Source organism: Acipenser ruthenus, chromosome 6 (assembly GCF_902713425.1).
Source record: "Acipenser ruthenus chromosome 6, fAciRut3.2 maternal haplotype, whole genome shotgun sequence".
In the NCBI taxonomy this organism is placed as follows: Eukaryota; Metazoa; Chordata; class Actinopteri; order Acipenseriformes; family Acipenseridae; genus Acipenser; species Acipenser ruthenus.
This window is the reverse complement of record NC_081194.1, coordinates 71,094,988-71,338,675: the sequence shown is the minus strand read 5'-3', so window position 1 is coordinate 71,338,675 and position 243,688 is coordinate 71,094,988. Positions and strand designations below refer to the sequence as shown.

Below are 243,688 nucleotides of genomic sequence, written 5' to 3'. Positions count from 1 at the left end.
ATTAGGTAAGGTTAAGTCATGAGCAATGTCACCTTCTCTTCACCTTTCAACAAGACCTCCACCACATATTTGCTTGTGTTTAATCTTTTAGGGACCACTATTATATTTATGTGATATTAATGGAGTGTATTTGTTCTCGTTGAGGTGATTATAAGTGCACTTCATTATCCTGGGGGAAATTTAAAAACCCTTGGTCCTGAAGGGGTTAAAAGAACAATATTTGCTTGGGTGTTTAAAGGTATTTAAATCCAGGTGCATATCATTAAACCTATATCTTGCCGTGTGACCAATTTGCTCAATTAATGTCAAGTTGACAGGGTTAAACACACTCGGAAATGCCACCTAGCACAGAAATATGTGAGCAACTTTAAAATAAAATATTATGTGTAAAAAGAAGGCCTTCAGAAAAGCTATTCAATTCCTATCTGGAATGATTAATTATTTGGCTTAAATCATGGGTAAAAAAACTAAAAAGTAAACAGCTGAACTACTGCATGTTAATAAAGAGATAATTATCATCAACTGCAGTTAATTTCCCCCCCCTTTTTTCTTTTTTTAAACCTTTTTAAATAAGGGGGGGACTGGGGGGATGGGGACGGGACGGGGGACTAATTACGCAACACCTTCTGCTGTCAATCTCCCTCTTTCAGTACGGATCACTTACCAAACATGGCCATCTGCAGTCCCTCAGGGAACGGCTCCACAGTCCTGTTTCCATTAATGTGATGCTTCACTAGAAAAAAGCAGAAACAATAGGAAAAAATATATACAAGCTACACTATATTGTCAGATTGACCCAATTATAATTGGGTCAATCTGACAATATTTAAATCCATATGAAACCAACACATCTTGTTTTCTCTTTGGTAAGAAAGAACAAAAATAAGTAAGTACGCTACATGTTTATAGGTTTGCATACCTGCAATTTGAATACATAAAACAGTAAGTTCTGTAAAGGTGGAACAGCAATGAACGATGTTGTATTACAATATGCACCTGATTCAATTACCTGGTGATTCTGTTAAGCAGTTTCTCACTATTTAACCTTAAAAACACAACATAGAAATAATCATTTTTACAATATACTTTGCTATATATGTATTAATATGCAGGATTTTACCCTTTTGGAAATCAGTGGATCCTACCTCCAGAATCAAATCCCCTGTTAGTAATAACTTCCACATATGACTGTGCAGTGGTTCTTTTCATACAGTGTTATCAGTGATCTAGTCAATATTGTGGCATTATATTTGGGTAGAAAGGATTTCCTTTTGCAGGTCCAGTAAGCAAGTGCTTATTCTTTCATTATCAAGCACTTCTTATTGTTTGTTAAAATGCAGACTGTGCATTTGTTTCAAAAGACAGTATACAGATTAGAATAAATGGAGCAGTTCTGGTTTAAACATCTGGGCTCTGCCAAGCCTATCACAGTCATTATGGATGAGTTGCTTCTCTGGAGAACTAGGTGCAAGTCTTCAGTTTGATTTATTTTTCTATTTATTTAGAAACAGGCTTTTGCTGAGATGTCTAGTACAGCATGTGCTGCATAGTCTCTTTAAAACTGGGTCATGTTTGTTTTATTTGCAAATTTTACTCAACTTTACATTAATTATGCTACATTTTTTGGTTTTATTGTTTTATACAGAAAGGGGGAAGAATCAAACGTATGCAAAGCTGCTAGGGTGAATGTCTGAATATTATGGATTCAAACGAACTGGTGATCATTGTAGGAGAATGATTGGTTTACCATTTTGGATTACTGTAATGCAACACTAACCTACTCCCTACTTTACCCTAGACTTAATAAATACCATAAATCTAAAAAAAAATTTTAAAAATAAAAATTATTGCCAGCAGTTTACAATTACTTAGGCAAGTTGGGCATGATACCCACACACACATAATCCTCTATGCAATTTTCTATTTTATTTATTAAAACATGGAAACTCCTGCAAAATTGAAAACTCACTTAAAATCGTACTTAGAACCATGCACATGTTTCTCAGGTCTGTTTCCTAAAGTACTGTTATGCCAGATACTATCTATGAGCTTCTCGCCAATACATATTCTGCTGTATTTTACCAGTTGGATTGGGCTCAGTGCACACCAAGGGGGATCAAAGGGACAGAATATAAAGCAGCAGAGGCTTCTGTATTGTTGTGTGGTGGAAGTGATGGAAAAGTCAAGGGTGAGTCCTGTATTGTCACTGCCTATGTGGTGGCTGAAAGCTCTCAATTATCAGTCCACCGACATCCTTCACTGTAATGAGCACCACACACATGGACACATACCATACGTGCACACACAGATAAGTAATAAAATAAAAACTGATGATCACATTGTATCAAAGAAAAATACTAAGTATGTCACACTTAATAACTTAGCTAGAGAAGGTCCTCAGAAAGTTTTATCACAATCTCTATATGTAAACCTCCAAAATTATGATGTGCACATTGGAAGATGAGAGTAAAAGAGCAGTCACCACAACAAATACAGCTACTGTCATAGTTCTAGATCTTTTATAAATATATGAATTGAATTGAAAAAAAAAATAGATTGGATGTATTTTTGCTGTAATGTTTTAAAAAGTATATATATATATATACAGACGTGCTCAAATTTGTTGGTACCCCTCCACAAAAAATGAAGAATGCACAATTTTCTCTAAAATAACTTGAAACTGACAAAAGTAATTGGCATCCACCATTGTTTATTCCATATTTAATAGAAATCAGACTTTGCTTTTGATTTTTTATTCAACATAATATTGTAAATAAGAAAACAAATGAAAATGGCATGGACAAAAATGATGGGACCGCTAACCTAATATTTTGTTGCACAACCTTTAGAGGCAATCACTGCAATCAAACATTTTCTGTAGCTCTCAATGAGACTTCTGCACCTGTTAACAGGTAGTTTGGCCCACTCTTCCTGAGCAAACTGCTCCAGCTGTCTCAGGTTTGATGGGTGCCTTCTCCAGACTGCAAGTTTCAACTCCATAGATGTTTGATAGGATTCAGATCAGGACTCATAGAAGGCCACTTCAGAATAGTCCAATGTTTTGTTCTTATCCATTCTTGGGTGCTTTTAGCTGTGTGTTTTTGGTCATTATCCTGATGGAGGACCCATGACCTGCGACTGAGACAGAGCTTTCTGACACTGGGCAGTACGTTTCGCTCCAGAATGCCTTGATAGTCTTGAGATTTCATTGTGCCCTGCACAGATTCAAGGCACCCTGTGCCAGGCGCAGCAAAGCAGCCCCAAAACATAACCAAGCCTCCTCCATGTTTCACTGTAGGTATGGTGTTCTTTTCTTTGAAAGCTTCATTTTTTCGTCTGTGAACATAGAGCTGATGTGACTTGCCAAAAAGCTCCAGTTTTGACTCATCTGTCCAAAGGACATTCTCCCAGAAGGATTGTGGCTTGTCAATATGCATTTTAGCAAATTCCAGTCTGGCTTTTTTATGTTTTTCTTTCAAAAGTGGAGTCCTCCTGGGTCTTCTTTCATGGAGCCCACTTTTGCTCAAAAAGCGACGGATGGTGCGATCAGAAACTGACGTACCTTCACCTTGGAGTTCAGCTTGTATCTCTTTGGCAGTTATCCTTGGTTCTTTTTCGACCATTCGCACTATCCTTCTGTTCAATCTGGGGTCGATTTTCCTCTTGCGGACGTGCCCAGGGAGGTTGGCTACAGTTCCATGGACCTTAAACTTCTTAATAATATTTGCAACTGTTGTCACAGGAACATCAAGCTGCTTGGAGATGGTCTTGTAGCCTTTATCTTTACCATGCTTGTCTATTATTTTCTTTCTGATTTCTTCAGACAACTCTCTCCTTTGCTTTCTCTGGTCCATGTTCAGTGTGGTGCACACAATGATACCAAACAGCACAGTGACTACTTTTCTCCATTTAAATAGGCTGAATGACTGATTACAAGATTGGAGACATCTGTGATACTAATTAAAGAAACTAATTAGTTTGAAATATCACTATAATCCAATTATTTATTATCTTTTCTAAGGGGTACCAACAAATGTGTCCAGGCCATTTTAGAATATCTTTGTAGAATAAGCAATAATTCATCTCTTTTCACAGCTTCTTTGCTTTATTCTATGACATACCAAAGGCATGCAAGTATACATGATAAAATAGCTTTTAATTTCATCACTTTTCAGGAGGAATGAAGCATTATTTCAATGAGCTGTAAGGGTACCAACAAATTTGAGCATGTCTGTGTATATATATATATATATATATATATATATATATATATATATATATATATTTCATATGATTTACAGTATAGTACAATTATGAATATAGCATCTGTTCATTAGAGAGAAACTTTCATCCATCACAGCCATACATACCTCTGTTCTACTAACTCTGAAGCACCATCCTTTCATTACACATTTTAAACATTAAGGTAGCATGACATACCTTGCCCAAATAAATGTCTAACAATTATTAAGGGAATGTTAAGTAAAAAGTTTGCAATGTCACATCAATAACCACACACATAGCCATTAAGACACAATGTTTTTTGGAATCACAGTTATAAAGGTTTACCATATTAAAAGTATAGCAAAATTTAATAAAGCATAGTGAAAGCATAGTAAAACATTAGTAAGCATAGAGTAGCTAGGTATGGTAAAGCATATTAATAAACATGGTAAGCTTGGGTAAATGCATAGTACAACCATGGGGAAAATACTGTAGTAAACTCCTATGTTTTTGGAATCAATTTAATGATATGGCCAAAAAGTCACCAAGTATTCCATGACTGAACTGGTTCTGTGCCTGACCTCAGAGTAAAGGCAAAAGATGCTATGCAAAGGACCTGTACTACTGTGAGTGACATGCCATGTGAACAACTGTTCAACACATTAAGACCTAGAGAAGTTAGCTGTTAGATGGTGGGCCTTAAAGAGTTACAGTAAAAATGTCTTTTTTCAAGGGGCATGATTGTACAGTAGGTGCATGACTAGTCAAAGCTTCTTTGTATGGCACTGCAGTTGCCAATACTAAAAACCCATCATCAAGGAATTGCAAACATTACATGCAACTACTGACAAGACGGAGAAGACGATGGCTGCAGGAGCGTGTGACATCTTAAACATGTCAGCCAATGCACACAATAACCCAAATGCCATATTTCTAATAACTGGCTAATACAGATACAGGCTGACATTATCTCGGTGTACATTTCTGGCACCAATTTGCAAAACAAACATATTTTTCCTCTTCAAATGATTTGCCAGTGTGACACCTTGCTACCAGTAAGTTTTAAAGTGAGAAGACAAAAGTGTATACAGGTCACACAGCGGGTCAGTGACTGTACTGGGATTAAAACAGAACCAGGTCCTCTTTCTCTTTTAAGATTAGTTTTAATCATCACACCACGTTGCCTTTTGGAGACTTGAGCAGCAGGATGGACTTCTGATTCTAGCAAGAATGGAATAAAAAAAGATAAATAAACAGAAGGGCACAGGATCCCATGGGTAACATTTTGTTAATAAAACCAAAGAGAACATAATCCAATTGCTTCGTGTAGCAGGTATCTGAAGATTAGGGATATATACAAAAGTGCATACAGGTGGCAAATTAACTTTTTATTTCATCATGACAGAAGACCATGTGCGACATGAAAGAGTGGCCGGATGCTAAAAAAACCCGCACAGAGACCAAGGAGAAAAGGCCATGAAAGGGATTGCTAAATCTAACCCCCTTTGATTACGATCACTAAAGCCCACCAACCAAATCGTTCAACTTTGATTATTTCCTTGCAAGCATAGAAATTACCACCTATCAGAAAACATAAGCATATTCATTAATGCAGTTGCATCAACCGCTGTCAGATAATCAATTTAAATGTAAATGTCAGTGGAGAGAGGCAATGAGAAAAAAGCAGAATATTAAAAGGTAAAATTAGAACAGGCTGCCATCTCTTTGTGCAGGCCTACTGAGGCAGTGGCACGTGACAATAAAGGGAAAATTATGCTATAACAATACACTGTGAGAATAACTAGATGGAAAGAAAAGAAAGGGTGATCTGCATGTCTGTGCTGTAGGAAAGCCTAGACCAACTTGTGATGAGCAGAGCTTAAAATTGTCATGGGACCACAATGAAAATAATTCCCTGCATTACAGATTGCTTTTCTGCCTTTTTAAATGGCACAGTCCTTGGCTTCTGTAGCAGTACTCTATCTACTTCCCATCATTTTATTCTCATCCCAGTATGATTTCCATTACACGAGAGTAGATGTTAAAACTTCATGCTGATTTGAACTCGGCTCTCGCCAAGATAAGCACCAACTAAGACGTAGCTTTACAGTAAACTAATGTGATCCATGTGTGTCTCCATCCATTTACGTTTCCTTCCATATGATGATGTAGATATCCTTCTGTCTGGTGTTAATGGCTGAAGTGTAATGCTGGCTCCAGGGATCAGCTTATTTTGCCTCCCTGGCGCATCAGCACACACAACGGCTGCGATGCTGGCTCCGGGGATCAACCAAAGTGCGGCCTCCCCAGCGCATCAGCATGACAACCGTCTGGATTGAGCTAAGTAGGGTACATCTCTGGGGTTTTCAAGTGGGCACCTTCCATCCTCAGTGTTTCGTCGACTAGCCCACGACACCTCAAGAGGGCTCGACGGTGATTCTGGCGTCCCAGCATCACCCCCCTCCGTCCCCCACTCAACTCAGCCCAGCTTACTTACCTGTCCCCAGCCAGAATCTTTCCGTCTCAACCACAGCCAGTTGCTGCTCCTCTCTGCTGCTTCAGATAAGTTCTTCACTGTGCGACGCAACTCTTGGCCACTGAATCCGACGTCTCTGAGAAACCGGGTTGTAGAGTGTGCCACAAATCCTCGACAACCCACTTCCACTGGGTAAACCCGAACTCTCCATCCTCGCTGTTCCGCTTCAGTGGCTAGTTGAGCATACCGCAGTTTCTTCCTCTCATACGCCTCATCTACATCTTGCGTTGTTCCACACTCTCCCATCTCATCCATTCTCCCTGTTTGGCCTGGGAAATGGCCTTTATACACCTCATCCTCTCCTCCTGCTTTTGCACCTCGTTGACTACCAGCTTCCTCCTTTGAGCTGGGGCCGCCTTGTGCCATGTAGGAGGAGTTGAACTGAAACCAAGACCCCCTCTTCCATGCTGAACTTGTCCCATGATATCACCAATTCGAAGGGCAGCCTTTGCATCTTCCACAGCTTTCTTTGCCGCCCACTTTCTTCCAGTTTTCAACACAGGTGCTGCCTCCCTTACGCATTTATCGCGTGACTCTACTAATGTCATTTCCAGTCTGACCTTGGCGCACTTAAACTCCTCGGTTAGAGCAGAGACTGGTAGCTGCAGTATTCCTTTACCATAAAGTCCCACTCTGCTGAGGCAGCGTGGAACTCCCAACCATTTCCTGATGTATGAACTGATTAAAGCTTCCAGCTTCTCTACTGTTGTCAAAGAAACCTCGTACACAGTCAGTGGCCACAGCAACCTCGGCAGTAGACCAAACTGAAAGCACCAGAGTTTTAGTTTACCTGGTAGAGCGCAGCTGTCTATGCTCTTCAACCCTTCCACTGCTTGTTGTCTAACTTCTCCCACACGAACTGTGTCCTTTAGATCCCCGTCGTACCATCTCCCAAGACTCTTCACTGGCTTCTCAGACACTGTTGGTATTGCCTCACCATTAATGAAGAATGTTTTATCTACTACTTTGCCTTTAATTATAGAGATGCTCCTTGATTTAGTGGGCTTGAATTGCATTCGTGCCCATTCAATGTTATTGGTTAATTTGCCCAATAATACACCAACATTATTTTTAGCAAAACCATCCTGTATTAAGGCACATGCCTTGGGAAACATACAGTGGGTATAGAGTATACTATATATACTGCTAGATATCAGGGGATTTTGAACTGGTGTAGGACAGGATCATGAAATTGTATCTCAGTGGTTGTATTGTATCTCATGATCTGCATTGTGTATTCAGGGTGTTCCTGAAACAACATTTGCAAAAAACTCCACCGGAAACTCAGGGGGTCATGACGGATGAAGCCCGCAGACGTGTGCAATATTAGACAAGACACACCATTCTTCACTCAAACTATGCGTTACACATTGTGAGCTTCGGCAGGAGGTCAGCTCTGATTTTTTGGCCAGTCAGTGAATATCCACAAAAACATCTTTTTTTTTTTTTTTTTTTTACAAAACTACAAAGATTCAATACCCTACAATAAGTTGCAATAGTAAGAAACATAAACCTTCTCTTATTTATCAGTAGGGCCAGTGTTTACCTGGAACTCCTGAAATTGCTGCGGTTTTCTCTGAAATTACCCTACACTTCCGAAAACACTTATCTATTAATGTATTAAATTAAATATGACACTTAAAAAGAAAAAATCAATAAAAAAAAAAAAATAAAGCAAAACAAGACCCCAACACATAAATCGCTATAAACTAAGATTAAAGCTGTAGGTGTGTTTCGGACTATAGCAAGGCTTTCCTGTCCCGACGTGTGTGCTGTGTGACTAAGTGCCGATCAGATTCCACAACTTATGTGGCAAACATGGGTAAGCCTGAAGATCTGCGGTTTGTAGGTACATGATTGATTAAATAAAGCTGAATGAGCCAGACTGACAAAGCTATTTGGAAATCCGAAATAATTATATTTTCATTTCCGGAAAACACTGGGCCTGTTTAATTTATCAATGTTAAATTATGTTATTTAAGGTAAAATCTGGGTCATTCCTGTATCCATTTGTCTTGGGTGTGATACGAATTAGTATTGAATTATACGTCATTGCGGCATCTGCCCTGGCTGGTCACCTGGATGAAGAAAGATCAACAAAATGAGAATACATTAATATATATATATATATATATATATATATATATATATATATATATATATATATATATATATATATATATAAAGCTGGTACAGGAACGAGAGGAACGTGAAATTAAAACAAGGTAAAGGCAAACATCCAAATAAAGCTGAAGCACTAACGGATAACGACATAGAACGTCTGTACAGCACTGAAACATTACGTTTTAAAAAAAAACAACTGTGCTGCTGAACCTTGTCTTCTTTAATATTAGCATCACAAGTGTACCCATGTATTATAAAAAACAATAGATGGGCCTTGTCACAAAGACGACCGGAGTGGGTGGCGTCAGACCAGAAGCAGGAAATAAACAGACAGAGAGGTGTGGTTTGGTGGAGCTGAGCGAATGGTTTCGCTCAGCATTTAATAAACAAAACAGAAAATAAAAAGGTTGTAAACATACAAAAACACAGGACAAAACAGGACACGGCACTATACGCCAAAATAAAGAGACAAACATAACAAACACGGGGGGTGAAACACTTATATTTACGTTCTTACTTTCTTTTACTATTTAGTTTCTCCTTCTCCACACTCGTTCTCCACTCACCGAACACCCAACCCCGAGTGAAAGAAATGTGCATCTATATATACTGTTGTGCTGGGATTCAATTACTAATTAATTATTCACTTGAATCCCAGCACGTGAATGAATTACGTGCAACCCCGTGCTCACATATTATACTTTAAATGCACGTGAAGTGATAGTGCAATCCCGTGCCTAAATATAATTATACAATTTAAATACTTGTGCTGCACACACCCATTTATATCCCGTGTACCAATGACTATACACCAACATTAACACACGCACGCAACATACAACACATAACACACAAAATACACACGGGCGGGCACTTCGTCACAGGCCTCTACAGTGAGTTACAGGAAAACAATTCCATCTTGGGTTTCTGTGACTGTTTATAAATTACTTGACCACACACACACAATATATATAGTGCTACTTTCCCTTGCATAGTACTGACATACTCTTTTATATATGAGTATTTAGGATGGTGCTCATTTTGGCTAGCATTGTATCTAAAACAAAACAAAAAAAAAAAAACAGAGATAGTGATTAATTTGAATTCCTTGTCCATTGTGCTTCTTTGTATAGCTTTTTTAATAAAATATTTCAGATTAAAACTTCAAACACACGCCGAGGTATATTCAATGAATCTATATGGTAGTGAGTCAAAATACTGACATCGATTAACATCCTCTTACCTTCCTGGCTTTAACCCATATTTACAGATAGCAATGCCCTACAGAGACTCACATGCACTATCAGATGCTTGATTTTCATAACCTTGCCATGCAAATGTTGTTGGTGGTATGAAGATCTGCTGTTGTTTAGATGAATTGAATAAACATCATTGTCTAGAGAAATGCTGTTTTTTAAGAGCAATGAAACTAGATATTTTCTGGTCTCATTTTTATGAGTTTGGTAAAAAAAAAAGTTAGCCTGTTACAGTAGCTCTTCTATTGGAGAGGGGATGGTTGCTGGCAGCTGCCTACGGCCATTGGAAACTCAGCATGCAGTATAGCCCAGAGCTGCAAATCCTGCTGGGCCTGTATGTTGCAGAACAGCAGAGGAAACACAATACCCTGGGCAGCATAGCAGGAAAGGAGGAATGCAGCCAAATCACCATGTTCCACATATCACACAATCAAACCGCAGGGCCTTTTGTGTTCTGATCATGCTGTTGGGGTGAGCCCTGCACGAGGAAGGCAACTAAAGGAACAAAGACCATTTGAATGAAATCTCTGACAGACAAAGACTTTCAGGCCCTGCTCCAGCTTCTGTGCATGTAGGTGTGTTGTTCTTAGTCCCTTTTGACCACAGTATCAACCCCTTTCTCAAGGTGTGTTGCATGCTACCTATTGTGGTATGTTTCCTTTCTTTGAGTTGAACAATGAGCATCCTCACCACTTTTTTTGTGTTAGTCTCTTCACTGCCTAAGGGGACAGATCCTGCTGTTGAATGAACTGAATTCAACATGTAAAGGTGCATCTTAAAAACAGTTTTTATTGACTGATCCACTTTGTTCTGTTCTCCTTAAGTTTCTACAGCAGCAGTTTTTTGAAAATAATTACATTTTTTAAAGAGGTGTGTATGTGGTGGGGGGGGGGGGGGGGGTTTGCCATTTTTTTTAAAAAAAGTGACTAAATTATGCTGTAAAAATATTTTGCTCTTATTTGTTTGAAAAACATGTTGGCAGAGAGCTGCATATTTTGATTGTGAAAGCATCCCAATCTGGAGGCATGAAGCAGTGCAGAGGGTGATACAGTATCTCTGGCTCGCACCTCCCCCCTGCACATGATCTTGCCTTCAGGCCATGTGAGTCGCAACAAGCAGACAAGCAGCAGATGAGCAGAGATACTCTGGCGCTTCTCCCTGTCTCTCTCTTTCTTTCACTCTCCCCATCTCTGACAGTGATAAATGAGATGGTCCCATTAATGCTCAGCTCAGCCCAGTCATCTCGTGCAATCTGTTTTAAAATAACAGCTTTGTTTTATAATAAATGCACTACCTCATCACAAAACCAATACTGGAATCTCAAAACTGAACCCATTTTTTTTCTACTTCATTTTCTGTTACGCTACAAAGATATGGTATTTGCAAAGCCAAAGAGTTTACCTTATTTAGAGGATTCAAATTTTATCCAGACCTGCGTTTTGAGGATTGTTGTGATATATGATGCAGTTACAGAGTTACAGTTATAAATAATGTATCACACATCAATGTGGTTGTTTTGAAGGTCTACAAGGAAATCATTATCTCTGATTTCACCCATTTAAAGCAACCAAAACCACATGCCTATTAAGGTAACTTGGCATAAGAGGGGAACGGGAGCTGGTCATCTGGCACAGTCAAATGACATAGTATTCCTCGCCTAAAACATCATATACGTTGGGATCTGTCCTCTGGTTAAAATAGCCAATTATCAATAATCTCGGGCTTGAAACTGCTTTGGAGGAAGATGAACAAGTTGTTATTGATCCTTCCATGGAATATCTCCAGAATCAAAGATGTGATGATGGGAGCAGTAAATGGGGCTTCAGGGAAAAGAAAAAAGTAACCGGGCAGGATCTGACTTATTTATTTGTTTTAATCCATTAGTACTGGCACTGGGACTAAGACCTGCAATTGCTAATGGATGGTGCACAAATGATGGTTGATTGATATGGAAAGTTAAAATCGCCTTTCAAATAAAAAGGGAATATAATTCTATGCGACAACAATGCAATATTAATTATGCCATCCAGACAATGGCTACAATGTGCAATCATATATTTTTATTAAACATATCTGCTAATTAATCCATGTCGATTTCTATGGTTCTTTACATTGCACACATTTCTGTTGCAATATTTTACTTGTGTATGTATGTACATATGTATATATGTACAGCATGCAATTGATTATAGATTGGCCAAAGAGAAGAGCTTTACAGCTGTGAGTGGCCTTTTGTAGTAAGCAGCTCCACCAATGAGGGCAACTTCATTATACTCCCTTATCAAGGGAGCTAAAAAAAACAAAAAACCTCTCTTAACAAGAAGCAGCTAAATATTGCAAACAAAATGTGAGAGAATAATACCGACACACATTGGAGAGGTTCGTTGTTTTGGACGATAAATCATTTTATACACAACATGCATCCTGTAGTATATAAAAGCTGCATTTTCCTGTTGCTAGTCAGTGTCAACCATGCAACCTGGCAGAGGACTGGTAGTAGACACTTGGTTGTTAGGTTTTCTTATCCTGCAAACAAGTGATGGCTCTATTGACCATTTTTAAGAACAGATAGGTGAACTAATAGTTACATATACCTCCAGAACCATTTACTGTAAATAGCATCCTGCTAGGTCACACTGAATCAGTGCAGGATTCCCACTGCATAGCGGTTTGATCCATTCCTGGTTTTACTATGAGTTTAATAAGACACACCGGTGGGCAGGATTTTCAGAAGCCAGTGTTATTGTATTGAACTCATGGGATAGTAACGAGAGCTTTAGTAGCAAGTGATTTTCAAACAAAATGTTTCAATTAAATCAATCCATTAATGCTTGGAAATTGAGGTTGTTAATGAACGCATTTCTCGTTAAAAAGCTTAATTGTTGCAGGTCACCTACATCACTTCCTGTCTCAATGACTAGATAAGGGGAACTTGTTAATCAAAATGCATGTTAACGAGATCAAGAAAAATGAATGAAAGCATAATTCGCTGTTATGGAAACTACTAGCGTACAGGGAGACGGCTCTCCCACCAGCGAGCAGCAGCCAAATGGAAATAAAAAATAAATAAACTCAACATGATTTGAAGTAGCCACCAAACACTTACAGTATTATAAGAACATTTTATATGCATACAAACGTGTGAAGGTGAAAGTGTACATTGCACATAAAGTGTGCGGGAGTCTGACAACATTAAATACGTTTAGGCAAATTCCATGTCGATGATCTCGATCACACTCCTAGTGGATCTTGTATGCCTGTTCTTCGTTCTTGTGTGGATAAGACACAGGTGTTAAAAGCCAAAGACACATTGCAAATCTGCAATCACCTAAGGAAAAGTTATTGTAATATCTAATACGCCGTTTTCTATACCAAGATTTCAGTTGTATAATTCAAATAAAATCTACAGTAGAGGTCCGCTGTCATATAATGTATGTTTGGCTTTCTGAGCTATAGTAGGGAGGCTGTGTGGTCCAGTGGTTAAAGACAAGGGCTTGAAACCATGAGGTCCCCCGTTCAAATCCCACCTCAGCCACTGACTCATTGTGTGACACTGAGCAAGTCACTTAACCTCCTTGTGCTACAGTTGCATTGATAATTTCTTGGTAGTAACATTACACTTCGTGCAAATAACGGTTATATCATTTTAGCAATACAACAAAAGTTTTGTAAGGTTACAAAAACAAGTGAATAAATCTCCTTCATAACCACAAGTATAGAAAAGGCTAAAATATTTTCATAACTACAAATATTGAATTATCTAGGTTGTCTGTAAGAAATTAACTCTGGTCCTGTACACTATCTCTCTCGTATCGTCTGCCGCTGTCTGTTAAATTTCTGTTTCAAGATGCGTTCCTTAAAACCCTCCTTTTCCATGTGCAAATTAACTCGTGATAAATGATGACAATTAACACAGATTTGCTTTTAAATTCCCAAGCAAACAAAAGATGCAAGAAGCACTGGTAGTTTAGATTAACATTATTTCATAAATCAACATAATTTCGAAAATCACATTAGGACGATTATTTAATAACGAAATAGGCATAACGACCGCTTGAAAATGCCCAAATCAATGCTACATACCGATTTCTTGATTAACACTGGAGTTATCATTTACAATCTTTTGAAAAGCCTGCCCACCTGAGCTTGTTACCTACAGTATACACTGTGGCTAATCAAGCACGTGTTAAAACCTGGAATGGGTGAAACTGCTATACAATAGTAGTCTTATTGCCATCCCTGCAGTGCCATCCCGGCTGCCCACAGTGGCACCCTGTTGACAGACCTTTATGTATTGTTGTACATCCACTGTAAACAGTTAAAAAAGAAGAATAATTCTGCGTAGCTGCCGATTTCCAAATTATGCAAAATGACCCAACAAAAATCTAATACTTTTAATAATGAACAGCTACCAGTATCTAGAAATGCCAACAAAGGCAATTGATGTTTCTTGGTTTACATTAACACTAAGCCCTCAGACACAGAAACAGATGCCTCCCCACACTAATAAACTAATTAATTGTTCAGGCTTAAAAACACTACCGATTTGAAGCCCCTACCCTCATCCCAACACGTCCCTTCGGAAACTCAAATCCTGGTGGAGGATGTTGTAGGACGATTACCCTAATCACCCTACCATGACATTTCAGCGAAGGGGAGAATGGATGGAAATTGGAGGCCATGTCTTTAACAGCCAAGCTGATTACTGTTATTACCAGGCGCATACATCATAATCAAGCACAGCTACAAGACCCATGTGCAAGTTATCAGCACTGACATTTCAACACCACCTTGTAGTCTGATTTATTACTGCAGACTGAAGGAAGAGAGTAAAGTAAGAAGAATGAAACCTTTAGTTCCTTTTTAAACGGGAGATGGGAAAAAAATTGATAAAAAAGACACTGAGAGTGATCTATCATTATAAAATGCGATGCAGCACATCTTCCCATTTAAAATGTTCTTTGCAAGTCTCCTTTAAATTGTCACAGAACTTCAATGTACTATATTGTTACAGTTACTGTTATTCACAGAAAAGGGAGACACTGCAGGTTTGTGTTGAGATTTGCAGAATCACTAAATAGTTACCATGAAGTAGTCATGATGACATAAAAGGAAGTATGTCTTCTAATATCACTTCCAGATGTCTGCAATAGATGTATGCACAACATGTACTCTAGTGCTGGCTCAATTCTACACCCAGCATGGCCCATTTTTCAGCAATAGGCTTACTGAAACATCTAGTGTTAGCTTGCTGTCTGGCCTCAACCTTGTATTTCAGATTGTATTAGAGCTGCTCAATAGCAAACCTTCACCTCTGTTTCTAAGCCAACCACCTGACTCCAAAATGTCGCCGTGCATGTTGTTCCACATGAAAGTATAGCTCAGGAAGCCAATCTAAGTGGCACTAATCCTTTAAGGTATTTCTTGTTTTCTGCCAAACGTGCATTTTCCTGTCACCTTCAGAATGGTCTACTGCGTGTCTTATTTTTAGTTGTCAGCTTAGTTCAGGTTGGAACTATTGTATACAAAAGATCAAAAGAGAGGACAGTTGGTAGTAAAAATCCTCGTGTTTTACAACTTATTTATCAGGCGATATGCCTGAGCTGCTCACACTTTTCACTTGTTTTTTTTTCGTATTCGTATCAAACTTCGAAAAACATCCAGTTTGTTGGATTTGTTAAAACTCTGCATAAGCAATACAACATTTTGATCCCATCACATAAAACAGGGAGTAAATGACCTCAGCATAGAGCAATCTGAGTGTGACTGGGTGGCAGGGTTGCCAACCGTCCGTAAATTTACGGACAGTCAGTAAAAAAAAAGTAACAGATACTATTATTATTATTATATTTCTTAGCAGACGCCCTTATCCAGGGCGACTTACAATTGTTACAAGATATCACATTATTTTTTACATACAATTACCCAATTATACAGTTGGGTTTTTACTGGAGCAATCTAGGTAAAGTACCTTGCTCAAGGGTACAACAGCAGTGTTCCCCCACCTGGGATTGAACCCACGACCCTCCAGTCAGGAGTCCAGAGCTATAACCACTACTCCACACTGCTGCCCTGTACTACTATGTACTCTTTGTATTCTTTCCAATATTGTGAAAGACCTGTTCTAACTTAATGCAAATGTGAACCAAAAAGCCCAAACAGACCTCACTTTTATTCTGAATATTCACCCCCTTTGCACACCTCTACTCTATACAATATTCATCCCCTTTGCACACCCTACTCCACACAAATCACAATAATATTATAAACACAGTTCCAAGACTGATCCACAGCTTTTAGGTAGTGTGTAGTGATTCGACAGTTTGGCCCACGATCTCATTCTACAGTGATGGTAGTCAGCCTCACTCGAGATCAGTCCATCAAGGCTGGGTGATGGAGGACCATAGATTGGGAAACGTGGGCACTGTCTTTATAAGATTGGTTAGCCAGTAGTATTTAGTGAGAGGAACTGAGCCTCGCCCCATCAAATACAAAAAATGGACAAAGGAAATACAGATCAACCCATTTTATATCACCTCTCTAATATCACACCCTGTTTATTATCACGATTTTTCACTCGCCATGCACCATAGGTTCTTTGAGAAATGATGTAACTCTCTTAATATCACCTCACACACCCGTTTATTGTCACGATTTGTGCAGCCTATCAAATGCTGTGTAGCCGGGCTTTAAGTAACCATAGGACATAATTAATTTCCAACACAACTAACAACCAATTAGTAAACTATATGCATTTGTTTAAATGTAAAGAACGACTAAATGCACAGTATTAAAACACTGCTCTTTAATTCACTGTTAGTTTTCTTTCTTTTTCTCTCACACTCGTAATGTGCTGTCATAGGCAAACGTGAAACTCGGTTTATGTCATTTTATGTCAGCTGATATAAAGCGGGATCATCTGTATTTAGCTGTATAAAAGCAATTTTTCTGTTTAAACCTATCTGGTACTGTATATAATAATAATAATAATAATAATAATAATAATAATAATAATAATAATAATAATACAGTAGTATCCGCGTATAGGAACACCTCTTAACAGAACACTTCGCCTAAGGGAACACCCTTGTGTGAAACAGCTTTTTCCCATTGTAAATGCTCCAGCGAAAGGAACAGGAACTTTGCTTATAAGAACACCTTCTTGACACCAATAGCAATTCATTCACAATGGATACAGTACCGTTTTGTAACCTGATAACCTATCATCATCAAACTTAAATTTAAATGATTCAGTCTTTTCAAAGCGACTTGTCATTGTGAGAGTGTCTTGAGGCACATTGATTAGCGTATTACATTTTTCCCAGAACCGTCGTCATATCATTGACTTGTTTTCACAAAATGGCATGTAAACAAACGGCAAAATTTATTAACCTGGTTTGTCTATTACTTTATTATTATAGTTTATTAACATACACTTGCCTATTGCTTTTCTCTTATTCTGTTCATTTTATATGTTGATGCACGTGCGTCATGACAAGTAATACATATTTATTTATTGATTGATTCATATTGTGTCTGGTGCCTAACTCCATCTTAGAGTACACTTCGACTATAAGAACACTTCGCTTGCTTCCCGAGGGGTGTTCTCTTAGCCCGAGACTGTACTACTACTACAACTACGACTACTGCGACTACTACTACTACTACGAATAATAATAATATGTAAAAATACAACACACTGCAGGTATCGGCCCATAATGAACAACACGACTTACTCAAGCAACCACTTCAGCAGCAAGACCTTGTGAGGCTGAAGAATAATGATTAATTCACACTTATGTCAGTGCTATGCAGAAATAGGAGACCCCAGAAGATCTCCATCCCCCAGCATCAGGGTGGAACCTCCTGGGGAGCACAAATTTGAATTGACCAAATTATTTCATGAACCTCCATTCAAAATCCAATTTGAAACACAGCAGGAGGTTAATAATCTCTATTTTAACGACACATTATTTTGTTTTAATTCAGAGAAGAAATTAGAGACAAAAATATGTTAAAAAAATTGTGTAGGCATTTGTTTTTTTGACAGATATATTGTTCATTCTCTCTCGCCCAGTCGTTTTGTTTATTAAGCAGCTGCGGACTGCTGGAGTTGGTATGTGAAAAATAAAGGTAATTGCTTTATCTAGAAAACCACCCACAGGCTACCAGAACCCATTTTCTTATTTTGCTCCATGTAGTTATTATTGCCTGGGCTTGATTAGAACCAGGGATTTGTAAAATAGCTGGCTGTTCATCTTCTGATAAGGGAACTTGCAGTTTACCTGTCAGGCTCATGTTTGAAATGTAGCCCACGCTGCAAAGACTAACTTTTTCCATCAATAGTCCCACAAAGAATCCCGAGTGGGCTTTTTTTCGTTTTTTCGTTTTAATACAAAGTTACAATTTTTTCCAGAAAGGGGAAAATCACCTTTAATTTCCAACATATATGATTAATGGCAAGCTCTTAAAAAACAAGGCACAGCGACAGAGACAACTACCAGTTTGTGTGTGTGACGTTGTCGGTGCACCTGGGTTAGCCACTGACCGCTGTACCTGTCTGTGTTTGTTGTAAAACCCGCACAAATTCAACCAGAAACGAAATGAGAAATGAATAACTTAAGAAACAACACAAAAAAAGTGTTTGGAGTTACATAAAGAGATTTCTAATTACTGAAAGAGCAACACTTTATTAAAAAAAATTTAAATCTGTTATTCTACAGTAAAATCTGAAGCCTACCATCACCCACACTACCTTATTGACCAGTACATGGCTGCATACCCAACAAGGAAGCATGGCTCCTTCTCCGAGGGGAGAAACTGAGAGGTGAGAACTAAGAAGATGAAGGTGAGATGCTTCTCTAGGAGAGGTGGGGAAGTGGAGGGAGCAGCATGAGGAATGGTAATGACACATATCAACACATGTATGTTTAAATAATGAAGGACAATACCATTAGTAACTAGGAGAGGTTATCTCTGAGTTATACATATTGCTTACAAAGCCTTATTTGCAACACACAGACCCAACACAGCTATTAGGATCTACATGGCTATCTGAACAGAAATAAATACCCACTAAGAAGCGAAAGTCTTTTAACTTTGTGTTTACTATGCCGGGTTGGACAATGAATACATTTTGCTACAAAACATTACTGTGTTCATAGAGACTTGGTTTTCTCAAGGCGTCCTACTGAGTTTAATTAGAGTCTGTGTTTCTTCATCTGCCTAGATTTTTGTTTCAATCTGAGGGGATTTTCCTGGCCTCTGTTTTTTATTTTTTAACATATCAGATGTTTCAGCTCAAGACACCAATGCTAGTTGTAAAAGCTGCTTGAATGTTAAAAACTGCAATTTGGTTTTGTATTATCTGTTGAAAATGTACAGTACTGTTTCTTTGTTTTCTATAAACTAAGAAACTCCATAAAAAAAAAGTGTTTGATACCTGACAGAGGAATTTATATTTGCCAGGTTAAGGGGGGGGGGGGGAGTCATTTACTAAGATGATAGAAAGAAAGAAAGAAAGAAAGAAAGAAAGAAAGAAAGAAAGAAAGAAAGAGAATATAATTGATTGGTATAGTTCTCAGAATATATATATACAGTAAAGGGAGTCATTCTGTTCAGTATAGTAGACTATTGGCTACAGATACAGAGATTCCGTGGGGATCATATTGAGGAAGGGGGCAATGCAGTTTCCTTGTTTTTGTAAATTAAACCTGTTTCCCTATATTATAGCAATGGCAGAACGGGTAAAACTCCTGGAGAAGAAATTAAGCAAATGGGCAATGTATTACTTTTATTGTATCTTATTTATTATTAGAAAACATTGATCTGGTGCATCTTTTAATGCCAGCTCACAAATACAGACAGCATGCACCTCATTTACTACATATGGTCTTTTTGCATAAAATAACAAAAACTTAATCTGAGTAAAAAGACAGTTATGACAGAGAAGGGTAGTGAGTATTTAACACATTTAAAGATAAAGCATTTGTCAGTCTGGGCATTTTATAAATGGATCCATTGGTTTTGATGGTCTGTTAAGAATATGGCTGCAACTAATATGAGCACTGAATGAAAGAATGATAAATGAAGAATGAGCTGAGTTGTAGAGATCGCTTGAAATGGATTTTGATCCAAGTGTCTTATTGCTCAGCTGGGAATTTCATTTTAATCCCATGTTAGGTCCCTGCGGTCCCACATGAGTCAGCCAGAGTCAGAAGGTCAACAGCAGCTGGAGGATCTGGAAAGCCAGTCTAATTGGAAATCAGGACCTGCATTTGTTATGTAGTAAGAAGGAGCTTTGTGTGTGTTTGGTTTTTTTCTTTAAAGAAAGAAAATAAGAAAGAAGTCCAGTGGAAGCCAAATAACCCTCTGTTAGTCTTCCAGACTTCAATTATAAAAAACTACACTTCGGAAGCCAAGCATTTCAACTGATACAGAGAACATGTATTGTATAAGGACTGAAAGATGTAGGGCAAATAGGAACATACGCAGACACAGGCAGCATATCCTTCAACAAATCATTGTCATAAACCACTAAATTACATTAAAAAACATGAGCCGTTATATTCAATTTAGTTAACTGTTTTGTTTCCGGTTGTATAAAATACAGAGGAAAGGCTTAGACAATCAGAAAGATGTTGTAAATCTTCAAATACCTACATTTCCTGAGAATTGTACTAGTTTACTTACCCGCAACATTTTGGTTGGCCATTTATTTATTCATTTATTTTAAAATTTTATTTCATTGGAAGGATCTTGAAGACGGATCCGTTTTTTTTTTTTTTCCTAAAATTGATTTTTCATGTGGCAAACTTTTATCAGAGGTCATAATTAAATATTTAGAAGGTGCACAGTCTACCATTACAGTACTGTACAAGATCACTTTTTTCAAGGTGTGGCACACCTCTGGCCACCAGGTTTGAAAAGACCACTGACAAACACATAGATAACTTATCACATTTCTGGAGAGGCATAAGGTGGGGTAAGAAATGTATGCACAATACATTTTGCTGAGCTGCTATTTCTTAATATGTATATAAGTATTGTAACCCATGCAAGATGCTCTAGCAGGTTTTCAGAGGCACCATGCCATGCAACTATTTCAAATACAACACTACATTAGCTCTATTTTTGTATTTATTCATTTTTTTATGTTACGGTAATGTTGAAACATTAAAATATAAATCAACTCTGAAAAACTTTATTAAAATATCTTTAAGTATATTGTGGCAGCAATAAAACCGAAAAGCATTTCACATTTTTTTTTTTATATATGTATTGTTATAATTATTATTAGAGTGGTACAGTGGTTAGCGCTGCTGCCTCACAGTTCCAGGGTCCTGGGTTCGATTCCGGCCTAGGGTACTGTCTGTGTGGAGTTTGCATGTTCTCCCCGTGTTCGTGTGGGTTTTCTCCGGGCACTCCAGTTTCCTCCCACAGTCCAAAAACATGCCGGTTAGGTGGATTGGCCTCTCTAAATTGCCCCTTAGTTGCCCTGCGATGGACTGGTGTCCCATCCAGGTTGTCGTCCTGCCTTGCACTCTATGTTTGCCGGGTTAGGCTCTGGTTCACTGCAACCCTCTATAGGATTAAGTGGTTAAAGATAATGGATGGATAATTATTATTATTAGGGCTGCCATATTATAATACAGTAATTGTAGTTTTGATTAGCAAATGAGTAGACTAGACATTATCTTTTATATTTTATTTTGCCTGTATGTATACTTTTATTCTCGACTGTGGTCAGGACCATGGGTCTTGAAAACACATCTTTTAATAAATAATTAACAAACGTGTATAACAAATATTATTCTGAACTTGGATTGTTACTAATCATTTTAGAAAAAAGCTTGTTCTCCTCCACTGATGAGGTGGCAGTATTTCTAAGACAGGTTACTTCTATCACGGTCAGCAGGTACATCTTGATTCTTGCACTCTTTGATGGCTGGAATTTTATTTCTGGGACCGAAATAATAAATACACAAAAGATTCGTTCAGGAAACCCAGCAGGAGGTGGGTCTCTCCTAAAAGAGAAAACAAGAGAACAGCAAAACACAGCTATTTAAATTGTTAATAATTGAAAAAGAATGTATGTACAATGCCATGAAGGTTAAACTATGGTGCTGGACCTATACATAAGTAAAACCAGAAACATGTTTTTAATAATATCATTACTATTATTACTATTACAGTCCTGCTGTCCATTTACATTAAAGTAGCTTTAAGATCCTGAAACAGGGTCCCTGCAGCTTTAAAATCCTCAATAAAGTTTAAAACAAAATTAGAAATGACAAGCAGCCTCTTGATTCTACCCCTTTAATAGGCGACTGGAAATGCCTCTAATCCAGCCTTCCCCCGATGCAATAAATTAGTTCTATTCTCAACCAAGCAATCAGAAACTCAATAAGTAATTACCATTCACCTTCGCTTGTTCCACGCCATTAGACCAATACTGATGACTCAGGAGACAAAGCAGCTGCAATCAGTGACAGATTGCTGGGAGTGTGTGAGAGTAGAATATAATGAAAGACTTGCCTTTTTTTCTCTGTAACAAAAAATGCACTGTGTGTTGTGCAAATAAAAGTCAAAATACAGTAGCCTCCAGCTAAGAGAACACCACTCGGGAAGCAAGAGAAGTGTTCTCTTAGCCGAAGTGTTCTTTAAGACAGAGTTGACCACCAAGCACAATAAATAAATAAAAATGTATTACTTGTCATGACACATGTGCATCAACATATGAAATTAAATGAAAAGAATAAGAGAAAAGCAATAGACAAGTGTATGTTAATAAACTATAACTGTCAAACTAAATAAACACAGCACCCCTACACACGTTAGAAAAAATGTAGTATTAATTATGAATAGCTGTACAGGAGCAATATTCAAAACATGTACAGAATTATTTAACACAATAGTAAAGCAACTCACCAGAACGGAAGACACCAAATCGCTCTGCGACTTGTGTCTGATACAGGTTTTTTTCAGGAGTTCGAACAATTTCGAACTTTTTGGAGCAAGAGAAACAGCGGCGCATTTTGCCGTTTGTTTACATGCCATTTTCTGGCGATGAGGTGCCCTCGTGGAAATCAGAATACAAAACGAGTTAATGATATGACGGCAGTTCTGGAAAGATCGAATAAACCAATCAGTGTGCCTCAAGACATTCTCGCAATGACAAGTCGCTTTTGAAAAGACTAAATAAACCATTTTAATTTAAGTTTGATGGTGATGAGTTATCAGGTTATAAAACAGTAGGGTATCCATTGTGAAAGAATCGCTAGCGGTGCCAAAAAGGTGTTCTTTTAAGCGAAGTTCCTGTTCCTTTAGGCAGAGCATTTACAATGGGAAAAATCAGTTTCACCACAAGGGTGTTCTCTTAGGTGAAGTGTTCTCTTAGGAGGTGTTCCTATATGCGGAGACTACTGTGTTAGTCACCTTAAGAATAGGAATGATGATTAGGTGGAGGCGGTGAGCTGGCTCAGTTCTCCAGCTACTTGGATGTCAGCAGTCTATACCCTGTCATCAGGGGCTGGGTGCCACACTTCTAAATCCAACATAATTAAAGCTTTTAGTGTAGTGGTTGCTCTTTTTGTGGAAGGCTGTATCAGAGTAATCATGGAGTCTATTTTGATCATCTCAACATTAGCATATATAAATACTGTCACCCTTTATCTCTACATTATTTCTGCTGGTGGTTTTACAAACCATTGTGTTAACATCACTGAATCAAAAAGACAGAATTCAGGGAAGACAGGTTTGACACCCAATCCTCTCATATCGGCAGAGTGGTATATTATTCTCTCAGGTTGCAACCTAATATGGCAACACTAATGCTCCCTAATTTGCTTTTTTAATATATATATATTGAGCTTAAATAAAACTATAGGGTGAAACCTTTCAATATATAGTGTTGTATTTTAAATAAGGGGAATGCTTAACAGAATTATATAACTCAAACCCTTCAGGTCCCATTGTACGTTAATGGACACATGGTAGGTCCCAGGACTGCTTTGTAGTGAAAAAGTCATTACAGTGGGTTGACTGCAATATGGGAATCTATTCAGGAGGAATAGTTACAAAATAAATACATTACATTTCTATTTTTTTTTTTAAACAGTAGCTTAAAGAGTATGTAACAGGGTTCCGAAAAATATAGTGTGTTGCTAAAACTGTTTAAATAGCGTACCTGTCATTTTTCTTTGCATTGCTAACATACTGACAATCTTTTAGACTTACAACTTTAAAGTCTGTTTCAAAGCTCTTTTCAAAATGGCCACTCTAGTGCACTGATAGTGTGAGGATTATTGCCCACATTGTCAAACAGGTAACACAGCAATAACGATCCATGATGTGGAAATTCTTGTTATGTTTTTTTGTTTTTGTTTTTTTTTAACTGCTCTTCCTGCAGTGATTTAGAGGACAGATCTCAAACCCCAGTGCACTAGGGCAGCCATTTTGAAGAGCTTTGAAATAGGCAAAACTGACCTGGACCACTAAAAAACAGCTCAAGCAACACTACAAATAAACTTGTCAGTCTTCAATGATATAGGATAGTTATTATTTTTTCTTGTTCACCTTATTTTGTTCCTGACAAATACAGAGGAAATTAATGTGGTGGGGTTATTCAGGTAGTCTCCATTCAGTATTTCCAGGCAACCAGGAATATGCAAAACTATGGAAACAGAGAACACAAACTAAGTTAAGCAATAGAAAAAGTCTGCCCAGTTGAATGGAAAAAAGCAGGATATACTTGAACAATGCATACAAAGCACAAAAAAGTCAGACTTGCTTGCAAAAGTGTTCCCCAACGCAATGTGTACTGCAAATACTGATTTACCACCTCTGCAAACTGTTACAACAAAAAACAACTCCAAACATTTCATATATATATATATATATATATATATATATATATATATATATATATATAAAAATATAAAACTAAAAGACCACGGTTTGATTGGTAGATTAGGGTTGATACGTTTGGCCGAACTCCTCACATCGCACCTTTCAAAACACAAGTGTATTAGTTCTCAGACAAGGAACACAGCACTTCAGTCATCCCAGAGGGGTAAAAAGCACCGGGTTTGTTAATAACGCAGCTTTGTAGTGCAATAAAAACTGCTCTGCGAAGAATCATTAGAAAATAGCCCTACTCTTTAATTGTAAATCAGATTTAAGAACTGCCTAGGGGCTCATTATTCAGAGCATCTAATGAATAAAAATCCATTAGCTAGCAACAATTTTAATAGAAAAAGACATTCGACAGCAAAATAATGGTGGAGAGCAAGGCTGAAGAGATCAGGAATGAATGACATAAGGATGATATTAAATTAAAGGCGACTTGTGCTGTTTTCAGTGTTTTTGTATTTCTCTCTCTCTCACTCACAAAGCAAGAACGATTTCCACAAAATTACGCAGTGGTCAAAGACGCAAAAGGATTTACAATGCAGCACTAAGGATGCAGTTCATTTTGTTGCATTAAATGTATGAATAGGAGCCTTTAATTCCTATCCCTGCCAAATGCATGTGCAGAATGTGGCCAGGTGTTGATTGAATTATAATTGTCAATCAACCCTGGCCACATGGTATTTAAGAGAAGCAGGAGCACCATTTTTTGGAACTGCCTGGGAGAGACACATCCCTGTGATTGTTTGTTTGCAACTTCACCATGATAGCACTGCTTGGGTGAGGGTTATTTTTGTTTGTTCATTTTGTGGTACGTGATTGTTTTGTTCCAACCTTTATTTTGCTCTGCGAGCCATGTTTTGTTTTATTGTTTATGTTTAATAAACATGTTCCCCAGCGCTTAAAACCTGCGTTACTGTCTCTCAGTTTCTACCCACCCAGGGATCCTGTCACAGTCACAAACAACTTTATCAGTCTATTATCCAGCTATTGTATGGACCTACCATTACTTCTGTTAGCAATCTATCTACATACCTGTTCGTTTAGTCTGGCCTGAATGTTTCTATCAATAAATATATTTGTTACTTGTAATCATTCATTTATACATATATTTTATTGTCCCCTTTTTCTTTTTTGCACTGTATTGTCAATGTTGCCTCTAGGATGCAGCTGAGCACATTCACAAATATGGTATCTTCCCCACTTGCACGTGGGGAAAGGAACTTGAAGAGCAATGTAGAAAAAGACAATGAGGGAGATCTTTATTAAAACATGAAGGTGCCCTGAGAAAAAGTTCAAGCAGCTTATGTTTGGTTTTTGTCATCATGACAGGTCTTGTAGGAGTAATAGGCGACATAAGCAGCAGGTGGAGTGAGAAAAAACAGAATTGTTAAAATGGCTAACGCTAGTTAAGCCCTGACTGTTAAATAAATGCAGATGTTTTGCTTGTTCTGTAATGTGGAGCTGAAATCTGTGAATTAATGTAATCAGCGTCTTTATTTTCAGACGTGATGGGCAGTATAAGACTGAGAAAATTCTACCTGCAATTAAAGCAGCAAAAAGGATAATTGTGTGGAATTCTTCAGACAGCCATATCGTCACAGTGTGTTTTTTGTTGCTTATTGGGATTTGTTATGTTCTTGGGTCTTTCCAACATCTACTGGTAAAAGCACAGAAAAGTGGTTTTTAAAACATAAAGTAAAAGCATGGTAAAGCATACAAAAGTATAAATCAGATAATTGGCAAGTCATCGTAATAACATGCAGGAAGTGTCTAATGCAAGGGAAAACTAAAATGGACAAGAAAGTGTACTTTTGAATAGCGGGTATTCATTTTTGTTTAGGTAACTGATGTTTTTATTCCATTTATGGATAAGCTCTTTTGCAAAAATAAAGTCCAGCATAAAAGATTAATTCTCAAACTGAACGCAGTAGGGATTCAAGGAAATGCATGCACGTGGATTAGGGAGTGGTTAACATGTAGAAAACAGAAAGTACTGATTAGAGGAGAAACCTCAAAATGGAGCGAGGTAACCACAGGGATCAGTATTAGGTCCTCTGCTTTTCCTAATCTAAATTAATGACTTAGATTCTGGTATAGTAAGCAAACTTGTTAAATTTGCAGACAACACAAAAATAGGAGGAGTGAAAACAGTGTTGCAGCAGCAAAGGTCATTCAAAATGATGTAGACAGCATCCAGAACTGGGCAGACACATGGCATTTTATATAGAAAAGTGTAAGGTACTGCATGCTGGCAATAAAAATGTCCATTATAAATACCATATGTGAGATACTGAACTTGAAGGAGTCCATGAAAACGATCTAGGAGTTTATGTTGACTCAGAAATGTCTTCATCTAGACAATGTGGGGAAGCTATATAAAATGCTTGGATATATTGTGAAAAGTGTTTAAGAGCGACCAGAATTATTCCAGGTTTAAAAAGGTATGTCATATGCAGACAGGATAAAAGAATTGAATCTGTTCAGTCTTGAACAAAGAAGACTATGCGGCGATCTGTTTCAAGAATTCAAAATTCTAAAAGGTATTGACAATGTCTATCCAAGGGACTTTTTCGACCCGAATGGCCTCCTCTCGTTTGTAAACTTTCTTATGTTCTAATATCATGTTCTACTCTATATTGGAATCAAGGTAATAGAAGCATGTACACAAATTTAAAAATGTTTTACTGATAGCACTTTACATTGAGTGTATCTTACTGCACTGTAATTACACTGTAACTGTACAAGTGGTAATTCCATTGTAAATATACAAACTAAAATGTTACATTTTGTACTTAAATATGTAGTTTCAATGTAACTCCATAACCACTTATAATGACTATATTATTACAATGTAATTTAGATACCACAGGTCTTGTGGTGGGACAAAGAGGACTTGTCTAAGATCACAGATCAAGTTCTGATAATAAGACAACATAGTGTTATATTGCTAATAGATATTGTCCATAAATGTGCATTACAAAAAACACTTTTCAGTTGACAAAAATAATTTATTATATGCCTGATAGAATGATGTCCATATATCACAGCTGCCTGTAATCTGTTCTCCAAGTACTGTATACTGCCCTTCATGATAGAAGTGGATAATTACGAGCTTTGTTTAGCAAAAATAAATTCATTTTAAACTGTCTTCCACTATAATATCCTTAAACAGGGCACACATCATGCAGCTGCACTTTATTTAAAAGAATGCTGTACAAATATATTTACCATTACAAATACCTTTATAAGCCCTTCCACAAAATAATAAAAACCTTTTTTATTTTGCTGAATCTAATAACTGAGCTCTCCACAACACAATTATTGTTATTACTGTATTGTTCTTCCATATAAATGATCTGCTGCTGTTCACAAAACCAGAAAATGCATCCCTATTGGTTAATGGATAATGGACAGTGTGGTATCCGACCTGTCGTTTATTATCCAACCAGAAGTAGCCTTTTTATATAGGGTCATCAGTATACACATTGGAAGTCTCTATGCCTTCATAGAAATCTCAGTATAAACAAGTTTTCTTGTTATAGTTTGGTCTAGCCCTGTGTGATGGGGTACACCCCACCCCTGTGTGCATTTTGTTTATTTTGTATTATCCATTGTTGTTTTATGATTTGTATGTATCTATGTATTGGTGCAAGGGATGTGGTTTTATTAGTATTTAAAATGTATGTGTAGCGATCTCGGTTCCCGCAGGCAGGCTCATCACAAAGGGCGAAACAATCCATACACAGGCAGAGGGCAGGCGCAAACCAGGGACCTCTCGCACTAAAGCATAGCGCCGATACCGCTGTACAAAAGAGCCAGCTCCTTTGCAAGGAGCGTATATCGGGCGTATGTCTTTGTGTGTGATTACGTCACCTACCAGCCCTGCTGCTGCCTTCCCCCGTGCACGCTACACTCTCCACTGCCAGCCTCAAGTCCGCCCCGGACTTGCTAACCAGGCTACAGTCCGACGAGTGCGTACCGGGGTACCTGCGTCCACTTCTGTAGCGATCTCTGTTCCCGCAGGCAGGCGCATCACACAGGGCGAGGCAATCCACACACAGGCGGTGGGCGGGCGCAAACCCGGGACCTCTCGCACTAAAGCATAGCGCCGATACCGCTGTCCAAAAGAGCCGGCTCCTTTTTAAAGGAGCGTATAATGTATGTATGTATTTGTGCACAGGTGTTTTAGGTCGGCAGGGAAGGATAAATTGCATTTCCTGCCAAAGCAGTTCGCGTGCAGACTGTACCTGGGCCTGATTTAATGATTTAACAAGCAATCAATCCCAGGCACAGATGCATAAAAGAGGCATGGATCGCTCACTCGGGGTGGGGTGTTCAGAGATGGAATGTGAGTTACAGAGAACTAAAAGAATAGAACAATTGCTACTTGTGCTGGCTTTACACCAGCACGATACTTGTTTCATTTAGGGTTTGTTCACTGTTTGTTTTTGTCTGTTTTGGCCACCGTACGGTTTTGTTTTGGTGAAAGTCTTTTGTTTGTTTAAATATTTATTTTGTAATAAACCCAAGCAACACTGCTTCATAACCCGTAGTACTGAGTCTGTCTCTACGTGGTCTGACGTCACCCCCAAGCCTGTTTACTTATAGCGTTAGACGTGGGATTGGAACAGACGACTGGAAAATTGACCTACGGATCATAACAGCAATGCTGGACGCTCAGGACCAGTAAAGGATTCAGGAGGAAAGGAGGAGGGAAGACAGGGAGGCCCAATGACAGACGGAGACCAGGCAGGACTTCACCAACATGGTGGACAGGATGATCGCCCTGTAACGGACCAGACCTGGGAGAGACCCGATGCCGGAACCGGAGGTGGTACTGCCAAAACCAAAACCCCCCAAAATGACGATGGAGGATGACCCAGAGGCATATTTGGTCTCGTTTGAATGCCAAGCAATGGCAGCCAGATGGCCTTGGGAGTGGTGGGCCACTCAACTGGGCCCCTGCTTGATTGGGGAATCCCAGCCGGCCTATTGGGTGATGACGCAGGAGGATCATGATGTCGTCAAGTAGGCCATTCTCCAGCCTGGATATCATGGAGGAGACCTACCACCACCGGTTCAGAGAATAGCAGCGGCCCTCAGGAGTCAGGCCCCGCGTGGTGGCCCAACAACTGGTGGACCAGCTGACCCGGTGGCTCTGCCCCAAAACACGGACCATCGCACAGGTGGTGGAACAGGTGGCATTTGAGCAGTTCAGCCATGTTTTGGGGCCAGAGAAGCAAGTCTGGGTAAGCCGGCATTGGCCCACCACACTGGAGGCAACAGTCCACCTGGCCGAGGTGTTTGAGGACTCCCAGCCAGTATACCAGCTCACCCCTCCTGGCCCTCGACCTCGGGCTCCTCCGGTCCTGAAGACCACAACCAACCCCCCCCCCCCCCCCACACCCAATGGGCGGCCTCGCTCCACAACCATGGATACCGAGGTCGATCTCAAGCTGAGTGAGATCAGGGGTCCCCTCCCCACTGCCAGGCCGGCAGCGAGACACACAGGGGCGTATTGTAAATTAGTTTTATATTATTTGATTGTTTTTATGTTTATCTTAATGTTCAGTCGTGTTTGGTATTGTGTTTAGAAGACAACTGAAAACAAAACCTCAACCTCAGTGTTTATTTACCAGTAAATATTTTCATTTAAAAACTTTTTTTTTACCTCATTGTATTCGGAGGAATGAAGCATGGTAAACAATGTAACTAGAATCATATAGACCCTGTTTGGTAAAGGCAAATTGTCTAAAAGGAATAAACCATGTTCATGTCTTAATAGGGTCCTATGTTTTTATGTTGTTATGTTTATGTTACCGTATTCCTTCAAATTTAAGATGCAGCCCAAATTTCCCACCCTCAAATTGAAGAAAAAATAAAATATCAAATAAATATGCATTTACAAAGATACAACCTCAATTACGCATATGGAGGCAGTTTGCGGCCATCTGCTATCACACAGAGCATTACAGTTATGTGCTGCTTCTCATTTCCAGTCATGATTACTCACACCTGTTTTTCTCCCAGTTTGTGAACTGTGGTATTGCTTAACACGTCGCAAAATACGGGGGTCTGATCAGCATTTCCGATCTGTCCAAGCTGGTACTGTTTGTTAGAAACACTAAAATTATGAAAGCTGCTCTTTGAATTCCTCATGAAGCTAATGACGCTTCTTTGAAAATGGCTGCCTGTATGTCATGGATGATTCAAGATCAGGCAGTAATGTTTTGGTTCGTCTTTTCCTGGCAGTAAGTCACGTTGCTGCTTGTGTATGCGGGCAGTGACGTCTTTGTTAGTCTTTTCTCGGCAGTCAGTCATGTTGCTGTTTGTGTACTCGAGTAGTCACGTCTTTTGTTGGCGATTTTAATACATGCATCACTACACTGTACTGAATTTAAGACACAGGCTATTGGTTTAAAAAAGGAATATGGTATTTTATTAATACCATTATAATAAGTATTTGGTCTATACTGCCTGTTACAGAGATTAAAAACCTATACTGGGCAGTAATGTGCCCTAGCTAAAGGGTATTATTATTATTGATGTCAATGAAGATATAGAATATGCATTTCTTCAGTTTTAATTTTTTCCTCTGGGGGAAAGTAGTTCCTTAACCAAGTGAAAATTCATACAGAAGTTCATATTCATCACAGACTACGTTCATCTTTAACAATCTGAAAGGACGGTATTGAATGATGACCCTACAAAGATTTTTTTCTTTTCTTTTGTAGGGATACTATTACTGGCTTCTAGTGATTAGCTCTCAGGCAGGTTAATCGAATTACAGACCTGTTTCTAGTCAATAAGAAACAACCATGTATCATTCACAAACCAATATTATACACAAGTAGCACATACAAAATAAATCAATACAATTAATTAATAAACTATTTTTAGCTTGGCTCCGAGTCCTCATCTCACATAACCTAACTAGAAATCTGGAAAAGCTTCACTCTACTGAATATAGAAGGGTTTCTCAGGCAGATGTAAAACCTAAAAAAACTAGCACCCTTTTCAAATTAAGGTTATATGTTAGGGCCATGGTATGACTATATTTGACAAATCAGTCGTGCTGTACAAGGACAGAACACGCTTGCAGTCTAGTAAGGATCTGCATAAAACATAAAACATTACAAGATTCCTGCATGATGGCTCCATCCATTCAAATTATCAAAAAAAAACATAAAAAGTAAATTGCAGCATTATTGCTTAAGCTTTCAATTTTCTTTTGTGACATCAGTCTAAAAATTATTCATTATCTTTTAAGGAATTGAACAATGTTCTCTATCACTTGCCCCCCCCCCCCCCCCCCCCCCCCCCCCACCTCTCGCTGCACGCACACTCTCACATTTGCACACCCCCAGCTCTTGAAAGAACTAAGAGCTATACGTCTATGAAATTCATGAAATGAGTGATAATCATAGGTTTACATATGTCCTGTCTATAGCAATCAAGGCAGCACAGTTAACAGTGTGGCACGTTCAGCTGTGCTAATTCCCAAATAGCCCGCCTCTGTGCTGATGAGCCAGCTGCGAACAAAAATCCCTGCATTTTAATAAAGACCACATTACAAAATAAAGAGGTGGGGGTGAGAGAGAGGGAGAAAGACAGCCGAATCCGCATTGGATCAAAAGTAATTATTCACAGCAGGATGCTGCAGAGCTAATTCAACCAATCAGAGTGTAGGAAGGGGGATGGGGAGGTGAAAAAAATGAGAGAAAGAGAATTGCTGTAAAACACTGAACCCATTTCAAAGTCAAATTAACACTCCCTCCACATGTTCCGCAAAGCATCAAAATCGGTAGAGGGTTACACTAGGCTTAAATTCCCTGAAAGTCCCATTTCGTAATATTGTATTTCGACCTCCAGAACTCTGTTAGAGGCTGTTGTCATGGCAGGACACTTACTGTGTTTAGCTATTCATAAATATGATTAACCTTGCTAAAGTAAATGAGTTTGAACAGCATAATGAAATTAATTAAAATTAAACAGTTGAAATCCATTTAAATGTCTTCAAAATAACTGTTTCCTCAGCTTCAGTGAGCACAAAAATCCTGAACAAGATTCATCATTTCAATGACAGACCCTTTTCTCTGTACCACAGAATAGCCACTGGGGATACAACCACTTTAAAGAACAATGGCCTTAGCATTATTAATATATCTCAACCTTCTGCACTGGGAAGGACATACACCTGGAACTATACAGGCCAGGGACTGGTGTGCTCCTCATAGGAAGAAACAAAAAACATAGCTTATTAGACTAAGTCAGACGATTTGGAATAATGCCAGTATGAGCAGCAACTGTGTTTTCAGAGAGTGTTTTCAGAGAGTAGTAATGTTTTTGTAACATCTCCCTTTGGTAAGGTTTAAAAAAACAGGTCACAGGCAGGTTGAATTTAAAATATCTATTGGTGCTTTACAAAGACGACCAGCCACTTTTGTCATTGAAGTCCTGGTCAGATTTTCTTGAAATCCTCAATGAAGGACAGAAAACACATACAGCTAAGGCCAAAAATGTTGCATCACTTAGAATTTTAGGATTGACACATATTTTTTTTTTTAAATTAACATAATTTAGATATTTTATTTAACATCGTGTAATCAAAGAAACTACAACATGATACTGCAAAAGTCTACCGGAAGCCATGTTAGTTGTACAGTATTTCATGTTAGATTTCAAAATGTCACATTTTTAAATTTGACAGTTTTTCATTATGTGTATGGAAAACTACAAAGCAGGATGTAATTTAATATGTTAACATAACATTAGTCAGCAGTTTCATTCGACTTTATGAAACAAATTTAGTTAATTTTATAGGGTGATGCAAAACTTTTGGCCATAGCTCTAGACCCCTGTCCCTGTCTTGGGCTTCCAGGGCAATCATACCATGGAGCTGTCCAAGGTCCTAATTTTCACTTTAGAAGGCCGCCACACAAAAACTTGAAGCGACAAGCAATCTGTGCAAAGCGATGCAATGACAGAACTATATTTCAAATAAGAACATTTCACATCCCAGGAGACGAGCATTAGCATTAGTTACACTACTGAAGACTTACCTTGGGCTTTTGAATGCTACTGTATAAACTTATAAACGCAGATCAGACTTTTGAACTCTACTGACAACGAATTGACGGAGGTACGGAAGCCTTTTCATGGACATGAAGTGACAGTAAGGTATTCCAAGATTTGTGGTGCCCTGCAAAGATGTGTATTGCTTTTTTCACTCTCTGAACAGCATAATTTACCTCAGCATGGGTGAAACTGTTTATGACACATAAAAACTGTCACTGAAACATAATTCTTTTTGATAGCAGTTATTTTCCTTTTATGTGGTATGCCATGTAACTTTTAAAGAGCAACTAATGCTGATTTAAATGGACATCGTCACCTCACAGGTGTTCTAGAGTTAAAGTTTTAGGGAGATTTTCTACACTTGTGATGCTGAATCCCACATACACTCCCACAATTGTTACATCGTTATTTCAGTTTATCAAACGTTCTAATTTTGAAAATGAATTATAAAAAACATAACATTGAAACAAACCATGAAAACATAGGGAAAGCTGCTTGCATTTGCTGTTAACATTTTGAAATGTGGGATTACCAGCCCCTCTGTTTCTATTACACTATTAATGAGCACAATCCAATCCAAGCCACATGGCTGAAAATGAATTTTATCTTGAAACCTTCCAAACATCAAAAGAGCATGAGGTTATAACATTACAAATAAGAAGAAAGTGATTTTAACCCAAATACAGGTCCAAAGTTGCATGTTTTAGACATTAACTCTCAAATGTATATGTTGATATTAAAAACAATAAGCAAGAGTTTGGTGCTGCCTCTGCATTCAGATTGGTCCATGAAGATATTTTTTTGTCCCTGTTGAAGCTGGTGAACTTTTCTCTCTTTCTCCAGTGGTCAGTAAAGTAGGCCACAACATCTTTAATTCCTTTAGTTCATCATTCAGCAGTCTATAGGGGAGTCATGCACACTTGTTTGTTTTTTATATTCGGACAGTGGCTACTTCAAACAGTTACCAAATGTGCAGGCATTCTAAACTTACAAACACACACTATATATACAAATACATACTTATGCAGTCTTTGCAGTCAACACTGCAAAAAATATTGTTTGTAGTTCTGTTCTGCAGTTCTGGATTGGTAATGACTAGATGTGACAGAACCGCTGCGTTTGTGGGACAGATTGTTCACCAAAATCATTTGCATGTAAGGTGGATGATGATCAAATTCAAGAGTATTAAGGTTTAAAATCGATTACATAAAGCATGGTAAAGTTATCAGTCAGCCTTATCTGCATATGGGTTATATTAACTATTCCAATGCATCAACCATCTCAACTGGTACACTTCTGCTCTGGATGATATTAAGTTACACGCAGAACCACCTGAAAACAAAAACTGTAAGGGATGATCAACAGACTGAAAAACTCAAGTTGCACAGGATTCATTTAGTAATCGCTGGACAAGCAAGCCACACATTGATTAATTAGGGACTAGCAAGCCACATCCAAAACAATTATGAATCTTATTTTTAAACAGCATTCAAATTCACATGAACACCACCATGCAAAATCTGACATGTGTGTACTGGAAAGTGTACAATCAGAGTCCCATCTGTTTCGGCAACACTGACATTGACATGCCCGTGGGCTTGAGGGTAGTATTTCGACCAAATACAAAGAAAGGATATTTGCTTTAATTCCACATTGCATACAGACACTGGAGAACACACACTGGCCCCACATTCATTCTTGCAGTCTTGATGGGACTGATCACATAATAGGCAGGGTCTGCAAATTTGTTCTAACTCTACTTTAGGGCAATTACACTTTGAACATATGTTGATTGCACATGATTTATGTAGGGTTAGAATTGTATAATTAATATCTTGCACATCAACCATGTTCTGTTTTAGGCATTTGCTCTTTAAGCTCAAGAGAACCCCATTTGAAGACTGTGGATGTAAAACTTTCATTTCACAGACTGCTCTTCAAAGGCCTGAACTGATTGGTGATTTTCAACCACCTACACAGGACTCAACCTGAGAGCTCTCACTTCTCATTTTCTCAGGAGTCCCCTCTTCCTCCTAACACCCTAATAATCCAGACAATAAAATATACTTGGGAATAGAGTAGACACACAACAGATACGCTATCAATTAACCAGATTTTTTTTGTGAACAGAAACATTATTCTTATTCTTCTTATTATTATTATTATGAAACTAGAAACTTTCTTGCAAGTCAATTGAGTGTTTAAACAAAAAGGAAAAAGCAGTTTTTTTGGTTTTTCACCTACTGTATCAAATCATCACCTACCTGTAGCCTGTACAATATCGAAAGCTCTTTAATGACATTCGTGTTGCAGTCTGAAGAGTTCAAAGTAGAAAGCAAGAACCTGGCTAATAGTGAATCTACAGTATGGTACCTCTTTCATTTTTCTGCACCCCCTTCCCAATTATTTTGCCACACTGTTAAAACTGATTTGTCTTTTTCCCTCTGGGCTGAAAAATAAACGTGGATAAACAGATTGCCAACACAAGTAATTAGCCAGTATGCCCATTATATGCAGGAGATTCCTTTGAAATGGCAGTACTAAAAGATATGGATGATTAGTTTTCATTGTATTTTGTGCAAGAAAAACAGCGGCAAGCAAAGGGAGGTGATGGGGGGGGAGAAAGAAAAGCAACTATTAAGGTGAGTGACAGCTAAAATTCTATGATATTCAACTTAAATACATCTTCAATTAATTCAACACTCTTTTTATACTGCATCACTTTTCACATCATTGCTGTAATCAGTTTTGCATCTTGATCTTTTAAATTTCTCCCCCCAAAAATGCTTGCGACAGCAGTACCTGTAAGTAGTGACACCCTGTGGTTTCAGACCCTCAGTTGCTTATTTTGCTATCTTATGTACAGTATTGTTAGTTAACAGAGTATGTAACTGATTTTCACGGTAAGTATTTTTTGATATTAGTCCAAAAATGATAAATAATACAACAGTCCTGATCATAATTATTGACACCCGTTTAACATCTCCATGTAATTTTGGCCTGACATCCTTTGGATCCTCACAGCTTGTAGTCCACTTTTAAAGCAGGTATTGTACAAGCTTTGATAGTATGGGCGATATATTTTTCCACCCTTTTCAACAGATCAGTTTCAACTGCTGAATACTTGAAGACTCAGGGTTCTATTTAGAAATGTTCACAAATTATTATTATTATTATTATTTATTTCTTAGCAGACGCCCTTATCCAGGGCGACTTACAATCGTAAACAAATACACAAACCCCTAAGACAACCGCAAAACACTTTTGCAGAAAGTTAGCACACCAGAATCAGGTGCACGTGTGGGCAAACAGACTTTGCCCACCAATGTGATTTAGCAACCTTGTTTTAGTGCCCACTTGAAAAGCCAGCATTAGCGCTGGACATGGGCTGAACTAGCAACAGCGTTTGCGTTTCAATTGACATGGGAAAACCAGGTCTAAACTGTGCGCACATTACACGGTTGACTATAAATACCGGTGAAACTACCAGGGAAGCAGGCAAAGCAAAGAAAGAGAGAAAAGAGAAATACAAGAAATATGGAGTGTGCACTGGAGTAATGTGATATTTTATAATGCGATACTTTGTACTGTGATATTTTGTAACAATTGTAAATCACCCTAGATAAAGATGTCTGCTAATAAATAAATAAATAAATAAATAAATAAATAAATAAATAATTTCTACATGGCCAGACAAAAAGAGGGGAGGAGGAGATGACCCCAAATATTTAGAAATCATCTGTCTTTTCAGAGCCTGTCTGACACACAATGTATGCAGCAATTTCACCTCAACAGACAAACAATCACTGACATCTGCCAATGACTTCAGGCTGACCTGGAAGGAGACGTGCGGAGAGCTCACTGTTTGCCTGTAGCACTACAGTACACGCACCAACACAGAATAGCCACTTCTACGTAAATCGTAAGGGGACCTATTCTGTCAACGTGCAAGTAGTGTGTGATCTGTGATGCAAACAACTACATCACAAATGTGTATGCAAACTATCGTTGCTCTGCTCATGACTTGTTTATCCTCGTTAATTCGCAGGTGGCAGCTGCGTTTAAGAGATATGACAGTCTGACAGGCTGGTTGATAGGGGACAACAGTTGGCTATTGAAACCGGTGCCACGCTGCGTCTGTCTGTCCCAGGCTTAACGCTGTCATTCTTGCCAGAGCAATATTTGCTAAATAGGGCCCTTGTTCACCAACCTGTTAAACTTGTATTACATGCTACTATTACAGCAGGGTGTCCATAACTGTGGTCATCACTGTATTTATCCTCTTCAAATGCAATCACATTTTTTACTGTTTTAAGGTTAAAACAATTTAACAATTTAACACAACCAGATTACTTTAATCTGTCTACTTCTCCATCTGCCTATTTTCTGTATCATTTGCGGGTCTGTGATGAATTAAGAGTGATCTGAACACAGCTGTGGTGGATAAGCTTTAAATTAATTCAACACGCAAACTTGATCAACCTCAATGTTTCTTGTAAACATTGTAAACATTCAGTGCCAGGATTGGGCATTAAATGTGTCTTTTATAAGGGAAACAATTATGACATGTTTCCATGTTCACTTACCAGTGACTGACAGCAGCCATTCCAGGGGTGTACTCCAAACACCTGTGTGGTACAAGGTGAAATTACTTTATTGGTGTGGTAAATCCCCATATTCTGAAACTGTCTAAAATAATCTTTCCAAGTTTCATCACAACTGAATAAGGGGTTCTCAATATGTATGGCAGGTGTTTATGATGTAATTGTCCATACACTGTATTTAAGTAGCCAACTAAAGAAATGCCGCACACTCATACAAATGCTCCCTCCAAACCAAAACTAAAACTTTTCAGGCACCGTCTATAGTATCTGTTTTTAAAATTGCAGTAAAATCTGCAAACTTCATATAAAAAAGATAACAGTGCATTTCTACCCTTTGTGAACAAACAATAATATATTAGGCTTAAGTTGTTGCAGCCTAAGTCCGTGATTTTCCTCTCCATTAATAATCAATGAATGGGACAGGTTAAGCTCCCCGCTCCCTCCCAGCCAGGGAACACTGAGACTCTGGTAGTACAATGATCATATCAAATCATCTGGGTTTTTTTCTGGTTTTGCAACTCCCCTCACCTGCAAAGCTCTATAAGCACAACTTCTCAACCTTTGCTAGCTTAAAATAAAGTTGAAATATGTTCTATAGAGCTTATAATATGTTAACTATAGAGGTTAACTATATACTTTTTTTCTATCCCTTTATTGTCTTGTGTTTTCATTTTGTGTAAACATATGTAAATCCTAAAGAGTCCTGGTTCCTTTCATGAATAAAAACTGATTGCTTCTTCTTTTCAGAATCCTAACAGAAAAATTAACCAGGATTGAGCATCAGCTGAATTTGAGAGATCAGTACTAAACCTGATGAAACAAGTCAATGACTACTGGATGTCCTCAGTCATTGCAAAAGCATTGCAAAATTTGATATGGGGCTTGACTAAATTCATAAGGAAAAATTAACTTGATGAAACAAGTCGGTTTGGTCCCAATTCAAGCATCCACACAAGTTTTAGAACTGAAATGCTACCGTATGCAGTCCCTCCTGGTTTCTACCGGACTGCAACATATTTTTTGCGTGTGACCCGTAAGCTCATGGGCACAAGATGCCACTTACCTTCAGTGTACGTGCGAAGACGAGTACAGACAAGAACAGATTTCTAAAATGGCACTTCCTTTTAAGTTCCCACCACCTGCTATGAATCAGTATTACTGTATTTGCTGCATCTGCTTAACTCATAAACAAACTACTGCCGTTCTTCTTTACTCTTTACTTCACAGCCCTTTACTGTGGAACACTATGGTCAAAACATAGCAAAGTACAGTCAAACGCAGTACAAATGCATGGTAAAGCACCGTCATCGCAGATAAGCATTATTAATCTGGGAAAAAACAACATGGTATACACGGAAAAGTGTGATAAATTCACAGGACTGCAAATTTATGGGAGCCACAGATGTTAAAACTATGGTAGACAGTGTCTAGAAGAAAAAAAAAACAACACTACATTACTGTTTACTACACCTTGTTCAGGATACTACGCTATTTAATGTTTCTACACACACATACAGTAGCTTTATGCAAACACGCAGGCCAGGTGTATATGCACAGTGGACCAGGGAAGGAAATGACGGCAGGCCTGAAGGACTTCAAAGGTGAAATGAAAGGCACAGCCCACCTGGTTGGCGCTTTGATTAACCAGACCATTGTCATGACACATTTTTCATGGTCACCCACTCCCCCAGTATCAATCACAAGAAACATTTATTCAAGGAGCTGGAATGTTGTCAGCACACAACCTTGCCGTCATCCCTAGCCAACTGACTACTATTCAATATTAATGAAACACACTCATACAATTGTATAGAACAATTTTATGAATGTTATTCATAAAAACAGAATTTAAAAAACCTTTCGGCTTTGCTAAAAGGGTAAAGTATTGTATTTGTTAAAACCTTGTCCCCCCCAAGGGACTTCCAGTTTTCTCTGAAGGGCACTGTTTCTTTAAACATTTTCTTTACCACCACTAGTTGCTAAGCAACCTGAAGTCTGTTGATGTCCCACAATTTAATATATGCAGGCCTTGTAGTACTACATCCTGGTTACATATTACAACTACATTTCAGGCTAATCCAGCAAGCAGCAACTTTCTAAGACCTATAAAAGTAAACTCTGAAGTGTGTTTTTTGTGATCTTTTCTTGTGCTAAGTCTTCTAACCCCAATTTATATCCTTTCCATGAATTTTCCTTGACGTTCAATAATAACTTTTATTTTATTCTTCTTTTTTTCATATTCAGTGGCCCACTTGACTACATTCACAGCCAGACTGGCAGAGCTTGGCAAATTTCCACCTGTCTTTATGTAGATAAATTAACTTGTTCTTCTACCATACAGGGTAGTCTAGAATCAGCTGTGAAGGTATGACCTTAACAATGTCATCTCCATTGACGCCAGACCAGAGACCTCAGATACTTGTGACAGCCATTTACTGTAAATGCAGGATTAGTTTACTGATTTACTGATGCCGCCTTCCTGATTACCACACCAATCACATGATTACTCGCTTAACGATGATGTAGATCTTGTGAGTTGCTCATTGTGTCCTACAATACAAACTTACAGTATGCACCACTGCAAAATCAGCAAGTCCTTCCACCATTGTTAACTTTTGTTGAACCTTAATACCATTGCCCCTCCGACACATGCAATTCACAGCTCAGGGTAGAATATAACCATCTTTTTAACCTATAAAAAGATCTTTAAAAAAACTGTAAAAAGGATCCAAGCCCACATTAAAGAATGGTTTCCATGGTAATTATATCAAGGGTTTGTCTAAAAAACTCCAGCATAATGTGTGAGGGCTTTCCAGAAAAAAAATGAAGGTGATGAAGGTAAAGTTTATTTTGAAAAGTTTCAAAACTCACTTAGAAATAGTTCAAAACTCTCTATGTAAAAAATAAAATAATTGTATTAAAGCAAGATCATTATCCTCTTTGAAATATAAGTATCAACAAACAATTCTGCCGAACAAACTCATCCGGCACAAACCAGAGTTATTAGTCATCAGCAAAGGGACTTTAAAATTAGGAACTTGTAATATTTGCTGGGGACTAAGACTTAAAACTAAAAGCTACTGTAATCACACATCTGTATAGAAGATCATAAATTACAATAACTCAGAATGCAGGAAAGACTGGAGCCGAAGATACTGCCAGACTGAGGGTGACTGGCAAGTGAGATATACTTACACAAAGTAAGGTACACACTTACAGGTTGCCTTCTGAGGATGCTTCCAAGCAGAAGCTGTCTCACGCACATCCACATACGTTCACAGCAGGAACATTGTTTTTCCTCAGTGATTAACAGCTCATTTAGGTGTGTCCCCCCCACACACACACACTTACCCATGTGGCCACAGATGCATTGCCGAAAGGGGTCACAGTACCAGCAGAACACTCTTTACATCAGTGGAAAGACTTGGTCCAGGGATGGCTGCTGGTCAATGATGCACCACTCATGGTATTCAAAGATTAATCTCTCCTGTTAAGATGCACAGTTTCTAATATGCACTTGGTGATTGGAACTTACCAGAAAATTGTAAAACATGAAAGTCTGATTCCTTTTATGAACCAACAAGCGTAGTAAAAAAGTAGAGATGATAAAAATGACATGTATATAGATCCATGATTTTTTGGGGATTTTCCAATAACACAAAAAGTTCAGGTGAAGCAGACACCAATAGCACAGCCATGGTACACAGCAGTAAACTGTAATCCATTAAATGGAGCACAAAATGTACATGCTTTTTTTTCTTAGGATTTTTGTGTCTCGTCGTCTTGTTTTTAAACCGAAGGATTTTGAGGAATCCAAGCGTAAAGCAAACATGGCTATAATCCAATGTAAAGTAGTAGTTTGCTTTGCTGTCCCAGTCTTGCTGTTAATTCTTTAGGTGCTGCAGCTTTAAGATAAGTCGCTTAACTTCTTCTGTGGTTCGAAACCTCACAGTGGCCCCATTCGAAGTGGTCATCTCGGTCCAGACCTCAGAAGTTATAAGAGGTAAAAAGAAAAAAGAAAAAAAAACACATACATCTAGAAAATATTTATATAAAACCACAAACTTTTTTTTCTTTCTCATCCATTTGGCTACATTCTGTGTGCCTGTCTGACCCATAAAGACATCCCCTTTGTATTCTAAATAAACAGAAATAGACATTCCACATGTTTGAAATGCAAAAGAAATAAAAAAACAAAATGGTCACACCTTGGATAATTAACTTGAACGAAATAGGTATGCTCATATCATTTGTGTAAAACAGCATACTTCAGCTAAACAGATCGTGCCACCTGCCCCCTCCCATTCCAAAATATTTCAAAGTTTTTTAGCCTTGAAGCGGAGATCCTACCCCCTTGCTATTTTGATTTCCTTAGCGCAAAGCTGAGCAAGCAGACAAAAGGAGCTGTGATAGAACCGTGCCAAGTCCTGCTTGCATTTTTCCATGCTTCTCTCCCTCTCTGCTCTCCCTCACAACATGGCAACCTTCCCAAGCAGCCTTGGCGGTGCTCCAGCCTGAACCAGCTTGTCTGTGTCTTGGGTCTCAAAAGGAGTCAAATCGGGGTAATCACAAAATAATAACTAAATCCTCTTCTGTTCATAACCACACCCTTGCCCAACAATACTGCCTTCACTCCATCCCATATATAGATATATATATATATACACACACACACTACTGCCACCGCTGTCTCTACCACCTCCCCTCCACTTCCCCTCTCGATCCTACCAAATGCACAGTGGTTCATATAGCAGATAATGTGCATGTTTTTTTTTATTTTGCTAGCATTGTAGACATGCACCAGTCATTGCTTTGAAATCTATTCACAGCATGCCAAACACAACACCTCCGGTAGTTCTGGGGTATCTCCGACAGTGCCCATATTCTTGTGCCAACTACTGAAACACTCACTGTTTACCCACCAGATCTACAGCACATCATTATGCAATTCAGTTAAGTGTGGCAGGTGTTTATTTATATATAAAAAAAAAAACAAAGAAAAAACTGTGTATGCATGCATCTGTTACCTGGGCCACTTGATTTCTTTTGGTTAATATATTAAAATCAATAGTAGCTATATAACTATGCACGTAACTGTCCAGTTCAACACTGGAAAAAAGGAGGAAAAACTAAGTTTGGTACGTGCTCCTCCTGCTCAAATGATTGGCTGAAAGGCTAGCAGCAATATCTGTAAGGGGCTGAGCTTTTTATCACTGGCATCAATGTGTGACAGAGACCAGCCTGCTATTGACTATATTAATGAGGTCTTCTTCATAGCCAGTCAAAACAGACCAAAATGTTAACATACCACACTCCACCTTTCTTTCTTCTTAAAACAGCAGCAATGGCTTTTACTTAATCTCTACACTGTCCCTTTAAATGGAACCATCTAGTTATGAATCCTTTCCTACTATGAACAAGATGTGTTGCATTTATTTTCATATCCTGGATTATTTCCATTACTATTATTGCATTAGAAAACTAAGTACAATGTCATTTATTTAGGGGGTCTCTATAAAGCCATAGCAGAAACTACCACACCTTGGTGGCTAGATAGTAGACACACTCAGCAGTTTTAAAGCTTGGTCAATTGACCAAGCTTTAAAATAAATGAAAAGCAATTATCTCCTGCATCTTAGTCCTTTGTTCTTGCCATTAGACCACTTTCCATCAAAGGTATCAGCTATGGGACTCTTGTGGGATTGTATCTGTATTTAAAGGTGCTACCCAAGTGCTTAACCAAAATACATTTTTGACTCTTATTTTCACAAGCAGCATGGTTCTTTTCTTGTTTAAAAGTTGCTTTTGCTTCCTGCTTCTTAACCACTTTTTGCATTGTAGTCCAGATTTACTCCAGTGCTCTAACTGCATTCAATGTGACCTAGAGCACAGGAAGTAATTCAGCCCCAGGATTCCACCCATAGCAGTGTATTGGAAAATTCTACATATCATGAAAAAAGAAGAAGTTCATCAGCACAACAGCTATTGTTTATGATACTAATAAGAGGCATGAAAACAGATTGTAAAGCCTTGGTTATCACTGTTTTAACTGACAAACTGCTCATGGTTCGTTGCTCTACCCCTGAGCAAAAGAGGCTGACTCCACAGGCAAGGCCAGACATTCACATTTCCATGTTTATAACAAACACATTTACTTCACATTGTCAGACAGTGTAGTTTGCTGAACACCAAATGTTTGTAAATAGGACACTGTGGCCTTATGAAATCATTATATCAGCCCTTAACTAACAAACTATAATACTGTATAACAAATGTATGTAGCCATCTCATTTACTCAAATATTTACAAACTGTAAAACAATCACACATCCTGTTCTTGCAAACATACAACAGTTCAAAGACTGTCAATGTTTTTGTTAATGGATTTGAAAAAGGGCTGTTTCCTCAGGAGAGGGTTAAAAACTGGCCTAAAGCTCACAACTTAATAAGTTAAAGTTCAAAGAGCAATAATGCAAGAGACTAGAAAAATGCAGCAAACTAGGGACATGCTCATTGAAATGCAGTACAAACATCTACTGACAACAAAATGAAGCCTGAAGTAATACTTTCACAAGGAGCCTCCAGACTCAACCCTGACTGCACTTTAGCAAACCAGGAGCCGTGCAGTATTAAGACACGATGTACTGCAGTTGTGGATCCAGGGGTTATGGTTGTGGTTTTCTTAATTTTTGTTCTTCATATATTTGGGGCCGTCCACAATTATTAATATTTTCTGAAAGCGTACAAAGGGGGGCGAGGACAGTGTACACTTTTTGATTAAAAAAAAAAAAAAGAATACATTTTTACATAGCTTGACATATTCAAATGCCTTGCTGCCAAAGTACTGTTGCCACCAGATATGTCATTTTTCATACACTTCATTATATTTTACTTTTAGTTGAGAAAAAAGATCCTCTTATGTTAGCACATTTCCTTTCCAGTGCACGAAAGAGTACAGAACAGGTGCCCTTGTGGCTTGGATGGGGCAGTCGAAAAGAGGTCAAACACTCTCTTGAGGGTCCTCCTCACTTTCCATGCAATCTCTTAAACTTCTAATACAAAGACGTTTCCTAACAGTGGTATGATCAATTCTCAATAAGCAGGTGGCACAGATGTACACTACGTACTTACAGGCTTCTTCACTATATCCTCATTGCCAGGGTGTACAAATAGTTTCTATAATTAAGCCAATACAGCCACAAAGCTATCAACAGTGCTTTTAAGTGTAGCTATAACCATGGAATCCCCACTGAAGCAATTCACACAAAAACAAATATACTGAATTTTAGTTTATATGGATGCATTGTATAATTTGATGACAAACAGTGCACAAGCGTACCTATTGCTAAGAAAGCGCTCATTATACTTCCCTTTAATAGATGGTCTTCTGAGAGCCCAGCAGTTCAAAGGAGAGTTGATGCAATGGATTGCAGGGCTACCTACACAAGCTTAACAAAACAATGCTGCTAACAAAATCAGAAAGAGCCCAAGAGGAATCGGATCATTCTAAGACATGAAAGCTGCTTTAAAGGTGAAAAAGGCGCTAGGTGACATCCGGAGACCTGTCACAAATGTGTATTTCAAAGACAGACATTTTTGCAGGTCTTATCTGCAGTAACTCTACTTGCATGCAATACATTCTGCAGCCTGAATCGCATTTTTAAAAGGGGAGTAGCTCAAGGGTCAGATATACAGTAGATCTGGCAAAATAAATGAATACATTAATCTATACCTAATTACATGTTCTTTAATGGTACACTAGGCACAGTTTTTATTACAGTAGCTGAAAACTACCCATTTCTGATAGGTTACATAATATCCATGTAAACAATTCCTCTGTGAAAAGAACATATTTTATATAACACACATAGGAGTGCATTACCATATGTAACTTCAAGAAAATAATACTGTACAAAAAAGTCACAAAAACCATGCCTTCCAGTATGAAATGTGCTAGTGCTAATCTCAGAACCACGTTCTGATTACCCTGATAGATTTATCTTGATTGTTATCAAAATCTGTTTTTAAACAACTGACCGGTAGCTACTGAAATTGCAACAACCTATATTTAGCTGAGGCTGGGTCTTTAAATAAATAAGTAAATAAGTAAATAAATAAATAAATAAATAAATAAATAAATAAATAAATGTGACGCACATCCACTTGTGTAAAAAATGTCACATATTCCACTAATGTATGCTATTTTTGAATGATAGTTTTACAATAAGTACTGAAACTCTTGTATAGAGAACCTGAATTCTAATTGCTATAATTACATTTGTTTATGTTTCCACACAGAACATTTTATTTCTGCAATATTTTCATTATTTTAAACATAATTTATTTTTCAAACAAATACAGAACATACTATAGTAAAAAAAAAAAAAAATAGCTCTGTCTTTGTGTACAGTAGATACGGTTCTTGGATTTAACTAGATACCTTTTTTATATAATCTATAATGCTATAGGTTTGTTAGGGTTTTCTATTCTGTGTTTATTCATATAGAAAAAAACTGCAGCACCTTGACAGAAACTGTTTCCTGATATTGACTTTGAATGTTTTCACTCCACACAACAAGGTGACCTCCAATGCAGTCCTTAAGCATTTCTTTGAGACAACAGGACCACCCTCTGTGTATCCAGCCCTTTCAGCAATGCTGTAGCCCCTCCATTCTGTTACCAAGGGAACCCCTTTAGAGACTGGTGGCTATAATCAGCCCACCGCAGCCCTGAGGGGCGTATCTCTGTGTGCCTGTGCTTCATGCCATTGCACAGAGCTAGGATGTGAGGTGCATCTTAAACAGGCTGAAACAGCTCTGGGGAGCTCAATACTTCAGTTTGAGAGGGAGGGCAGAGCAGGAGACAGAAATGACATACTAACCGCCCTTTATGGAAGAATGAATAAAAGCAACATTCAGCCAGACCAGCTTGACCACCTTATACAGTAAATATATCACTTTTTACTTGTGACTTTAAAGGCCTCTAGAACATTTTAAAGGTAGTGTAGATTTACAAAGCAGATGCTGGTGTTAAGACACAGATACCCCAGTCCTTGTTAAAGTCTCAATATAAAGTGGAATTTTATCAGAGATAAAATTCTTGACTTGACTTTGATATTCCTGCTGTTACAAGGACCCCAAAGCAAAACTGTTGTACTTTACCCTGCTTTTTCTGTATAATAATTCTTAATAAACAGTCAGCAGGTAGTCAGGACTACTGTTCTCTTTCTTTGATATGTCAGTGGGATCATGACAGACAAAACTGCAGTCTTAACGGAGACCTGTCAGGTTTACTGCAATATATGACACTACAAGCTTATTTAAACCACAATAAACCAGGGTAAAGCACTGGAAATGAATCCAGGCTATGCCTTTTTGCACTGTACCGGCAGTAATACTGGTATGAAAACAGGTTGGACAGATTTAAATCAATCTCTTAAAATGTAGAAGCAGGTCTGTATTCAGGGTATATCATAAATGAACAATTCAAATAAAATAAAACAATGACTCGTTTTACTTTTTTTTAAATTAGGGACAAAATAATCAGCAGTTATCCATTTAAAGTGTGGGTCCCAAACCCTGTATTATTATTATTATTATTATTATTATTATTATTATTATTATTATTATTATTATTAATGTTAGCTTGCGTGGTTCAGGGGGCGTGGAGCTGGGTGCTTCCAATCTTTCAATCTCCCAATTTTCTAATTTCCTGTTAATTAGCATCTATTTTCTATTTAAGCTCTGATCACCTGCACCTTTTCTGTCTAGTGTTTCGTTTTCCTCCTCCTCCCCTCCTCCTCCTTCTTACATGCCTTCGCATCGGTCGTCTCTGGGGGGCAAGTGAGTCTCACTTCCCCGACCTCAGGGTTAGGCATCCGCCTCCCTTACCTTCAGGGGGGTTCTCACCATGTGAGTCAGAGCGGACCCCCGGCCAAAATCTGTTCTATCGCAGCTCCTGCGCCTATCTTACCTGTCGAGGCTCTGCTCTGTACTGCCTCTCTTTCGGGACGTGGCCTCTCGTGCTGAGTCCTATACTAACTTCAATGCTTTGTCCTTATTTCAGGTCCCAGGCAGCGTGACATCTCGGCCTATCAGGGGTTTTACGAGCGCCTCTTACAGAAGTCTCAGATGCTGGGTACCTCTCCAATCTCCTCTTGAGGGGCGGCTCTTCGAGTCTTCACCCTCATTAGTGTTTTCGGTTGCTGGGTCCTCTGCCCCTGGGATGTGTCGGCATCGTCGCCCTCAGTCAGCGACCTCTTGTCTATCCTGCCCTCGATTGCTGGGTCCTTCGCCCCTGAGATGTGTCGGCATCGTCGCCCTCAGTCAGCGATCACCTTGTCTATCTCATTTCGGTTGCTGGGTCCTCTACCCCTGGGATGTGTCGGCATCGTCGCCCTCAGTCAGTGACCACCTTCTGTCCTACTAACAGCCCTTGTTGCTTCTTCTGCCTTACTCTTCAACCCAGCTCACGCCCCGTGAATTATTATTTAGCAGACTCCCTTATCCAGGGTGACTTACAGTTTTTACAAAATATCACAATACAATGAATATACAGAAGGCAGTCACTGTAGTCTCTGGTTATTATGTCTTTAGTTGTTTTACTGAATTACTTTCGTGAAGCACAAGAAAAATAATGATAAAGAACGGAGTAGAAAACGAACACCGCACCACTATACGGTTAAATAAAATGACCAAATCCAGAAGCAGATGGAGGACAACAACAAAGCGCATGCGCAGCAGATTGACCTTTCAGGAGTCAGGACTAAATATAGAGGCAAATAGTTCCCAGTCAGACGGGCGCAAGAAAGCAAATGTTGTATGTTAATTGATCTAATATATGAAGAAGCTGAATAATACTTAAAACGGTTTTATAAGTACGCGTTTGACTATAGTTTGTGCAGACTGTGGCCTACTCGTCTTATGTCAGGGTAACACACGTTATTGACGTATATATAAAGAAGCTACTTTTCTTACCTGAAATTTTTGTTACTTCCGGGGAGAGCAGTTTTTTGGGAAGGTAGACTTAGTTTGGAAGCCAGCATGTCTCCCATTCTACAATTGGTGAAGTGCGGTTCCGCGCAGTGTGGACTTGGGTAACTACTGCAGTAGACCTCGGGTATAGTTTACACAAACGCAACACTGGTTCATAAATGCGGTAATGTTCATTTTGCAGGAATTACACAGACTCCATATATGCGTTGATAATATAGGCCTACTGTACAGTACTTATTTTGTAACTTAGAATGATCGGCCTACCAAATGTAGGTAGATTTTAATTGAAACAGTATTTGTTTTAGCTACAAATAACAACAAAAAAAGTGTTACTGTTACTAACCCGCATAGAAACCAAGGCAGTTTTACCAAGTTTCCCTGCTATCTTTGCCTTTGGGACAGCAGGGACACCAAGGCGCACTACCACAGGCGGGACTGGCCACAGCGGACCGAGTTCTCTGTGGGGAGGAACAACGTCAAGTGGGAGCCACTGGTGGACCCCCGGAAGGTGCTAATGCCACCACTGCACATCAAATTGGGCCTTTTGAAACAATTTGTCAGAGCTCTAGATAAGGAGTCGGCAGCCTTCAAGTGCCTTCAAGACTTCTTCCCTAAGCTGTCTGAGGCAAAGGTCAAAGCCGGTGTCTTCGTCGGACCACAGATAAAGAAGATCCTGGAGTGCAATGAATTCCCCAAGAAGCTCACTAGTAAGGAGAAAGCGGTTTGGAACAGCTTTGTCGCAGTGGTTCGGGGCTTCCTGGGCAATCACAAGGCCGAAAACTATGTGGAGCTAGTTGAGACTCTGGTGAAGAACTACGGCACAATGGGCTGTAGGATGTCCCTCAAAGTCCATATCCTTGATGCTCATCTTGATAAATTCAAGGAGAACATGGGAGCGTACTCGGAGGAGCAAGGCGAGCGCTTCCACCAGGACATACTGGACTTTGTACGCCACTACCAAGGACAGTATAACGAGAACATGATGGGAGACTACATTTGGGGGCTGATTCGTGAAAGTGATTTACAGTATAATCATAAATCTCGAAAAACTACTCACTTCTAAATCTTTTGTAGTCATTTTTGTATTACTTTAGTATAAATACATGTTAATTTGGATTCATATGTTGTTTTTTTCTGACTTTATGTGAACGAAAAGACACAAATTCGCCCGTTTTCTCATTGGAAATATGTAAATTTCAAAATATCACTGTCCTGGTCACAAAAGCAAAGTTTGTGGGGAATAATAGCCATTTTCTGTACTTTTGAAGCATAAGCAATTAGGAAATAACACTTACTACCCAGGAACAAAAATTGTGTTACATAGTGTATTTAGCCTAAGTTTCGGTTTAATTTTCTTGATTATTTGAGCCCTGCGCCGGGAAGCTGAGCAGAGTTGTGAACAGCAACTCAACTGTGATCAGCGCTAGTATGAGTGTGTTGTTAAATTCACCGCTGCATGCACCGATGTAAAGTGGATTCACCAAACCGCTGTTAAATTCACCAGGAGTTGCTCAATGAACTCTTGTTAAATTCACCGGTGCATCGCCGCTGAAGCAGTGGATTCACTTGGTTGAGAGTCGGTGTACTGCAGCACAACCAAAATGGCCGCTCCCACTGTGGAAGTTTGTCTTGTACGGAGATACTATGTATCAATGTAATTGTAGATTCAGAGAAGCCAAATCTTTTGAAAATAGGTATGGAGTGTGTTTTTAATAAATATATAATAGCGCTAATAAACATATTGCTAAACAATCACATTTGCCAACTTATCCAGAGTAGCAAGTCGACTGAGCTGGTGATGTACAGGAATTCGATATGAGAGAGAACAGATTATTATTTTTCATAGGCTAGCTGCTTTCTACATTTAAATATAACAACAAGCTGGCTCCCAATTAGTCGGTTAAAGATAACTAAAGCTTCGTCCCAATGCGCTTTCAGCTCGCACAGGTCAGCCACAGCCTTGCATGCCACAGCAGCAACCTTTCTATTATTATTATCATCTATGTTGATTCACCAAACTGTTATTAAATTCCCCGCACCGAGGAGCACCAAGTGATGTCACTTCCCACTCAGCGATGCAGAGCGCCGATGAATTTAACAACGCACCCACTTTCATTATTGGGAGAGGGGAAACGTCACCCAGATCAGGGGCACAGACAGACAGGTTTTCAGCTTGGAGAGCCTTTCGCATTGAAGTTTGTTTTTTTTAGCGCGAGAAATACTTATAAAACGTGAAATATACCTAGAACTTGGATAATTAAAGAATGTAAACATGAACGCTTTAAAAGGCGATAATCTTAATCACACCGCCTCAAAAAAAAATGAAACAAGGCAACATATTCAATTATTATTGCAGGAGCCACGCTCTAAAGCAAAGCAAAAAACACTAACAACTTTAAACGCAGTGGCTTTGATAAGCATACACAAAGACAGAACTGACACCGTGGATACTGGGGAAAAAAATACAGCGAAGAATGAGCGCAGAGAAGCCGACTCTGGGTGTGATAGCAAATGTTTCTACATTCGTCATCTTGTAACCCTATAGAAGACTATTGAAACATGTTGAAACATTTGTTACTACCTCGCGCAATTTGTGTCCGAAGCAGTTAATAACTATACAACTTAAAAAAATAAAAAATAACTAGCCTTAGGTAGGCAATTAAAACTAAACAAATACTTTGTAGATTTTGTAGACGTTTATTATTCTTTATCAATACATTCTTTATCAATGTAAATGCTGTAAATGGAACATTTAATTTGTTTTGAAGTTAAATTATGTTTGTGGGATACGACTCATCCAACATTCAGATAACAAGCTAATTATTATTATTATTATTATTATTATTATTATTATTATTATTATTATTATTATTGTTAGTCGTAGTAGTAGTAGTCTTTAGTAGTAGTGGGCCTATTGTTGTTATTGCAAACTTTGAATAACCAGTAGACTATAAATATATAACCTGCGTCAATATTTGAAGTCGTTTATATTTGGTAGTTTTTCCATGATAATAATGTTAGCTGTTGTATTATTCGTCCTCACTACAGGATCTTGCCCCCCCCCCCCCCCCCCCCCACACTTTTAGAAAGGCTCTGGCGCCGTTGATTTGAAGCCTTCGGTGCAAATACTGATGTTATCGTCCGTTATGGCCTTCAACATGATAAGCATATAATTGTAGTTTCATATATTAAAGTATCATATGGTATTAATGGACCCTATTGCATTAACAAAACACCAAATACAATGATTTTATAAAATGGGATTTATCAAGTACTTTCGCTGATAGTTTGGTTAACTTTAATTTTCCTAAATGCTGTATTTTTAAGAGGGTGCCATGGACTGCTTCTATTTTTTTGACTGCTTCAATATAATAAATATCGTATATTTATGGCACTTTGTTTTACAAAAATTACATCCTTGAAGAATGTATTGGGTGCCCTTGTCTTTAACATCCTATACAAATTGATTATGGGATTGATTTGATGTCTTTACGGTTAATCGTTTGTTTAAACTGGATTACAATGTATGTAATGTTTTATATATTGCTGTTAATGTTGATAGTCTGTATTCAGAAAAAAATACAGGTTTTAAATATGTGACCAATAGCTTCAAATCCCAATGATATGCAGCAGTAAAAATATACCTATTATTTTTGTAAAATCAGCACCCGTGATGGTGGATAGCAGTGTATGTCTCTATGGTAAAATGGGGCTACATCGAGCTCATATATTTAGATAATAATAATAATAATAATAATAATAATAATAATAATAATAATAATAATAATAATAATAATAATAATAATGCAGTCCAAAGTTAGTAATACAGTTTAGACTGTAATCCTTTGTCAGTTTTTTTTAATGTGTTCTTTTTTTCAGTTTTAGTAATATTGTCCCAGATAAACTCATATAATCAGTTATAAATAGAATATAATTTACGTTGTGTATGTAATATCATCAATTGCATGAATGGCACGTACCGGTAACGATATATAATCTTTTATAGTTTACAGCCACGTTTGTTTTGTTTGTGGACTACTAGTATACGTGATATAGCTATACAATACACAGCTATACAATGGGCAACAAAATGAATGTACTGTTGACAGTGATATAAGGGCATAGGAGAAAATGGTTAGACCGTGGTGTTCCAAGATTGCGCGTAGACATGTAAATCGTAACCAGGGAAAAGTGGGGCCTACTGGCAGGTGGTATTTAAACTGAGATGGCCATTAAGTAGGATTTGAATGTCTGGCGTTTGTCATTTTTATATCACACCAATAGTTTTATATCATTATCCCTACCATGTGAGGTGACGAATATATTACATTGGTGAATAGGTATTTACTTGTGCCGGTTAAGATGTATTGAGCACTAATGGTATTAATAACGGTCATAGACTACGTCTTTTACGTTGTTTATGACGTTGCCATTTGTTTAAAGGGAAGAAAAGTGGTTATACAAAAACTGGGCCAACGTCGAGCTCATATATTTGGATAATAATAATATTATAAATAATTGATTATGAATAATAATAATAATAATAATAATAATAATAATAATAATAATAATAATAATAATAATAATAATAATAATATTATTACGAGTACTGGTATTATTGTTTTGTGGTAAATATTCAGAGAATGGATCATTCTAAATCAATTATTAAATCAAATTAATAATTCTTATTTGTGTGTTTAACAATGTCTGTTATGCAATCCTCCATTCACTAAAGCTTCGTTTTTATTTCTTTAAACATATATATATATATATAAACTATATATAATTTCTTTATAATTGTCACATATCGCTAGATTTGCAGGTCAGTACAGCCCCCCCCCCCCTTATTTTTGAGAAGGTCATTTTATGACCTTTGTGAAGACTAAGCATTTCGAGTGTTGGGTAAATAGTCATCTGTCCCTAAAAGGCTCCTTTGCAAACACACCAGATGGTTTTGTCTTTTGTTAAATTATATGGATTGTGTAGATTGATTCCCAGTTCCAGCATCTGCATGACTTACCAATGTTTAGAACTCAGAGAAAACTGCACATAATGCATACACGTATCACCATTAACTTTAATACCCATATACCACCACTCCGCATGTTGGATTTCATTGTCATTTATTTAATGTCATTGAAAAACTGGTTTATTTATCCCCACAGTGTGGTGAAGGAAGGAATGTAAATGTATACACTGCTTTTCACAACGTGCTTTGCAATCCCAAGAAAGCAGCTGACTGGCACACAACACACCAGCTTCCATGTTTAGTCCCATATATTATCAGTGGCAGTTTTTGGAATATGGAAGTGGGGCGGTATTTAGAATGCACTGACCATCCCTGTTCTTTGGAAAGTTATTTTTTTATTATCTGTTTTATTAGTGGGGTTTGGTTTAATCACCATTATTTGTCACATAAATTGTAAAACTTAATCTCTGAGCTGTGCTCTGTCACTCATAAGGGAATAGTCCAATATAGCCTACCAGGACATTTACATTATTGAGTTAAAGAAAAAAAAAATGCAGGGTGTTATTGAACAAGTATTGTTGAAATAACCCTTGATATAAGATTGTATTTTGAAGGTTTGATTACATTCACCAAAAAAGGTGTGTGTGTGTGAGAGTGTGTGAGTGTGAGTGAGTGTGTGTGAGTGTGTGTCTGAGTGTGAGTGTGTGTGTCTGAGTGTGTGTGTGAGTGTGTGTGAGTGTGAGTGAGTGTGTGTGTGATCGTGTGTGTCTGAGTGTGTGTGTGAGTGTGTCTGAGTGTGTGTGAGTGTGAGTATGTGTGTGTGATCGCGTGTGTGTGTGTGTGTGTGTGTGTGTGTGTGTGTGTGTGTGTGTGTGTGTGTGTGTGTGTGTGTGTGAGTGTATGTGAGTATCCTTTGTAAATTCCTAACCCATATGCCTGCGATGTCTTACGCTGTTAGACAGAAGAGTAGTCGAGATGCCACTTTTTCACTGCTAGGGCCCTGCATCATATAGGCTTTATCTTTTCCTATATAATGTAGGTTAGCACAAAGGGGTAGATTGCAGGCTTTCTTTACCATAAAAGACTGGCCATCTGGTGAGCACTGCGTGTCGAATCTGTTTATAGAAGACACGCGTTCGGCAGACGACACTCATTAGAACTGCAGCACAAGAGGATAAGGAGACCTCTACTGACCCTACACTAAAGAAACGAGAGACTAAATAAAAACCCCTCCAATACATACAACACAATAGGTGACCCAGACAAAACACCGAGCGCTCAACGTCCTAACCGTCGCTATTATGCCTTAAAAACTAAAAGCACACCCTCATTGAAGAGGTGTTCACTAATTGATGCAATCAACAGTAAGGATGTTACTTCACCCTGCTGATTACACAGAAACAATTTTTTTTTTTAAAAAAACATGGTACATATCGTATATACGCTGATTTTGCCTGTCAGTCATTTATTTGTGTAGCAGTCGATATACATTAAAATAGTCCTTTATAAAATCAATTCTAAGACTAATAGATCTAACTATACAAAAATGCGCAAATGGGCCTTTGATATAAAACCTTTGAAAAATCGTTTGGAAAATTCTGTGTTAATTTTGTTTATTTTTTCTTTAGGCCTACGTTAACATAAACAGTTTAAAAAAATCTGTATTAGGTATTCTCAAAGATATATTATAATCCAACATGTATATATTAAAAAGAGGATCTCAATTTCTAGGATTAAGGAAGGGGTCGCACAGATGCCACGCCATATGGAATTGTGTTCTACTCAGTCCGAGTTCTAAGAGTTTTTAAATTAAATTTCTTAATGTGTTAATACAATATGGGCCTAATCGTTAACACTTTAGAATAGAGATATTATTGAAAGTTCTGCAGATTCATAATGTCAAGAATAATCTGACACGTGTCTGCAATCCTCTAATAAATACTATTAATGACGAATTTACCGATTTAAATGTCTATTGGTTGTCATCACAACAGTACCATATTTCTAAAATAACATGTCAAGGAATCAGATTTTATAAGGCCTTGTGATTTAACTTGTTCTGTTATTTTTAAATTACATTTAATACGTGTTCTGCGTTTTATGATTAATGTGGACGAATACAGACAGCAAGTCAGTGAATGATGATAAGTAAATAGTTTCAAATAATTATTTATATATACACAGTTATCAAAAGAGGAGTATTCAAACTTAATGCAGCCACTTTTTAAGATTTTGGGGTTCGAAAGATAATTTAATTCGTGTCAATCCTGGTCATTAATGTCCTATAATTTTCTTTTTTTTTTTTTCCAAGGGCACCAAATAAACTATATTGGATACGGCCGGCGGATGAGGTGTTGGAATGGGAGGAGGTGAGACGAAGCAGCGGTAACTGATACTATTTTATTATGATAATAATCCGCTTGTTTAGTAAACCCACAAAAATCAGCAGATGTGAAGATATATTTTTTTTCTGATTAGTCCTGTAAAGACAAAAAGTGGATCAACCGCACAGGAGAACAGTGACCAAGAATTAGGCTGGGTTTATGATAAATTGGGATGCTCCCCTCCTCTTTTTCAGAACACTGTGCAACAGACCTTTTTGCATGACAGTTGCTGCTCTCAGTAGGTTTTTTGATTGTAAAATACAGCTCTGCTTTTTTTTTCCTTTTCGTTTTTGTTATTTGTAGGCTCACGTTAGTATATGCTTTTGATCAAGGCTTTTTTTCATCTGCATTTCCTTTAAGAGGGACTGGTCTTTTGTACGCTTGTAGTTGGAACTGAATTAGTTTTCCTTTTCTGTAAACGGTATCTGCATCAAGATATCACTTATTCGACTACAGGATTTTTTTTGCTCTTCAACAACAATGGATCAAACCTTCCTGCTTAAAATTATTGGATGTAGATGGACTGTAAAAAAAAAAAAAAGATAGTTGATTTCAGAGGTCTCCAGGAAGGGCAATTCTGTAAGTTGATGTGTGCTGCATTGTGTCTGTTAGTTGTGCATTGCATTATATAAATCAAATTATTTTCTCATTAAACATTTTTTTTTTCTTAATGGTTATACTGAACACATATACATCGTGCGTTTTAAATATTAATTTTATCTATATAGTGCATTTAATTTGGGATTACACTGGTCGATTAGAATATCAGATGTGTCCGTTCTTGATGTCCTTGCCTAAGATGATGTAATCGGGTATTTATACTGTAGCTGTTGTTTACATGCAGAGACATTACATTAATGTATAATGTTCTGCAATGCACTAGATAAATTGCTCTTTGTGATACACTAGGACGTCAGATATCTTCTATTGATTCACATAGCGTGTAAGAACTATCCAGATGCCTATTATTATTATTTTTTAAAGGGAGACCATTTTATTTGAATGGCATAGAGTGTTTCTCTTCGTTTGGTAATTGTTTTGCTTCCAGACGTTTGTCATCTTTGCTGTAGCCAATATCTGGTAACTGAGAGCCTTTTCCTTTCTTTATATGTCTAGCGTACCTTCTCCATATGCAGGTGTTTACATCAGACCCCCCGCCCCCACAAAAAAATTGGGGTTGTCTCTGCTACAAACGCGGATTTTTTTTCCCCCTTCCTCTCCCTCTGCTGCATTTTGTATGAGCTATCTAGGTCATTAGCATTTTAGCGTATGCAAGACTTGACAAAGCTGATGAGAAGCCAGATGGGCCCTCTCCTATTTTTTTTGCACCACTTGGGAGTTGAGCAAAAGGACTGACTGCAGCAAGCCAGTTTGTTTTAATACCATCACCCAGGCCCTTCGATGCACCGCCACCAGACCGGTGTTTCCAGAACCTCGAAAGGAAATAAAACAAACAAGTCGTGCAAGCGGTTTCCAGGATAGGTAATGTAGAATAAAATAATGCCGTCTGTCTTTTTTCACATATTCGATGAGGATTTTTTGTGAAGCATTTACAACGCAATTACAGTATCACGTTGTTATGTATTAATGCAACGCCAAGCGGAGGAGGTAGACATTTTTGGTGCAGAATCGCTTCAAAAGAAGGCAGCAACTACCCATATCTCGACAACACTGCTGCACGGCAGTTAGTCGCTTTTGTGATTTTCTGTAAAACTCCTCAGTGTGGGCAAAGACAAACAGGGGCCTGTCTCTCTGCGTGTTCACAGCGGACCTTGATTTAAATGTCCATACAATTAAGGCACGCGGTGAATGCCAAGAGGGTGGCCAACTAGCACCGATATAACAACACTGCAATTGAAAAGTGTGTGCGGTCAGTAAGACTTGCGCATCCTATGTGTTTTATATTATTACAACAAAACATAGTCCGCCTGTTGTCTAGTTTGATATTTCTTTTAAACAACAGATTTTAAAGTCGTACAGAGAACGCTTCTATATGTGCATGTTGAAAAGACTGGTGTATATACGGACGAGGCTATTACAATCAAAATTGTGTTCGTCTTATCATAATTATGTAAACAGGAGAAGATAGCATATCGGATTGAAGCAAGTAGGTTTTAAATGTAGTGTGAAAAAATGTATTTTGTGAAAAAAAAACATGTTTATATTCAATCCATATGCAATGCAATTACATATAATAGAATATTACCAAGAAATACAGTATGTACAAATTGTGTCGTTGGAATGGATTTAAGCAAATTAGAAACAAGAACATGCAATGATTATAACGCATATACTATATGTGCTATATGTTTGTGCTGATTGCTCTTGAGGTTAAAATAAATAGCAAGACAGTTAAAATGTTTAAGCTTAAAATTGTTAACAACAGAGAAAAAGACTGGCATGGACACATAGGCAATATAAGTGAAAAATACCTACTGCAAAACATTTGTTACCAGTGCAAAAGAATCTTTAAAAATGTACAGCACATCTTTTTTTTTTAAATAAACTTAACAAAACAACAATGATAGAAATAATTATACATTTTTTTTTAATTTAACACTCTTCAAGGTTATTGGATCCTTGAATGACATTTGGTCGAGCTGTGGCATTTTGGGTGCACTATTCTTTAAAAATATGACCTTTTTAAAAACTGTAGATATATGCATTAAATAAACAAATGGTCAGTAAAAAGATCATATATGCTATTATTAATGTAATGATTTATATTCAGCGTGCAATACTGGATTGTTAGTGGAAGATACACAGCATGGGCCTACCATTTATAAGAACCCTTTAATCAGAGTGACGTCTCCTTGATACCCTAAACAAATACATAATACATGCTTTATTGATTAAAGTATATCAGTAGCATTCACTATCACGGCTTTATCATCGGTACCACAGTAACTAAAGTCATGTTTATAAAGCTGTTGATTCTCAATATAATTTGAATGGAATGCTAAATAGAATGCACGGGTCTTGCTTGAAAAACATTTTCAATGTAATATCTCCCAATTTGCTGTATGTATTTGCTTGGTTGCGGCAGGATTATTATTATCTTATTTCCTTAAACCTTGATATGTGATATATTTGGTATTGCGTTCACTTAGCTATATGTTTAACTTGGGGGGATTGTGAAATGTCGGGTGAATGTCATTTGGAATAGAGTACAATAATTATTTTAAAAAGCAAATCAACGCATGTTGGTGTATTGTTAGTGGTAGTTTTATACTGTATATATATATATATATATATATATATATATATATATATATATATATATATATATATATATATATATAATTTCAAAGTAAATATGTCCGTGTATTGTAATAATGATTCTAATGACTACAGAAACAGTGTATGAACTGTAATTTAAGTATGGCTTCCAGTTCACATTTAGTAGCTTAGTAAAACTTCATGATCATAAATAAACACGTTGTCTTAAAAAAAAATGTTTATGTTTATTATTGAATCTGTCCCATAGCTACCTATTGAGACAATACATGTCTTTGCAAGTCTGATAGAATTTGTTAATACACTTTTTGTTGATAGATTAACAGAATAGCTGGACATTGTGGGGCAAGCTTTCTTTTTGACTAGCCCTAGATGCTGTCATTGGATTTCAATGCCATAATGTTTAATCTCTTAACATGCATATTCCACTTTTCCATTTCATCTACTTACTGTGACCTCATAACAATTAAATAACAGAATAACACATATTATTTAAGCCATTTAAGAAAAAGCACTTTGTAAAACATATTATGTCTGTTAGCAAAGACGTTTTTTCTGCATTTTTTCGGTACACAATATTTCTGTATTAAATGAACTTGAACGACATTTAAAATCAAATGCGGCATGCAATGTTCCGTTTATTTCGCATTTTATCAGCGATATACATTGTGCTATGTATTTGTTCACTTTATAGAAACAGTATTACCACAATTTCAACAAATCCACAAAACATGAAATCCAGTGTCATAATAATAATAATAATAATAATAATAATAATATAAACGTTTTTATGACATAAGTATAATCGAATTCCTGTTGTGTACATAGATTGATGACCAGACGTTTTGTAGGCTAATATTACAAGGTCGTACAGAGGACATTTTATAGACTTCTAGCTATAAAGCACGGACAGATTTATTTTCAACTTGCATCTACCTCTTTAGTCTATATCAATTTGAATATACATTAAAATAAAACAAAAGAGATCAGGTTGATTACATGTTACCATCTAACACAAAAACCACAATTGCTGTTTATTTTTGGTACAAAATTGTGCACACTAATGTTGCCTTTTTAAATTGCAATTATTTTAACTTGCAAAACCTTATATATTCTGTAGTATAGCCAAAACACATATGCTAATGCTGTACTATAAATTACGTTATGGAAAAAAACCTCAAACAAGACACATTTTACATAAACATTTTATAATCCAGTGACTTAAAGAGAAGAAGAAAGCCTATGTTCGAATGATGATATGCATATCTACAAATGTTAGGAGGTCAGAGCATCATATGCTGACTAGACGTTTCATGCTTATGTCATTCCTGTTCTTTTATGACTTGTCGTAAGAAGTGGAGAAGTCTTAAGATAAGCTTAGCATTTTTTTCGTTTATTCACCAAAATAAAATGCTATATCCCAAATGCCCAATACATTACTAACATTATTTCAGAAGTCAACATTATTCGGTACATTTTAATAATAACTGCATTTTCTTCAGGGGCATCATCACAATTATGAACTAAATATTGTAAATTACCTCAGTAGGTATTTGTTGTGACAACATAAGGCCTTTTTTCCAGCAATATGTTTACGTTATTGGAATAATAAACACAACAAAACACAGACGTTTATGGGTGCGTAATAGGCTGTGACACATTGGCTAAAGCGGTAATTCGTGTAATTTTCTTTTCATTCATATGTATCATTATACTTTACATATTCAAATGAGGAAATGTTATTGGTTGTAAGCAAAAAACGAATACTTCATTTCCTAAAAACAAAATATTTCAACTGTTTCCAATATGTTAAACTTTAACGGTCTCACGTGATAGAATATGTTTGTTTTTTTAATTTGTTTTACTTGTGAGGGTAGTATTGAACATCTCTTAGATTTGTTTTAAAATGGACACGAATAGCTTACGAGCTTATCTGGGTATATTATTTGGCCATGACCTTAACGCACCTTACCGTATCAAAAGAAATGGACTATAACTACTAGCTTTGCATATCAAGGTTTTGCTGATCAATATCAACTCAGTAGTGTAAATGAACAATATTGGACAATTTCCAGAATTGTTCTCAACACAGGCTAGTACGAACATAGCTCACAAAACTAAATTAGGTTTATGTCCGTTATACATTTAAACCAACTAGCTCTATAAAAACAGATCCTCAAAACATAACGTAAGTGAAATGCTTTTGGAATGAATCTTTCTCCCAGACTTCATACGAAAGCGAATATTGTTATTATAAAGAAAGAGATATTACATTTTATTTAGAGAAAATACCGTCACATGAATTGTATTAGTTCCAATCGTTATCGTCCTATAATAATAATAATAATAATAATAATAATAATAATAATAATAATACATACATACATACATACATACATACATACATACATACATACATACATACTTAACACTTACTCAATTTAGAGATTCTACTAACAGAGCCCAAGAAACCATAGACCACGCATACAAATAATTTACAAAATGTCCTAATTAAAATGTTTGTTTTAAAAATATTTTTTTAGGGTATGGAGTCTTACAAGGGAAGAAGAGGTTACAAATGAAAAGAATGATGATGAATCCTATTCATCCTTTCTATCACGATCGTCATTCCTTAAATGTGTTTATTAAACATCTGAAAAATGAAGAGCGATTATTGTTTGTCATTCTTTAGACTACATAATTGCATCACTAATTACCCAAATACATACTGTAACATAGATATTTAAAACGAATGCAGTTAAAGTATCTTAAGGAACTTAAAAAGAAAATGCCGAGGGGATTCTTAAAAGCTAGGGGGGTTCTGATAATCTCGCAGGTAGTAACATGTATGACTCGCCCTGCGCACCATGCGGCTGCGCTTCTACCAGGTGAGCCACTCAGGGATGCCCCATTTCCACTGACTATAAAACTCCATTTTAATTTTCAAATACAGAAGAGAACAATATTCACTCCAAAAATTAACCTTCAGAGAAAACACTAGTGGGATTATTTTATTTGATCAGTTATTTAGATTTAATGCTGTAGAGCAAATTTCACAAGCAATAAAGTACTATTAATACTCCCTCATCCAAATATTATCAATGTTTACCAACAGTAGGTGGTTATTAAAATCTGGGCGTGGATCATCAGCACTGCAGGTTAAAGAGTAAGTAGCGGGGTTCCGAAAAATGGAGCGTTATACATCCCCATGTGTTGATACAACTGTTTAAATAACGTACATGTAATTTCTCTTTTCATTGTTAAGTTCCTGACAACTTTTTTACACTTATAACTTTAAAGTTTGTTTCAAAGCTCTTTTCAAAATGACTGCTTAGTGCACTAGGGTTTGAGATTTTAAAACTAAAAATAAAATAAACATAGCAACAAGTTCTGCTCTGGCTTTTCTGTTCCATATCACATCATGGATCGTTATTGCTGTGTTACCTTGTGGCAAAGTAATTAACAGTGTGCAGGTGCAGAAATGCAGCAGTGATCAATGAACAGACACCGATAACCCAGGTGCAATGATATTTTATTTGTAAATCCAATGGTCTGATGACACAAATACAGCAACCAATAACAATGCTAACAGGCAATACAGCAGTGTGTATTGCTCTGTTTTAATCCATTCCTAAACATCCACACGTAACACAAAACACAAACACAAGTCCACAGTGAGTGCTATAGTCCTCGTGGTGTAAATACAATTATTTGTGAACAAGGTGCAGTGTTGTCTGGGTTTAGTGCTGACCACTAGCGACAGCTCCGGATCGTGTTAGCCATCTAATAACAAACAAACAGTTTTTAGACACAACAAACAAACAAAACACTCATGTTTAGCGTTTAACCATAACAAGGAACAGATCACTTCGCTACGCCCCCTTTTGTACCGTCAATCATGCCCCCTTGGTTAACTAGTGAAACCGCTTCTCCAATCCACGGCTGCCATGTCGTTTCCCTTCCGGGTCGATGATTTAGTGTATCATAGCTCCGCCCCCTTTCTAGATGACCGACTTCCATCTAACCCTGGGAATGAATTGTCTGGCCATCCAGTCCAGTGCACTCTGTTCCCTTCACACTGTGCCCTCACAGGTCGGGAGGGAGATTTATCACCAAGAATCATTCTGTCTCTGTCACATATCCCACTGCTCAGAGTGGAGCTGAATTGTATTAATACTTGTACTGTGGTTCTTGAAATGTATTTTTTGTATACGACTGTAAGTCGCTCTGGATAAGGGCGTCTGCTAAGAAATAAATAATAATAATAACACTAAGCTGAATCTACCTTTCCCATTACCCCCCCCCCCCCCCCCCAGGAAAAATAATCAGCATTTTGGTGTTCTTTCCCTGCATGGTGAATCATATGATACATGAAGGGCTGCAATGCTGTAAAGAGTGAGTAGCCCATTTAATGGCCAAACACTTCTTTTCGACCACGGAGTAGTTGCGCTCCCAGGGGAGCATCTTTTTGCTGAGGTACAGTATCAGGTGTTCTATTCCGTCTACCTTTTGGGACAAGACCGCACCCAAACCAACATCCAACGCATCGGTGTGGAGGATAAGTCTCTTAGCGAAATCTGGTGTGATGAGAGTGGGGGCCTGGCAGAGTCTCTGCTTAACAGTATCAAACGCCCCCTGACATTCTACTGACCACTTAATTGAATTTGGTTCGCTTTTTTTTGGTGAGGTCAACTAAGGGATTGACCACGGTAATAACCGGCTAACCCCAGTAGAGACCTCACCTGAGACTTGGTTTTGGGGATTGCTGCATCCACCAAAGCCTGGACCTTGGTGACAACGGGTTTCACCCTTCCATTCCCCATTACAAAAAACAAATCCAATCTGTTTTGGCAAACGCACATTTTCTCAAGTTGGCTGTCAGCCGTGCTACTCTTAGAGACTGAAGGATAGCTGTGATCCGAGCTAAATGCTCTCGCCAAGTGGAGCTGTAAATCACCACATCATCAATATACGCTGCCGCATATTCACGATCTGGGTGTAAGACCTGGTCCATCAGTCTCTGAAAGGCAGCGGGCGGACCATGTAGCCCAAACGGCATGGTTGTGAAATGGAACAGCCCTTCAGGAGTTGAAAATGCAGTTTTCTCTCTAGAACTGTGGGTTAAGGGGATCTGCTAGTATCCCTTTGTCAGGTCCAGTTATACAGACACCATAATACCAAGTGAGACAGAAGAGAAAAATGTGAAGCATTTTCTAAATTAAAGATAAGAAGCAGTATTAATTGCTAGTAAATTTGAATACAGAAAAGGTAAGCCATAAGCTGTATTTTGTTTTCTAATTTTTCATGAATTCCATTTTTTCCCTTTGCATTTTAGACAAAAAAAGACACATTAAGTTTCTAAAAATATTCATGGAACCAACCAGTCCTTACATTTATTTTTAGTCTTCCAAGATTCTGAGTCTACATACTTTCCCATGTTGCCGTTTCTCATCAACTACCGAGTCAGTGAATGCACAAATGCATAAATAAATAAATAATTTTGTTAAAATGCGCTCGTGAGAACTTCGATTTCAAACACTGTTGATTTTACAGTTTTCAGAAGTTTTGCATTTTTTTTCTTTCGTTTAATATATATTTTTAAATTCTGTTAACTGTTGCTTGATTAAAATAAGTACAAATAACAATAAATAATGTATTGGCATTTACTTGAACAACGTAGCTTGAAAGTAAAAGCCCAGTACATAAATACAGTTATAGGTGTATGAAATGGAAAAACTTGGAAACTACTTCAAATGGAAAAAGAGTAATGTTGAAACGGAAAGTCACTTTGGTGTACAAATTACACATACAAATGGTTTATTAACGTAGATTGCATACACTCTATTTAAGATTTTCAATGTAATACTGTTGTAGCTCAATTTTACCAGAACGTGTTGCCGATACGAGAGGCACTCAGATCGATGAGCCAACTATACAGCTGGTGAGTGCTTAGGAGTAAAAGGTTTAAAAGTGAAAGCAAACGCAGAGTTAACCCATTCATTAATGCCTACATGTTTATACTGTGTATCTATGTTTACACCATGCCTTTTAGGTACCTGGACACACCAGCGCTTTGCGTCGCGTCGCTTTTTTTTTTTTTGACGTGCAGTAGACAGTGCCACACCAGTACTTTATACTAAGCATTACATTTAGTGCACAAATACCCTCACTCACTCAAAATATGGCTGTGTTTTGGGAAGACATTAACATGAGGAGGAAGAGAATTGTACTGTACATACTTTTGCACATGGTGTAGCGTGCACGGGGGAAGGCAGCAGCAGGGCTGGTAGATGATGTAGACAATGTGAGAGGTCCTGGGTTCGCGCCCGCCCTCCGCCTGTGTGTGGATTGCCTCGCCCTGTGTGATGCGCCTGCCTGCGGGAACCGAGATCCCTACATTTCCATTTGACTTGACTTCTTAAAAATTGAATTTAGATAATCTTCTAAAAAGAACGAACTCTTTAAACATAGATAATTATGTAACACAATTTTTATATGTTTATTAGCGCTATTATATATTTATTAAAACACACACTCCATACCTATTTTCAAAAGATTTGGCTTCTCTGAATCTACAATTACATTGATACATAGTATCTCCGTACAAGACAAACTTCCACAGTGAGAGCGGCCATTTTGGTTGTGCTGCAGTACACCGACTCTCAACCAAGTGAATCCACTGCTTCAGCGGCGATGCACCGGTGAATTTAACAAGAGTTCATTGAGCAACTCCTGGTGAATTTAACAGCGGTTTGGTGAATCCGCTTTACATCGGTGCATGCAGCGGTGAATTTAACAACACACTCATACTAGTGCTGATCACAGTTGAGTTGCTGTTAAGTTCCTGTTCACAACTCTGCTCAGCTTCCCGGCGCAGGGCTCAAATAATCAAGAAAATTAAACCGAAACTTAGGCTAAATACGCTATGTAACACAATTTTTGTTCCTGGGTAGTAAGTGTTATTTCCTAATTGCTTATGACTCAAAAGTATAGAAAATGGCTATTATTCCCCACAAACTTTGCTTTTGTGACCAGGACAGTGATATTTTGAAATTTACATATTTCCAATGAGAAAACGGACGAATTTGTGTCTTTTCGTTCACATAAAGTCAGAAAAAAACAACATATGAATCCAAATTAACGTGTATTTATACTAAAGTAATACAAAAATGACTACAAAAGATTTAGAAGTGAGTATTTTTTCGAGATTTACGATTATACTGTAAATCACTTTCACGAATCAGCCCCCAAATGTAGTCTTCCGTCATGTTCTCGTTATACTGTCCTTGGTAGCGGCGTTCAAAGTCCAGTATATCCTGGTGGAAGCGCTCGCCTTGCTCCTCCGAGTACGCTCCCATGTTCTCCTTGAATTTATCAAGATGAGCATCTAGGATATGGACTTTGAGGGACATCCTACAGCCCATTGTGCCGTAGTTCTTCACCAGAGTCTCAACCAGCTCCACATAGTTTTCGGCCTTGTGATTGCCCAGGAAGCCCCGAACCACTGCGACAAAGCTGTTCCAAACCGCTTTCTCCTTACTAGTGAGCTTCTTGGAGAATTCATTGCACTCCAGGATCTTCTTTATCTATGGTCCGACGAAGACACCGGCTTTGACCTTTGCCTCAGACAGCTTAGGGAAGAAGTCTTGAAGGTACTTGAAGGCTGCCGACTCCTTATCTAGAGCTCTGACAAATGGTTTCATAAGGCCCAGTTTGATGTGCAGTGGTGGCATCAGCACCTTCCGGGGGTCCACCAGTGGCTCCCACTTGACGTTGTTCCTCCCCACAGAGAACTCGGTCCGTTGTGGCCAGTCCCGCCTGTGGTAGTGCGCCTTGGTGTCCCTGCTGTCCCAAAGGCAAAGATAGCAGGGAAACTTGGTAAAACCGCCTTGGAGACCCATCAGGAATGCCACCATTTTGAAGTCTCCTATGACCTTGATGCCATCTCAGAAAAATGCAGATATGTATCCACTTAGGCAGCTGGAACTAAACTGAACTGGTGGGCTTGCCCCTGTATTTATACTACTATTTATATCACTGGAAAGTTCTAGAAAGTTCTAGAAGTTACTCCAAGTTTACTCAGCACTGAATCTATCTGGAATGTTCTGGAAAATAGGTAAATTTCAAAATGTCCTGGTCACAAAAGCAAAGTTTGTGGGGAATAATAGCCATTTTCTATACTTTTGAGGCATAAGCAATTAGGAAATAACACTTACTACCCAGGAACCAAAAAAAAAATAAAAAATTTGTTACACGGTGATGTGCTTTTGCGCATTTGTACATGGGTGTGCTTTTTGTCTGCATTTTGTGACTAAACTGTCAATAATATTATTTAACGACAGTTTTACAACAACTGATTATGCAGAAGAAGATCTGACCAGTACATCGTGTTGCTCATATGGTGATATTTTTCGTTTAATAAAGACTGAATCAGCAAAACAAAGGACTTAAATAAAATAATCAGTCATATTAATTATTGCGCAATGCGAATATCGTTTTCTGAATTAATTGTATATGCTAGGTTTCAGATCGATCTTCTAAGTCAATGCATAAGACATTTTACAATGCTATAACATATACTCACTGTATTTCGTACACTTTGAGTGAAAAAGACGATCTTACAGAGAAAACGTAGGTTGTTTGTTTTTTAAAAAATGTTATGCAATGTCATATCTCTGCTCTACGCTTATATGATTGTACAGTTCGGCCTTCATCACCAACATCGCTTGTAAGCTCGAAACTGATTGGTCCATGCACGATGTCCATGGAAACATAAGCCCAAAAACAAAATGCCCTTACAGAAGGAATGTTTTACTCGACTTACATACGTAACTTTGTCAGTTTCCTTTTGGTTTCACCAGATCCTAGTTCTTCATTAATAAATAAATACATAAATAAATAAATCACACCATTCACCCAAACATCAAAAAACGAATTACAAATAAAAATTACATTTAATATGTGAACTTGTTTTAAAATATACAAAGCATTCTGCATATATAATACATACTTTAAAAAAGGTAACATACATGCGTACTGCATAAACAAATGACACGAAAAACTAGGCACGTATTGAGCCCACCTGCATCTACCTGACTTCAACTTCATACTGTGTACTGCCTAATGGGATGGCTTATCTGATTTCCAAATACCAAGTGGTGGTGAGGGAGTAAAGCTTTTCTTGTGATGTTCTTTGATAACAGCTCGGTGTCACGTACAATCACAATTATTCTGTACGGATAATGGCACCTCATACAGAACCCCTTTTCACACACTCAATAAGGGCTGTTGGTAGGTATAATGTCTAGGTTGTCATTACAATAACATTAAGTGATCATCACAATAAAATTATTTCAATCTTTTTTTTTTGTTCTGTTCAGAACAATCAAGAATTTAGGGTTAAAGGTTGTGAAGCTGAAGATAAGCAGAGAGGAGACTTGTAGTGTTCTTGACTTGTCAGCTACTCTGTATTATTGAAATGAAAAGCCAGCACTAGGGAGCCCTCCACACCAATGGCTAATAAACTTCAGAACATCCTGGCACTCTGGACTGTGAGTTGTCTGTAAATAATAATAAAAAAAGCAATTACATTTCACAATTTTAAACGCAGTTCAATGCAGTCGACTGAACTCTCCATTCTAGTGCCATTAAGCACAAACGTATGCAACAGGTAGTTGACTAACAGGGGCCCACTAATGTTATTTTTAAACCATTTTGTTGTGCAATTTGCTGAGATTTAGTTTAATCCGAGTAAAGCATCCATTAGCTAGAGCAGGGTTTTGGAAAAACTGGCTATTTTCCGAGCAAGTCTTTGTTCTAAATTAATTTAATTAAACCAATTACTGTAACATGTGATCCAAACCCTAAAGGAGTTAATTAAATAATTGTATCTATTTAACCTGGAGTGCAACGACCCTCCAGGAATATAATAGGACATCACTGGGATACAGCAAGCAGAGCCAATATATAAAACACAGCCCACAAAAGTGATATTCCATGGCATGTTATAGGGTTAGAATTTTAAAAAGGAAGGAGATGCAACCAGTGGGTTAACATTAATATACCGCAAAAGAGAAGCTTCCACCCAGGCACTGTTATGTTTAAGAACTGAAAATAATGCAGTAAGAGCCCAAATACATATTTTTATACATTTCCTGCACTTAATGCTTGAATTGATATTTTCCCCAGGTACAAAGTTAATTGAATGGCACTCCCATTGTGTGCTAATTAAACACTTCCTGCAGGTCAGCACCAACTTACCTTCACTGCCATCAGGAATTTATTACAATCATCTTTATTTACTGCCTTCTTTTAAAGTCTATTCTGTTTCTGAGAACTGGGTATCACGCGCACATTTAGAATTTAAACTAGATACACACATTTTGTTCCCCATATTTCTCAACATTCTATCACTGCACAGGGCTGCACCTTCAACTTCACACTAGTCTCTAGCCTCTATAACCAGAGAACAGGGGGATTGGATGCCAAGAAGAATAGAACCACAAACTTTAGCTACAAGAAAGCTTCTATCCTGAGATAAAACACCCCCAGATGGCTTAGTAGCAAATATATGGCTCCTGTTGGTTCAGGTGTCACTCGGGTGATACCAATGCTAGATTACTAACTGAGGAAGGTACACCACACACCATTTGTCCACCACCTGCCAGTGGTCCCGTCTTTGCACTTCTGAGTTGGGCAGGCTTTTTGTCTGTCCTAATACCGAGACATTGAATTTTCCTTAGGGGACACGGAGATGCCCAACATGTTTGCTACAGGTCACAAGCTCATCCCTAGTCCCCGAAGTGCAGTATAAAGTAACCATAGCAACAGATAAGTGAACTGTACCTGTAATGAGACAGGGAAGACAGCGGATGCCAGTATTCACAGCCATGAGAGCTGCTTCATAAGTGTCCCGTTCATCTTTCGGTAGAACCTGTTCCACTCTCTGATCCATGGACACGGTCAGTACCCTGTCCCTGATTTCCTCTCGCTTGTCGTCCTGAAAGAACCAAGATGACGGTGGTGAAGACAGAAATGTATCCTGCCATATTGAAATGCATTAACTATTTCTCATTTAAATCCCGCCCAATAGCCGTCAGTTAAACCAGCATCTCATATTGTGCATACCATATACTCATGCCTTTAAAAGCAGACAGACATCAGTAGACCCATTATGGTTTCTATTAACACTTTTTTCACTTAGCACCAATATAACAAAATGTTTCAGAGCAGGCAATGACTGTATATAATACTAAAACTAATACTAATTAAAACAAACAAAAAAAAAGCTTGATAAACTTGTGATAACACTCTCTACGTTATCTGGTGGATGCCATGTTGCTCCACTAGCAGAGTTGGTAGTGTTCATATACTATACAGCGAATGACTATTTTTCCCTTCAAATCTTGTAACTGAAACCCTTTCTGTGCTCTCCTGTAAAGTGAATTTCCAAACTGATACAACAGAGTGTGTGTGAGTAGCTTGAAGCATGCCCTCCACAGCACGTAGAATAGTTTAGAATAACAATCTCATTCTTACAGTCAATAGCACATAAAAGATCTACCAGTCAGGTGTCAGTATATGGAATAAGCTTTTATAAGAAATGCTCAAAGTTGTTAAATTCGAGCAAATGGTTTGTGCCAAGACTATTTAATTGAAAATGGTACATTACACTCTATGGGGTAACAGGCTGTAATCCAATGTAAACATGTCTTGTGATCAACCTTCAAGCCAATCTTAATTATATGTAGGGATGTGATTTTGTCACGGTAATATGTAAAAATCACGACAGTCACAGCTAAAAATAGACAATTTCATGGAATGGTCAGGACTACAAATATTTGAACTTAAATATATTTATTCATGTATATACTGTAATACTTTAGTATTTGTACAAAGTAAACATACAGGTAGTGGACAAAAAAATGGAAACACCTGTGTAAATGAGGGACACCAAGTATATTGAAAGCAAGGGCTTCCACACAGACGTGGCTCATGCGTTAATTAAGCAAATAACATCCCAGCATGCTTTGGGTCATGTATAAAAATGCTGGACAGGCCTGGTTGCCTATAATTATGGCTAGCATGGCTGCAAGAGGAGACCTCTTTGAAAGAGGGGTGATTGTTGGGGCGCGTTTGGCAGGAGCTTCAGTGACCAAGACAGCTCAACTTGCTGATGTTTCACAAGCAATGGTGTCTAAGGTGATGTCGGCATGGAACTCTGAGGGAAATACATCATCAGCAAAGGGCAACAGTGGGCAGAAGCTCATACTCCAGGATCTTGATATCCGTGCATTAATTCAAAACAGGCGAGCAACTGCTGATCAATTGACTGCAAATTTCAACCTGGAGCACGAGCAGCTAGTTTCATCAAAAACGATCCGCCGAGAGTGGGATACCAATGTATTTAAAGTGTTTTCTTTTAACACATGCTTCTACTGCTGTAACAGGAATATGCTTACCTTTTAATTTTAACATGTATATAACTTGTCCGATGCAAACAAAATATATATATATATATTTTAAATAAATGTTGTGGTTCTGCATTTACACTGTTGACAGGTTAAGCACCTCAGTGGAATGACTGCGAGAGCTTCAAACCGGGGTTCATGCTTCTCCAGAACTGTAAACCGCCCTCTATTTAGGTTTTGCATTATCAAGTGTATGCAGAGGCATACTTTCTGTTTGTTTCTCCTTAAAGCTGCTCCCTCCGCGTTCATGAAATTGTTTGGGATACTGCTCTGCTAGTTGCTTAGAACTTAATTTTGCCACTTTTTTTATAGTCCTGTGTCAGTATTCACCTTTATTTGACGTTTGCTAACCGCTTTAACTTTGCACTGAAATTGCTCCTTTCCTATTTCCACGCTGAGTGGAAACAAATGTCAAAATATACAGGTTCAGTGACCGCATGCCAGTGCACGTGTGTATGTGTTGGTGTGGGGGAATAATGGGTTGGCAGGGAGGGGGTTAAATTTCTCCCTGTCAAAACATGTGGGAATGTGGCTGGAGCTGGTGAATTGAATAAATGATTCATTAGGGCTCCAGCCACAGGTGTATTAATAGGGTGATCATGGGTGTTAGTAAGGAGGTAATGGTTAGAGTTAATGTTGGTGTTGGAGAGGGGATGTTTCTTTGTGTTCCGTGCTGCCCTGTCTGTTTGTTTACGTTTTGTGTAGACCTTTTGTTTTGGCCCTTGTGCCATTTTATTTTGTTAATATGTTTTGTTCGGTTTAGAGTTTGTTATTTGTATTTATTATTAAACATGTGCATTAGAGCTTGAAACTGCAACTTCTGTGTCTGAGTCTCCCTTCCTGGTCGAAACAGCATTGCCAGTGACGCTGTCCTGTCACAAACACTCACAGTCGCATGTTGCTTTGCAGGAAGAGGCACTTCAAATGGAACATCAACGTTGTGGAAATCTGAATGATCAAGAATCCCCTAGAAATAAACACAGGCAACAAACAATTACTTAGACTGAAAACACACACACATCTAAATCTCTTCAAGCACCTTTTATGTTCTGCTTAATTCATAAAGAAATCCATAATTAAATGTTAATACTGTATTATCTATTACATGTTTTCTACAATTTCCTATAATTAAATTTCACATTTTTTTTTACCCAAACATGCTCTTGTTACATGAAATAAGGAGTGCAACTGGAATTTAAGCAGGTTTTGACAGACTCTTTAGGTAGCTGCAATACAAATCCTAACCATAAAGAACAGAGGACATTTTACTGTCAAAAAAAAATCACCTGATCTGCAAGCAACTGCTGGAATTACAATATCCACAGGGACTACTGAGGATAAAGTGCTGTGCATTATGTCCATCAAGTCCATCAGACAAGCTTGCTCAAACAGTTTTAAAGAATGCTGAAAACTTGTTATTTGACCAGGCTTTAATTGTTAATCAATGTACTCTGGTTCTTCATTGAGAAGTGCCTGGAGATGCTGATGAAATATAAATAGCTGCTATAAAAAGTGGCTTCTGCTGTTGTAATTGTAAAGGCTGTGGATGAAAATGTAACCCATTAGCTGTATCAGTAGCCTGAATTTGAATGTAATTGTATTTACCATTTACTAATAGAGAAAGATACTATACTATACTAATGGATTTCAATATGAAATAGGTCTAGCTGGATTGCTTTGATTGTGTACATTTGTTTGGTGGTAATGTAATTTATGTATGGTGTACACAACATTCATGCTAACGAAACAACTAAATGACTTGTTTTAAAAAGTTTAAATGATTTATCGCTATGCTTGCGCGTTTCACATGCCCGTGGTCTTGGATTACTACAGTATTTTTTTAAAGCAAGACAAGAAATTTTTCCAAAGCAAGTTATTTTTCTATTTTTAATTGTAACAAAACAATGAAAAGTGGTTAAACCTGCGGTAAAATCTGCAAACACACACACACTTATTTATCTCTAATGTTGAGTTTATTAACATGGACACGAATAAAAAGACAAATCTGTATAAAATAAGAAAAAGCTATGAGCAGACTTATGCCTCACCAGACACACAGTGAGACACGTGTCAGGATTTAGTAACAATAGCTATTCGTAACAGCCATAACTGAAAGGATAATACACCATATTACCAATGGCCAGCCATCTGCCATTTTCTATAAGTGACCTGCAATTATCAATTGGAGTAGTTTGAGGTCCTTAGCACCAATACTGTATTTGTTGCAAATTAATATAAGCAGTATCCATGTTCATGTAAAAGTAGTTCAATAGATTCATTCTTTGCCTGTGAAGACTTGCCTGCTTTAGTATGAATGTATCCATTACTGTTACAGTTGAGATTTTCTTCAGATATGGCATATACATTTTTGGCATATACAAAAACTGCATTATGAATATGAATTTTGAACCACGGTAGGTGATGCTGAACAAAAATTATGTATCCATTTACCTGCTAATTAACTAAAACAATGTATACTTACAATACTTTACATTGGTAACAAGTATAATATGTGGAAACCAGCCCTCTGTTGGGCTAATACAACATTGCTCAGCATTCTTGTGGAAAAACAAAAATCAATATTAATAGATAGTTCCACTCATCATATGGTGAAGAGAAAGGTTACTGTTGGCGATGCTTTTAAAGTTCTACATTTTCAGTTGGCTCAAGTGAACCTCTTCTTACTATCAGGGGGAGGCAATACTTTTTTTTTTTTTTCAGTGCAAGCTTGGCTGCAACCTCCAGTGAAATCATCACAAACCATAATACTGAATTAATAAACAAAGACTTCATCATATTCTCACACTGAAAAATTTACACAAAACAAACATTTATCTCAATACCGCTTCATCTTCCTCGTCACACAAACATAATTGCATCCTATAATGTAATTACGGCTTCTGATTTTCGGTTTTAAAGGATATAAAAACGATAAAACTCCCCTGATACAACAAAAATGAAATCGGTGTACAGCCAATAAACGTTCAGAATACTTTAAACCCACTCCAACTACTGAGTGACAGCAAATTCCTACATTTCTATTGCAGGATTGTAACACCTTGCGAGATTTAAAACGAGATGTTCTTGCTCACGAGAAGACAAATATTTTAAGAAATGTTCAAAACATTTAGGATTCTTAACTCAAAACCAACGTAATTTTTAAAGAAAGGCTATCACGACTATAATTACGGGCAGCAGTGTGGAGTAGTGGTTAGGGCTCTGGACTCTTGACCGGAGGGTCGTGGGTTCAAATCCAGGCAAGGGACACTGCTGTTGTACTCTTGAGCAAGGTACTTTACCTAGATTGCTCCAGTAAAAACCCAACTGTATAAATGGGTAATTGTATGTAAAAATAATATGATATCTTGTAACAATTGTAAGTTGCCCTGGATAAGGGTGCCTGCTAAGAAATAAATAATAATAATTATTAGAAAAGCAGCGCTTATGTATTAAAATACTTTCTAACAGTGTGATTCTAAGCAACGATGTTAGAAACTGCAAGTAAAGACTTTATTGATTGAGCTACACTGAGATTTCAGTGTTTTTATCAGCAACAGTCTGGAGTCTAGATTACTCAGGGAAGCCTGTTGTAAAAATGCCTGAGAATGTAGAAAAAGAACATTCACATCCACATTCTTAGACACCAACACATTCTTAACTGTAGCATGTGGGTTGGCTGGTCAATGGAAATTGCAGCATGGAAAAAGAGTGCAAAAGAAGGTCACTAGTTTATGCTATAAAAAAATACAATTAAAATGTGCGTATCTTTCATAAAAGGAGAAGATGGTGGTATTTTAGATTAGATGTACTGGAATTATTTTGTTAGCTATGGGTAATTAAAGCTCATTAGGAGGACGGTACCTGTGAGTTGGCTGGAGCTCCATGCTGCACATACAGGTTCATAACCTCTTTGATCAGGTGTGTTGCATAGAGGGCAAAATATCTGTGAAGGACCTTGTAGTTCTGGAGAAAGTCAAATATATTTACAGATGTGCCCAATTTGAGAGGTGTTTATTCTCCTTTAAATCAAAAATTAGTACCTCTGATTAAAATGTCAAGGATATCTAATAATTGGAAAGTCATCTGGGACAAAAATGCGTTCTGCTGCTTTAGAGAGCCAGAATCTCATGGGACAGAAAAAAGGCAAGCACATCATTCTGTTAATCATGTAGATTAACACACTACAGTATAAACCAAACTGATGTGAAAAAGAAAAATAATATACGAACATCAATATTAACCATGCTTTAAATGAAACGTATATATCAACGAATGAATAAATTACAAACATACCTACTTTAACGTAGCCTAAAGTACAAAAATAAGCTTCTTTGCTTGGATGCCATATTTTAAAACAATAACAGCGGAATATGACTACATGTCGCATAGACTCCCGCAGCATGACGCGCATTTTTAACATTAACAACTATTCGAACTGAGATGTTTATTATTATTATTATTTCAATGCTTCTAGTACTTAAAAAGGCTACATAAGTCTACATATCCAAAGGGACTAAATGTATGTGTACTATATAGTATTTAAATATGTATCATGCACGTAAAATATTAATATTTGTGATTTTTTTCACAGCGGGTACCTGGTTCCAGATTTTATACCCGTGCGGCCTGAGTGGGAAAAGCCAGGTGATCAGAGTCCCACCCATAGCTGTTCTACAGTACATTCCTAACAATGGGTAACATTTTGGGATCCCACTGAACTGGTGATATGGCTTGATTATGCATATTTTAAAACAGAAGATGACCAGCTATTTGGAGATACCAATATATTTAGTAACTAAAGGGGTCTGAGTAGGATAATAAATGTCTCACCATCAGTAATTCTATTTCAAGGCTGGTGACACGATAATTTTGACCACCAGTTTATATTTATGTGTTACTATATATTATAAAGCATATCATAAAGAAAGAAATACAAGGCGCCATATCCTTACTGGCAATGGCAGTGAACCAACCAAATTCCAAACTCTCCTGCGTCCACATGGATATGAAATGACCCAGAGCACAGAGAGAGGCTTCATCCCTCTCCACTAACACCACCACCGCCCTCTTTCCACTACATCCAAGCATTAGACGGCAATCACATTTTTAGCAACTGTTTAGCAACCTTAACGTCACTATTGAAATGAAATCCAATATTCTCTAGTAAAATTTGTATCTATTAAATACACAAGGACTTAATAGTTTTTATTACTATTTGTAAACTAATCAATATAAATGTATTATTTTATTCTTTCTCGCCTACTTCTTCAGTTGATTACTCGTACACACACAGCACTACTCACCTGTACATCACAACACCATCCTACCATAATTCTTAATCATACGTGTTGGCAATTTTTCTATACCACACTTGGAAATACATGTTCAGTACATTAAAAACAGAGATTCCCTGTGTGCAGGATTATGGTTGTGGATTGCCATTCAGGTACATACAAGACCTACCTGTTTTGATACGGTTTCAATGCATTTCTCCCATTGACCTCTTTCAGTGTACATGTCAAGTGAGAAAGGGAACAAAACAAACAAAGAGAGAGTAGAATAATAAATCATCCTTTTAACCCTGACACATTCAGCACATAAGTAGGAACATGACAAAGTGTACAAGGTTAATTTAGAGGAATCATTAATTTAAAACTGCAACACAAGCACGCACTATGGTACTTAGAACTAATGTACTATTTTAAAAGACACCCATGATTCTCAAACTATTATGAATTAGTTGAAGAAAAGAGGCAGGTATTTCACATCAGTTTTTCTTCTTTTGTCCAAAACTGCATTAAAATATATATATATATATATATATATATATATATATATATATATATATATATATATATATATATATATATATATATATATATATAGTACCAGTCAAAAGTTTGAGTACACCTGCTTGAAACCAGGTTTTTCATGATTATCTATGCTTTTAACTGTATAAACTTGTCTATAAACAGTTAATATTTCATTATATGATACGTGTACTTATATAAGCTGATAATCATAAGTGAATTGCATTCAAAAATTTTATTTTTAAATGAAAATGTAAATCTTGTCAATTTCAATGAAATGGTCACCCAAAGCAAAGGGATTTCAGTCTGAAGCCCAAGTCAGTTAAAAGTCTGAAATGTGTATAACACCGTGTTAGAACACTGGCCTAAGTATAAAAGTGTCTTTGTTAGATGTTCTCCGAGTTAACTAGCATGTTACCTAATTAACCTTTTGTCACCAATTATTGTTAACAGGTGAGGGTCCATGATTACTATAACTATAGGTAGCATAGGCACAAGTTTGTCATTCCTGAATGTAAGGGAGCAGAAAATGGCAAAACACGCTCAGTTAAGCAAATAAAAAATTGTAATTACTTTAAGAAATGAAGGTCAATCTTTAAGACAAATCGCAAGAACTTTGCAAGTGTCTGTAACTGCTGTGGCCAAGACCATCAAACGATTTGAAGAAACTGGCACTCATGAGGACCGAACAAGGTCAGGCAGGCCAAGGGTGACCTCAGAATCAGAGAACAAGTTCATTCGAGTCACAAGTCTGCGAAACCGGCAATTAACTGCCCCTGAAATACAAGCTCAGCTAAATGCTACTAGAAGTACAGATGTTTCAGCATCAACTGTTCAGAGATTGTGTGAAGCTGGCCTAACTGGAAGAATTGCTGCAAAGAAACCATTGTTAAGAGTGCAGAATAAGAGAAAGAGACTTGCCTGGGCCAAAAAACACAGAAACTGGACGTTTGAGGAGTGGAAGTCGGTCTTATGGACCGATGAGTCAAAATTTGAAATATTTGGGTCCAACCGCCGAGTATTTGTAAGATGCAGAGAGGGTGAGCGCATCAGTTCTGCATGTGTGGTTCCTACTGTCAAGCATGGAGGAGGCAGTGTCGAGGTCTGGGGTTGCTTTGCTGGTGACAGAGTTGGTGATCTTTACCAAGTCCATGGCAAGCTCAACCAGCATGGCTATCATAGCATACTTCAGAGGCATGCCATTCCATCAGGATTACAGCTAGTTGGGCAGTCCTTCATTCTTCATCAAGATAATGACCCGAAACACACCTCAAAGTTGTGCAAGAACTGTCTGGCGAAGAAGGAAAGTGAAGGACAACTCAGTCTAATGACCTGGCCTGCCCAGTCTCCAGACCTCAATCCCATAGAACTTGTATGGGACGAACTGGACAGAAGAGTCAAAGCAAAGCTACCCACAAGTGCCCTACATCTCTGGGAATTGCTGCAGAAGAGCTGTGAAGACATGTCGGGTGATTTCCTACTAAAACTTGTTAACAGAATGCCTTGTGTTTGTGAGGCTGTTATTAAGGCAAAGGGTGGTATTTTGAGGAATCCAAGATTTAGAGACAATTTTCAATTTTCTTGAACATTGCTTTGATACTCCTTATGTTTTGTTTTGTATATTGTAACATGTGTTTTCATTTTCAAGTATTTACAGAAACGTATACGACATAAAACATTGTCAATTATGAAAAAAAACTAGTTTCCAGCAAGTGTACTCAAACTTTAGACGGGTACTTGTATATACAGTATATATATATATATATATTTTTAGCTCAAAGATATATATATATATATATATTTATTTCACGGGGCGTGAGTTGGGGTGAAGGAAAAGGCAGAAGAGGCAGGAGGAGCAGTTAGTAGGATAGAAAGATGGTCGCTGACTGAGGGCGGCGATGCCGACACATCCCAGGGGCTGAGGACCCAGCACACCGAAAACACATACCAGGGTTATGACTCGGAGAGCCGCCCCTCGAGAGGAAGTCGGTCCCAGATGACGGGGACAAGAAAGGAGATGAGAGAGAGGGGTACCCAGCGCCTGAGACTTCTGTAAGGGGCGCTCGTTAAACCCCTGATTGACCGACACGTCACGCTGCCTGGGACCTGAAATAAGGACAGAGCATAGAGGTTAATATGGGACTCGAGCACGAGGGCCATGTCCCGAAAGAAAGGCAGAATTGAACAGAGTGAGGCAAGATAAGCGCAGGAGCTGCGACAGGACAGGGTATGGCCGGGGGTCCGCTCTGACTCACATGGTGAGAACCCCCCTGAAGATAAGGGAGGCGGATGCCTAACCCTGAGGTCGGGGAAGTGAGACTCACTTGCCCCCTAGAGACGACCGATGCAAAGGCATGTATGAAGGTGGAGGAGGGGAGGAGGAGGAAAACGAAACACTAGACAGAAAGGGTGCCGGTGATCAGGGCTTAAATAGAAAATAGATACTAATTGACAGGGAATTAGAAAATTAGAAGATTAGAAGATTATGAACCCCCGCTCCACGCCCCCTGAACCACGCAGGCCAACATATATATATATATATATAGTTACCTGGCATATGTAGATATGCAGTAATTGATTAGAATAAGAACAATATAAAAACAAATGAGGTTGATATTTTGCAATCTGCCCTTGAAATGTGTAATTCGTGAACAGATTTTGTTCATTTATATGAGTTAGGTTTATAGAAGAAAATCCATTCCATGCAGTGTACAGAAAAAAAAAATATTAAAACAGTTGCTAAACTAAGCAGGCACAGCATATTCACATTTACTTTGAAGAACATAAGAAAGTTTACAAACCGGCAGATCTTCAGAATAAGGAAAATATTAGTAGAACTTTTCCAGCCCAGAAAGACAAATGGACAGAATTCTTATTTAATATTTCATCAACCCGTTACATTTTTTTTCCTAAAGCTATACAATTTCTTGTTTTCAATATCACGAATACCTTAACTGCATGATTTGTTTTTCATAGTAAGATACAAAACCGAAAAATGAGTCACGTACTGAGTCAACTTTGGCTTGGTTCTTTAAATTTTCTTTGTAGCGCTGATCCACATAAATCTTCATTCCTGCAAAAAAAACAAAAAAAAAGCGGCTTATCAATACTAGTTTTCGATGTTCTTGTTCTCATCTCCCCGAATAGCATACTGTTTTAAAATAAAAATATATATATATGAACAAAACTCAAGAGCGATTGAATGGGTAAAAATGGGTGTTTGCATTGTGCCCTAACACCCATGAGATTCTGAACAGAGCAAATGTTGGACGCTTGCGCGGTTTGATTAGCACTTCCAATCCATGGAAAGTGGGAGGCATGTGTTTCTGTGATTTCTTGAGAATAACAAAATAAGCATTTGTTAATTCCATTATAGTAAACATCCCACCGTGGGAGCTTATATCGGCTGCAGTGCAGAAACTGTACAACATGGAACACAGCAATGAACATTATTGTAAATACATGTTATACTTCAATGGAGGTTGCCTGACTGCTGGCTGCCAAGAGAGGACGAATTGCTGGTTCGGTTCTGAGGTCTGTGCAGAGGATATGAAATAATACAACTTTTGACCATAGCTATTCCTAGCAGCAACATTTCCAGAAAAACACCAGAGGCATGAGTGTGAAATAATTTTAATGCTACAAGTAGAAAGGACACATTCATTTTCATATCTCACTTTCATTCACTTTTCTGATGATTTGGGATATTTCAAGGTATGTAAAACCTCTCAAAATCAATATGCAACATATCTGTATGCACCTGTGTTAAATATTTTCATGTATGTATGTTTGTACACAACATTCACAGTATAAATACCTGTAAACTGAGATCTGTAATTCTGAAGGGTACAAAAACGGACGCTGTACTGCAAATCTGTGTCTGTTGTATCATTATATTGCAGCATAATACTATATTATTTTACACAGTCACGCTACATTCAACTATTTAACAAAGAGGATAACTTTCATCATATAATATTATGACAAATAATCATACAATATTATTTATTTTTAATTAAAATAGATTTTTATATATCTTCATCTGCAAGTTTTTTTTTTTTTACTTAAGTTACTCGTTAGTTTTCTCTGCATTGTCTCCTTGGTTGTATTTTATTGATTCCATATACATTTCTAGGGAGAAATAAAATACTGGCATAATGTGTGTGAATGGTTGTTGATGCCTTGATGTCTGGAGGAAATTATTTGTTATGAGAGACTGAAGATCCTCTGTAATTTAAGGCACAAGGCCAGCAAACATGCAAGGGAAAGTAGTCAGTCTGCAAATACATTATAATATATATTTTTTTAAAGTTTTGTATTCATATATATTGCCAATAGAAGTAAAAATAAATATATAATTACATACTGTACACTAACAAGCATTTTTAGAATACATGGACAGCTTGCAGGTTGTTTTTTTTTTGTTTTTTTTCTTAAAGAGATTCAAGGTTGCACGATTTTCTAGAAATGAATAGAGATGGGTTCACCTTGGTTCAAGTTCCTTGGCCACTTGCTTGGCTTTGTTCCATTCTTCTTCTATAAAGGCATCTATAGCTTCTTAATGAGGTCCAGGTTAATTTACAGCTCAGCAGCCTGAAAATAATATATTATTTATAATTTAAACAGAACCATCACAGGTTGAAGGACAGCAAAAAAGGGGGCAAAAATGTGTCCACATTTATGTTTTTTGTTCTTTTTTTTTTTTACAAATCTCAGATAAACGTAATGGTTTGAACAAATCACATTAAGAGAACCAAGAAATATATTTTGCAACAGTCAAGCAGGCTATTGTCAGTTTAAGAAAAGTTCATCATTTTACCCTTGTAATAATAATAATAATAATAATAATAATAATAATAATAATAATAATAATAATAATAATAATAATAACCTGTTTAATTCACATATGAAAATGACAAGTTGCTTTTCATGCAAGCTTCACATTCTGTTTGTCTGCAAAGGCTTTAGCTGCACTGATTTATAATAGCAGCCACTAACAACCATTACTGGAACCCTCAAACGTTAACTCTCTCAAGTGCAGACGGGAAGACAAGAAGAAATCAAAAATCAAATAAACAGTTAATTCGCACTAACTGTGTGTGCGAATTACAACCACACTAACACAACCGCAGTTGGTGGTCAGTGGATTTCTGCGCAACTAATTATGTCATTGTTTATCAGACATTTCTGTGTGATAAACATGCCTAAATATCTACCTATCTATCTATCTATCTATCTATCTATCGAGATATTATATATATATATATATATATATATATATATATATATATATATATATATATATATATATATATAGGTGCCTGATGAGCCAAGTTGATTTGTTAATATTGATGAATAGTAAATTCATACCAATGGTAAATAGTGCATATACATATAATTTACGTTGTTTTTTTTTTAAATCAAAGTACTTGTATAATATTTTGTGGTAAAAAAATATTTTTGGTTTTGCAACTTAAATAAAAGTATTTGGGACAACTCGTATCCCCAAACGCCACAGTGCGACCGCAACATTTTTTTTCCACCGATACCAACCGTCTCATCTCCGTGTGTTTTCGCCTAAATGTTTCGATCATGCTACTGCAGATCGTCGCCACTGCATTTAGCAGTGCAGAAAAAGCAAAACGGCGTCTCCACTGGTTTTGCAGAAAAGAGCATAACTGTGCTTGACGAGCTCTCGTTCGATTACGTACAGTACTTTCAGCATCCTCTAAAAAAGTAAAGCACCACGTGCTTTTCATATGTAAATATCTGTTAACATCTAAATATGTATATATTGTAGAGATCCTGGTTCCCACAGACAGGCACATCACACAGGGCGAGGTAATCCACACAGGCGGAGGGCGGGCGCAAACCCGGGACCTCTCGCACTATAGCACAGTGCCACTGTACGTCACCTACAAGCCCTAATGCTACCTTCCCCTTTGCACGCTACAATATGTTTCATATTGCAATTGTGTTGTATTTTTCTGTGTTTTGGAAGACTTCTATATTATCGAAATACGTACACAATATCGATATACAATTTTCATATCGTTGCCCACCCCTATAAATTACTGAAGTGAGTGCACTTCCTGTTTAAACAAACCCTTGAACTCGGGCCATCATTACATGCGGATCGTGAGGTTTTGTTTGACAACATGGAGGCTGTGTTTTTGATTATGCTTTTTATGATTTCAAGGCGAATAAACCTGGCCTGTTTTGTGCCAATGTAACATTCATACAATGTAGATACTATTTCCGCCAGCACAGCGATTGCTCAAACGTTTGCAGGGTACCAGCTAACTCGGGAAAATGTGGCTTAGAGATTCTGCTTCATAGATGCCATCATTATTAATCAGAAACCATGCTGTGCATCATATTCCACATGTAAAGGGTGTATACTGAGATCCCCCCCACCCCGATTTTTACTTATTTTTCAATTTAAAACATTTTTTTTACCGATTTTATCCCTATTGTAATATATGTAAAATAAACTCCGAAAAATTCACAGAATTTTTTTTAAAGATAAAAACCTTAAACGCGGAACACTAATTATACTGCATTTGCATTTTTAGCAGTATTAGCAATAAAAAGTACTTCTCTGCGAGTGTACGTGAATTTTTTTTAAATCCCATGATACAGAAATTATTAGCAATATCATATCAAAATATCGATATTGGTGCCCACCCCTAATTATATATATATTTTGGGCTTGGGGCAAAAAATTATTATTATTATTATTTTATTATTAAATACCCTTACGCCAATAAAGTAGTCCCATTTATAATTTTGAACCACACACTAAGTTAAGATGAGTAAATTAATTTTATTGAAAAATGCAAAAGAAAGTACATCTGTATTTATGATATTGTGGACATTGCCATTGAAAAGATACACCAGGGGGCAGAGTTGAGATGTCACTGACAGTGCAGACCTGTTTCAGCAGAACAGACGAGAGGAATAAAAATAAATACAATGATGTCTTGGATTTCAGTAGTTTTTCATGGTATGTGTCTCAGAGGGGTGGATAATGTGCAGAAGTGTCTTTTTGTGTTTTTCTGTAGCGTTTACAAACCTCCTGTGGTGACACTGCCCAGCACTACACCGAGGTGTAGATGGGCAGGCTGTTTCCACCCAGAGAGCTCCTTTAGACAGTGGAGATGAAAGTGATGAGAAGTTAAAAAAAAAAGCTGAAAACTGGCAGGAATTTTGGAATTTTTGCTCAGGAACTCAAATTAAATTAATTTAAGATTCAGTTTACACCTGAAATTAGCATGCATACCACATAAGTGAACTTTAACTGCTCCTTTCACAAACCCAGAGATGCCAATACTTGAGAGTGAACAAAACAGCAAAATTAGATAAAAGTCAGGAAAATAGGAAACTTGATGCAAGTCTGTGAAACTTGATGCAAGTATTCAGTCAAATAAAGTTGAGGTAAAATATATATTTAGTTTCAAGTGAAATCTATTTTTTCTTAAATAAATGCTGTACAACATGTATTTTCTTTTAATGTTCTTGTTCGTTTGGATCTCAAATGCAACTTGTTTACATCAGAAAGTCACTCCCTTTTAATTGTTAAAGGTCAAAAAAGAACACTGTTTAATCTTAAAATGGGTCAGTTTACAATTAAAAAAAAAAATCTTAACGTCCTGTTAATAAAAATGTTTTTTAAATGACCTCTTGATTTTTCACTCTATCTTCTATGGGAATCAAATGTCCGGTGACTTCTTGTCACCATGCTTGTCTCCATCAACATCAGGTCACAAAGAAGCAGCAGACGACAGGCTGCAGTTACTGCGATGAGTATTTATTATGTCTATATGTTTTCTGCAGAGAATATGGCTTTCCATTGACATGTTTGCTGTGCCAGAATTATCCAAGTAAATAATAATGTCAATTTATGCTGTCTCCTGCAAAGTTAGAATGAGAGGATTTCAACTGAAAGAAAGAAATCACTTTTGCATTCTCTTTGTTAGCTTCTACATTTTGAACAGGTCAGATTATTACTTTTTGCAATTCATGCCAGTTATATTAGTTGTATTTTTTTTCTAAACACAATTTCTTGACATGACTTGTTTTCTTGTATTACCTCACACCAATTAACTTACCAATTGCAATACTCTTGATATCAATAAGATAAGACAGCTTTTTATTGTCTTCCACTCCTCTGTTTTCTCTCATTCAACTGAACACTGCATAAAAAAGGATACAAATTGAAATACAAATAAATCAGTTGCTCTAAATCCTTAAAATAGGAACATTTAATTATCTAGAATCTAAAAACTGATCAGTCAGGGTTCTACAAATACCAGAACCAAATAAAGGAACTCCAACGTCATTAAGTCCTAGTTAGTCTTTTCATTACAAAATATAAATCTGAACATTGAAGAACCAATACCACACAAACAGCTGACTTTACAGACCCAGGTTAACAATATGAAATAGTAGTCCCAATTAATGTTAACAATAAGGTAGTCCAAGATATGTATTATTACAAAATGGTCTTATTCAGCTGGGGATAATAATAAAAGAGGCACTTATCTCCATCCATGTGTTTTTATTAATTTTACAGAAGTGGTCCAAACTTTGCATTTTGAATCATAAACAGAGTAAAGCTGACCCTTTAAATCCTACAAATCGCAGCACTACACAAGGAACCAAAGCCCAACAGTGCCACCTGCTGGAACACTCAATGTGTGTCTTTACCTGCTTTGAAATTAAGGAAAAAGTAGCTAGTGATTTAAAGCAGCAATATAAAGACAGGAGCTTGCAAAGCACTTTCAATCTTGCAACTTATCTTGACCCACATTTTAAGGACATTTTTGTTTCAAATCAAGAAGAGGCCAAGGAAGAGCTTTTGCAGCAGATTAAAAATCAAACTAATGACTCAAATCAACCTATGGAGACAGACAAGCCTGATGAAAGTACAGACAAGCCAGTCAACAAGAAAAAAACTTGACTTGAAAGAGCTGCTATCCACCATCAAGATGCAGAAAAAAGGTGAGACAACTGCATCAGCTGGCACACCTGCTACACCCTCTTCTTCAGAGGAAAGACTGAAAAGTGAGCTCATGCTTTATGGTGGAATGGAAGAAATAGATGCTGAAGATGATCCTTTCTCTATCTTGGTGGAAGAAAAATTCAGGAACTTTACCCTTGCTCTGCGAGTTTGCCAGAAAATACCTGTGCATTGCAGCTTCGAGTTGTGCTTCAGAACGTGTGTTTAGCACATCAGGAATCATCTGCAGTCCCAGACGCAGCAAGCTTAAACAAGAAAATGTGGATATGCTTGTGTTTCTTGCAAAAAACGACCACTAGTGAAACAACTGGAGCCTATTTGATAACTTTTTGATAAATGTATTATTTCGGTATTCTATAATGTGCTGACAATTATTTTGCACTTGAAATGATTTCATAGTTCACCTAAAGTTAAATTGTGCAGTTTACTTTCTCAATTGTTGTTATGTTATTGTCAATTTCAATGTTGAGTATCATGCTACTAAAATTAGCTGATGTTCTAGTTCTTTTTTTTTCTTTTCAAAAAAGTGTCATTTTTCACTGAATATTTTTGTTTTGGCTATGATGTCAAATGTGTAGGTATGTAGGATATATAAAAAATGAAAAGGTTTGTATTTCTATTACAACTATGCGCATGCAGCAATATTAAGAACACCTTATAAGCAAATTCTGCGTTAGATAGAATTGAACATATCTCAGCTTCATCTGGTAGGGGCCTATAATAAACTGCACATTGTGTACAGTTCACCACTGATGGGTGGCATTTACAGATATTTACAAAACACACAGGTGCTTCATTCGTTTTGCATAATTTAGCAGATCTATGATTTACTGACTTGGATGGATGATCTGCAAACCGCAAATCTACAAACTGCTAACTATTGGTGTGGTGATATATTGCAACTGCAATAGCATTTTAGATTAAACTTGCCCCAAAGATTATTTGGCAATGAGTATTAACTGTGCACAGTCTTGTTCCATCTTTCTTCCAGGATAAAGCTCTGATTGTGTAAAGATTGGCTATTTCCTTGCTTCCTCCCAGGCACTTCTATGGGTACTCCAGTTTAAAACCCCTTAGTCTGAAAAAAAAAAAAAAAAAAACGAAACTCCTGGGGCAAAACCAATCCCCCCTGGGGTGGTATATGCTCTCAGATGCAGTCTCAGCCATTTTGGACCACTTTCAGAAGCAAATTTGAACTTGACGTTGTAGAAAAAGAAATTCAGAAATTACTTCACTTACAACTTGTCATTTTACAGATGGATCAACCTGATAAATCTCACATGAGGCTAGTTAAAAAAAATATATAGTTTTTTAAATGTTACTGATCAAACCTTTTACATGTAATTCACATATTAACATATTCAATCTCTGCTTAACTCAATAATCAGAGATCGTAAATACAGGGTTGTGGCAATGCGCCCCGCCCCTGTGTGCATTTGTGTGTTATGTGTTGTCTGTTGCGTGTGTTAATGTTGGTGTATAGTCATTGGTACACAGGATATAAACGGGTCTGTGTTTCACGTGTATTTAAAAGGTGTAGATTTGTATTTAGGCACGAGGAGAGCACAAATCACTTCACGTGCTGGATAAATGTAATATGTGAGCACGGGGTTGCACAGAATTAATTCACGTGCTGGGATTCAAGTGAATAATTAATTAGTAATTGAATCCCAGCACAATAGTATATATAGACGCACATTTCTTGCACTCAGGGTTGGGTGTTCGAGAGTGGAGAACGGGTGAGAGAGAAGGAGAACGTAAAGTAGTAAAGTAAAAATAATATCTAGAAGTGTTTGTACTCACCGTGTTTGTTTGTCTCTCCGTGCACCGTTTGTTAAGTGTTTAGTACGTTTTGTTTGTCTTTTTATTTTGGCGTGTAGTGCCGTGTCCCGTGTTTTTGTCTGTTCAAACCTGGAACCCGAGTGTCCACAGCCCAAAAGGGAGGAGTCGGGGCGTCCACAGCCCAAAAGGGAGGAGGTCGGGGATGATGGCTGGGAGGTTTTTTTAAAGAACCTCGCAGCAGAGTTATGCCCTGGCTGTGGGGCTTATGGGCACACGTTAGCCATATGCCCCACCCAGTATGAAGAGGAGGAACTAGCGCCCAGACGGGGGGACCGCGAGCGTCCAGCGCCCAGACGGGGGGACCGCGAGCGTCCAGCGCCCAGACGGGGGAACCGCGGGAATCCGAAGCCTGAGAGGCAGCTGTTCCCACCTTCACCAGCAGAGCAAGAATGCCTGCTGGTTTCCCCATCACAACCAGCAGAGGAAGAATGCCTGCTGGTTTCCCCAGCACAACCAGCAGAGGAAGAATGCCTGCTGGTTTCCCCAGCACAACCAGCAGAGGAAGAATGCCTGCTGGTTTCCCCAGCACAACCAGCAGAGGAAGAATGCCTGCTGGTTTCCCCTTCAGAGGCAGAGCCGCACCAGTCCCCTGCAAGAGAGGCAGAGCCGCACCAATCCGCTGCAAGAGAGGCAGAGCAGCACCAGTCCCCTGAAAAAGGGGGAGACTACACGCTGCTCCCACCTCAGTCGCCAGGAGACTACACGCTGCTCCCACCTCAGTCGCCAGGAGACTACACGCTGCTCCCACCTTCACCGGCAGGAGCAGAGCAGCCGGAGCTGCCTCTGCCTCCGCCACCTACACCGAAAGGAGCAGAGCAGCAGGAGCTGCCTCTGCCTTCGCCACCACCACCGCCAGGAGCAGAGGAGCAGGAGCTGCCTCTGCCACTTCCAGGAGCAGAGGAGCAGGAGCTGCCTCCGCCACTGCCAGAAGCAGAACAGCAGGAGCTGTCTCTGCTTCCCATACCTCCACCACGGGGAGTACGGTGGCCGGAGCCCCAGAAAGGGGAGCTGTCGGCCACGAAGAAGGGGGAGGAGGTCTGGAGACCTGCTCCCACTGCAGCAGTTTCGCTGCCGGAGATCGTTGGGGAGGTCCGGCGACCTGCTCCCACTGCAGCAGTTTCGCTGCCGGAGATCGTGGGGGAGGTCCGGAGACCTGCTCCCACTGCAGCTTCTTCGCTGCCGGCAGTGCTGTGGTCGGAGCCCCACCAAAGGGAGCTACCGGCTACAAAGACAGGGGGAGAGGTCAGGAGACCACTTTCCCCAGCAGCAGTTTCGCTGCAGAAGTGGACCAACAGGCTGTCAGCCGTGCCACTACCGGCAGGGGTGCTGACAGCATTGCCAGCCATGGGCCCACTGAAGCCTCCCTTCCCAGCCCGAGACTTTGTCCTGGACTGCTGGATTTTTAAGGGGGGAGGTGGCCGTTGAGGCCATGTGTGCTGCGCACAAGGGGGGGTATATGTGGCAATGCGCCCCGCCCCTGTGTGCATTTGTGTGTTATGTGTTGTCTGTTGCGTGTGTTAATGTTGGTGTATAGTCATTGGTACACAGGATATAAACGGGTCTGTGTTTCACGTGTATTTAAAAGGTGTAGATTTGTATTTAGGCACGAGGAGAGCACAAATCACTTCACGTGCTGGTTAAATGTAATATGTGAGCACGGGGTTGCACAGAATTAATTCACGTGCTGGGATTCAAGTGAATAATTAATTAGTAATTGAATCCCAGCACAATAGTATATATAGACGCACATTTCTTGCACTCAGGATTGGGTGTTCGAGAGTGGAGAATGGGTGAGAGAGAAGGAGAACGTAAAGTAGTAAAGTAAAAATAATATCTAGAAGTGTTTGTACTCACCGTGTTTGTTTGTCTCTCCGTGCACCGTTTGTTAAGTGTTTAGTACGTTTTGTTTGTCTTTTTATTTTGGCGTGTAGTGCCGTGTCCCGTGTTTTTGTCTGTTCAAACCTTTTATTTTCTGTTCTGTTTATTAAATGGTGAGCGCGATCACGCGCTCAGCATAACCAAAACCCCAAATCTCTGTGTGTTACTTCCTGATTCTGGTCTGACGCCACCCACTCCGGCCGTCTTTGTGACACGGGTTCATACAGTTTTTCTGATTGTCTCCCCCGTGCTCTATGGGTTAGGTGCCAGGTGTTCTCAATCAAGTTACAGTTCAACAAGAGACAAATATACTAAAAGACCACAAGTCATCAAGTACGTGCGAAAATATTACAGTCGTCCCCCGTCCCGTCCCCCCCCCCCCCCCCCCCAGATTCTTTTGGCATTTTACACGAATTATAGAAATGGACCTGGGAGAGGCCATTTTGACAAAGCACTTTCACCCACGAACCTTTAAACAAAAACAAACATACACCACAATCTTCCTATCACATCCAGCAACTACGATGCTGTTGGCAGCCCATGCCAATGAATAAGGTGGACAAGAGTGAGTGAACAGTTTACCTTACAATAAAGATAGTAAACAAATAAATGTGTTAAGTGATTGTAACACTGAATAGAAAATGTTTATATATCATTTAAATTAATTAGTGCTTCTGATTAAGATTCATCATGTTACAGACTTTCAATCCTAGACTGAGAAATGCAAAAATATCCTCATTAGTTACTAAACAGAACTAATAGTTTGTGCAAACTATAATAATACCTGTTTCTTTAAAGTTCCTGTTCTATTTTAAAGTGTCGCAATGCACTCAGTGATGTGACCATTTCTAGAAATCTCTGTTTTAAGTTTTCTTTCCTATCACGATTTGTGATGAAGATAAGACCCCAGACATTCCTGTTGTACATTTAAAAAGAAATTGACATACTTGAGATTTCCCAGATCCTTCATTAAAGAAACAGCGCACAACAGTGCCATCGTCATGACCAGAGAGGATTCCCTTTCCAGATACACTAAAAGGGAGAAATTTAAATAATAATAATAATGATAATAATAATTAGTACTGGGACAAATATCCGAATATTCAAACGAATATTTGACATGTATTCGGATACAATATTCGGATGTTCGTATTCGCTAGAAATGACAAAAATACCTTGCAATTATTTACCACCTCACTTTCAAAACTGGCAAATGAAAATGAGCTCTGTGTGATACGGGAGATTAATATATAAAAAACAAAAAATAAAAAAAACACAGGATCAACACAGCAGCTCTGGAGCCTCTATTTAAAAGTTTTTGACAGAAAAAAGTAAACAAACCAGATTATCCTCGCGCACGCATAGTGATCTCTATGGCGGCCATCTGAGTCAAAAACGTGTTGTGCTGCTTTAGCGAGTCAGAATCTTATGGGACAGAAGAAAGGCAAGCACGTCATTCTGAAGTGCCTCGCTTAAACAGTGCCCAACTCGCTGGAAATACTGTGTAGTGATTTCTATATAGATTTGTGACAGAGGCGAATGAATCTTAGTCAACAATCTCCCTCCCGATCTGTGAGGGCGCTGTATAACAGGAACAGAGTGCCTCGTACTGGTTGGTCTGGCAGTTCATTCCAGGGTCAGTCGGAAGCCAGCCAACCAGGAAGGGGGCAGAGTCACAATGCCTGAAGTCATCGCCCTAAAGCGGTACGCGATGTGTCAGTCGTGGATTGGAGGATACGTGACTGAACTAGCTATCGCAGGGGGCGTGACTAAGGGTATAATTGGGGATGTGATGATGTAATCTGTTCCTTTGATGTTGTTATGAGAATAACCAAGAAAGGAAACAGACTGTGATAAGCGTATCATGAGTGTTAAGTGTTTTGTTTGTTTCTAACTGTCTGTGCTTGTCATTATAGAACGCTAACCTCCAGCAATTAAACCCGGACTACACTTCACCATTGTACATGAATAAACCTGTAATTCACCACTTTCATTAAGAGCACTCACTCTGGGCTTGTGACCGTCTTGTGTAGTGTATTATTATTTTGGGACTGAACCCCTGCCTGAGCGATACACATTGTTGTGTAGAGTCAGGTATTATTATTTGTCAGCAAATAAAGAGCTGCTTTTTCACCGTGAATTGCCTTGTGTCTATCATTCCTGAGCACCGCATCACCACTGCACCTGTGCACTACGAACCACTTTGCCACAAGATTGTACATATTATATATTTTTGTTGGGACCTTCTGTTATGTGGAATGTAAAGAGAACCAAAATAGTGAGCTTTTTTCCCCCCCTTCATTTTACAACGCCATTTCCACGTTTGTTTTCTCTGAAGTGTTTAAAGTTAAATTTCAGTTTTTGTTTGCTTGTTCAGCTACAAAACTACACAAGGAAACCTCATGTTATTACTTTATGAAAACGTGCCTATGGCCGCTGTTTACTGAGAAGAAACAGCAATAGCAAGGAATGAAAAAAAAAGTAAAAAAAATTAAATAAAATGCGTTGTCAACTTCACACACTATTTATTTTGGTAATAAACAAAACAATGTTTAACTGCTATTTGTCATCCTTCGTTTTGTAGTTTATTCACTTGGGTGAAGTCCTACACAACTTTATTCCTGGGATATTTTTACATATTGTAAAGACTTGCTGTAAAATAAAGGCACACACACAGGGGCCACGCCCCCCTGCCCCTGCCTGCGCTCTGAGCAATATAATGGCTTGTATTACGTTTTGAAAACAAACTAATATCTGAACGAATATTTAAATTATGAGCAAATATCCGACCATGACAATCCCATGTTTGTCCCAGCACTAATAACAATGTACTGTGTAGAAACTGTAGAACCAGCAGTGTTTATTTTTAACAATTGAAGATGTGCTGACAATAACATTGAAAAACAGACCTAATCACCACTCTGCCTCGCTTCGCCCACGCTACTCCACTACTCCGCTCGCTCCACTGGCTCCCGATCACCGCTCGCATCCAGTTCAAGACTCTTGTACTAGCCTACAGATGCCTTGACCAGTCTGCACCCAGCTACCTCCAGACCCTCATCTCTCCCTACACCCCCACTCGACCTCTCCGCTCTGCCTGCACTAGAAGACTAGCTCTACCACCGCTACGCTCCCCTGCCTCCAAAGCCCGCTCCTTCTCCACCCTTGCTCCGCAGTGGTGGAATGACCTTCCTACAGATGTCAGGACTGCCCAGTCCCTGACCACATTCCGGCGCCTCCTTAAGACTCACCTCTTCAAAGAGCACCTGTAGAACTCCTCTGTTTGTATCCTGGGACACTATCACCCTTCATGTAAATGTGCTTTATTTTGCTCTTATCTGCCCCCTATTTTACTGCATTTAATCCTGTACTTCAGAATACTGTAATCTGCCAAGTTTTTAACCTGTAGTACTTTGTATTTAATCACATCCTGATGTAACTATCACTATTTAATCATATCCTGATGTAACTATCACTATTATCTGCTGTATTATTGAATTGTGGTTTGTCAAACTTGTACTTTACTTGATCAAAAGTTATTGTATTTCTTGCTCTTATTGTATTACTTGTATTGTAACGCTTGAAATGTTTTTGCTTACGATTGTAAGTCGCCCTGGATAAGGGCGTCTGCTAAGAAATAAATAATAATAATAATAATAATAATAATCTTATTATAAAAGGGTGTCACGTCACGACCATGTATAATAAGACTGTAAAACATTGAAGTATACAAGAAAATATCGTTCACCATGTGTTATAATAACACCGTGTAACAATTTTTTTTTTTTTTTTTTTGTTCCTGGGTAGTAAGTGTTATTTCCTAATTGCTTATGCCTCAAAAGTATAGAAAATGGCTATTATTCCCCACAAACTTTGCTTTTGTGAACAGGACAATGATATTTTGAAATTTATCTATTTTCCAGAACATTCCAGATAGATTCAGTACTGAGTAAACTTGGAGTAACTTCTAGAACTTTCTAGAACTTTCCAGTAATATAAATAGCTGCTCCATAATGGTAACAAGTACCCGTTTCTTCCCCTGGCTCACTCGGTGCACCTCAGAGAGGATTACAACAGCATCAGGACCTTGCTGGACGCCTTGAAGTATGAGGAGTACGGCTGGAAGGTCATAGGAGACTTCAAAATGGTGGCATTCCTGATGGGTCTCCAAGGCGGTTTTACCAAGTTTCCCTGCTATCTTTGCCTTTGGGACAGCAGGGACACCAAGGCGCACTACCACAGGCGGGACTGGCCACAGCGGACCGAGTTCTCTGTGGGGAGGAACAACATCAAGCGGAAGCCACTGGTGGACCCCCGGAAGGTGCTGATGCCACCACTGCACATCAAATTGGGCCTTATGAAACAATTTGTCAGAGCTCTAGATAAGGAGTCAGAAGCCTTCAAGTACCTTCAAGACTTCTTCCCTAAGCTGTCTGAGGCAAAGGTCAAAGTCGGTGTCTGCTCACTAGTAAGGAGAAAGTGGCTTGGAACAGCTTTGTCGCAGTGGTTCGGGGCTTCCTGGGCAATCACAAGGCCGAAAACTATGTGGAGCTGGTTGAGACTCTGGTGAAGAACTACGGCACAATGGGCTGTAGGATGTCCCTCAAAGTCCATATCCTTGATGCTCATCTTGATAAATTCAAGGAGAACATGGGAGCGTACTCGGAGGAGCAAGGCGAGCGCTTCCACCAGGATATACTGGACTTTGAACGCCGCTACCAAGGACAGTATAACGAGAACATGATGGGAGACTACATTTGGGGGCTGATTCGTGAAAGTGATTTACAGTATAATCGTAAATCTCGAAAAACTACTCACTTCTAAATCTTTTGTAGTCATTTTTGTATTACTTTAGTATAAATACATGTTAATTTGGATTCATATGTTGTTTTTTTCTGACTTTATGTGAACGAAAAGACACAAATTTGCCCGTTTACTCATTGGAAATAGGTAAATTTCAAAATATCACTGTCCTGGTCACAAAAGCAAAGTTTGTGGGGAATAACAGCCATTTTGTATACTTTTGAGGCATAAGCAATTAGGAAATAACAGTTTCTACCCAGGAACAAAAATTGTGTTACATAGTGTAATTAACATATTATGAAACGATCATAAAACTAGCCTGAGCCAGGACTAGCACAACATTTCTGCCTTTTAATATTGTATAAAGTGTAACCAAGTTACTTACTTTGATGTCAGAGAAACCACATAGGACTCTGTTCCATATATCGTGGGCTTATTGGATATAATATCCGCAAGACGAACCTGGAAAAGTCAGATATAAGTTATGTGCAATATTTACAAAAAAAAAGTGTATCTGGTGCATAATGGAGAATATTGTTGTTGTGGTAAATGGGACGACAGGCATTTAATAAAGAGGAGTATAGTTCAATGTTTTCTTTAATTAATTTTCTCTACCTTTTTACAAAATGGATGGCAAGTTTCATTATAAAACCACTAGGTGGCTCCCAATGACCAAGTGCTGAGATTCTTAAAGGTGAGAGCTAACACTTTTCTGTTTCTTTGTAAATGATCAAATAGATGGGAAAGCAATGTAATCTTGAGTTTGTTTTGATTGTTTTTGATCATTGTATGTCAAACGCGCTGTTTAAATTCTGCGGTCTATCAAACTATCTGCCATTGCTGGAGAACCCCTCCTGTGACGTTACTACAATATAATTACAACAAAGTAATTTACACACGATTTACATTTAGCTTTTAGATGAGTTGTCCAGTTTCCAAATGTCCATAATACTTAGTAGTAAAGTAAACACACTTGGTGTCAGTGATCTGGGGCCAGTTGTACTAATGGTATAAAAAAACACAATTGGATCCTGGCTCTTTTAGCTGAATCATGAAAAGATGTTTGTGTACAAAGCATATTTTTTGATCAGATCTTTGAACAGCACTTGCGGTAACTAGGGAGAATGAGTATGCACGCATATGTACGGTTCTTGTAATGTTAGGCTTCTGCATACAGAGTGACAATAAATATTCAAAGGTGGACAAGAGGTGGCTTTAGCTGTGCCGTTTTGTGAGAAAGAAACTATACCCATAGGGATAAAATGATAAACTTAATAATATTAATAATAATAATATAAAATTTGTCATGCATTTTTAATACTTATGAAGGGGGGTTATTATTATATTAGTAATAATATAATAATAATAATGTAATGAGTACAAGAATTATGAAACACATAAATACAAACACAGGCTACCTGCTGGTAGGTCGTATAACAGAGTCAGCTCGGATGGGTCTTCTTCAGGTAACAATAGTGATAAATGGTTGTCAAAGTTTTGTCGTAGTCTCTGTTTTGGTATTGGTGTTGAAGAGAGTCACAGAACCACCTTCTGCAAGAAGACCAGCATTAAAAAGCAGAGAAATGCTACAGTAACACAAGTACTGTAGAACAAGTACCACACAAGTACTATAGAAAAAGTACCGCAGAAGTACTATAGAACAAGCACCACAGAAATACTATAGAACAAGCACCACAGAAATACTATAGAATAAGTACCACAGAAGTACTATAGAACGAGTACCACAGAAATACTATAGAACAAGTACCACCGAAATACTATAGAACAAGTACCACACAAGTACTATAGAACAAGCACCACAGAAATACTATAGAACAAGCACCACAGAAATACTATAGAACAAGCACCACAGAAATACTATAGAATAAGTACTACAGAAGTACTATAGAACAAGTACCACAGAAATACTATAGAACAAGTACCACAGAAGTACTATAGAACAAGTACCACCGAAATACTATAGAACAAGTACCACCGAAATACTATAGAACAAGTACCACCGAAATACTATAGAACAAGTACCACAGAAATACTATAGAACAAGCACCACAGAAATACTATAGAACAAGCACCACAGAAATACTATAGAACAAGTACCACCGAAATACTATAGAACAAGCACCACAGAAATACTATAGAACAAGCACCACAGAAATACTATAGAACAAGTACCACAGAAATACTATAGAACAAGCACCACAGAAATACTATAGAATTTTCAAAGTAGTATTTTGCGTGATGCAGGGTGGACCTTGGCCTGACAGTTTTTCAGGAATTCTGTGCTGTATGCGAGAAATTTTAAAACAACAAACACATTCCTCACGAGTCGGCATTTGTGCAGTTACAGCACCTGTGCCAGAAATTGTGTGCTGTTCTGTCAGAATAAGGAGCTCTCTCACTATCTGGATCAGATTCCTGGGACAGTACGACATACCTTTCCTTCGGCCAATCCAAAAACAATAGCATTTTCTGCAGGCCACAGCAGACAGGTCACTGCACTCTACAAGATAAAGTTAATATTGATTATTTTCATGGTGAAAAAAAAAATGAAATCAGAAATCAGAAATAAGGTGAAAGGTATAGTGGCTGGAGTGTCAGACTGTCACTGCCTCGCTCAAGCAGAGATTACAACAGAAATAAAATAAATAAATAAATAAATAAGGACATCAATGAGAATGTAATTATTAAAGTCGAAAATATGTTCTTTATGATGCCAGTGTCAGTGGTTATAAAACAATAAAAAGAAGGACGCCATATGGCAAGAAATAGCAGAACATTTGAAAATTGATGGTATGTCTATCTCTTTATTTCACCTTAATTTTTTTAGTCAAAGTGACGGGGAGCGCCACACACTGGTTTCCTATTTCTGTAAAATTACGCTTCTAATATCTAAACTAATATCCAAACGAATAGAATTCGCTCGCTCCCTCGCGTCCGGTGTCCATAGTCCTTAGGGTACATACTGTGTTATTTATAAGGGACGTTACTACGACGGCTACTTTGTCAATGCATTTGACATGTTTGACATAATCAAAGGTAAACATGAAATTAGTTTTACTAATAATACCCCAAACGCTTTATTGCGAGACTTGAGGCATACAGTTAAAACACAAAGTTACTTATAAGTGTCTTCAGATGTTTGAGTTGCATTGCTGTTTTTAGTGCATTAAAAATTCACATCATAACTCTCCCCTAGTACCATATATACAGAGACTGATGATGGCACCGCGAAGCAAGAACGTCGCAGTTGTGGTGTTGTGTGATGACGTAAACAGCAGAACTCGTTTTCGTTTTTAACTGCTTTAGAAACAAATGGATATTGTTAATTTTAATAAGTATGTTTAATGTTTGTCTAGATTTACAGAACATATTGCTCTTAAATAAAAAGTGAACTGGAGATGCCGGGGATTGAACCCGGGGCCTCATACATGCAAAGCATGCGCTCTACCACTGAGCTACATCCCCTACTTCCAAACAGCCAACCTTTTTGTGTATGAGAACAATCTCAAAGTGCTGTACAAGGATACAAACGACTACAACCACACAGAACATCAACCAAGCAACTACAATTATACATTAAAAGCCATAATAAATAAAAAATAAAAAAAGTTTAAAAGATTTTTTGATAGTAATACCCGAGCCGCTGCGTTCTGGACATACTGGTGCTTATTTAGTACCTTAACAGATACCCCAGTAAATAAGGCATTACAGTAGTCTAATCTTGATGAAATAAAAGCGCGTATCAGTTTTTCAGCATCAGACAAAGACAATAAAGATCTTACAGGGCAATGTTACGTAGGTGGTAAAATGACACCCTAGTGACGTTAACATGTCCTTCAAATGACAACATGGGCTCAAAAACAACACCACGATTTCTAACTTTAAGCATGGAGTTAATTTCAGTGCCATCAATAACGACACTGAAATCACCAGCTTTGCGCAGCTGTTGAGAGCCAACCTCAGTCTTATCACCATTTAACTTGAGAACATTATGTTGCATCCATATCTTGATATCCGACAGGCAACTATAAAGTGCAGTAACAGCAACACGAGTATCTGATTTCGTGTGTAAATAGATCTTAGTGTCACCAGCGTAACAATGAAACCCAAGTCCATGTTGGCAAATAATCTGGCCAGTAGGCAGCATATATAGTATACATAATAAAGGTCCCAGTACAGAGCCATGAGGAACGCCTTGCATAACAATGACAGCATCAGATTTACAACAGCCAAGGTTTACAAATTGTCTCATGTTAGCCAAATAGGAGCCAAACTAACAAAGGGGAATAACAGTGATCACTAAATATTTATCCATATGATCCAGTAAGATATCATGTTTGACAGTAAGAAAAGTTGCACTCAAGTCCAAGAGAAGAAGGATGTTAAGTGACCCAGAGTCAGCAATCATCAACAAATCATTAACTACCTTAACAAGGGCTGTTTCAGTGTTTCAAATCTAGAGCAAGGGGTCTGCAAAGACTCAATCATAAACACACAATTTATGTACCTTGAAGTGCAAAAAAAGAAGAGAGAATTGTAATTGATTATTGTACTTACAGTGCGCTTCTGTTGCTGCATCGTTTTGTTCATTTCTTGGAAGTCTGCTTCATAGCTGGTCAAGTTTAGCTTCATGCAAACATTCAGGCTTTCTTCTGTTAATCTTGAACGCAAATTGTTTTCGATGTGATTCAAGCGGGAGAATGCCGATTCGCACATACAGCAAAACTGACATTGTGCATTGTGCCATATGTAGTGGAAGTTCATTCCAAGTTTCCAGAATGAGGTTATGTTCCCGCTCAAATTTCTTCAAATCAATTTTGCTAATTCTGCGCGTTGCTGAGCAAGGCTTTCCAGATTTGAATTTAGAGTGCGAAACTAATCAACCCAAATGTCTGACTCCTTGAAGTCGGCAACTTCCAGCTCCAAATCTCCGATTGAGAAGCCCGGAATCACACAACTTCCAGCTCCAAATCTCCGATTGAGAAGCCCGGAATCACACAACTTCCAGCTCCAAATCTCCGATTGAGAAGCCCGGAATCACACAACTTCCAGCTCCAAATCTCCGATTGAGAAGCCCGGAATCACACAACTTCCAGCTCCAAATCTCCGATTGAGAAGCCCGGAATCACACAACTTCCAGCTCCAAATCTCCGATTGAGAAGCCCGGAATCACACAACTTTCAGCTCCAAATCTCCGATTGAGAAGCCCGGAATCACACAACTTCCAGCTCCAAATCTCCGATTGAGAAGCCCGGAATCACACAACTTCCAGCTCCAAATCTCCGATTGAGAAGCCCGGAATCACACAACTTTCGTGGGGACGAAACATAAACTTGAACAAAGTGCTGTGAAATGACGTGTAACGTCCACGAGATCATATAAAAGCTTCATGGTGCGTACAGTGAAATCTTAAAATGAGACCTGTTCTGAAAATAGCAACAAATCCCTTGTTTTTTACCCATCATACTGGGAGCACCAAGTACACACTGAAACAGCTCCCCTAACTGGATCTGCTTCATGCTAACAAAATCCAGCAGTTTAAGTTTGTCTTCACCTCTTGTTTGATTTTTCATTGGCAGAATTGCAAGCATTTCTTCTTGTACTAAGTTGCCACACACACACACACACACACACACACACACACACACACACAGGTGTTGTTGTCCTCCATTAACAGTCCAAAGCACCTTTGACCATTGTTCCATAGTCCAATTTCTGTGTTCTTGTGCATATTTTAGCCTCTTAGTCTTGTTCCCCCTTCTTAACAGGTATTCTTACTGCAACACATCCTTTAAGTCCTGATTTCAAGAGTGACCTTCATACCATTAATTTGATGGACAATGATGTTTCTCTGTACTGGTTGATTATGCTTCGGATACTAGTTTCATTTGGCCACCCTGCTCTCATAAGCAAGGCTCAAGCCCTCATTGACATGTGCAACATGAACATTCTCTTCCACAGTTGATGTCATATGATGCCACATTTAATTTAGGTTATTTCTACTTATCACTCTTTGTGATTCGTAGTGTGACTGTGATTGGAGAGCCAGTGTTTCCTGTTGCACTCTTTTTGCATGAAAGAAAGTTCAAAAGTTTTCATCGAGACATTCAGAGGCATATTTTCCAGCAGCTGAATGGTGACAAAATACATGCCTTTCTTTTGTTACTGACAGAGAAAGAGGAATTGTGGAAACAATTCAGCAAGATTATCCTAAACTCCTGCATGTCTTCCGCTCCAATCACATAATTTAAAATGTAGATAATTGGATCAAACAGCTCGGGGGTTTAAAGGATGACACAACTGTTTTAAAAGATCATGTAAAGCAACTCATCAATAGCTCTTCATTGGCCTTTTTTCAAGAGCTGCATGACAATTTTTGACTAGAATGGAGCATTCCATTCGAACAGTATTTTGACTGACAGATCAAGGATCCCATAGCACAGCATGCTGCCAAATTTGTTACTGAGAAGTTTGCTGCCTTCCAGGACAACATAGCCGCTCCAAACAATATCAGTGAAAACATGTACAAAGTCATAAAGCAGCAAACTGATTGGAAAACCATGCCTGGTAATGTTCTAAATGCAGACTTACTACATCCATGAGTTCAGACGTGCACACTGTGGGCTTGGAAACTATCATTACCTGGTCAAAAGTCCTGTTCACATGTCACTTCCACTGTGTTATCCTCTGGAAACAATCATTGAACAGATTAAAAGTGGTACATCAACACTCATCAAAGAGGTCTCATCAAAGATATTATTGTCTAGATCCCGGACAGGTGTCCAAGATGTCTGAACTATTTGTGTGATACTGTATGCTTAGTGGCATGTCAAATTTTAAATACTTCATTTACCAAATATATTCATCCACTTATATATAAAACAAGAGTAGCCTGCTTAAAACATTGATTTAGGAAATAATCAGTCATATTGACTAAAATGAACTCATACTAGTATTCAGTAGTTTAACAGGCATTTTACATCTAAAATTTGCACAGTTATGTTCAATATAACACAATTATAGGCAGGTCTTAAGATAACAGTGTCTTTTGAGGATTGAGTCCAGTATAGTTGCATTAACAGAATATTGTTGCAACCTTGTCCTACTGTTCTTACAGTTCTGCAGTTCCACCTTGCAGAAGAGAAGTCTTTTGGTTGTCGCATATAACTTCTGATGTTGGGTGCTTCTGGTCAAAATGAAGGAAGTGCAGGCCTAAAGGCTGGTGTTGATCCACAGGGCCTCTCTTCCCTTCCTAATAACTGTGATATTGATTATCATATGAAAACCAGCCAGTTATTACATAAAGGTTACCAAGAGGACACATTCTCTAGGCCTCAAGGTCTGTAGCATGTCACAAGTGACACTTATTGGTTAAATAGGAAACTCCAGAGCCCGCTCCTTCTCCACCCTTGCTCCGCAGTGGTGGAATGACCTTCCTACAGATGTCAGGACTGCCCAGTCCCTGACCACATTCCGGCGCCTCCTTAAGACTCACCTCTTCAAACAGCACCTGTAGAACTCCTCTGTTTGTATCCTGGGACACTATCACCCTTCATGTAAATGTGCTTTATGTTGCTCTTATCTGCCCCCTATTTTACTGCATTTAATCCTGTACTTCAGAATACTGTAATCTGCCAAGTGTTTAACCTGTAGTACTTTGTATTCAATCATATCCTGATGTAACTATCACTATTTAATCATATCCTGATCACTATTATCTGCTGTATTATTGAATTGTGGTTTGTCACACTTGTACTTTGCTTGAACAAAAGTTATTGTATTTCTTGCTCTTATTGTATTACTTGTATTGTAACACTTGAAATGTATTTGCTTACGATTGTAAGTCACCCTGGATAAGGGCGTCTGCTAAGAAATAAATAATAATAATAATAATAATAATAATAATAATAATAATAATAATAATAATAATAATAATAATAATAATAATAAATAACAGACTGAAATCACAGTATAAAACATACATTACAATTTCTAATTGGGTTAATTAATGCTTATGTTGTTTGAGTCTGTTTGAATAGGTCGTGGACTAATTCCCTGCTGCTACCCTTTTACATGTGTGTCTATTTAAACAACACATAACAAACTCCACCACGTGTTTGTCTTGCAAAGGCTTTTGATTTTCACTGCAGGGTATTGGAAGACAGGCTATTTAAATTTAGCTTCTGAAAGTCCTCCAGGCACTGGGTCATATCATTTAACAATATGTGACGACTCGGATTCCAATCCAGAAATACATCACACTCACACAGAGAGCAGCATTGACTTTAACACTGAGGTACTGAGAAAAGAAAAACACATTCACTGAACAGCTGGAAAGGTGATGTTTCTCTACAGATAAGCAGGAAGTGAGATAGTTTGACCGGGATATCAACAAGTGTCTCAGTTAAATTTTAGCAATCAGAATCAGCTGTCATGCATAATTTCTTTATTTACTATATTGAGAGAGCCATCATCAGCCTGAAGGTTGTGAAAGAGCTCTTTTATTTAACCTTCGGGACCTTCTTCTATGTTTTTGAGGCCTTTGCACGGCTGTTGGTCCATCCACCTAGAAAGGATGTTGAAGGGGAGATCGTCCTGGTTACTGGTGCTGCCCAGGGTATTGGAAAGCTTATAGCAGAGAAGTTTGGCATGCTCGGGGCCACCCTGGTGCTTTGGGATAATAACTTGGAAGCCATTGAACAAACAACAAAAGAGCTGAGACGCCGTTTAGATGTCAGGGTCTATGCCTATGTGTGTGATTGCAGCAGACGGACAGAGGTTTACAAAGTTGCAGAAATGGTAAGTAAAAAAATCCTAAGAAACTACTTTTGAAGATACTTGCTGTAGGTGACCTATGAAGTAATTTTCACAGTTAAATGGTGGGACTTTAACTTGTGAACAGTTAAAGCCATCACATTTAAACAATCTTGTTTTGAGCTAAGTGAAAATAATTTTAAAATGTCCCATAAGTGGATGTTAGTTTGTGCGTTTGTTCAGGGTGCATCTGTTTTCAACTTTTGTGTAGATATTCGTCTGTGTATGTACTGTATGTGTGGTTGTCTCTGTACCCTACATTTGCCTGCTGTTTGAGTGTGAAGGGTAGAGACAGGGTTGTGCTAAGTGGAGCAGAGATCATATTTGCTGTTCCACTGCACTGATGCTAATTACTGTCAGGTATCAAAACCAATGTAGTGAACACAGTGTGTACCATTTTGACACGATACTGTGCTGATATTAAGGAGACTTGTCTTTAGTCTATGGAGGCCTGGGTTTGGTGCTGTCTCAGGTCACAAATGAAATTAGTTTGGTATCCTATACCTACCCCTCAGCTGCCAGAGCTGTGAGGGGAAACTGTCACAGAACCTGAACATACTGTACTTGACTGGAGTCAGTGCCATTGTCACTCACATATATTTATCAGACAGGTACCTGTATATTTAGCACCTAGAACCATGGTAGTACTTTACTTAATAACATTATCTTCCCTTTATAAACTAAACATATTTATACAGTAAAAACTCATTCAGTTCTAAAACATTGTTCAACAGTAATCATACAGTAGTAAACAATTTATGAGCATGAAGACAAATGTAATCGTGTTTAAATGGTCATTTTATTAAGGTCCAATTAAAGCTTAAAAGAAAATGTAGATGTGCCCCCTAACAGACTTAATAGAAACACTTCTGGGATCTAATGTGTAATCTTTATCTAGGAGGGTTTCTTTTGTGTTTTTGTTTGGCAGGTGAAGAGGGAAGTAGGTGATGTGTCCATACTGGTGAACAATGCCGGAGTGGTAACAGGAAAGTACAATTTTACAGATGCTCCAGACAATTTGGTGGACAGAACCTTAAGGGTTAATGCAGCAGCACATTTTTGGGTAAGTGGATTAACACTGCATTGTGCTCTACTCAGAGTGCTTAAAGCCTCACTTACTTGCATTGTGTAAAGTATGTGGACACACCGTCAGTGTTTCCTTCAGCACATTGCATTCTGCAAATAACCCTGTATCATGCAAATCAGTGTTTAAGTTATGTGGGCAACAATGAAAGCAAGTTTAAGTCTAACTTTTTTCTTTACATTTTTCAGACCTACAAGGCTTTTTTACCTACCATGATGGCCCGTAATCATGGCCACCTTGTGTGTATTGCTTGCCACGGAGGACTGTTTGCAATGAATGGTTTAGCAGGCAAGTCAGCTGTGTTCTACTAACTAAAGAAGGCACAATCTTTCAGAGCTGGCCATCAGACACTGGTTACATCTTGCTGGTGCCCTTATTTTGCCATGGATGCCGTTAGTCCTTGCCACATAGTGTTTGTATTGTGCCTTTCAATCAGGTGCCTGAATCTATTCCACTCAGGGCTCCCAATATGGGTCAAAACTAGTTAATTTAGTTATCTCCTTCTTCTGCCATGGAGATCTTGTGATAGTTTGATGGATGGTTAACTGGGGTTATCACTAATTATCTACTGTATTATTTATGTTCTGGCCAGATTGTCCATGAACAGGACCTTTTGTTGTATTTATGTGTCTTGATCTTTGAAACTATGGAACAAACGTAATCCGTGTTTTGTTTTTCTCACATAGATTACTGCGCAAGCAAGTTTGCTGCTGTGGGTTTTGCTGAATCCATAGCTTTGGAGCTTCTTGTTCTTGGAAAGGAAGGAGTTAAAACCACTATTGCATGCCCCTACTTGATCAACACTACCATGTTTGCAGGCTGCCAGACAAAGTAAGTTTTCTGGGTTAAAAGAATACCGTACGCACTAAAGTGATTGTAGCTAACGTAATAACTCCATCTTACCTGTTGTGCACATCCATTCGCTATATAGGTCAAGTGTCAATGTTTGAAAGATTCACGTTATAGTAAATAAACATGTATTTTTTTATTTTAAAGCATGACATATGGTACCACACGTGATTAATGATATGTCTGTTTGCAAGCCATACGCTCAGTTAGTGTTGTGCTTGCTTGGTCATTTCCACCCCTTCAGTGGCTACTTTCGTGTTATTAACCAACCAGCTGCTTACTCTATGGACTGACATGCTTTGACCCTGAAGACATTTTAAAGTCTTTTTGATGTTAGACGTTAAGATTGTTGTTATAACTGGAAACAGTCATGCAGAATTCAAGGGAACACAGCCATGGTGTGAACATCTTCAAGTTAAAACAAAATAGCAGCACACATTACACAGCTCTGGTGATAACCTTGTCCCAGTTTTATTAAAAGAATACCTGTGAGTTCTTAAGAATACATTGGATGGACATCCCATATTTGTTCTTTAAGACATTGCCAGTAATGTAACTTTTTTGGTTGTGGTTAAAGGTGGCCTTCATTTTTGCCTGTCATGGATCAGCATGACGCTGCAGAGAAGATAGTGGACGCCATCTTAAGAGAGAAGCTCTATAGTCTGCTGCCATTTAGTTTATATTTTCTGATGGCCTTAAAAAGGTAAACATTGAATTCCGTCCATTTTTATGATTTTGGTAAACATATTTTCAAATATTATTGATGCAACCAGACCATGGGAGCGAGACAGAACCACAATACAGGAAATAAAAAGAACCAGGAAGCACCAGTTTAAACTTTGTAATGCCTAGGTTTGGAAAAACAGATGTAAACAAGTAAAAAAAAAAAATATCACAACAATAAAATGACTGGTGATGAGGTTGCATTTGCTAATAATTCCTTATTTAGCAATATTTAATGAATGTAAGAATATTGCTACAGACCTTATTACTGCACACATGTTTAATGAGGATTAAAGGCAACAATGGCTAATAAAATCCCCATAGAGTTAAAGATATTTTGCTGTACTCAATGGCCCATGCTGTGAGTCAGTTTATTGATATCACTTTTTTGTTCCAGTGTCATGCCAACCAAACTTGGAATTATTTTTGTAAACTTTCTGGGAAGCTTGGACCTCATGGACCAGTTCAGCGGTGTGCCGGTATCCCCAGCAGCCAGCTGCAGAAAAACACAGGAACCAGCCCAGCTTCCCAAAGAAGAAACAAATCTGAAGCAAACAGCAGGAAATATCTCAGAGTACAATTAAAATGAGTGTGCCCAGGTATAGAGGAGTAGATGTACAGGATGCAGTTTTCTGTTACAATGTGTTTGTTCTGTTAAAAAAATAAATTAAACTATACATGGAAAGTCATATTTTCATACGGAGAGTGAAATTAAAGGAATCGACACGTACTGATAAACAACTGCATTTTTGAAAGACAAAGAACTAAATCAATAATCATAAGCCAGATAAATCAGTGGTGGTCAAACTCGCAAACTTGTTTTCAGGAGGGATCCCAACACCACCAGACCACCTGTTTATAATGACCACACAGCAATGCATCAGGGTATTTTTTATAGGAAATAGACATCCATTTTGAAACTCTGTCAGATTAAGAATATTACAGTGTGTCTTTTTGCTTTATTATTCCAATTCTTTCATTACAAAATCTTGATATTTCTGTACCGGGATGGAAATAAGACGCCTATCACATAGCAGTTTCACCCATTCCAGGTTTTAATACACGCTTGATTAGCCACAGTCTGTATGTAACAAGCTCAGGTGTGTCTTTTTAAAACCAGGAACGGATCAAACTGCTATTCAGTGGGAGTCTTATTTCCATCCTTGTTATAATGCATTTGTAAATGGCCAGTTCAGTCACTTTAAAGGTGGCCCCAGGTATTTTGAGAACCATTGTTTAAAATGTATGAGCCAACTGTTTCCAAGGAGGTATGGCTCTTCCCATGTCTTGCTCTAGTTACAAAATCTATGTAAAAATCATGTTTCTGTAGCTTAAATCTCCTTATTAACGTCTAATTGACACCTTTTGATTAATTCTAATTGAGTAACACGTGTCAAAGTTTGTGACGTCTTTTGGAAATTGTGTGTTTTTGTTAGATATCGAAATGTCAGATTGTTCAATTTGTGTCAGTTTTTCGTTAAGTATATGGAAAACTACAAAGCGTTATGTAATTGAATATGTTAACATAACATATTTTTTTGTTATATTTAGAGATTCAAATATTAAACTACAATAACCAAAACCTAGTCAAAACATTGATCTGCTCCTTCCTGTAACAAAAAATAAATAAATTAATAAAAAATCCTGTTGAATAGTATACAGTATTTAACAAACATACTGGCGGCCGGGTAATACTGAATTGACAAATTTGCAGTAATAATCACACTTTCTTTAATTACACCTGTCCTCTTAAATGACATACATTGTGGCATATATAACTTAATTGAAGGACCACTTCAATTAAGGCCAAGTCTCAGGCAGTAATTGTGCGTGCTGCGCTTACTCTTTAAATACCGGTAATTTATATAAAGTACGCAATGCAAATATTTTTAAATAGCATGTTTACAGAGATAACCATGAATAAACTAAAATAAAAGAGAATAGATAGCGTCTCGCTTTGTTCAATTTGGAAAATTTGTCAACGCTACTCTGTTTTAAAGATCGCTCATCTCCAGTACAATTATTCAGAGAAAGTGGATTCGTAACTATTACGGTGTTTCACTTGTTTGGTGAAATAAAAAAAATACAGAGAGAAAATTAAATCCTAAATACTGAAAGGTATTATTTTTTTCAATAATAGTCGGCAAAATTCAGTGCTTACCCGGCATATTAACACCCCGCCTCTGCTCACGAATGATTGGACAGCTGTCAGATCTTTCACTTTCCCATTGGCTACTCACTCGCCTACAATTTCCATGCAAAAAATCGTGAACGGACTCTGCTTGCTTATGATTGGACAGATGCGTAAAACTTGGAAGATATTCGACTCTTCTATTGGTTAAACTGACTGTCAGTACCTGCAACTGAAACAGACACAGTTTATGTCCCATCCAGCTAACTTATGATTGGGCTACCGCAGAGAAAATGCAGATATTCAATTGGTTGATCGTATCACAGAGACCCTTCAGGAAAAAAAATAATAATAATGTGGAGTACGTACAAGCACAGCATAAGCGAGCGGCACTGTCAACAGACTGCTGTGACGCTTTTTTTGGAAAATGTGTTTAAAGGTTTATTTATTTTTTCCACCCTACGAACTGCCAGAAATGTGTTCACGACCCATAATTTAAAAACAGCTGCCATTTGCCCGCGGGCTCCACTTGAGGACCACTGTCTTAGAGCGAGGGGGGGAATTCGTCATGCCTTTAGATGTGAAGTTTGGGAAATGGAACCACCTGCCAAGTGACAACCTAATACAGTCTGCATCAAAGTGTGCAGTAACTTGAAACTGGGAGATGCAGATTTAGGGATTCCATGTATACAGCTCAGTTACACAGACATTTAATCCATATCCTTCCACTTTACATTTTTTCACACCTCCTCCTTTATGCACTGTATGTGGTGACGCATTGACCGACGCACAGATTGTAGCCCCACCTGCGCAGCTGTTTAGCTCTAGTCCTGTTCTATTACATCTAACGCACATTGTTAAGGAGTCTCCTAAAAATCATAGCGAAGAGTTCAGGAAACCAACGCTGGACTTGGTCTTTTTGCAAGAATTCAATGACAAGCAGGTTACACTTTTGCAGCGTCTGTAGTTTGCAGAAGGGTTCTAAGTGTCACTGCAACTGTGCAAAGCTCATTCATTCTGTTTAAGCTACAGTGCATTTAAGAGTTTAGTTGAGGCGATATATATTTTTGTTTGAAGAACGGCAGTGAAAATGGCTTCCCTTATTTTAGAAGACGGTTCAGTTTTGAACGGCCGACTTTTTGGAGCCTTCACTTCAGTGTCTGGTGAAGTTGGTAAGGTGTTTTATTATTTTAATAACACTGCAGTATTTGGCTGTTCTTTTTAATTAAACACATGTTTTAATAATTAATAAAATACAGTAACTTGTATTGTAGTGGTGGTTTTAAGGGACGTGTATTTATATATATTTGTGATTATTCTGTTATAAAACAAGGGGGAAGCGTAATAAATAATAAATCACTTTTATTAATTTGTTTATTTATGTATGTATTCATTCAAATAAACATTAAAAAGCAAGTAACCCTACAGGACTGTCTGTCAGACGAGGTTAAATGCAGCTTGTCTTCTGAAACCTGACTCTCTTGACTACAGATGGGTGACACCAATACGTAGTTAGGGAGACGCTATTGCTCGGGGGATGAATGGCAAATGTACCAGTTACCACAAATTAAAACTTTAGTGTATAATGCAGTTGTATTCTGGTTGCATGAAGTAAAGGCATATAAACTACTCAAACTGATCTTTAAATGAAAATCCAATGTTTTCCAGAACCTATTATTTAACATTTTTCTTTTATAACCCGTAACCAGTGGCTGAAAGATCAGGGCATTCCTGGACTTGAACGTATGACTGAATTTAGCAAATAAAAAATCTAACTGAAAAAAACAAACACGCAAGATGCAGTAAACTTTCTTCTTGTGACCGGGTTGATATTAAGATCCTTTTACTTAGTCACTTTATGGGTCATAATTAGGGATGTGATTTTGTCATGGTAAAAATCACGGCACAGTCACAGCTAAAAATAGACAGTTTCATGGAGTTGGCACAGCTGCAAAGATTTGAATATATACTGTGTGTGTGTGTGTGTGTGTGTGTATATATATATATATATATACATACATACATACAGTGCTACCTCGCTGTAACGCGGGTCTCGGGGGACACACAATATGAGCGTTATACCCAAAGAGTTTTATAAACGGGGGGAGGGTGTGGGGGGCGCCGCGGGTCACATAACACACATCTGACTAAAATACAAAATACAATAACTCCCTCTATAATGCACCTATAGTGATGCAAAAATGTAATTTTCCGTGTCCAGTGTTTTTGTGTTTAAAACCTTTTATTTTCTGTGGTGTTTATTAAATGCTGAGCGAAACCATTCGCTCAGCTCCATCAAACCACACCTCTCTGTCTGTTTATTTCCTGGCTCTGGTCTGACGCCACCCACTCCGGCCGTCTTTGTGACAGCAATCAAAGCCCTAAAGGAGGAGAACGTTCAGATGGTTCTTATAAACCCCAACATTGCTACTGTACAGACATCAAAAGGGCTAGCAGACAAGGTCTGCTTCCTTCAGATTACTCCTGAGTACATCACCCAGGTAAGAGATGAGGGTGCGGCACAATGTATCCACTTTTGAGGCGTTCAATTGAAATTGAAGGCTCGTCGTAAAGATCAATGTGTGTTTCACTTCCATGGTAGGGGACGTTTTATTCAGTTATAAGTATAAACCTGTTTTAAAAGTATTAAATATAAACTAAATTAGTGTACTGTACAATTACTATTGTATAAACAATAAGGCTGTCGTCTATTTTGACATGCATATTTTTGACAACATTAAATGTTTAAGCTAAATTTGAAACATGTAAAACTTAGTTTTAATATTTCAAACTCTATTAAACATACTGTATAACAACAATGAACACCCCCCACACTCTAGGTTACCTCCAGGTGATTAAAAACGAGCGTCCCGATGGGGTCTTGTTGGCATTTGGAGGGCAGACGGCCCTGAACTGTAGAGTGCAGCTGACGAAGCAGGGGATCCTGGAGAAGTACAAAGTGCAGGTCCTGGTCACCCCTGTGGCCTCCATTGAGATGACGGAGGACAGGAAGATCTTTGTAGAGAAGATGGAGGAGATTAATGAACACGTAGCTCCAGGTGACTGGAAATGGGATGGGATAACAATGTATCGAGGAATCTGCATTTATATATTACACATTAAAACAAGGATAAACCTTGGAATTGGTATTCCTAGTTCTTCTCTCTAATTGATTGATTTGTTGGAATAACAAAGGCTTTATATCAAGTATTACCTTTGTAAATCTTTAAAGTTATTGTACTCTGGACAATTCACAATACAAATCTTATAATAGCCAATCAGATGTGTTTTGATTTCTGTTGAAACTGAAATGCGGCCAGTTTTGCAGTTTAGACCCCTGAATTACTTAGTAAAGGTGCCATTCACCTAACACCCATCCATGTATTGACCTGACACAGCCCAAACTTGTCAAGATCGGAGTGCTGTAATTGTTCATAATTGTACTGGAATTACTATCTGTGATTTCTTTTTAGGCCCTGGCTGCAGCCGAGAAGCTTGGTTACCCTGTTCTGGTGCGCGCTGCCTTTGCTCTAGGGAGACTGAGATCTGGATTTGCTGATAAGGAGGAGCTGAATTCTCTGGTGATGCAGGCTTTCGCTCACACCTCGCAGGTCCTTGTCGACAAGTTCCTCAAGGGCTGGAAGGAAATTGAGTATGAAGTGGTCAGGGATGCTTATGACAACTGCATTACAGTATGTGTGCCTGGAGGTTTGCATTTTGACCCTAGTGCTTGGTAGCATACATGGTCACCATGGCCGTAACTAGCTATGAGGACACCAAGGTTGTGTCCTCGGTTGTTCTTTTGCATCATCAATTCTGGTAAACTACAAAAGACTCCTTAATTTTCTCTGTTGGTTTGCCGTGTAACATAGATTTAGAGGTTCAATAGTAAATACCAAGCAGTCATAAATCGTGCCAGCTATAGATTGAAACCTAAGTTTGACCTCGGTAGAATGTCAGCTCTGGTTGCAATGCTGGTGGTCGCTGATTGTCTGTCTTTACACACAGGTGTGTAACATGGAGAATGTTGACCCCCTCGGTATCCACACTGGGGAGTCTGGCTCCCAGTCAAACCCTGAATGACCACGAGTACAATATGCTGAGAAACACAGCCATCGAAGTCATCCGTCACCTGGGGATTGTGGGAGAATGTAACATCCAGTATGCTCTGAATTTTATAAATCTAATCAGTAGTAAAATATCTTCTCGGGTTTCAACAATTTTATTGATTTTTTGGTAACTCATAACTAAGTCTGTCGGACACTTGTGTTGACTTATTCCTTCATCAGTGTTAACATGAAATTCAAGTAAATTAAGTAAATAGAATGTTTATTAAATAGTAAATGCCAGTGTTTCATTTTTTATATTGCAGTGTTGGCATGTGTTTTTTTTTTTTTTTTTTTTAGAAATGTTTATTGGAATAACTGTAACCATTTCTCTTGGATTTCAGTATTTTATAATAGAAGTAAATGCCCGTCTGTCCAGAAGTTCAGCTCTGGCGAGCAAAGCAACTGGCTATCCTCTAGCATATGTGCAGCAGTGTAGTGGTTAGGGCTCTGGACTCTTGACCGGAGGGTCGTGGGTTCAATCCCCAGTGGGGGGAGACTGCTGCTGTACCCTTGAGCAAGGTACTTTACCTAGATTGCTCCAGTAAAAACCCAACTGTATAAATGGGTAATTGTATGTAAAAATAATGTGATATCTTGTAACAAATTATAAGTCGCCCTGGATAAGCGTGTCTGCTAAGAAATAAATAATAAAAATATGTGGCTGCCAAGCTCTTTATTTTAATTTTTTAGAATCAGGTGCTTTTGTAATGCATACATACATCATATTTATTGCAATGCAATTTTATTTAATTCTTCCACTTGGAGGGGGAAAAAAAATAAAAAATCCTATCTATACAGAATACGGCTGTCATATTGGGTAATCTTTTCCAGATGACAAGCACCTGACATGTTGTTTTCAAAATCAGTTCAGTCACAGCTGTATTCTATGAATCTGTCAGGTTTGATTATAGGCATCCTCCAGTAAAACCATTTCCTTAGGACATCTTTTTAAATCTCTGTTCATATCAATCATGGAGCCTACTGACAGAGATTGTTCCCCATTTCACAAAGCTATATAAAAATAAACCCCACCACATCTAAGAAAATGTAGTGTACGTTTCTCGTACATTGCAACAACTAATTTGTTGCGCATATACATTAAATGTCATGTTTTCAAACTGTTCTTGATGTGCCACTGGGTAGGCTTTATTTAAAACCCTGATTTGTACTTCCTATTTAATTTTCAGATTTGTAGTGCCATCTGCTGGTAAGTCTCAAAAGCATGACTGGTAATGTGGATGATTCTGGTTTTTAGCTGTCTGTGGCAAAGATATGTGTCATAGGTACACCAAAAAAAAAAAAACTGATATGGTTGTGTCATGCTGGCTGTAGTTCATGAAATATACTAAAGCATTTGCATTTGCTTCTCTAATCGTGGTTATTGAGTGTTTGTATTAACATAAAAATGCTAATCTATTTGATTTGCGTCATCAACACGGACATTGTATATACAATGCACTTTACCTTTTTTTTTATTGTTTTAGAACAAGTGTGAGCTGCTGCCTACAGTCCATGCACTTGAGAGTATGGGATTGTGACAGGCTGGCTCGCAGTGGTGAGGTGTGGTGACGTCACGGACCAGGAAGTACAGAAACCAAAACAATGGATGGGCGGGTGAAGCTGAGTGCAATGGCACTCAGCATATTTATTAATAAATCAAACAAAAGATTTAACCAAAACAACAAAACAAAGGGCACGAGGGCCAAACGAATAAACAGACAAACAAGTAAGTGTCGTGCTGGCTAATCCAGCACGTTTTAGCAATTGTTAATTCTGTATTATTCTCCTCGCGCTCTCGTTCTCTCCGCTCCCTGTACTCTCCTCTGTACACTCCACCCTCCAGAACGGACAGCTGCTGGTTCTTATACTCTGGCCGAGGGGTTAACTAGTTGTTAATTATCTTATTACCCCTCGGCCAGAGTCTGCATGCGTTTGGTAAGGATGCATGACTGTCAGCTAGTTAAATAATCAGTAGCTGATCAGTGATGCATCCTCACAGGGTTTTTAAATATAACTATAAAAAACAATAACAGAAGACGCAGCGCTTTTATCCACGCTGCAAACAAATACAAATAATAATAATAGGGGCGGGACACTCCGCCACAGGGATACAATCTTTATGCTAGTTTGGATACAGCAGACTACTACACTGAACACAGTCAAGGTGAGACTCATGACTATTGCACCTTCCTGTTGAAATCTGTCAATTCTGGGTGGTGGTTAGTTCAAAACCAGTATATTGCACTGTAACTGTAAGTAAAACTGCATCTGCAGTGTCTATTTATTTGTTTTAAATTAGGCTCTGATTTATTTTTACAACATGGTGTCCTCCTATAAGCTGCTTCCTTATTGCTCGTTGGATGCTGTTTTGCTTGCTGTCTCTAGTTCGGATCAAGGCTCCTAATCATTTAGTAAATGGACACCCAGATTAAAAACAGATTGTAGTAATTCATTTTCAATCTATAATCAAGTATTATGCTTTTATGTGCAAGACAAATTAACCATATATTTAGTTGTAATTAAAATTCTAAATATATTCAACATTCAGAAATGCATTCATATTTGATCATGTAATTCATGTACTATTACTCCATACTCAGTCAGAATTAATCATACATACGTTGTTTTAGTTAGCAGTCCTTATGTGAAGAAAGTTGAAACAGTCTCGCAATGAAGAATTACTGTATATAGCTTTCTCCTCGAGGTTAAAAAGTTTCCGTTTAGAAACCTGTCTTCAGTTTGTAGTCGTCTTCAGTTAAAGGATTTCTGAAGAAAAACAAGTTGGCTTTTTCTTCAGGACTCCATATCCCACGATGCAACAAAGCCACTTCCTGTGTGCTCAAGATGATGTTTGTAGCAAGGAAGCACTATATAATGGAAGCACTGTTGTACTATATAATGGACAAATCGTGTGTTTGTGGTGTGTCTAATTACATTTATAGAGAGAGAGAGAGAGAGAGAGAGATTGATTTTCCATGCTGCAAGTATTTTGTAACAATAGGTGTGTCTTATTGTCATTCAATTGGTTGGCTCTGCTAGTATTCCATTGGTAAGCTCTCCATCAGGTAATTTTATTGGCTGTTTTGAATGTAAGCAGATGACATCATAACTTCATTATAAAGGTATCTTCCCCATTTTCATTTGAACAAAAGATCATAAATCACAGAAAATGCATTGTTAAATACTCTCTTGTGAAATAACTTTTCCGAAGTTACACATTTTTACTTAATAGTGACATTTCTATATTCCTGATGTGATTTCACACAATGCAGTAACAAAATAAATCCTGTAAAGCCCCATAATTATCATTCTAATGAATTAATAAGATTTTAATCTATTTCCTGAATGATGAATTACTTAATTTTTAGTGATTTTAAGTAAAGCTTTTAATACACTATTCTTAATGTGAACTCGTAAATTCACAAACAGGTATATAAGTTTTATAACAGTTAACATATTTTCCTATTTAAAACAATGTTAATTTAATTCCAAACTGAACCACCACCATCATCCACTAGATGGCAGTATGACACCATTTTGACCAGATTTGTATTGAATTCCTCAGACTTGGTGTCTGTCACTAGGAATTTGTATGTCCTGTTCTCAGTTTCAAGATGACAGACGTTCTGGGCAGTCCAGTGTCTTAACAGATATTAACGTTAACACTTTAATACATCTTTATGTATTCGTGCAGCCTGCAGGCCTGGCCACGACCACGACACTAAAAACATCCAGTAGCCTATTTCAGCACATTCAACAAATGTTCTCCTATTTTCTAAACATAGTGTGAGTCCCCTACAGCAATGCATGCAATACATGTGAGATAAAATAATAATTGATTAATGCTTACCCTTTAATATAAATCGTAAAAGGATATGACTGTCTTCACCAGGCAAATGAAACTGAGTTCAATAAGCTCAATTATGTAGGTCTGCAGAAGATGGACCACCTTACCCTGTCTGGGATGAGTGTGGTACTCCGTTGTAATTACTTAGGTGTTATATAGGTTTTTCGTCTCATTGGAATACATTACAAATAATAGTTTTCAAAAGATCCGGACCAACTTTTCAGAATTAATAGGTGTCATGTACTCAATAAATTCAAGACTTCATACTTTAATTACTGGACATACTTTAAACAATGCCCTCCTGGATGTCAATGCCCTCCATCCAGAATACTAAAGGAGGTCAAAGTTCACTGTTATTCATATTTTTGGTATCCAATTACTGTTCTGCCCCACATCATCAGTTGGCAGACACAATACAACTGAATCTGAATCAGTTGATGAACCTTGCACTGTAGCTTACTGATATCCTTCATGCAAAGGAGTCCAATGTTATACTACAGGGAATAACTAGTTCAGCGTCACCTGCGACAAAACAAAATCTGTTTGTAGTTTGTCACAGTTCTGATAAGAATCTGAATGTGCTTAACAGTCAAGCCTAGCCGATCATAAAAGCAGGGGATTTTCTCTAAACAAATTTCTATGGTTATCAGTGGTTTTGTCTTTATCTCATCGTAGAATAGTCAATGGTATATTCTCATTTAAGCAAATATTAATTGTACTTTTTACATCACGATGTAGTCCTTTGTCAGAAATCTGTTTTTGAGAGTAAGACAGAGAAAATACCTTACCCTTTTCTCTTTCCATATTCTGTGTTGGTACTATATAATGGACAAATGTGTGTGTGGTATGTCTAATTACATTTATATATATATATATATATATATATATATATATATATATATATATATATATATATATATATAGTGAGAGAGAGAGAGAGAGAGAATATAAAAGAAAAGTCTGTTTGGGCTTATGTGCACTTCTCAAATAGTGTGTGTTTGTGTGTGTGTGTGTATAGCGATAGATAGATGTTCTTGTTGCTTCGTATAGGGAACTGTGAGAATACTGTAATGATAACTTGAAATGTGTTTAAATTACAATGGTTGGCGACCTGAAGCATGGGTGTACAGTCCATTCCCTGGCCAAGCTTCTGACCCAGTACAGGATCACTGCGCTGCGTTGCCCCAAAAAACCTGCACTTGCCTACAGAGATTATCAGGCGGGTTAGTGTGTTTTATACATTTTATTTATTGGTTTGATGTTTTTACGAATAATAAAAAAAAATTAGTTTTCCGTGCACTATAAGGACAAACAAAGTGTATTGTATGATAATTGCCGTGGTTTTTTTGTTTATATATAATAGCTGTAGGTGGTTCTGTGGGTGATCATACAATAGCAGCACAGAACTATAGGGGAAGTTCTGTATGTTATTAGAGATGTTGTTCATCCCCATAATGTGAACAGTCTTTTTGTATACAAAACTGAAAAATCCCCTTTTTTTATTAGACTCGGTCCTTGTTTTAATAAATTGTTTTATTGTGGCTAAAGGGCCATTTCATGAAAATGTACCCTTTGAATTCATTTTGTTTTGGCGGAACCGTTTTTGATATCATTCCAACATTACCTTTTTAAATGAAACCAATTGATAAATACAGTGCCTTTATGTTTTATTTCCTGCTACTTGCATGTATGTTCAGGCTAAACCACGGCAGCCTCTGAGGGACAAACGGAAAGGTGCTTGAGTGCTTGGTGACAACAATGATTTTAGCAGAGTGTGTTGTGTTTTTAATATAAATACAAGTTAATATGATTGTGTACTGTTAATTTGGGCCAGTTCTGATTGTCATATACACTTACTTCTCATCACGGTGAGGTAATTTGTATTTTGTATTTATTATTATTATTATTATTATTATTATTATTATTATTATTATTATTATTATTATTATTGTTGTTGTTAATCACTGGTGGTCGGGGGAGGGGGGGCCTGTGGAAGTGCACCTAGTGCACATTGGGTAATCCGGGCCTGTGTATATACAAGGTTTTAATATTGACATTTTCTATTGATTTAATTTTTCATCTGATCTGTTTTAATAGATTAATCACACCTGCTACTAGTGATATGAAATTGTATTGAAAGACAATTTACAAGGAATACAAAGTATTAACATAATGTTTATTGCAAGTGATTCATAATGCCAGCTAATGTTTAATGTACATAGATTTACTTGCATGGAATTTGACAGTTTGAAAATATTTGCTACTAAGATGATACAATAAACTTGCAGTACTCCCATGTAAGGAAATCACTGCAAGTTGCAGTCTTTTTTTTCTTCATTCGGAGGTATTATGAAACACTACCAAAAGATATTCTCTCTTACCAAGATATTCAACTCTGCTGATTCTCTATGGGGACTTCGAGAGAGCTTGGGAGAAGTTTTTCTATTGAGAGTCAATTGAGCGGTGTCGGATTGAGCTGCTGTGAGCTGATTTTATGAGTGTTTCAATACTAGAGCACTACTGTTTTCAGTGGAGTTATCTTTCGTAGACCTGTATAAGGTCTGAAGAGTTAGATAATTACCAGATATGGAATTCATGCTCTCATTGTTTCTTCAGCTGGAGCAAGCTTGATTTTATTATATGTACTGGCTTTTCTGTGACCTGTACTACTGTAGAGTAGGGGTGGGACAAAGTCAGTGCTGCATTGTTTTGATTTAGGTTCCTAAAATATAGTTTTTCTGTCGGTTGTAGCCAATTTAAATCAGCACTACAGTTATGATCTAGCACAGCCTCCTCGCTTCAGTTCAAACAACCTGCTGCTTACATGTTAACGCAGTTAGAATTTTAGAACCGAATAGTCACGTTTTCTTTGTTTTGACTCGGTACTAATAAAATAAATTATTTGATGGGACAAATAACATGACATCGAACGTGTGCATATATTGCCTTTATTGAAGTATACCAGATGCGCTTGGGTAACCGAGTTTTGGGACTGTTTCTAATCGATTTCCACATCTGTATAACTTGGCAAAGCTTTGCTTTATACTTCCAACCAATTCATTGAATGCCAAACGAGCAGTCTCAATGTATAAGTAAGTACGCACCAGACAGAGAATGTCGGCACCAACTTGCAGTGCTGGGGGATGCTGCGTGATAGCCTTTAACAAATGACAGCACGTAAAACCAATATGTATTTTACTTTCTAATGAAAACAGGTACACATTTATTCAGATTGCTTTCTGTATTATAGCCATGGGTCGCAGAATGCAAAGCATCCACCAGGTCTTGCTAGTTACAGTACATGATCATGCTCAATTGTGTTTGAAGTGATGGTCACTATTACTAATTACTACAGTCCAAAAACTTGACCAGCCTCTGAAATGCCGTGTCCCGTTGTTAAATGTCAGGTGTTGACACCCAGTTCTAGCACAAATCAAACCCCCGGCTCAAGCTATGGCCTCGTTAGGTTTCTGAACCTGATTTGGGTGTAGGATTTTATTTATTCATATATATATATATATATATATATATATATATATATATATATATATATATATATATATAATAGATAGATAGATCGTTCTTTATTTTTATATAGTGCCTTTCAGCTTCTTGAAGGATCCCAGGGTGTCAGCTTCAACAACATTACTGGGGAGTTGGTTCCAGACTCTCACAATTCTCTGTGTAAAAAAGTGCCTCCTATTTTCTGTTCTGAATGACCCTTTATCTAATCTCCATTTGTGACCCCTGGTCCTTGTTTCTTTTTTCAGGTCAAAAAAGTCCCCTGGGTCGACATTGTCAATACCTAGTCTTCTTTTGTTCAAGACTGAATAGATTAAATTATTTTAGCCTGTCTGCATATGACATGCCTTTTAAACCCGGGATAATTCTGGTCGCTCTACATGGTTTATAGGTCTTTAAACTATAATCAGCCAAGTCCTGGAAAATAATAATAATTAGAATTAGGTAATTAAGAGCTCAACTGGAATGAACACCAGAAGACCCTTCCTGGACTGGAGTTGGCCACCCCTGACTTGGAGCGTTCTTTTAAACATACAGCTAAAAATTATTTTTTCTTTTCAGCTACCTGGATCACTTGACTGAACTTGGACGCATCAGACCTGCTGGAAAAGATGCTTCTTTAGCCGCAGCAACAACTACGATACAGAAAGGGATAGATAAGGATTTAACAATTGATGGGTACGGGAGATGTACGGTTCCTTCACAGTCTTGCCTAAGCCAGCATGTGATTGTAAATGTGCATGCTCTGGGAATCTCTGTAAGCACATTTGTTTTGCAAGTTTAGTGTTAAGAAAAGGGCAGATCCATAAAAAGAACTTGGCTACGTTGATCATAGAGAACAGCGCATATGTTATTGATTGTGAAAACTTGTCAGTTTTTATGGACAATGGCTGCACTAGTGTTGTCAACATGAAAACTGTTTATTGCTCTTGTAATACAAGCAGTTTTTGGGAACAGTGTGTTGTCAACATGTTTTTAAAATGCTAAATGTTAAACAAACTGTACTTGATAATTCAGTTGAAGAAACAGAAAACACTCCATTCGTCCAAACCACTCCTACACATAATCCAGATTTACAGAAGTTGTTGTCGGAACTGCTTAACTGGAGCAAATCCTCTAATTGCATCGAGGCTACAGAGTTAGATAAATCTACTGAGAGAGCGTGCAGGATTGCTTTGGTCGGTTTTGTTCATGTACGAAACACGAAAAATAATAGGCAAAAAATGAAAGGAACAAAGGATAGTGTGAGAGAACGTTAACTGGAGCACTTTCTGAAGGTGCAGGTATGTGTCTTGGGCTACAGAGTCATCCCATTTTCATGCTAGTTTAGGTCTTAACATAATTTAACTTATTTGCTTAATTGGACCAGTTTAACACAAGTCCCACAAGTTAAAAAGGAAGAAGCAGGGTTTCGAAAAATATAGGTAAACGTCCCCACGTGTTGCTACAACTGTTTAAATAATGTACCTGTAATTTTTATTTTCATTGTTAACATCCTGACAACTTTTTACACTTATAACTGTTTCAAAGCTCTTTTCAAAATGGCTGCTCTAGTGTACTGGGGTTTGAGAATTAAATGGATTTAAAAAAAATAAAACAAAAAAAGCATAACAAGTGCTCTGGCTTTTATGTTCTGTACCACATCATGGATCATTATTCCTGTTACCTGTTTGACAATGTGAGCAATAATCCTAACACTATCAGTGCACTAGAGCGGACATTTTGCAAATATCTTTGAAACAGACTTTAAATGTATAAGTGTAAAACGTTGTCAGGATGTTAACAATGAAAAGAAAAATGACCAGTAAATTTTTTTTTTTTTTAAACAGTTGTAGCAACATGTGGGGACGCTGTATTTTTTTGGAACCCCACTACTTACTCTAAACTGTTGATGTTTTGTTCCTTGAGGGCCGCAGTGTCCTAACCACCATTTGAAAACCACAATAATACATGTTTGAGATTGTATGTTATTGTATGAGATTATATGTACATTGTTTGGCTTGTAAGTGTTTTTATAGTGTTGCACACAAATGTATTTAATGGAATTTGACATAGCTTTGTTGCAGGAACTCACTGACTTCGTGTCTGAATCTTGCACATTGTCTTTTTGATTGTATTTGCCTAATTGTTTACTCATTTTTGTCAAGTAACCACTACCCTGCAGTACAAAACGTACTCACAGCAATGTACTTAATGGGTAAAAGGTCTATTCTGATCTCAGTAATACATATTGGTTGTTCCTTATACTGTACAAGTCAAAATGTTTAATTGGTTCTTTTCTTATTGCCTTTTTAAAATATGTATATGGTACATTAATTGCCTACCCATTAAAAATAAACTGCTTCCTACTTTCTAAACATGTATGTATGATACATTCTTTCCACCAATTCACCCACACTAAAATGAAGCCATGATGTAACTTATCAAAAGAGAACAAAGGAAAAACACAACAAAAATATTTAAGTGTATTTCAGTTTATTATGGTAGTTATAACAACGGGTCTATCAAAATATTTCTGGGTAATGATCCACTTGTTTTTAAATGTGTAATATATACATAACCATTTAAACCCTGAGAATAGTCTGTTAGTGTTAATATTCAATTATGCTGACTGTAAATGATCATGTCGTATCTTCTCACTTTCGTTCAGGCATTGGTCAAATACACATTTAGAAGGTTGGAACCCAATCCATGGGTGGCCAATTAAAGATCAGCACAGCAGTGAATTCCTTCAGATGTGTCCAAGAAAACAATGAAACAAAGTAGTACAGAAGCAGGTATAGCATTCTGGGTCTTTATTAACTTATCTAGCAACCTGGCATCACTTTCTTTTTGTTTTTACCCTTTCTGTTCAACATCAGCAGCTGAGACCTGAAGATGGGCTGTATCGCCACATTGAGTACCCATGTTCAATCATTTCAGTTTAAAGCACTTTAAATATACAATGAAAAACGACATACAAATATTTAACGTTATAAACCAAACCACTAATACTGATAACTCCCAAGTCAAATTTTAAAACGTACCTGAATTTGTGTATTTCAGGAAGTTGTTTAAAGGGACTTTCAGAGTTGGAGGATGGTTTGCGACAGCATGGAAATCAACAAACTTGCTAGTCAACATTCCAGTGTGTTTAGAAAGATCAGCAGGCTCACCTGAGCAGTAATGAAGACACACCCAAATAATAAACATGAATAATTTAAAAGAAAAACAGATATACTGAAAAATATCAAAATGATTTCATATCTGAAAGTATGACTACACAATACCTGTAACTCGATATGTTTTCATAGAAGGAAGAATATAGTTACTGTTAAAATGTTATACTATACAACAATAATCGAGTATATGTAATGAAGAAGCACAATCATTCCCTACTCTAAGAAACATATCTACTCTATATACATGTCTGGTTCAACGCTGGTAATACCCTCAGTGATTTTGGAGTACAGCGTGGTGATCTTGGATATAGGTGCTGTTTCTACCCCTGCCTTTCAGAGCTGTTGCTTTATTTGAGGCTTTTTGGTTTTACCGTTCATAGACAGTTTCTCAGGGCTGCTGCATCTTCTCCTTACTTCATATCTATCAAGAGATGCAGCAGTAGTGACAACATCCGTAGCTGTATACAGAGTACTTAGCTTGTCAAATTGTGGCCTTATAACTTGGAACATGTCATATGGTGCTAAAGGCATATAACAAGACATGGCTTTTACATTTAATACATTTAAAAACCTACCTGCTGAACTTCAGCAATACCAGCTTATGAAATTGTGTTCTGTATTAAAATTTAGCAAATGCTGCCTGATTACCACTGATAAAGGGAAACACATGGAAAGTTGTATTAGTTGCAATACATGGTTCCCACCTTTTCTGCTGTTTTAAGTTAAGTAATTTTAATATTCAACCATAAATGCACTGCTGTCCTCTCCTATGCTGTAGTCTAAAACACATAAAAAAAAGCTTTATCAACAATCACACGTGCACTTTTAGACTTGTGCTTTGCACTTATACAAGTTACTTCTTTACCTTTGTCCGCAGTGCTTCCGTTCTGTCCATTTATTACTGTGCTTTCTTCATCTACAAGAAAAGTATTTTTAAACATCAATTAGTGAGTGCCTTAAATATCTTACTGACATTAACAAAACAAAAAAGCAACATTCTGAAACAGAAACCATTATTGTGTGGTTTAAATGTAATATGGTCTACTTATCGTGCTACAAAACAAACGAACAATGTGCATTAGGGTGTTACTACGTCACATTATATTAAATACATGCAATAACAATTGAAGTGTTGTCATTTGTTGAACCCCATGGTATAAAATCAAAGTCTTTGTAGAATAACCTTGTGATTGAATTACCTTGTTACTTTGAATTACAGAAACAGAAATCATTTTTGTGTATACTGTATTTGTCTTACCTTTGTGGCATTTATTGGGTGTTTCTTGGCAATTATTGGGTGTTTCAACTGCTGTGTCTGGCAAACAAATACAAATATTGATTCAGACATAAGGTATTTGCTAGAAGCAACCTATCAACATGACTACCCACCTTTACACACTGCTAGAATTGCAAAAAGTACAGAGGACATAATTAACCACCTTGTAATTATTATTATTACATTTCTTAGCAGACGCCCTTATCCAGGGCGACTTACAATTATTACAAGACATCACATTATTTTTACATACAATTACCCATTTATACAGCTGGGTTTTTTACTGGAACAGTCTAGGTAAAGTACCTTGCTCAAGGGTACAACAGCAGTGTCCACCACCGGGGATTGAACCCACAACCCTCCGGTCAAGAGTCCAGAGCCCTAACCACTACTCCACACTAATAATCACTATGTAACACAATTTTTGTTCCTGGGTAGTAAGTGTTATTTCCTAATTGCTTATGCCTCAAAAGTATAGAAAATGGCTATTATTCCCCACAAACTTTGCTTTTGTGACCAGGACAGTGATATTTTGAAATTTACCTATTTCCAATGAGAAAACAGGTGAATTTGTGTCTTTTCGTTCAGAAAAAAACAACATATGAATCCAAATTAACATGTATTTATACTAAAGTAATACAAAAATGACTACAAAAGATTTAGAAGTGAGTAGTTTTTCGAGATTTACGATTATACTGTAAATCACTTTCACGAATCAGCCCCCAAATGTAGTCTCCCATCATGTTCTCGTTATACTGTCCTTGGTAGTGGCGTACAAAGTCCAGTATGTCCTGGTGGAAGCGCTCGCCTTGCTCCTCCGAGTACGCTCCCATGTTCTCCTTGAATTTATCAAGATGAGCATCAAGGATATGGACTTTGAGGGACATCCTACAGCCCATTGTGCCGTAGTTCTTCACCAGAGTCTCAACTAGCTCCACATAGTTTTCGGCCTTGTGATTGCCCAGGAAGCCCCGAACCACTGCGACAAAGCTGTTCCAAGCCGCTTTCTCCTTACTAGTGAGCTTCTTGGGGAATTAATTGCACTCCAGGATCTTCTTTATCTGTGGTCCGACGAAGACACCGGCTTTGACCTTTGCCTCAGACAGCTTAGGGAAGAAGTCTTGAAGGTACTTGAAGGCTGCCGACTCCTTATCTAGAGCTCTGACAAATTGTTTCATAAGGCCCAATTTGATGTGCAGTGGTGGCATCAGCACCTTCCGGGGGTCCACCAGTGGCTCTCACTTGACGTTGTTCCTCCCCACAGAGAACTCGGTCCGCTGTGGCCAGTCCCGCCTGTGGTAATGCACCTTGGTGTCCCTGCTGTCCCAAAGGCAAAGATAGCAGGGAAACTTGGTAAAACCGCCTTGGAGACCAATCAGGAATGCCACCATTTTGAAGTCTCCTATGACCTTGATGCCATCTCAGAAAAATGCAGATATGTATCAACTTAGGCAGCTGGAACTAAACTGAACTGGTGGGCTTAAGGCCCCTGTATTTATACTACTATTTATATTACTGGAAAGTTCTAGAAGTTACTCCAAGTTTACTCAGCACTGAATCTATCTGGAATGTTCTGGAAAATAGGTACATTTCAAAATATCACTGTCCTAGTCACAAAAGCAAAGTGTGGGGAATAATAGCCATTTTCTATACTTTTGAGGCATAAGCAATTAGGAAATAACACTTACTACCCAGGAACAAAAAAAAAAAAAAAATTGTTACATGGTGTAATGCAACAAGGCAAACTCTCATTTTAATCTTAAAATATTAATAATAAACTGTGGGTCTTACTTAGGACTGTATTACGTTACTTATAACTGAATCGCAGTTTGTTAACCCCTTTCCTCAGAGCAAATAAGTTGTATTGAAAATATTCTGACCAATCAAATGCTCCATAAGACATTCTAGTCTATTCCACGTTCTGCAAAAACCAAGTAACCAATCAGAAGCAACACATTCGTTCGAACACACTTGCTTCCCAAAAACTCACCAGCTGCACGCGTGGCTTTCCTTTTCTTCTGATTGGTTTAGTTGTTCCGCTTTCTGCTGTGACAAGAAGCCTGTCTGATAATTCCTGTGAAAAGTAAGAATCTTACTTACTGTCCTGGAGTCACTTCACTGGAGTGAATTTCTCTATGGTCCTGCACAGCCCGTCGTATTTGAAATAACAGGTAAGGAGAGAGAAATGTAGTCTGAAATAACGTCGGCAGCCGGTAATTAAAATATATGTACTATTCTGTCCCTTGCATGCGTAACTTGGCATGAATCGACAGATAGCTAAACATGAGGAGCTTAAATGACGAATCAGGCGCAGAAGTAAAATAAAGATGTCTTTACTTGAATGTCTTGATTCTCATTATCCACTCCGTGACAATGTGAAACTGAAATACACACACAAAACAGTATGTGCTTAATAAACAATACTGTACATAAACATAAATGTGCTTTACCACATAAAAGGTGTAACTCAATACAGCTGGTTATGCATATGAGAAGGCTAGTAAAACAGCTATGCAGGCTACATAGCTACCAGCTAACAAAGCACATGGAAAGTTATCATTAGCTAGCATCGCTTACAGAAACATGCAAATTAACAGGGGTGAGCTGCTTATGTTACACAGCCTCACAAATATGTTTCACAATCTAACAAATATGCTTGAAATTATTACTAGATGACTTGAACAAACATTAAAACTTACAAGCAAAGCTTCTCCAAGGCTCAGCACGGTCAGATGGCAGTAGATTGCAATGCTTACTGTATGTTTACTTGTAAATACTAATAAAAATGGCAGGTCTGAACTATGACCTCTAAGTCACATGACTTCAATTGGCCAATAAAGAAAATGCAATGAATTGTAATAGAAATAACCTGAATGTCCTTAAACGACCACTAGGTGGCTCTAAAAAAATAAGCAGTAATTACATATAACATGACACTCCCCGCCTGGTATTGAACAAATACCACTATTAATTTTTCAACATATACCGTAAGGTAGTAGGGAATGTGGCATAAACTAAGATGAGGCGATGCAAAGTCCCATAAAGACCATCTCTATGGTGACATGAGAAGTACCACTTCGGAAACTGGCCTGAAGAAGGTTCTTGGCGTTCCATGTTTAGTGACTTTCAGCTCAACCTTCCTAACCTTTCCGTCACTGTCAAGAAATGCCTCTGTGACGAGCGCCAAGGGCCACTCGTTCCGCTTTACTTGGCTATCTTTTAGCAGGACCAGGTCGCCCACTTTAATGTTGGGACGATCCTCTTGCCATTTGCTGCGACTCTGGAGAGTTGCTAAGTATTCTCGCCTCCACCTCTCCCAAAAGGTGTTAGCGAGATGCTGAACTTTCTTCCACTGCTGACGGTAGAGATCTGTGTTGTCAAAGGCTCCCGGAGGTGGTAAAGGAGTGCAGACCTTTTGAGTGAGAACCATAGCAGGGGTCAGCAGGAAAGGTGAGTCTGGATCCGTGGAAATGGGCGTCAAGGGTCTGGCATTCATTATTGTTGTAACTTCTGCCATGAGGGTGGACAGCACCTCATGAGTGAGGCGAGAGGGACCAATTTGTTGGAGCATGGAGTCCAGTATGCGTCTTGAGATCCCAATCATACGTTCCCAAGCTCCGCCCATGTGGGATGAATGCGGTGGGTTAAAGATCCAGGTGCAGCCCTCCTCACCTAAGTACTTTCTCACACTGGGTTTGTTGGTGTCAGCCAGAAGAATCTTCAGTTCTTTGCAAGCCCCTATGAAATTTGTGCCACAGTCTGACCTGATCTGCTTTGCGGGCCCACGAAGAGCGAAGAATCGTCGCAATGCGTTGATAAAACTAGACGTGTCCATGGACTCAATCAATTCAATATGCACAGCTCGAACGCTCATGCAGGTAAAGAGCACTGCCCACCTTTTACTGTTGGCTTGACCTCCTCGTGTGCGGCGAGAAGCGATGGTCCAGGGGCCGAACACATCCAGTCCGACGTATGTAAAGGGTGGTTCTGCGCTAAGGCGGTCTGAGGGGAGGTCTGCCATCTTCTGCTCTGCTGTCCTTCCACTTAGTTTTTTGCAAGTGACACACTTGCGGAGGTTACTGTTGATGCACCTCTTTGCTCCGACAATCCAGATCCCTCCTGTTCGGATAGCTCCCTCTGTGAAAACGCGGCCCTGATGCTTGACTCTTTCATGGTAGTAGTTTGTGAGTAGAGTAGCAACATGACTGCGGCCAGGTATGATGAGGGGGTGTTTCTCTGCTGTGTTTAGGGCAGAATGTTTTAGCCGTCCTCCAATCCTCAGGAGGCCCTCTTCATCAATGATGGGGTTGAGCTTTCTCAATGGACTGTTTTTTGGAATTTCCTTTCCCTTTTCCAAGCAGGTAAATTCCACCTTATAGGCCTCTCTTTGGGTGCATCCAATAATGACAGCTTTGGCTTTGGCAAGCTCATCACTTGTATGAGGCTTGGTGCAGTGATGCCAGCCATTGCAGTTCTCTTTCTGCTCGTGGTCAGTAGTCTTGTAACAATGGCTGATATGGACGAGGGAAGCCACGGCGCGTGTGAGGGATTTCCAAGAGGAAAACCGTCCAAAGCGATAGGCTCCGAGACCAATATTCTGACATGTAGTGACATGTGAACGTACCTCTACGTCCGACTCAGGATCGATGAGTTCGTACGACATCTCTTCTGTGGTACGAGTCTCCCCAGTATGCAACAGGAAAGCAGGTCCTGTAAGCCATGTAGTTTGGGACAAGTGAGCAGCGGGCACAGACCGTGTAGCAATATCCGCTGGATTCTGGGCTGTATGAACATAGTGCCACTGTTCAGGACGTGAGAACCTTCTGATCCGTTGTACTCTATTGCTGACGTACACATAGAACCTTCTGGTTTGGTTACAGATGTACCCCAACACCACTTTGCTATCTGTATAGAACTCCACAGCACCTAGCTCGATGTCCATCTCGCATACGATCAGCTCTGCGACCTCAACTGCCAGAACGGCAGCACCTAGCTCCAATCTTGGGATTGTGTGGACGGACTGCGGAGCCAACTTTGCCCTTCCTAGGATGAAACCAACATGCCATACTCCTTCGTGATCCATTACCCTCAGATATGCTACAGCAGCTATGGCCTTTACTGAAGCATCTGAGAAGATGTGAATTTCTTTCCTTTGAGCTTTCGAGAGGAAGGTTGCAGTGTAAGCACGAGGTGTTTCAAACTGTTGAAGGTCTTGCAAGGAGTCCCTCCATGCATTCCATTCAGCCTCCTTTTCCTGCGGGAGAGGAGTGTCCCAGTCAAGGGCCACATTAGTGAGTTCTCGTAGTAAGAGTTTACCTTGAATGGTAATGGGTGCCACAAAGCCAAGAGGGTCGAACAGGCTGTTGATGGTCGCTAAGACACCTCTACGTGTGAATGGCTTTTCACTTGTTGTTACGCAGAATGTAAATGCATCCCGTTTGAGGTTCCAGCTCAATCCAAGACTGCGCTGTACGGGGGGTGAGTCAACATCAAGATCTAAATCCTTTAGATCCTTCGCATGATCGTCTGAGGGAAAGGCTTCCATGACCATGGCACTATTTGATGCTACCTTATGGAGTCTCAGGTTGGAGATGGCAAGTGCTTTCTGTGTCCTCTTGAGCAGGTCAATAGCCTCAGCAGCAGTGGGCAAAGACTTGAGCCCGTCGTCAACATAGAAGTCCCTCTCTACGAAGTGCCTGACATCCGCGCCATACTCAACTTCTTCATGACTTGCAGCACACCTGAGACCATAGACTGCGACGGCAGGTGAGGGGCTATTACCGAATACATGCACCTTCATCCTGTACTCGATAATGTCTTTGCTGGAGTCGTTGTCTCTGTACCATAGGAATCTGAGGAAGTTCCTGTGATCTTCCCTGACAAGAAAGCTGTGAAACATCTGCTCGATATCTGCAGTAATGGCAACTCGTTCACATCTGAAGCGTAACAGGACCCCTAGTAGGCTGTTGTTCAGGTTTGGGCCGGTCAACAGCACGTCGTTTAATGAAACGCCAAGATGCTGAGCGCTGGAGTCAAACACGACTCTAATCTGACCTGGCTTACGTGGATGGTACACCCCAAATGTCGGCAGGTACCAGCATTCTTCACCCTCTTTCAGTGGTGGAGCTTGCTCAGCGTGGTCACGGTCAAAGATCTTCTGCATGAAAGCCACAAAGTGGTCCTTCATTTCAGGCTTTTTCTCCAGCGTGCGACAGAGAGATGCAAGACGGCTGAGAGCTTGCTCTCTGTTGTTAGGCAGGTGAGGCCTAGGTGATCTAAACGGAAGAGGTGCCACCCAGCTGTTACTGTCATCCATGAACATCTCCTTGTCCATCAACTCTAGGAATAGCCTGTCTTCGATTGAAGGTGCCATCTTTTCGTCGTCCTTCGTTCTCTCAAAGATTGTGGTTCCCAGTGTGCTGTCTTTGGAGTCCAAGGCAAGGCTGTACGAAGGAAGAGTTTGATAGCTATTCTTTGCGGCGAACTTCTCCTTCAAGTAGAGATGGTTTGGGCATGGACTGAAGTGTGATGGGCGACCATTGTCGAGAACATTTGTCCGATATGTTTTGACCGTTCCTAGCTTGTGCGCTGTACCCAAACAGACGTCGCCGACCACGACCCATCCAAGGTCGAGTCTTTGAGCATATGGGGCATTGTGTGGGCCATTGCGCTGTTCTCTGACCTTATGGACCTGCAGGATGTCACGCCCCAGTAAGAGGAGAATCTGGGCATTCGGGTCTAGTGCCGGGATAAGGTGAGCAATAGACTTCATATGGGAGTGGTGTTTCGCAGCCTCTGGAGTGGGTATCTCTGACCTATCATCCGGCATATGATTGCACTCAATGAGCGTGGGAAGTAGCACACTCGTCCCTCCATCTAAAGACTCAGCAAGGAAACCAGTGGCTCTTCTCCCAGACGTCTCTGTGACTCCTGAACATGTGCGAAGAGTGTAGGGAGAGTCTGTCCCTTCGAGGTTGAATAGGTCAAAGAACTCAGACCTGGCAAGTGACTTATTGCTCTGGTCGTCGAGGATTGCATATACTCTTGCTGACCTCTCTGAATTACCTTTTGGGAACACCTTTATCAGGCAGATTTTAGAGCATGACTTAGGGCTTAGGCCTTCTCCACAGACTTCTGTGCATTTGGAGTTGACATCGGATGGGGGTTTCTCTCCTTCTTCCTCCCCGCCATGCTCTGAGTCTGGGCCTTTTAAGGTCCAAGGGGCTGGACCAGGGTGGAGGGCTGTGACATGTCTATCGCTGTTACATTCTTTGCACTGGACAGCTACCTTGCAGTCCTTCGCAAAGTGATTATTAGATGAGCAGCATCTGAAACAGGTTCCATTTTCTTTGAGGAATGCTTTCCGCTCTTCAAGGGTCTTACTTCGGAAGCCTCGGCAACGCTTCAGAGGATGAGGCTTTTTGTGAATAGGGCATTGTCTGTCCACATCTGGCCTACCTTTAGGGCTCTCAGTACGACTGGAGGTAGGTGTAGGGGTGATCTCTGTCTTGTGTGCAGAGACATGGCTCTTAGTGTGTCCGTACCTTTTACCAGGCAGCTCACTCCTTAATGGACTTGCACTAGCTGAGCAAAGGTTGAAGCTGGGATCATTTCTGGTGTGAGCTTCTCTGCAAACGAAACTGGTAAAGAATGAGAATGGAGGAAATGGAACATGGAACTGTCGCTTGTACTGAGATCCCCGCGCCATCCATTTCTCTTGTAGCCCATATGGCAACTTCTCTACAATAGGGTTGACGCCCCGTGCAGTGTCCAGGTAGGTGAGCCCAGGTAGGTAGCCCTCTGACTTGGCACACTCTAATTCTCGCAGCAGATCTCCAAGCTCTCTAAGTTTTAGGGGATCTTTATTGCTGATCTTGGGAAACTTCTCCAACTTCTCAAAAAGAGCCTTTTCTATTACCTCAGGTGAGCCGTAGCACTCCTCCAAGCGCTCCCAAGCCATCTTAAGCCCAGCGGCCGGTTGACTGACATGAACAGCTCTGATCCTCTTCACGTGTTCTGAAGATTGAGGCCCTAACCACTTTGTTAGGAGATCGAGCTCTTCGCTGGCGGTTAAATGCAGACCTTCCATTGCATTGGTGAAAGAAGACTTCCAAGCCCAGTAATTCTCTGGGCAGTCATCGAACTTGACGAGCCCAGAGTTCACGAGCTCACGGCGCACTAAGTACATTGCAATGTCATTCATACCTGTTGTGTTGTGAGTGGGTACCTGTGGTATTGCCTTGCTGGGAAATGGCGTGCGTGGCTGTAGAGCAGGGTCGAAATGGGCTGCTGGCAGGTGCATGTTATCCCCGCTTACGTCTCTTAAAGGGAGCTTGTTTGGTTTGGGGTTCTGCCTTGGTCTGTCACCGGCACGAGTGATGTGGTGAAGTGCATCTGTTTGGACTTGATCACTGCAGTCGTCATGTAGTTGAAGTGGCGGTGTGAATGGTTCCAGGCTATGCAGCGACAGCTGACTTGAATGTAGTTTGGAGTGATGCTCAACGTAATCTGAGGTGAGCTTCTTTGAATCGTGAGGGGTGAATCCAATGTCCACTTTCCTACCGTCTTCTCCTTGCTCCAGTTCTGCTGCCGCGATTTCGAGAACTTCGGCCTCTGCCGTGGCTGCAGCAACTTCCTTTTCATGTTGCAGAATAGCTAAAGCGGCTTCCATATGAGCCTCTTGTACTTTCAATTGGGCCTTTTCTACCATAACTTCTGTTTCCCTCTTAACAAAGGCAGAGCGAGCGCGTGCAGCTTCCACTCTAGCGCGTGCTTTAGCTGCTGTCATAGAAGCAGATAACTTGCTAGATCCTCTGGAAGAACTAGATATGACTGATTTGCTAGATGCTTTGGAAGAAACAGATACAACCGACCTGGTCTCCAGTGACTGCTGCAGATCTGCGGTATCTTTGAGTTGAGGTGCTTCCTGCATCTCCTTTTTACCCCCGTTGTCTGTCATCTTACTTGTTGACCTTTCTTAGGTCAAAGGAGCGTGATGAATTTGGAAGCAGAGGGAGAACGAGTGGTAGCTGTTTTTAACTGTGGTCTGATTTCCTTGAAACTGCTGTGCAGAGCCCGCCGTGATGCTGCTTTTTCACTATTCTGTCCCTTGCATGCGTAACTTGGCATGAATCGACAGATAGCTAAACATGAGGAGCTTAAATGACGAATCAGGCGCGGAAGTAAAATAAAGATGTCTTTACTTGAATGTCTTGATTCTCATTATCCACTCCGTGACAATGTGAAACTGAAATACACACACAAAACAGTATGTGCTTAATAAACAATACTGTACATAAACATAAATGTGCTTTACCACATAAAAGGTGTAACTCAATACAGCTGGTTATGCATATGAGAAGGCTAGTAAAACAGCTATGCAGGCTACATAGCTACCAGCTAACAAAGCACATGGAAAGTTATCATTAGCTAGCATCGCTTACAGAAACATGCAAATTAACAGGGGTGAGCTGCTTATGTTACACAGCCTCACAAATATGTTTCACAATCTAACAAATATGCTTGAAATTATTACTAGATGACTTGAACAAACATTAAAACTTACAAGCAAAGCTTCTCCAAGGCTCAGCACGGTCAGATGGCAGTAGATTGCAATGCTTACTGTATGTTTACTTGTAAATACTAATAAAAATGGCAGGTCTGAACTATGACCTCTAAGTCACATGACTTCAATTGGCCAATAAAGAAAATGCAATGAATTGTAATAGAAATAACCTGAATGTCCTTAAACGACCACTAGGTGGCTCTAAAAAAATAAGCAGTAATTACATATAACATGACATGTACAATGTGTGTGCGTATATATATATATATATATATATATATATATATATATATATATATATATATATATATATATATATGTGTGTGTGTGTGTGTGTGTGTGTATATATATATATATATATATATATATATATATATATATATATATATATATATGTATATATATATGTATATGTATATGTATATGGAGCCGCAAAAAGTTGCTTAAATATAATTCCACAAACTTTTTTTACGACCCATGGCTATAATACGGAAAGCAATCTGAATAAATGTGTACCTGTTTTTATTAGAAAGTAAAATACATATTGGTTTTACGTGCTGTCATTTGTTAAAGGCTATCACGCAGCATCCCCCAGCACTGCAAGGTGCCGACATTCTCTGTCTGGTGCATACTTACCTATATATTGCGACTGCTCGTTTGGCATTCACTGAATTGGTTGGAAGTGTAAGGCAAAACTTTGCCAAGTTATACAGATATGGAAATCGATTAGAAACAGTTCCAGAATTCGGTTACCCAAGCGCATCTGGTATACTTTAATAAAGGCAATATATGCACACGTTCGATGTCATGTTATTTGTCCCATCAAATAATTTATTTTATTAGTACCGAGTCAAAACAAAGAAGGAAAATACGCAGTTGGCGTCACTTGCGTTGTGCAGAAGTTCATTTAAACGAGGTTTCTTGTTTTTTTTTTATCTCTCCATACTTGTTAGGTATGCATTTGCCCCTGAAAGAGTTGACTTTTGTGGTGACTCGTCAATTTCCCGATTTTCGCGAAATCCGCACTAGCTTCTGGGAGGCTTGAAACCCGAAATTGAATCTGTAATGTAAAATGTATTTGATTCATAAGCTCCACCTCTCTAACCACAATCTCCAGAGACAAAGATCACTGAGGCAGATTTTTGGAGACTTGCTGTATAACTATTTGTAAAGGTAAAGTTTTTAAACAGCAATACTTCCAACTAGAAAACCAACAAACACAATGAGGCAACAACAAAAAAATGCCACTGGCCACTGATGAATTCCATCACCTCACGGTTAAATAGGCCTAATTACAGTATGTTTTGAAATTGCTCACAGTGAAACAGTGCCACAGTGTGGATTTTTTTTTTTTTTAAATTGCAATGCTGTGTTACCTGTGGCTTTTTCTGCACCAGTATACAATCTTGCACTGTACAGTACTGTATATCGGTTAGGTACAGTAAGCCATAGCATGTGTGGATGTAACAAGTGACTTTATGCAAGCTTTTAGGCATTGTATGCACATACAGTTTTCACTATGGCGATACAATACTTGGCATTGACCTGTAGTTAAAGGGTTAGTGTGGATTTGCTTAGTTTGCCTGTTCACTGTGAATACCATAGTGTAGACTGGTTCTAATTGACTTGGAGTGTAATCGAAGGGCTCAGCAAAACAGATAGATATTCTTGTTAATCACTGTAGCATTGAGTCCAGTACTACTGTCTTATATGTGGTACAGTCCAGCAGCACTATTGGCCTTTTAGTTGGCACCAGTGTCTTCCAGCAGTCCCAGAGAATAAAGATAAATAGGAAGGAGGGAGCCAGGGGGAGAGTGTTAATATTTGTTTTTAATTACTAAGAAATACAGTGGACTGCATTTTTTACTGAAGCGATTTTGGAGCAAGTCCTTCTATTTGGAAAGTTCTCTCATTTTAATCATTTTAAAAAATAGCTTTTTGTTGATTGTCAAGATAATTTACTTTAAAATCTTAAATATGTGGGTATTTAACTTGACATGCTAAGCAAGAATCCCATTTGTATGTAAGAAAGGTGTGTTAGACATTATAGAGGCTAGTGCAATTGAAAAGTTCTGCAGTAGAAAATATGTAACATTTCATTGTAAAAAGCCATTTGGCACTATCTACCTCAAAAAGCACTTAATTTACCCACTAGCACTGTCTTATCCACTGCTTCAATGGCCTGTCCTATTTAAATCGACTCTTTCAATTATAATTATAATTCAATGTGATTTGTCAATATAGGAGATAAATAGTACTAATTTGTAAACTTTGAAAACTTCCCTGAGTTCATTAAACTTTTAAAAACAGATCCGTTGAGGATACGTTCATAGAGCTCTGTAGTCATTTCCATCCTGAGGAGTGGCAGAGATGCCAGCGGCTACGATTTGATTGTAGCAGCTACTATGGTGGACATTCTGCTACGACGCTACGTCGAAGGTGTATAATGCTATGATCTTTATTAAATAAATAATAAATGATGGCTATTCTCTGAACGGTTATGAAATATTATTTCAATACCATGTGTGTGTTTTCCTGTTTATTTATTTTTTTAATGAATTAATTGTTCTTAATACTGTATTTCACTGATAGTTTATTGTGGCATTTTAACTGACATACTAAAAGCTCTGAGCTGGGTTGCTTAGTAACCGGTTTAGGGGTCTGTGGCAGGGTGGTATTTTGTGTTATATGTTGTATGTGGTGTGTATGTATTGGTGCACAGAGTGTGGGATATGTAGCACAAGTGATGTAAAATGTATAATTGTATTTAGGCACAGGGAGATTAAAGTGGGTATTAGTATGGAAGCACAGGGAGCACAATGAGTTCACGTGCAGATGTGCTGAGATTCCAATTGAATGATTGATTAACAATCAAGTCTCAGTACAGCTGCATAAGAGGCAGTGTTTCACTTACTCGCGGTTGGGTGTTCAGGGCGAAAGAACGGGAGAGAGAAGGAGATTAAATTAAAAAGCTGAAAACAATTGCTACCTGTGCTGACATAGATCAGCACGATACTTGTTTGTTGTTTCGTCCAGTGTTTGTTTGTCTGTCTATTTGTTTTGGCCACCGCGCCGTTTTGTTTTGTGTAAAAGTGTTTTTCGTTTGTGTGCAACCTTTTTATTTTACAATAAACCAGCGCAGTTTCATCACTCGCCAGTCCTGTCTGTGTCCGGTGTTCTTCCGGGTCTGACATCACTGCTCAAGCCATTCTGTGACAGGGTCCTTCAGACACTGCTGCACAAATGTCACCTTGCTATCATTATCATCCTCACGTTTACTTGGTTGCTTATCAGTTATTAAAATAGGAATCACAAATTAAATAATGAATTATTGGATACTACACAGCATTTTGTGTTTTGGTAGTTGCAGAGTAGTAAAAATGGTTATAGAGTGTAATAAAGTTTTGAGGTTGAATATTTCAGGCCAGGTTTGATAGCACTTACCTAAGACACTCTTCATTACTATTTAAATCCAGAATAAATGAGTTCCAAAAAAAAAAAAAAAAAAAAAATCAGTGTTGAAGTATTTTTATTGGAGTTTTTTAAATTTCTAAATGCTGTGTGTTTACAATTATCAACATTATAGATTGAACAGCAAACATGAGGTCATTGGCTTGCCAGAGCCTAAGAACCGTTTACTTTTTAAGGGTTAGCAGCCACTGGCCTTAAACAAAACAAAACAAAACAAAAAAAACAATGCCTCACTTCGCTCGGCACATGCTAATATTTTCTGTTTTCACTCTGAGTGGGTTGTTTGTGGCAATCCTCATGTGGGAAATAACAGCACTACAGATTTCAAAACGAGATCTGGGAAGATCAGAATATGAAAGTTATTTGATTTTAGATATTTCAACGCTTGGTGTATAATTGCAATTATATGCAACTGACCTAACAATAAGTTTAGTCCACCAAACTTCATTCTCAGATACATTGAATACTTGAATTTCCCCTTTCTTGAATTGTCCACAGTGGCCATATTCTTCCTGACGCAGGCTTTCAAAATAGAGTAAGATGAATTGTTTTTAGATTTTGAAAATGGAACAGGCCTGTCATCCACATGTGTCCTAACATCTTTCTGGTGTTAACCTGCTAACCCCCCTCAAATGCATGAATGAACAACTAATAGCACTCTCATTCTACGATCCAGGAAGTGGATGGGGAAAACCAGACTTGCACTATGCAGTTGTTGATAGTGAAATGGACTTTGTCTTAGTCAAAGTAAAGATAATGTCTGAACAAGAAGAGGAAAAGCAATACAAAAAGGGACTTGTGCTAAAGAGTTGTTAATTGCACCGGTTGCTGGTTACGGCCTTGCATTGTGACTTGTGTGAATTATGTCTGGAAAATTAGAAACTACCAGAATTTATTTTGTTTCTTGCAGCATCAAACCATGGCAGATCCCAACAGACCACAGCGAAAGATGTCCATGTCCGGTCAATCCCTGTACAGGACGCTAGGACTTGAGAAAGGGGCATCAGAAGAAGCAATCAAAAAAGCTTATAGGTACATGTGGCAAAGTGACTGCTGAGTGAGAACAGGTGCAGAGGTGATGCAGTGCAGGAATAATCACAGACAGAAACTGTAATCTGTTTGGAAAAGGGGTCTTTTATTTTTTTTAATCCCGGTCTGGCGACCAAACAATAACCTCCGGAAATACACACCAATGTGTAATGCACAGAGATAACAATAATGGGTTGCAGCCCAAACAATAAATACACATTATCTGCCCCACAATAATACTGGACACGGTCACCAGTCCAGGTGCATGCAGTAGTGCTCGTGGTGGGTGATAACAGTTTATTAAGTGACTGGTGTGTTGTTCCAGGTAGTGCTGGCCCAAGGCGACAGCTCCGGATACGTGTTAGCCGTCTAGTGATTCACAAACAAAGACAATTACTAACACCGACAAACAAAAAACACTCACGAATAGTTTTCTGTGGGTCTCTCCCGGCCCTTCCAGTTCTCTATACCAAAAACCAAGCGAAGGAGTAGATTGTGATTCTCTATCCCCTTTTATGCTGTCATGCATGACCCCTTGGTAAACTAGTGCAGCTGTCTCTACAGTCTGCAGCTGCTACGTTGTTTACCTTCCGGGTCAATACGTTCCTGCAACGTAGTCTCGCCTTCTTCCAGACTGACCAACTTCCCGACCCTGGGAAAGAATTTACAACCAATATTCATTATATTTCTGTCACAGTACAGTATAGAGGAAACCTTTTTGCAAACATTTCACAACAAGAAGTAAAAGTCAGTTCCATACGGACACTGTCTGACTTAGAGCTCTCTTATGCATAAAATAAGACATGGACCCCCTACTTTGTCCAAAGTAATAGAATGCTATACATTGTGAGGGGTGGGGGATGTTCAGAGCTTGATAACCTGTTTAGTAAACATTTGTTAATAAATTGCTGGAAATAAAAAGGGGAACCATATTTTGTATATACATATTTATTTAAATTACTTACCTGGTCAAAACAGAACATTAGTATTGAGTTGAACTTTTACAACTTTTTATACTTTTTTGATAAGGCTAAATAAATCTCAAAGTACCCTCAAAGTGTGTGTGTCATATATATATATATATATATATATATATATATATATATATATATATATATATATATATATATACCCAGCTACTAATGGGAGTTCAGCTAGAAGCACAGTGTGCATAGTAGTTGCATTATCAGGTCTGTGTGATGTATTCAAGTGTTAAATATAGGCATCTGTTTTTTAATAACTATTAATCTACAGGAAACTTGCTCTGAAGTATCATCCTGACAAAAACCCTGATAACCAAGAAGCGGCAGACAAGTTCAAAGTCATAAACAATGCCAATGCGATCCTTAATGATGACACCAAAAGGAAAATCTACGATGAATACGGTTCTATGGGACTGTATGCGTCTGACCAGTTAGGAGAGGAGAGTGCACAATATTATTCCTTGATGTCCAACTGGTGGTTTAAGGTGGGTAGTCATTATAGAAAGCAGATGTTTGTTTCACTGTGGTAGGTTTGCAAAGGCAAAGAGTATCTAAGCCTTCCTACCAGTAGGTTTGGATTTATTTATTAACATCCTAGCACACAACAGCCCGGTTAGTAAAGGCCCAAACATTTTGGGGGAAAAAAATTAGTCAGTTTTGTTGACATGCTTTTTAAGATGAACAACCTCTCGGGATCGGAAACATATTGCTAAAAGCCTGAAATCTGCACATCTCCTTTCTGTTCTCCAGCAATCCAGCTCAAAAACACGGTCCAATTAATAATTAAGACCACCCGCCCCATAATTTGCTTTGATTCCCCTTCAGGCTGAAAAGCATCCTTTGTTTCTGATCATTGTTGTTGATCAATGCACCCCATAATGCTGCAAGTCTACCTGACACAGAGAGAGCACCTTCCAAGATGACATTGTGCACAGCCACTGTGCTGGTATTGTCCAAGAGTGAGGGTGCTGCTTTATGTGATAAGCTGACATGGTTCTTTCCTGGTTTGATTAGTGAGACAACTCCCTCTGGTGGTATCTGAATTGCCAACAGGAAAAGCAAATGTGTTTAATCAAAGCTTTGGCAGAGATCTAAATATAAAAATAATGTTACTATAGTTAAACTATATATCTCTATCTATATATATATATATATATATATATATATATAGTGATAAACCTCAGGGCATGGTCCTGAATGGGAGATATGTGAGGGCAGAGATTTTGTTAGGACTTTGTCCTTTCACAAAATGGAGGTCCCAATAGGACTACAGTTCACAAAATGGTCGCCCACCACAAACTACACTACCCAGGATCCTTATCAGGTAATTAAGGTATGTCAGCACACCTGCAGGCGATCAAGGGTAATGACCAGCCCTATAAAAGGAGCAAACTGATAGCACCACAGTGAGAGGGAAGTAGGAGGAGTTTGGTGCTGTGTTTTGAGAGGTTTTGAGAGGTTTTGAGAGGTTTTGAGAGGTTTTGAGAGGTTTTGAGGGGTTTTGAGAGGTTTTGAGAGGTTTTGAGAGGTTTTGTCGTATTCTCTGAGTTCTGGATTGCATTATTCTGTATCACCCTGGACTGTTTGGATAACCCTTTTGGCTGTTTTGACCCTATTTTGGATGACTACCTGATTGTTTGCGAACTCTGGATTAACATTACGATTCTGATTATTGGACTTCGCTTGAAAAAAAAAAACACGCAGGTAACATCCTGTTTAAAATAAACTTACACTTGTTGTGTCTATTGTGTTGTCCCCACTCATACTTGTGACCAAAGTACGCAAAGAAGGACCAACTTTGTCACATTTGGTGGAGAATGCGGGTAGTTCTACTGCATTTGACAACACAAATACAAAATTGAAAAGAGCAACTGAGACTTTGAAAGCAAAATGGAGGCAGTTGTACAGGCACTGATACAAGCTGTTACAGCCCAGCAGGAGGCAACCAGGGTCCAGCACACCACAAACCAGTTGCTGAGGGAGGAGCAAGGAAAAGTGACCAAAGAGTTGAAAACAAGCATCCAGGAGTTCGCATCCTGGATTGGACCAAAACCCCAGCCTGTAGCACAACAGATATGCACAAACCACTATCTGCAAAAGATGACTCCGCAGGATGACATAGAGGCGTATCTTACCACGTTTGAGAGAACACCTGAGAGAGAGGGTGGCCAAAAGAACAGTGGACGGGGTTCATCGCATCTTATCTTGCGGGAGATGCGCAGAAAGCCTACTTCGATCTGGAGGTTGAAAACTCCAAAAATTATGACAAACTGAAAACAGAAATAATGTTGCGGCTTGGAGTGACCAATGCAGTGAGGGCTCACCGGTTCTATAAAGGGACCTGCCAACCCAGACAACCCCCCAGAACCCAGATGTTTGACCTCATCCATTTGGCTCTAAAATGGCTACAGCCCAAGGCCCACTCAACAGCTGAGATCGTTGAGGCCGTCGTCCTAGACCACTACCAGCAATGTCTGCCCAGAGATGTTCGTTGCTGGGTTGGGCAGAATGAAGCTCTTTCTGCTGACAACCTGGTCGGTCTGGTTGAGCGATATTACACAGCAGTGTCCGGTGAGCAGTTGCAGGATGACAGACATATGTTCCCCAGGCCCTGGCGAACCAGCGGACAGGGTAAGTCTGTTCCTAGGAACTTGGGGGAAGAACAACAGAGCGCTGTAAAGACAGTACGAGACTTGGGGGTAGAAAAAAAGACACTGGCAAAAGTTGACAGTAAATGGCCGGTGTATAGAGGGTCATGGCCCCGACCTACTATGTGTTGTAATTGTAACAAAATTGGACATATTGCTGCACACTGTCCACTTAGGGAAGAACCCATGCAATGCAATATGGGCAAAGAGAATGAAGCAGACACTATATTGTATTCCTGTCCTGTTATAACTGCTGTTTCTGAGGGAAAAAATCCCAATCATGAACATATGTGTACTGTGAAGGTTGATGGGAGAGAGGTGGCAGCTTTGCTCGATTCCGGAAGCATGATTACACTGGTTGCCAAAAAGTGGTGCAGACCCAAAAATTGGATAACGATCAAGGTGTCAGTATTACATGTATACATGGTGACACATGCTAATACCCCACCTCATTAGTACATACTCAGACAGGTGCAAGGTCTCTTGATTATCAGGTTGGCGTTGTACCCTCCATGCCATATGATGTAATACTGGGGCGGTATTTCACAAAATTGGGGCCAAACAAGGGCACATTGGAACGGCCCACCAGAATTCTAGAGGGAGGATTTAACCCTCAGAGCCAAAAGCAGGTAGCCTCAATCCCACAACCTAAGGAAAAAAATGGTGTGGTCTTTGAGCCGCGTGTAAAGGTTTTAATAGACAATAATAAGGAGGAGCTTAACGCCCCTGGGCCTAGTACCAGTAGTGACCCAGGTACGGGTGTCGATCAGGAAGAACCCAGTACCAGCACTAGTAGTGAAGGCATTAACCCCCTATCAGTCCACCCAGTGGTTGAGGACATTGATTTACCAGACTTGGAGGTATCGTCCACTAACTTTGGGACGGCGCAAGCACAGGATTTTAACCTATATCATGCCAAAGAAAATGTGAAGGTAATTAATGGGACCCAAATACATACAAAAAACATGCCTACCAGTTATCCCTATTTCATGATGAAGAATAATTTGTTGTACAGAGTGGATAAAATAGGATTAGAAGTAATTGAACAATTGCTGGTACCTGCTGCTTTCAAAAAGGCAGTGCTTGATTTGGCCCATGAACATATATTAGGAGGTCACCTGGGGATGGGAAAAACACGGGAGAGTGTTAAGAAGGTTTTTTTTGGCCAGGTGTTTATGGAGATGTATCCCAGCATTGTAATTCATGCCCAGAATGCCAACAGACTGCCCCTAAACCAGTATTTCATAGTCCCCTAGTTCCTCTTCCCATAATAGAAACACCATTTGACCGGATAGCAATGGATCTAGTGGGATAATTACCGAAATCCTCCAGAGGGTTCTGGTTATTTTGGATTATGCCACTCGATACCCTGAAGCCATCCCGTTGCGTACCATGGCCTCTAAAGGCATAGCAAAGGAGCTTATGCTCATGTTTAGTTGGGTGGACCCCAAAATAAATCCTTACAGACCAGGGCACCCATTTATGTCACAGGTTATGGTGGATCTTTGTAAGCTCCTTAAAATGAAAAAAAAACAGCTACATACTTCAGTGCATCATCCACAGACAGATAGCCTAGTGGAGAGATTTAACAGAACCTTGAAATCTATGCTACGTAAGATGATTGATAAGGATGGGAAGATTTGGGACCATGTTACCATATTTGATGTTTGCCGTACGTGAGGTTCCACAGTCATCGCTGAGATTTTCACCTTTTGAGCTAGTGTATGGGAGGCACCCACTGGGGATATTGGACATAGCACGGGAAACCTGGGAACATGAGTCCACACCCTATCATAGTGTGATTGAGCACATCATCAACATGCATGATAGGATAGCAGCCGTCACCCCAATCGTGAGAGAACACTTGAGACAGGCACCAACGTTTTACCTATAACCGACAGGCCACATTACGGGTGTTTCAACCCGGGGATCGGGTGTTGGTTTTAGTCCCCACTGTTGAGTGTAAATTGCTAGCCACATGGAAGGGACCATATGAGGTGATAGAAAGGGTAGGGGAAGTGAACTATAAAGTCCGACAGCCAGGCCGATATATCAGATATATCATCTCAACTTATTAAAAGCTTGGAGAGACAGAGATGTTTTGATGGCAATTGAAAGGTATCCCATCCCACGGGTAGGAACACCTGAAATCAACATAGAACCTACGCTTTCCCCAGAACAGGCACACAAGGTGAAAGGTTTTGTGAAAAAAAGAGGGTGTTTTCAGGGATACCAGGTAGGACACAGGTGGTAGCGCATGACATTATCACAACACCAGGGAAGAAAGTGAATATGAGACCATATTGGGTCCCAGAAGCTCGTAGGGAAGCCATAAGGGCAGAAGTAAAGAAAATGTTAGAATTAGGGGTTATTGAGGAGTCCACCAGTGAGTGGTCAAGCCCTATAGTTTTGGTTTCCAAACCAGATGGCTTGTGGTGGTTCTGTAACGATTTCAGGAAATTAAACGAGATCTCAAAGTTTGATGCTTACCCTATGCCAAGAATAGATGAACTATTAGATCAGATATGGAAAGCCCGTTACGTCACCACCCTTGACCTTACAAAAGGATATTGGCAAGTCCCCCTAACTACCAGAGCTAAAGAAAGAACAGCTTTTTCGACCCCTGATGGGCTGTTCCAATATACTGTATTACCATTTGGCCTACATGGCGCCCCAGCCACCTTTCAGCGACTTATGGACCAGATATTGCGGTCCCATCCGGCATATGCGGCAGCCTACCTGGACGACGTGGTAATTCACAGTCAAGACTGAGAGTCACACTTGCCTCGAGTCCAGGCCGTACTTGATGCCATCAAAAAGGCTGGTCTGACAATTAACCCAACCAAAAGCAGTATAGGTCTAGAAGAGGCCAAATACCTGGGGTATAAGGTAGGGAGGGGAATAGTCAGACCCCTGATAACAAAGGTGGAAGCTATAAAGGGTTGGCCCAAAACTGTCAACAAGAAGCAGGTGAGGGCATTCCTGGGTATTACAGAGTATTGCCGCAGGTTCATACCAAATTTTGCCACAATAGCAACTCCACTTACTGAAATGACTAGGGCCAAGGGACCCAATATGGTTAAGTGGGATGACAAGGCAGAAAAGGCCTTCAATAACGTCAAGGAAGCCCTGTGTAGTGATCCAGTCTTGGTTGTCCCTGATTTTTGGAAAAGAGTTTATATTACAGACAGACGCCTCTGAGGTGGGGCTAGGGGCCGTACTGTCTCAGGAGATAGAGGGGGTTGAACATCCTGTTCTATTCTTAAGCCGGAAGCTGGAGCCCCGCAAAAAGAACTATGCACTTGTTGAAAAGGAATGCCTAGCGGTCAAATAGGCTTTGGAGAGCTTACAGTATTACTTGTTAGGCCGTCAATTTACCCTAATCAGTGACCATGCCCCCTTACCTGGATGCACAGGTCCAAGGACAAAAATGCCAGGGTGATGAGGTGGTTTTTAAGTTTGCAGCCTTACACTTTCACACTCAAACATAGGGCAGGGAAAGACATGGGAAATGCGGATGGATTATCCCGTGTCCATTCTTTTTTTGCTGCTATCGCTTGACCCTTGGGGTCGATGCTGGGGGGGAAGGATGTGTGATAAACCTCAGGGCATGATCCTGAATGGGAGATATGTGAGGGCAGAGATTTTTTTAGGACTTTGTCCTTTCACAAAATGGAGGTCCCAAGGACTACAGTTTCCAAAATGGTCGCCAACCACAAACTACACTACCCAGGATCCTTATCAAGTAATTAAGGTATGTCGGCACACCTGCAGGTGATCAAGGGTAATGACCAGCCCTATAAAAGGAGCAAACTGACAGCACCGCAGTGAGAGGGGAGTAGGAGGAGTTTGGTGCTGTGTTTTGAGAGGGTTTGTCGTATTCTCTTTGAGTTCTGGATTGCATTATACTGTATGACCCTGGACTGTTTGGATAACCCTTTTCGCTGTTTTGACCCTATTTTGGATGACTACCTGATTGTTTGCGAACTCTGGATTAACATTACGATTCTGATTATTGGACTTCGCTTGAAAAAAAACACGCAGGTAACATCCTGTTTAAAATAAACTTACACTTGTTGTGTCTATTGTGTTGACCCCGCTCATACTTGTGACCAAAGTACGCAAAGAAGGACCAACTTTGTCACAATATGTGTGTGTGTGTGTTTATATATATATATATATATATATATATATATATATATATATATATATATATATACACAGCTCTGGAAAAAATTGAGACCACTGCAAAATTATCAGTTTCTCTGGTTTTACTGTTTACAGGTATGTGTTTGGGTAATATGAACATTTTTGTTTTATTCTATAAACTATTGACAACATTTCTCCCAAATTCCAAATAAAATTATTGTCATTTAGAGCATTTATTTGCAGAAAATGACAACTGGTCAAAATAACAAAAAAGATGCAGTGTTGTCAGACCTCGAATAATGCAAAGAAAATAAGTTCATATTCATTTTTAAACAACACAATACTAATGTTTTAACTTAGGAAGAGTTCAGAAATCAATATTTGGTGGAATAACCCTGATTTTCAAGCACAGCTTTCATGCGTCTTGGCATGCTCTCCACCAGTCTTTCACATTGATGTTGGGTGACTTTATGCCACTCCTGGCGCAATAATTCAAGCAGCTCGGCTTTGTTTGATGGCTTGTGACCATCCATCTTCCTCTTGATCACATTCCAGAGGTTTTCAATGGGGTTCAGGTCTGGAGATTGGGCTGGCCATGACAGGGTCTTGATCTGGTGGTCCTCCATCCACACCTTGATTGACCTGGCTGTGTGGCATGGAGCATTGTCCTGCTGGAAAAACCAATCCTCAGAGTTGGGGAACATTGTCAGAGCAGAAGGAAGTAAGTGTTCTTCCAGGACAACCTTGTACTTGGCTTGATTCATGCCAAAGCTGCCCGATTCCAGCCTTGCTGAAGCACCCCCAGATCATCACCGATCCTCCACCATATTTCACAGTGGGTGCGAGACACTGTGGCTTGTAGGCCTCTCCAGTCACCCCCCTGGACCTCTCTGATCGCTATTTCATCTCTTTTTCTCTGTCTCTCCCCTCTCTCCCTGCTCCTCCTACCCCCACTATCACCTCTCGCTGTAACCTCCACTCTCTTCCCCCCTCTGTCCTTGCCTCCACTGCTCACTCTCACCTCCCTCCTATCGACTCCTTTTCACAACTCTCCATAGAATGCTACCTCCGTCCTCTTCTCCTCCCTCACCTCCTCCCTCGACTCCCTCTGTCCCCTCACCTCCCGACCTGCTCGCCCCTCCCCTCCCCAACTCTGGCTCTCCTCTACGCTCCGCTCATCAAGAATCACACTGTGATCTGCTGAAAAGAAATGGAAGAGAACCAAACTCCCTGCTGCCCTAGACCTTTACCACACTTTCCTCCTTCTCTACTCTCTCCTCTGCTAAATGTGCTTATTTCCAATCTGTAATCCAAGCCTCCACTAACAACCCACGTAAACTATTCTCTACCTTCTCCTCCCTCCTAAACCCTCCCCCCTCCTCCCTCTTCTATCTCCCCTGATGACTTTGCCTCCTTCTCTTCTAAAATCTCAGATATCCGCAAACTCTTTAACACCTCTCCCTCCCCCGCACCCCCTCCTGCTCCAACCCCTACACCCACTGCATCCCCTACTAACTCACCCTCCTTCTCCGCCTTCTCGCCCCTCTCAGACTCTGACCTCCCTGCTCCAGGGTCACAAACCCACCACGTGTGCCCTGGACCCCCTCCCCACTCACCTCTTTCAAGCTGCTGCTCCTGCTCTACTTTATCTCCTCTCTTCTCAACACCTCTCTACTTTCTGGTCTCTTTCCCTCTGCCTTCAAAAAAGCCTCCATCACTCCCCCCTCCTCAAAAAACCTACCCTCCACCCCATCTCCCTCCAGAGCTACTGTCCTGTCTCCCTCCAGAGCTACTGTCCTGTCTCCCTCCTACCCTTTCTCTCCAAAACCCTCGAGCAGACTGTACACCGCCAGCTCTCTGCTTTCCTTTCCAACCACTCTCTGCTCGACCCTCTCCAATCTGGCTTCCGCTCTGCTCACTCCACTGAAACCGCCCTCCTGTCTGTCACCAACTCGCTTAAGTGTGCCCGAGATGCCTCTCTCTCATCTGTCCTAATTCTCCTCGACCTCTCTGCTGCCTTTGACACTGTTTATCACTCTATTCTACTATCATCTCTCGCTGACCTGGGGATCTCTGGCACTGCTCTGGCCTGGTTCTCCTCCTACCTCTCCAACCGCACTTACCAGGTAACCTGGCGTGGAGCAACCTCCACACCTCACCCTCTCTTAACAGGAGTCCCCCAAGGGTCAGTCTTGGGTCCTCTCCTGTTCACTCTCTACACCCGCTCCCTGGGCCCCCTCATCGCATCCTATGGTTTCTCGTACCATTTCTATGCTGATGATGCTCAGATTTTCCTGTCCTTCCCCACCTCTGACTCCACCATCTCCTCCCATATCTCTACCTGTCTGTCTGCTACAGACATACTCAAATTTGTTGGTACCCTTACAGCTCATTGAAATAAGGCTTCATTCCTCCTGAAAAGTGATGAAATTAAAAACTATTTTATCATGTATACTTGCATGCCTTTGGTATGTCATAGAATAAAGCAAAGAAGCTGTGAAAAGAGATGAATTATTGCTTATTCTACAAAGATATTCTAAAATGGCCTGGACACATTTGTTGGTACCCCTTAGAAAAGATAATAAATAATTGGATTATAGTGATATTTCAAACTAATTAGTTTCTTTAATTAGTATCATACATGTCTCCAATAATCAGTCACTTGTAATCAGTCATTCAGCCTATTTAAATGGAGAAAAGTAGCCACTGTCTGTTTGGTATCATTGTGTGCACCACACTGAACATGGACCAGAGAAAGCAAAGGAGAGAGTTGTCTGAGGAGATCAGAAAGAAAATAATAGACAAGCATGGTAAAGGTAAAGGCTACAAGACCATCTCCAAGCAGCTTGATGTTCCTGTGACAACAGTTGCAAATATTATTAAGAAGTTTAAGGTCCATGGAACTGTAGCCAACCTCCCTGGGCGCGGCCGCAAGAGGAAAATCGACCCCAGATTGAACAGAAGGATAGTGCGAATGGTCGAAAAAGAACCAAGGATAACTGCCAAAGAGATACAAGCTGAACTCCAAGGTGAAGGTACGTCAGTTTCTGATCGCACCATCCGTCGCTTTTTGAGCGAAAGTGGGCTCCATGGAAGAAGACCCAGGAGGACTTCACTTTTGAAAGAAAAACATAAAAAAGCCAGACTGGAATTTGCTAAAATGCATATTGACAAGTGTGACAAAGATCGAATGAGTCTTAGTGTTAGATCTCCCTCTCGACCTGTGAGAGCACGGTATACGAGGAACAGAGTACCCTTAATGAAATGGCACAACAATTTATTCCGTAGGGTAGATGGAAGTCGGTCAGTTCGGAAGGGGGCGGAGCCATGGCACCCGAGCTCAGTGACCCAGACGGTAAGCGGCGTGGCATCCGAGGACTGGAGGAGCGGATGCGCTCGTTAACCTCGGGGTCATGGGCGAGGGTATAAATAGGGGGCATGGCTTGAGTGATCTGTTCCTTTGCATATGGTTAAGTTAACTAACCGAGAAGGAGCCCGTACCGTGAATAAACCGTGAGTGTTCTGTGTCTGTGTATTAACACTGTGTGTCTTGTGTGTTATTTGTCACAGAAGATTACTGAGCACGATCCGGAGCTGCAGCCGCAGGCCAGCGAAAAACCCGGACTTCACCACTCACCTTTCACTACCAACTGTCTTTGTGTTTGCACCTTTTAGCACTTGAATCACGCATTGTCTTTTGTGTTCGTGTTTAGTGTGGGTGTCGGAACGGGACTTTGGGGTTGCGGGTCAAACCCGCGGGATTATAAATTAGAAGTGATACACGCCGCTGTATCACTTCCAGCACTAGTATTATTTACAGGTTTTGCCTTGAGGCTCTGGACATTTACTGAAATAAATAAACACCCTTGCACCTGTACCAACGTCTGTCTGTGTAATTATTCTGCACTGCACTCACCTGCACGTCATTACCACTTTGCCACACAAGCCACAATCCTTCTGGGAGAATGTCCTTTGGACAGATGAGTCAAAACTGGAGCTTTTTGGCAAGTCACATCAGCTCTATGTTCACAGACGAAAAAATGGAGCTTTCAAAGAAAAGAACACCATACCTACAGTGAAACATGGAGGAGGCTCGGTTATGTTTTGGGGCTGCTTTGCTGCGCCTGGCACAGGGTGCCTTGAATCTGTGCAGGGCACAATGAAATCTCAAGACTATCAAGGCATTCTGGAGCGAAACGTACTGCCCAGTGTCAGAAAGCTCTGTCTCAGTCGCAGGTCATGGGTCCTCCAACAGGATAATGACCCAAAACACACAGCTAAAAGCACCCAAGAATGGATAAGAACAAAACATTGGACTATTCTGAAGTGGCCTTCTATGAGTCCTGATCTGAATCCTATCGAACATCTATGGAAAGAGCTGAAACTTGCAGTCTGGAGAAGGCACCCATCAAACCTGAGACAGCTGGAGCAGTTTGCTCAGGAAGTGGGCCAAACTACCTGTTAACAGGTGCAGAAGTCTCATTGAGAGCTACAGAAAACGTTTGATTGCAGTGATTGCCTCTAAAGGTTGTGCAACAAAATATTAGGTTAGCGGTCCCATCATTTCTGTCCATGCCATTTTCATTTGTTTTATTATTTACAATATTATGTTGAATAAAAAATCAAAAGCAAAGTCTGATTTCTATTAAATATGGAATAAACAATGGTGGATGCCAATTACTTTTGTCAGTTTCAAGTTATTTCAGAGAAAATTGTGCATTCTTTGTTTTTGGTGGAGGGGTACCAGCAAATTTGAGCACGTCTGTATTTCCTCCTGGATGCACTCGCATCACCTCAAACTCAACCTCTCTAAATCTGACCTCCTTTTCTTTCCCTCCTCTGATCTCTCTATCTCTGTTCCTCTGGAATCTACCACACTCTCCCTCTTCCTTTGCTAAGAACCTCGGAGTCACCCTGGACCCCTGCCTCTCTTATTCCCAGCACATCTCCACTCTGGCACGCACTTGCCGATTTTTCCTGAGCAACATCCGAAGAATCCGACCCTTCCTCACCAACTACGCCACCCAGCTCCTGGTCCAGGCCTTGGTACTCTCCCACCTAGACTACTGCAACTCCCTCCTGGCTGGCTTCCCTGCGTCCGCCACCTGTCCGCTCCAGCTCCAGAACTCCGCTGCCCACCTGGTGTTCTCTCTGCCTCGCTTCTCCCACGCAACTCCACTACTCCGCTCACTCCACTGGCTCCCGATCACTGCTCGCATCCAGTTCAAGACTCTTGTACTAGCCTTCAGATGCCTTGACCAGACTGCACACAGCTACCTCCAGACCCTCATCTCTCCCTACACCCCCACTCGACCTCTCTGCTCCGCCTGCACTAGAAGACTGGCTCTACCTCTTCTACGCTCCCTTGCCTCCAGAGCCCGCTCCTTCTTCACCCTCGCTCCGCAGTGGTGGAATGACCTTCCTACAGATGTCAGGACCGCCCAGTCCATGACCACATTCCGGTGCCTCCTTAAGACTCACCTCTTCAGAGAACACCTGTAGAACTCCTCTGTTTTTCCTCTGGGACACTATCACCCTTCCCTAAATGCGCTTTATTTGCTCTTATCTGCCACCTATTTTACTGCATTTAATCCTGTTCTTCAGAGTACTGTAATTGTAATTTGCCAAGTGTTTAATCTGTAGTATTTTGTAGTTAATCATATCCTGATGTAACTGTCACTGTTATCTGCTGTATTATTGAATTGTACTGTCACACTTGTACATGCTTGAACTAAAGTCATTGTATGTATCTTGCTCTTATTGTATTACTACTTGTACTGTAACACTTGAAATGTATTTGCTTACAATTGTAAGTCATCCTGGATAAGGGTGTCTGCTAAGAAATAAAAACTAATAATAATATTTCAGCTTAGTTTAGTCACACTAGGGAATACACTGTATAAAAACAAGATCATAATCCCATTCACCCTTTGGTCTTTGCTCTGCTGGGTGAGCGAGAATGTCAAGTTGTAGGAGTCGCATTTGATCGCAAAGATGAAACGGTAAATCCTTCCACAAAATGCTTTTAGAAACTGGGGAACAGTTATATTATTTACTAGATTGTCAGTCAGTGAAGCAATTTTACCAACCCACTGTGATGTCCCAAGCAGGATAAAATAGCGGGAAAAGGACATTGAAAGCAACATCATCCAATCAGTGGTGTTCTATTTTTACAAGAGTAAGGTGCAGTGCTTACTTAAATAGACACTTTTAGGCTTAGTGCATGCCACATTCGGCCAGGATAATCCTTAAACCAGAATCTGGACGTCAACAGCAACTCAATGGCAGGTTCCTTCTTTATCCTGGAGATTAGCCTTAACAAGAGACCTTTTGATTTTCTCAGTTAATAACCTTGCACATTTAATAGGAGCCTGCAACACTAGGCCCTGGTCTTGCTTTGCGTTAGACTTTGTCTTTGCTGTGCTTGAGTTAACGCATGTTTTTTGGATCCAGGGTCTGGTTTTCTGCTGTGGTGTTTTCACTTGCTGCGGTTGCTGTTGCTGTTGCTGTTGCTGTTGCTGCTGTGGAAAATGCCAAACACCAGTAGATGAAAGCTACCAGTATGTGGACCCAGATGACCTAGAGGCACAGATTAATGCAGAAGAAGAAGGTAAATAACATTGCTCAGTTTGGATTCTTTTATTTTTTTTCAGTACCACATAATTGTTTTGTTCAGTTCTTTAAAGACTACAGAACATGTGTTTGGACCAAAATTGTATTGTATTAGGCAATTATTTGTGATGAATGCTGAAAAATTTCTTCAAACCAAATAAATACCTGGCGTGTTGGTATGTCAATTTATGAAATTACAACGGTGGAGTACTCTTCACATATAGGTGTCAAGATTTGTCAATACTAAAGTACATTTGTATTTTAGAAAATAAATACATTAATAAATAAGAAGTTCTGAATAGTATGAAATAAATAAAAACCACCAGAGTGGCTCTGAAATATATTGGGAACATATATGATAAAGTACCAACATGCTTGTATCAGAAAGTAATATATTGCTTGCATTCTTAGTTGTACCACTAGGGAGCACAACAGTCAGCAAAATAAAATGTCCTTGTTTATTTTTTGCCATCCTTTAGAGCATGGGTTTCAAACCCTGGTCCTAGAAAGCCCCAGATCCTCAGGTTTTGTAGGTGTCTATGTCATCAATGGCTAAAGATCTGGAACACCTGTTAATCGTGACCAATTAAGGCAATAATTGATTCAGTTAAGTAACTGAGAGCGCGGTTGAAATGAAAAGAACACCCTGTAACTCTCCAGAACCAGGGTTGGAGACCACTGCTTTAGGGTATAGCTGGGTAATATAGTAATAAATCTTTACACATACACAAAAAAACAGTACCATTTAATTTACTTTATTAAAAGCACTTCAAGGTAAATGTACTGTACTTTGGGAAAGGCAAAAGGGACTTAAAGAGCCCCTTGATTTAAAAAAGAAACACCTTACACACAATCCAGTAACAAAAATGATTCTGAACAATCTATAGAAACAGAGAACAGCTGCTTTATCCAAGATGTTATGAATAAAGATATTTATGCCATTATTACAGCACAGATTGCTTAGCTTTAGGTCACTGTTATAAAGAGAGAAGTATTGTATGCAGCTGTGCATTGATAGAACTGTTCTCAACATCTATAGGCAATACTTGGAATCCCCCCTTTATACAACAGTCTCTGGCTAAGAGAACACCCTAGGGAGTTGACCACCACACACAATATGAATCAATAAATAAATACATATTTATTACTTGTCATGACGCACATGCATCAATGTGTAATTAACAGAATAAGAGAAAAGCAATAGGCAGTTGTATGTTAATAAACTGTAATAATAAAGTAACAGACAAACTAACATTAATAAATGCAGCAGCAGCTCTAGATTAATTATGAGTACCTATACAGGAGCAATAATCAAGACATGCACAACATTATTTAACAGAATGGTGAAGCAACTCACCAGAACGAAAAACAACAAATTGCTCGGCGACTTGTGTCTGCTTCAGGTTTTTTTCAGGAGCTTGAACAAGTTCCAACTTTTTGTATCAAGAGAACATGCCATTTTGTAGCGATGAGGTGCCCTCGTGGAAAACAGATCTTGAGAGGACATATATGTCTTACAGCCTTATTCAGAAACCACCCTTGAGTGTTGGTGTGCTTTTCAGTGTGCTTTGTCAATATAAGGAACCATTAACTTGGCACACTTAAGTAAGCACTAAATATCAAGTGTTGTTTCCAAGTATACGTAAAGGTTTCCCTGTAATTTAGTTAAAATGTGGTTCATTTAATACAAGGATACCATATAAACTTGACATTACTTTTTTTTCCATAATGAGTATTTTCTACCTATGTGTACCATTTGTGGTAATGCCAAACATTTATTTTAGTTAACTGATTATCTTCTATCTGCAGGAGTCTTACAGAGGAAGCTGTAGCTGAAAATAGACTTTTATTGGATCCTTTATTTTTTGATATAGTTTCAAGATTTTTGCTTTTAATGTTCAGAAAAAAAATTAAAATTAGGTTTCGTAAAACGAATGTTGCTTTAATGTTAAAGGGCTGCGTCAGCCTAACCGATGATACTGTACATTTATTAATATTTCAGGGAACAACTTTCCTGTCCTTGATGGCATTAATAGATGGGTGAATGGGCTATGAATCACTGTTTGACTTGGTGCAGGTTGTGTTTGAACAGCTGAGGGAACATTCATCAGTAGATGGTGTTCAGGAAAACCAACTGCTGATTTTATACAATTGGCTATAACAGGTCCAGCAAGTTGCTGTAAGTGTGGAGTAGTGATTAGGGCTCTGGACTCTTGACCAGAGGGTTGTGGGTTCAATCCCAGGTGGGGACACTGCTGCTGTACCCTTGAGCAAGGTACTTTACCTAGATTGCTCCAGTAAAAACCCAACTGTATAAATGGGTTAAATGGGTAATTGTATGTAAAAAATAATGTGATATCTTGTAATAATTGTAAGTTGCCCTGGATAAGGGCATCTGCTAATAAATAATAATAATAATAATTATTGTATTCAGCATGGAAGTGTATATTCTTTCCTTTTTTCCTTGATTTTTTTTTTTTTTTTTTAAGATTGCAAGATGGCATTTACATTCAGGGTTTTTACTCCGAAGTGCCATTTCCACTATTTTATATTGAAAGAAAATGGAAACTAATGCTACTACCATTTTTGGACAGCATTTTCTTTCGGAAACTTACCTTTGAACACCGCAGAAGTATACTGCACCGAACTTCAGTGTTAAAGGCCACCTCCACTCTCGGTTCCTTCTGGATGTGTATGCTGCAGTGTAGGAATTAGATGTACTTCTGGTTTTATGGATTATTTATGGGTATGGTTGTTAAAACTGTTATTGTTTGTTTATTTTGTTGGATTGCTAACCAAGGTTTGGAACCCTTTCGGAATGTATGGTGATATTTGTATTGATTTTTTTTGTTTGTTTCTTTGTTTGTTTTTTAAATGTGTTTTTTGTGCAAAAACCAAACCGATTGAAAGGTACGATATTGCAGGCACACCTTGAGTGGTCTTGCTAAAAACCTTTCTCTCCTGAAGCCATGAACCTGAACACGTACTGAAGGCTTTAACCACTGTGAAGTCATAAGCCAAAGAAGTCACCCTTGCTTTTAATTTTTGTTGCGGCTCTTAAAATATGAACCTGTTTTTCAATGATGTTTTGTTTAATTTATCAGGTGACAATGTTGTAATTATACAGCCTGCCCCTTGTCAAGATCCAGAAAACTCAGGTGAAACTCCACAGCAGTCAAAATGACTCATAAGCATCCTACACTTGCTGTACTTGTCTGTGCCTGTGATCGTCGCTCTGCAATTTCACTTGCACCCGCTGCATGGCAATAAGCACTTCATTAATTCATTCCACTGTCAGTTTTGTTTTATTTTTGTGTAATTAACTAGAATTTCACCTCCATCGTGATTCATTTCAGCACCTTCATTTTGTGATTGTATTGTTGCTAGGTAGTGCTTATCTGAGGCCTGTTGCGATGTCCATGTCTGATAATGAAAAATTACATCAAAATGTTTTGTGGACCGAAGAATTTTGAGCCAATACAGGGTCACCCAACCTGACTATCAGGGAGGACTACATCTGTGGCCAAAGGGGTGCAATATGGTTAGTTTTTTTTAATGCAGTCACACTTTTCTGTCATTCAGTGTGGAACCTATTCAACAAGGCAACACAGATCTGTCACATATTGTAGCTTGGTTTATATAAAACAGTATGTTCTACCATGTCAGTCAGTTAACTCCATTCCCCTCAAGGGATACCTTGCTGACTGTATTGATTACGTGACCTTTAACAGAATAGGTAGTGGGAGTCTGAGACAGTACCTCTTTTGGACTGTCATAAGAAAGTCCATTTTTCTTTTTGGTGAAGTAAACTAACTTGCCAAGATTAGGATAAGGGACAAGCCATTGAATGGTCTGGTGTACCAGGATCTAGCAGTGTGTGGAATTAAGATTATTTCTTATTTTACTCCTTGCTTCATTTGGCTTTCTGGGGAAAGGATCCAAGTGACAGTTCGGAAGAGCTGGAACAAGGGAGGTAGGCCCTGTAGAATTTTTTTCAGGACTTGCCCTTGCTTCCTGAATAAATGAATGAGCACATACACCAGACTTAAGCTGTAGTTACTATAGTGGCACACAGTGGACATTTGGGATCTGCAAGCTTTCTCCCTTTTGTAAAGACATGATCTTTTCATAAGGCAAGGTAAGTTTGAAAATAAAAAAGGCATGTTTTCTTTGCATGGACTTGGATTCCTTATTCCAAGGAGGGTCATGTTGATGGCACTGTATGTATCGGAGAAGTATGACAGATCAAGCCCACACAGAAAGAACATTTCATATAATACTGTATGTTGTCAATTTGCAAATGCTTGGGCTTTACTTCGGATCAATGCTTTTTCAATAGCTCTGCCCTGTAATAGTCTGCTAGTTTGTTTGTAAAATCATTGGAAGACATTGTGGACTGGCTGTGACATGTACCCCGCCCCCACCCCCCGTATGAGTTGTCAATAAATGAAATGTATTTTGTATTGCTTTGTATTGGGTGGCTTCCACTTGTCTTTATTGTACACTTCCTGATTCAATCTCTATTTTTTCTTTTTTTAGATTCTAGAATCCCTATCGTGATCCAGCCGCTGTCCGATACCAGCACTTCGGAGTTGTAATATGGACCAAAAATAAAACTGATAAGTAGCAAAGCAAAGCCACACAGTTCTGAGGACTTCATCAAGGGGTTTAAATCTAGCTCACTGTTGCCAGTATGTATGTTTAGAATTATATATGTCAAGGCTGCCATGATTTCTGTGTATGCTGGATTAAGTGGATTACTGTGTAAAATTTGCCAAAACAATGCTAAAGGAAACCAGATGTGCTTGTGCTACTTGCTGTGCCACACAAACACCTGTATGTGTTGTACTATGCATGGATGTTTTGTAGTGCTAAGATTATAAATAAATTGGTACCACAGTTCTTACAAGCCTGAAATGGTGATGGCAATGTTATAAGTACAGGGTGCTTATACATTTGTGCTTTTCATGTGGAAACCCTTTTGGAGCTGAATTGACTTGTCTGCATGTTGATTTTTATCTCAAAAATAGAAACTGTACTTGAGAGGAACTGTGGCCATATTAAATCAATAGCACATTGCAATAGGCATTGGCTACAGTGCACTCTGTGACCCACAGTGGTGGTTCTAGAACTTTGCTGCATCTATCATGCCAAGTCTTGTTGCTCTGGAGCGATTTTTTATAAAGTGACCAAGTGATTTTATATGGAGGTGCACAGGAATGGTTCATCTAGCTCAGATAATAGTTTTAACTTTACTTAACAAACTAAACCTCTGTCCAGGTTTTAAGTGGTTACTTCATGATACTTATACAACCTGCAGAGTCACCGCTTTATAACCATCCTGTATATTGGAGCTCGTGCCATCCTGATGGTTTTGCATGGATTGCAGGATATTGCCATGTGATATGTTCATGTACTGTACCTGTTTAAATTGCCCTTAAACATGTGTGCTTGGGGCTCCCGAGTGGCACATCCAGTAAAGGCAGTCCACGTGGAGTGCAGGATGTGCCCTATAGCTTGGAGATCGCAGGTTCGAATCCAGGCTATGTCACTGCCAACCGTGTCTGGGGGTTCCTAGGGGGTGGCACACAAAAAACGGACAAGGGTTGGAACGGGCCAAAACTGAAGTCAAAATTTTATCGGGTCGGATATGCGAGTGCTGACTGTAATACGGTTTAAAGGCATAGTGTGGACTGGGTCTGTAAAACTTTGTAAATAGTAAGTGAACAAAATGACCTTATAAAATGACCTTGGGCGAAGGTTATACAGTTATTTATTCAAGAAACTGATTGTTTTTAGGCTTCTTTAAGAAGTCTTGAACACAGTCATGACCCAAGCTCAGATAGCTTTGACAGACTTTTAAGAAGCTTTGTGAATAAGGCCCATAGAATATTCAAGGGTCATTCTTTGTTAAGGCAGCTGTAAATGACCAATGTTTGCTTTTGTCACAAATGACTGTTTTTTGTTGTTCCAAGATATTTCTGATGAAAACTTGGCTGTAAACATGTATTTATAAACCATCAGATCTAAAAAATAATAATAAGGGGGGGTTATATCAAGTTCTGTTCCTCATTATGTGTGTTAAAGAGATTTTCATTCAGATTTTCAGCTGGTGTCCATAACATGAAAGAACATTAAAATGGCATGCTGTACCAAGTTAGTTTCAACCATCTTCTATTATTTAGCAAGCATGTTTTACCCCTTGAATAAGTATGCTACCAAACCCAGTCTGTGCACACACAGTTCTTAAAGATGTCAGCATCAGTGAAGCAGAGGTATGAAGTAAGTTATAGGAGCTACTGTAAAAAATAACAAAACGCCAGCCCCAGGTGAGATTTATCCAAGGGTGCTAAAGGAAACAAGGGTAGCAATATGTAGACCACTGGCTACTGTCGTGAATAGTTCTGTAGAAACATATGAGATACCTGTGAATTGGAAGCTTGCAAATATTTAAAGAGAGGCCTAAGACAGACCCAGGCAATTATAGACCTACTGGTTTAACTTCTGTTACATGCAAAATAATGGAAGTAATGTTAAAAGGTAAGTTTAAAGACTATTTGTACAGCAACACTGTTATAGGGGATAGCCAGCATGATTCAAAAGAGGGAGGTCATGTTTAACTAACCTACTTGACTGTGAATGAAATTGCTTCAGCCTAGAAAAAAGGAAGGGAAAGATGATGATACTTGATTAAAGTCTACAAATTTCTAAATGGTATTGATACAGTTACCCAAGACACCACTCCAAATTAAGCAGAGTAAAACAAGAGGGTATAAATGGAAGCACTGTTTTACAGAGTTATAAATGCATGGGATAGCCTTCCAGGTGACGTAGGATCTAAAACACGGGGAACATTTTAAAAAAATCTAGATTCTGTTCTATTCAATTAGATCCCCTACTAGGAACGAATCTTGATGGACTGAACGACCTCTTCTCATTCATAAACTTTTCTTATCTTGTTATGTTCTAATCCATGATCGGGTGAGATTTTTTTTCATGCAGTGGTAAATGCAAACTGTTTAGAGTACGTTTAATAGAGGCCCGACTGCTTGAATTCCTGGCATCTGGTTATTTCAACAATAGATGAACCAGGGGAGTTCTGAAACCAAGAACTGGATGCAGGAATAGTGTGAGTTTCTAAGTACGGAATAAAGCGTTTGACAATCCAAGACTTTCTCTGTTGGCTAGTTTCACAGACTCGGATTAGCTCTTGGATTACTCTACCTAAATTAACATTGAACAATCCCAGATTTGTAATAATCGGGGCCTGTGAAACTAGCTGAAAGAGAAAGTCTTCCGATTTGACTAGTTAAAATGTTTGTCAAAGAATGTTGCTAGTTTCTTTTAGTAATGCTACATATTGTATGTGTAAATGCTTGAGTATTTAATTGAATGATCATTCTAAAGTATTATATATATATATATATATATATATATATATATATATATATATATATATATATATATATATATATATATATTATATTAGCTTTAATTGGCTGATAATGGATGATGTCTTTGTAATTAGACTTGAAGACTCTTGTGCCAAGTCAATTAGAATAAGCCCAGTTGCCCTTTTACAGTATATACAATATAGTAGATGGATTCCCAGCAACTCAGTGTGAACATTGCCATTGGGTACTGACCAGCAGCTTTGGTTGAGGGTGAACGGTGAATGTGATCTGTGCAGTCTGGCCAGTAGCTTTGGTTGAGGGTGAATGTGGTCTGTGCAGTCTGTCTGCTTCAGATAATCTGGAATTTAGGGTACATGCCTTGTTTTAGGGTTTTTTTGTTTTGTTTTTTTTTCCCAACCTTGCCTTCCAGAGTTCTAGCAGAAGCTGTTATCTGTGCTGACATCCAAAGAGCAAAGCCTGCCTCTCACTATCCAAGTTCAGTGCAGTATGAAGGTGATAAGAAAGGAAGAGGTCACATCATGGGGGATCACAGCTTACTCTCACATGGCCTAACTCCACACAGCCGCTCCACGTACTATAAATGAATCCTTATGCTTCCTGATTATCTGCTCACCCTTGAGAATATTAGAAGATGTAAATAATGGACCTCATCAGTGCTACGCAGGCAGGCAGGCAGATGATCAAGACATAAGAAGCATCGCTCATGCAATAAAACAGTTCCGGATCAGAGCCGAAATAGTGACAGGAGAGAACTTCCTCATCCTGACAATAGGTGGTTCTGACTAGGTGAATAGAAGCACTTGAGAAAGGGATCACTTGAGAAAGGGTACAACTGGCAGAGTCACTCAAATGGCATGCTTGGTGCCCTGTTAAACCAAAAAGCCAGCAAAAGATTCAAGAAAACATATGGTTTGTTACCTCCATTGTTACAGCAGACAATCTTAACCCTTTGCAGTCCATTTATTAAGTGCGCGTCAGGTGCGTCGGGTCCAATTTATTTTCACACGCGCAGTTCATTTTAATGCATCATTATTTATAGCTATTTTGAAAGGAAATAAAATTTCACAGCAAAAAAAGAAAAGAAAAGAACGCCAGTTTTATGGTCAAACAGTGCTAGTGAGGGCAAGTTTAACTGAGATGCAAAACACTCAACATTTTTTACAAGGAACTTTGAAAACACTAACACAGTAAATTCATATACAGCAAAGCGGGATCGCTGCTTTAATATTCTGTTACACTTCTCTTAATAGGTTGTTGATGTCCCTGCCCTTTATATGCTTGCATCAGTGGTTCTGTATTCTGTTGCTTCAGTAATGCATTTTATCCAGTTTCCTTTTTAGTTTGCCAAGAGTGTTGTGAAAGACAGTTGTTAACTTTCAACTATGTTAGATGCAATTGCTTTGAATACAACTATTCATAGTTTGTCCTTTGGTTTCATATTCTGTATTGGCACCATGTTTCTGAATGTAAGTGAATAAAACTGACAAAGATAATAACACCCCAAGGCTCAAGATGAGTGGCGAATTCAGGAAGTGCCTGAGACATTTCCATTACTATACAGCAGCATGGTATTATTTGATATGCTTTAGGGGAGCCAATATACTTGAAAAGGTCAACACCTGTTTCTTTGTTAGATCTACTAATTACATTTAATACTAATAGAACTTTATTTGACTAGATTGTAAGAACTCAGAAATCCAGTTGCTTGTGTTTCCCAGGCAGTGTTTTGGTCAGTATGTTTACAGTTTTAGCAGTCCATGTAATCAGCACCTGCAGTTCCAGCAGTCTTTTATGACTCAATGACTAAAGAACATCTAATCCAGTACAGACAAATGGTCCCCTCCACCCCTGTCACTCACATTTCAGGAGGTATAAATAGAATTAGGAATGCACAAGGCCCCCCTCCCCCCACCCCCCGTCCTATTCCCTGTCTGACCTGAATTCTGGGAGAAGCAACAGCAGGCTAGAGAGGGAGGGGGAGGAAAAGGGAGAGAACAGATCAAGAGAAGGGAAGATTGTTGTTTTACCAACTTTCAAAGAGTTTTGCTGTGCACTGAAGAGGGGATGAACTTTGCAGTAGGCTATAAACGGTTGCTGGGGGACTCGAACACCATGGATAACCTGGAGAAGCAGCTCATCTGCCCCATCTGCTTGGAGATGTTCACCAAACCCGTGGTGATCCTGCCCTGCCAACACAATCTCTGCAGGAAGTGTGCCAATGACGTCTTCCAGGTAGGGGCTTGTTTGTTTTCTTGACATTTTCAAGGTCGATGTCATATCCTTTGCTGATTTTAGGAACACATACACTGGCCTGATCATTGTCTGGGTAATACTGAGTATTGGTCTTGCTTTCAGATTTTCAGATGGACTGTTATTTTTTTAACATGTTTTCTGTTTGTTCAAAAGATTTTACATTTTATGCAGCAATGAATGGGGCAGAACCCTACTTTATATCATACAAACATTTTAAATAGCATACAGTGAACATTAAATAAGTTATGAACAATAATATTTAATCTTGTCCAATGTTCAATAAAACCATTGATGGCAACGACAAGAAACAGAAAAATGTCTAAACAATTACTCCTTAGGGTTAAATGTATCTGTGGTGTGGTGTGTGTGTGTTGGTGGGACAACAAACCACTTGAAATGTCATCCAAATCAGAGTGAGTGCCCTTCCCTGAAAATTGAAAATCTGTTTTAATCAAAGAGCTGCTGCTGTGGTCCATTTATGGTTACTCTGTGTTCTAAAAAAGTTAAAAAAGCAGTATACTTGTGCTGCAAAGAACAGTTGGAGTGTTATTCCTGTAACAGGTTAACTTGAGGACTTAATCCTGATATTTGATATATTGCCCCATATAGTCCACTACCCCATAATGTAGCTTCAATTTCCTCATTCCAGAATGCTGTGAATGTACTTCAGAACAAAGCTACAGCTATCATAGTTTTTGATGGATTTCCTGCTCTTATTGTACAGAGTGAGAACTCTGTATTGATGAAACCTTTGCTGTATAAATAGGATATCTTTTTTTTTAACATTCATATTTTTTCCTCTGTCATCACTCATTATATAAAAAAACATATGTAATGGCCTGGGATCAGCAATAGCCTTCTAGATGTCAGGATGGGCATAACAAGGAGGCATTTCAAAAGATTCAAGAAATATACTCAGTTATATGTTGAATCTGCCCATGGAAAAAGGTGAAGGTCTTTTTGTACGGTTGTTTGGCTAGTATGGTATGAAGACTGAGTTATTCTGCAGGCCACATTTCCTGATGTCAAAACAACTGTAGTGGAAGTGTGCTTTTAGGCAAAGAAATGTTAAAGGAAATAAAGAGAAATACTATTAAAGTTTTAGTACTGTATGTTACAAAAGGTCAGGTTAGTTTGGCATCCGTAGTGGTATGGTGCATGACATCTAGTGTGTTATTGCATACCTGAACCAAACTACATAACTAACATAGCAGAGTCAAGTAAGTATACAGTAGAAGTATTTTATTATTATGAAGAATAGCAGAATGTCTCCTGTATCTTTTCTTTTTCCCTTTCAAAACACAGAATGTACAAATAGAATTCTGCTTGTTCTGTATGCTAGTAAGGAGGTCAAATATTTCCTCTCTATCAAGCTACTCAGCAGCGAGAGGCTCAGAATGCTGCGTCCTTAGTGGCTGACCAGCAGTGAAATCTAAGATAATAACCTGTCAGGCTTTGTTTACAGGGAACAGTGATTTATATTAAAAGTTTGAATTGTTAATGCAAATGTTGTTTTATAGGACACTCATAAATAGACAGTATTGATGACTGCACAACAATAGATGTAAACAATATATTTGATGGCAGTATACCGAAAGTGCCTGTCCGAATTTTCATCCAATAGTTGTAAATCTTTCTATGAACTTTCTTTAGCAGAAGCATTGTAGGTATTAGGGGATTATAACCTAGGCTTTTACACAGTACTAGCACATGATTCACTGAACAGTTGCAGGTAAGGACTAAGATTCATATTTTCAAAGCATTTACTCCAGCCTTTAAATAACTCCTATTTTTTCACAGAGGTAAAAACGCGTGACGATTTTACAAATCTAGAACCAAACAACTTATATATTTAAGTTATTTATTTAAAGTCCTCTAAAGCACTCTCAATGTGTTTTGTGAATGGAGGAAACGCTTTGAAAATATGTCCCTATATCTTCGGCTTGTCTCTTGCATTTCACCTAGCTGTGCAGTAGTTCCGTATTGCTTAAGTAAGGTAACTAGTGATGATTGTGACATTTTCTAGTTTAGGCCACTGAGCCCCCGTCTTAACGGTTTTTTTCCTGCTTCCCAGGCTTCTAACCCACTGTGGCTGTCGCGAGGCTCCACGACTGTGTCCTCAGGGGGGCGTTTCCGTTGCCCTTCCTGCCGACATGAAGTGATCCTGGACCGGCACGGAGTTTACGGACTGCAGAGGAACCTGCTGGTGGAAAACATCATAGACATCTACAAACAGGAGTCTTCCAGGTCAGGATCCACTTATCTAGTTTAGAATCTTTACTGGTTGTAATTGAACACCAGGATATCCTTTGACACATCATTTATACAAGTTTAGTGGGGTACAATAACATGGTCAAATCATAGCAAAGTTAACTACATCAGTTAAAAAAAACAACTTTGTAAAGTGTGGATGCTGCATAGAATGGATATTGCATAGACATGTAGCTAAGGGTCAGAAATTATTCAATATATCAACGACAAGGGAAATACCTTGTAACAACCTGGAGAGACGGCTGACAGGAGGAAATAGACCCCATTGGGACTAGCAGGGTTAGCCACCCTAGGTGGCAGTATCCAGCTCTGTGTTCTCAAATGGAACAGGGTGCTGGAGACACCTGCCCAAGGCTTCTAAGAAACTAAAGAGAAAAATACCCCTAGAGTCTGCGAGAGTGGGGGCGGGAGATGACTCAAGGTTTGACAACATGGTTAATGACTTAGGAAAGGAAACGGATATGAGAACGGAGAGTATTTTGCAGTGGACTAACTCAAGATCTGCAGTAAGCAAAGACATGGAGCTCCAGGTTTCTTTCTGTGGTTGAAGTAAAGTGACAATGGTTAGGGGTTTGAAGATTCATCAAGAGAGCATGAAAAGCTTCAGGGAGAAGGGACAAGGGCCTTGCATTGAAGTCAGTCAAGTCAGTCGAATAAAATCCAGTGACAGGAAGCAAACCACAGTTTGCAGGATAGCAGCACCCCTGTCATAGATGAGAGGAGGACTTGCATAATCACAACTAGTGATGAACCTAATGATCCTTGTGAACCCGGTCAGATGAATCAGCGTAAGAGAGAAAAGAACCTCAATGGGCACAAGCCTGGAGTTAAATGGTCAAGAGCTTCTGAGAAAACAGAGTAAACACAGATCTCTGTTTTGTGTTGGAAAGGTTATACATATCCATTCAAATTTGCAAAGAAGTTATTCACCAGGAAGAAAAATGGCACACTAAAAGCAGCTATGTTTAAGCTGGAGAGATATCTCGAGGAAACACACACAATTCAAAAATGCAGGAGCCTATGTTGATTCCTTCAGACATCCCACTTATCAATCCATCAGGATGCTTAAAGTACATCAGTGTGATCTGGCAGCAAATTCAAACAGCTACAAAGGAGAGGAAGGAGCTCCATGTGACATTCCTGGATTTAGCTGTTGCATGTGGTTCAGTACCACATGAACTTCTTTGGACAAAACTTCAGGGATTTGCAATTTTGTTTTTCAACTGTTTTTCAGAATTCATCACTACATGGCAATGTCTAGAAATTGGGATAATGGCAGGATGCACCATTTCTCTACTGGCTTTTACCATGGCAATGGAAGTAATTATTAGGGCATCAAAATGGGTAGTGGGAGGAGAACGTTTGGCTTCTGGAATGCGACTGCCACCACTTCGAGCATACACGAATGACATGACAATCATGACTACAACAATACCCTGCACTAATCGGTTATTGGGCAAACTAATCAATTACATTGAATGGGCATGAATGCAATTCAAGCCCACTAAGTCAAGGAGCTTCTCTATAATTAAAGGTAAAGTAGTGGATAAGAGGTTTTACATTAATGGTGAGGCAATACCAACAGTGTCTGAGAAGCCTGTGAAAAGTCTTGGGAGATGGTATGATGGTGACCTAAAGGACACAGTTTGTGTGGGAGAAGTGAGACAACAACCGCGCATTACCAAGCAAACTGAAACTCTGGTGCTTTCAGTTTGATCTACTGCCAAGACTTCTGTGGCCACTCACTGTGTATGAGGTTTCCTTGACAACAGTAGAGAAGGTGGAAGCATTAATCAGACTCCCATGCCATTACAAAGGCAGTTTCCCAGGCCAAGCAGAGAGAATGGATGAGATGGAAGAGCGTGGAACAACGCAAGATCGGCTGGCGAGATCTATGGACAATGTAACTGAGCAGTATCAGTTTCCTCATCAGGTCAACATATGATCTTCTCCCATCACCACAGAACCTTAATCTATGGGTAAGCGAGGATCCGTGGTGTCCTTTGTGTTCATCGTCAGCTACACATTTTGAGAGGATGTAAGGTGGGTCTTAGCCAAGGATGGTTTACTTGGTGTCATAACCAGATGCTGCAATGTTTGGCCTTAGCATTGGAAGACAAGCACAGCATGACCAATTCCAGCAATATATGACACACAAAGAAAAACATTAGAGAGATACTCTGGACCAGTGTGATGAAGGGTCTTGTAGGCAAGCAAGAGAATTTTGAAAGTAATCCTGAAATTTACAGGTAGCCAGTGCAGCTGGGCAAGCCAGTGCAGCGGCATTTTTAACTAGCTGCAATCGGTTCATGCCGTGTGACGGAAGACCACTATAGAAAGAGTTGCAGTAGTCGAGTAGAGAGGAGATGAATGCATCACAGACTGCATCTACATCTCAGACTACATCTCTGCATCTGAGCGGGAAAGGTAGGGACAGATCTTTGAGATATTTCAGAGGTGATAGATGGAGGATTTGATTACAGAGGAGATTTGGGCATCAAAGGAGAGGTTACTATCCAGAAGTACACCAAGGCTTCGTACACTGGGGGAAGGCAGCAGCAGACAGTTTCCGAGGTTCAAGGCACCAATATTGAGATTCTTGAGTTGAATTTTCGATCCTACTGGAAGAAGTTAAGATTTGTTGGTGTTGAACTGAAGAAAATTGGCAGACATCCAGGCCTCGATGTCTTGGATGCAAGCTGAGAGCCGGACCATGGCAGAGGGCCATCCAGGGTCAAGTTTTAGGTAGAGCTGGGTGTCCTCTGCATGTAGTCATGTAGTGCACAGCTGCACTCCATTCCATGTGTGGAGCAAAACACATTACTTAACACTTTGAAGATGTCAGTGGGCTTCTGAGCACATGATCCCAGTATTTCTTGTCTTGCTGCCAGAAGGCTTGTGTTTTGACTGGCTTAAACTCGAAGGAAGGAAATTTGAAGAGCAGTCGTAATCAAGCACCTCTTATTGCATTTCTGAAAGAATTTGATAGTAGTGTGAATTCACAATCATAATAAATATGCTCTGGCCTGGTTCTCCTCCTACCTCTCCAACCACACTTACCAGGTAACCTGGCGTGGAGCAACCTCCACACCTCACCCTCTCTTAACAGGAGTCCCCCAAGGGTCAGTCTTGGGTCCTCTCCTGTTCACTCTCTACACCCGCTCCCTGGACCCCCTCATCGCATCCTATGGTTTCTCATACCATTTCTATGCTGATGATGCTCAGATTTTCCTCTCCTTCCCCACCTCTGACTCCACCATCTCCTCCCATATCTCTACCTGTCTGTCTGCTATTTCCTCCTGGATGCACTCACATCACCTCAAACTCAACCTCTCTAAATCTGACCTCCTTTTCTTTCCCTCCTCCTCCCCCTCCTCTGATCTCTCTATCTCTGTTCCTCTGGAATCTACCACACTCTCCCTCTTCCTCTGCTAAGAACCTCGGAGTCACCCTGGACCCCTGCCTCTCTTATTCCCAGCACATCTCCACTCTGGCACGCACTTGCCGTTTCTTCCTGAGCAACATCCGAAGAATCCGACCCTTCCTCACCAACTACACCACCCAGCTCCTGGACCAGGCCTTGGTACTCTCCCACCTAGACTACTGCAACTCCCTCCTGGCTGGCCTCCCTGCGTCCGCCACCTGTCCGCTCCAGCTCATCCAGAACTCCGCTGCCCGCCTCGTGTTCTCTCTGCCTCGCTTCTCCCACGCAACTCCACTACTCCGCTTACTCCACTGGCTCCCGATCACCGCTCGCATCCAGTTCAAGACTCTTGTACTAGCCTACAGATGCCTTGACCAGACTGAGAGACCCTCATCTCTCCCTACACCCACACTCGACCTCTCCGCTCCGCCTGCACTAGAAGACTGACTCTACCTCCTCTACGCTCCCCTGCCTCCAGAGCCCGCTCCTTCTCCACCCTCGCTCCACAGTGGTGGAATGACCTTCCTACATATGTCAGGACTGCCCAGTCCCTGACCACATTCCAGATCCTCCTGAAGACTCACCTCTTCAGACAGCACCTGTAGAACTCCTCTGTTTTTCCCCTGGGACACTATCACCCTTCCTTAACCCTTTGCAGTCCATTTATTAATCGCGCGTCAGGCACGCCAGGTCTAATTAATTTTCACACGCGCAGTTAATTTTATACGCGCTGTTTAAAAGTATTTTTTTTCACAGTCAAACGGGTTTAAATGGCCCTGCATATCAACAAAGCACTCACTAGGCATCTCCAGCCCCGCCCCACCATTTCGTTTGCTATAGCGTTCATCTATGTAAGAAATAAATAATAATAATAATAATAATAATAGTCGTACATACCGATCGATCATCTCCGGATCACTCGTTTTATCACCAAACTCCTCAATAATGCGATCCAAGTCATTATTTTATTACTATAACATCTGAAAAAAGCTCTGCAAATGTCCATGATAGTCTCTGTGCACTGACGCACTCAGCCAGCTTGTTTACTATGACCGCCCCGTTATCTGATACCTGATACCATGTATGACTATTCATGAGATACGCCTTTTTTTTTTTTTTCGGCTTGTCTCGGCTCCTGTCGCTCCCACTCGGCAATTGAATGGTTTTCTCGGCTTTTTCCGGAGAAAAAACGACTAAACACCCGTTTATTGCGTTGCAATAATGATGTCGGACCCAGTCTGACAAAGGACCTGTGAGGAATAATTGCAATGTCGGACCCAGTCCGACAATGGACCGCAAAGGGTTAAATGTGCTTTATTTGCTCTTATCTGCCCCCTATTTTACTGCATTTAATCCTGTACTTCAGAGTACTGTAATCTGCCAAGTGTTTAATCTGTAGTATTTTGTAGTTAATCATATCCTGATGTAACTATCACTGTTATCTGCTGTATTATTGAATTGTATTTAGTCACACTTGTACTTGCTTGAACAAAAGTCATTGTATTTGTATTGCTCTTATTGTATTATTACTTGTACTGTAACACTTGAAATGTATTTACTTATGATTGTAAGTCGCCCTGGATAAGGGCGTCTGATATGAAATAAATAATAATAATAATAATAATAATAATAATAATAATAATAATAATAATAATAATAATAAATATATCAAATAAAATCTTCTGTTCATGTTATTTTTTTTCATACAGTACATCAAAATATTAGCAAAGAATGTAATTCTCATTTGTTTAGTTCAAACAATTAAACAGCCACCCAGGTCCAAGAGTAGTTCATTATTCAATTTCTAATATTAAACCTGGAGTGGAATGGTTCTGTAAGACCGGAATTGAGCAGCCATAGATGGATTTGAAGCCTGGACTTTACAAATACCATAACCTTACCTATACTGTACAGGAACTTTCCAGGAAGAACCACTAGATGGTGCCCATATGTAATCTTATGTAAAACTTGTATCTAAATGTCTTGTGTTGTGGACATCTGTAATGTAAGTATTAGTATTTTGAATATTACTGTATGAGATGCTAGACTGAGTAAACAAAGTATGTTCCAGCTGTTGAAAAACAAAACAATTCTACAACAGCACTGTCATTTAATTGGTATAGATATGAACAATAAAGTAAACAATTCAGAAAATGAAGCAATATGGACCAATGACTGGACACTGTCATATTCAGAAAGCATTTAAAAGCTGGAAAATGCGTGCTTCAGTATGGTTACCAGCATGCTGTATTTTGTAAACATGGCATAGTGAAATACAAACACAATAATAATGAAAAAGAAAAGAATTTGGGCACACACTTGGTGCAGCTCACTTCCACTTTTAGGATCTACCTAATTCAAACTCTGGACACAATGCAACATACAGTTAAATAAATTATTACCGAAAGTTTAGGAATATAACAACTCTTGTTTAATTCACACCTGTTGAATAACACACACCTCTGGTGTACAGCTGTGTACAAAAGTCTTGCATCATCCTATAGAATTAAATAATTTTGCTTTACAAAATCGAATGAAACCTGCTGAATAATGTTGCGTTAACATATTGAATTACACACCGCTTTGTAGTTTTCCATATACTTAACGAAAAACGGACAATTGAAAAATGTGGCATTTCGAAATCTAGAATGGAATACTGTACTACTATTATGGATTTTGGTAGACTTTTGCAATATAATTTTGTAGTTCCTTTCAGTACATGATGTTAAGTAAAATATCAAAATTATGTTCATACAGTTTAAAAAAAAAAAAAAAAAAAAAGTCTCAATCCTAAAATTCTAGGTGGTACTAAACTTTTGGCCATAGTTGTATAGACCTCTTAAAAACACCATGGTATACCCTATAGCAGTGGACTCCAACCCTGGTCCTGGAGAGCCCCTATCCAGCAGGGTTTATAGGTGTCTTTACATCATCAGTGGCTAAAGATCTGGAACACGTGTTAATCGTGACTAATTAAGCCAATAATTGGTTCAATTAAGTAACTTGAGAGATCGGTTGAAACGAAAACCAGCAGCCACAGTAGCTCTCCAGGAACAGGGTTGGAGACCCCTGGTCTATAGTATGTAAGCCGCAACCAGTAAATAACACACAGGAATCCTCCCATCCTGGCTTGTTGAGTCTGATGTAGAGCTCTAGAGATTAAGCTGTCATAGTACAAATTCCCCCTCTTTCAGGCCTATCCACACCAAGTCAGAGCAGCAGCAGCTGATGTGTGAGGAGCATGGGGAAGAGAAGATTAACATCTACTGCCTGACCTGCGAGACGCCCACCTGCTCCATGTGCAAGGTGTTCGGAGCTCACAAAGACTGTGAAGTAGCTCCTCTGCAGAACGTTTATAAACGGCAAAAGGTACAGATGTGTATGAAAGGTGCAGGAAATGGGGTTTTGCCATGGAGTCTGACAACCAAGACAGGTACCACATCGAAGGCTTATTCCCAAAACTTTTAATCCAGTGCCTAGTATATAAAACGTTTATTTCTGAAATTAAAAACATGATATTCCAAAGCTTCACATAAATAACTCAGGAGGCTAATTTTTTTTATATATAAATTTAGTTGTTGCCAATTATTATTATTTTCTCCCCAATTTGGAAATGGCCAATTATTTTTAGGCTCAGCTGCGCTGACTCGGGAGGGCGAAGACGAACACACGCTGTCCTTCGAAGCATGTGCCGTCAGCCGTCCGCTTTTTTTCGCACTGCGGACTCACCATGCAGCCACCCAAGAGCTACAGCATCGGAGGACAACGCAGCTCTCGGGCAGCTTACAGGCAAGCCCGCAGGCACCCAGCCAGACTACAGGGGTCGCTGGTGCGCGGTGAGCCGAGAACACCCTGGCCGACCTAGCCCTCCCTCCGCCCGAGCGGCGCTCGGCCAATTGAGCGCCGCCCTCAGGAGGCTAATTTAAAAATTATTTTGTGTACCTTATTAGTTGTTTCTGTCTAAACCTGACATTCTATAACATTAGCATTGTTTTACCTAGTATGTGATAATGGTGAAAGCTGTACACCGGAATAAGCCCTTTGTGAATATGAACTTGAATGTTGTACCAGTCTTGAAATCCCCATTTCAGAAAACCAAGTACAGTAATAATAAGAGGGATTCTTACCTTTCAGACTGAATTGAGTGATGGCATTGCTATGCTGGTATCGGGGAATGACCTAATCCAGGCTATGATCTCAAAACTGGAGGAAATTTGTAAAACTATTGAGGTAAGCAGAGCAGACTACATGCTGTATCTACCAGTTCATCACGGTCGTACAAACCAAACATAAATAGAGACACCTGCCAGAACACTGAATATACTGTTGGGACACAATGTAGCCATGACAACCCTGACTTAATGTGACAAGTCTGCAAATCATTGAAATTGACCAGTTCCGCACTACATGAGTCAAGGATAGGACATCAGTAGTAAAGTCTGTTATTTAAAATAATCAATAAATGATTCCCTTTAGAGATGGCTCCATTCTATATTAATGTGTGCAACGTTGTCATAGCCTCAGTCTTGTCGTATCCTTGGGCAGTTGACATTGATTTGTATCTTATTAACATCTAACATGACAGAACAGGAGCGTTTGAAATTGACGACCTGATGCGGTTTTCTTTTCAACTCATGCCTTTATCTATTTTGTTTTTGATCGCAGGACAAGGGGCGGCAGCAGAAGCAGCACCTTTGTAGGAAGTTTGACGCCCTCTGCAGTGTGCTGGAGGAGAGGAAGAAGGCGCTCCTGCTGTGTATTACCCAGGAGCAGGATGAGAAGCTGGCCCACGTCAGGGCTCTGAGCCGGCAGCACGGGGACCACCTGGAGGGAGCAGCCAAGCTGGTGGAGACGTGCATCCAGTCCATGGAGGAGCAGCAGATGGCAGCTTTCCTACAGGCAAGTCTTATTTTATATACATTGTTTTAAATTGGAGTTACATTAGTATGTTGTCATTTGTATTCGTCAAATGTCTCAAAGTCAGCAGTATATTTTGAAATATTGGCTCGAGCTGGCTGGAAGATCATTTTGCACTTCCCCTGCCCTTGCCAGTGAGTGGGCAGCAGCATATGGGCTCAGTTAGCAGGGTAAGAGCCTTTAATCAGGTCAATGATCAGTGATGGACTCTCTTGCTGTGACCAGATCATTGAGATGTAGGGCATAGCAATGAAACGTTGACCAGCATCATTGGAATTAAAAGCTTTAAAATGTTGAAGTTCTGTAAAGAAACATTATTGCATATTATTACTTTCTTTAGACCCATGTTGGTCATGCTTTGTTTTATGGGGCGCTTTTCTTAGTTTATTAACTGTTAACAACTAGTTTAGTAATGCATTAACAGATGTTGTTCATTTTGTGTTAACATTTAGTTAACTAGAGAAACCCGCTTCTAGAGCAGCATATGAAGATTATCTTGTGTTTTTAAATCACACATTGAATTTAACTTACTGTTCTCTCATTTCCCACAGCATGCTAAGGAATTGATTACAAAGTAAGTGAACTCCACAGTCACCAAGTCACATTTTATTTGTACTTTTCTTTTAGCTACACTAATATTACGTTTCTATCCCTATGTCCAGTTGGATGGCAGGTCTACAGTGTCCTAGTATTGCCTTTTTAGATTTGTCAGGGCACCATTTGTAGTATTTATTCCCAACATCCCTGACTACCTTTTCACTGGCTATCCCTGTCTGTCATTCACTTTTGTTTCACTGTTTCTATTTACATTTATAAAAACAAACACTTATTATATAAAGCAGATAACCACACAATATTGTATTTATCCTGCTAGTAATTCTTACAAATTGAGTGTAATCTATTGCAGTTCTAATTGTCAATAAGCAAACTAGTCAGGAGATTTCAGAAATGTTGTCAATGAAATATAGTAAGATAATTCAATTTAATAATTTGTAAGTGATTTATTTTATTTAGTAAATTACTTTTGAAAGTCCCCCTGATCTCCTAGTACAATGTCCGATTCTGACTGTTATGCTGTTCCCACTTGAGGATGACAGACACTGCCAAAGCAAAGAACATGGAGAGGACTGAGCCAGGGTACGAGAACATGGATCATTTCATAATCAGCACTGGAGATGTTAGCGACATGCTGAGAACCATAGACTTCCAACAAGGTACAACAGCACACAAGCAAAGACAGATAGAACTCTTCAGTTATGCATTATATTGTAATTAAGGATGTATGCGTTTGTCAGTTGCTGCACCTATTACTAATTTGGTCACAATAACCTAGATTCTGAAACCTCAAGAACTTGTGCTAAGTAAAACACCAAGTTTTCATCACAATTTCATTGACAGCTTACAAAAAAAAAAAAAAAAAAAAAAAAGTGACAACTCTCCATTTAACCTGGAGGTAATTAGGTGGTTAGTAAAGATGTAGCAGCACTGGTAAATCATGCTGATTTGGTTTGAGCCTTCATGTAAGTTGTCCAGTTTGAGTTGACCTGAGCTGAATCATCACGACTAGCACTGTATAAACTGGTGCTAGAATTTTAAAATGATTAATTCAGTTGGCCCCCTGCTGGTTAGAATGAGTTACAGTGCACTTGAGATAAAGCAACATTGGTGTTTTCATGGAATTACTTGCCACAGCTTCTCACTGGCTATGATTCTCGATTTAATCAGTCCTTTTTTTTTTTTTTTTTTTAAAGTGTCACAGGGAGATGACAATCAAGAGATATGTGAGGCTGAGGAAGAGGAAGAAGTGGCCCAGCAAAGCACAGAAGGTTAGTAAAGTGAGACAAGCAGACCTCACTATAGAAATATGGGAACTATGACCAAAACAGTGGCGGTCTATGACCTAATGTAAACGGTGGCAGGTCTTAATACTGAAGCTATGCCTTTTAACTCTGTATTAATCTCACTTATGTTTCCACCCCGGGGCTGATTGACCAACTTAATAGCATTACTGTGTACAATAAAAATGCAGTGATATGCAGCAAGTGAAAAATCAGGATTTGGAAAGGCAACAGTAGTTGTATCCGCCACGGTTTACATCATTGAATAGACCCCTGAATACGTTTGCAATTGTTATAAAACACAGATAACCCTTATTAGGAGTAACTTCATATCTACAAGATAAATCTTTATGGAATAATTTTTTTTTTTTTTTTGCCTGAACTTTTTCCTCACGAGGCAACACATTTCTAATTTGAGAAGTTGTGATTCTTGAACAGAACAAGCATGGCAGTCCCAACTGGAACCTTTAACTAAACATAGCTACATAACACAAGCATGAAAAACAGCCCAGCGAAAATGCGTCAGTATCAATTAAAAACTAGCTTCTATAAAGAAACATGTGGTTATTTATAGCGACACTTGTGAGGATGTCCATAAATAACAAATCCTCATGGAAATTATGCCTCGACTGAATAACCTCTGTACTGTACTCCATGAACATTCATTGAGTGTGCTCTACTGAACAGATTCTTAATTCTTTAAGGGGGTTATGTACACAAGTGGAATAATAGTACAGGGTTTCTTTATTTTGTTTTACTTTACACTGTAGCTAAGGCTATCAGGACCTAATATTGACCTCCTACCTCAAAAAGGTGGGGAAGAATAATATACTACATGAACCGTTTATGATCTTGACAAAAAGTGATAATAGCAGTACTTAAGACAACTATTTCACTCTCTATTATCAAACCGTGTCTTGGATTCTGTCCATTCAGAAGTCTTGTTGCTCAGATATCTTCTGCCTTCTATAACATGCATAATGTTTCCAGTCATTCTAAATAGTGTTGTTCAGTCACAAGTCTTTTTAAGGGATACCTTTTTAGTTTAACTGTTAACAACTTGCTTACATTAACAAATACTATACATTAAGAAATGCTATACATTTTCTGTTAATAATTAGTTTAAATATATTAACTATTTACAGAATAAACAAATAAAAAGGAATTCTAAAATTAATTTAGAAATAGGGCCAATAAATGGGCCAATAAACTTGCAGAGTTTTGAGTGGCTGGTATGCCACTTAGACAAGAATGCAAAAAAGAAGAAAAGAAAATAAAGAATAGAAATAATAAGAAGAAGATTTAACAAGGTTGGTGCAAGAGGGGAATCAAATAAAAATAAAAAGATGAAAGGGCGGGAGAGGATCGTAGATAGTGTGAAGTCTGAGTGGGAAGTATTTTTGACTGGTGTTATTTTGTTCATACTGAATGGGCTATCAGTTACTAGTTCCTAGTGCTGTTGTTTCTTGCCCTCTGTTCTCTAGTTCATTGAGTGTTTTGGTTGCATACAAAACCGATATATATGTGTGCAGTTTGAAGTGGTGGTTTTGTTGATTGAAATGCAATTATATTTATGTTGTGCAAAACTGATGGCTACTGTTAGTTCCACCAATATACTGATCTATGCATTAGCAATAGTTATAGATGATATTATGAAAAGAAACCTGGACTGATTTGCTAAACATTAATACAGTGACCTCTTTAAACAAATACAACCACCTTTCAATTATATGATCTGCGTTTGCTCTGCATTTTACATAAATAGGTTATTTACAGTATGTTAACTAACCATGAACAAAAAAATCACAGAATGTGGTAATATCTTATATATTCTCTATTCTCTATTCACTGTTGCCTATGGACTGCTACTATCTGCCATTAATACAAGTTTTTAAAAAAATAATGGCATTTAAAACAGTCAGCTTTCTGCACACTGTGCTGTGTCATGAAATGAAATTCCAAAGAATCTAACCGCCGATCTGTAGGAGGCCAATCCTGTATATTTAATCCACGGTGACTGTGGCTAGGCTACCATGATGGACATGTATTTCTGATCTGTTCATCTGTTCCAATAGATTGCTACAGCACACTTCCATTTGTTTATTGGGATTGTTTCACCTCCTCTAATTATAATGGGTTAACCCTGCTGCTCTTCCTGGCAGGGTGTACCAGGTAATGAGAGATATAAAATCTCAGTGGGATTTCTGTTACCCTTTATAAACAAATAAACAAGTTATATAAATGGAATGTCAGGTGTGTGGGTCAGAAAGGTGCAGGTCTGCAATCCCCAGATGTAGTTACTGATTGCAGGTGGTAAACAGCGGGGCAGGTTTGTTACTCACCCCCTCGGTTATCATTTTAGTTGAAGCTGCCTCCAAAGCCTGGAAAAACCAAGCAGTTGTGAACACAGAGATGTAGAAATACAATTTGTGTACATGCTGTCTACCTCTCATTTAGTCACCACCCTGCGTAACCGAATATGTCAGATTCACAGAATATACACTGATGAAAACATGCAGCAGTGTTGCAAGAAATTGTTAAATACATAGGTCTAAGAACTACTTTATTTATGTGCTCAAAGATATGTTTGCATTTTCAGCTTTGTGATGATACCCATGAACTTTACCAATGTATAGTTACAGTATATATTTCCCAATTATTCCATTTGAATGCCAGTAAACCATTCAATATTGGTTATACACATACAAGTTTCACAGGATTTATTTGATAGACAGTATTTTCCTTGTCTTGCTAAACCATATCTGTGGGAGAGTTTAATACCATATTTCCTCCTAACGGGACACACTCCACACTGTCCAGCATCAAGAGCGATGGAGGATTCTAATTCCTATAGTGTAATCAGCAGGGTCTATAATATCTGTGCTTGAAGCAGATGGCTAACGTAGGAGATTATTCAAAGTTAAGAGACTTATTAAGAACTAAAAGTTGAACTAAACATTGACAAGGAGCACTGGATATGTTAACAAATTATAGGTAGGGGGCGTGACCCACTTTGAATATAGTATTTTGTTTTTGAAGAGCCGGAGCAATTCTATTGGGACAACACCGGATAACGGGATGTTGTAAAAAAAAAAAAAAAAAAAAAAAAACGCCATTCCACCAGTGTTTGTGTAAGAAGCAGGACTTTAGTAGTAGTAGTAGTCGTAGTAGTAGTTGGTGTGTAGTAAGACATTGAAAGATGGGCAATCAAAGGGATGCCATACAGTCAGACGCCACTCAGATGTTTAATGTCTCCCACTCTGTAGACACCAGACTATTGCTCTGAAAAATGATACACACTGGTTTGAGACAGGCCTATTGGAGGATGCCCCATGGCTACCTGCAGGTACATTCCTAGTTGGTCGTGGAGTGAAACAATCAGTCTCATCACAAGCTAAGTTAATGTGGCATCTGAATTAACATTACAGACATTATGCTTCATTCAGTGACATTCCCCATATTATATATCTATGTACTGTATTGTTTTTTAATCCCTCAATTCTGTTAGCCAGTAACTTTTCCTTTGACCTGAAATAACCTCATGTGATGTGAACCCATCTTATTTCCATCAGTGTCCTTATCATTCAGAATGGGCAGTTAGCGCTTTATTCTGACAGACCCTTTTTTGTTCACTAAAAGCTCCCACATATCACTGTCTGCTGCTATATATAGTTTTTGCTGACATAAGAAAACTCTGCAATGACACCCACTCATATCAAGTGTTCTGCTTTTTATGTGCCATGTGATATTAAGAAAAAAAAAGCAAATGACCAAGACATTATAGCCTTTCGAGTGTTCATTCTTCAAAACGCTTCTATAAAAGATTTGATGATCTTTGAAGGAGCTAAGAAGCCAGTGTCTTTTAATTAGTGAACATGTAGGCGTTGTGGAGGTTAAGCCCCTCATTAAGAAATAAAATGAGTTAAAGGGGAAATGAGGGCTCATGCACAACAGTGATTTCTTATAATTGGGTTTCCTTACAAAAAAAATGTAACAAAGTGTGGTTAGCTGTTAAGTGCATGGCACACTAGTCATTCAGCATTGGCACTAAACTGATAATATCTGCGAGACAGCTTGCACATTCAAATATTTAGCATGTGTGTTCCAGCTCAAGTGGAACAAGAGGAGTTGCTCATCCTCTTAGGTTAGTGACTTACGGCAATTCATGGAAATCAGCTTTAAAATGATACTAATGTAATTTATTCAGGGAATACCCACATGGAGAAAAACTAGGTCAAAGGGCATCAACATGGGCATTTTACCACCTTCAGACACTTTCTCAACATGTGAGTTACACAGCTTTTATTCATGCACACAACACCTACTTTGGAACACTTTTCTCCATCACATGATTTAGTTTATGTATAATCAATAATCACAAATGGAGGAAACCCTTCCCAGCATGTTACCCTCTTGAGCTGGAATGACTCCCAAGGGTACTCCATACTTTTTGTTAAGAATTGTTCAGGATTTTCTGCCTTTACATAACATGATATGGCATAAACTGACCAAAAAAAGCTCCCCACCACCATTTTAGCTATCATGTCTGAGGCATTGTGTGTTCCTTTACCAAAGATCAGCAGCCACACCACTTTAAGGCACAAGCAGATAACATTTAATAGTAAGTTAAGGTCTTTCATTTCCTATATAAGACAGTCAAAGTGAGGCATCTCCATGAATAAAAATCACCCTCAAAATAGACATCCCATGGGATGCCTTTTTCACCCTTTGAACCTAAGACCACATTACTCGGTCATAAGACCTCTGTTTGATTAATAGGCTGTTGCCTCCCTTCCATCACTGCCACACGCAGGCTGTGTTACTATACCTGCTCATTAGTTAATGATGCTTCCAGCCACTCTCTTGAGTTTCATGATCGTAAAAATTTACATGGCTGTGCCATCCCTCCCAAGGATGTATAGCGTGGCAGAGAGATCTGTGTGGAGAGGGTCTGACCTTGTCATGGTTTTCTGAAACCCTCTGATTGATTTACAGGGACCGTGTGAGGGCAAAGCAACAGGGCTGTGTTTTAATTTTACTGATGGGGAGGCCTTGTAAATCAATAAAGATTCTCAATGAGCACACAGAGTAGATATGCAAATTCACAACAACACACATTCTGGGGCTTCTGTAGGCATATTGAGTTGTCCAGAACAGGCTGTGTGGTCCAGTGGTTAAAGAAAAGGGCTTGTAACCATGAGGTCCCTGGTTCAAATCCCACCTCAGCCACAGACTCATTGTGTGACCCTGAGAAAGTCACTTAACCTCCTTGTGCTCCGTCTTTTGGGTGAGACGTAATTGTAAGTGACTCTGCAGCTGATGCATAGTTCATGCACCCTAGTCTCTGTAAGTCTCCTTGGATAAATGCGCCTGCTAAATAAATAAATAATAACATTTTTCCTGTTTTCTGTGAAATAATTCAAACTTGCCAACCTTGCTTTCGAAGACATGCCAAAAAGTTCAAATTGACCCCCCCCCCCCCCCCAAAGACTCCTTTTAAAAAAAAATATATATTTTTTTTTATTACAATTATTTTTACATTGGAAACCCTTAAAATAACAATGTGAACAATTTATTAAGTGTAACTAAAGTCCTTTTTGGCATGACTGCTGATTGTGTCTGGTACTGGTGTAAACTAATTTATATTGCTTCACATGCACCAGATGCACTTGTAATTTCCCTCAGTGTTTACCTCCAGATATCAGATTGAATTGGATTTATATTGTGAATTCAGATGTTATATTTTCTATTCATTTATTGTTTTTCAGCCCAGGTCCAGTGAAGAACAAAGAGAGGAGATTGTTTGCTTTATAGCCCCAGTCGCAACATATCATTAGCATAGACAATGCAAGTCTGCAGTTGGTTTTTCCCACCCATAATGATGACACTGTTACAGTTCTATATGTGGTCTTTGACATGGACAATTCACAGTGATGTCAACAACGGTACAACATGATATCGTGTTAGAGATGATGGGTGATGCTCTATACATGCAGTGGAATTCTATGAATTGTATACAGTTTATTGTCAAAGGCATTATGATATTTTAGAACGCCAAAGCACTGTATTTTTACAGAAGCTGCTCTTTCACACACTTATTGAGCTATCCCAGTGTTAATATGAGCATCAGTGGTAAGTTATCTGTGTTGTGTGCTGTGTCTAGTTAACCTCACTCTAAGTTTAAATAGTGCAAACTGCTTTGGTGTTCTATACTTACCAGCAGAGCAGGTACAACCTTTTCTAGACATGTGTGCAGAGGGGCAGATGAAGCCATTTACTGGAGTGAGATAGTACCTGATGGGTTATTATTCTCTGTCACAAATAAGTATGAAAAGTTACCCATAATTTGAATATTTCACTAATAATAATACACTCTAGAAACACCATCAGTCATTTCTGCTTATTAATGGACACAGAGACAACCAGCAAGGTTAAGATTGTGTACGAAAATGGCTTCAGAATTAAAAATACAGTCCAGTTGAATTGACAGTGTTATATGTGGGTGTTGGCCAAACTGCTATTGGTGAAACGCATATACAAAAGAGTGCAGGTGAGAACTGCAGACTAAAAAATATGGCAGTGAAATCCCCACAAAGAGACAGCTTGCTACATGCTGCTGGTCGTGGTGGTGGTGGGGCAGGTGTTGCTTGAAACAGGTGGGTAATTGCTGGTAGGATTAGTAAGTAAAGATTCAGAATGGGTGGATATTGGGAAGAAATGGGGGTGAGAAACTAAAAAGTCAATTGAACAGGTTGAAAAGTTAGTTTGAAAAGAAAGCTGTGGTTGTCTCTGTGTCTCCTAAAACCAAATGCCAAGCCTTAGAGGTTCCTGTTTTTATTGATGTTACCTTCCATTTTTTTGGTTTATATCACATGCTATTATTTGTAATAATGCACACGTGCTTATTTAAACAAGGTGACCTACAGTATGCTCAGCCACTGATTCACAGGTTTAATGTTAAACATCCAAAAAGACTGATGATTTCCATGTACAACAACATTTATTTCTAAAAACACTGTAATTGAACTGTAAAACAAAATAATCATTCTGAATAAAAAAAAAAACATAATTGTGTCCATGATTGTCTTTGCTTCCCTGATTAATTTGACATCATGACATCCTGTATAGAAGGGATGTCCGAACTTAGTCTGGAGTGAACTCCCAGAGACGCTTATGTTCATGATGGACTTGGACACAGTTTAACCGTGCAATATAGTGAAACTGTTCCTGAAATGTGGTATTTTGGCCTATGGTTCTGAAAAGGTCAATATAATCGACTATCTGCCTGCACTTCAGATTATTGTGTTTGACTCCAATGTATGAACATTGGTTTTAAGGGGAAACAATTAAAAATGTTTCTGTGCAGAATATACTATTGTTTTTGTTTACAATTTTGTCCCACCCTTTAAAAACATTTACTGTGGTACCATAGTAAAAGCATAGCAAAATGTGCTAAAGTGTAATATAGGCATGATGTAAGCATAGGAAACTGAAGAATTACTGTGAAATTTACAATGGTAAACTTATATGTGGCAAAGAAGAAAGAATAGTAAGTATACTAAATAATTATAATATATATATATATATATATATATATATATATATATATATATATATATATATATTATATATATATATATAATATATATATATATATATATATATATATATATATATATATATATATATATATATATAATTAATATAGGGTCTGACAGGAAAAATAGATGCGCTTAACAATAGTAAATGGCCATGAATACATGAGAGAGAGGTGGAAGAGCATGGGCATCTATGACTACTTTCTACTTTATGTACATGCTCTTTGACAGCCTTAAGCGTTGTGTACGATAACTACTCTTTTATTGTATGTTTAATTGATAGTACCTTTAAAATATTACTGTTATATTCCCCACCATACACCAAATGCCCATTAAGGGAAACAAGGGTTGGAGGTTATGACATGTTTAACAAATTATCATTGGTTTCCATTCGTCCAATCATCAAGTGTTTACAAAACATTCTAATGAGTAATCTGTACTACAAGTGCAGTGGTACCCCAGCTATTTCTATCTATTATTAATGAATCTGATTGTATTTAAGGTTAGACAGCAATCTATAAAGCTGTACACGTCTGATCACACCAAAGTCCCAACTGAAGCCTTATGAGTTTGTTTAAGCACCACTCAGTTGCTGACATCACAGCTTTCAGAATGAAAAGTCATACAGGTTAGTGTTTCAGAAGTGCATATGCATTACTATTCATGCATAGTAGAATGATACCCATCAACAATAACATTGAGTGTTGTACAGAGGGGTTTAAATTCATAGGTTCAAACAGTGCTTGTTCTTTTGGCTTGGATACATTATATATAACTAAATAAGTAAATAGTTTCAGTGTCTGGTAATAATTCAAATAAGTCATGCAAAAATGATATAGAGACAAACCCCAACTCATTCCTGTCATTATATAATGGCTAATAAATGATTTTGCTCCTCAAAGACAAACCTTTTCCAATGAGACCCAGCACACATAAGTCTACAAATCCTGGCATTGTCGGATCACTGCTGTAATGATAAAACATGACTTGTTTAATTTAGTAATGTTAACAAATGCTGCTATAATTACCCTTTCTGTAACTGAGCCCTTTCTGTTTCCCTTACACCCCTAAATACAATTTAACTGGGATATTTTAAAAGTACGTAGTTCCAAATTTATAAAAACTTTTTTTTACTGTCCTTACCTTTTTATGACGTTTGCAGTAATTGTTGTTCTAGGTGCCTGCCATAGATATTTGTGACAGAGGCGTATCACCCAAAGTGTCTTTATTGAAGAAGAATCTAGTCATCTGCCACATGTATCCTCTTGCAGCACACGGCTTTGCAGTAAATGGTGCTGGTGTTTACTTCTATAAAGACATCTCTAGCCTACAGAACATACCCATAGTCCAAGCACCTAAACATAGACTTATGACCAAAAAAAAAAACAAAACACGTGTGTAATTACTAAGAAACTAAGTAACTAAGAAACACTCGTCATAGAATGTAAGGGAGCAGTAAAAGAAAACTAAGCAGAAGATGTGCACAATGGTGAAAGTGTATCATCTTGACAGTCATAGGGCAAGATATATTGGGCAAGTGCAAAGCACTTCATGTCAACGAAGGTTAAACCAATATTGTGAGCACACTTAACACCGTGGCTCCACACAGCTGCAAGGTGGGAGGATCTTTCCCAACTCAGGATACAGAGGAGCAAGGAATGGATAAAGTGGGGTACATTTGATCTTCTGTAGAAGAGATGTATGTTCTGTGTCTGGAACAAAGTTGTAATTCATGCCATGAAATGTATAGTGTTTAGATATTGTTAGGAAATACAAAGTGTAAGCAGAGTTCATAAAGTTCAGTTTCACACGCACACAGAGGCAAGATATAGAAGACAGGCATTCATTCGTGCCAGCGAGAAAAATTACCTGAATCCTTTCCTGATGACAGACCTTCGCTGTACCTGAGCTTTCTTCCAGAAAATTAGGTAGTTGATCACTATCTGATTTCTGTTCATAACTAGTTGCTACTTTGCTGTGTCTAACAACAATGTTTAAGCTATATGTGTATAACGTGTGACTATTGGAATCAATAAATGGAAACTTATTAATACAGCAATTGGCAATGTGCAGTCATTTACAGACATCTTACTTACACCATGAATACAAACCTGCTGTTTTTCCCCTTGCAATGGCTTCTTGCACATGCACCTTAGCACTCTCCAATCAGTTTTTCGTCTTTAAAACCCAGACTGTGGTATTTAGGTGTTATTGCCTGCTGGGAGTTATTTTGAAAAATCCTATTCAGCTCACGTCAGCTGTGTAGAGTTGAGCATTTAACTTGAACACTGTGGACCTGTATAAAGATCTAGGAAAGAGAGCTCCATTGAAAACTGCAGACAGGTACTGTAGATAAAGAAAGATAACACCACTCAAAACAGGAGTCCAGCAAATTAAGCTTGTGCATTGCAAGCAGTATCCATACATGTGTGAAGTTTGCACCATTTATAGTAATTTTCCACAAAAACAACAACAACAAAAAATAACTCTTGCAAACACGCAAATAGTTTTGTAAAACTGTTGGGCCACTGGGGAGACTACATTTCAGATCACTCCATTAAGATTAAGAGGAAAAGAAGAAGCCCTTTCATGATACTGGATTATCAAAACACTATTATTCAAGATAAGACTTTGAGATGAAGCAATTCACAGATGTTACAAAATAAGGTATTTGTGTTGTGTACTCTTAGTGTCAATGATCTCACACAATCATCATACATGCAGTCTTAATCTTGTATAATAATTTCAACTAGCTGTAAGATAAATGTGCCATTTTTGTTTGCGTTGTTGCCCCAGTGTCCCACAATAAAGCACTCTCTAGTGTGTATTGACAGACAGATGACATGCATATATCCTGATCAGTAAAGCAGAAATAATTTCCTTTATTACAGTGCCCTAATTTAAGTGATTTTGACAGAGTCGACAGACATTTCTTTCAGATTTTTTTTTATTACAAAATATAAATGGCAAAAAGCTTTACTGCTAAACAACTGTGTATGAATTTTTATTATGTTTCAGTAAAACAATTCACAAACTATCACTTTTTTATACAAGCATGCTTTAGACATCTGAATAGTGCATTGGTTTGGTGGAAAGGTAGTGGCTTTTAGGGCAAAGGGATGGATATGGAGTTTGAAATGAATTTGTTCAAGAAAAATATAAAAGTCTCACCAGGAAGCCATAGGCACTGCCATACATCATGCCCATTTACAATTATAGAAAGAAACAGCCTCTAAATCTTAACCACTATTCAAACCTGCAACCCTTAGCAATGACACATAAGGACTTTCCAAGCTGTCAGAGGAGATCCTACAGTGGTTGTAGTAAGAAGAAAATTACTTAATTAGTGTTTAAACACCCTTTAATCACTTTGAAAATGTAATAATTAAAGGTCTTGTAACCATACCACAACTTGAGTAATGTTCATAGGTTCTGTATACATTGTGTGTTTGATTTAAGGAAAGCACATTTGTGTTGTCCTTACATTTTAACACATATCTTGCAAGTATACCACCTCCCAAGATGTAAAATATTCATGCCATACACAGTATACTGTATAGAGAAGCTTAAGTCTAAGGGGCATACATTGTGAAACCTGACCAAAATTATAATCCAATGTACCATTTTTCAAGGGATATTAACAGCAACATATTTCCACTCACACAACAATGTGAGGGTCCAAAAAAGTAGGTTAGTTAGCAAAAGAGCTGGGATGAAACACTTAGAAAATGTTTACACATCAAAATTTAAAGCATAGTAGTTTGTATTTTACTTATTGTGCCCGTCTACCACACGTATTGTTTAAGACCAAACAAAACTTTGAATAGTTATATTGCATTTTCTACCTGGGGCAAGTTTAATTATTATTTTTTTTTTTTTTTACTTAATTAATACATTAGCAACATTGCTTATATTTTACTTTTGCATTTCGTACATTCAATCACAATGTATAATTCTCCAACACTGTAAACATAAAACACAATTGGTATCAAAGCCATTTCTTCTCTTTCTTCAGCTCTGATGTTAATCAGTAAAAAAAAAACAACTTGCCAAATGAGGTGCTTAATTCTTAACATAACCTCAACTGCATGTTTACTTATTTAATTACATTTTTAATATAACCTACCCTTTTTTCCCTCTACAATAAAGGCAAATAAAATATTTAATGTAAGTGTCTGACATGTGTTTCATATTCACCCCCAAAATCAAAGCCCACCTTAATGAACACCAATTTCCACAAAAGCTTCAATGAAGCTAGTGTAATGAACATGATGTATAACGTTAGGCTTAGCAATAAGGTTAACATGAACACATGTCATACCATGGGTATGTACATGGCAGTGCCGTGGCGAATCGCTCATTCGTGAGAACCTTTTTATTTTCCTACGTTGATGCTATCATTTGCCAACCTCGTCCAAATATTTGCGATTCAGCTCTGCCTGTTCCTTCTGGCTTTCGATCCTTGCAATCTCAATCATGTTTCTCAAGAGGTGGAATGTGAGATCGATAGAGATGGGAGGGTCTTCGGCCCTCTTTGAGAGCTCTGAAAAGTCTTCGAGCCTGACCTCCCTCGAGGGCTCTCCTCCGTCGACCACCTGTATGTTGTTCGCGGGATGAGCCAAGCCTTTTGTGGACAGCACTTTCACAAACTGAACGTCGTCAGGAAGTAGTTGAGAGAGGTTTTGATGAAATCTGGGGTTTCTTTCCAAATACCTCAGCAGCTTTTCTCCCACGAGGTAGGACATAGCATTATCACCAGACTTTACCAAGACGTGGTCGTCCTGGATCTTGTATCCATGACGGTTAAAGGTGTTTGTACCCATGGGACGGCAGACACCGGGAGGAATTTGAGACACTAGTAATATACTGGCTATTAGCAAAACCAAAATAGTTGTCTTCATGCTGGATGCTGTTGAATATTCTAGGTCTGAAGAGAAAACAAAGCACAACACAAAGCAAATGTACATTTAACATAACAGTATGTAGCCTAAAGAAAAGTTAAAAAAGAAAAATACATAAACCCCTGTCCATATTCTTAACTGAACTCCACCCTTCCAAGTGACACAAAGTGAGCTGGTGAAATACAATCCAAATATTGTAATAACTTTGTAGGTTAATTATCCTAAGATTTTGATCTGTTAGAATGTTTTATCCCCGAACCTTCACTTAAAAAATAGAGAAGTAACTACAAAAAGTTAAAACTAACAAGAAGAAGAAGAAGAAGAAGAAGAAGAAGAAGAAGAAGAAGAAGAAGAAGAAGAAGAAGAAGAAGAAGAAGAAGAAGAAGAAGAAGAAGAAGAAGAAGAATTATTATTCAGGAATTATAAATGTTTAAATACATAACTAGAGAATTGGAATACACTGATCCTGGAACACTGACAAGGTGAACAACTAGGTTTAGTTTTAGTGCATTCAAAGTTGTACTGCATCTACTGTAATGAAGTATCACCTTGAACTTCATTATTTAAACTAATAAACATGAATCACAATGGTTTCTAATACAACTCAAAAGTTATAATTCTTTACAAAGGAAATGTAAAAAACCAATGCACAACGATTGTTATGCAATCCTGATAATTATAGGTCTATAAGCAATCTTACATTTCAGTTTAGGATGTGTGTTCATGATACCGTATAAATAAATATTATGTTGTATCATACAGTTTAAGTTCGGGAATTCTATTACATTACATACACCAATGCGCATATATATATATATATATATATATATATATATATATATATATATATATATATATATATATATATATATATATATATACATACATACATATACACACACACACACACACACACACACACACACACTAAACTGCTATATACATTTATTTACCTATTTTCCGTTTTGTGCGATTGTTTAAAATCACAGACAACTTCTAAAAACACAACTTCTGTACAAAATCCCTCTTGCACACAGCTAATTGTACCTTTCAACCTCTTAAAAAAAAAACCGTAGCAACGGCTCCAAGTCACAATAAAATAATCAACTTACTAAATTCCCTGTAGAAGATTATCACAACGTTTTCCACACAAGCTTGGAAGGAAGAACCCAGAACTCTATCAGAAAAGTCCTGCTTGATGGATATTTGAATCGATAGCTCCGTGCAGAATGTATATATACATCCAAGACAGCTCCATTGACGTCAGTGCAAGTGCATGTACTGCTTGTAAATTGAAGGAGTCCTTTCAAACACTAGATAAATAAGGGTGATATCAGAAAACGACAGTTAAATAGGGATGCGCTATTTAGTTATTTTTGGAAGGTTAGGGTTGCAAAATTATATGAATCATCCATAACTTTGCCGTTGGCTAGAAAAAGCCAAGTCACAGGGAGTATGTAATAAGTTACAACTTCCTACTGATAGAGCAAAATGCATAATTAAAATAAAGAAAAAAATACTAATAATGGAAGGAAATTATATATATATACATATATATATATATATATATATATATATATATATATATATATATATATATATATATATATATATATAGTATTATTGTATATTTAAAAAAGAAAACCTAGACATTGAATCAAGAGCGAAAAACGTGAAATAAATAAATAGACGTATTTAAACAGGAGTTATCTGTCAGACAGTACTGACACTTAATAAGAAGCAGCAGAGGAATATTACATACAATTATCACCTTCACCTTAGGGGCGAATCCACATCTGATACACAGTTCTTTAATGTAGCCTAATAATTACTGGCATGCATGTATGTCAAGAAAAGTAACAGGTAAAACGTGTGCAAAAGCAATACATTCATGTAACTGACAGCAAAGCGAATACATACACACATAAATACATATATTCAATATACAATTACTAAATAACAATAACTTTAACATACATGGGTGTAAAACGTGCTAGCCCTGTTGCTAAAATAATGTAATGATAATTCAGGAGTAGAATTACGAAGTAGACTGATTGGGAGAGGGAAAGCAGGAAGCTGTCCGGGGTGCTGAAGCTGCTACTGCACAAATTATTGGGGGGGAACATAGTTCAGCTTTTTAGATTTGAATGCGTTGTGTGTGTGTCCGTATATAGATTGACCAATGTTGTCGAAGTGAATATCGTTTTATTGTTAAGTAATGAATGTAGCAATAGTTTATTTTCTGTTTGAAACGTGCTTTACAGCAATGAAGCAATTAACTAAATATATTCTCAAACCAGTATTTTGGTTGCAGATAGTGAAATTGCAAATCATTTAATTCATAATGTAGCCTCTATGATACATGTAACCAAATGTTTGCAATAATTAATTTTCAATATAATACTGTAACTATGGTTAGTAGCAGTAAACAGTGCACGATTTTAACGATCAGAACAACGTAAGAAATGACAAGAACATGTGAGATATCACAAGAACGTTATAACTCACTTTGGATTCATCCATAGACTGGTTGAGTTGACTTTAAAACTTGACCAAAACACTAACTGACCCGCTAAGAATTTACAACACTGTTCGAAGACAACTCGTTACAACAATAAATCATTCAGAATGGATTTTCAACAGTGCACATTTATACTGAATTTTATTAAGGGAAAAACAGTGTACAACAGTTCAATGAACGTAATATTTTCTCTTCTCCACAACACCACGCTCACAGTGATGAAAATCAATTGAAGTTTTACTTGCTGTCTATTTTATGATTTCTTATATCGGCATTTTCACACTCAGACACGCTCTAAACACACCTCCCCATACATAACAAGGAGAAGGGTTGGAATCAGCACTGTGGCCGGAGGGACTAAGAGTACTCGCCAGTTATAGAATCTTGACTGCTTCAGAGAGTGGCCTTTGCCCAACAACGTTTGATCCAATCATAACTTATTGATAAAAATGGCATGTATTATGATAAAACTACATGTCCTGTTACAAAACAGTTTCAGTTACCTGCAAATTGAGAAGTAGATCTGACTAGGAAGGGGACTAAAAGTAGCTGTTCGTTGGCATGTGCTCAAGACTGCTGTTTCATTAGGAACAGTGTCAGTGAGTCCACATGTATTACTTTTACATCAAATGGATGTGCTCTTGTAGAAGCTTAATCCCTAAATTATGTATGGATCACAGACTAACATGCATACTGTATATTTCTGTACCTTACCTTCCCCACTAAATGTAGTATGAAACTGATAGATGCATTAACATGATATAATGTAAAGGACTCTCCCTCTGATTTCTATATTTCAGTGGCGCTGTCCTTTAGCAGATCACTTTTATCCTTAGCCGACACAAGCAGTGGATAATGACCCATTGCAATTGTACATAATAACAGTATAGACCCAAATCTTCCAGATTTTTCTGGGGTCTCAATACATATTTGGCATAATCAAATGATTGATAAATTGAGACTAGATATGTTTTACAATCTTTCTGCATTTTTTTTACAGTGCAAATCTATAAACTGTGCCAACTGCTGTGTCTGAAAAGACCAAATAATCTGTCAGTATGGACTGATCCTGTCACAATTATTTAGCCAGAAAGAGTAAACTTGAGTGAGACCAATCTGTTTTCCTCTAACCAGGTTCAATAATCAATGGCATGTCAGTATGAAGTAGTATTTAGCTTACCTCTTTAAATCTGTACCAACAACAATATTAGAAAGCCAGTAGGACTGGATTAGATATTGTTTTAGGGTGTCTTTAAAAGATAACATAAATACGTACTTGTATATATTTGTATTTAAATGTTAATGCATACTTGTGCATAAGAAGGCAACAAGTTACAGTACGTACACAAAATATAATTTAAAGATAGTTTTGTGTTGCATTTGGCATCTAGATCAACAGGAGCAAGACAAATGACTGTAAATGTCACAAAATACAAGTAAAAAGCAGAGGGGCTTTCTTTTATAAAATTCTTTACATCACAAGTGAAGTAACAGCCAATTTAGCAAATTATTTTCTCCATGCCCTTAAGACAAACATTCATGATTTATTATACCAATTCCTGATTCTGTCTGGTCCAGCCTTGGTTCCTATTTCAGTCATTTGAATTGCATCTGTTGGGCTATACTTCAGAGTTTCTAGTGTTAAAGGCCAGTTTTCCAGCTTCCTCCTTATCGATGTAGCTGGGTCATGACATGCGAGTATATGGGAGGCCAGCAAATAAAATTACTACAGTAATCAACATATGTAGTTGTGTATTCTACTAAAATTGTTTTTTTTTTTCTAGCCAGCTCACTTGGATACACAGATAAGACATAAGATACTGATATTTAATGTGAATGAAAGGATTCTGCCACATGAGCCCTGCTAATTGTTTGCCTTTGAAGTCATATTCAACTGTGCTTAAGCAATAAAGCAATAGATGATCTTCTGCACCTGCAAGCAAGTCTTGTACCAGACAGAAATGAGTCATAATAAATGAGTGGGATTTTGGAGGGGATTATTTGGGGATTGTTTTTTTTAAATAGTAATACCCTATGCGAAACACAGACAATATAAAAACCAAACCACCAACCCAGACATAATCCACCCATTTGTAACTTGTGTGTTAGACATGATATTGGACATGTGAAATATGTATGCATCACTTCTATCTTCTCAGCTTTCTGTCCACTTTTATTATACTTTATATATATATTTATTTATACTTTTACTTATACTTTCCACTCCTACAGTATGTTGGTCCAATAAAAATATATAATCTTGAGCAATGTTTCTTTGTTGTTATCTCAGGACCAATACAGCTAAACATAACAATTTGCATTTTCATTTTATGGGATACAAACTGCATCTATTTTTGGCGCAGTATAGTCCCCAGTAACCCATTCTCTGGCTCTCGAAGGCTATTTAATTACTGTAGATCATCGATCTGCTTGTACCATAATTGGATTGTCCAAATTAAAAAAATAAACTTGGATTAGACAGGGGGAGGTGGGGGGCAAAAACATTTATAAAATAATGATGGCAAAAAGATTAAATAAAAAAGAATACAATATTGTTCTGTTTATAGGAAGGCCCAGAGTCTGCATGATGGGGCATCGGTAAAAATGAACCCCTATGGTATGAATACCTCCAGCTATATGCTAAAAAGGGAGAAGCTATGTGGCATTTCATGTTGCTCTTCTCTCGGCATATATATTATACATAAAGTTTGCTCATAAAAACTGCCCAACAGCATTCTTTATAAATCTACAAATGTATTTTGGCTATAAAAACAGACTTAGTATTCTTTAATTAACTCATGTGTTAAAACATTGTTTTAACACATGAGTATCCCAAATTTGGAAATATGTCACATACTACTACAGCGCTCATTTTCCAAATTTAATAATTACAGGCGTTTTAAAGTCACTCTGTATTGTCGTAACCCTTTGACTGCTGCCAGCTTTTCCAGTGCTGCTGCACTTTTACATTGTTTTATTAAAACCTTGAATCATTTTACAAACACACTACATTAAATTATTGATAATCACTAAGAGAAAAAAAATGATTTGATTATGGAGGGGATTTACAAAACAGCTCTTTCAGTGTTCAGTTTCAGAAGCAATGCTGGCAAATCACAATCGCTTACAAACAAGTATATACAAGAATGATGTTGTAAGAAGGTTGAGTTTGGAAATGTGTTAAACTTTCTGTCATCTATACTGAGCCTTCTGCATTTGTATTTGAAATTCCAAAATGAAACTATTAATTTCAAACTAGCCTGTGTAGACCAAAAAAAAAAAGTCTTTATATCCTCCCCTCCTTTTAACTATGCATTTTATTCCATCCCTTTGGTTAAAGAACAATCTATATTGGCTAACAAGTAAAATAACTGAAGAAAAAAGCTTTTTTTATAATAACTGTGATTGCCCCCTTTTTAAAGATGTATATAGCATAGGTTAAGAAACAAACAGTAGTAGAAATGGAGACGAGACTGTTTAAAAATAATTTTAAAAAATCACTCATATAATAGTATGCTATTTTTTCAAAGGTCAGAAAATTAAAACAAGAGGTCGACTAAGTGTTTTATAAGAGTTCCCTAACTGCCCTCCAGCATTAAACTACCGGATCATGATCCCAAATGTCTACTACAACAGGCACAACCTGGCTGTATTAATAAAACTTATAAATGCGGTTACCATATGAAATCAATGGCTGCAAAAGGCAAAATCTGAAGTAACATTTATTTTTGTGAATGAGCAAAGGATTGTACATTAATTTGTAAAATTGTTTCTAAATATGGAGGTTTGTAACCTGGTATAATGTGATTTACATATCCCTGAGAACAAGCAGCCAATTTGGCTTAGTTTAAAATGGACAAACAGACTGGATGACTTGACTAATACGACTAAATGATATATTAGTCTATAAATTGCCCTAATTAGGGTATGATAAATGAAGACCAATACTTCTGCATGTTTTAAAGAGTTTACAATAAACATGTACTGAACTGTCACGTTTGTGCACTTCTTTAATTCTCTAGATTGAAGATTGCATAAACTCCTGTAGTGCGTTGTTCGTGTACTGGCTTAAAGATGTTCACATACCCAGACAACAGTTAATCAAGAATAATCACAGACTCGGGTAAGCAAAGTTGAACAAATCAGAGTATACATTCACTCCTTCGGTTTATTAATGTTTAAATGGATCGAGTGATCGCAGACCTACTTCGAATCCTAGCTGATAGACAGGCAGTCTGGTGTCTTTGCAAACTAACAGCATTAATAATATATAAATCAACATGGCTACATTACGCACCTCAGGCAGTCTAAGGCACCCATTTACACGAATGCATACAGTTTAACAACCTCTCTAAAGCTAAAAATAATCCTATCTTACAGCATCATGCTTCAATATAGGTGAGATATAAATTCATGATTATGCTTACCTTCCTGCAAAGAGGTATGTTTTAAAATACAAAACAGAACAAAGAAAGGACAGTCATCCAAACCAGAGGTTCTAAATACAGCACCAGCAGTCAGCTTCACAGAGGTCTTCAAAAGATGGCCCAGCTAAGTCTGTGTTAAAAAACTCAACTGATAACTCATCCTAATTTTTTTTTTTTTCATTTAGTAGTTGCCAATTTATTTTACCCTGTTTTGCTCCCAATTTGAAATGGCCAATTGTATTTAGGCTCATCTCGCTGCTACCACTCTGCATTGACTCGGGAGCGGCGAAGACGAACACACGCTGTCCTCCGAAATGTGTGCCGTCAGCTGACCACTTCTTTTCATTCTGCAGACCTGCCATGCAGCCAACCCAGAGCTGCAGTGTCGGAGGACAGGGGTCGCTGGTGATTGGTGAGTTGTGCGCCGCCCCCTGGGAACTCCTGTCCACGGTTGGCAGTGGAATAGCCTTCCTTAAAAGCCACAAGATCCGGGATCCAGCGCTGAGCATCACAAGTGTGTGTGACAGTTTCAAGTACTTGTGGAGTAGTGGTCAGGGCTCTAGACTCTTGACTGGAGGGTCGTGGGTTCAATCCCAGGTGGTGTACCCTTGAGCAAGGTACTTTACCTAGATTACTCCAGTAAAAACCCAACTGTATCAATGTGTAATTATATGTAAAAATAATGTGTAAAAAATAATGTAATTGTATGTAAAAATAATGTGATATCTTGTAACAATTGTAGGTCGCCCTGGATAAGGGTGTCTGCTAAGAAATCAATAATAATAACCATGTATTTATTTAATAAAAATCGTAGTATTGTACCCCTTCACAGTAGCGCCATAGCAAAACCTCCAAAATAGTAGCTGCTACGAACAAATCGTAGCCGTTGGCATCTGTGTGTGTATATATCTAAATATGTATATATATATTGCTGTACAAAAGTCTTAGAAGTATTATGAGTATCAACAATTTACTCAAAGCCTCCACTAGTATTTTTTACTATTATAACAACCTTGACTTGCATAAAGAAGGAAAAACATTGAGTGAAATAGCTTGCATCACTCGATTTTCAAGGTGTGATATCCAAAGCATAATCAACAAGTACAGAGAAACATCATCTGTAATTGACAAACCCAGGACTGGAAGACCCAAAAAGCTGTCTCTACAAGGATGAGCAATACTTGAATATAATATTCTTAAGGAATAGAAAGAAGACAAGCATTGAATTGACAACAGAACTGGCAGAAGGCACAGGTGTCGCTGTCCATCCATCAACAGTCCAAAGCACCACTGACCATTGTTCCATAGTCCAATTTCTATGGTGTTGTGCATATTTTAGCCTTTTAGTTCCCTTGTTCCCCTTTCTTAACAGAGGTATTCTTACTGCAACACATCCTTTAAGTCCTGATTTCAAGAGTGACCTTTGTACTGTTGATTTGAGGGGCGACACCTGTGCCTTCTGCCAGTTCTGTCTGCCCAAAACATCCTGAAAAGATTTTGTAATCTTTTAAACCTTGTGTGTACATTTTTAAAACCCTTTTTTTCATATGCCTTCAATTTTGTACACTGCAGTTTATTTATATATATATATATAATTTTTTTTTTTCTTTAGAAAAAGATTAAGTGAAATATGTCAATCAATTAACCCCAGATTAGGGCAATTTTTAGTTTGCTAATAAAGCAGTGTGGAGTAGTGGTTAGGGCTCTGGACTCTTGACCGGAGGGTTGTGGGTTCAATCCCAGGTGGGGGACACTGCTGTTGTACCCCTGAGCAAGGTACTTTACCTAGATTGCGCCAGTAAAAACCCAACTGTATAAATGGGTTATTGTATGTAAAATAATAATAATAATGTAATTGTATGTAAAAAAAAGAATGTGATATCTTGTAACAATTGTAAGCCGCCCTGGATAAGGGCGTCTGCAAAGAAATAAATAATAGGAGATTTTAAGGTGGTTTGAAGAGAGTGTGCATTGGTCCAAAGAACAGTACCATATACTGTTTCACACTAATTGAAAAAACTGTCACCCAGAATGATAGACATACTTTAATAATATAATACTGCATTGTCTTACATAATTTCTGCTATGCATCGAATTCTTACTATGTTTAGAATAAGTAAGCAAGGCTACTGTAGGGCAAACTCAGAAAGTTGGAAGGGCTATCTATGGAATCTTTGCTTGATTACACCCACTCTCCCTTTCTAAAAAAGCAACGCCTACAGGTAGGAAGTGGCCATATACACCAGCCTCAGTGCAAACAGGATGGGTGTGTCTAAAGTATTGTTCAAGCAGTGTACTTTTTTACTGAAAAAAAAACGTGGGAAAGAATAACTTGTCCAAGTTTCAAAACCATTTTATGTTCACATTTTCTGATCTTAAAACAAGCAATTATGCAAAACAGAGCTCAATATATGATTACTGTTTGGAGGAAAATAAAACTGTAAAAGAAGCAAATAAACAATGAAGAATAAGCACTGTTATCTGCCAAACTAAGCATTAGAGCTGTAAGGTAAAGTTTTTTCTATTAATGAGGTAAGATGGGTTTCTGAAGAAGTCCATTAAATCTTATTGGCCTTCCAAGAGAGGTAGGTGTTCCACACTATAGCAACGACTTGGACCACTGCCAATCTAAACAAGAAGACAAAAAGAAAATAATGAAAGCATCAATCTGCTTTCACAAAGGACAAGGATTTAATATGAAGTGAAAGGACTGGAGAGTGGGATCACTTTTAATTTCAAAACATTATCAAACCAATGTTGGGTAATATAAACTGTATTCATGGTTAATAAAGTCACGGAAATTGTGAATTTGAATAATGTCCATAAAATTTTAGAAATGGATGTAAAAACACATTTGATTAGGCACTTCCTTTAAAAAATACAGCATGTCATGCACTGAAAATATAAATCTAAGAGTATCTGTATATTGTCTGGTTGTTTCACGCAGCATTTACGTGTAGCCATGTAGGTCAGCAAATGAGATAGCTGAGCGAGCAAGCATGTAAATCGGTGACAGCTAAAATACAAAAAAATGGTGAGTGAGCTGTTTTCAGTAAAGACAGAAGAACAAATGCATCAGGGAACAGAAGTTTAGCAACTACAGAGGCTTTCTTTACAACATGCTGTTTCAGAATCATGGAACAGGCTGCTTCATACTCCTGTCGCAGATGAATGCGATACGTCAGGCGCAGACAGCTATAAAAGCTGTGCAGCTTCACTATTTGCTGTACGAAGGATGCAACATATTGCAGCCCTTTCAACTGCGCAAAGTCGTTGTTCATACTTTAAATACAGATTTCATTCGCGAAATTGGATAAATTGACATTTAAGTAGAGGTGCTGAATTTGTACCTCTTACACAAGGGTTTAAAAAAAAATCTAAAGCAACGTCTCAACCAACAGAGAATCAGTAAGGGAGAATGTTATACATTAATTAGAGAGATGCAGGTATGTGACAGTGAGATATTGGAGGTATTTTAGAATGACAGGTGAAAGGTTTGACGATCTGTTAAGGCTGTATGCCTGTAGATTGTAGATGACGTCATTAAGGCTTGTCACACAGAGTCAGAGACCCTCGACTCCAACCTGAAATGATGTCGGAGTCTGAAGTAGGTACTGTAAGTTATGTACTCTAAAGTCACATTTAAACTTAGCAGTAGTCAAAAGCAATAGTCTTTATATTATTGGTTTTGGTGTACTATTGAAAAGCTCTTGTGTATGTTGATATAACTAAAGCTACATTATTTGGTGACCTTTCCGTGAATTCTTGTTTTTTTGCCGCATCTCGTCTGTAAAATGTATTAAAAATTACTGTGCCGAAATCATAGCCTTATTTAAGGTATACAGTAGGAATCCAACATAGATTCACATAACACATTTCTTTTGCCAGTCCAGTATAATTAAGTTAATTGTTAAAAAATATTACCAAATAATGGTCCAACTAACTGTATTGCATTTTATAATTTCTCTCTAAATCTGCCTTTGCCAGGCTTTGACAGTGTGGCCAGTCCCATCTACTCTCTATGTAAATGTTGAGTAGATGGGGCTGGCAGAATTGAATGATCACACTGTCATATGATTTGACACTGGTATGACTGCAAACACCATAAAACAGAAAGGAAAATGTTAAAAAGTGATTAAAATGACATTTTAGGTCACTTACTATTTAACATGTTGTATAATACCGTGAATGCAAACACAATTACAAAAATGAATTTGCTAACTCCTGCACAATCAAACACAAACACAAACTAACTCCTCCTATATACAGTATAGTAATTGGTTTAATCTAATAAAACATATTTTTTACCTGTGATTTAGTGGTATAAAATAGAAATTCGCAATCTGTACAGCTGGCCAGAGCTGAAAGAGAAAAAAATGCATAAATAAAACTAGGATATTTAAGACCATGAAAGTCAGCACTAGTATGATCAGTCATTATAGCTTTATGAATTTTAGTTATGCTACTAGCTTCCCGTATACAAATCAGGTGGAAGTTAACTCCTTCCAGTCAGATTATAGATAAATACAATACAATAAAAACATGTCAATAACATACCCCCTGCCACAGCTACAAAAAAAATATATATTCTCCATATTTTTTTAGGGAAAAATTTAAATGGTCAGTATTATGAGGTAATATTTAGACGTGGCCAACATTAGTTGACATGAACCTCATTCCCAATGTTACCAGGCTATTTGATTCATTTAAAATGGCACGAAAGTCAAGATGTGCTGGGTTTGAACTACACCACTGCAAACGTTTAACATCTAATTCAATTGTAATGCAAGATCAGCTGGGTCTACAGAACCTGGGTAGAATTACTGGTACACATTTAGCTGTATAACTACTGTACACGGTTAATAATATTACAACAACAAAAACACAAATTATTAACTTACATAGTAGCTTGTTATCAAGGCATCAGTGAAGTCCTGCAAGAAATAATACAAAAAAATAGGAAAAATATATTACTTTCTATTTCCCCAATATGGACCTGCACGACTTGTTCTGTAATTCCATTTATCAAGTTTGCATAGGCGCACAAAAACACTTTTTTAATTGTATTGTTGTACTACAATGTAAACAGAGTTTAAAGTCCATTTTTTTGGGATTAAGGAATGAAATTAGATCCTGTCAAACATCATCCAACCCTTTTCCGTAGTGGACTTTCTGACTAATCTGACTCCACATCCAATTAACCTCAAACAAGTCATACAGTACGGTTTCTTGTCTGTATGATTCACTGTAAAACAGCCCTTTTAGTGGATCAATCTGTAAATTAAATGTTATTGCTAAAGCACCATCAACCTGCCATTAGTTATAACCCTTTTTAAATTTTGGACCAGTTTTGTTGTGTGAAGAACTGCATTTTATTTAAAGTTGGATTACAGGGATGGAAATAAGACCCCTATTTCATAGCAATTTCACCCACTCCAGGTTTCAATACATGCTTGATAACACACAGTTGGAGTCTTATTTCGATCCCTGGAATTGTTTGGTGGAGTCTGTTCCATTGTTAACTAATAAAAGTTATTAAACAAAAAAACAAACAGCAAATGCATTTAAAAAGTAAAATATGGTCAAACTCAAGTTTGTTTTAAAACATAAGTGTCCTGACAGAGTGGAAAGAGATGCACTGGGTGATAAACGTTATTTGCTTTTTTGCTCTTGAACACGATCACTTTAACTATATTTTATTATTATTATTATTATTTATTTCTTAGCAGACGCCCTTATCCAGGGCGACTTACAATTGTTACAAGATATCACATTATACATTATTTCACATTATACAGATATCACATTATTTTACATACAATTACCCATTTATACAGTTGGGTTTTTACTGGAGCAATCTAGGTAAAGTACCTTGCTCAAGGGTACAGCAGCAGTGTCCCCTAGCTTGGGATTGAACCCACAACCCTCCGGTCAAGAGTCCAGAACCCTAACCACTACTCCACACTGCTGCCCATATTTTGGCAGCTCACTCTGTAAGAACAAGTCTTAAATTAGCTGGCAAAGCGAACCACATATCCCCTGGCACCCACTGTGTGTGTTATTCAATAATTCAATGTTATTCAAGGATTCAGTGTTATTCAATGTGAGACTGGAAGATAATTAAAATACAGGTATATTAATATATTCTTCAAAGGGAGAGCATAATTATAACTTGTTGGTTGTCATCATTAGTGTCACAAATCCTCTGCCTCCAGTCATGAAGGAAAATAGTGTGGTATTCAAGTGACCAGGAGAGGATTACACACAACGAAATCTATACATTACATAAAGTGCATATATTAAATGTGGCAGGTGGAGAAGAAAAAAAAATGACTACCAATATTTGTCATGATGTCCTGAGCATGGAATGCTGACCACATTGAGCAGTCACTGCAATCATCATGTGTCATACAGCTTAGCCTATGACTAGCGACGGTTGTCCTAGATCATGTTTCTTTAACAGAAGGAGCTGTTAAACTTTTATTTAAACAAACAAAATAAAATAAAACAGCAACAGCATGTGTCTCACCGTGAACTTTTTCTTCGCTGCAGTTGAGCCCTAGTAGATCATATATATTTTTATATATATATATTTATATACATTGTTATTGTCTACAAAAAAGCCAATATTCTGCAAAGCAAATAGAATCAGTCTGTTCCTCTTGTGTAATTGGAGCTTGTTAACCTGCTGTCTGGTTTCTCTGTGTCTGTCATTTATTGTACATTAAAGTATCAGACAGCGCACAAACTGATTCAGCCGATAAATGAAGGAAAAAAAGCCATTGACCAGCTGGTCAAGAACAGCGATTTATTGCTACCTATTTATTGCCACCTCCACCACAAATTGTGTGATTTTATTAGCTAAATCTATTTAGTGTTGAAAGACCACATGGGGGTAGAGAAGTCAATGCATTTCCTCGCAGTGACCCTGCATGTCGTGACACAGACTTTGCACTGGTTCGGATCTCTGTACTCACAGACCACTGAAAAAGTAGACTTTTAATCCCTTGGTTACTGACTTCATAATAACACCTGTTGACAGCCTGTGAATATAGAAGTGAAAGTCCCTCATTCAGAAAGCCTCCCACATGTATTAATATTGCTACAGACATTTTATAAAGAAACATTTACAAATGTTTCCTCACTGGAAAATGCCTTCTGGGTCCTCAAACAATCACTCTCAACACATTGTAATGGAGCATCGTCATATGCTAGGGGAATACACGATACTAGCATCACAATATACAGGTCCAGGAATCATATTATTGGTATATTATATATTTTAAAAAGGCAATAATATAGGGAGCAATCTCATTGGCTAGCAAGTGTTCTAACCTGTACAGATATGTCACAATACCAGCACCGCTCAAAACTTTTAGAACCATTTTTCCTGATTCACTTTACAACTAATTCACTTTGGGAGGGGTGGGGTAGGGTAGGGTGGTGTGCCGCCATTTTATAAGCACAATAACACAAACATAGTCCAAAATCCACAGGCCTTGGCTGTTAAACAAACAATCCTCCTGGGATAGTGGACACTATTTGAACACCCTGCTCTATGGGGATTCTTGCTTTATCTTATTAAATGGTCATTAATGACTGACTATTTTGTTAAAAATTATAACTTAAGGGAGAGCATGTATTGTAGACATACTAACTACTGTATAAATCACATTCATTCTTTATTCAAGAAACGTTTGGGGAACTACAGGTAGCTCTGCACGGCAGTGCTTTGACACACACCTCCACCATGATACGATACGTCATGTAAAATAAGTGTTATGATTGATTCATTGTTGCACCGCTAGAACTTTCTGTCTTAATATAAAAAAAGGAAAAAAGGCCCAGAATGAGTAAATACACCCAAGTGACACAGCAGCAAATGGATCAATCAGCTCGAGAATGTGGTTCTTTACAGACTGCCAGATAATCTCAGCTGGACATTCACATTGAATGTGTTCATATGAGGTTCCACTCAGCCTCTTATCGATGCTCCCTGGCAAAACTGCACGCATTAATCAACCAACAGTGAGGCTCCCAGCCTTTTATCAGCTAACACAGATCTTGAATGGACAAATTCAATACTCACACCATTTTTAAAAGGTCTTGTCTTCTTTTTTATTTTCCTGCCAAAATAATTGCTTATAACTTAATATAGAGCCCCCACTAGCCACCACCACAGTTTTATGATCAATAGGAATAAAACTTGACAGCCTGCAAACCTGCTGAACCTTATGGAGGTAATAAAATTTAAATACAAATGTCTTGTTTCAGCTTTTACACTGCAATACAGTCTAGGAGGTGCTGTTGTGTGTGTCAAATGAAAGTTAAAGCAATGAGGTGTTAAATAGATATCCCAGTGCGTGTCTTGACAATAATGCAGGTTTACAAACTGCACACAAAGCTGCTGCTTCACCAGATGCATTACTGCAGTAGATCAGCGATATTTATGATCTTATTTTTATTATACTGATAGAATTATGAATTTAAATAGCATACTTTGTTCTCTTACAATCAGCCCTGCTCAGGCATTAAGAGTGGAGATCATCAGTGTACGACTCAGCTTACTTCAAGGTGGTTAGATTCCAAATTAAGGTAACAGGGTTTTAAGGGAGATAATATTTCTGTAAGTGCAGTAATCTCCCATCGTCAGGTTTTATAACCCTAAATTATACTGTAGTTACAAATTGCATCCCTAATTGCCATAGGGAGCAATTAAACATTTCAAATCATGGAAAGAAAATACAAAAACAAATATTGAATAGAGTTCAAACCAAGTGCAATGTATAGTTCACACCACGACAACTACAGTATGTAACATTTCATGAAAATACACCATTATTTACATTAAAAGACTGAATCTTTCATTGTGTGACGATGGGGGCCATGAACGAAAAACATGCTAATTTAGAGTGACATTATCTGATGATAAATGTGTCAGTATTTTACTGAGCTGTTTATTAAAGTCAGTTGCCAAGGTGTTAGGAATTCCAATAGTTCACAGGGGTCTTAACCTCCAAAAAGCTCAATAGCATCTGACTAATTAACCATTGAGATGCCATTAGGGGATTCTAAACATCATATCATTTACCATTTCCTGAAAGTGCAAGTCTCAATCTGACAGCAAATGCGGTCTGCCTTATACAAGATTTTGTTCATTATAACATTTTCCTCCGCATCTGACACATACGTTTGTCATCTGTTTCCTGTCTTTTTGACATTTTCAGTGATTGACCTTTTAGTCTAATTTTAACTTAATGGCATTCCTTACATAATGAATGTATAGACTACTCAGAAACAGTCACCTTACACACATTTGAAACAGTATGTATTGCTTCATGGCCAACTTCTGCATACAGTATATACACTGAATCCAGCACCAAAAAGGCATGTAACTGCTTAGATGATGAAGAAATACAAACAATCCAAACACTCCAAACATATGTAGTTTTCTTTATCATTCAAAACTACTTTTTGAGATCTTCTGAGCTACCAGGTGATTTATTGTTCATAATTTAGTAATTCTTACATCTAATAGATTACATTTGTTAAACACCTGGTAGAAATAAGGACAACCTTTTGCCTGCTAATTACCACTGAACTTTGAAAAGTTCAATGGTAATTAGCAAATAGAATCAGTCTGTTTCTCTTGTGTAATTGGAGCTTATTAACCTGCTGTCTGGTTTCTCTGTGTCTGTCATTTATTGTACATTAAAGTATCAGACGGCGCACAAACTGATACAGTCTGATGTACCACTAAAACAACAGAAGAACTGTAAATAGACCAGCGAAATAAAAGCTCAAATACTGGCTCTATCACAAAGAAAGCTGTAGTCAAAGAAACATTGCATGACCAGTACTTTAATGTGTGTGTGTATCAATTGCAGCTAACAGAATGAGACCCTGGACCCTCCTAGTGAAAAATTCTGTTGAGACCTCCTTGCCTCCCTGCAGAATAGACAAGTAGGAAATACAGCACTGTTATTTTCACTAGAGGACTGGTTACAAAAAGCATCCTTACTTTCCCTGTTCTTAAATATGTATTTCCAGTCTAAAAGCTGTCGGCTGAAAAATAAATGACAACATCTCTCTGCCATTTGTCTGATTGGTATGTCACTGGTTCCTGTTGTTGCATGTTTGGAGTGATAAATCGTCACTCTCGCTTCTCTACCTGACAGTGTCTTCTTTTCCTGAGATCTTGCTAAGTAACTTGCTCATTATGAGTCACAATACAGCAGTGCTCTGAATGATTATTTATTTATGTATTTCTTTATTGCATTTACATAGCGCTTTTTATATCACAAAGCACTGTACAGTACATAGCAGAAAATAAGAATAAACCACAATGCATTTGTATAGCAAGTCATACATACAACTGCCATAATCAGACCATTTAAATAACAGTATAAACATAATACAAAAGCAGGAATTTTAAAGTTACATTCAAACCCACTAAGATAAGAAATTCATTTTATAAAAGTGCATTTTTAGTCTGGACTTGAAAACTGTAACAGTCCCAGCTTCCCTCACAAACAAAAGTAGAGCATTCCATAATTTAGGAGCTCTACAAGAAAAAGCCCTGCCTCCTCCTGTGCTGCTTTTGTTGACCCAAGGAATAACCAGCAGCCCTGCATCCTGTGATCTCAGAGTGCAGTTTGGAAGATACGGGGTCAGTAACTCCTGCAAATAACTAGGTTCTAATCCATTCAGGGCCTTGTAAGTTAAGAGCACGATCTTAAAATCAATTCTATACAGCACAAGGAGCCAGTGTAAAGAGGCTAAAACAGGGGTAATATGTTCACTTTTCCTGGTTTTAGTCAGAATTCTAGCGTTGGTATTCTGAACAAACTGCAAATGGGATACCACACATTTTGGGACACCAGAAAAAAAGTGCATTACAATAATTCTAGATTAAACAAATTCATGCACTATGGTCTAAGACTGGCTATATTTCTCAAATGGTAAAAAGATACTTTAGTAACTTCCCTAATACAAGTCCCAAATGAGAGATCAGGATCAAAGATTACCCCCAAACTCTTAATTTCTAGTATTAGTTTTGATGCAAGGGTCAAGTTCATGTAATACCACATTTCCTTTTAGTTGGTTCTGTGAGCCCACTAGCATAAATTCTGTTTTATCTGAATTTAACATTAGAAAATTCTGTGACATCCAATGCTTGATGTCTGTAAGGCAAGTAGCTAATAACACCCAGGCAGAATTCCTGGCTTTTGGGACAAATGCAGCTGGGTATCATCAGCATAGCAATGGAAATTCACTCTGTGTCTGTGGATAATGTAACCTAACGGTAGCTATATTATCGTCATTACTTCCGACGATTTTACCTCTCCAACTGAGACAAACTGAAACCTATCAGAAAGATAAGAGGATGGAATAGTCTACAGTATCAAAGGCAGCACTTAGATCTAGAAGAATTAAAATTGATGGAAAGCCCGAGTCAGAGCTTTTCAACAGATCATTCACAACTCTGACAAGGGCCGTCTCGGTGTTATGTGCAGCATGAAAACCAGACTGAAACGTCTCGAATATAACATTAAGAGTTAGAAATGTTTGTAATTGAATTGCAACAACTCTCTAGAACCTTATCTAAGAATGGTAGGTTGGAGATTGGCCTATACCACAGCTACCTTACTTAAGTGCTGAGGGAACTATACTGGAGGAAAGTGAACGATTTATCATTTTTTATATGTGGGTGTTAATAACACCAAGAACATCTTTTAATAGTTTTGTAGGAATAGGATCAAGAGAGCATGTAGTAGCTCTCATATGTTGAACTAGCTCTGTCAGTTCCTGTAAGGTAATCAAAGAAAAATGTCAAGGGTAGGACTTAAAATGCATCATATGAATGGCTGGACTGAGAAGAGTGTCTGGCCAAACCTTTTCTTAAAAAAACAAATCATTATTGACTCATCTTAATCTGTATATATGTGTGTATGTGTATATATCTATATATCTCTATATCTATATCTATATCTATATATATATCATCCAATAGCTGCAAACAGCATGAGACCCTGGACCTTCTTAATGCAAAATATCTGCACCAAGCTAGCATTGATCCTTAGGTTGACAACATAATCTGCCCATCCAGTCTTTGGAAGGAATAAATTCTGCAACGGACGGAAAGCCATCCACATTGGTCAATAGACAATATTGGATATTGTATACTGACCAATGTGCTTCCAGTGTTCTCTTTGGACAGTATTTTTTCATCCACAGACAGCAGTGGATGATTAGCAATCCAGTGCTGCTATTTTATAAAAAGTAAGAACTCCAACATTTTATATCTTTCAGAGTAGTTTGCATCTAGTCCTAAGGGCTTGTCATGATGAACCCTGTTGGGCAAAGGTGAGCTTTACAAGTGCTGAATTCTGATTGCAGTGCAAAGCTCAACGCAACATCTAATACCATATACAACACCCTCAACAATACCCTGAAGAATAACTGTGTTCAAAGTGTTATTGACTGGCTGAAACAGTATCTGTGTTGACATATATTTAAAAAAGGGTCAGCACACAAGACCTTGAAACAATTACTTTATATTACCATGTTGTAATGTTTTAATTGAACTGTAAGTGGCATACTGGGTTTCGTTTGGAACTAAAACATGTTTTAAAATATTCAAATTAATATATTTTATATTGAGTTTCAAGTAGCCTGAATACATAAAAAAGCTGCATTATACTTCCAACTACAGGAACCCACCCTACCACACACATGCACACTCACACGCACACGCGCACGCGCACACGCACACACACACTCACACACACACACACACACCATAAACAGAGTAGTAATAATCTTAATGGTCTCTATATAAGCAGTTGGTATTATCGGATATCTACTGTTATGTATCATTTGCCTTACATACAAATCCATCCAGGGTTCTAGGGATAATATCGTACGATATCAAAAAGAGGCTGTTCACTGAAATGCAGCTATTTCAGAATACATTCTTTAAAATGCAGTAGTTTGCCTGTTCAGAACGACTTCTTGGTTGCCCCTAAAATTTGATTGACTATGGGGTAGAAAAAGAAACTGAAATATCTTAAAGAAATATTTTGATATGCCACTGTTACATTTTTACATAAATATCTTGTTTGTTTGACTGAACGTTTGACTTGTTGTTTCCTGTTGCTGCTTTGCAAATGATGATACTGAGTTGTTGTTTTTTTTTTTAATTTAGAATCTCCAATTATTTTACCCCCGATTTTCTCCCGATTTGGACTGCCCAATTATTATTATTATCCTAGCTCACCGTTGCAACGCCCGCGCCAACTTGAGAAACGGCAGCAGACACACGCGTCCTCCGAAACGTGTCCCGCCAAGCCGTCTCTTTTTTTGCTCTGCAGGTCTACAGCGAAGTCATCAGACCTATAGTGCCGGAGCACAACACAGATCTGAGTGGCTTTTACAGCAGATCCGCAGGAGCCCTATCAGCCACACGAGTCGCTGGTGCGCGGTGAACCGAGGATTACCATGCCGACCTGAACCCTCCCCACCCGGGTGGCGCTCAGCCAATTGTGCGCCGCCACCTGGGAACTCCCGGACACAATTGCCGATGGCTTAACCTGGACTTGAACCAGCGATCTCCAGGCGCATCCTGCACTCCACGTGGAGCATCTTTACTGGTTGCGCCACTCGGGAGCCTTCGATATTGAGTTTTAATGGTCAATCCTGGTGTAAACATTTTTTTAATTAACAATGAAAATGATCAGACGTTTGGTCTTTAAACAGTTCTTTAAATTGGCAGATCTCCCACTGTTACTGTCATTTAATGACCTTAATTCTGCTGGAATCCTCAACAACCATGGGATTAAACTGACAGCTATTTTAACAAAGAGCAATTCAAAAATAGAAGTGAACACATTTACAAATCCAGGACACAGGGCAATGCCTCCGACAATAACAATGAAGCCCCCCTACCAAAGCCAGTATTGAATATCAGCAACTTGTTTTGGCTTTAAAACAGACAGTCAGGCAGACAGTTCCAATGAGTCTTTATTGATGTCTGCCCAACAGCAGGGAATAACTTTTGAGTTTATAGTTTCATCATGACTTTTTACCCTTACATTGCCATCTTGCCTAAAAATGTTTTTGGCAAAAGAGAATCACTGCTTAAATGCTGTGAGCTAAAACACTGCAACCCTCTACAATTATTCCCATCTTTTAATAACTAGCACACCTACTGTAAGAACTAAAAATGAATAACATTTATTTGAATAATAAATGTATGATGGAAGAGTCACACTACAATACATAAGAATAATGTGATAACTTATCTGTTTCAACAAACAATAAAACACTTATTTTAACACAAAAGGAAATACATTTTAAACCCACATTCCATAAAGCACAGTACGTTTACTATCACTCTGCATTCATTGAAGAAGTAAACTCAGCCTTCAATTAACATGTCTTTCTTTTGTTGTATGAAGATGTATTTCGAACACTAAAATCTATAAAAATGTAATTGCCACTAAATTACTCTGCAGACATTAAATCACATCCTGTCCATGCTCAAGAGACTGAAATAATAGAACTTGTGAATGGAATGGAACATAACAATGATTTATGTGATATTAATAGGTAAAACTAATTTGGAGCATAACCCTTACTTTATAAGATTGGAGAGTTTCCAGTTATAATGTATTTTTTTACGAACATCTGAGCATAAAGCAGGCCACTACAGAGAACATATCTGTGTTTTAGAAGCAAGGTATTACTACCTGTAGTCAAATGCCTCTTTCAGTTATAAAAATATGCTATCAGCATGAAAAATTGTAACTGCTTTACCTTTTGCAAAGCAGAACTTGGAATTCTAGTTTTCTGTATCATACAAAGCAGGAACTGCATCCATAACACCTTGGGGTCTGAAAAATATTCCCTTCCAATTTTTTGATCCTTTTTCAGTCAGTCCTGGTTTTCTTTCATGGTTTTATTAATAGGTGATCCTATTCACACAGTATAGGTACCCAACACTTCATCATGACAAATAAGATAAGTGGCCTAAGAAAGATATATTGTTTGAGACCGATGTATGCTGATAAATGATCTGGCGAGACACTCAGTCTTTGGCTTATGAATGACATGTCGTCACTTCATTCATTGGATCATTTATCAGTATGCCATGTTCTGTTAAGAAGAACTTCGTGTTGGAGGCCTGGTAACTCATGAATAGCTATTAAACTTTTAAATGAAAGAATGGATTTTTTCTAGTTGATTTATGCCCATGAAAAATGTCCAAATTAGCAAATATGGCACAACAGCTAAATGCCCTGGGGCTGGTTGCATACAACACCTTAAGTATATTAACTTAAGTGTTACACTTAAGGATACAGTTTATTTTAACTAGGGCATTGACTTAAATGTGTTGAGATGCTTTCTGCAACACCCTTAAACTTAACGAAAACTAAGGGGAAATTTAAGGTGTTTCATGCAACTGGCTACAGGCTGTTAAATGGCACGAACAACACCCTGTGTGTTGGATATTGGACCATATTTAAACACCCTGTGTGATGGACACTGGACCATATTTAAACACCCTGTGTGATGGACACTGGACCATATTTAAACACCCTGTGTGATGGATATTGGACCATATTTAAACACCCTGTGTGATGGATATTGGTCCATATTTAAACACCCTGTATGATGGATATTGGACCATATTTAAACACTGTGTGTGTGGATATTGGACCATATTTAAACACCCTGTGTGTGGACATTGGACCATATTTAAACACCCCGTTGCAAGTCATTGCTTATTTATTTAAAACAAGTAATCTTAACATGATCAATCCTAATGTATGAGTAGAGCCACAAAAGTAAATTATTTATTTTTAAGCCAATGGAATTTTATGGTATTAACATTTCTGCAATTTAATGAATTGTAGATTTAAAAAATAAATAAGTAAATGCCTGATCCAGTACAGTGCCAGTACAATGATTGAAGAGCAGAGGCTTCTGTAAGGTTTATTGGCAGAGGTATTGCTGTGATGCAGTTTGGAAGGATTCCTGCCGTGGTATTTCCCAATCCTCCAGAGTCTATACACTTCAGGTATGTTATACACACACTGCTTTATCGATCCCTTCCTATTCTTGTCAGTCTCATCTCAAGGCAGGCTCTTCACTTCGGTTTGTCAATTTAACCATAATTTACAAAGTCAATAGCTGGATTGCTCAGGGGAACCTTTGCTCTCACAATTGCAACAGGCAATGTGTCTAACAGATTTGACAAATGGAGAAAGATTGCTTGTGAGATGTATGGTTGGGTAGTGCACATATGTGAAAAATGAGGATGCAGGCAACACTTAAATCTTTAAGTTTCTGCTTGTCATGGAACTTAGTTAAAAACCACCAAGTTGCCAACAAGGCAATGTTGAGAACACACAATGGTCTTTTTGAATCTCAATAAGCATTAAATCTTGATATAGAAATTGTAATAAAAACAAGCTTACCCTCTTTAACTTGTTCCAGTTTTCCTCCATCGTCAGTCCATTCAAGGTTCCACTGATAGTAAGGAAACAGCCAAGAAAGCAAGGAGAAAAAACAGCCTGGGGGGAAAAACACACAATCGTATTTGTTTTCTTCTCTACACTATTGACTGGGTCAGCAGCTGAATGTGCATTCCCTTAGTAAAGGAAGCCCTGCCTGGATCCACAAAATGCATGTTGTTAAGTCGGGAATCAAGGGAGGAAAATTAATTATTTAAATATGTTATTGTATATGTACAGTATCATACAGGTACAAGGCCACAGAAAAAGCTATACTTTGGCAGTGAAAAATTCCCCAACCCTATTTGCTAGAGGGATCCCATATGTCTTAAGTGTGCTATGGTGCCTAGGACATGCAATGTATCGAAAGTGGGATGTTTACCTCCATGTTTGCTTCATATAAATTAATCCTACCAGAAGAATCCTAGGTGGAGTCAGAATAACAAATAAATAAAAGATAGCCTTCACTGTTAGATATGCCATTATATTCCAGTGAGGCTTTACCCTGACCAGTCGACCTCAAACAATGGTTTCCCAAGACCATTCACACCTAATTAGGCAATTCAGAAATATATTCTTTCACCAAAAAGTTCTGAGTGTATTACAGTATGAACAGGTCTAAATTTCCATCACCTTTGTGTCAGTGTCATTTCAGAAATATCACTACCTTGCTTGTCTACTGCCATCATATAGAGTATGGATCCATGAACTTTATACTGTCTACTGAACTGTATTTGAAATAACCACAGCTATTGGGGATGAGGACACATTTATTTAAACTGCTTACTGAACACAGATTGACTGGTATTCTTTGTGTGCAGAGCCTAACTGTTCGGAAAAAGGGTGATAAAAAAATAAGTCTAAAGTGATATAATTACAGGTCTCCAAACTATATGTATTCACCGCAGCAATTTATAAAGATGTAAAAGCTACATTATGGAGTTAGGAGATGTGACTGCTTTCTCTAGGTGTGCCACATAGCCCATAAATTAGATAGCACAGCTGTTAACAGTGATTGTGACTCAGGCTGTGTATTTATAACTGTGTAAGAAAAAACTTTTCAGCACGGGGTAACTGTATTCATCCAAATAGCTTTATCTTTTAAATATTATTAGCAACTACATACTGACCAGAAAAAAAATGTAATGTGCGAGATATAGGACACAATGGGGTCAATTTATTTTGGTATATGAGCTTTTCATTTAGCATCAGCTTATTACTGAAATCTGATTTCCTATAATACATTAGTTGCCCCAATATGTCATACATAAAGTGTAAACCTATGTCTAAGTTATCATTCTGTTGATGACAGACACCGAACAGCCCGTCGTTGGTGTCCCAGGGGTTTTGTTATATCTCACTGACTTATTATCTTCATACATCAGTGGCTGTACACTACGCTTGCAGGATGACAGTTTGCTGTGACTTCCATGGCTTAAAATGCATACCTGGGGTGAAAGGACATTCTCTTACCTCAGCCTTAGCCTCTGGAATTCCTTTCCACCTTTGGTCAAACAAGCAGAGTCTGTTCCTATTTTTAAATCTTGTTTAAAACCATATCTCTTTGAAAAGGCATTGCCTGATACGTTGCCTTAAGGGTCTGAATTGACTTTAAATAGCTAGTTAGCAAGTTTGTAATCCTATTTGTTCTGCTAAAATGTGTTCAGCAGTATAGGAGGACCTGCTCTTGAAAGGCGCTATATAAGGGTAATGTTGTTGTTGTTATTGTGCTACCACCGGTGTACACATTTGCAGGTCATTTGCAGACCCCTAACTGCAAGGCAAGATATTGAAGAAGTCCTTCTACCAGTATTTGTGCTGTATTTGATAATACATAATGACACCACTTTGCAAACTACCCTCTTCTTCCAAAATGCACATATGGTAGGCAAGATGACCACCTACTATCTTTCCCACATATACATTATGAAAATAATGCAGGAACACTTTCCCAACATTTATAGTTTGTCTGATTTACAACATGATGTACACTAGTTTACTAATATTTTCAATGAATTTGACATGAAGGCCATTTTCAATTACAAATGAAAGGTCACTTGATGCTTCTGCTAGGTGCCACCTATTAATCCCATTCCAATAGGAAAGCGACCTGTTGATGTGAACAAATGTCTTGGTGCCTCTGTACTGCATCTTGTATCTTATTTCTGGCATGACTGGAGGGCAACAAACTCAAGGATTTCTCATGCAAAGGGCAGCATGCCAGCATACAATGTGTTTATCAACACATATACAAAGACACTTTCTTTTTAAATAACTACTATCCATCCATTAGTCTATACATCAGTATTCGATGCTCTCTGTTATATATTAATTATTCAGTTGGTGTTTACAGGTTTTGTGGATGCAATCGATTTGTGGAATGAATGCATTTTAATGTTGTTTTTGTGAACGACAGCTATCCGCATGTGTGACATGGTTAAAAATAAATAAATAAATAAATAAATGTTGTGAGAGTATGGCAGCATGTTTGCACTTTTACATTACTATTGTTTGATAAGTCAAGGTGTCACCTTAATAAGGACAAAATGATAAAATCGGACAAGGTTACAACGTGAAAGGGGACAAGCCAGAAAGACTAATTCAAAGTTTACAATTTTAAAATGCAAGTTATACCACTGAACAACAAACATTATTTCCTAATTTGTGAGCCGCTTGACAGCTTTGCAATGGCTCTGTTTTTTATTTTAAGCAGGACATTTACAGGATTGTCCCTGGTTGACTGAAAAGATCACAAACAGAATGATAAGCAGTTCTGCAATAGCAATAAAGCCAACGTACAAAACCTTCAAGACTTTGACTCTGACAGTTAGTGCCACCCATCCCAGTTCTTGGTGTGATCTCTTCGCCCATGTGTCTCCTTAGTCTTGCTGATTGAATCATTTTGTAGAGGTGCCTTGTTTCCCCCCATCAGATTAAACAGCTTTACATCTCAGTGGCCATGAAATCTACCACAAATCTTCATTACTGACACCTCCTGTACGTCTGAGACCAGTTTTATTGCCTGGATTCCAGCTCCAGTTACCAGCCAGAATCTCACACTCAGATTTTCTTATGCCCAAAAGCAAAGGGAAAGAGCACATTTCATAAATTAAAAGCTGCCTTTGAATAAATGTAAAGAAAGGCAAAGGTTCTAAAATTAGCTTGTGGACTAAAGGCTAAATAATCTTTAAATCTCATTATACAAACTATATAAAAAAAAGCTCTTTTCAAGGAATCCTTTCCTTGTCAATAATAGTGTGCTGTTTGTTTTGAAAGGTTGTTTTCAATCCTGTGTACTCAGAAGCCAACAAGCATAATGCTTACATATAATCCCAAACCCCAATTAGTCTATACACCAATCAATATAATGAACACATGACAGGGCAGGCGTGTTTTCACTGCAGGTGTAAATGTGGGCAAGGAGCTTGCATTTGCTGAAGTATATACAAACGTGTGAAGGTGTAGGGGGAGTCTGACAACATTACGAAATACGTCTGGGCAAAATCCACGTCAATGATCTCGATCACATTCCTAGTGCACCGCTGTGTGTCCTTGACGCCTGTTCTTCATTTTTGTGTGGATAAGACACTGGTGTTGAAAGCAAATCCACAATCACCTAAGGAAACTTTATTGTAATATCTAATATGCCGTTTTCCATACCAAGAAGCCCTGCTCATTAAGATATTAACAGTATTTCCTAAATTAACATAATTTCAGAAATCACATTAGGACGATTATTTAATAACGAAATAGCATCTGCTTGAAAATGCCCAAATCAATGCTACATACCGATTTCTTGATTAACATTGGCGTTACCATTTATTTACTTTTGAAAATCCTGCCCATTATCTCTTGAGAGATGGAGTACATACAGTAGGTCTTAACTGCATGGGTGAGAATGAGCTGGCAGAGCTGGAATACTTAGATATGACTTTGAGCATGACCCATCACATTGAATTTAATGTAATTCACCCCCATATTTTAAATGCTACATTTTCAACATCAATATTCAATATTGTAAAGCTAATCTGAACAATGGGTCCGAGTGACTGACCTGGTCAAGCAGCATCTTCTTTAAAGCCACAGTTTTGTTTCCTCCAGGAACAAGCCGATCAAGGACCTTGTACCATCCTCCTACTACAGGACCCTGCAAAATAAAGAGGACATCGGCAGTAAGTATTGGCTGTGCTTGACGTGTAAGGCCACCCATACCAAGTACAGTACTGCTTCTTTGAGATTTGTTACATACTCATCAACAGATCTGTACCAAGTAGCTTTTTAATATCATCTGAAACGTCAACTGTAATTCAGAGAAGCAAAACATAAAATATTAACAAATGAACAATAAAGCATCTCCATTTTTTTTATTTTTTTGGTATTCTGATAACAGTTTAGAGCAGTGGTTCCCAACCTTTTTCAATGTAGGGCCAACCTTGGTTTATGGATTTTTCAATGTAGGGACCACCTTGGTGTCTGGATTTTTCAATGTAGGGACCACCTTGGTGTCTGGATTTTTCCCACGGACCACTTGCTATGCATTTTTTTCAGAACAGCATTTTGAAACAAATTTGTAGGCTTATATGTATAAGTACATGTAGAAAGTATTTCTATAATGTACCTAACTTAACGAGATCCTTGGGCTTGAATCTTTGCTACCAGGTCATCAAAGTTGCTAAAGACAAAATTCCTGTTTCTTTCGTTTAAAAGTTATTTTTTTCACCTTCTGAATGCTCTGTAGATAAATGTCATCTCAATTTTGCAGGTTTAAGTTTCGTTTGACAAAACCCACTGGGCCTTTGGGTCATCCTGGGATCCAGTAAATGTAAATACCAGTGCTGGTCCCCGCAACATTTCTAACACAACTTATTGCACTCCGAGTCGCCAACTTAGGTCGATGACAAGGTGGATGGGAATCAATTTGAAAAATTAAATTACTGGAGAGTGTTTCCACAAGTAGTGTTCAGAGAATTTCCTTTTGGCATATAGTCTTGTGAGATATGAAACCTGCTGAATAAACCTGTATAATAACATGGAGCTGAAATAGATCATTCACACACAGAACAACCTCTCTAGAAAACATAAAATATGGAAATAGGGATATTTCTATCCTTGGCAACACTGTAGCACATTTTATTTTGTTGAAAATGAAAAGTACTAAAACTGGTTTTAATGGTTTTTTTGTTTGTTTGTTTGTTTATTTGTTTGTTTTAACTTTGTCATTCCAACTGAGTTAAGAATATTGAACGCAGTGCGCTACTTTTATGCAGATCGAAATTGCTGGGACAGACAGATTACGTTTTAGTTTTTTTCCTGAGTAGTGAAAACAAGCAGCAGAATTACCATAGATTAGAATGGTGTGCAATTATGTGAATGCTAGTAGATTATTATTATTTTTTTTTTAATAACGCTGGTTAAAAAAAAAAGTTTGTAGTTTTGACAAGACAAATGTGGCTTCATAATGTGTAACGGTTATTTTCAAATTAGAAAGCTGTTTCAGTTAATGGCGGCTTTCAAGGCGCTGCTTGGTATTGCATCAAAAGGAGCTGTAATAATTTATAAACACACCTGTAATAAAAGAAAACAGATAAAGGGGGAAAATGCAGACAACATGCATATCTTATTAAATATAATGTAGTTAAAACTGTTTGTTGTGTTGCTTAGTAATACAATTTTGGGAGTTGTTTGCGGACCACCTGGGAACCACTGGTTTAGAGGAAACATCTATATACGTGAGTGATATTTTAGTAAGGCTTTTAAGCACAAATTGTTCAAGTTTATTAGCTACCTTTTCATATGGTCTTTGTGTGCTTGTGTATTGTAAATCAGGAATATAATCTTTTATTTTTTTCTGGGTTATGAGTAAACACAAACTACAAGTACTACTGACAAAAGTGCCATTCAATTTAACTTCTCATTAAAATGTTAGATGGTGGAACCAGAAGCAGTCAACATGTAATCACTTTCACCAGTCTACCTTAATCAGGAGTGACTTCCTTAAAAGAAAAATAAATAAATAATGTAATGCATAGTATGAACACTCAGTTCTACAGCAGGAATATATTTATTGCCTCATACTTTAATTGTTCATTCACTGCTCAGGAATCTTAAATTGGTACAGGCTGTACTACTGCATACTAAATGGAATCGAAAATATAAAAAGGTCCCAAACCATTTCAGAAGATCACTAAATCAACAACTACATTCCTTAAGAGTCTGTTACTGTAAATACTGTAAATATTGTCAAATGTAAACATTTTGATGCCTAAGTAGAACTACAGTAAAAGCCATTGCAGGCACATACAGTACAGAGGGTCCTTGTAATCCTGTAATAACTGCAAGGTTGTAGTGACATGTATTATCTATAGGAGACTAGGAAGCTTGGTTTTCACCATGTTGTGTGTGACATACTGACACATGGGTCAGTTAAATCGTTGAACGAAATGTATTATGTACATTTTAGTAACATTTAACATAAGGCATACTAGATACTGTACTTTACAGAACACTGATTCTTTCCATGTAACAGTACTTAAACGTAAATTAATTTTATTCATAGGAGTGGACTACATGGGTATTTTGATATAAATTAAATTGAGCAACAACGCAAAAAACCTTGTGCTAAAATCATTGTTTAATAGTCATAATAAATGTGCTGTTTAAATGTGTATGGACACCAACAGTACGCAGAACAAACAAATACATAAATGTCCCACTGCATTTTCACTTGCCACTGTTCCATACTATATGGATGATGTCGAATGTAGAGACTGTAAAAAGCTCAAAAGCAAAGCTCATTATCATCAATGTGACAAACATATTGTAAAAAAAAATAATTCAATATAAACACAAAATTACAGGGAGGGATGTTATATCTCACTGACTTATTATCTTCGTACATCCATGGCTGTACACTATATTTTATATATTTATTTCTATACTGCTCATTGTAGGATATAAATCTACCTTATGAAACTCACGACTGTTGTTATTCAGAAAGTATGATTTGTGTGTTTCCTTTATGAATACTGTATTTATGTCCTTTAAGCACTTAATCAATTCAAAATGTGTCTGAGCATCAAGCACAGGATCCAAAGTTATGTAAGCTTTCTCGGGAAATGGGAAATCAGAATCATATTGGACATTTGAACCACACTTTTAATGCTAAAACTAGAAAGGCTTTTTTTTTGTTTTGTTTATCGTTCAGCATCATTTGTACATTACCAGTTCACATTTTATGCATTTGCTACCAGTGAGTTCTGATTTTGTAATATACTTTTCAATATAAATAATTTGAATGATAACCAGATTTTTTTTTTTTTTTGACAGCTGGTGATAGTTGTAACTTCAGCTTGTAACTTCAGCAGCCAATCTAGTTGTTTTCTTGAAACTGGCAGATGTCACTCATAATAGCAAGCACTGTTGTTCAAGGCACAGATATGTAAGCCAATTAAAGGAATCTTTTGTCTGCTTTTCATATGATTCTGTACATTTTCTAAGTAATCTACTCCAAAGATTGCTGCTATAAACCTGAAAAGTCTTTACCCATCTCACACACAAAGAGCTCTTTATATGCTGTTTATGTTGAGAATATCTTAACTATAAAATACAGACACAAACACTTTGGAAACATCTTAAAAAGAGTAGATTGATGAGATTGCAACCACTTATTTACAGACAGTTCTCCAGTTCATAGCAGATCACTGCTGGGTTCCAGGGATCTATATCTCTAGTTACACTAATATCCAAGAAAGTTAGTGAAGGACACCTGACAGTAGAATATAGGAATATTTTATTATCAGGCTTCCAAGATAGAATGGTTGGGAAGCCTATTGTTATTGGTAGGATTTTTCTTCTTCTTCTTCTTCTTCTTCTTCTTCTTCTTCTTCTTCTTCTTCTTCTTCCACAAATTTCAAACTGCTCCTGTTCGCACGCGGTGTAACCAATGAACATGAAACTTGGTATGTATCATCCCGTGTAGATTACAGTTCAGATGCAAAAAAGATTGCACTCGTGCATCAACAAAGATGGCGGCCTGATGGACTTTTTGGAAAAACCTTTCAAAATGTTCTTCTTGGGAACAGGTGAACCGATTGATCTGAAACTTTGCATATGTCATCAGCAACCAAACCCGCTTCAAGTTTGCAAAGCAGAAGTTGCTGCGATAAACTTTACTATCAAAAGGGCTGCAACAAATTTTACAGTGCATTAGTAAGACCTCATCTAGAATATTGTGTTCAGTTCTGGTCACCTCGTTACAAAAAGGATATTGCTGCTCTAGAGTGCAAAGAAGAGTGACCAAAATTATTCTGGGCTTAAAAGGCATGTCATATGCAGACAGGTTAAAAGAATTGAATCTATTCAGTCTTGAACAAAGAAGACTACGCAGCGATCTGATTCAAGCATTCAAAATTCTAAAAGGTATTGACAATGTCGACCCAAGGGACTTTTTCAACCTGAAAAAAGAAACAAGGACCAGGGGTCACAAATGGAGATTAGATAAAGGGGCATTCAGAACAGAAAATAGGAGGCACTTTTTTACACAGAGAATTGTGAGGGTCTGGAACCAACTCCCCAGTAATGCTGTTGAAGCTGACACCCTGGGATCCTTCACGAAGCTGCTTGATAAGATTCTGGGATCAATAAGCTACTAACAACCAAACAAGCAAGATGGGCCGAATGACCTTGTCTAGTCTGTAAACGTTCTTATATTCTTATGTTCTTATGACACTTGGCATATATCATCAGTAACCAAACCCGCTTCAACTTTGAGAAGCAGAAGTTGCTACGCTAAATTTTACTATCAAAATGTCTGCCACCAAATTCGCCAAAACGCTCCCCAAACATCAAACTGCTTTGTTTGCAAACTGTTTAACCAACTAACTCTAAACTTGGTGGGTATCATCCTGGGGACAATGGAATTCAAATATGGCAAAATTGTGTTCTTTTGTAAAACAAGATGGCTGCCAGACCTACAACTTCTTAAATTCAAAACTGCTTCAGTTTAAAAATGGTTTACTCCAAACCCGAAAAACATCATGCCTGTATCAGTACAATTGACTTTTTCAAAAATTGAACCGAAAATTGTGAACCAAGATGGCCGCCTGATGCATTGTTTGGAAAAAAACTTTCAAAATCTTCTTCTGGAGAACTGGTGAAGTTACTAATTTCAAACTTGTCAAATATCAAGAACTAAACCTGCTTCTTCCAGTAATTGCTTAAGTGTTTGGTACTGGTTCTGGGGCATGGGAGCCGTAAAAACTGCCTGGCAGTTGTAGTTATTATTATTATTATTATTATTATTATTAATATTATTATTATTATTATTATTATTATTATTATTAAACCTTTATTTAACCAGGAAAGTCCTACTGAGATTACAATCTCCTGTTCAAGGGAGACTTGGTCAAGAAGACGGCGCATCTCACAAAAAAAAACACAAATTCAAATGAATGCAAATTACAAAAACAATTTAGAAGCATCGGCCGAAACAAAACCATGTCTCTGCTACACAGATATAACCATATAACAAACTCAACTAAGGTTTATTTATGGCAAGAGGGAAAAAGATAGAGGGAAAAAGATACATGTGGGGCTATCTTCCCCTTGAAAAGCACTATAACCTAAATAACAATATTATTAAGATTTTACTCAAATAACTGTGTTGATATAAGACTACTTGGAAATCGTAAATTAATGTATTTAAGGGGAACATAGTAGCTGTATAAGTCCTGAGGTACTTTATGGAAGAAGCTGTCCAGGAGAAGCTCAATATATGTCTTGGTCCAGGCGTATTTTCCCATGCCAAACGACCAGTCCTCCAAACCCCATTCTGCTCCCATTGGCCCTGGGGAGTCAAAAAATCTTCTCCCTAATTTTCCATTGACATTAATAGGGTTCGCTGCATCGCCACCTGCAGTTTTTGTCACAATATTGATAACTAGAGTAGAACAAATTCCAGCATCGTATCTAAATCATCAGTCTATTGATTTTCCTAACAGTGGTGTGGCCATGAAATAACATTCTGCATTAGGAAAAGAGTGCAGACCATTCCGGAACACACCAAAAGCATAATGATGGTTTGCTTTTTTCAATTATATAGGGCCACTGGTTGGAAATTAGAGATACAGTAGAAACACAGAAATGGCTATTTAAACAAGAACTGGTTTGCTCTATCAAATACTGTATCCTGTATGGGGTCACTGGTTGTTTAGTTGGAGATATAAACTGTATATAGTTCTATCTCCACTGACAACTTTAATTACAACCATTTTTTGATTGAAGAGAACATTTAAATAGAAACATTACAATATATTGGTTTTTTTTGTACTTTGTAATCTTTGTGATGTTAAAACGTTATTTGCTTATTTAGGGTTTTTATACAACAGAACGTAATAAAAAGAGTGTGTGTGTGTAGATATGGTTTAAATGCTGACACTGCATAGCATTTAAATGTTCATAAAAATATACCAAAACGCACATTCTTAATGACCACACATAAAAATACAGTCCTTCATTAACAAATATATCAATAGAATTTTGTAATGGATATGCTAGAGAAGATGACTTGCCCACTTACCACAAAGAAGAATCCAATGCCCATCATCTTTACTGTCCTTTTCACACTGTGATTGGCAAAGCCTTTCCTTTCCACCAGCTGCTGGGAAATAACATCCCCAACACCTACCAGAGTACCTGAAACAACAATCCCATGTATTTACAGTAAATATACAGTTACAGCACTATAAACTCCAGGACTGAAAATCGGGTTTAATAACTACAATGTAAAGTTCAATGACAGGCATTGCAACTGGAAGTCTTTTTCAATGTCTTCAGTCAAAACTTCCAGTCAAAGTGTTTGTCATTGAATTTTAACTACTGTATTTCTAGATGTAGTACTACTTAGCGTGCAAACCAGAATGCATCATAACTAGAAACCAATACATGTTAAAAAACAATATATGCTTGTATAAATGCTAAAAACATTGCAAATAAAAGACATAGCGACAGAGATATGAAACCATGAAGATCCTGTTTGTTCACAGGATTTTCGACAACAAATAACTTGGAAAAAGCAACAAAAACATATTTTTAAATGTCACCCTGCTCATGCCGACTACAACAAAAGAATGATACTATCAGTTACTATCAGTTCCAATAAAATAAAAACATGGCATGGACACTACTAAAAAAAAGAAAAAAAAAAAAAAAAAAAAGGAATCAACATATTTTTTTGTTGTGGACAAGTTCTTGAAGGTCAACCACACCACACAATAGCTGATATCTACACAATATGCCACTGAAGAGTTGCCAGCACATGGTCTCAATATCCACTTAAGGACAGCAACTGGAGTCACCATAAGTGACTAAACTCTAATATAAGATAGCATGAGTCTGGTTTTAGGTCAAGAAGACCAGCTACAGTTCCTCAATTGACCCCACAACACTGAAGAGACTTCTGATTACTTCCTCGATCACCAGAACTGGCAGCTGTCACTAAATCAAGATTCCATATGTCCACTAATGCAGACTGGAGCTCACTTTGACAGTAGACAAGTAAGCGTCTTTCTGTTCAGTGAGCCATCAGAACGTCCCATTCATTTTAAGTACTTTGCTCCACTACGCGTCTCAGTGACTAACTTTCTATTTAAACAATAACTGCACTCAGACACTCAATACAACGTTGCCGCGGCCGGGATTGAAGTACGGTGTGCCGAAAGGCTCAAGACACAGCAATGCGATTAACGCGCGTTAAAATAATTAATCTCTAAAACGCTTAACGTGTTATTGGCAGAAGTTAACTGCGATGAATTGACAACCATAGTTCTCAAGTTATATGGCCAAAATGTCTTTACAGTTATTGTCTTAATACGTGTACATACTAGATAAAGACAGATTCATTGATGGCTAGATGGATGTGTTCCTCAAAGATGGCAGCACATTGATGTTTGAATTTGATGACAGAATGTTCTCCAACAACACTTCCATGGTTCCCATAGGTTTATATACAGTAAGAGACAATTCCCAGTCAGGAATTCAACCTTTAATCTTGTGACTCAGACATACCTGTGGTACCTGCTGGGATAGGACTGTAAGGCGTTAGGTCCAACAAAATTACAGAATTAAATCGAAAGGTATGCTTTAAAATTTGCTAAGACCAAAGTATCCATCAATGTAATATACATCGGAATGAATGCTGGCCAAGGGGCACCTTTTCTCTGAGGTGTGCTTTCACCTTTCACCCCTGGTTTGCCAGCGTTATATCAACAAGATTTAAAATAATTTCTAAACAACACTCACATGAGAAAGCGCATGTGAAAATGAAGAGGTGGTCTCAGTCTACTTCCTAGGAAGGACAGGGCTCCACATCACTCAAACCAGCTGCATCAATCAATCATAGTTAATGTATGCATGATTTGAGAGTTTCAAGTAAAATGAATGAACAGAAAAAAAGACAGCAAGACTGGAGTGTAACAACGTTGGCAGCAGAGGTTTGTTTTATAGAGTGACGATGTGAGGTTTGTTTAAGGTCAGCAGTGCTTGGGGTGTTCGTTTCTGTGGATTTGCAACACCAGGTCTGACATGACCAGCACAAAGTGAGAAACTAATCACGCCCCATGACATGTAGTACATGTAACAGATGTGTAATGTACTGCAGCCACGGATTCTGACCCCTGTCTGGGAGATGTTAAAAGCTTGAAATCACCCAAATGTTAAGTGTTTAAATGTCTAAAACAGTTTGCAACACAGTTTGTCGCTAAAGTTTTAATACGCTGAAAATGTTTTTGCAGTTTGGTGGGGAAGCATATCAGTGTTACAGAGGCTTCAGTGTCCAGCTCAATGGTAAGTTGCTCACTTAACTCACTTCAGAAAATCAGCCTTGAGGATTCTTTCCACTCAAAAACCGTCTTAGATTTCAAGTCACTAGACACGTGTTAATGAACTGAATATGGAAAAAACAACACTGATGCCAGAGAAATGGAAGTGTGCTATTAAGTACAGAAACAGAAACGTATGCTCTATCATTTTTAAACAAATGTATCAAATATGATACGCTTTCATGGGGATCTTTTTAATACCAGGGTATTTCCTTTGTATTCATTTAAACATAGAATTGTGTAATTATTCCTACAGTCTGAAAGTAGAAGGGTTTAATCAGCCGTCCTGCATATCCACAATATAACTAAGTACAGCTGAGTAAAAAAACCTTCATATAGTAATTAATGGAAATGCATATAATAGATGTTATAGAACCACCATCTTCAGACTTGAATCTAATTCCACCAGTGTCAGTTAAGAGGTAAGGAGATGGCATTTGTAACATTACATTCATCAATCAAACACCTTTCTACTGCATTTGTACAATTTAAGGCTCTTGTTACACGAGTCAATGCGCTGGCAACATAAATTGTAGCAACATGTTGCCTGTGACGTCACCGCGGGGGATTTGACCTGTTACACGATACAACTAACAGTTAACTCGCATTCAATACAAATTGCCTTTAATCCAAGCAATATCCAATCATATTTAAGAACTACGTCACATGGTTTTGGTTTTCAGGTCATATTATTATTATTATTATTATTATTATTATTATTATTATTATTTGTTGTTTATTTAGCAGACGCCTTTATCCAAGGCAACTTACAGAGACTAGGGTGTGTGAACTATGCATCAGCTGCAGAGTCACTTACAACAACGTCTCACCCGAAAGACGGAGCACAAGGAGGTTAAGTGACTTGCTCAGGGTCACACAATGAGTCAGTGGCTGAGGCAGGATTTGAACCGGGGATCTCTTGGTTACAAGCCCTTTTCTTTAACCACTGGACCACACAGCCTCCCATATACTTACAAATACCGAGCATCAGTACAACTATTTAGTATTACTGTCATCTTTAAATAATTGAACAACTAATAATTATAATAATAAAGTAGTAACGTTTACAGAATAAAAGCAAATAAGCCAAATATGTAAAACTCAATTTAACGTACAGTACTACACGTAGATAAAAATGAACGATAATTCTTAATTTCTTTAAATGCTGTAAAATACCTACTGTTATATGCTGTTCCTGTGCCATTAACACCTAGAATCACACTGAGTTCAGAGAGTTTTGCCTCTCGTTTTCCACCTTGCTTTCTTTTTAAATCCACCTTCATTACAAAAAGCAGCATATATATATGATATATTATATATATATATATATATATATATATATATATATATATATATATATATATATATATATATATATCAGTCACGTCATAATAAAAAAACGGCCTTTTATGGTTATCTTATCACAGTGCTGCAGAGTAACGGTTTAAAAAAAAGGTAATAAAACAACATAAAATATGGACATCGGTTTAGCAGAGTTTCAGTAGCTACATTTTTATTCCCCTGTTATTATTATTATTATTTTTATTGCTGTCTTTCATACAAAGGTATTTGAAATATTAAGAAGGGGAGACCTGAACAAAGGTGCAGTTCGGGCGTAGGTAACGATAGTTGGACAAAGATTTTAAGTAGTTTTAAAAACTTGTTAAAAGTAACTCTCCCAGAATTGGTTGTTATCAAAATAGGTCACTACCAAAATGACGATGTGTTGGCCAACCTTCATAAAACTCTATGAGAAGTATTTCTTTCTCCTGAGTCCAGGTAATTGCGGCTTTCGTTTCCATTTCAAGTGTTGTTTTCACTGTAGCAGACAGAATCATGTGACACACACCAGTGCTCTGATTGGATATTGCCTGGAACCTGTTGCTTGGAGTAGGATTGCTGTCCACTCAAGCAATCGTGTTGCCACGCAGTTGCCAGAACGTTGACAATACGTTGTCAGGGCTGTTACACGGGGCAATCCTCACGGGATTTGATCGCAGGCGATAAAAGTTGCTAGTAAATTGACTCGTGTAACAAGGGCTTAAATCTCCTGTTTGCTGCAAAGGGAGTGCTATTTCAAGCTCTTATCTTGGATGACAACCAGGAAAACTATATTATATATATATATATATATATATATATATATATATATATATATATATATATATATATAAATATATTTATATGAAACATCTGGCAATACAAAAACAGTAGCTTCTCAAAATAAACACTGTAATATATTGTAAGTTAAGTGCTCTTGTATTTTTAACTCAAACAAGCAGCAGTGTGGAGTAGTGGTTAGGGCTCTGGACTCTTGACCGCAGGGTCGTGGGTTCAAATCCCGGTGGGGACACTGCTGCTGTACCCTTGAGCAAGGTACTTTACCTAGATTGCTCCAGTAAAAACCCAACTGTATAAATGGGTAATTGTATGTAAAAATAATGTGATATCTTGTAACAATTGTAAGTCGCCCTGGATAAGGGCGTCAGCTAAGAAATAAATAATAATAATACTTAATGTATGCATGATTTGGCAATTTCAAGTAAAATGAACCATCAAATGAATGTCAAGTAAAGTATTTCCACATTTTTTTTTCCATTGTAAGCACAACTCACTTTCCTGTAGCCATTTTGCATTAGCACTGTACACATGGGTACTAAAGAGCTCGATCATGGCAGATAAACGGTTTGGGCAGAAATGTGACGGGCGGATACACAACGTTTTACTGTATACACATTCCTACACCCCAGGAGCTGCATAGTTTATTAAGGAATCTCTTTACGATGCATTATGGTTTTACATTGTAACTTTCCATCGGTCTTTTGGTGGGTTCATTCAATTGGGTCTTGAGAACGCTGTTATGTAGCCATAATGAAAATAGCAATGAACGTTCTTTCAAGTTCAGCTTCCATTGTCCGGACTGCATTGTCCTAAACACGGTGTTGCCGCCCGTTTCTTTAAAACAATACACAATAAGACCCCACAATCCCCCAGTGACTGACGCATGACAAGAATTTCCGAGGCTGGCCATGTTTTGAAAAAAAGCCCCGAAACGTGTGCAGCCAAAGCCTGTAGCGCCTGGCAGTGGAAGCGAGGCACTAGTCGACCAAGGTTAATAACTTACATTTCAAAATAAACCACACAACTGTCACCAACATGATTGCATTTCATTCAGAAGAAATTTGGTTTACAAAATAATAATACATGCTGTATATATCCTTTTATATAAAAAAAAAAACGATTATAATATATTATTTTACTGTTTTATTAATTGAGTCTGCTAAGTTCCTAAAAATGCTGACACTCCAAATTTAAAAAAAAACAGTTGAATTAACGTGACAAACTTTTAAGTTGACATCAAATTGCCCTTGCAAAGAAAAGATCCTCTTTGAAGCAATTGATTATCTTTTATGTGTTTAAAAACCCAAGGTAATTAGGAATCAATCTGGTGGATCATTTATATTTCTTACAGCTTGAGGGATAGGTACTACTGTAACACTTGAGATTTAGATTTTTAACCATTTTGACTCATTAGAGACCAGCTTGGCATTAACTATCCTCAGCATTTCACCACTTGTTCAAAATCCCTATTAAGGTGATGGGTTTTATTGCTGTAATTACAAACCTGAGACACTGTAGCTTTTGGAGGTCATTGCCAGCTCATGTCTCACCAACCTAGAGATTATACACTGGGATAACACGGTCATAGGAAAACTGCATACTTAATTCTCTAGAACTACTGGCCTAAAATTCACTATACTGTACACAAAAACACTTCACTGAACATGCATGTTCCTTAGGTTCTGATGTGATTTATTATCAACGCTTCACAATTAAATAGGTTATTTACTTTTTGTTTGCTTCTGAAAAAAAATCTTAATTTAAAGATGTAAAGATTTTCTGTCATCCTTTAACACCCTTGGTGTGTCAGTCAGAATTCTGGAAAGGTCAGATTTTTAGACGAGAAACACATTTGCAAAGAAGGAAGGACACACTGAATATGCATGCCTTTTCAGCAAATTAAACCACTGATCAATGTCAATGGCTCGGAATGTCACGAACATACAAACCCCCTGCCAGGAGTAAGAATCACGAAAGAGTAAGCAACCATGAACTACTGTAGAGTAAATTCTTGTAAAATGCAAAGTATCATCAGATTGAAGCGCACTGTCCTTGAAAAGTATTACAGTAATATGGCATGAAACTGATATAATTTCGTACCACATACAAATGTTATGAATGATCATTGTGATTGGGTGGGACTCATGAGAATGCAAAACCCTTCTAAATACACCTTACCTTTCCACAACGATACATATTTAAAGTTGAACCATCAATAAATGGTGCGTCTTTAAATCTGTAAGGTGGTCAACTTCACTTGCTTCACTAGTTCAATCTGCTTAACATATTTTGACTCATATCATCAACCACAACTACAGAAAGTCAATGAACTGCCAATTAAATTAGACATTTTTAATTGTTCCCAGCTCCTAAAAAGTTGCAGATTTTCAAGATACTTATAAAATGGTATAGTTAACTTGAAATCTCCAACTGTTTAAAAGCTGAAAACAATTAAAGAGGTCTAATTAAGCACATTATTAGTTCATTTAAGAACTCAGTTGGAATGAAAACCAACAGACAAAGGGGTCCCCCAGGACCAGGATTGGAAAACCCTGACTTACATTACTTACCTCATGCTATATTTCCCTTAACATTTCATCACCAGATTTAAGATCACAGTAAAAATACAATTGTCTCCTGAATGCCATTAAAACTACTCTGTAAATTAAATATTTCATGTTTTAAATGTACTTAAACAACAACATTACCACTGAAAGCAATAAGTCATTAACTTCTACGATATTCAGATCAAATTTACATTTTGCGTAAAAGAGGTTGCAGGTTCATAGTGACTTGGAGGGGGTGGCCTTTTTCGATCAGGTGTGAGGAACCTACATTAGACCTAACTAACACTACATGAACATCCCTCAGCCAACCCCCTGTGACACAGCTTTTTCATTAAATAGAAAATAAAAAAAAATAAAAAAAACTGAAATTAATATTTCTATTTAAGGTGGCCTTTGAGCACCTTTTCTCTTCTTCACTTAGAACACTGCTCATGTATAAAAGCATGTATTTTCTTCATATCTACAGATTCCGATACTGTGCTCTCAACAGTTCCCTAGGTACAGTATGTGGTAGAAATGTAATTGTGACATATGTAAAAACAGACGGACCAGCACTTCTATTATATATCCTTATATTCAATTGTGCTAAAGAATGTAATAACCAAGTTTCATCACAATCAGTTGAGCGTTTTCTCAAGATACACATAAAAAGTGTGACATACAACACTTAAGCGTATAGAGGCCTAAATACAAGAAAAGTCTACCAAACATAAATTAATGAAAAGAATTAAAGGTCACCAATGTATGGAGATTATATATATATATATATATATATATATATATATATATATATATATATATATATATATATATATATATAAAATATCAATATATATTGAAATTGAAGGAACTGAAATTGAAGAAGGAATCTATGAAAAAGACCTAGGAGTTTATGTTGACTCAGAAATGTCTTCATCTAGATAATGTGGGGAAGCTATAAAAAAGGCCAACAAGATGCTCGGATATATTGTGAGAAGTGTTGCATTTAAAACAAGGGAAGTAATGTTAAAACTTTGCAATGTATTAGAAAGACCTCACCTAGAATATTGTATTCAGTTCTGGTCATCTCGTTACAAAAAGGATATTGCTGCTCTAGAGTGCAAAGAAGAGCAACCAGAATTATCCCGGGTTTAAAAGGCATATCGTATGCAGACAGGCTAAAAGAATTGAATCTATTCAGTCTTGAACAAAGAAGACTACGCTGTGATCTGATTCAAGCATTCAGAATCCTAAAAGGTAAAGACAATGTCGACCCAGGGGACTTTTTTGACCTGAAAAAAGAAACAAGGACCAGGGGTCAAAAATGGAGATTAGATAAAGGGGCATTCAGAACAGAAAATAGTGAGGGTATGGAGGGTATGGAACCAACTCCCCAGTAATGTTGTTGAAGCTGACACCTGGGATCCTTCAAGAAGCTGCTTGATGAGGTTCTGGGATCAATAAGCTACTAACAACCAAACGAGCAAGATGGGCTGAATGGCCTCCTCTCGTTTGTAAATGTTCTTATGTTCATATATATATATATATATATATATATATATATATATATATATATATATATAATATCAAAAGAGAAAAAGGATGAATGGACTGATGAGTGATACTCATTGAAGCCATGGGGGAGATCACCGACCTTGGCGGGTTCATAAAAGCTTCTCCTTTTACAGCTTTATAAATTCCATCCCTGCCCATGGACATTTTCTCTGCAGATCAGATCGACTGAGCTGTTGGAGAGCAACCTTACTATCATCCATTTGAAAATGTCAGACGCTTCTGTCCTGAACAAAGTGACGTACATTCCCCCCAAGGTATCGATCTTCTCACTGTACAGCATTTCAGCTGAATAAAGAGATGCATTATTCACTAGGTCAATGACAGCTACTTCTTTCTTTTCGAAATTGCTGGTACTGAATGTTAATGCTATTAGTCATTTGCAAATTACAGCATGGCACACACAGCTCTCTGATTAACTTGCTAATAATAGTATAACCCACCTGTGAATAGTACCAGAGTTCTTGCATTCGAATTAAATACAGGTTGCAGGAAAAGTGCTTTTTATCAAAAGGTGTTGATTTTGCAATTTCATGTAAAAACAGGGTAGAAACCTCTTCAGAATTACACAAAAGTTGATGTAGCTAAATTCGAGACTTAGAAAAGTTTGAAAACAATCCTTCATGCAATCTGCATTGGTAACTCACACCACAACCTCCTGCAACAGCGAAACTTGAGTTGAGTGATTGTGGCCATTTTTGTATACGGTTGCACTGACTTTTTAGATCCATTATCTTGCACTAGGAAGATGAAGATGCTCAAATATTTCCCCTCACACTGAAGTCTGGAAGGAGGGGGTCGTCAGAAAAAGAAAATTAATGAAAAAAGAAATGTATTTCCCTCAAAAAAAGATGAATAACATTTGACATGAAGAACAAATGGGTGCACTGCAGCAGCTTTTTCATGTCTTTGTTTCTTTAATTATTAATGAAATAAAATAAAAAAGAGCGATACTTTATTATCACCTAGATTGAATGGAGGGCTTTAAACAAGAAGCTATAAAAATACAAATAAATTAATGACTGCACTTTCAGCAGCTTTCATATGCTCACTTAGAAGTGGATGTAGTTTTATTATAACTCACCTAACACAAGGAGGAGGGGAAGGACAGATTGATGCCTTGTCCTAAACTCATAGCTCTTCTAGACTCTGGGCTTCAATCCACCAGTTTAACTAGGACCATCCTTTCAGGCCCAGAATACTATGCCAGGTCACATTAATTATTTTTCTAATCATCACTGACAAACTGTACGTCACAAGATGAGTGCTAGAGTTATCATAGACATGTATAGATTTTTTCTTCAGTAACCAGAAATGTCCTCAGACCTAAGGAGAGATCTGTTAATAAATGAGTTGAACACTGAACCGAATAGTGACACCTTTAAATATCGGTGAAAAACTTTTAAAACCCTACATAAAAAAGGTCCTTTGAAACTGCAGTAACTGCTGTGCTAGAAGTGTATCTTAACTTACCTTCTTACAGGACATACAATCTCACCTGCGCTTCACTATTAAAAACAGAGTTACAAGAATCCTAACCCTAATAATAATAGGAGTCGTCATAGAAAGAATCTCATAAAATGTTAATAGTGCCACATGTAGCTGTGAGAAGAACAAAAAAGTAAGCCAATCTATTTTGTGACATAGCACACTGAGGGCAAACAATGGAAAGGAACAGATGCAGGTGTCAAATTTCACACTTATGTACCGGTATATATTTCTGGTTATAGTGACTGGTAGTGCACACCTGCATTGCTCACACAAATTCATATGTACAGTAATGTTGTTTTACACAGATTAAAAGAGAATAAATGTATAATTAATGTAACAGCAGCCCCCCCCCCCCCCCCACTATGTATTGGTACAAAAATAAAGCACACAACAATTAATTTCAATGGGCTTCATAAATACCCCTAACTTAAAAATGTGCAAGTTTTAAACATGAAATACATCTCTAGCATCAATGGTACCGGTTTTGTATCCCCCTTATCCTCGATTTCAGGGTATATATTTCACAAAATATTCATGAAGCCAAGTCTGTGCATTTGGTCAATTTGACATGAAATGACTTATAATAATTATTGACCTTTGGTAAACTGACTACTTTAAAAAGTGAATTGTTTATCAGCAATTTAATAACTGAGGCTTTAAAACAGCGCCTATGTATGACACAAGCACATCAAACAAGATGTACATTTTGCTCAGGAGATAGGTGAGGCACACTGTTTTCCACTGCACAATAAGGACTGACTTTTTTAAAATTTGGTAAGTTGAAGATATGCTGCTTTAATCACATTTTCAGGGTGGTTAAGCCGTTTAGTCAGCGTAAAGTTAAATCTGCGCAATTCATTCTCCATCTAAACCTCTCATAAAACAAGTCTGAACTCTCGGAATAAAACACTGTGTCTGTCGCATGAAGAAAAATATGCTGATGACAGCAAAATATCCCAGGACCCCTGTCCTTGAGAGCGAAATCTTCAGCAACTAACAGTCATGTCTGACGTATTTCTCCTATTTGAGTGATAATCTTTAAGATATCTGGCAGGAACCTACATATTTTTTTGTTGTTGTTAGAATTTATATCTTAAGCTGCATCTAAGCAAATAACAAGACAACAAAGCATTTAGCTGATAATATTTACGGTGACCCTCAACACTACTGACTAAGCAGATTATTCATGAGAGCTGGCCAGGGCCTCCCAGAAAGCTGAAGTTCCCCCTGCACTGATTTTGGCCTTGACACAGACCCTGTTACCCTCTGTTGTTTCTAATATGACACAGGCATTTAAAGGTTAGGTTTTTCTTTACCTGCCAAATTGCATTTTGCAGGTAAACACAACATAACCGTCTCCTAGAAGTTTACCTTGTAAGTTAGCTGCTTTAGGCTCTGTAACTTTAGTTGCTAAAATGAGGCAGCATTCCTACAGAGGGCCCTAAATGTATCAGTATACTGTGATACCCATGACATTCTTCCTTGTGTTTAAAACATACAGTACTGGTCAAAATCAATTCAGAACTTTTCAGTTTGCCATTACATCTGGTCACTAACAATGTAAGCTATGAAATAAAGTGCTTTACTGAATACATAAAAAAAAGATCTGCAAAAGGACTATGCTGTGCAGTGTGAAAAGATAATGTTACACAGATTGATTTCACCTTTTATTTAAAATCGTAATGGTCCAACCCTGACCATGACAAAAATCTGTGAAAAAAACAACTTTGTGGTGTCATATAAGTCCTAAGATGAGTCTCTTTGCATTTGTGAGTACAGTAACACAATACAGACACTCTACAGTATTCTGAAAAGCTGAAGAAATTACCACTTCTGCCCCTCTGCAACTGTAAGTTAGTAAATGGAAACTTTCAGAAGGGGCAAACATTACAGTAGCACTCCCATAATGGTTATTATAAAACAACTTCACTAATTCAGCCACTGGAATGTTTTCAGAAGCAGCCACTGAAAAGTGACATCAGATAGTAAGCCTGGTGAATACACATCTAAACAAAAACAGCAATAGAGTATTATACAAAACACACATAATAGAAAAGGAAATGAAACAGGGCAGAAATGAAATATTCCCTGAATTGAGATGTACCCTGCGGTGGCCCATCTATGAGGACCACTGATCTAATTAAACTCAATAGCTATGTAAGATGATATCTGTGCAATGCAGTTTTGTTTTATTTGCACTTGTTTAATCACCTTGTAGTCTTCTGACAAAAGCCAACCATTTATAAAACTGTATTCTGTCTATAAGCCACCTCGGCAAAGCTGTGGGCAGAACATCTATTTAATAACCACTGAAGCTGATGTGAAGTGAGGGCTTCTGCCACAAGTAGACTATACTTTGTCAAGAAGACAGAATGCGTCTCTAGGGTCTTCTGCTTCCAGAGGGGATGATCTTCAGCCAGAGGTAAATAAAGCTTCTCCGGCAGCAACATTGCATTCTGGGATACCACATAACAATGCAATTAAGTGGGACCACTCGCTTTCGTACTGCACAGCAGGACACCAAAACGCCAAAACAAATTCGGCAAAGCAGGTGGAGCAGCCGATCAGAGCAGAAGAAATTAGATTAAAATTGTAAGAATAAAATATGGTGTGAGAAAACATTGCAACTCTGCCCTGAATATGTAGTGTGTTTAGAGGAATCCTATCCTTATGTGAGTTATCAAACGAGCAATACTGGGGCAATACCAGCAGGGCTAGGGAGTAGATTATTGACTTAACAGCATGAAATTACACAAAACATCTCAGCAGCCTTTATGTACCAAATACAATGTCCCCATCTTACTGGGATGTTTTCAGTTAGTAGGCATCTGGGTTGAGTAGTACTGCAGGTTACAGGGGTGCTTTGTATTATTATTAGTGTCGAGGGTGGCTGATTGTTGGTGATAAAACATCTATGCAGTAATGTTTTACATAAAAATTGATAGGGAGCTTTCCACTAAAATGCATGCAATATTGCTTTGAGTCTTCTTTTGACATGTATTGCTGGGCAAGTTGGTTTGATGTTAATCTAGGCCAGAAGAAAATCAAAGAAAGTCTAGACACAGACTGTGGGTACAAACACAGATCATATTTATTTTAGTAGTGTAATGCTTCAGTTACCACTATTATTTAGACTGCTAGTTAACCCATGTTACTCTGGACAGAGGCAAGACACATGTATTCTATGCCCTCTTTGCTACAGAGAGATACTCAACTGAGTACAATCGAATAGGTGACGATAAATAACTATCTGTGGTGGGGTGCCCTGCCCCTGTGCGTATTTTTGAGTTTTATGTTTTATGTGGTGTGTATGTAGTGGTGCACGGATTGTAGGTTATGTAGCACAGGTGATTTAAAATGTATATTTGTATTTAGGCACAGGGATTGCACAATCACTTCATGTGCAGATTAAAGTGGGTATTTGTATGGGGGCACAGGGAGTGCACAATTAGTCCATGTGCAGACTGTGCCGAGATTCAAGTGAATGATTGCTTAGCAATCGAGTGAGTGCTTCGCGCACATGGGGTTGGGTGTTCGCAGTGGAGAACGAAAGAGAGAAGGAGAAAAATAATTAAAAGAATAACAATTGCTACTCGTGTAGGAGGACCCACACGATACTTGTCTGGGTTTGTCCACTGTTTGTTTGTCTGTCTGTTTGTTTGTTTGTCTGTCTATCTGTTTGTTTGGCCATTGTGTCATTTTGTTTGTTCAGTGTTTTGTTTTCTGTTTAAACCTTTTATTTTCAATAAACCGGTGCAACAGTGCATTTCACTCACCAAAACCGTTGTCATTATCCTTCCTGGTCTGACATCACCACAAGCCATCCTGTTCACACGACTTAGTTAAAGTAAACAATTAGTAAAGGATCACTTTATAGCGTTTCTCATCTCATAATGGCACCAGAAAAAAAGAGTGAATTTTACAATACTAAGTCCCATACTGCACTCTGAAAGTAATATCCCTTGCCAAAGAGTTATGTGACCAGCTCATCAGCGATAGCAGAAGGCCATAGCATACAGGGATGAAGAGTTTAACAAGCGTTGCTTCCCTTAATCTATGATGTACGCTGCGCATATGAATACAACATGAAACTGTATCCAGGGCCAAACTGAATTGCAAAAAGAATATTTAATAATATATAGAGAGAAGTTCATATTGTCATCAGAATGTTTTACCTGAGAAATCCATTCAATAAAGCATACGGTTCCACAGCGAGCTGGTAGTATGACTGCCATGGTATGTCCTAAACAGACTCTGTGATGAAATTGCTACTTGTGGCTGCTGTCAGGTTTCTGGTGAAAATCGGCAATGTCGCAGCTTGGCAATTGCAAATTGTTGCAAATGGCTTTTATGAAATGGGCCCTTGATTGTGGGGCATGTTCTCCTGGTATAACCTGGGTACCATGATTCTTCTGAAAGACCGGACGAATGCAGTAGTTTCCTTAACCATTGTTAAGTATTACATCCACCCCACAATGCAGCACTTGTACCTTGATGGCGATGGTGATAAGACCATAATGTGTCAGAAACATCCCTGGATCTCAATCCAATTGTTTGATATGAACTTGAACTATACACACATACAAATACATTGTGTGGTCTACATTGCAGCAAGACTGTGAACAGGGTTAATGGTGGCCCAAACTGGTCCTAATAAACTGGCCAGGAACTGTACAGTATATTCTCTCGAGCAGACAAATCTATGGGAGGGTACCTGATGAAAATGCCTACACCCACATAAGAAAACAGCCTTTACAGTACAGCCACTTTGGGGATGACATTAAAACCCCATTTACACTAGCGACTTTTAAGCCAGTTTTGATGAGGCTTAGCACTTAGGGTGGCTTTTTTTCGTAGTGTAAACAAAGCCGTCACAAAAGTGCCCTGCTTCAGAGTAGGCTTAAAGCCGTCTTAGGTCTCTTTCTTGTTCCACTGTGAATGCATCAGTCCCTGAGTCAGCTCACACAGAGGCACATTGTGAGCAACGCTCCCATTGTCAGGGTCACTCAGCCGTCTCCTTGGGAACAGGACATACTCAGACATGACAGGCCGGAGTGACCGGAGCCTGTGTTGATTACTATTTTTTAAATGGTCTGTTCTGGGCAGTTTCACTCATGCACAGGGTCCTGAACATTTATCTTGGTAGCCTCTAATAAGAGCTTACTAATACTATCATGAAAACGGGGGCACCAACAAAGTAAAACTGTTTAGTTACTATATGCTACAACATGTATTCATTTCTTACTGCATCATCCCCTATGTTTACATGAAACATGTCTTACATACTTCTATAACAATACATAACAAACTTGTTAAGATGTTTTGCAAAAACAACTACTGTGTAATTGTTAACAATTAAAGTTACTCACACGACATTCAGGTTCAGAGCCGGGTTCACTCAAGTTACACGTGTAAACGGATGATAAGGCAGCTCAGATCATAGTAAGCACAGTATAAATGTACTTTAGACCTATCAAGTCGAATCATTATTTTATATTTAAGATTAACATGGAATGAAACTGTTGTATTTTTTAGAGGGGGCAGGGCAAAGCCCCCCATGTAAATACATGTATTGTGCTGTTAAATAAATTGCAGGTTTATTTAAAAGAATGGGTTGCTGTTAATTTGCATTATGATTTAAAATGTATTGTATTATGATTTGAATGCACTTTATGTTCTTTTCTTTATTGTTCTTTAGTTTAAATATGGTCTGGTAGAGGCAGTGTTAGCAGCTTGTCTCTCCCAGACAGCTCATGAGACTGCGTGGTTGGCAGCAAATTGAATGAATGAATGAATGAATGAATGAGTTGAATTAGCATGTAAACCTACAGTTCTTCACACTTTTCCATTACAGAAGTCACGCAACCTAGCCTCGAACCACTCCTTCAGCAGTTATGATGGTTACAAATGCAGCAGATTTGTAAACTGGTTAAAGTGGTGGCTGCTGGTTAAAGTGATGGTGCTGCCCTAAACAGGAAGGCTGAGCCATCTGTAATACTGTATTATGACAACCACTGATATACAGTCTCTTCCAAAATGTGTTGTATGTTTTCTTTACAAAAGCATCACTCTGTAATAGTAAAAGACTGCCAGCTTCTAGGGTTAATAGATAACACCCCACCACCCTGTCAACCATATTGCTTGCCCTCCACCAGATCTGTGTCTTGTACAAGGATGGAAATAAGACTCCTTTTGCATAGCAGTTTCACCCATTCCAGGTTTTACTACAAGCTTGATTAGCCAGAGTGCATACTGTAGGTAACAAGCTCAGATGTGTCTTATTAAACCATGAATGGATCAAACTGCTATGCAATGGCCGTTATTTCCATCCCTGCTGCACCTTGTATCAGATGTGGGTGTAATAAGATATTATCTTTACAAAACCAGTTCATACCAAGTCTCACAGCCAACTGGGGCTCAAAATATCAAATCAACCTCAAACTGCCTCTGTTTCTTTATTTTGTTAATCAACAATGCTCATTTAGACATTTAAGTTATAGTCTGTGCATACTCCTATGAAACATAGCACTTTATCGCCATCTAGCGTCCAGTCACAGCCATTGCCAGCACATGATTGATCCTGCTGTCTCCATGCCTCTCCACAGTGTTAACAGATGTGTTGTGCATATGATACTGTACATTTGAATATGTTTATTTAAGCAATTCTAAAAACAAACTGCAATCCAGCTCATGTCTACTAGCTTCTTAATGTGTAAGTGATGGCTTCCTTTTTTTAGTCCACTGTTTTAGTTGCTGCTTGTTTTAATAAATATGATCAATTCATTTAACACTATGTTTCTTTTAATAATAACTTTTGTTTCAGAAAACTCGCAGATTTGTGTGGCCCGGTAAGAGAAGAGCTTGAAAGAATGAGTTTAAATAGGATTTGCTGATACAGAAGAATCGTAATAATCATAAACCAAGAACAATATTAAAGTTCCTAATTGTCTGGAGGGTCTGAATCTTGCCATATCTTGACATACTGCAGAATGAAAGAACGCCTATCCTTTTAAACACCTATCCTTATTCTGAGGATATATACCAGGAGCTGCTGCATGTCCCTTTGCGGTCAAGAGTCCAGGGCCTCTAATTAGCACATAAATAGCCTTTGCTTGAAAAACAAAGATCACAAGCCCCTTACTAGAATTGTATGTTTAAGCCTTGTAACCTACTGACAAGTACATAACCATCTTCTACAGAACATTACTGTTTTCCTTTTTGGTCTGTGTGTAGATTAAAAAAAACAACAACAAAAAACCCACATTACTTGAAAGTGATTTCTGCTCAATTGGTACAGTACAGTGAATTCTGAGATTGACTTGAACTTTCTGTTTGCTAGGGTGACTTCTAAGCTCAGTCCATTAACACTCTGTGTGGACTGGTCAAATGTGTCATGATGTATGTTTTCTTACCAGCAGTGATAATTTGTATTTTCCAGGGGTGTATTAACATCAGCCTCTGATATGATTTCCACAAGCCAGCCATCCTTTTAGCTCTGAAACAGCATGAACACAATATACATGTTTTAAATACATTCGGTATGCATCTTAAGAGTGAAATATTTCTGGTTTCAAGTTTAACCAAATAATGTGAAGGATTTTCTAAGTAAGACAGATGGTCTCGTCATCCACACTATTTGCAAGAACAAAACAATTCATAAAAACATTACAAGAGCCTCTATTACAGGGAAGTCCAAACATATTGAAGGGTCCCAAGTTACTCACTGAGTAAAATCACTGTCGCTAGGAGGGCAATGCAAACACGGCTCAAATCCTGCTTGCATCACATATAGGCTGCGTACCTACACAAAGCAGCGTAATGGTAATGGCCATTGTGTTCAAGCAAGTTTGAGGAGGAAAATCTACTAGGGATGGTTCACCTTGTAACGCTTCAGTAATTCCCTACTTCTCAGGCACCTAAAAAGACTTCCTAGGCTGTGCCCTTGTTCCACAGTTTATTAGCTTGGCAACATCTGTAGGTTTGGTAGGTGAAAAAGAGAACTGGCTTCAGAGTGAACAGAGGTCACCTGTGGATTTACCAGGTCTTCCGATTGGTGAGTGTGATTGAAATTGAAGCTTTTCAACTGGGTAGAAAAACAGTGGCAAAATTGATCAAATAAAAATAAAATCAAAAAAGTGGATCAGAATGACATTCATTTTGACAAGGGCTGTTTCAGTGCTTCAAGAGGATTTGACACCAGATTTGGAGTGAAATATATAGCTTTTTTTAGGGACCTTAAAATAAAGGTTGGAGTACAGGAACAAACACAGATACTGTAAAGTATGTCACTGTGCAGGATAGTGCGATAGAAAGGAAGAGGCTCAAATGGACACGTTGCCACATAGCCTAAATCAGGGGTGTCAAACTCAGTTCCTGGAGGGCCGCAGTGTCTTCTGGCTTTCCACCCGAGCTCTCAATTACTTAAATGGTCTAATGATTTGATTAACTGGACACAATTAACACTTCTCTTCAGGCCTCAAAATGTTTCATAGGGGGTGTACCTTGAATCAAGTGCATTTTTAAAACCATCAAGTGTAAAATACCTTGAAAAATATTAAATATGTCAAATTGAACACATAATTAGGTCAATTATGTTAACTGAGAGCTTAAGTTGGAATGAAAACCAGAAGACCCTGCGGCCCTCGAGGGCTGGAGTTTAACACCCCTGGCCTAAATCAATAAATCGATAACTAACAGCAAGAAAAGAGAGGGGAGTAGAAGGCTGAGCAACTGCAGGAGCCATGTATTTTGGATGCAGTTTGGTCAACATGTAGGTGTGATGTTAAAAGGGAAGCCAGTTGTTGAATGGACTGGAGATGGTCAATGAAGAGAAAAGTTGGCCACATGCAGCAGGTGGGGTAAATGACCGATTTCATTGATGTCAGTTTATAGTAATAAATATGATCATTATATGTGCTGTTATCTTCTGTGTCTATTATTAAGTGTTGCAGATTGATGATTAATAGTTTTCTATTAATGGGTACTTTGAGGGCTGAATGGTGTTTTTTTTTTTAAATCTTTTTGGGAGGGGGGCTTTGCTTGTATGTTATAAAAATAATTTAAAATAAAATAAAATGTCATTTAAGCTATTTACCTTTTAAAGTTGTAAGTCGCCCTGGATAAGGACGTCTGCTAAGAAATAAATAATAATAATAATAATAATAATAATAATAATAATAATAATAATAATAATAATCAAAACAGTGGCCATCCAAGCAAAAGGTTAAGTGATTAAAAAACAATGTAATGCCATTTAAAAACTACCCCAACTGTGACTTTTGGGGGTGACAGGATTTTACAATAATTTGGAATAATGTGTCAGGGAAAGGAGACTTTAAATTAACACAAAATTCTGTATCACAATTAAAAGTAAAGTTAATGGTCACATATCTCAGGAGCTCACAGGGTCAAAAATGGGTCCGTTTCTAAATAATATCAAGAACAACTCACGCTCGTAATTCATTTCAAACCTGTGTTGAATTCAATTGGAATGGTCCTATTTGTGTTTAACACATATTTGTATATATACATATATATGTTGTTGTACACTCTGGTCCACACATACCCAAACTGTAAGTAGAAGCCTATAATATCAAAAGGTTGAAGTTTAAGATTGTAATGTTAATGTGAGTTAATAATCATTCTATTAAATTGATTTCAAGCTTATATATAAAAAGTTCAACCAATATAAATTTTAAACTACAAAGCACAATTTTCTGAAAAAGTGATATGGTCTGGATGCTGTCCCAATATAGTTGCACGAACGTTTACGTAACCTACACGTACTCGTTTTGTAACAAGTTACCGCACAGGACATTGCAAGATGCGTAACAAATTTAAATTACTATCTACCCTAGCCTCTTAAAAAATTATATATATTATATATATATATATATATATATATATATATATATATATATATATACTGAAAATATCGTATCTTTTGAAGAAGGCACCTTAACTTACTTAAACCTTACGCTTACCACTGCACTGTATGCAATTATTCAAACGCACAAGAGCTTCAACCGAAATACTTTTACGATTAGAATGCACAACTGATTTCTGAGTGCAATAAACAAACAAAGCTATTGTCGACTGCCAGATAATACTGTATACTTCAATGACAGTACCAGTAAGGTTCGTTAACCTTTACCCCGAACTTTAATTTGCAGCGTGCATGTGGCAATTCATTTTGTTTTACCATCTATCTTATCTATGCTCTATTATTACTCCCAACTTTACAACATGTTAAACAAACACAAAAATAGCTTATTAATAATAACCGTGTTATTCTTTTCTAGTTATTATGTACCAAAGTACAGTAATGTAAATAGAAACATGCCTGTCTCACTGTTCTCCAAATATCCACTGCAGAGCTGAAGACGTCACTTCCAGAATACATTAACCCATTACCCAGTCTTCCTACCAGCCGGCGAGCATCTGTCTCCCTCGTGTGGTCATTGATATATATATATATATATATATAGACACACACACACACACACACACACAAACACACACACACACACACACACACACACACACACACCCTTATGAGAATGTGCTGTGGTAAAGTGTTGTATTTTTCTTGTAGTATTACCCCAGGATATTTTCATAAGGGTATAATTTTAAAAATATGTATACCCTTTTAGTATATATTGATATGAGAAGTACTATCTCGGAATCATCTTCCGCTTAGTACTACAAAATAAGAACAGAATGAAGAAAAAGTAATCCCCACCCTTAATAAGTAAAGCAGGAATAAATCTAAATGCCAACATATGTATTTTTGTATTTGGCGTCTCTGGGTCAGCGGTATTGTGAACTTCGTCTTTGCCTCCTTCTGTATCTTTTCATTAGCAAC

General features: G+C 38.3%; 7 protein-coding genes, 3 long non-coding RNA genes and 1 other non-coding gene across 17 annotated transcripts; 4 read left to right on the top strand and 7 right to left on the bottom strand.

Annotated features, from left to right (window-relative positions):
* Window positions 1-69,390: 69,390 nt before the first annotated feature.
* LOC131737337 (intraflagellar transport protein 172 homolog) lies at window positions 69,391-78,406 on the bottom strand. Its single transcript, XM_059025772.1, has 4 exons — window positions 78,252-78,406; window positions 73,678-73,755; window positions 71,164-71,317; window positions 69,391-69,878 (listed from the first exon to the last, which is right to left on the bottom strand). Exons 1-4 carry the CDS (start codon window positions 78,357-78,359, stop codon window positions 69,835-69,837), a joined length of 384 nt encoding a protein of 127 aa, XP_058881755.1. The 5' UTR covers window positions 78,360-78,406; the 3' UTR covers window positions 69,391-69,834.
* Window positions 78,407-81,460: 3,054 nt separating this feature from the next.
* LOC131737336 (uncharacterized) lies at window positions 81,461-84,495 on the bottom strand. Its single transcript, XR_009328956.1, has 3 exons — window positions 84,152-84,495; window positions 83,086-83,191; window positions 81,461-81,671 (listed from the first exon to the last, which is right to left on the bottom strand). It is a non-coding gene; the product is annotated as an uncharacterized LOC131737336 (long non-coding RNA).
* A 15,062-nt stretch (window positions 84,496-99,557) lies between these two features.
* Window positions 99,558-99,629, bottom strand: trnaa-ugc (transfer RNA alanine (anticodon UGC)). The gene has a single exon. It is a non-coding gene; the product is annotated as a tRNA-Ala (tRNA).
* Window positions 99,630-104,427: 4,798 nt separating this feature from the next.
* Window positions 104,428-109,478, top strand: si:dkey-221h15.4 (uncharacterized protein LOC563950 homolog). The gene is made up of 6 exons (XM_034017416.2): window positions 104,428-104,963; window positions 105,907-106,041; window positions 106,251-106,350; window positions 106,749-106,893; window positions 107,489-107,614; window positions 108,032-109,478. Exons 1-6 carry the CDS (start codon window positions 104,598-104,600, stop codon window positions 108,216-108,218), a joined length of 1,059 nt encoding a protein of 352 aa, XP_033873307.1. The 5' UTR covers window positions 104,428-104,597; the 3' UTR covers window positions 108,219-109,478.
* Window positions 109,479-112,055: 2,577 nt separating this feature from the next.
* LOC131737335 (uncharacterized) lies at window positions 112,056-113,374 on the bottom strand. The gene is made up of 3 exons (XR_009328955.1): window positions 113,269-113,374; window positions 112,611-112,780; window positions 112,056-112,146 (listed from the first exon to the last, which is right to left on the bottom strand). It is a non-coding gene; the product is annotated as an uncharacterized LOC131737335 (long non-coding RNA).
* LOC117410686 (uncharacterized) lies at window positions 112,139-123,600 on the top strand. 3 transcript variants are annotated; one of them, XR_009328954.1, is made up of 6 exons: window positions 112,139-112,266; window positions 112,606-112,824; window positions 113,239-113,926; window positions 115,062-115,081; window positions 115,359-115,600; window positions 121,805-123,600. It is a non-coding gene; the product is annotated as an uncharacterized LOC117410686 (long non-coding RNA). The 3 variants fall into 3 exon arrangements; XR_004545719.3 differs by lacking the exon at window positions 115,062-115,081; XR_009328953.1 differs by lacking the exons at window positions 115,062-115,081; window positions 115,359-115,600; window positions 121,805-123,600 and having other exon boundaries at window positions 113,239-113,457; window positions 113,774-115,043.
* A 4,052-nt stretch (window positions 123,601-127,652) lies between these two features.
* Window positions 127,653-161,526, top strand: LOC117411511 (dnaJ homolog subfamily C member 5-like). Of its 4 annotated transcripts, XM_059025770.1 has the most exons (6): window positions 127,653-127,851; window positions 139,627-139,748; window positions 141,000-141,213; window positions 153,979-154,135; window positions 158,073-158,110; window positions 158,677-161,526. In XM_059025770.1, exons 2-5 carry the CDS (start codon window positions 139,636-139,638, stop codon window positions 158,081-158,083), a joined length of 495 nt encoding a protein of 164 aa, XP_058881753.1. In that variant the 5' UTR covers window positions 127,653-127,851; window positions 139,627-139,635; the 3' UTR covers window positions 158,084-158,110; window positions 158,677-161,526. The 4 variants fall into 4 exon arrangements, with proteins under 4 accessions (XP_058881753.1, XP_033875017.1, XP_058881752.1 ...); XM_034019126.2 differs by lacking the exon at window positions 158,073-158,110 and having other exon boundaries at window positions 158,677-161,524; XM_059025769.1 differs by lacking the exons at window positions 158,073-158,110; window positions 158,677-161,526 and adding an exon at window positions 157,242-157,336.
* Window positions 127,936-135,470, bottom strand: LOC131737334 (uncharacterized). Its single transcript, XM_059025768.1, has 2 exons — window positions 128,380-135,470; window positions 127,936-128,061 (listed from the first exon to the last, which is right to left on the bottom strand). The coding sequence occupies exon 1, from the start codon at window positions 134,637-134,639 to the stop codon at window positions 128,733-128,735; it is 5,907 nt and encodes a 1,968-aa protein (XP_058881751.1). The 5' UTR covers window positions 134,640-135,470; the 3' UTR covers window positions 127,936-128,061; window positions 128,380-128,732.
* Window positions 161,527-161,738: 212 nt separating the features above from the next.
* On the top strand, window positions 161,739-183,324 carry LOC117411557 (tripartite motif-containing protein 54-like). Its single transcript, XM_034019200.3, has 9 exons — window positions 161,739-163,784; window positions 165,880-166,052; window positions 172,695-172,869; window positions 173,635-173,730; window positions 174,166-174,399; window positions 174,969-174,991; window positions 175,507-175,631; window positions 176,169-176,243; window positions 182,024-183,324. The coding sequence occupies exons 1-9, from the start codon at window positions 163,617-163,619 to the stop codon at window positions 182,035-182,037; spliced, it is 1,083 nt and encodes a 360-aa protein (XP_033875091.3). The 5' UTR covers window positions 161,739-163,616; the 3' UTR covers window positions 182,038-183,324.
* A 3,430-nt stretch (window positions 183,325-186,754) lies between these two features.
* Window positions 186,755-190,187, bottom strand: uts1 (urotensin 1). Its single transcript, XM_034019257.3, has 2 exons — window positions 189,867-190,187; window positions 186,755-188,780 (listed from the first exon to the last, which is right to left on the bottom strand). The coding sequence occupies exon 2, from the start codon at window positions 188,752-188,754 to the stop codon at window positions 188,251-188,253; it is 504 nt and encodes a 167-aa protein (XP_033875148.1). The 5' UTR covers window positions 188,755-188,780; window positions 189,867-190,187; the 3' UTR covers window positions 186,755-188,250.
* Window positions 190,188-197,729: 7,542 nt separating this feature from the next.
* Window positions 197,730-243,269, bottom strand: mpv17 (mitochondrial inner membrane protein MPV17). 2 transcript variants are annotated; one of them, XM_034019104.2, is made up of 8 exons: window positions 243,167-243,269; window positions 240,237-240,319; window positions 222,796-222,911; window positions 216,274-216,366; window positions 212,184-212,279; window positions 200,604-200,636; window positions 200,011-200,063; window positions 197,730-198,330 (listed from the first exon to the last, which is right to left on the bottom strand). In XM_034019104.2, exons 2-8 carry the CDS (start codon window positions 240,307-240,309, stop codon window positions 198,261-198,263), a joined length of 534 nt encoding a protein of 177 aa, XP_033874995.1. In that variant the 5' UTR covers window positions 240,310-240,319; window positions 243,167-243,269; the 3' UTR covers window positions 197,730-198,260. The 2 variants fall into 2 exon arrangements, with proteins under 2 accessions (XP_033874995.1, XP_058881750.1); XM_059025767.1 differs by lacking the exon at window positions 243,167-243,269 and adding an exon at window positions 241,919-241,938.
* Between the last annotated feature and the right edge of the window lie 419 nt (window positions 243,270-243,688).

Bases quoted from the DNA above. Each gene is read 5' to 3' on its own strand.
- LOC131737337 (XM_059025772.1), bottom strand. From the start codon at position 78,359: ATGATTTATTATTCTACTCTCTCTTTGTTTGTTTTGTTCCCTTTCTCA. The intron at 73,756-78,251 runs GTAGGTCTTGTA...GTTTATTTCTAG, and splicing joins TTGAAACCGTATCAAAACAG to GGGATTCTTGATCATTCAGA. The intron at 69,879-71,163 runs GTACAGTTCACT...TATTATTTACAG, and splicing joins TCTTCCCTGTCTCATTACAG to ACAACTCACAGTCCAGAGTG.
- si:dkey-221h15.4 (XM_034017416.2), top strand. From the start codon at position 104,598: ATGCATAATTTCTTTATTTACTATATTGAGAGAGCCATCATCAGCCTG. The intron at 106,042-106,250 runs GTAAGTGGATTA...TACATTTTTCAG, and splicing joins ATGCAGCAGCACATTTTTGG to ACCTACAAGGCTTTTTTACC. The intron at 106,351-106,748 runs GCAAGTCAGCTG...TTTCTCACATAG, and splicing joins TGCAATGAATGGTTTAGCAG to ATTACTGCGCAAGCAAGTTT.
- LOC131737334 (XM_059025768.1), bottom strand. From the start codon at position 134,639: ATGACAGACAACGGGGGTAAAAAGGAGATGCAGGAAGCACCTCAACTC.
- mpv17 (XM_034019104.2), bottom strand. From the start codon at position 240,309: ATGGCTGGCTTGTGGAAATCATATCAGAGGCTGATGTTAATACACCCC. The intron at 216,367-222,795 runs GTAAGTGGGCAA...TTTATTTTGCAG, and splicing joins GCATTGGATTCTTCTTTGTG to GGTCCTGTAGTAGGAGGATG. The intron at 200,637-212,183 runs GTAAGCTTGTTT...TATTTCTTGCAG, and splicing joins ACTGGAACAAGTTAAAGAGG to GACTTCACTGATGCCTTGAT.
- LOC117411511 (XM_059025771.1), top strand. From the start codon at position 139,636: ATGGCAGATCCCAACAGACCACAGCGAAAGATGTCCATGTCCGGTCAA. The intron at 141,214-153,978 runs GTGGGTAGTCAT...TTTTGGATCCAG, and splicing joins TGTCCAACTGGTGGTTTAAG to GGTCTGGTTTTCTGCTGTGG. The intron at 154,136-157,241 runs GTAAATAACATT...TTAATTTATCAG, and splicing joins GATTAATGCAGAAGAAGAAG to GTGACAATGTTGTAATTATA.
- LOC117411557 (XM_034019200.3), top strand. From the start codon at position 163,617: ATGAACTTTGCAGTAGGCTATAAACGGTTGCTGGGGGACTCGAACACC. The intron at 163,785-165,879 runs GTAGGGGCTTGT...CCTGCTTCCCAG, and splicing joins GTGCCAATGACGTCTTCCAG to GCTTCTAACCCACTGTGGCT. The intron at 166,053-172,694 runs GTCAGGATCCAC...CCCCTCTTTCAG, and splicing joins TACAAACAGGAGTCTTCCAG to GCCTATCCACACCAAGTCAG.
- uts1 (XM_034019257.3), bottom strand. From the start codon at position 188,754: ATGAAGACAACTATTTTGGTTTTGCTAATAGCCAGTATATTACTAGTG.